Source organism: Micromys minutus (assembly GCF_963924665.1).
Source record: "Micromys minutus genome assembly, chromosome: 4".
Classification (NCBI taxonomy): Eukaryota; Metazoa; Chordata; class Mammalia; order Rodentia; family Muridae; genus Micromys; species Micromys minutus.
The window spans coordinates 65239044-65514690 of record NC_137973.1 but is presented as its reverse complement, the minus strand read 5'-3'; the positions used below and the strand labels follow the sequence as shown (position 1 = coordinate 65514690).

General features: G+C 39.3%; 5 protein-coding genes and 1 pseudogene across 6 annotated transcripts; 4 read left to right on the top strand and 2 right to left on the bottom strand.

Moving 5' to 3' along the window:
- Positions 1 to 23110: 23110 nt before the first annotated feature.
- Positions 23111 to 23425, top strand: LOC308419457 (cytochrome c-like; the record flags this gene model as incomplete). Its single annotated transcript, XM_080915186.1, has 1 exon — positions 23111 to 23425. The coding sequence occupies one exon, from the start codon at positions 23111 to 23113 to the stop codon at positions 23423 to 23425; it is 315 nt and encodes a 104-aa protein (XP_080771312.1).
- A 6833-nt stretch (positions 23426 to 30258) lies between these two features.
- Positions 30259 to 32991, top strand: LOC308420124 (amidophosphoribosyltransferase-like; annotated as a pseudogene). Its single transcript has 2 exons — positions 30259 to 30309; positions 31648 to 32991. The product of its transcript is annotated as an amidophosphoribosyltransferase-like (transcript).
- A 33763-nt stretch (positions 32992 to 66754) lies between these two features.
- Positions 66755 to 172759, top strand: ARHGEF38 (Rho guanine nucleotide exchange factor 38; the record flags this gene model as incomplete). Its single annotated transcript, XM_080916465.1, has 14 exons — positions 66755 to 66950; positions 100856 to 101037; positions 117565 to 117688; positions 132061 to 132208; positions 138632 to 138649; positions 147108 to 147307; positions 149162 to 149292; positions 153502 to 153606; positions 154962 to 155078; positions 158446 to 158757; positions 162346 to 162489; positions 163547 to 163745; positions 163861 to 164102; positions 172574 to 172759. 14 exons carry the CDS (start codon positions 66755 to 66757, stop codon positions 172757 to 172759), a joined length of 2304 nt encoding a protein of 767 aa, XP_080772591.1.
- Positions 144057 to 144354, bottom strand: LOC308420441 (mitochondrial import receptor subunit TOM7 homolog). Its single transcript, XM_080916466.1, has one exon. The coding sequence runs from the start codon at positions 144303 to 144305 to the stop codon at positions 144138 to 144140; it is 168 nt and encodes a 55-aa protein (XP_080772592.1). The 5' UTR covers positions 144306 to 144354; the 3' UTR covers positions 144057 to 144137.
- A 5204-nt stretch (positions 172760 to 177963) lies between the features above and the next one.
- INTS12 (integrator complex subunit 12) lies at positions 177964 to 194343 on the bottom strand. The gene is made up of 7 exons (XM_080916575.1): positions 194240 to 194343; positions 188716 to 188880; positions 187299 to 187451; positions 185059 to 185243; positions 183432 to 183591; positions 181650 to 181796; positions 177964 to 179995 (listed from the first exon to the last, which is right to left on the bottom strand). The coding sequence occupies exons 2-7, from the start codon at positions 188869 to 188871 to the stop codon at positions 179411 to 179413; spliced, it is 1386 nt and encodes a 461-aa protein (XP_080772701.1). The 5' UTR covers positions 188872 to 188880; positions 194240 to 194343; the 3' UTR covers positions 177964 to 179410.
- Positions 194344 to 194439: 96 nt separating this feature from the next.
- On the top strand, positions 194440 to 273567 carry GSTCD (glutathione S-transferase C-terminal domain containing). Its single transcript, XM_080916329.1, has 12 exons — positions 194440 to 194632; positions 200187 to 200627; positions 201382 to 201849; positions 211804 to 212055; positions 216163 to 216256; positions 254926 to 255041; positions 255192 to 255236; positions 256829 to 256957; positions 261204 to 261337; positions 267319 to 267349; positions 269905 to 269974; positions 273008 to 273567. Exons 2-12 carry the CDS (start codon positions 200208 to 200210, stop codon positions 273142 to 273144), a joined length of 1896 nt encoding a protein of 631 aa, XP_080772455.1. The 5' UTR covers positions 194440 to 194632; positions 200187 to 200207; the 3' UTR covers positions 273145 to 273567.
- The last annotated feature ends 2080 nt before the right edge of the window (positions 273568 to 275647 follow it).

The window sequence follows — 275647 nt, the reverse complement described above, 5'->3', positions numbered from 1 at the left end:
ATTTTTGAAGATACATAGATACTTATTATATAGCAACTCATTTTAGCTCCAACTTTGCATTATTTAAATATAAGTAGGCTGTTTCTGAATGAGGCAGTAATTCATTAGTAATCATTCTGTGTGTTTCATAAGTCTTGTAAGTCTTTTCAGGTCCCAGAAAACTCTCAAAAGGATGGTTCAGCTTACTATTAGGCTGTAGCTCTGAACACCTTGAGAGAACAATATATATATTAATGTTGGTCCAAATGAAAAGAATGCCACAGGTTTGGGTCGTCTAACCACCAGAGAGACAAAAGAGTACATGATACAACAATCCTACATTTAAATGCAGTCAATAGTCATAGGAACCACTAATACAGTACAACAGTCATAGGAACCACTAATACAGTACAACAGTCATAGGAACCACTAATACAGTACAACAGTCGTAGGAACCACTCATACTACAGTAGACGTGGTTGTCCTTTGTAAATGCTACATTTTTGTGGAAGCTAATGAAAACAAAGATGAGACCCTTTCCAACTCTAAGTTGTCTGTCCAGCCTCCTACTAGAGGAAGGGGACATGGGACTTTCTCTCGTATACCCAGAAGGGCTGTGCTGAGAAGGGCGCAGGGCACAGTCGACAGTAATAAAAGGCGAGATGAACAAAGAGAGGAGAAGCAGCCCCACTGATGCTTTGGCTTCTTCCTAAAAATCGGTTATGAAAAGTCCAACGATTTCCCTTTTTTCATATTCTATGAATATTTTGCCTTCTGCTAAGAAAAGACTATGATCCAACTCTCAAGGGAACAAATGATCCACGGAGCAGAGAGACCAAGCAAATAGAAGCAGGTTAAGAGCCGAGAACTTGCTTTAATTCTCCCAGTCTGGGGGCAGGAAGGGAATTGTTAGCATGCTGACATTCTTGCCAGGAACATCTCATCTGGGTCATAGCAAGCCTTTGTCCTGAGGCTCACACACGTCTTAAACACTGAACAGAGCAGACACCTTAGGTTTACACAAGTCCCCGGGACTTGCAGAGCAGACTTGGTATTTAGCACTCAGCCTTTCTGGCACATCACGAAATTGGACATAAACATTTATTCACCATATGAAAATCACATATGAGCTAAATGCATACTATTAAATGGCACGAGAAAAACAAAGTTTTGCTTGATGAAATATTATGCTCTTAAGCTAACTTAAACATGAAAAAAAATTTAGCCCAGTGACACGTTATAAATTTCTTATTATAAATATAGAAACTGTCCTGATACTTTAATCCAATTCAAGGGCTGAGCCAGTAAATTGGTAATAATGGCCCCTGAACAAAATCTAATGAGACAACCCATCTTCTCTGCCCACTTTGTAGAGTTTTCTCTTTAGGCCTTGAGCAATGGGAATTCATTTTGTTTTTAAGTGATTTAACTACAGGACTCCCCCCCCCCATTTCTTATACATATTCTAATTACATGGAAGAATGGATTTCAAATTGAATCCAGAAGAACTGGGTTCTAAAGGCAGTTCTTTCAAGTACATTTTATGTAATGTGAACAGGCTTAATTTATATCAGACCTGGGGCTGACCCCAAAAGAACCTCAGCCCTACCCATGAAATAGTTCAGGTGGCTTAAATTTTTTCAATTTCTTTAAATGAAGAGAAGGTTTAAAATCCAAGTAACTAGGAGGTTTCCTTTATTTAAAAAGAAAAAAGAAACCATAATTTCTCTTAAATGATAAAGTTCCTCTCCTCCTGTAATCAACTTTTCACTCATTTGGCTAACATTTTTTTTTTTAAATTACTATTGGTCAGGAGGAGGACAACAGATGTATAACACAATGGAAAACTAGAAAAAAAATTTTTTTTTGTCCACTGGTGAGATTAAGGCATTGGGCAAATAGTCACTTCAGCCTGAATTAAGTGTCTTGGTAGAAAGTTCAGGAGCTGTTACACAACAGGGGACAGATCCAGTTTGGATTAAGGATTAAAAGAGGCTTCTGTATGCACAAGCCTCTTCTGTATCTGCCAATGGAAAGGTGGCTGCGGGACAGAGAAGACTCAGAGGTCAGGAGGGAGAGGCAAGATTTCTCTGAGAAATATTTCCCGATATAACATTTGTGACAGTACTTACGGACTGCCTCCGCTTGGATTTCTACGAAGGGGCTGAGGCAGGATCAGTTCCAAGGCAGAAGGAATCCTTGTGAAGAACTCCAGAGGAGGGCGGAAGGAAGAATGAAGTTCAGAGCATGGGCCCGGGTGGGGGTTGGGAGGTGGGAGTGTGGGGTGTGGAGCGAGGGATGAAGGGTGGTCTGAGTGGTGGAGGGTGGCCGGTGGGTAGAGGGTGAGGGGTGGTGGAGGGTGGAGATGGGGTCGGGGAGTGTACAACTAACTACACAGATTCCAAAGCAGCTTCGATTAACTGACGTGAAAATTAGTGAACATCGCTTGTTCTCATCAGGTGAGGCTGCAAATACATTAGCAGGTGTTTCTGGACGTACTGATGGTCAAAGGTGTTGTAGTAAATTTAGCTTGCCCGCTCCAGCTAATTTCAATATGCCTAGACTAGCTGGAAGGCTGAGCAGTTCCAATCCTCTACCCGGCTAGCACTCATTGTCCCCGCAGTACTTCTGGCTCAGCACCTAAAGCTATGTTTTATCTTTGCTGCCCTATTAGCTTCTGGGCAGCCTCTCTCATAGGGCCGTTTTCCCTTTCTGCCTATATTTTGGATGACTTTTCTTTTAGAGCTCTAAATCTGATCTGTCTCCCTCCGAATCATGGTGTTTCTCCTCCTCTCTTTCTCCCAGTTCCTAACCCATGTAAATCTAAAGGTCTAAAAACAAAGACATTCACCGAGGCTGAGAAAACAAATCTTTCCTTGTAGTGGGGCTGAGTGGCGCTTCTCCACGCCCACTGCTATATCCAGTTTTATAGAGACCTTTACAAATAGGCTAGAAATAAACCAAAAATACCACAGAAGACAGAAGCAGGGAATTCATGCTTTTTTTAAAAAAAGTCACAAATTATCAACAAATACTATGCTCACATATGCTCAAACATCGTTGGCAATAATGAACAAGAGGAAAATGGGAGAAAAGTCTTTAGTGGTTTGGTTTCATCTATAGTGTAATCACCAGGGCAGAAGCATTTCTGCTCATTGTGGGATCCCGGATGATGGTCTCTCCAGATATGACACACTTCTTTGGTGAAGGTGCATCCCCAAAGATGGATCATTAGAGTGCTATAACCCGAGGGAATTTCCACACGGAAGGGTCACATATCATATTTATTGACAAACTCATGGGATTATCTCTATAAATCAATCTGAAAGCAAACGAAAAACTTCTACATGTGTTGATTATAAATGCATTTCAATTGTTATAAACATTATAAATATACTTTTTATACATATCTATGATAATTTTAATTTATGAATTATCTACAGTTTATAAGTCAGACAATAGCACAAACATTATACATGCATACTATAACAAAATTGACAGTTTCAAGGTCAATGTTAAGTAAAATATGTAATTCTTGAAAAAATAAATAAATAAATGCATCTCAAATTCTAGCCTTCTATTTTGAGATATAGCCATTCCCACAGCACTTACAATGATTTTACCTGTCTAAAAGGGAACTTAACTGATCTTACATATAGTTAACAGATACAAAGAAAAATCTAAAAAATACCCATGTAGCTTAATTCGGTCACATGGCATTGCTAGATGTGTGTGCATAAGTTGAGCACCTTTTGAACCTCCAGCACATGATGCTTTCAGTATAGGTATTTCTTGAGCCATCCATCAGCTAACCATTTACAAAGATTCACCCAACCCTCACATGGACAATTTTTGTTCTGTCAGCCCATGACACTAATTAAGAAGAACCTCCACCATGACCCAGCAGTACCTGCCTGGATAAAAGAAGTCAGATACAAAGAGAAAGTAAAGGAAGAAGGGAGTATTAAAATATAATTTTAAAATATCCACAGTATGTGACTGTACTGGCTGGTTTTGTGTCAACTTGACACAAGCTGAAGTTATCACAGAGAAAGGAGCCTCAGTTGAGAAAATAGCTTCATGAGATCCAGCTGTAAGACATTTTCTTAACTAGTGATCAAGCGGGAAGGGCCCAGCCCATTGTGAGTGGAGCCATCGCTGGGCTGGTAGACCTGGGTTCTATAAGAAAGCAGGCTGAGCAAGCCAGGGGAAGCAAGCCAGTAAGTAACATCCCTCCATGGCCTCTGCATCAGCTCCTGCTTCCTGACCTGCTTGAGTTCCAGTCCTGACTTCCTTTGGTGATGAACAGCGATATGGAAGTATAAGCTGAATAAACCCTTTCCTCCCTATGTTGCTTCATGGACATGATGTTTTGTTGAGGAATAGAAACCCTGACTAGGACAGTGACCTTTCAGGTTTGATGGAAAACAAGGTTGGGACTGCTGAGGGTCTTTCATGATGTTAGAACAGTATGACACTAGCTATAACAGTAGTGCAAAGAACATGAATAAAAGCTCTGACCAAATTCTGTCATGCATGCTTTTGTAAAATACAGCTACTCTATTATAACATAACACTTGTGAAATATTATAATACGTTTTATTAATTATATTAATTTTACATAACTAGTCATTGCTAAGACTTTTTCAGGCTAAACTTAATGTCATAGTGCAGTTGACTTGGTCAGCAGATTAAAAAAAAACATAATGCCTTATGTTTTAACACAAAAGCAGGCTGGAACTAAGTTAGCTTCCTGTGGTGAGCACATTCTTCTTCTTCTTCTTCTTCTTCTTCTTCTTCTTCTTCTTCTTCTTCTTCTTCTTCTTCTTCTTTTTCTTCTTTTTCTTCTTCTTCTTCTTCTTCTCCTTCTTCTTCTTCTTCTTCTTCTTCTCCTTCTTCTTCTTCCTCTTCCTCTTCTTCTTTTTGCTTCTGTAACTAAAATATTGTTTTTGTAAGTAAAAGAAAACTTCTTAAGAAGTACTTAAAATTACACCTTAGTCTTTCTAAAACTTCAAAGCAATTAATGATGGTAAAAAACAAAACAAAACAAAACAAAAAAAAAAAACAACTAACAACACAGAAACGAAATCTCACAAAGATGTAGAGGGGTGAGTGAGCTGAACTGTTTTCATTGTAAATTTTAGAAATCAATCATTGGCACATGGGTATAATTATTCCACCTTTCTAATCACCATGGTCAACTCATTCCTATAAAATTTCAGCTTTAGATTTAGCCTTAGCTGAAGCTTGACTCTCTGTCCTCTACCACACCCTGGATAAGAAATGATAACTCGGCCTTTTAAACAAACATTACCTGAGCCTGTGTGCCTTTGTTGAACATAGTGGAAAAGCTATTTGAGTTGGCATCACTTTGCACAGGTCACTTTTAGGTAGTCTTTTAAAAAAATGTCTTCCAGGTAAGGTTATCAGTAGAAACTGACTCTTCTATTTTAGTTGGAGGAGCCACACCAACTGCCCTACCATGAAAGTGGTTAACTGACCAACCTGTTTTAATTGAACAATGGTGTATGACACAGGAAAAACTACAGGCACTAGAACAACTAATCCAAGGGCATCTGGAAGCTCAACACATAGAGGTGTCCATCAGCCCTTGGAATTCTCCAGTATTTCTCATCAAAAAGGAATATGGCAAATGGAGGATGTTAAAAGATCTGAGAGCAATTAATACAATTATTCAACCACTGGGTTCCTTGCAGCCTGGAATCTTCCTCATTGCCTAAGACTTATCATAGTCATTGGTTTAAAAGATTGCTTTTTCACAATTTCTTTACAAGAAAAAGTTGAGAAATATCTGTTTTCATGGTACCCACATCTAACCATTGCATGCCCACCAAGAGGTGCCAGTAGAAAGTCCTGCAACAAGGAATGGTGAATAGTCCTACATTATAAGGACTACGTTATAGGCCAATAATTTGTGCAACAGCTATTGGAAATGATTCATAAACACACTGTTTTCCACTGTCTGCTGGGTTCACTTCCCAGTGGATTGTTTTTGTTTTCAATTTGACACTCGGTAGAGTTATCAGGGAAGAGGAAACTCACTGAAAAGATATTTTCATCAGATTACCTATAGAGCCTTTTTAATATATTCTCTGTATTTACATTTCAAATGTTATCCCCTTACCCCCTTTCCCTTGCTCCCTCTCTCAAACACCCTCTCCACCTCAGCTCCTTGGCATTCCCCTACACTGGGAAAATGTGCCTGCACTGGACCAAAGGCCTTTTCCTGATTAATGATTGATGTGGTAGGACTCAGTCCACAGTGGATGGTGCCGACCCAGGAAAGGTGGTTCTGGGTCATGTAAGAATGTAAGCTGAGCAAGCAAGCCACGGAGCAAGCCACTAAGTAGCATTCTTTCATTGCTTTTGCTTCAACTCCTGGCTGCAGGTTCCTGGCTTGAGTTTCAGCCTTGACTTTCCTTAGTGACTGAATGTGACCTCAGAGTAGTAAGCAGAAATAAGCCCTTTCCTCCCCAAGTAGCTTTGGATCATAGTGTTTTATTACATAAATAGAAAGCAAACTACGATGGCTACTCCTATAACATTTGTACCACTATTATACCCAAAGGCAAAAATATCTTGTTGTATCAGCCATTGTTGTAGTTAACTGCTGGGTAAGGCTGTTGATTCTTCTTCCCCTGATCTAGCGGTTTGCGTAGCACCTTCTATTGCTTTCGTCACAAGCAACCAAATGGCAAAACAAAGAAAAAAGAAACCAGGATATTAGTTGAAAACACAATCTGATATAATTGAGGAAAATATTAAAAACTGAACTATAAAGATATTGCTGATCCTTAAAAAGATTTGAAACCCACCCAAGTCATTATGTAACTCTAGGAGTCTTTTCCTCACATCCTTTCTTCAGATCTATCTATACATTTACCCCAGGCTTCTCAAGTGTGAATCTGCATGTGTGTGTGTGTGTGTGTGTGTGTGTGTGTGTGTGTTTAGACCAGAGGTTGATACTGAACGTCTCTTTGATAGCTTTATTTTCCTTGAGACAGGCTTTCTCATTGAACCTGAAGCTCACTGATTTCACTAGACTAACTGGCCGCTGAGCCCTAAGAGTTTATCTGTCTCTGCTCTTCTCCTTCCCCAGGGCTAGTATTACAGATCAGCCACAGCCCCTGGATTCTCCACGAGGACTAGGCGTATAAACTTGGACCTTATGCTTGCGTGACAATCATTTTGGAAAATGCTGAGCCACTTTTCAAGGTTCTTTTCTCCAGATCAGCTGTAAAAAACTGACTTCTCGAGAGGCTGAGCAACTGGCGACTTCAGGACACAGAGCGGAGCCTGGCCCATCTGCCACCCGGAACGGCGGCGCATAGAGGCCGAGCAACTGGTGGGTGGGAGACCTGGGCTGCAGGGGAGCAGAGAGATCTCTGCAGAGTGCACACGGAAAGTGCACACCCTAACTTGCCCAGCCCTGCCTTGCCCGATCCAGCGATTGGAAACAGAAAATTAGAACTTCTGTTTCCACCCAGAGGCAACTTCAGGACACAGAGCGGAGCCTGGCCCATCTGCCACCCGGAACGGCGACTCATAGAGGCTGAGCAACTGCGATTGGGAACAGAAAATTAGAACTTCTGTTTCCACCCAGAGGCGACGTCAGGACGCAGAGCGGAGCCTGGCCCATCTGCCACCCGGAATGGCGACTCATAGAGGCTGAGCAACTGGTGAGTGGGAGACCTAGGCTGCAGGTGAGCAGAGAGATCTCTGCGGAGTGCACACGGAAAGTGCACACACTACCTTGCCCAGCCCTGCCTTGCCTGAACTAGCAACCAGAAACAGAACGTTGGAACTTCTGCTCACACCCGACTACTCTGAGGCATAAAACAGGGCTTGGCCCATCTGACACCTGGACCAGTGGAGAACCAGGGCCACAGACCAGAGACAAGGGAAAGGCAAGAACATATCACTGACAACAAAATGGCAAGAGGAAAGAGAAAGAGTATATCCCAAGGAAACCAAGACAATCTAGCAACACCAGAACCCAACTCTCCCATAACAGCAAACATCGGAAATCAAAACACTCCAGAAAAAGAAGACACAGACCTGAAATCATACCTCAAGACGCTGATAGAGATACTTAAACAAGAAAGGGAGGAAAAGCAAAAAGATTCGGAAGCTTTTAAAGAAAAAACAAGAAAAACACTCAAAGAACTCAAAGAACGAGAGGAAAACAGAACCAAAGAAATAAAGGAATGGAAGAGGGAAATTAAAACAGAAATTGACACAATAAAGAAACGCTAAAAGAGATAACCCTTGATTCAGAACACCAAAAAAAGAAATCAGGAGTCACAGAAGCAAGCATTTCCAATAGATTACAAGAGATCGAAGAGAGAATCTTGGGGGCAGAAGACAACATTGCAAACATAGACAAAACAGCCAGAGAAGATGCAAAAAACAAAAAGCTCCTAACCCAAAATGTCCAGGAAATCAAAGACACAATGAGAAGACCGAACCTAAGGATAATAGGAATAGAAGAGGGAGAAGAGTATCAACTAAGAGGCACAGTAAATATCTTCAACAAAATCATAGAAGAAAACTTCCCTACCCTCAAGAATGAGATGACTACGGGCATAAAAGAAGCCTTCAGAACTCCAAATAGGTTGGACCAGAAAAGAAATACCTCCCGACACATAATAGTAAAAACATCAAGTGCCCAAAGTAAAGAAAGAATACTAAAAGCAGTGAGGGAAAAAGGTCAGGTAACATATAAAGGCAGACCAATCAGACTCACACCCGATTTCTCAACAGAGACTATGAAAGCTAGAAGAGCCTGGACAGACATCATGAACTCCTTAAGAGAGCACAAGTGCCAGCCCAAGCTGCTATACCCAGCAAAACTATCAATCACCATCGATGGAGAGACAAAGATATTTCAAGACAAATCAAAATTCACACAATATCTGACCACAAACCCAGCACTACAACGAATTGTAGGTGGAAAACCCAATACAATGAGGGAAAATACAGCCTAGTAAAAACAAGAAAACTCCTAAACAAGAAAACTAAAAGAAGAAAAAAACACAGACACAACTCAACCCACAAAAGCAATAATGGCAGGAAACAGAAACAACTATTCCTTGATATCTATTAACATAAATGGTCTCAACTCCCCAATAAAGAGACATAGACTATCAGACTGGATACATAAACAAAATCCAGCTTTTTGCTGCATACAAGAAACTCATCTCAGAGACAGAGACAGATACTATCTCAGAGTAAAAGGGTGAGAAAAAAACTTCCAAGCAAACAGCTCCAAGAAGCAAGCTGGAGTGGCTATTCTAATATCGAATAAAGTAAATTTCCAACCAAAAGTTATCAAAAAAGATAAGGAAAAACACTTTTTACTCATTACCGGGGAAATCTGTCAGGAGCAACTCTCAATCCTTAACATATATGTTCCAAATAAAAAATCACCCACATTCATAAAAAAACCCTACTAAAGCTCAAAAAAATACATTTCACCCCACACAATAATAGTGGGAGACTTTAATACCCCACTCTCACCAATGGACAGATCAAGGAAACAGAAACTGAACAAGGACACTGCAAAACTAGCAGAGACTTTGAACCAACTAGAATTAATAGATATATACAGAACATACTATCCTAAAGTAAAAGAATACACCTTCTTCTCACCACCCCATGGCACCTTCTCAAAAATTGACCACATAATTGGACACAGAACGAGCCTCCATCGATATAAGAAGATTGAAATACTCCCATGCATCCACTCAGATCACCATGGTCTAAGGCTGGTCTTTAACAACAACAAAGACAACATACACATGGAAACTAAACAACGCTCTGTTAAAGGATAGCAGGGTCAAAGAAGAAATAAAGAAAGAAATTAAGGATTTTCTAGAATTCAACGAAAACGAAAACACAACATACCCAAACCTATGGGATGCAATGAAAGCAGTATTGAGAGGAAAACTCATAGCCATAAGTGCTTCCAAAAAGAAACTGGAGAGAGCTCACATCAGCAACCTGACAGCACACCTAAAATCCCTAGAACAAAAGGAAGCAGATATACCCAAAAAGAGTAGACGGCAAGAAATAATCAAAATTAGGGCAGTAATAGACCAAATAGAAACAAAAAGAACCATTGAAAAAATCAACAAAACAAAGAGTTGGTTCTTTGAGAAAATCAACAAGATTGATAAACCCCTAGCCAGACTAACTAGAGGGCAAAGAGAGAGTATCCAAATTAACAAAATCAGAAAGGAAAGTGGAGACATAACAACTGAAACTGAGGAAATTCAAGAAATCATCAGATCCTACTACAAAAACTTATACCCCACAAAATTGGAAAATCTGGAGGAAATGGATGAATTCCTAGACAGATACAAGGTCCCAAAGTTAAACCAGGACCAAGAAAACCATCTAAATAATCCCATAACAACTAAAGAAATAGAAGAAGTCATCAAAAGCCTCCCAACCAAAAAAAGCCCAGGTCCAGACGGGTTCAGTGTAGAATTTTATCAGACATTTATTGGGAATATAACACCAATACTCGCCAAACTATTCCAAAAGATAGAATCAGATGGAATATTACCCACCTCATTTTTTGAGGCTACAATAACCCTCGTACCTAAACCACACAAAGACCCTACAAGGAAAGAGAACTTCAGACCAATCTCACTTATGAACATTGATGCAAAAATACTCAACAAAATCCTTGCAAACTGAATCCAAGAACACATCAAAACGATCATTCATCATGACCAAGTAGGCTTCATCCCTGGGATGCAGGGATGGTTTAACATAAGGAAATCCATCAACGTAATCCACCATATAAACAAACTCAAAGACCAAAATCACATGGTCATCTCACTAGACGCTGAGAAAGCATTCGACAAAATCCTACACCCCTTCATGTTAAAAGTCCTGGAAAGAACAGGAATCCAAGGCCCATACCTAAACATAATAAAAGCAATATACAGCAAACCAACAGCCAACATCAAACTTAATGGCGAGAAACTTGAAGCAATCCCACTAAAATCAGGGACTCGACAAGGCTGCCCACTCTTCCCCTACCTATTCAACATAGTACTGGAAGTCCTGGCTGGAGCAATTACACAGCAAAAAGAGATCAACGGGATACAAATCAGAAAGAAAGAGATAAAAACATCACTCTTTGCCGATGACATGATAGTGTACTTGAGTGACCCCAAAAATTCCACCAGAGAACTCCTACAGCTGATAAACAAGTTCTGCAAAGTGGCTGGATACAAAATTAACTCAAACAAATCAGTAGCCTTCCTATACTCAAAGGACAAACATGTGGAGAAATAAATTAGGGAAAAGGTACCCTGCACAATCATCACAAGAACTATGAAATACCTTGGTGTGACTCTAACTAAGCAAGTGAAGGACCTGTATGACAAGAACTTCAAACCTCTAAAGAAAGAAATTGAGGAGGATCTCAGAAAATGGAAAGATCTCCCATGCTCATGGATTGGAAAGATCAACATCTTAAAAATGGCCATCCTACCAAAAGCAATCTACAGATTCAATGCAATCCCCATCAAAATTCCAAACCAGTTCTTCATGGAATTGGAAAGATCAATGTGCAATTTCATATGGAATAACAAAAGACCTAGAATAGCGAAATCCATCCTCAACAACAAAAAGACATCTGCGAGAATCACTATCCCTGACCTCAAGCTATATTACAAGGCAATTGTGCTGAAAACTGCATGGTACTGGTACAGAAATAGGCATGTGGATCAATGGAATAGAATAGAAGATCCAGAAATGAGCCCTCATGTATATGGTCACCTGATTTTTTACAAAGGACCAGTAAACATTCAATGGAACAAGGACAGCCTATTCAACAAATGGTGCTGGTCCAACTGGCACTCAGCATGCAAAAGAATGAAAATAGATCCTTTCTTATCTCCTTGTACAAAGCTCAAGTGTAAGTGGATCAAAGATCTCCACATTAAACCAGATACACTGAAACTATTAGATGAGAAAGTAGGGAAAACCTTAGAACACATAGGCACAGGAGAAAATTTCCTGAACAAAACACCAATGGCTCAAGCTCTAAGGTCAAAGATTAACAAATGGGACTTAATGAGATTGCAAAGTTTCTGTAAGGCTAAGGACATTGTCAAGAAAACAAAACGGCAACCAACAGAATGGGAAAAGATCTTTACCAACACCACATCAGATAGAGGCCTAATATCCAAGGTGTACAAGGAACTCAAAAAGCTAGACACCAGAGAATCAAATAACCTTATTAAAAATGGGGTACAGAGCTAAACAAAACGTTCTCAGTTGAGGAACACCGAATGGCCGAGAAACATCTGAGGAAGTGCTCAACATCCTTAGCCATCAGGGAAATGCAAATCAAAACAACCCTGAGATTCCACCTCACACCAGTCAGATTGGCCAAGATCCAAACTCAGATGACAGCAGATGCTGGCGAGGCTGCGGAGAAAGAGGAACACTTCTCCACTGTTGGTGGGGTTGCAAGCTAATACAACCACTCTGGAAATCTGTCTGGCGATACCTCAGAAAATTGGATATAGTACTACCTGAAGACCCAGCTATTCCACTTCTGGGCATATACCCCAGAGACACTTTAATACACAACAAAGATATATGCACCACAATGTTCATAGCGGCTCTATTTATAATAGCCAGAAGCTGGAAGGAGCCCAGATGTTCTTCAGAAGATGAATGGATACAAAAATTGTGGTACATATACACAATGGAATACTACTCTGCCACCAGAAACAATGACTTAACCAAATTCTTAAGAAAATGGCTGCATCTAGAGAATATCATCCTGAGTGAGATAACCCAGTCACAAAAGAACAGACATAATATGCAGTCACTGATAGTGGGATGCTAACCCCAGAGGCTTGCACTCCCCCAGAAACAACTCACAGACTGTATGAAGTCCAAGAAATAAAGAAAACAAAACAAAACAAAAAAAAATTTACAAAACAAGAAAACTTTAACTATTTCCATGTTACATTTTGTTTTACATGTACTTTAGCTCATTGTAACTATTAAGTTTTCAAGGCATACAATCAAACCTTGAAAAAAATCAAGTACTGACTGAAAAAATATATTCATATAGTTTTATGTAAAAATTATGTTAAAATCTGAAAAAAAGTACTGACAAAAAATGTATAATTTTAAGCAAAAAATGTTTAAAATCTGTACATTTATCTTTGTTTTGTAAAATAAAGTTGCTTTATATAAAAAAAAAAACTGACTTCTCACAAAGTGTCCGTTTTATTCTTCTTGAGCACATTCCCTGCCGAGGAAGAATCTTCTCGTCCCCTCCCACCCCACCCCCCTCCTGATGTTGACATCTCATACTTGCTCTCATCATGTTTTTTCCAGCTGTAAACTCGGTTTTCAGTGATGGACAGTAATTGGCTATATTTGTGCTGGGAAACTTCCCTTGAACCAATCATGTCCAAGGAGTGTACTCTGAAAAGAAGTAGCACGTGGTGGATGTGGTGGTGGTGGTGGTATGGTAGATCTTATTGAAAACGAACACCACACCTCAAAAGGTAAGCATATAGTGGCATAGTAGGTGGCCAGAATACGTGTATACTATAGAGCACAGTGGCTAATTTGTGATAAATGTGTAATGTGCACTAACATTTATTAAAATGATTACTGAGCACATTATCTAATCATCACATAACCATATGACTAATTCATAAACCTATGACAGCAGAGCTGTCTAATGGCATAATCTACTGATATTCATTTTGAACCCAAGTATTATGCAACACACTAACAGTCATTTCTTGGCAACGCATAATTAGGACAAGCCAGTAAACCTTGAGACTGTTGGTTTTCTGAGAAATTCTGATCAAAATCTCCTTTGCAGCCTTAAGTTCTTTTATCCTGCAATGAATAAAAATCAGTGAACAGTGTCTGTTGCACTTGTAAATAATACCAATATCTCCATGTCCCCATCTCAGAAGGTAAGTTATGTTTCTGAAATAAATAAGCCAACCATGTAAGATACGTCTCACATAAACGTAAAACAAGAAATTTCCCTTTAGTCAAAAATTGTGGGGGAGGGGGAGAGAGATGGCGGAGTGGGTAATGTCACTTGCTACCAGATATGATGTTCCGAGTTTGATTCCTAAAACCCATTATGGAGAAAGGGAAGAATGAATTCTGGCAGGTTGATCTCTCACTTCCTCGTGAACAGTGGTGCATGCGAAACATGGAGAAAATTTTAAGTTATAAACGCCTATACGCCAACCATCACAGCAGAGAATAATTAAAAAGCCTTCAAGCTACCAGGCTGTACTTGTGCCCCCAGTCATCCTTAGGACAGTGTTATAATTCACAAGCAGCTTTTACATCACACCATCTTCTGACAAGACATTTGTCACCCTGGCTGCCCTTCGAAGACAAGCAAAGACAACCTAATCCTCTGGTCTGGATCCACCTGAGAACCAATTTCCAGCCCTCCCATTCTTCCTGTGACCTTCACTGGGCTTGCTTCTGAATGTGGGTTGCCATAGATACAGCCCTGTTTATTTAGATCATCTAACAGGTTCCTTTATATGGTTAAGACTGTGTATCATCAATTTCTGTATTTAAGGTAATTCCTGTCCTAAAGAAATCTGATTTTTCTCCTTGGGCATCTCAAAACAGCAATGGCTGAAATAAAAGACTGTGTGAATGTTCCACCCGTCACAGAAGGAAAAACCGGAGAAAGTCTTGAAGGTATCCCAAGTCCTTGGTTTCAGTTATTAGAACCCCAGGAGCAGGGTCAGACTTGCTGACGCACAACTTTAATCTCAGCACTCGGGAGACAGAGGCAGGTGTGTCTCTATGAGTACCAGGAGAGCCAAGGCCACATAGGGAAACCCTGTCTCAAATAAACAAAACAAAGTTTTTTAAAAATCTTCAGGATCAGCCCTAACCCTGCCTTTCCACCAGGAAATCTTGCCTTTGTGCTGGGGTTTCTGTTCAGCCTCTCAACAAACCCACCTTACTCCTTAACTTTACTTGTGTTTCTGTCACTTGCAGTGAAGACTTATTTTCCAGGAAATAACATTACTTCCTTTGGTTCAAAGCATTCTCAAGGCTCAGAAGAGTGGGCCCCAGCTTTCGTTATCTGTGGCACTGAGGACCAGGAGTCACCCCACACACGATTGCACAAGAATGGGTCCTAAGGAGCCTGACTGCATTCACCCTTCTTTCCAGAATAATCTGCTGAGCTTTGAAAGTGCTGTTGTTGTTGTTGATGATGATGATGATGATGATGTTGTTGTTGCTTATTTAGTTCCCTAACAGCACTGGACACATCCTTCATTTCCTTTCCTTCACTCTTTTCTTCTTCGATGACTTTGGCATTGAACAGCAGCTCTTAATATGGTCAGAATTCTCCCACATGTTAACAACTGAAAATTAATCACTAATTTTATCCTCGGAGACCTAAACAAAAACAATAACAATATATATATCAGATTTGATGACAATATGTAGAACATTTTCTTCACAAAGTGCATAACATTACAGAGTTTATTACAGCTCTGAAAAGTCTCTGGCTCTGTCAGATTTAGGCACTGAGTTCTATTAAGAAAGTATATTGAGTAATATGGAAAATGTTCCCAGCCCATGGGAAATGACTCAAAGGCTGATTTGTGTTCAACTATCTCATGAATCCTCTCCAGGATCTACTGTCAAGATTCAATTAAATTAAGTGTTCCTTAAATCAGTCTATCAAAAAGGAAAGGAATGCATTGTAAAAATATCAATTCTTCCTTTCCATATACTTTTTATTCCTTGCCCAAATTTAGAAGATTACTGCCATCTTTCTGTTTTTACATTGGATGCCTATCAAGACAATTGGCATTAACAACTCAGTTATAAGAACACCTTACCATCTGATTCTGAGCATTAGCGTGTGCCAGACTTGTTTTCTGGCTTTGCTTTTGAAGACAAAATAAGATCTCTGTAGCAAGCCATTTTGTAGAGGGAAATCCCTTCGAAACCCACAATACTGACTGTCCCCTTCCTCTACTCGGCTCAATTACAGCTAATAGCCTTAATCAGTACTTTTAAATCCCTGTCTAAAGTTACAATTGATAACTCCACTTCCTAATGATTACAAAAGCCATACAGAGTTACCGGAATATAAACTCAGTGCTAAAAGTTCAGGATATTAACCAGACACTGTAGTTTCACAGATTAAAACAAAACAACTCTGAGAGACAGAGAAATTAATGCCACCTACCGAGACCTCCATAACTCATGTAAGTTGTCTTTTACTTAGCCATTTTTCACGACTTTCTCTCTTCTCAGCAGAGAAGGTAGAAGAGTATTTTGTAGCAGATCACTACCTTGGTAAAGTAGTAGTTGTAGATTCTCCTTGGAGATCCACGACTTGGTAGTCCTAGGCTTTCAGTATGAGGCATGATTCCCTCTTATAGAACAAATCTTAAATGTAAGTAGAGAGCAGTTTGTTACTGTCAAGGTGTGTGTACTATTGAATATGAATACTTAGGGTTACCATGCTGTTCTGGTCATTGTTGGGGTCTGTAGACATCATAGCTGGGTACACCTATTGGCTGCTTCCTTCCCCTGGAGCCTTACTTGGCACCTTCTGGTACCAAGGAAGCTGATTAGTCCTCAGGGAAGAGGCATTCAAGTTAGTCCCAGCTCAGGGGTCTCTAGGGCATGTGTCTGAAATTGCATCCACTTCTGGGGACAACTAAGGACAACAGCCATGGTTTGCAAGTTTCTTAGGGAATCCTGACCAACACCTCAAAAGAGGGCTTCTTTTGCTTGGTGTTTGGGTTTTCCTTAGGTGGACATTGGCTCTTGGAAGGAACATTGTCAGCTTACAGAAAGAATTTTTATTTATACTCTATATGTATGTTTACACTTAGATGTATAGTTTTTTAAAAGATGGACACTTAACTGTCTGAATCCTTAAAATATTTTCAGACATCCTTAGGATTATTTTACCCTGTACAATTTTCCAAAAATATTTTCTGTTCTTCAGATATGCATAGCTTATAAGTTGAAAAAAATCATTGACGTACATGAAAGACATAATATAAAACTGTGACCATAAGGAGCTAAATTGTATTGTATTCATGTATATTTAAAATGTGAAGTTACAAATGAGAAGCTGGCCCCAGATTTATCATCATATACCAAGAACACTGATAAATGGAATAATAGATATAAGAAACAGGCATTTTTCTTTTTTATTGGTTATTTTATTTATTTACATTTCAAATGTCCTCTTTCCCCATTTCCCCTTCACAAACCCTCATCCCCTGTCCTCTCCCCCTGCTTCCATGAGGATACTTACCCACCCACTCACCCACTCTGGCCTTACTACCCTAGCATCCCCTATGCTGGGGCATTAAGCCTCCATAGGACCAAGGGCCTCCCCTCCCACTGATGGCAAATATGCAGCTACATATGCAGCTGAAGCCTCGATCCGTCCTTGGGAGCTCTGGGTGGGGGCAGGGGTCTGGTTGGTTGATGTTGTTCATCCTATGAGGTCACAAACATCTTCAGCTCCTTCAGTCCTTCACCTAAGTCCTCCATTGGTGTCCCTGTCCTCAAGTAACAACAAGAACAAAACCACTTGCTCCCAAAGGAAGGAAAGCAAAAGAGTCAAGTTCTTTTTCTTTCTCTCTTTTTTTTTTTTTCTTTTTCTCTTTCTTGGGTTGTTTCAAGGTAGGGTTTCTCTGTGGAGCCCTGGCTCTTCTGGAACTCACTCTGTAGACCAGGCTAGTCTCGAACTCACAGAGACCAGCCTGCCTCTACCTCCAAAGTGCTGGGATTAAAGGTGTTCACTGGACCAGCACCCCACCTCATCCACCCCAAGCACTCTTTGAAGCACATGCTGACTTTCTACATAACATTCGCCCCAAAGATGTGCTCACGGGGGGGGGGGGGGGAGGGGCGGGGGGGACGGAAGCCACCAGCAGCTGAAGAATTTTGATTGGATCTGGTGCTCACAGCTATAACAGCACTTGGGAAATAGACCCATAAGGGTTAGGAGTTGAAGGTTATCCTTGGCAACAGGGAATTTGAGGCCTGACCTACATGAGACACTGTCTCAAAACAAGAAAAAGAAAAAGCAAACTGCAGTATTTACACATATTTTTAGGAGCAGAATAGAACAAGAATGTCAGCTTTCTCGTTTTTATTCTAATTTTCTTAAGTGGTATGCTAAACGGGAAATGGAACTAGAAGATTATAGAAATGGAAAGTAAAATATATTAAATATTATTACAGACAAATCGACTGTAAACAGAAAGTCTTAAAGAATCATAAATAAATAACTCTCACTTTAATAATGTGCCTAAATCAAAACTGTTATGCTAAATCAATCTCATTTCTAAAACATTGAAAATATGTGTATTTCAATTACAATACTATCCAAAATGCCAGTTTTAGAGATGACAATGACAAGAGAGGCAGTGTCTGTTAACTGAATACACATTTTATAGATACACATTAAAAACATTTTATCGATTCTTTGTGTGTTTTATGTCATGTATCCCATTCCCATTTATCTCCTCATCCCCTCATATCTGCCATTTGACTTTGCAATATATCCCCAAATAAAATTAAAAACAAATGGAGCACAAAAAATACCCCATTGTGCCACCTGTAGTGTGTCACAGTGTGTCACAGTGTACCCCACAGTACACATCTTCACTTGCAGATGTTTGTTGCAGTGAGTCACTGGTCTGGTTTGAGGTCTCTGGCTTCTGTGCCACCATCAATATTGGATCCTCACTGGGTCTCCTCCTGGTTATCCTGTTGTCGCCCTGTGCCATGGAGATGCTGCAGCTTTGGATCAGGAGGACTGGTCCAATCATGTTCTCCAACACTTCACAGATGATGTAGACTTTGAGCTGCTCGCCTCCCAGCTCTCGTGCATCACAGCCCCAGGGTGTGCTTCCCAGCACTGCCTCATCAGGAGGCACAGAAACACGGTTCTGAAAAGATGTGAAGTAAGAAAACACGCTGTGTTCATGGATTAGAAGATTCAACACTTTGACAACATTACCTCTCCTAAAAAAATCAAATTCCTAATACTTTCTGGTAAGCACTGGACAAGATTACTTAAAAATGTATATAGGTACATAGATTATATAGATATTATGATACCTATAATAGTTCTGGGATGAAAATAGAACAAAGTTAGAGAAATATTTCACTTACTTCTGAGTCAGTTTATTGAGAGAGGAAAGAAGTAAAACTAGGTAGGTCTATAGACCAACAGAATGAAGTGAAGAGTTCAGAAATGACTCAACTATCCATGTCTAATTGGTTTTCAGCAAAGGAACAAAGTGATTCAGTGAGAGGAAGTATAGACTTTTCTCTCTTAAATAGTACCCAGAGCCTACAGACATGGATATAAAAAAATAAAACAAAATTGGAGACACGCATGTCAAAAAGTAAAAACCAAGCATCAACCTAAGTTTGTGAGACATGGTTGAAGAACGGCAAAGCATAAACCATGAAAGGAAACAATTAACTACTGAGTGCTTATTGAATAGAATTATACCAGTGTCAGTGCGTTCTCATGAAACTGAATAAGCAAGCGGAGACTAGAGACTATATGCACATTACATGGATTTGTACTGAACTGAAATAAAGATTTTTGTAAGTTATCAAAAAGGAGTGACTACCACCTCGAGAAATACTACTGAAGTATACTATCACTAAAACTTTAGGAAAACATCAAACTGAGAATAGTAGACCAATGTAACAGTAGGACAAACACTAAGGGCATAAAACAAACCCCTAATGTTCTTATTTAAGAATTAGTGTGATCAGATTAATTAAGAATCATCAGCTATTAAAGATGTTTAATAACAGTAATTATGAAGTTTATATATATATATGTCTATGTATCTATGTGCCTATGTATTTATGCATCTATCTATCTATCTGTCTATCCATCCATCTATCATCTATTACTTTATTTAGAGAGAGAGTCTAATACATAATGAAGGTAAACTCTTGAGCTCACAGACTTTAAATTCCTCCTGCCTCTGACACCCAATTACTGGGATTAAAATCGTGAACCCTCATGTCTACCCTGCTGGAATTACTTTTATCTTTTTAAATACATTTAGCTTTCAAGTTTGTTCCTGATGCATGAGCTTAGGAAGTTCAGCGCATGAATATAACAAGGTTAGGAAAAAGAAGCCACAGATACCTTTGATTGTTTTAATTATAGAGATACAAAGAAACAGTTCATATTAAAAGACATTCTATAAACTGCAAGCACAGAAACCCAACCTACAGCTCAAGGCTGAACACCTTAGTTTCTAGCACAGAGCAATAATAAGTTAATACACTCTTCTCACAAGGACTTTGCAAGGTCAGCTGTGGTAAATAAATGAATGACAATGTTTGAGAAATATAAAGGATGATGTGAATTATAAAAGTATAAGTTTGAACAGCAGCACAAAACATGATGGATAATAAAAAAAAAAGCCAAGCTAAACTGTTCATTATAGATGGTTAATATATAACTAAAGCAAAACGTAGATGAATTATATGGAATCAGTTGTAAGTTAGTTCTAGTGAAATATTTAGGGATGGTTGTTTTTCCATGGGAAAACTAGATCTCTGATACCTACTCCAACACCTGTAAGGTAAATAGAATGTGGATTTACTTAACTGGACAAAAACTGGGCTCCTTTAACATTTTTCTACACAGCTGTAAGTTTGTTTCTTATTTTAGAAACCAGGAATGACAAGAAATTAAAGTATATTTAATGTCGAAGGCTATTTTTCTCACACAGGGATAAGCAGAGTATTCAGTCTTTGAGAAGTATGTAATGTTCTGAGATAGTTTTATAGCTCAAGAGATAAAAACTGTCATAAAAAAGACAGTATTCTTGCATTTTGAACAAATCAAGTGAAAGGGCTTGGTAAATGCATATTCACCAAAATATAAAATGCAAACTTTTAATTTTTCTTCAATGTTTGGCTCTCCAAGAATGCTTACTTGAACACAGCTCAGACCTTGAACACAGAAAGTCATTAATGTTTATCACTAGTGCTGAACTTTGCCTCCTTGGTAACTGAGGAGCTTTGCTGACAGGGATGGGTGTGACAACCACAATTCAACAGTTAGGCACACCAGGATTTATGTATTTACTTAGGTCAATAAAAAAATTCAGTTTCATCATTTCCTATGGCTCCAGAATTAACCAACATTCCCAAATTGCTGGGATTTGAGGTTTTTTGTGCATTTGAACCATTTTGTCTTGACTTATTTAAGAGAATTGATCTTAGTGCTAGTTACTTTTTTTCTGGAGTTCTTCAGCAAGTCCCTTTTAAAAATATATATATATATGAAAGGGATTAACAAAATGGCCAGGATCAGCAATAGGCAGAGGAATTGCTAGGTAACACATGTAGATTTGCTGGCCGGAGTGTCTATTTACATGGAGATGGAAGTTCCAGGGACAAGCTAGGAGGACCATCTATCAGAAAGAAGAATTCTGGGGACAATTGTGGTGGTGGCTGGAGGTGTGGACACTAAGAGGCTATGAGTGTTGGAGGACCACCTGCTTTAAGGTTCTCAATGGGACTCTGGTTGATGTGTTTATAAAAAGATAAAGAGAGGGGGAATATGTTCTGTGGCGGTGTGGTGAGTTATGGGGGAAGGGCAATGCCTCAGGCAGACCCACGTTGAGGCATCCCTTTCCCCCGAGGGACCAGCCACACAAAGATGGTATAGTATAGAGTTTATTCAGGGCATGGGGAGGGGAGCTAAGAGGGTAGTAGAGGCAGAGAAAGAGAGAAGAGAAATAGAAAAGTGGAGTAGGAATAGGAATGGAGGCTTGTCATGAGCACAAGGAGAGAGAAGGGGAAGAAAATGGAGAGAGAGAGGAAGGGAAGAGCCAGGGAGGAGCAAGATAGCAAGAGAACAAGAGAGTGAGGAGGGGGCAAACAGCCCCTTTTATAGTGTCCCCATATAAACTTTGGGGTGGATCTTAGACAGAATGCTAACACTAATGAAGCATTTTTGGTTTGGACTTGTAAAAAGCATGCCCATGAGGGATTTTCTTGGTTAGGCAATTGGGGTGTTACCCACTGTGGGTGGCACCATTCCCTGGGCCATGATCCTGAAGTATATAGAAAGGAAAGACATAGCTAAGCACAAATAGTCATTACTCTCTGCTTCCTAACTGGATAAAATGTGATCAGCCACCCTTCGCTCCTGCCTTGACTCCTCTACCACAACTGACTGTGTACTTTAACTGTGAGCCAAACTAACCCTTTCTTAATTAAGTTGCTTTTGCCAGGGTATTTTACCTCAGCAACAGAAAAGTAACTAAGATACTTTATGACCAAGAATACAAAGAGAACAAAAAAGGGCCCACCACAATCCCCTTCAAGGATAGACCCCAGTGGTGTAGGTCCTTCACCAAGCCTCACTCCCTAAATGTTCTTGCTTCCTTCTAATAGGACCACACTTAAGACAGTGGCTCTAAAAGCACTGGGGCACTTGAATTGGAACACACAGTAGATAAAGGCCATAGCATGCAAGAAACAAAAGATATGTTTCTTCCTACAGCTTATGGTATCATCACTGGAAACTGTTAACTTGACATATTCTGAAAGAAAGCTCTTGGGTCCGTTTCATGACTCCACAGATCACCCAGCTTTGTATTTCTCACATACTCTTCCTCCCGGTCCACGAGTTATGTCAGAACAGCACATGGACTAGTCTGTTGACATGCATGGTAGCCTAGTTCTGTACCTGGGAGACTTCCAGACTTACTATGTGCTGATTCTCCTCACAACACATGTGTCTGGTCTAATTGTTGAACTATACACTATATTGTCACTTTCGCTTTTCCGTGAAAAGTCGCAAATCTTAGTTTGCAGAGTACTTTTGTTCTCGTTTCTATAACTGGGGCAATCATTTTTAGGCATCTTATAGAACAAAAATCTATCTAAAAGTGACATATAATCTCCACCAGTACAGGAAAAGCACTGGTTTTATTTTTATTTTTAAGCACTGTGATCACAGAGAGTTGTATTTAAGAGAGCGGAGTCTGAAGGACTGTGGTGTTGACCAGCCTGGAGCAAATTTAAAATGGGTGGTGTTGAAAAGTGCAAGATTTTTGTTCAGATATGTACTGAGTGCCACACTGTGGAAAAGGGAGGCAAGCATGAGACTGGACCAAATCTCCATGGTCTGTTTGAGTGGAAGACAGGTCAGGCTGTTGGATTCTCTTACACAGATGCCAACAAGAACAAAGGCATCACCTGGGGAGAGGATACCCTGAGGGAGTATTTGGAGAATCCCAAAAAGTACATCCCTGGAACAAAAATGATCTTTGCTGGGATTAAGAAGAAGGGGCAAAAGGCAGACCTAATAGCTTATCTTAAAAAGGCTGCTAATGAGTAGTTCCACTCCCTTATTTATTACAAAACAAATGTCTCATGGTTTTTAATGTGTACCATAATTGAATTCGTACACCAAATTCAGACCAAAAATGGCTAACAATGTTTTTGTTGGACAGTCCTGATTTAAGTAAAACTGACTTGTCACACACACACACACACACACACACACACACACACACACACACAAAATCTGACTTCATTCCCATCTTATTTAATGTATCATAATCTATTTTGTTTCTTTCCTCTTTACCCATTTGTTTTCTCATCTAGAATTCAAGTTCCCTGAAGGCATGTTCTCTAACATTTATCACTAGGCTTCCAGCCTTGTTAAATTTTTTAAAAGGACAAGGAGAATTTTAAGGAAGAATTCAATTCTTCCTTAGCTAGTTAGGTAACTGATGTTGATTACCTGCTAAATCAACTATTAAAGAGAACTTTTAGTTGTATACAGAAATATGAACACTGTTAGCGTTCACAGAGAGCCGCAAACACGGATTGGCTCTCTCCTCTCGTTTGGGGTCCATCCGTAACCATTACACCTACAAGGTAGCGCGTGCTGTGTTAAGCAGAGAGGTGACAGAGTACCCACATGTCACTTTCTCCAGCCACCCAGCTTCCCTAACACGTTAGTATTCTTCCTGTTGCTATGATAAAACACCATGACCAAACACTTGAGCAGGAAAGGGATTTATTATGCATGGAGGTCCATGTTACTGTTCATATTCAGGAAGATCAAAGCCCAACCTTCAGACATGAACCTGATACTGAGGTCATGGAGGAGTGCTGCTGACTGGCTTGCTACCCATGGCTTGCTTACCCTACTTTCTTATACAACCCAGGCCCCTCTGCCCGAGGGTGGTGCCACCCACAGTGAGCTGGGCAGCCCACATCAATCATTAGTCAAGAAAATTCCCCCACAGACTTTCCCTACAGCCCAATCTTATGGGGGCATTTCTCAATCAAAGTTCCCTCTTTCCAGACAACTCTAGCTCATGTCAAATCGAGTAAAAAGACAGAAACCACCACCAACAACAACAAATGATGCCGAATCACAACAATTCTTCAATAGGCTGTATTTGTAGGCTGTCCCTTCAGATAGAAGTTTCTACTGTTGTTTCGGAATACTCCATACATTGTCTGCTAAATACTCTGCCTGGCTAATTACGCAACATGAACATTTAAGCAGTTTGGAGTTACTTTGTTACTTGTAAGTATAACTTACAGTAAGCTACATAATAATCAGTGACAAGAATTATTCACTCATAATAATAATTGTATAGCACCCTCTCAGAGTGGGGCACACCAGACCTTAAGTCATTAATAACTCAAGAGCTAAGAAGATAGCCTTGTGGCAATTATTGGTAGTTAAAAATCATTATGTTTAATCTTTACACATCAAGAAAACTTTGACTATTTCCATGTTACGTTTTGTTTTACATATACTTTATAATCTTTGTAAATAGTGAGATTTCAATGCATACTATCAAACCTTTAAAAAAATCAAGTACTGACAAAAATATATTCATATATATTTATGCTAAAATGCTTTTAGCAATCTGTACGTGTATCTCTGTTTTTTTTATATAAAGTTGTAAGGAAAAAAAGAATTATTCACTCATGTAATTACCTATGTTTAAATATGCAACGTTATATATTTTTCATAATGAAAAATCACATGCTCATTGCAAGATTTGAATGATGTTGAACGCTGGAAGCGTTCACAATCACACCTGTAAGAGAGATGATCAAACTTCACTTGATTTACACTTTTAGAGTTTTTAGTGCATACTAGCATCCTAGAAAATACACTTTACACGAGCACATCATGGTACGTTCTTTATCCATTATCACATGGGAGCTATTCCTGGTCTATATGGACAGAGGTAAGTCAGTGTTTAAACAAACATGTAGTAGACTCCATACACAGGTGCTCTGAGTGTGTTTAACTAGCTCTCCACCAATAGACCATGGAGTAGTTTACAAATTTGTTTTTACTAGAAAAACAAATTTGTAATAAAACCTTCTTTATATTTTTTCCTATCTTTTGGAGCTATTGTTTTCAGCAATAAATGAAATTATTGAAATTATTGAAATAAATTATAAATGAAATTTATCTTAGGATGGTCTATTTTATTTTATCTGTACTACACTCATCGGTTGTCTTGTTTCCAAGCCAAATGTCTTACTTGAATATTACCTGTAAGTTTCTCTCTGCAACAACATTTGTCCCTTTTAATTGCCTTTGAAGTCTTGAAATAGCTCTTATAACTACTGTACAATAAACATTTCAACCACAAGTATTAGATTAGTACAAGATAATTTTTCCTATAAGCATCTTCTATACATTTTCATTTACTCTATTTTATTTTTTTTCTTTTTTTAAACGACTTCATTTTAGAAAACAAAGATAAGTGTACAGATTTTAAACATTTTTTGCTTAAAATTATACATTTTTGTCAGTACTGTTTTTTCAGATATTAAAATAATTTTTACATAAAACTATGTGAATATATTTTTTAGTCAGTACTTGATTTTTTCAAGGGCTTGACAGTATGCATTGAAAACCTAATAGTTACCATGAGCGTAAAGTACATGCAAAACAAAACGCAACATGGAAATAGTCAAAGTCTTCTTGTTTTTTAAATATATATATTTTTTTGTTTTCTTTATTTCTTGGACTTCATACAGTCTGTGAGTTGTTTCTGGGGGAGTGCAAGCCTCTGGGGTTAGCATCCCAATATCAGTGACTGCATATTATGTCTGTTCTTTTGTGACTGGGTTATCTCACTCAGGATGATATTCTCTAGATGCAGCCATTTTCTTAAGAATTTGGTTAAGTCATTGTTTCTGGTGGCTGAGTAGTATTCCATTGTGTAAATGTACCACAATTTTTGTATCCATTCATCTTCTGAAGGACATCTGGGTTCTTTCCAGCTTCTGGTTATTATAAATAGAGCTGCTATGAACATTGTGGTGCATATATCTTTGTTGTGTATTAAAGTGTCTCTGGGGTATATGCCCAGAAGTGGAATAGCTGGGTCTTCAGGTAGTACTATATCCAATTTTCTGAGGTATCGCCAGACTGATTTCCAGAGTGGTTGTATTAGTTTGCAACCCCACCAACAGTGGACAAGTGTTCCTCTTTCTCCGCAACCTCGCCAGCATCTGTTGTCATCTGAGTTTTGGATCTTGGCCAATCTGACTGGTGTGAGGTGGAATCTCAGGGTTGTTTTGATTTGCATTTCCCTGATGGCTAAGGATGTGGAGCACTTCCTCAGATGTTTCTCGGCCATTCGGTGTTCCTCAAATGAGAACATTTTGTTTAGTTCTGTACCCCATTTTTTAATAGGGTTGCTTGATTCTCTGGTGTCTAGCTTTTTGAGTTTCTTGTATACCTTGGATATTAGGCCTCTATCAGATGTGGTGTTGGTAAAGATCTTTTTCCCATTCTGTTGGTTGCCGTTTTGTTTTCTTGACAATGTCCTTAGTCTTACAGAAACTTTGCAATCTCATTAAGTCCCATTTGTTAATCTTTGACCTTAGAGCTTGAGCCATTGGTGTTTTGTTCAGGAAATTTTCTCCTGTGCCTATGTGTTCTAAGGTTTTCCCTACTTTCTCATCTAATAGTTTCAGTGTATCTGGTTTAATGTGGAGATCTTTGATCCACTTACACTTGAGCTTTGTACAAGGAGATAAGAAAGGATCTATTTTCATTCTTTTGCATGCTGAGTGCCAGTTGGACCAGCACCATTTGTTGAATAGGCTGTCCTTTTTCCATTGAATGTTTACTGCTCCTTTGTCAAAAATCAGGTGACCATATACATGAGGGCTCATTTCTGGATCTTCTATTCTATTCCATTGATCCACATGCCTATTTCTGTACCAGTACCATGCAGTTTTCAGCACAATTGCCTTGTAATATAGCTTGAGGTCAGGAATAGTGATTCCCGCAGATGTTTTTTTGTTGTTGAGGATGGATTTCGCTATTCTAGGTCTTTTGTTATTCCATATGAAATTGCACATTGATTTTTCCAATTCCTTAAAGAACTGGTTTGGAATTTTGATGGGGATTGCATTGAATCTGTAGATTGCTTTTGGTAGGATGGCCATTTTTAAGATGTTGATCTTTCCAATCCATGCGCATGGGAGATCTTTCCATTTTCTGAGATCGTTCTCAATTTCTTTCTTTAGAGGTTTGAAGTTCTTGTCATACAGGTCCTTCACTTGCTTAGTTAGAGTCACACCAAGGTATTTCATAGTTTTTGTGACGATTGTGAAGGGTACCTTTTCCCTAATTTATTTCTCCACATGTTTGTCCTTTGAGTATAGGAAGGCTACTGATTTGTTTGCATTTACTCTATTTTAATTCCAGATACTTGTGCTTTTCTTGATAGTTCAAGATTTTTATATCAGGTCTAAGTAAAACTTTTTCAACTATAAAACAAATTACTATACTATATTTTCCCCAGTATATTTTATTCTTTTACCTTACATTGGTTGTATGCTTATTTTTAATTAAATATTTAACAAATCATTTGTAATTTTGGATGTCTGACTAGAGAAATACTTAAAAACTACTAAACCTAACCCAAGAAAATACTTCTAGAAGAAAGAAAAACAGTATGAATTTCAAACCTGAATTAGTAGGACTTTTCTAGTATTTATGAAAAGAAAGCTACTTTGTTCTTACAATGAACTTGTTTCGATTCTGCTGAATGCTCTGTGAGTTTTTCAGTGGAGACAAGGGCCAGTCAAGTTTTCCTATACTACTACTTCTGGCAATTTAAGGAGTGAGACCGCCTTGTAGAATGGATATTTTCAGGGTTTGAAGAAAGGGGTGTTATTAATTTTTCAAGATAACATTTGTTTGCCTTTACTGGTGTTAACAGCAAAAGCACTTGAGAATTTGTTAACTGTCTCAACACAAGGGGGCGCCAACAACAGATGGAAATTGAATTGACCCTCAGGGATTGCAGAATTGAGGGAGAGGATTTCGCTTTGCTTTCTCTTTCTCTTTCTCCTCTCCTCTCCTCTCCTCCTCTCTTCCCATCGCTTTCCCTCCTTTCCCCTCCCTTCTCCTCTTTTTTTCTTTTTCTCCTTTCATTCCTTTCTTTCTTCATTTTTCTTTTCTTTCTTTCTTTTTTTTTTTTTTTCCTTTGGAGAGGGGAAACTTGAATGAAACCTATTCTGATCTATTTACAGTTGTAACAGTTATGTGGATGAGAAAATCTTTGTAGTTGTTTTAGCTAGCATCTTTTCCTGACACTTCAACACCTGAGCCTCTGCAATGGTCTTAGATAACTGTGGGTACCACATGTTTCTCTGAATTGTTTCCTTTCTCTTGCATTTGAATCATTTCACTTGTCTGTTTTCCTTTGACCTCAGAAGCAACTGTATCTACCTCGTGTGCTAGTCTGTCTCCACCCAGTACAATGCCATCTGGAAACTAGACCCCTGAGCTATTTGCTGAATGTGTGAGGAAAAATTATGTCTCCCATCAAAGATCCTTACATTATCAGTTAACTTTCATTTGTTTTCCACCATTCTTTGAAAAAAACCAATTCTCTTTTCATAATAAAAATATAGAAAAATCACATAAACCCACACAGTGAAGAGATGCTTACAGAACATAGCCAGTTAAAACCCCTAATTATAATAGCTTTGTTTTTATCTGATCGTGAATACCATTTACCAAGTAGGCAGGCCAGGGTTTTAAAAGTAGTACTATTTTGAGTGGCTTTCAAACTGCAGGCAAAACAGATTATAGTATATTTTATATTTAGTAACTTACTTTATACCCTTAAGATAATCATGACATGTACTAATTTTAACTTGTTAAATAGTGGAAATTTCTCCTCTTTTCACTGTTACAAACAATACTTTTGTGTGCGTGCCCGATTGCTCCCCTACAATAACAGGCTAGATCAGTTTTCTCTTGTATCAGATGCATGAAACTTCATAAAGAAGTTAGTCTGGGTCAGGTTTTCATTTGGAAACCAAGTATCAAGTGGGTCCATGTGTTTTGTCTCTGGAGAGGACCTTGTTGGTTCCTCATAGGAGTGGATGTGAAATGGAGACACCACATCCAGGGATCCAGAGAAGGATACAAGGAACTTTCTCTGTAAATCTGGGAGCCTCATCTCAATCCCTTCCAAACATAGCAACCCCAGGTCTCCCCTTAGCCCCTGTTCGGCTCTGTTCTTTAAAGGTTTTATTACCTTTTAATACAGGCTGAGGTATTGACACAGGAACACATTAGGAGAACAGACTCAGGCCGTAGTGTAGGACTGAACAAAAGATTGACATCCATTTAGGATACTGACAACCTCCCTTCTTTTGAAAATAGGTGCAGTTTTAATATCTGTGCAGAATGAAATTTTTCTGAAGTTGTACCAACTTTCAATCCTGCCAGCAGCCCAAGGACCAGTCATTCATCTCACCCAGTCAGTGCTCAGCATTCAAGTTTCACACTGTGCTAGTCTGCTAAATGTAAACAGGCTTCATTCGTTTTTAAAAAAGCATTCTGCGTCTGCTCTGATACTGCTGCTTTTGATGTTATTGAGCTTTCTGCCTTTTCTGCTTATATTCATTGCTCTTGTTTATTGTAATTGAAAACTTTTTAAAATTATAACTATTATATTTTTGCTTATGTGCATGCATGTGCACGTGCGTGAGTGTGTGTGCACACATGTCTGGAAGTCAGAGAACAACTTGAGAGAGTTGTTTCTCCTTTTGTGCGGATGTGCCTGGAGTTGTTTCTCTCTTTTGTTGACAAGGGATCAATTGTACTGTGTAGTTTAGTCAATTTGGCATAAACTGGAGTCACCTGGGAAGATGGAAACTCAGCTGAGGAACTGCCTCTACCAGACTGACCTTTTGGCACACGTATGGGGTATTTTTTTAATTGTTAGTTGATGTAGGAGGACCAACTGTGGGCAGTGCTGTCCCTGGTCAGGTGGGTTAGGCTGTGAGGAAATGTAGCTGACCATGAGCTTGGGAACGAGCCAGTCAACAGCATTTCTCTGTGCTTTCTACCTCAAGTCCTCCTCCAGGTTCCTGCTTGAGTTCTGCTTTGGCTTTCCCCAGTGATGGACTACATAAACTACAGTAAACCCTTCCCTCTTCAACTTGGTTCCAGTCAGTGTTTTATCACAGCAGGAAGAAGAGCAGAGCACTTGGTAAACCTGATTAGGATGGCACTTGCTGTGTAGACCAGGCTGGCCTCAAACTTAAGCAGTCCTCTGGCTTCTATCTTGAACTCCATGATCAGAGCTAAGCCTGGACCACATTTTCTTTATCCAGCCACTGCTGATGGATATTTAAGCTGGTTCCACTTCTTGTTATTGTTTTTATTGCTGCTGTTATTTTGTTTGTGTGTTTGCTATGATGACTATTACAGCAATAAACAAGATTTGAGTCTCTGTGGTATAACTCCGAGGGTGGTTGGGGTGCATATCCAGGAGTAGTAAGGATAGATTGTATTAGTACTACTCAGTTTTTGAAGACCTTCCACATGGATGTTTATAGTGGTGTTGGGGCGCACGTTGCCTTCAGTAGTGTCTGATGGTTTCTGTCCCCTCACACCCTTGTCAGCATTTACTGTCATTTTTTTCTAGTTGCCGTCCTGACTGAATGAGTTAAAAATTCAAAGCAGTCTTAGTCTGCGTTTCTCAGATCGCTGAGGATGCTGAACACTTTCCCAAATGTTTACTGGCCATGTGTGAGTCCTCTCTGTGGAACTCCTGATTCAGTTCTTTTGCTCTTCAGAGCTGCGATGATTTGGGGTGGTATTTACATTTTTAGTTATTATATTTTAGGTATTAACCCCCATCTACTGTGTATTCAGCAGTTTTCAATTTGAACCTATCTTCTGCTTAAACACACTTACATTGGGGTGTCCTCAGCAGACTCCAAGAGTCCCTATAATTTGCCCTTTTAATCCTGTTTTTTTTTTCACTTAACATGATGTTCAGTGTCCTGCTGAGACATAATTTCATTCTTCTTTATAGCTAAGTAAAACACCCAGTGTTGTGCATACATGCTAAATGTAAAGTGACTATTAAGGCATCGCATGAAACTTTCTCCAAAATTGGCCACAGACTTGGACACAAAACAAGTCTCACCTAATACAGGAAAAGTATGCATGCTATGTGACCACTGTGAATTAAAGCTGGATTTCAACAATAAAAATAGCAGAAAGTCGGCGGCGCCCTGTAACTGGAGGAGTTGGGGATCCATGAAGAATGTGGTGTGTTCAGGTGCATCACTTCTGGAGATTGGCCCAGGCAGCTAGATGTGCCACATGTGATCACTCTGGGACTTGTGGGGCTTCAGCACTGAGGTCAGGGGAGCGCAGGTATTGTGACCAGTGATGAGAATTCAGTCTCTACCTTCAGGATGCCTAAGGAAATGGGTCTTGTAAACCGTGTTTTTACCGAAGACAATTTGAAGAAATTGTATGTCTCAAATCTTGGAATCGGACATACGAGGTACGCCACCACAGGGAAGTGTGAGCTGGAAAGATTGCCAGCCATACATTGTTGAGACTCTTTGAGGGAAAATAGCTGTGATCTATAACGGTGAATTGGTAAACGCAGCTCGATTGAGGAGGAAGCTTCTGTGGCAAGGCATTGGGCTTTCCATGTCTTCTGAGAGTGAGACAATTACCCAGTTATTCGCATACACCCCTCCTCAGGAACAAGATGATACCCCTGACTGGGTAGCAAGAATCAAGAACATAGTGAAGGAAGCGCCCACAGCATACTCTCTGGTTATAATGCACAGGGATGTCATTTATGCTGTGAAAGACCCATATGGAAATCGTCCTCTGTGCATCGGTTGGCTCAGGTCAGTTTCTGACGTAAATGACAAAGAGATATTGGTGTGAGATATTGCCACAAAATCAAGCCTGGAGAAATTGTAGAAATATACAGACATGGTATCAGAATTCTTGATATAATTTCAAGGTCTAATGGAGATCCAGCAGCTTTCTGTATCTTCCTTCGAATATGTTTATTTTGCAAGACTAGATAGTATGTTTGAGGACCAAATGGTTTATACCGTAAGGTACCAGTGAGGCCATCATCTGGCAATTGAAGCACCAGTGGATGCAGACTTGGTGAGCCCAGTACCAGAATCTGTTACACCTGCAGCTCCGGGATATGCAACAAAGTGTGGGCTGCTATATGTGGAAGCATCGTGTAAGAACCAGTGTGTAGGAAGACCCTTCATTCAGCCAAACATGAGATTAAAACAACTCGGGGTTGCAAAGAAATTTGGCGTGTAGTCTGACAACTTTAAAGGCAAAAGAATTGTTCTCATGGATTGTGAGAGGCAATACTACGTCACCCATCATAAAACCCCTCAAAGAATCTGGCGCAAAAGAGGTGCACATTCGAGTCGCTTCACCACTAATAAAACACCCATGCTTCATGGGAATAAACATTCCCACAAAAAAAAAAAAAAAAACTTATAGCCAATAAACCAGAATTTGAATGTCTTGCAGAATACCTTGGAACAAATAGGGTTGTCTATCTGTCAGGGGAAAAACTTGTTTCATCTGTGTAACAAAAAGTCAAATTCAAGAGCAGAAAGTGAGAAAACGTGCTATTTCAATTCAAGAAAATGGTCTGGAATATTACAAGGAGACGGGACACTGTATGACTTGCCTCACTGTGGATCAGGAATGGTAGCTGCCTGGACAAATGTGTTGCTTCCAAACTGAAAGGTCATCAAGAAGTGGTTTGCATAGTTACTTGGTTGGTACAAAGTGGATGCCACATGTTTGTGTCTGTAGATCTTAAGCTTTGACATCTTCTGAGTGACTGAATTGCTATAGTTGAACCAAAAGGATTATATGTAATGCAACATGTGGGGATCCTATTTGTACAAGGACTGATTTTTTTTTTTCACCGAAGAGAAGGTTAGTGGCATTTCCCAGACCCGTGATTGAATGGCTGAAAGGAGGCTAGATTAGGGGTGACACAGGACAGGGGGTTTTATAAAATTTCATGAAAATGTTGAATTCCTTGTGCCCCATAGGTTTCTAGTTTATACAGTCAAGCCTGTAGTTGTTACCTTGATCTTAGATTCTTTCACCCCATACACACATGTGTGGCTCTGGGGACCAGTGTACAACTCCTAAAAAATGAAAACCTATATGGGAAGCTGAGGCAGGAGAATCCCGAGTTCAAGGCCATCCTGGGCTTTTCTGGCTCAGGATAAAAAGCCTCTTTCTGTGCCTCGAACTGCCCATCTGTTTCCTAAGTCATCCAGATGCTTAATCCATAGAAGGAATGTGGGAGCCTGTGGTAGAATGCTTAGAACCGCCGTTTCCCCTGCATTTTTACCTTGCATGGTCATTAACTTTCCAGAGTTCATTAGCTTTTGCTAAATTAGTTGTCAGTTTCATTTTGATAGAGGGAAACATACAAATTTGTGGACCTTTTCCATCCCTCTTTGGGAGATACCAGAATGACTGAAAAATATATCTGGGGTCTTTTCCCCCCTACATTTGACAAGAAAATAATATTTAGCCTAGCAAATAACTTACTAGGTACATTGGAAAGAGAAAGTTTTGATTTCAAATAAGCATTTATCTTTAATTTGATTAAACTTGGCTGTTTGAATTTATAGTAGTCATGTACAGTAATGTATACATACATATATATATATATATATATATATATATATATATATATATATATATATATGATTTACACAGAGCAAGTAGAAATATAATAGGGTTGATTTTGTTAAAGGCTAAGGGGACAGCCATTGGTTGGGGAACTCGATTGCCTGAACCCAAGCATTAATTCAGAATCATGTTTTACTACTTTCTTTTATTAGTTCTAGTGACATTTTATATTCAATTTTTTTATGATGCAGATTTAGTGGATTGAAGTGATTTACTAATGCCTGTTGTAAGATTTTTCACATGACAAAAAATAATTTCTATATTGTTGCTGACACTTGCTACTTTCCAAACCCACTTAGAAATATAATATTTATTAATAACTGAAACTATTATTCTACATTTGGTATATAGTATTGTGTTACATAATGGCAGGTCAAGATAAATTGTTAGTACTTTAAGGTCATGTGCTCCAGTGCCTGAGGTTATCCTATGGCATGGACAGGCAGATTGGCATTTCACAGCCTGGGGCCATTTCAGTGGGTGCAGCCTCTTATGGTAAATACATTTCCTACAGCAGCATAGAGGGGTAAGGCCTTTAGGTCAATTTTTAAAGGGCCATATTTAAATTTGATGTTTTACAAAGAAACTCAGGGAAGGTACTACAACCAAAATCTCTAATTCGATTTTGTGTTTTCCATAGTTTTTGTTCCATTTTTTGGGGGGGGGGATACTTTTATAAAGAGAAATAATAACCATGGTCATTTGTACAACTTTCTTAATTATTTATTCATTGTTACCTTTTATTTTAAGAGTGTCTGAATATGGATTAAATTAACATTTTTTTTTACCAGTTTCAAGCCTTGTTTTATCTGGTTTAAATGTATATAACTAGAGTCCTATATGCTGAAAAGATTCAAACTGTGTTTGAAAACAATTAATGTACTAAACTAATGTAAGCTTGCTTTTTTTGCATGTGTTTGTTTGGTTTTGTTTTTTTTTGCAACAAATATATGTAATAAATGTGAAGAAATAGCAGAAAGTTTATGAACTTAATGAAAATAAGCAGCTACTCACTAGTGAATGAAAATTGGGTCAAGACAAAGGTTAGGAAAGAAATTAAGAACTTTTCAGATTTAATGAAAATGAAAAGACTCAGACCCAAATTTTGGGACACAATGAAGGTAGTTCTAAGAGGCAAGTTCAGAGCAGTACACTAAGAAATACTTAGGGAGATCTCCTAATAATAGCTTAATGGCAAACTTGAAAGGTATTGCAGAAAAAGATGAGATGACATGCTTTTGGGGAGTAGATGTCAACAAACAAACTTGTGGTGGAAATAAGAAAAGTACAGACAAACAAACAAACAAAAACGAAAAATAAAAATAAAAAATTCAACCCCTCAAAACAAACAAATAGACAAAAATTAATGAGAAAAAAAAGTGGTTCTTTAAGAAAATCAACAAAATTGCCAAACCCTTAACCAAGTTAAAAAGGGGGAGAGAAGATCCAAATTAACAAAATTAGAGAAGAAAAGTAGGATATAACTACCACCAAGGAAACCCAGACAGCCATAAGCATGTTTTCTGAGAACTTGTAATTCACCAACTTAGAATATCCAAAAGAAATTGGTCATTTTCTTGACATACACCACTTATTCAAGTCAAATAAAGATCAAATAAGCAATTTCAAAAGAAATATAATCCCTAAAGATAAATAACCATTCACTATGATCTCTCAGCCAAAAGAGCCCAGAGCTTTCTGTTATTTTTGTTGTTCGTGAAGACCATTCTTAATCCATGGTGATCTGATAGAATGCATGGGATTATTTCTATCTTCTTGTATCTGTTGAGGCTTGTTTTGTGACCGACTACATGGTCAGTTTTGAAGAAGGTACTATGAGGTGCTGAGAAGAGGTAGATTCTTTTGTTTTAGGATGAAATATTCTATAGATATGTTAGTTTCACTGTGTCTCTGTTTACTTTCTGTTTCTATGATCTGTTTATTGATCAGAATACAGTGTTGAAGACTCTCACTATTACTGTGTGAGGTACAATGTGTTCTTTGAACTTTAGTAAGGCTTCTTGCATTTGGAGCCATAGATATTCAGATTGAGATTTCACCTTGGTGGCTTTTTTCTTTGACAAGTACAAAGTATCCTTTCTTAAATTGAAAATTTATTTTATTGGATATTAGAATGGCTATTCCAGCTTCTTTCTTGGGACCATTTGCTTGGAACATTGTTTTCCAGCCTTTTATTCTGAGGTAGTGTTTGTCTTTGTCACTTAGGTGTGTTTCCTGTATGCAGCAAAATGTTGGGTCCTCTTTACATATCCAGTCTGTTAGTCTGTTTCTTTTTATTGGGAAACTGAGTTCATTGATGGTGAGAGATATTAGGGACCAATAATTGTTGTTTCCTGTTATTTTTGTTGTTAGAGGTGGAATTATGTTCATGTGGATATCTTCTTTTGGGTTTGTTGCAAGAAGCTTACTATTTTGCTTTTTCTGGGATGTAGTTTCTCTCCTCGTGTTGTAGTTTTCCATCTATTATCCTTGTAGGGCTGGATTTGTTCAAAGATATTGTGTAAATTTGGTTTTTTCATGGAATATCTTGTTTTTTCCATCTATGTTATTGAGTTTTGCTGGATATAGTACCCTGGGCTGGCATTTGTGTTCTCTTAGGGTCTGTATGACATCTGTCTAGGATCTTATAGCTTTCATAGTCTGCCTTTGTATGTTACTTGAAACTTTAACTGCTTTTAATATTTTTCTTCATTATGTGCATTTGGTGTTTTGACTATTATGTGTCATGAGTAATTTCTTTTCTGGCCCAATCTATTCAGAATTCTCTAGGCTTCTTGTATAGTTATGGTCATATCTTTCTTTAGGTTAGGAAAATTTTCTTCTATAATCTTGTTAAAGATTTTTATGGCCTTTTAAGTTGGGAATCTTCACTCTTTTCTGTACCTATTATTCTCAAGTTTGGTCTTCTCATTGTGTCTTAGATTTTCTGGATGTTTTGGGTTAAAAGCTTTTTGCATTTTGCATTTTCTTTGACCGTTGTGTCAATGTTTTCTATGGTATCTTCTGCCCCAGTGATTCTCTCTTCCATCTCTTGTATTCTGCTGGTGATTCTTGCGACTATAACTCTTGATCTCTTTCCTAAAATTTTTTACCTCTAGGATGGCCTCCCTTTGTGATTTCTTTATTGCTTCTATTTCCATTTTTAGATCCTGGATGGTTTTGTTCAATTTCTTCATTCATTTGCTCATGTTTTTCTGTAATTATCTAAAGGATTTTTGTGGTTTGTTTTGTTTGTTTGTTTTCTCTTTAAGGGCTTCTACCTGTTTACCTGTGTTATACTGTATTTCTTTAAGGGAGTTATTTGTGACCTTCTTAAAGAGAGTTATTTATTGTAGTGGCTGGTTTTGTGTCAACTTGACACAAGCTGTAGTTATTACAGAGAAAGGAACCTCAGTTGGAGAAATGCCTCCATGAGATCGAGCTGTATGTGGCCTAGCCCATTGTGGGTGATGCCATCCCTGGACTGGTAGACATGGGCTCTATAAGAAAGCAGGCTGAGCAAGCCAAGGGAAGCAAGCCAGTAAGTAACATCATTCCATGACCTCTGCATCAGCTCCTGCTTCCTGACCTGCTTGGGTTCCAGTCCTGACTTCCTCTGGTGATAAACAGCAATGTGGAAGCATAAGCTGAATAACCCCTTTCCTCACCAACTTGCTTCCTTGTCATGGTGTTTTGTGAAGGAATAGAAACCCTAACTAAGACACCTGTGTTGTACTGTATTTCTTTAATGGAGTTACTTATGACTTTCTTAAATGGAGTTATTTATGACCTTTTTAAAGTCTTCTTGCATCATCATGAGTTGTGATTTTAAATCAGGATCTTGCTTTTCCTGTGTGTTAGGGTATCCAGGAATTCCTGTGGTTGGGGAACTGAGTTCTGATGATGCCAAGTTTCCTTAGTTTCTTTTGCTTAGGTTCTTGGACTTGCCTCTTGCATATGCTTATTTCTGGTGTTAGGTGGTCTTGCTGATTCTGAACATGGCTTGACACTCCTATAAGCCTATATGTCAGCAGTACTGGGGGAGAAGCTCTCTTCCAGCAGTTTCTGGGTATAGACATCTGTGACACAGGGTCAGCACAGGGTACAGACAGACACTGCAAGGATCGTGTTCCAAACTGCTTCTAAATTCCTTTGTCCTGAAGGCCCTCAGAGCAGAAGTGGTGGTCTTCCCTGTGCTCTCAGATGTGTCAGAACTTCTGTGGGACCAGCTCTCTCCCAGCGGGGTCTGGGTATAGAGAGCTGTAGCACAATGTCAGCTCAGGGTGCAGGAGAAAACTGGGTTTTGTTGGTTTTTAGAGAGAAAAAGAACATAAAGTTGGGTGGGTAGTGTGAGAAGAGCTAGTGGCGGAGAACTATAATACATTTTAATTAAAATTTTTAAATTAAAAATAGTTGTTTTTCTCCCAAGAAAATATAATTCTGTTTATCTTTTGTGTCACAGCATAAAAGTCAGTGTCACGGATACTCTGTGCTTAAATCTATTATGAAAGGTTTGTAATTTTATTACATTTTATTTATCTGTTTTTGTGTGTGGGACATATGGCATTGTGCAAGGGTAGAGGTCCAAGAAAAACCTGCTGGAGTTAGTTCTCTCTACATGTGGGTGCCAAAGATTGAGTTCAGGCATGGCAGCCTTCACCTTTATCCACTGAGCTGACTTGCCTGGCCTTCATATGCTGTTTTATTAGTAAGTTTGACACATAAAAAGAACACAGATAGAGACCAGTCACCTTATCTCACCCAGGAGATATTCATCTCCTCTATTATTCATAACCAAAGGAAAGTTGCTATTATAAATTGTATTTTCAGTTCCTGGCCCTCTCACAGGTTGGCCACAAAAAATGCCTGAGCATTTTTGCTCAGATACCTAGAGTATATTTGAGGTTTGGGCCAAAGCACTCCTGACGTCATAATGTTATAGTAGGTTTATTAATCATTGACTGTGTTTGGCCACTTATATAACTTTCATATCTATGCAAAATTTGTAAGAAATACATAGAAAAGCTGGAGAAATGCTTGCTGTGGAGCATAAAGACCCAAGGCTGATGACCCAGAACATTGTAAGAAAAATAGGCACACTGGCACACTCACAGATATTCATTCACTAATACACAGGCATACTCATTGACACACTAGCACACTAACTCACACACTGGCACACACAGAATCTCATATAATCACTAGAACAGAAGAATCAGTGAGCTGCAGAGTCTGTGAGAGGCTACAGCTCAAAAAATAAGGTGGAGATCAATTGAGAAAGACACCTCACATCAGCTTCTGGCCTTCACACACACATGCTTACACATGTGCACATGGGCCTGCACACAGACGTGCCCACACAGGAACCAGCAGCAAAAAAATGCACAGAAGACTAAAATCAAAGTTTGTGGCATCAGTGTAAAAAGGACCAATATGTCATTCAAGCCTGAGATGTTACATTTTCAATGGTATGTGTTTATGAACACAGGTTATGGCATACTGAGATTGGTCCATCTTATTAAAAGCATAAATCTTTTTTAAAAGATTTTTTTTAAGAAGACAATGTAAAAAGAAGAAAATGGAGGGCTGAAGAGATGGCTCAGCAGCTAAATGTGCTTCCTGTTGTGTCAGATGAAAGAACTTGAATTCTTAGCACCCACTCTGGGACATACTTACTGCAACTCCAGCTCCAGGAGAGCCAGTGTCCTCTGGCACCCAATGGTACCTGCACATATCACACACACACACACACACACACACACACACACACACACACCATAAATTTAAAATCATTCATTTAATAGGTATTGTATATTGTGTATTGCAGGAAGAGGGAAGTCAAGTAAGGTTATTGGCTTCCTCATGATACGTATACGTAAGAAACCAGAGGTTGAATGTTTAATTAGAAATAAGGGCAACACAGCATGAAGACTAACAAAAAGCTGAAAGTAGGAAGATTACGAGTGAGAAAATGAGATAAGCAATAGGCCTAAAGTAAGAAAGATAGCAAGGTGAAAAATGATTCAACGTCCCTGAGAAGTGGCTTTGTAATATTTATCAAGTAATTAAAATATTAATATCCCTTGACCTAGTTATTTTACATCTCAGAAGATAACCTAAGGGGGAAATACTGAAATCTGAGAAATAACCATGCCTCACTCACTGTGTATGTAGTTTAGGAGGAAAAAAAATTGGAAATGGCTGCCTTAATGTATAGTTTTGAAGATGATAAAACACTGGCTTACAGGATAAAGGCAGCTATTTAAAAAATTATTTTTTGGTAAGATATGCGAAGGCTTAAGAATGTTGTTATGCTGGAGGGCTAGTCATCCATATATCCACGGAGAAAAATGTGTGTGATGTGGGGTCGGTGGGTGTTTATAACAATATGCTATGGTGGAGAAATACAAAGCTAAAACTAAGTTTGCTCTGGGCAGACATTACTCAGATTTTACTCCAGAAAGTGTGTTCTGAGGGTAAGCGGAGGTTGACGACAAAGGTGCCGCTGTCACTAGGGATATGTCCCTTAACTAGTGGTTATCAGGTATGCACATTGGAGCCTTAGGGGGAAAGGGTGTTTTGCTTAGTTTTGTACTAAATCTGCATATGAGTTTTGTTTAATGAGGCAGACTCCAATAGGATTTACAGAGGACAAAATGATTTAAAGAGAATTCTACTGCAGAACCAGTACAAGTTTGGACTGAAGATGATAAAAAAAAAATAGCACAAAATTTGTATAGAAAAAAATAGAACATCGCATCATATAAAAGTGTGTCCCACACAGGTACAGGCAGAGAATTCTCTGAACGGTTACCTGTTTCTGAGCAGTGATCTTAAGGTGATATCTCCCTGCCCCTCCAACTTTCTTACACTTATCTGTAGGGCAAGATTTTTTTCCTGTAAACCTGGAGATTATTGTTTTAAATGCAATAAACCAGACACAGAAAGACACATCTTTATGATATCACAGATGCCCTCTCTTCAGATTGATAGAAATTAAAGGCAGAAGAGTTGTTACCAGAGGTCAGGACAAACAGAGGGGAATCTAGGTATGGTTCGCACACCTTTAATTCTAGCACACGGGAGGCAGAGACATGTGCATCTCTGGGAATTCAAGGCCAGCTTGGTTTACAGAGTGAGTTCCAGGACAGCCAGGACTGTGTAGAGAGACCCTGCCTCAGAAAGCAAAAACAAACCGAAACCTGGCAAACAAACAGAGGACGAAGAAGGAAGGAGGAGCGGAGTTACTGCCAGGGGCTCTGCTTTCCACAGTTGCACTTGCTGTGCTGAGCGGATGAATGTGGGAGCCATTTTGAAAGCATTTTGCAGGTCTGTTTGTAAGCTCTCGTACACATGTACCCTGTAGTTGAGCGTACTTGTCCTCATAGCTGCCACTCTTCCTTTCCTTGCCCCTCCCCACTCCTGTTACCCTCCTCAATGGTAGCCACACCCAGCCTGACTTAAATGTTATGCAATATATACCCAATATATACCACACCCACTCACGTGCGCACCTTTTCTATGCAGATGAATAAATTAGCGTTTATTTTTAAGTGTTAATGTTTCCACAAATGTTAATTACATTGATGATCTTTTTAAAAAATCAGAAAAAAAAAAAAACCTACACCGTTATGCGTCAGACACACACTTTCCCTTCTAGCTACTGTCTTGCTCTCCTGAATGAAACCTTCTGGAATGTACAGTCTGACGTAAACATTCGTGATATGCCTCAATGGTCTCTCTATGCATATTGCTAATAGTAAACCCAAATCAGTGCAGACATTTATAAAGTACATGAGTAGGCTAATCTGGTTTTAAGAGACAGGTAATTTGATTTTTAAAAACCACTCTGAAATACAGAAATAAAACACTTCCCAATGTTATTATGCATAGGTGCATTCTAAAAAGTATATATGATTTCATGGAAGCTCAGAGCAGAAAGCTGTCTATCAGAAGCTGACAGCACAAACAGAAAGGAACAGGGGGAAAGACTGAATAGTGGGTGTCAGCTACAGTTAGAGAGAAGCCAGAAGCTCCGGTGTGCTGTTGCCCAGTAGGGAAAGGACAGCCTGAAGCTATGTACTACACTGATCAACGAGCTGAAAGATTCTGAACATTTTCCCTGTGAAGAAATGAGTGTTTGAGGGAGACAGAAAGATTAAACCTAATTTGAACATCTCTCATCCAAATACACACACACACACACACACACACACACACACACACATATTGTATGTGATATATATCATATGGTACTGTCTTAGGGTTTTGCTGCTGTGAAAGGAAAACGTGAGCAGGGCAGCTCTTATAAAGGAAAACATTTCACTGGGGCCGGCTTACAGTTTCCGGGGGTTAGTCCGTTATCGCCATGGCAGGAAGCATGGCAGCATCCAGGCAGACATGTTGCTGCAGAAGGAGCTAAGAGTTCTCCATCTTGACCTGCAGACAGCAGAAGAGGATGGGTACCACACTGGCATAGCTCAAACACAGGAGACCTCAAAGCCTGTCCACATAGTGTCAATCTTCCTCCAATAAGGCCACACCTACTCCGACAATGCCATGCCTTCTAATAGTGCCACTCCCTACAGGCCAAGCATTCAAGCAGGTGAGGCTGTGGAAGTCATGCCTATTCAAACCACCATAGGGGCTTATTAATGACTTTTATGATTCTTTGTGTCACCTGGCAATACATTTAATTGAAAATTGCACCATTGTCAATTAAATAAGTGAAACAGGAATGCTTTTACTCTCACACAAATTCTAAGTATTTTCTACCCTCAACATTGAGTAAATATTTTTTTTTTAAACTAACACGTACTGCAAATGTAAGATGTTCCCTTTTGGGTGAACTTTAAGAGATTTCTGTGATGGATAACTTAGATGAATCATTATGGGTTTAAGGATTACTTTCGAACTGTAGCTTAGCAGATAGGCACAGTAAAGCACCAATCAATAAAGCAAACTTTCACCTGTCAATCACTCTGCTTCAATACGGGTTCTTAAACTTTTTTCTTGGGCTACAGAGATGGCTCGGTGGTTAAGAGCACTGACTTCTCTTCCTGGAGGTCCTGAGTTCAAATTCCAGTGACCATATGGTGATTCACAACCATTTGTAATAAGATCTGATGCCCTCTTCTGGTGGGTTTGAAGACAGCTACAGTGTATTTATATATATATTAAATATATTTTTAAAAGGACCGTTTTCTTTGTTAGCATCAGTACCTATTCTGAGCTTTTGTGTTAAGTTTGGGTCTTTAACAATTGTTCTTTTCTTTTTTTGTCAGAAATATGTAGTCAGTGAGGAAGTGACTTATTTGTCCTTGAAAAGCCACACTAAGTATACTGTATTTACTCCATGCTTAAGGCAGATGGCTTTACACAGGGAGGAAGATACTATAATTATGATGAGCTAATTAAGCCAATCTGGGAAAGAAATAGTGTTCAGTCATTAATGATAGCCCATGTATGTGGCATCGCAATCTGAAATTATACTTAAGCTTAAATTCTGACTCGAGAGTTAATGTTGTTTGGCAACTTTTTAAAAAAACCCATAGCTAAAGATTTAAAAATACTTTAAAATCTCTTTTTTTTGTCTCTGTCTTCATCTCTGTCTATCTGTCTGTCTGTCTATCTCAGTCTTAGATTTTTTTTCTCTCTGGAGGCTTAGATTTTTTTCAAAACCTACTTTTAAGAAGCACTTAGTACCCTCCCCTCTCCCCCAGCCCACTGTCCAAATGCAGGGGAGAAAAGATGGTGAATGAGACAAGGGGATGTGGACCTGTTTAGAATTAGTTCTTTTGGGGTGATTTCAATCTCTGTTTATCTGGATACCAGCAGTCCTGTGCAGTAGTGTCAGGATACCAAACATGAATCAGCAGCAGTGGCATGATGCAGCAGAAACAACCAGGCCTCCACCAAATCTGCATGAGTCATCAGTAGCAACCAGAACCAGTGGAGATGCCAGGAAAATTTCTCTGCTGTGCCTCTCTCGGTGAAGTGGAAGTAGAGTGAAGACCAGGACAGTACATTGCAACGACATATTGCACTGCTATCTGTGCAAGCATACCATCACTGCCTGTTGAGTCCTGTTTACATCCCCCAAAGCAAAACACATGATACATACAGAAACTTCCACTTCATCTTTCTCTCTTTCTCTGTCTTCAGTGTGTGTGTGTGTGTGTGTGTGTGTGTGTGTGTGTGTGTGTGTGTTTGTGTGTGTGTGTGTGTGTGTGTGTGTACAAAGTATTTGGGGAAATAAGCCACTAAACTGAGAATTCCTGGGTTTTATAAGAACTTTCAAATTTCAGATAATAAAAAAGTTGAAATGAAATAAACATAAGTAAACTTCAAATCACACACACACACACAAGAAAAACCTCTTTGAAAGGACACAAAGCACAGGGAAGTATCCTAATTTGGTTTCTGTTGTGGTGCCACGATCAAGCACAAGTTGGAAAAGAAAGGGCATATTTCAACTTAAAGGTTACATCAAGTGCATCACTGAAGAAATCTAAGGCAGGAACTCAAAGCAGGAACAGGGAGGAAGAAACTGAAGCAGAGTCCACACAAGAGAAACACGGCTAACGGACTTGCTTAGTTATTCTTGTTACACAGCCCAGGGCTGCCTGCTCAGAGAGGCACCACCTACAATGTGCTGAGCTCTCCAACATAGACTAGAAACTAAGAGAAGACTCCACGGACATGCTCACAGGCCAGTCCAATGTAGACAATTCTTTGATTGAAGGACCCTCTGCCCAAGTGTATTATCATGCTATGTTGATTGAAAGACCAGCATATTTGAAAGGGTCGAAATTTAAATAGTCACTGAAAAGCTCAAAGGGTGTACTTAATAGCAAATTAGACTTGAACAGGTAGCCACAGTGGGAGAGAGTAGCCAAAGTGTCAATCAGAAATTGAGATGAGATGCTGTCCTTAGAAAAGACAAAATGGAGGATAAAGCACATCCTAAGAAATAACAATGGAGACTTTTGCACCATGGATGAAAAATATTCCTCTTCAAACCCAAGAAGTACAAACTATAAACAGGATAAATCAAGTCTATTTCCACCCAGGCACTTCAGCCTGGACTCCATGTGGGAAAGGGATACCATGCAATTCCACGGGACGTGTCAGCAGAGGTCAAGTTCTTAATCAGACTTTTGATCCCCTCTTTTGGGGGAAGGTTAATTTGAAATTTGAGACAGAGTTTCCATGTAGACCCAAGTTTCCTGGAACTAACTATGTATATATGACTGTCCTGGAGCTCACAGAAATGCCTCTGCCTCTGCCTCTCTGTCTCTGCTTCTGCCTCTCTGCCTCTGCCTCTCTGTCTCTGCCTCTCTGTCTCTGCCTCTCTGCCTCTCTGTCTCTCTGCCTCTGCCTCTCTGCCTCTCTGCCTCTGCCTCTCTGTCTCTGCCTCTCTGTCTCTCTGCCTCTGCCTCTCTGTCTCTCTGCCTCTGCCTCTCTGCCTCTCTGTCTCTGCCTCTCTGTCTCTGCCTCTCTGTCCTGTCTCTGCCTCGCTGCATCTCTGTCTCTGCCTCTGCCTTGAGTGTTGGGATTAAAAGCATGCATCACCATATCCTCTTAGTAGACAAATGTAAAATATTATTATTAAGGTCATTGACAGAAAATTTAACAGAGCAAATGGCACGTTTTGAAAACCTTCAGATTCTCATGGAAGTAAGCCAGAGGGGTCCAGAATGAGAAAACTTAGCATGGACATGTCAAATCACCTTGGGCCTGCTCCTGAACAAGTCCCAGTGCTTTAAATAATAAAGCAAATGTGGCCGTCTCCCTTCTTCAGCTCCGGCACACTTTCTGGGAATTAATGCTTGTCAGTGGAAGAAGCACCCAGTCTGCAGGAGTGGCTCTTGGTCGTCTGCCTCCTGGTGCATGAAGGACAGTTAGAGACAAGAGAGGACATTAGAGTAGTAAATTGCATATTTTCAATGCACGCTGTTCAGGAACAACACTGGAACCCTCATTCAAGGCTTAATTTATGGAAAATGATGAAAAACCAAGCCTTGTTATGGTCTGGATCCAATTTGCTTTTGACAGATTATACATTCTTCTTTGAAAAGCAAGGTGAACAATGCCAGTAAGGTCACAATGCTTAGCACATGTTGCCGAGGTCAGCATAAATCCTGATTATTCCGCCATTGTCATCTGCTGAAGTCGCCCCGCCAACTCCCGATGAGGTCAGAATTCTGGGAAGTAATTGTTTTTTCCATTCCTGGGAGGCAGCACAGCTGTTCACAGAGAACAGCAGACACTGGAAAAGTTGTTTCGTTCTGCTTTATGAGACAGGATTTCTCTGTGTAGACCAGGCTGGCCTGGAACTCAGAGATCCACCTGCGTCTGCCTCCCAAGTGCTCAGATTAAAGCCGTGTGCCACCAACCAGGCTGGATGAACATTTTAACTGATTGGTGCCGTCTCTTTTCACCTTGATATATTCTTAGAATGAATTATTGAAATGACATAAAGCCTCTCCCTCTCTCTGTGCTTCTCCCTCTCTCTCCCCCTTTCTACCCCTTCTGCCCTCCTCTCTCTTTTGGCTTCTCAAGACAGAGTTTCTCTGGGTAGCCCTGGCTGGCCTCAGATTCAGAGATCTGCCTGCCTCTGCCTCCCAGGTACAGGATTATGAAGTGCCCACACCACCTGGTAAACCTTCTTTTGAGGGTGAGAGCCAAAGGAGTTTCAGGACAAGGGATGATTCAAGTTATGTAGGCACATGTTGGCTAATTCACCTTGCCAGAAGTTGCATTCCATCAAGCTTCATATGCCAAGAGTTTTGCCGTTGTGTAGACAGAGTTCCCGGATGAAAGAGATTAAGAAAGAGTTCATGCTGGAGCCAGAACACATATGAATAACTATGGCCAGAAACATATACATTCAGGTCACCTCAACTCCACGTTCTCCAATGTGGAAGTAATTCTGCCAACACTGAAGTTTATCCCTCAGCTTTCTTTCAGGAATTCGAGTTCACAGTTCTAGACTGCACTGCGGCTCCTCTGTTTCTCATTGCTTTTCACAGGTTCACACAAAGCCACATGGCTCCCAATGCTCATATAATGACTGTTTCTCTCAGTTTGCCTTTCAGGGGTGTGTTCCTGTAAAGATAACTAACGACCTCATTCAGATCCATCTTCCTCTCTTAGTAAACTGCCTCAAGCTGCTATCCTAACATGTGCTCAAGGCTTGACTGAGTGGGGCCCAGGGGACAGTCTGCTCATGGCATGTGTCTGTAGAAACTCCACTTTGAGGTTGGACATAGGCTCAGTTCCAGGCCTCTGAGCTGTTTCTCTTCTCTTGCCTTCTATAGACTCACCTAACCATTTTTATTATCTCATGTTTAAAAATCTCACTGTATTTTCTGTTTTCTTATTTTGCTTATTTATGCATTGTTGCTATTACTATTATTATTATTATTATTATTATTTATTGGTTTTGTTCAAGATAGGGTTTCTCGGTGTAACCCTGGCTGTACAGCTCACTCTGTGAACCAGACTTGCTCCAAACCCAGAAATTTGCCTGAGTCTGCCTTCCCAGTGCAAGGATTTTAGGTATATACCACCACTGTATGGTGAATACAAATCCATATTCATATTGCCACAAGGAAAAGAGGAAGAATATGGCTGCACAAATATTGCCTCCTAAGGGAACCAGTTCAAGAATCTGAACACATAATGTCACAGCTGGAAGCCATTAGTTAAATGAGAAACTCTTCTCCAGACCCACAGTGTGTGGTGGCAAGGAGAAGAATTTAGGCCAGAGGGATGCAGTTTCCATCCTTGGTTGGCAGCTGACCCCTGAAACACCCTCATAGTCATTTATGATTTCTGAACCTCAGTTACTAAAATCTAAAGGTCATAGCTGAAAATCTAGTCCACAGGCAGTTTGCTGACATCAAGCGCCTTCTTCTTCAGTCAGACACTGAGGCATCACAGAAAGGCAGGCTGCAGATTTCCACTCGTAAGGAAAATGCTCTCTGATGGAAAGGGTACAGCTTTTAAAGTCTGGCTTCCATTCAATGGGAAAAGGACAGCCTCTTCAACAAATGGTGTTGGTCCAACTGGCACTCAGCATGCAGAAGAATAAAAGTAGACCCTTTCTTATCTCCTTGTACAAAGCTCAAGTGCAAGTGGATCAAAGATCTCCACATTAAACCATGTACACTGAAATTATTAGAAGAGAAAGTAGGGAAAACCTTAGAACACATAGGCACAGGAGAAAATTTCCTGAACAGAACACCAATGGCTCGTGCTCTAAGGTCAAATATTGACAAATGGGACTTAATGAGATTGCAAAGTTTCTATAAGGCTAAGGACACTGCCAAGAAAACAAAACGGCAGCCAACGGAGAGGGAAAAGATCTTTACCAACTCCACATCAGATAGAAGCTTAATATCCAAGGTATACAAAGAACTCAAGAAGCTAGACACCAGAGAATCAAATAACCCTATTAAAAAATGGGGTACAGAGCTAAACAAAAAGTTATCAATTGAGGAATATCGAATGGCAGAGAAGCATCTAAGGAAGTGCTCGACATCATTAGCCATCAGGGAAATGCAAATCAAAACAACCCTGAGATTCCATCTCACACCAGTCAGAATGGCTAAGATCAAAAATTCAGATGACAGCAGATGCTGATGAGGATGCAGAGAAAGAGGAACATTTCTCCACTGTTGGTGGGGTTGTAAACTGGTACAACCACTCTGGAAATCAGTCTAGCGATTCCTCAGAAAATTGAACATAGTACTACCTGAAGACCCAGTTATTCCACTTCTGGTCATATACCCCAGAGAAGCTCCAATGTACAACAAAGACACATGCACCACAATGTTCATAAAAGCCCTATTTATAATAGTCAGAAGCTGGAAAAAACCTAGATGTCCTTCAGTAGATGAATGGATACAAAAATTGTGGTATAGTTAAACAATGAAGTACTACTCAGCTATCAGAAACAATGACTTTATGAAATTCTTAAGAAAATGGATGCATCTAGAAAATATCATCCTGAGTGAGATAACCCAGTTACAAAAGAACAGACATAATATGCAGTCACTGATAATTGGATACTAACCCCAGAAAGCTCTGAACACCCCAGAAACAACTCACAGACTATATGAAGTTCAAAAAAAAAAAAAAAAAGCCAAAAAAAAGAAAAGAAAAGAAAATGAAAAACCATTATGCTTAATCTTTACACACCAAGAAAACTTTGACTATTTCCAGGTTACATCTTGTTTTACATGTACTTTATGCTCATTGTAACTAGTAAGGTTTTAATGCATACTATCAAACCTTTAAAAAAAATCAAGTACTGACAACAATGTATTCGCATACTTTTATGCAAAAATGCTTAAAATTTGTACATTTATCTTTGTTTTTTAAAATAAAGTTGTTCAATTAAAAAAAAAAAAAGCCTGGCTTCTCTGCACTCATAGCTCACAATGCCTGTAACCAGATGACCTAGAGTGAAGCCCCCCTTTCAACCTAGGCTCTGTATCTGCACAAGAACAATGATATTTGCCCCTAGGATTGTTCATACTATCCACAAAGTATGTCAAATGGTGTCAGCTGGACAGAGTGACTCCTATCTCTAATCCTAGCTGCCAGGCTGAGAGAATTTCTGCAAGTTGCAGGTTAGTTTACAGAATAAAATCTGTCTCAGAAACAAAGAAACAAAGATCCCTAAAACAAATAAACAAACAAAAAAAAACTTAAAACAATAAGAATATACAAATGTACACATGCCATAGCACACGGTCAGTGTTCAATAAATCGTGGTCAGTCTTTATGCTTAAAGTTGTGTTTGACTTGACTTAAAGAAGAGATAGTAACATCTCAGGGAGACTTGAAGAGTTTAGTGCTATAAAGAACTTAGGAAGCTGGTATCAATGGGAGAAGAGGCCTTTGGTCCAGTGAAGGTGCGTTTTTTTCCAGTGTAGGGGAATGGCAAGGCACTGAGGTGGAGAGGGAGGTTGGGACAGGGAGCACCTTCATGGAAGCAAGTGGAGGGGGAGGAGGGTTAGGAGCGGAGGGGAAGGGGATAACATTTAAAATGTAAATACAGAGAGTATCCAATAAAATTAATTACTAACAGAAAATAATAATAAATGATAATGTAAAAAAAAAAAAGAACTTAAAAAGGCTGGGGAGACAACAGTAACTCGGCAGATAAGAGCTCCTACTGCACAAGCCTGAGAGCCCAAGTTCGGATCCCAAGCATCCACATGATAATCTGGGCATGGCCATACGCACACCTGTTACCCCAGTGCGGGGGGAGTGGAGACGGAAGGATTCTTGAGGCTTGATGACCACTGACTCAGATACAGTGTGAGTAACAGACCCTGCCTCAAGGGACCCCTGGCATCCCTTATACATGCTGGGGACCCTTCAAGTCTCAAGGGGGTAGGGAACGATGCCCATGAGGTGATGGATGAGACGTAGGTCAGTACCACTTCAGCAGGCACTGGGTCAAAACTTCCACTTTTAAACACAGTAAGACTTTGGGGAAAAGACTTCCACGTGACAGCTATTGCAACAAAGTTCTAAGCATGGCTTCATAGGAACCCCCTTGCAAAGCAGCAGCAGTGTGAGTGATTTCTGTTGGCTGATAAACAGTGGTCAGGCCAATGGCCCAAGAAGGAAGAATTTGCAATAAGCATAAGAATAGATTCTCTTTTATTGATGGAGGATGCAAAGTACATGGGGCTTCTTTCCTAAGGACGAGATCTACTCACTGAGAGACTAAACTCAGAACAGGGGCTTTAACAGTGCTCAGGATATTGGGGAATTCAAATGAAGGCTGGCTCCTTCTCAAAAAGGTCCCCAGGTTGTGAGATAACCTTTGCTCCAGCTTCATGGGTAACCAGGCCCCAGTTAGTTTTTTTCCTTTGAAGAAAAGAAGCCCACATGTTTAACAAGTCTGGTGCCATCGATGCTCTCTTTAAGTTGTGCCCCTCTCTCTCTCTCAGTTCCCCTCTCCCTCCCTCTTTCTCTCTCTCTCACACACACACTACACAGTGATGCATGAATGCACACACACACACAGGAATATACCCCATTTGAACACCATATGCACACACCACATACACTTTCACTCACAATATACACACACGAAAGCTTAGTAATGGCTCACTAATTTAAAACATCAAATATATAGATGTTTGAATTAAAGAGCACATTTCCATATCTTCTCTGTCATTTCCTTGTGCACACTTGATCTATGATATTTTGGTATTTTCGGTAGGGGGAGCAGTGTTGAGTCAGGTCTCACTATATAGTCTTAGTTGATCTGGAACTGGCTTTGTAGACCAAGCTCATGTCAAATTCATAGAGTTCTGCCTGCCTTTGCCTCCCGAGTGTTGGAATTATAGGTCTGTACCATCAGACCCATTATTTTATGACAGTTTATGATAATCTATGTATATAAACTTATAGGTACATGAATATAATTAATTTTATAAAAAGAGGGTCACAAAGAATACACCATTAGAGATATTCAATAGGAAATAAGTAGGAATAGGTTTTGGTATACCAAGATATAAATAACACTTCTGCTGGGGAAAAAAAAATGACTGCCACCAAGTCAGAAAATGTCTCAAAGCCACTAGGGTTTTTGTTTTGTTTTGGTTTGCATAGAATCCTTGGGTTTTAGTTTTACTGAGCACTAGTCATATTACTTTAAAAGGAATAACTGCACCTTCACTATTAAAAACTGTTATTCAAACTCACAGTTGGGGGAAGTAAAATTACATATGTATTATCTAATTTGCATGAAGGTTGATGAATGTGTGGATCACAAATGAATAAGAATGTACGTCCTCTGGATGCTGCTGGATCCCTTTCTTGGGCAGCCATTTTCAGCAGCATAACAAGGTTTGCAGGCACAGAGGATGGTTGAAAGAGGGAAGACGATTCTTCAGTGGTGCTCCTCTAAGTGCAAACTGACCTAGTTACGGTTACCATGGAGACGGTAATTTTGAATTTAATAGTATTCTCTAAAGGAGTAGCAATACAGCTGCACGAAACACTGAGATCAATCTGAAACTCAGCTTTGAAAGGTGAAGAAACTGAGTCAGAGGGTCTTTGTGTTTTCATCCTTCACCGACAGGGATGTTAGGAGAGTCATAGGGAAATCTCAGAACTAATGAAGTCTAGGTCGATGTGTCTTTCAAACTCACTGGAGCTGTTAAAAAAAAAAAAAAAAGCTTCTTAGAGCAAGTGACTTACACGAGTCCTTGCTGCACTTATTAAAAACACCCCCTTTCTTCCTGCCACCCCTAACTATAGCTTTTCACCTCCAATCTAAAGAAGCACATGAATCTGCTAGGAGAGTCATTCTATCGAGTTTCCACAATGGACAGTTTTCTGCACCAGAGATGAAAAAGAAAATGCCTGCAAAGTGGAAAAAATGGTTGCTTGCTTTATCTTGAGTGCTTAGGCCATTTGATGACCATATTTTATGGGTATGCAGCATTTAATCTTGCATATAAGGGTGCTGCTGTAATTTGCACAGTTAATATTACACCATAATATTAAGATTTTCTTCTATAATAAATATTTCTGAATTATTCATACATGCAATAAAAAAAGTTGGCAATTCACAGCAATGGTAAAAGTACCTATGTTTCAATCTCATACCTAGAAGCCCGATACTATCAACTAGCTGCAGAGTTTGGGGATGAAGGCTGGAGAAATTGGGATGAGGGCAAATAACAACAAAAATCTCTTAAATGCTCCCTGGAAATGAGACAAGTTCATCACCTGTTTTATTTGCTTTGGCCCAAGTTGATGTTCCGCTGAACAACTCTTATTACTGAATGAATTCTGCAAGGTCATCTGTAATATGAAATAGAATCCAATGATCTATCCGAGACCCTAGCAATTACTAAGTAGTTTTGAAAGATTCCAGCGGCATATTTTCCTGCTTATGTGACTGCTTTGGTTCAAAGGCCATCTTCTGCACTTGCAGAGATATTTCCGTATTCTAGATAAATATCCCTACCTTCTGAACACAACCTTGAAACCTTGGAATGGATGACACATTACAGTTAAGACAAAGGCCCAACTCTGCTCATATGTCATTTGCTAAAATTACTTCAGTCAAGAGGATAAAACCGTGAGAAGGTTTCCCTCCTTCCTGTTCTCAGCTCCATCCATTTTTGCTGACAGGGTTATTAAACTGCCGCCTGCTCACAGCACCAACAGCACCAGTGAGCGTACTGGAGGATATAAAAACATAACTACAAGACAGCAAGGCCTCAGTGAACAATTGATGGCTGAAGTCGTGTCAGAGCTGGCTTCATGACCTCCTCACAGATGCATTAATGACCTCATCTTTGAAAAACCCATGTTCTTCAATTTTTGCTTTTTCAGATCTGTACCATCCCTTCCAAGGAAAGAAACTACTGGTATAAAGAGGACACCAGTGAAGCCCCACTTTAGCTGCAAGACCAGAGCCCCAATCATAATCATTGACCTCATGTTGTTAGGCCAAAGGGGAACAAGGGCAAATTAGAGAACTGGAACCCCAGTGTGAGGCAGACTGTAAAGTGTCGCATCCACTGTGAAGGAAGTCGCTGCTGAGTGATTTCAGAGGAAGGAGGAAGTGAGTTTTCAGAGGACTAGAGGGAACCATCACAGAGCAAAACACCTTGAAGGTGGTTTGGAAAGTCTTCACTGGAATGGGGAAAAGCGATTCCATGTTTAAGAAAGGGCTTGAACAAAATCAGTCCCCAACGTGAAGAGAAACTGAGACACATGCAGATGTGTGCATCAGACTGTTTCTCAAAGATAGTCTCAGAAATCTTTCTCCTTGACTAGCTAGGGTTTGCATTTGAGATTTTTATATAAGTAACACCAAGTGACTTCCAAGGGCAAGGCACTTCCTTTGGGAGCCCCGAGCCTCTGAGTAAGCATCTGGTGTCCCAGAAACTTCTGTGCCAGAAAGAAGTCCAAAAAAGGTTCCACTGCCAGGTCAAAAGAGAGCACTGTTTTCAACCCATCCCCTTAAGCCTTTCCCATGACCAGATGAACTCATTCTTTTATGAAAGTCTCATTGTTACAGGTTTTCTCTTTGTTTTTGTTTGGGTTTTTTGTTTGTTTGTTTGAGACACTGTGGTATAGTACTCAAATGCTGCCAAGGATGGTTTTGAATTCCTAATTCTTCTAACTTCATCTCCCTAGTGTTAGGGTTGAAGGTCTGAGAAGTCACACCAGCTTCATCTTTTTAAAATATCATCTGCTTTTAGCCTCCACAGCTGCCACTTTATTCAATTCCATTTGAAAATCTTACAGATGCTCAAAATTATGCAAAATTATGAAAACTGGGTGATTTCCATTGCATCTTGTCATTGGAGGACTAAGTACTCTCTAATTTGGAGAGAATGTGCTTTGTAGCCATTTCAACATGCCATTTTATTACTTTGCTCCCTCAAATGCTTCTGCCTTCTTATTGTTTTAGACCCACCTCGAGATGTAGAAATACTGAGGAGTTAATTTTGCTCTTTTTATTCTGGATACATGTTCTCTCTAACTGATTGCCTCATTCCACATTTTAACGAATAAGTACATTTTAATAACTCACAATTTCTTTTTTTTGTTTTCTTCTTTTATTGAATATTCTTTATATTTACATTTTAGGTATTATCCTTTTCCCCTAATCCTATACCCCTCCCCTTCCCATTGCCTCCATAAAAGTGCTCCCTCTCCCAACCACTTTCTCCCATGTCAACACTTTGGCATTCCCCTATGCTGGGAAAACGTGCTTTTCTGGACCAAAGGCCTCTCCTCCATTGATGTCAGAATCCCATTGATGCTGTTCTCTGCTGCATATGCACCTGGGGCCATGGGACTCTCCATGCACATTAATTGATTGATTTTTTAGTCCCTGGGAGCTGCAGTGGGTTTGGTTAGTTGATCATTTTGTTCTTCACATGGGGTTGCATACTCTTTCATCTCCTTCAGTCCTTTCTCTAGCTCCTTCATTGAGTTCCCGGGGTTCAGTTTGATGGTTAGCTACAAGCCTCCTCCTCTATATCAGTATAGCTCTGTAGAGCCTCTGAGGAGGCATCTAAATCAGGTTCCTGCCAGTAAGCACTACTTGGCATTAGCAATAGTGCTTAGGTTTAATGGCTGAATATGGGGTGGATTCCCATGTAAGACAGTCTCTGACTGATCTTTTCTCCAATACCTGCTCCTCTATTTGTCCCTTTATTTCCTTCTATGAGCATTTTGTTCTCCCTTCTAAGAAGGACTGAAGCATGCAGCTTCTGGCCTTCCTTCTCTTTGAGCTTCATAAGGTCTTTGTGAATTGTTTCTGGGGTATTCCAAGCCTTTTGTACTAGTATCCACTTATAAGTGAGTACATACCGTGAGTGCTCTTTTGTGACTGGGTTACCTCACTCAGGATGATAGTTTCTAGTTCCATCCATTTACCTAGGAATTTCATGAAGTCATTGTTTATAATAGCTAAGAAGTACTCCATTGTGTAAATGAACCAAAATTTCTAAATCCATTCTTCTGTTGAAGGACATCTATCTTCTTTCCAGCTTCGGGCTATAATAAATAAGGCTGCTATGAACATGGTGGAACATGTGTTCTAGTTATATGTTGGAATTCTTTTGGTTATATGCTCAGGAGTGGTATACCTGGCTCCTTGGGTAGTACTATGACAAATTTTCTGAGGACTCACCAGACTAATTTCCAAGTGGTTGTAACAGTTTACAACAACCCCACCAACAGTGGAGGAGTGTTCCTCTTTCTCCACATCCTCACCAGCATTTGCTGTCACCTGAGTGTTTTGATCTTAGCCATTCTGACTGGTGTGAGGTGGAATCTCAGAATTGTTTTGATTTGCATTTCCCTGATGAATAGGAATGTTGAGCACTTCCTTAGATGCTTCTCAGCCATTCAGTATTCCTCAGTTGAGAATTCTTTGTTTAGCTCTGTACCCCATTTTGTACCCCATTTTTAATAGGATTATCTAATTCTCTAGAGTCTAACTTCTTGAGTTCTTTGTATATATTGGATACTAGACCTCTATCAGATGTAGGATTGGTAAAGATCTTTTCCCAATCTGTTGGTTGCCGTTTTGTTCTTTTGACAGTGTCCTAGGCCTTAAGAAGCTTTGCAATTTCATGAGGTCCCATTTGTCAATTTTTGTTCTTAGAGCAAACGCCATTGGTGTTCTGTTCGGAAAAATTTTGCCTGTGCCTATGTGTTCTAAGTTTTTCCCCACTTTCTGTTCTATTAGTTTCAGTGTACCTGGTTTTATGTGGAGATCTTTGAACCACGTGGACTTGAGCTTTGTACTAGGAGATAAGAATGGATCGATTTGCATTCTTTTGCATGCTGGCTGTCAGTTGAACCAGCACCATTTATTGAAGAGGCCGTCCCTTTTCCATTGAATGTTTTCAGCTCCTTTGTCAAAGATCAAGTGACCATAGGTGTGTGGGTTCATTTCTGGGTCTTTGATTTTATTCCATTGGTCTGCCTGCCTTGTCTCTGTACCAGGCAGTTTTTATCACAATTGATTTGTAATACAGCTTGAGGTCAGGAATGGTGATTTCCCAGGAAGTTTTTTTTTATTATTGAGTGTAGTTTTTGCTAACCTTTTTTTAATTATTTCAAATAAATTTTCAAATTGCTCTCTCTAAGTCTATGAAGAATTGAGTTGGAATTTTGATGGGAATTGCATTGAACCTATAGGTTGTTTTAGGCAAGATGACCATTTTCACTATGTTGATCCTTCTAATCTATGAGCATGGGAGATCTTTTTACTTTCTGAGGTCTTCTTCAATTTCCTTCTTCAGAGACTTGAAGTTCTTGTCATACAGATCCTTCACTTGCTTGGTTAGGGTCACTCCAAGGTATTTTATATTCTTTGTGACTAGTGTGAAGGATGTAGCTTCTCTAATTTCTTTCTCAGCCTGTTTATCCTTTGAGTAGAGGAAGGCTACTGATTTGTTTGAGTTAATTTTATATTCAGCCACATTGCTGAAGTTGTTTATCAGCTGTAAAAGTTCTCTGGTGAAATTTTTGGCATCACTTAAGTATACTATCATGTCATCGGCAAATACTGATATTTTGACTCCTTCCTTTCCAATTTGTATCCCATTGAGCTCTTTTTGCTGTCTGATTGCTCTGCCTAGTACTTCAAGTACTATATTAAACAGGTAGGAAGAGAGAGGGCAGTCTTGCCTAGTCCCTGATTTTAGTGGGATTACTTCAAGTTTCCCACCATTTAGTTTGATGTTGGTTACTGGTTTGCTGTACATAGCTTTTACTATGTTAAATATGGCCCTTGAATTCCTGATCTTTCCAAGACTTTTAATATGTAGGGGTGTTAATTTTTGTCAAATGTTTCCTAGTATCTAAAGAGATGATCATGTGTTTGCTTTCTTTGAGTTTGTTTATATGGTGGATGACATTGATGGATTTCCATAAATTAAATCACCTTTGCATCCCTGGGGTTAAACCTACTTGATCATGGTGAATGATCATTTTGATGTGTTCTTGATTCAGTTTACAATAATTTTATTGAGTATTTTTGCGTCAGTGTTCATGAGAGAAATCAGTCTGAAGTTCTCTATCTTTGTAGGGTCTCTGTGTGGTTTAAGAATGAGCATAACTGTGGCTTTGAAGAATGAGTTGGATAGTATTTTCTCTGTTTCTATTTCCTTGAATAGTTTGAAGAGTATTGGTATTAGGTCTTCTATGAAGGTCTGATAGAATTCAGCACTAAACCCATCTGGTCCTGGGCTTGTTTTGGTTTGGAGGATTTTGATAACTGCTTCTATTTCTTTAGGGGTTATGGGATTGTTTAGATGGTTTTCTGATCCTGATTTTACTTTGGTACCTGATATCTATCTAGAAAATTGTCCATTTCCTCTAGATTTTCCACTTTTGTTGAGTGTAGGTTTTTGTAGTAGGGTCTGATGATTTCTTGAATTCCGTCAGTTTCTGTTATGTCTCCCCTATTATGTCTGATTTTGTTAATTTGGATACTCTCTCTGCACCCTCTAGTTAGTCTGCCTAAGGGTTTATAGATCTTGTTTTTCTCAAAGAACCAGCTCTTGGTTTTGTTGATTCTTTGTATATTTCTTTTTGTTTCTATTTGGTTGATTATTTCCTGTCGTCTACTCCTCATGGGTATATCTGCTTCTTTTTGTTCTAGAACGTTCAAGTGTGCTGTCAAGCTGTTAGTGTATGCTTTCTCCAGTTTCTTTTTGGAGGCGCTCAGAGCTATGAGTTTTCCTCTTATTACTGCTTTTATTATATTCCGTAAGTTTGGGTATGTTGTGCCTTTATTGTTGTTAAATTTTAAAAAGTCTTTGATTTCTTTCTTTATTTCTTCCTTGACCAAGCAATCATTGAGTAGAGCATTGTCTAGCTTCCATGTATATGTAGACTTTTTGTTGCTTTTGTTGTTATTGAACAGCAGCCTTAGTCCATGGTGATCTTTTTATGGTCATTTTTGGAGAAGGTGCTGTGAGGTGCTGAGAAGAAGGTATATCCTTTTGTTTTAGGATAAAATATTATATAGATGTCTGTTAAATCAATTTGGTTCATAACTTCTGTTAGTTTCACTGTATCTCTGTTTACTTTCTGTTTCTATGATCTGTCCATTGATGAGAATGCAGTGTTGAAGTCTCCCACTTTTATTGTGTGAGGTGTAATGTGTTCTTTGAGCTTTAGTAACATTTTTGTTTGTTTGTTTGCTTTGTTGTTTTTAATGAATGTTGGTGCCTTTGTATTTGGAGCATAGATGTTCAGAATTGAGAGTTCATTTTGATAGAATTTTTTCCTTTGATGAATCAAAAGTTTCCTTCCTTATCTTTCTTGATGTCTTTTGGTTAAAATTCTATTTTATTCGATATTAGGATGGCTGCTCCAGCTTGTTTCTTGGGACCATTTAATTGCAAAGTTTTTCCCAACCTTTTACTCTGAAGAAGTACCTGTCTTTGTTGCTGAGATGAGTTTTCTCTATGCAGCAAAATGCTGGATCCTGTTTTTGTATCCAGTCTGATAATCTATGTCTTTTTATTGGGGAATTGAGTCCATTGATGTTAAGAGATATCAAAGAATAGTGATTGTTTTTTCCTGCTATTTTTGTTGTTTGAGGTAGAGTTGTGTTTGTGAGCTTTTCTTCTTTTGGGTTTGTTGCAAGAAGATTGATTTCTTGCTTTTTCTAGAGTGAAGTTTCTCTCTTTATGGTGGAGTTTTCCATCTTTTATCCTTTGTAGGGCTGGATTTGTGGACAGATATTTTTTAAATTTGCTTTTGTCCTAGAATATCTTGGTTTTCCATCTATGATAATTGAGAGTTTTGCTGGATATAGTAACCTGGGCTGGCATTATTGTTCTTTTAGGGTTTGTATGATGTCAGTCCAGTATGGTGTAGCTTTCATAGTCTCTGTTGGAAAGTCTGGTGTAATTCTGATATGCCTGCCTTTATATGTCACTTGTCCTTTTCCCCTTACTGCTTTTAGTATTTTTTTCTTTGTTCTCAACATTTGTTATTTTGACTACTATCTGTCAGGAAGAATTTCTTTTCTTGTCCAATCTATTTGGGGTTCTGTAGACTTCTTGTATGTTTGTGGTCATCTCTTTCATTAGGTTAGGGAAGTTTTCTTTTATAATTTTGTTGAAGATATTTACTGGGCCTTTTAGTTGGAAATCTTCACTCTCTTCTACACATATTATCCTTAAACTTGGTCTTCTCATTGTGTCCTGGATTTTTTGGATGTTTTGGGTTAGAAGCTTTTTGATTTTTGCATTTTCTCTGACTCTTGTGTTGATGTTTTCAATGGCATCTTCTGCCTCTGTCATTCTCTCTTCCATCTCTTGTATTCTGTTGGTGATGCTTGAGTCTATGACTCCTGATGTCTTTCCTGGGTTTTCTATCTCCAGGGTTGTCTCCTTTTGTAATTTTTTCGTTGTTTCTAGTTCTGTTTTCAATTCCTTCCCCTGTTTGGTTTTGCTTTCCTGTAGCTCTTTAAGTGATTTTTGTATTTTTTGTGTTTTCTTTCTAAGGGCTTCAACTTGTTTATGTGTCTTCTCCTAGCTTTTCTTTCTTTTTTTTTTCTTTTTCTTTTTTCTTTTTTGGTGAGTTGGGATATCCACTATTTGCTGGGGTGGGAGAACTGGGTTCTAACGTTGCCTAGTTGTCTTGTTTTCTGTTTCTTAGATTCTTGTGCTTGCCTCTTGCCATCTTGTTATTGGTGAGGTTAGGTGATATTGCTGTCTCTAAATGGAGTTTGTCCCTCCTGTGGGTCTCCTGAAGGAGATTGCTCCTGGGTGTTCGGTTATCTGGGTAGGCTGTGAGTTCAGATGAGAGTGCCCAGTTCTGATGCAACTGGGCTGGCTCTGGCCTTGGGCTGGAAGTGTCTGTTCCCAAGCAGCACTGCTACCTGCATCCTGAGAGTTCAGGGCGACCTCTCCTGGGATAGTCAGTGGAGAGGGAATGTGAACTCAACCCTGGGCTCAGGAGTTAACACCCTCCAGTGGTCCTTCCCAGCACCCAGCAATCGGACTCACAATTTCTAAAATCTAAATACTGATCCCGAACTTCTTAACCTGTGACTGTCAGACATCCCTCAGTCATCTCTTCCTGTATCCTAGCCTGTGACTACTCTAAACAGAATTCTTGAAATGACACCAAACTTCCTTTATTCCTCTCTCTTGTTTGTTCCATAAATCACTAATATCCACCATCATTCAGTCTTCACATGCAAATTCATTCCTCCCTCTGTTTCTTTATTTGTCTCAAAGCAGCTGAAAATTCTGGAATTTCAGCTTTCATGGTGCATTTGAACACTGCAGCCTTCCTTTATCCCTATTCCACTGCTCCAGAACAAGCACTTATTGCATTGCTTTCTGTAATAAATTTATTTTCCCCTTTTCTTTTTTTGCCCATTAACTCATAACAGCATTCAAGAGATGCTATTTCCATTTTGCAGCCAGAATGTATTCTGCTAATTGTACCCTGATTTAGATCCCTGAACATAATGCATGACCTAAAAAGATTTAAATTATCATTGGACCAATACTCTTTATTCATAGATGTGGTTTAGGTTATGCTACAGTGCTGAGAATTTTTTAAAAGGCACTGCAGGGTGTGGTAGTGTATACCTGTAATTTCAGCATGTGGGAAAACTGAGGCAGGAGAATCACAAGTTCAAGCTCTGTCTGGGCTAAATCATGAGCTACTGGCCATTCTGAGGCAAATAGTGGAAGTCTGTCTCGAAGCAACAACACAAGCCCTACCTTTTATTATTAATCATTTTATTCACTTACATTTCAAATTATACCGCCCTTTTTGTTACCCCTCCACAAACCCCCACATCCCATTCTGCTTATCCCCCTCTTCTATGCCTCTATGTAGGTGTTCCTCCACTTACTTACCTACTCTGCATCACCCCTCTAGCATTTTCCTACACTGGGGCATCAAGCCTCCATCTCATCCCACTGAAGTCAGACAAGGCTATCCTCTGCTACATATGTATCTGGAGTTCTGGCTCCTTCCATGTGTACTCTTTGGTTGGTGGTTTAGTTCCTGGGAGCTCTGGGTGGTCCAGTTGGTTGATCTTGTTTTTCCTATAGAGTTGCAATCTCCTTCAGTTCCTTTAGTCCTTTCCATAGCTCTTCCATTGGGGTCCCTAGGCTCAGTCAGATGGTTGGCTGTGGGTATTTGCATCTGTATTGGTCAGATGCTAGCTGAGCCTCTCAGGGGTAAGCTATACCAGGCTTCTGTCAGCAAGTATTTCTTGGCATCAGCAATAGTCTGGGGATTTATTGTCTGCAGATGTGATGAATCCCTAGGAGGGGTGGTCTCTGGATGAATCCCTAACTTTTAACAGCTTAAGGCAATGAAAATGATTTTATGCTCAAATATATTACAATGCATTCCCCTTAAGTGATATGTTATCAGATTAACAGAAAAGGAGAAACCACTGTCCCCTAGATGACAGAAAGAAAGCCATAGCAGACTAGAATGCTTTCACCACTTACCCAGGTGGGGCACACATCACTTTAAGTTAGTTTCTTTGACCAAAGGGATTTACTTTTGCTAGGATAGATTCAAGGGGATCGGGGCAGTGCAATACTCCACGTGCCTCAATGAAGACCGGAAGCTGCTTGGTGAATAGCACTAGTGACTAAGCCATTCTTCTATTTTTCAAATTAAAAAATTGGGACCCAGAGCAACCATGAGGACAGGGAATTCTGAAGCCAGCCATGGTAGTGACAGAGTCTTGGGTCTAGTGCCCAATGTTGCTGTAATAGTGAGCCAGAATCCATTCATATTAAATAATATCACAATTTTCTCACCATTTTGCCCAAATTATATTATCTGTAACTCCTTGTATTGAAACACTTTTATGTGTAGACAGATTAGAGTTCTTGTTCTTGTCTGGTTGATGATCCAATAAGACACATAACTCAGTTTCTTAGACCTGGCCATTTTCATTTGTAGAAAGAATAAATTGTGTTTTAGGCTAGGGATTCTAAATATACTGGCTTGGTAAATGTCCATGAGATAAGCGGAAGAAATGTGATTTACTTGTATATTGTCTGCTAAATACACTTGAAATGTGCTCACAGGAACCCCAACAATGGCTTGGAGAAAATAAGTCTTTAATTTACCCAAAAAGCAAAAGTGTGAGGCAAGTGTCTGCCAGAACTACTTCAATATAACAGCGTAAGAATCCATCCATCTCCTTGGCTCTTAGACACAGGGTAGCTGCGACTGTTCCACACATTACTATACAACTGATTCTGCCAGGAGAAGGTTGCAGCCAGTTTTGTATGCTCCTTTTGTTGGATGAAGGAAAGGCTTTCTCAGAATCAATACCTTGCCCTTTATTCTGGATAAAGGGAACAGAATGCCATTTTTACTTTAGAAGGAAAAAGAAGAAGATTCCATTGATTGGCCAAGTCTGGTTTTTTACCTTGCATAAAATGGTGGTTCTTTTCCTATGAATAGCAACCAGGAATGGGTGTGTGAATAAAAACTGGGTAAACCACTAGCAACGTCTACCCCAGTCATTGATGGAATAATCTATGGCTAGTCAGTTTTTGCCACTGTGACAAAATTCTGAGAATAGGTGACTTACTGGAAGAAGAGTTTTTTTCTTGGTCCACAGAGGTTTCAGTCTATGCTGGCTTCCTCCAGTACTTCTGGGTCTATGTGAGGCAAAGGATCCTGGGGAAAGGCCGTGACTGAGAGGAAATCAGGAGTCAGAGAGACAGAGAAGAGTCAGGGGGAAAAGATGATCTTATTAAACCATCCCTCAGTGGCTGCGTCTCTCACCAGTCCCTGCTTCCTATCTCTCACAGCTTTGTGGTAATGACATTGTATTGTGCAACCATCATGGGGTTGATCCGGGAGATAGGTCAGAACCCCAGATTCCTTCATTAGGGAGCTAATTTTCCCAAAACCACAATATCTGGTCTGTAGACTATTTAAAACAAACTATGGTAGGGATTTTGATTATTTTACTTTTACATAGAAAATCCTTCAAGGGCCAGTGAGAAGGTTCAGTTGGTAAAGGTGTCTGCCACCAAACCAGATGACCTGACTTCTTCCTCTGAGCTCATAAGGAGGAACAAGAGAATTGAATCCCGCAAATTTGTCTTTCAACCTCCCCTTGTGAGCCCCCCCACAAAATCCATGAAATATAACTTCAAATTTTAAAAATAAACTATTATGAATAAATGAAACTCATTTGTCACAGAATCCATAGCAGCTATGATACTTAAACTATAGATAGAGATACATATCTCCATTATTAAGAGAAAAAATCTATAAGAACCAGAATCTGAATGTAAATTTGTTTGTTTCAGAAATACAAATTTGTTCCAGAAAGACTGACAAGTAAAGGAACTGTTCGAACAAAGCACATTTTCACATTTGTTTATGTGTACAAATGTTTCCACTTGGAACATTTAGTTTAATGCAAAAAAAAAAAAAAATCGTATTCAGACAAAATGATGACTGAGGAGAACAGAAAAGTCAGCTGTGTGTCCTGTAAACACTGCCGGTGACCTCAGGCCCTGACTGTGTCATGGGTCTTATCTACTGCGGTAATTCTTTGTGGCTTCAAAGGCTCTGCCTTTCCCTAACTCAGGCACCGCAGGTTTTCTGAGGTGCAGGGCCATAAGCAAATGCCAGAACATTCCCAAGACAGAGGGCTACATTTACAGTAGCATTTGCACATCCTTTAGATGTTTGAACTGGGTGACAGTGTCACACACCAGCAATCCCAGGTGTAATTCAGGATAAGTAGGAACATCACAAATGCAATGTTACTTTAGCCTACATGGTGAGTTTCAGGTCTGCTTATAAAGCAAACAAACAAACAAAAAAGGCAAAGGCCTTATATCAAAAACCAAAGCAATGCCGGCTATGGTGGGGTATGCATTTAATTCAAACAATCAAGAGGGAGAGAGGCAGGCAGATCTCCATGAGCTGAAGGCCAGCATCTCCCACAGAGTGGCAGGCTTGCCAAAGCTTTATAGAGAGACTAAACAAACAAGTCCAGCAGTCATGTGTACACTTGCTGCTCAAGCATATGGACCAGAGTGTGGATTCCCAAAACTCAGGCGAATGTCAGGAAGGCATGGCTGCCTAGCAAGACTAACCACATAGGCCTGCTCTAGGTTCCACTGAGAGGCTTGCCTCAAGGACTAGGGTAGTTGGATTCAGAACGATTCCTGACAACAAACAGTCTTGTTCTCCACACACACACACACACACACACACACACACACACACACACACACGAGTGCCCAGGCAAATGCAAACTTGTATGCACACACATATGCATATTGTACACAAAAGCAAATAAAAGACATTAAAGCAAACCAAAAAAAATCTATCACGTGTAAAAACACATAAACTGTATTATCTATTTTTATTCGTTCTCTGGGTGTATTTTCTTCTTTTTCTTTCTGTCTTGCTTGGTCTCTAAACCTCCTATTTCCAAAAGTCTTATAATTTTAATTACATAATTTTTCAGTTATAACATCATACTGAAGAGTATCACTCTGGTAGTCACTATGTGAATATATACATATTACATATGTATACATGTTATAAAAAAGTGGGACATTTTAATAAATAATAAACTTCATTTTATAGCTTGAAAAGTTGCTTTAAAGGCATTTATTCAATATACTCAGGAAAGCTTGTTTTAAAAAAAAAAGAAAAAAAAAACAACTCTCAATTATCTCAAATAAAAGCCATTCAGCGTTCCAAGCTACATATAGCTAACTCTATAGTGAGTGAGGATTCATCATTTATCTCTTAAGGTAATTATGCAAATTACATTCAGCCTACATATCCTGTGTTGGGAAAAATGGTTTTCGTCTTTCTCCTCCTCATTTATAATCTTGTCAAGGTGGAGTTGAGCAAGATTCATAATGGGCAGCTGGAAGCTGGTGGCCCCTTTACGATAAAAGGGAATTTATTTTTCTAGGGTATCTTTTACTTAACAAGGGTGTGCGCAAAACACTCAGCACATTCCCAGAGCTTCTCAGATCTCTCCCTCGAGAGCCCAATAAGTAAAAGGAAAAACAGCTTCAAACAATGAAAGGCCTTTCTCCTTCGCCTTCCTCCCTCCCAGCCTTGCTTCTGCCCCCAATGCACCTTCTTCACAATTCCCGTTTTCAACCCTGTCTCCTCCCCTCGTGTTCCTTTTCTCCACACTCCATTTGTGAAGCCACACGAGGAAGTTTTAAAAGAAATTAACACTGAGTCGTCTGTTATTTTCCTCAGAACCAATACATGAGAGGAGAAGGCTGGGACCAGGGGAAAAAAAATAGAGCCCAGGCAAAGGCAGCCTGTGGAGATTAAGAGAAGTTTCTGTGCTCTGGGGACATTCATTCTCCTCTAGTTCTTGACTCTCCTGCGGTTGGGGTGGGTGTTGGGGAGGAATCACTCTCAACCGTCAATCTTTACTGCTCAGGAACTCTGACCAGGGTTTAGCCAGTCGGACTGTAGCAGATTATCGCACAGGGCAATACTTAAAATTAGATGCATTGTTTGAAGGGCACGGACTCCAAATAAAAATAACCCTGTGTGCATTGTCGCGCGAATGTAAATTGTCATAGCTACACACTGACTTCAGAGCCACAGGTGGAAGAGCGAAGGAAAGCCGCCCAGGCTCCCAGCGGTGGTCACAACACAGTTCACAGAGTGCACCAGCACACGCCCCATGGGCACACATTCAACCCACAGGCTTCAGGTTGAGCCAATGTGCCCTTCCCTTCCCTCAGCCCCGTCTCACCTTGCGTACTTTCCCTTTCCCCACCCCCCAGCCCTTGCCCCACACAATGAGATTTTTTGTTTGCTTCAGTAGCATGTGACATTAGAGTCCCTGCTTTGCCTAACTCAATGCTGCAGGTCTCTCAGGTAACAGGTGGCAACTTCCCCTGTTGGATTGTAGGTATAAAAGAAAATGACCTCATAGGGGTGGAGCTTGGGGACTCCAGGTAGCAGTCACAGTCAGGTAACCCTGCCTTGAAGCCGAGTAGCTAGAAGGGGCAGATAGATGCTGAGGTGCACCCTGAGACACTTAAGCAACCTGCCCTTGCCTGCAAACCTCAGAACTTGGTCTCTTTGCCTTAGATGGAGCCCAGAGAAGCCGCGGGGAAGGAAACCATGGGAAGCAAGAGGAAAAACTTGGCCTTCTTAAGATCCAGGCTGTATATGCTGGAGAGGAGGAAGACAGATACTGTGGTGGACAGCAGTGTTTCTGAGGACCACTCTGGCTCCTTGAGGAGGAGCCAGTCTGACAGGACCGAATACAACCAGAAACTACAAGGTAAATCCAAGAGGAAGAGGCTACCCCAGGTGGCTTCTCTGTCCAGCTCTGGTTTGGGCTCGTTCCCATTTGCAGGGACATTTAATGCATAAGAGAAAATCAAACACAACCTTCCCTTCTTAGAAAACAAGAAAAAGGAGGGAAAAGGGACTCGTGAGATCCAGAGGAGATTTTTATATGACCAGTGGTTAAAGAGCCACCTCTGAATTTTTCTTAATACCCTCCAGTTTTCTCCAGTGAGAGTAATATTTTTTTCTCTCTCTACCTTCCTTGTTCCTTTTCCTTCCCTGATTCAAGTTCAAAAGGGGGGGAAGGGCTGGTACACTCGTGATTTAAAATGTACAAAAGGCGGTTTATCCCGGTAGGTGGCTCCGGGCTACAATCCCATGAGATCCAGCTAGGAAACTGAACCGTGGCTGAGGTTACACAGGGATGTGAAACTGTACTCATGTCTGTAGAAAGTGAGTAATATTAGTCAGGGGTGCTCTGAAGGAATTCCTGAGACTCACTTAAGTGACAGTGCCCTTGGAGTGGACTAAATGGCATCCAGACAGGTCACAGCTGTTGCACACACACTCAGATTCACTGACGATTGAGGAACGAACCACTTTGTTTTGTGACACGGGAGGATAATCTGGCACAGTTACTGGAACACATCTTTCATCTCTGGCCCTGGATTTCCATCTCCTTCCCACTACCCTTTCCCCAAAGGTCGTTTGCTCCAATAAATCTTGATTTTAGTGTGATAGTGGGCGGGGTTTATCTCCACTGCTGCACCTGCCATGTCAACCTCCCAGATCCTGTCTTTCCTGTTTAGTATACAAAGCTAATGAGCTCCCCTCATCCCATTGTGACTTGTCACTGTAGACTTTGAAATGGCAATGGCCTTAAAAGACCAAGGGGGCATACATGTTGGCAGAATACTTTCCTCAGAAACAAGCTTAGGCTTGGCTATGCAAATTATTCAACTTAAATGCATTTAAATGGAATGTTTTGAAACTCTAACTAGGGTGGAATACTTTTTAAATATCCTTCATGGTTTGACACTAAATTGCAGTTTCGGTCTTTCTCCTTTAAGTTATTTTTAGTGAGGAAGAAATGGTATTTGATCTTTGAATTTAACTTCCTTCAAGGCCACGTTGGAAAGAATGAAAACTAGTCATCCGCAGCACTTGGTATCCAATTTTGACTTTTCAATTTACTACGAACAAGACCTTGGAGAGAATTGCTTAAGATATATGCACCCCAATTTCCGTACTTTTGAATGTAAGACTATGATATTTACCATATAGTGATGGATTGAATTAGATAATGACCCAAACCTCTAGTGCCTTAGTGGACAGATATTATATGCTCAATAAATAATAATAGCAGTCATTTTCAAGTTTAAGAATAATGGTTGCCCTACTAAGATATAGGCCAGGCTGACTATTCATTCAAACGTATACACCTTATTTTTTTTTCTGCCTCCTTTTGTTTCTTGATAAGGATACAACACACAGGTATCCAGGAGCCCATCACATTATTTCCAGCAATGTTTTTTATTTCTATCAGTCTCACTAATACAGTGTCTTGCTGCTTCAGATTTTTCACCAGCAAAATAAATTCTAAATAATTTTGGAACTTACAAACACAGTAGTCATTTGTTAGCTTCTTTACAGAAGCTCCTAGGCTGCCTGAATTTGGTCTGTGAGCTTTCCCTGTTTTGCCAGACTTTGTCTCTAAAAATAGAAGGTCTCAGAGTTCACCCATGTTCCTAGAAGTACTTGGGAAAAAAAACAAAACACTAGGAATGTACTTAGATGTCACATTGACATTGGAGCTGTAACTTAGCTGGGCTCCTGAGGGGAAAAACATGTTTAGGCGTAACCCAGAAAAACCTAAATCTGAGTTCTAATGGCCAAGGGGAGCTTTTAGGATGAGTTTACAACAGGTGCTTAGGCACAATGGACGGTCTTTTTGCCACAAGGGTCAAGGCAGTCAGCTCTTGGGGTTTGCTACCTGCTTGGTTCAATGCGTACAGTGGGCTATGGTCAGATGACTTCTGCATCTCTGTCTTATTGAAATATCAAAGGTTTTGCGTCCATTTTAGTGGGAATTGGTAGCCTCCAGGAAGCATTACAAAAAGGTGACCTAGATTGGTTAGAGCCCCAGAAAGATGATCCAAAGCCAGCTAAAGGTCAAAATGCTTTCGAAGGCTGGAATTTCTAGAACTCCTACAGTTCTAGGCTCAGTCAGTGGGTCAGTTTTAGTACTGTGTTGTTATCTGAGTAACTCGCTGTTCTGTCTAGTCTGTACAGAGGCCAGCTCTTTGGTTCTGAAAAGCAGATCTTTCTTCAGTGTCCGTGAGCTTGTCTTTCAATCCATACTAGACGGTCTACCTGTTGTTTTTAAATTTTTTCTTACTATGCTAAAATAAAATTTTAGCAGAGTGAACTTTAAATTGCAATAATAATTTTTTAAAAAGTGGTGCTTTGTATATGAGCTACAGGATCAGTGCAGTAGAAATGACCTTTGAATGACCTTGCCGTCAATATGTTGTGTCTTAGGGGTTAACGTTGAACAAAATCAGCCCATGTGCCAGAAGTCTCAAGTTTAATATCATTAAAGAACATGCTATGGTCTACTTGGGAAAGAGAAGTAAAGCAAACTAAATGATGCAGACATGTGGCTTGATAGAAGTAGGGTATGGATCAAGGATTCCCAGCAGTCACCGGTGGAGGGGTTACTATGTAGTTAAGACGTGATAAGCTGGAGGCAGGAAGAGAGCACAGATGGAAAACGGTATTTCTGCCTCGGCACTGCGCTTCATCTGCAATATTTTTCTTCCTTATTGCTTATGATTGACTCTCATTCCCCCTCCAATCTCTCACCCCACCCATTCATGAAAGAGACTTCCGTTGTTAACTGTTCCATTTCTTCTGCATACAGAGCCAGGGCCAGCACACTGTAAACAAGTACTCGGTAATCAATAGAACACATGATCTGGCCCATGCAGGGAAAGGATGTGAGCAGACACCGATGCCTGAAAACAAAACTTACATGTGGGTTTCCTTCATCTGGGAGAGCCCACATGTGCAGCAATGAGCGTAATTGTTTATTAAAATAAAACAGCAGTGAGACGAATGTACAGAATTGTACACATGACTACATTTTAGTGGTGTTCTATCTCCTTCCTTACTCTGCCTCCTAGAGTACAGTGATCTCAGATCACCCCGTTCATTACAACCGTGTCCCAGCACCTTTCAAGTTAGCTCATGATTGCCATTCTACTGAGTGCCTTAGGGAAGAAGCACACGGGGAGAGTGTGAAGGCTGAATGGTGAAAACTTTGGATTTCATGTGTAACCTTATTTGAGTTAAGCATGACTTGATTTTTATGTATGCACGTATGTATGAATGCATGTATATTTGCATATGTAGCTATCCACCAGTAGAATACACAGATATGTATGTGTGTGTACTTGAGATAGTCCTGCACTGTTTAAGCTCTTTATGAAAACATTAGTGACTAAGATTTAGCAGTCTTGTCTGAAACCATAATGACCTATGTTACAGATGCTGTTTCCACACCTTGGACCACATGTTTTTACACACATCCCCAGATTTACACAGTAATACTGAATCCCCAAAATTGTGGTATTTGGAAATGAGGCCTTTGGGAAGTAATTAGATCCTAAACAAGAAACCTCATGAATGGAATTGGTGGCTTTGAAAGACACTCAAGGGCTTGTTTCTCTCTCTGCTGACACTGGTAGGGATGCCTGTAAACCAGGAAGTAGGCCCTCAACAGAAACTTTGTCTGCTGGGACCTTAACCTTGGACTTCCCAGCCAGTAATGTGGTGAGGAACAAAAGCTTTAGGATACACAGTCATTTTATATATCTTACAGAAGCTAGAACTGACTGGCGGTGGGTGGGTCACCTCTTTTGCAGTTTGTTTACACCTTCTAGTTAATTATTTAGTTGGTAGATATTTTCACTAAAGAAGAATTCACTAAGAACAGGAGCAAGTAGATAAAACGTCATTGATAACAGAGGTCAAAACTACTCTTAACAGGACGATTGCATCTTATCCCCCTTCTGCATTTATTTCATCTTATTCCTTTTGCAGATGAGAAAGAACTGGTAGGCTTTCTCATAAGCCCTAAGTGTTGGTACTCCTGTTAAAAACAAATTGCTCCAAGGCACACACTTCAAACACAGTAACAGATTGCAAAATAAGAGGACATAGGACTCAACCAAGAAGTTGGACTTGGACTAATTAAGAGCCCATTTAATGTGCGGTGCCTTTAAAGAATGTGGAGTCCATGTCAGTGAGTGGGAGCAGTCCACACTGGATGACTGAGTGATTGTTTTGTTCCTAGTGAAGGATATGATAAAGGCTCAACTTGCTGTGTTTCTAAGCTGGGGCCTTTGTCGTTCTGTTCGTGTCTGATCCTTTCTCCTGCCTCCAAACACCTTTGGCTGAAGAGAAAACTACAGAACCAGTAACATGACACCTGCAAAAAATAGGTGTGAAATTGTTTGAAGGACAAACCTTTAAAACAAAAAGCCTAACTGCTTCAGTAGTTTCTGTCTCAGTCATGCATAAAAGCCAAACCAAAGCACATTACAATTCTCCTTCTTTTGTTTCCTAAAGAGCAAAGGTGTCTTTCAGTCTTTAGAAAAGCTATTTGTTTTACAGAGTGAACCAAAGAATTGGTAACTTCTACATAACCACAGTGAGGTGGGCAAAGTCACTCCTGTGCTGACCTGGGGTGGCTTCCTTTCTTTTTAAAAAAGTTTCCTAAAGGTAGAAGGCATTATGTTGGGTTGTGTGTGTGTGTGTGTGTGTGTGTGTGTGTTTTCCTTATGCAAAAAAGGTAGAATTTTATCAGTGCATAAAATGTGGAATTAAGTGAAGAGGTTGAGTGACCAAAAGGGGAGAGAAAGGGGGCAGGGGAGAAGGAAGGGAGGAAGGAGGCAAAAGTACATATCAACCAGTAAGAGAGGAACTCGATCAACGTTCATCTTTGTCTCTGCTAATATAGGAGATTAAGAAGGCCCAGTATAAGAGTCTTTTTTCCTAGCTGCCACCACCATATCAACATTAGTACTTTTGTAGGCACTGGTGTCCTGGGAAGAGTAGATGGACCCTTGGCTAAAACCAGGCAAAAGCTAGCCTCTAGTGAAGCTCTGGACTATCTCTGGCTGCCCTCTCCTAACCTGTAGATGGAAAGTCCTTAAAGTCAAGCTTACTGGCTGTTGAGCCACCTTATTCTCCCATTTGTATTTGGAATTTCAGAATTTTCAGTTATATGGGCTTCAATGTTGGCTCTAGCCAGTTCCTATCCTGTTCTCCTAAGGGTGGACTTCATCTGACCATACTTTTAGGCCTGAGGGATAACTGGTTATAGAAATTTTCTTGTATTTAACAAACTGGAGTGTTTATACCATGAAAAGGGCTCCCTTTGTAGAAGGGAGACCTAGTAGGGGGAAATAGCTTTACAAGCCTTAAGGCTAGGTAGGAGTGAGTGTGCCCCAGCACTGAGCCAAATTTTGGTGTGACCTTCTTAGGAATTTGAGAAATTCAAAGTTTGAACTTGGCCTTCAGATAGTTATGAAGGTAGCTTTGTCAAAAGTACACTTCATTTAACAGCTCCGTTTCATTCAGCTTACTCTGTTTATAACCTTTAGATCTGTAGACATGCCATACCGGAAGCATCTGGACCCTTGAACCAGGTAGCTAGTGGAAGACAGGCATGCATTTGGGGCTGTGATCTACCTTCTGGATGTGATCTTCCTTCTGTGCTGGGTCTTCAAGACTAAGAAGGAAGAGCAGAAGAGGGAAGGGATAAACAGGAGACCCATCACCTACCTGAACTTGTGCCCGCAAGGGACTTCCTTCCACACACCACTGCCTAACCCTAAATCTTTGCAGTTCTGGCTTTGTAGTGGGAACACATAGATGGTAAAGCTTTGGTTGGAACATAGGCGATTTCAGCATCTTAGAACAGAATATAGTCGGTAATTAGCTCACCAAATACTTCCTGATAATGAGTTAAAGCAATTTGGCATTTCCTTTCATTGTGCAGTAACATCCTTCTACTATAGAGACAAAGCTCGACTGGTTGGTTTTACTTTGAAACACTCATTCTTTCTTTCACATTGTGTCCTTGCCAGTGTTGCTGCTTCTAATATAATTTTTGTTGTTGCTGTTTCTTCAGGGACTAAAACCAAAAGGTTAGGCCAGGCATGATCTCTGTCTTGTGCTTCATCGAGCACTGCAAAGCTTCTTTTTCCATTTTACATCTGTTATCCTTTATTTTCATCTCAATAAAACACAACATGTATCTGGAGAGCTGAAAGACCTACTCTATAGCAAAGGTGGAGAATAAAACACAATCACAAATAAGTAGGGTGCAGGCAGCTGGGTGTGGGGGCACACCTTTGATCCTAGCAAACTTCTATGAGTTCAAGCCCAGCCTGGTCTATATGGCTGTTCTCAGACAGCCAGGGTGACATAAAGAGATGTTGTCTCACAAAAGAGAGCAAAATAAAGCAAACAAATAAACAATCACTATGGATCTCAAGAAGCCAGCAGTTCTACAAACTCGTCGAGTTGAAAACTAATGCAGCAGGAAAACTGACCACTGTGATTAAAGGTTCTTGTCCAAGGCTGCCCAGACCAGTTCCTAAGTGCATTAGAGCAGAACAATTCTTGGATACCTACACTGAGGCCACCATAAGGAACTGGGCTCTCTCGCCTCCCTTGTGCCTTGAGGAAGCTAAAAGACCACCCGCCTAGCTGCTGGTCTAAAGGTCTGGATGTGAAATTGTTTTTCCCTGCATGTTTCTTGATGTTAAGTCTCTAATGTCAGTACAAGAAACAAACAAAACCACAAGTGACTGTGCAGGAATTTTGCTTCTGAAGTGGTTGATTGAAGATGTCCTTTGCCTCTCAGCGCTGACCTGGTTTTCCTCCGGGGCAAAGAGTGAGCCCCTTGAAGAATTAGAACCCGGAATTCTCTGGCACAAATACAAGCAACTTGAGCATGCTTCCTGGCTGAAAAGCAGCCCTATGCTCAAGCTAAAAGTTCCTTCCCACTCACTGAGGTCTCTGTCCACCCTTCACAATCCTTCCCCAGAAACCCTGCCTATAGTGAAACAGAAAGAGAGGACTTTTCTTCTACCTTCTTTGAGTCTATGAAATGGTGAATGGGACATGAAATGACAAAGGACAGATTAGCTAGGACAAAGCTACACATTTTGTTTGAAATCTGTTTTATGTAGCACAAAGCACTTGATAGGAAAAAAAAATCCCAAAGAAACAGCTGGACCTGGAGTTGTGTAATGTTGAAAAGCAGGACGAGGGTCTGGGCCTCTGGCAAAATTGAGGAAGAAAGTAGGACATAGTATACAGGGAAAACGAAGGGAGGCTCTGGGCCATTTCAAGAAGAGTTGAGGGGCAGATTCATCTGGGTGTCGACTGTGCATCTACAGTGATGGGAGGTCTAGTTTTCCTGATCCATGCAGGCCCTTTCCTGGAGGAAATTTATTCTTTGCTATTAGAGTGAACAAGAAAAGGTAGAGAGCACTTCCTGTATCTGCCCTTCCCAGGCACCTTCAGCCCAGAATAATCAATGCAGCAAATCGCCTGTGTGTGTGTGTGTGTGTGTGTGTGTGTGTGTGTGTGTGTGTGTGTGTGTGTGTTTGTGTGTATGAGGGGGGGCCTCTTCTTCTTTAGTGGTCCTTACTTCTGAATGTCTAAAATTATATTATCATATTTTCTACCCCTGTTTCCCGTTTGTATATAATTCTTTTTGGGAGCAGAGACTTATACCTACTTCAGCAGTTAAGGGATGCCTGACATTTGGCACACACCCAGCTCCATTGTTGCCCATTTAATTATTTTAAAATATTCAATGGCTAACTGCAAGTGTATCAATTTTCATGGTTGGCATACCTCTATAATTCCATTTTTCTAATATCTAATAGTAGTCAGCTTTTGACAACTACTTTTTTTTGTTTTTCTGTAGCAAGGAAAAGATAATAGAAATCAACTAATTGAAGGAGAAAATAAAATCCTAACCTCCACCCCTTAGCAGCCCTGTGACATCAAACGTACACATCAAGCAATACCGAAGCTGTGGTGAGACAAAGTTGAATTTTACCTCTAATGTGGCTTGTGATGGGCACAGAACAAAACAGTGAAATATGAAGCTATTTGGAAATGGGCGGGGCATTCCAGAGTGATGAAGTGTGTTCTATGACTTGAAACAAGGCAGTAGCCCAATACTGACTTCCTCGTTTGAGAATTAATAAATGGCAGGTACCCAGACACCAGCTGAACCTTGGTGTCTGTCACTTGGCTTCATCAGGTTATGTTGTAGTCTTTACGGCTCTGCAAAGAAGTTCATGTCATCTGTTCACAAATGACGAAACCAAGGTTCATAGGAGTGAAAGTGCCTTACATGTGGTTGTATAGCCAGTAAAAGGTGGGATCGGTTCTTCCAGAATCCTGTGTGTGCACATGTATGTGTGTGTGTGTGTGTGTGTGTGTGTGTGTGTGCGTGCGTGTGTGAACAAGCTGCATTCTTCATTGTTCTTTCCTTAGCCTTTAGTAGTCATATCTGTTTTCTTTCTTTCTTTCTTTTTTTTACTTAATGGATTGACCCATCTTGACAATGTTTTGAAAAATATTCAAAAGCCCTCAGATCCTGTTTTACAAGGATGTTTACTGCCATCTTTAGGCAATCCCTGTGCAAGTAGATTGGAGGAGTGTATCATTTTATGCTTTCCAAAAAATGTTTTATGTGTATGTAAATTAGGAAGATGTTTGAATGAAGTCAGCACTTTCTAGAATAACTAGAATAACCTCGTCTAAAAATATAATATCAAGCTCTTACCCTCTTCCCTCTCTGCCCTGTCTCTCCCCCTCCCCCTCTCTCCTTCTCTTCCTCTCTTTTTCTCTTCCTCTCTCCCTCTCCCTTCCCCTCCTCTCTCTGTCTCTGTCTCTCTCTCTTTGCCTTTCTCTTTTTCTACTCCCTCAACTCCCCTCCCCATGTCCTAAATAAACTTTATTCCATATATATATGGATATATATGCCGGCACCAGCAGACCACATGGCACTAGTGGGGTGTTCTCACTGAGGCAGATTCTCTGGCCTGAGCTCTCACACCTCTCCACCTAACTCACTAAATTCCTGTGGCTTGGTGTGTCCACCACCATATCTTTCTCTTGAACTCATCTGAGTCACCGCACGAAGAAAAACACCATGCAATCTTGGTTTAGAATTAGCAGGTAACAACAATAACTATTCTGATTGGTAAGCTACTCTAAGTTATAATTCCAGCCTACTCCTCAGTCAGTGATTGGTCCCCTGCAGGGCAGGTGGGTGGTAAAGAGTACCCTGGTTTTCAGTTGAAATAAGTCAAGTCCCAGGAACATAAAGTGACACAGTGACTTCTAGTTTCCTGAAAAAAACAGGCCCCTTCACACAACCCACACCACAGTTCACCCCCTCCCCGGCCACACCAAGTCCCTTCTCTGCAGGTAGACATGACCACAGGTGACATAAGCTCCAGGCAGAAGCAGGACCGCCCCCAAATATGTAGACAAGGTCTTCCCAAGCCCTCAGGCCAAGCCAATAAGAAGTACTGGTTGTCAGACTCTGGACCATTCAAAACTGTATATATACATATACATATATATATGGCGGGTTTTGCTTAAGAGTAAAGGTGTGCAAGAATCATTCCATCATCTGAGAGCTTTTGTTATAAGAGCTGTTAACACTGCCACTTGGAAAGAGATTTCCTCTCCTGAAGCCTCTTGCACCCTGTGCTGAAGCCTCACGCTGGCTTGGTTCAGCCTGGCCCGGCACCTCGTGGCAGCAGTGGAAACAGGTACAAGCTGGACCCAGCAGCAGAAGTGGCAGAAGCTACTCCCATCTCTGACCTGAGATCTGTGTGGGACTTCTGGTGCCCAGCCTGGCCTGAAGTCCCACCGTCCCCTGAAACCTTTATTCATTAGGGGAAGGTTCTTGCTCTGTGTGTGTGTGTGTGTGTGTGTGTGTGTGTGTGTGTGTCTGTGTCTGTGTATGTCTCTCTGTGTGTATGTATGTATGTATGTATGTATGAATGTATGTATATAATAAAATAACTGAGCTAGTCTTAGCTGCTGATCAGCACTAACTATATAGTACACAAGTGGGCAAGGACTTGTGTGCAAAACTGAGCCAGAATGTTAGTCCACACTGCTCTTTTCACAAGATTCTTTTTGTTTTTCTGTTTTCTATGGCAGTTGATAATTAGTTCCAGAGGGGCAAAAACATTTCTGGGGTTTTCAAGACCATCCATGGTGTGAAAGATAAACAAAGTGAACCTTTTTAGCCTTGTACTCTGAAAATATTTATTTTTGTGTATGTTTTATAGCTGCACAGTACATTAATAGTATGCATTCGCTGGAGTTGTATGCTTAGAACAGAGTTGAATGAAATTATTGTATAGAGGGCAGCACAAGTACATATTGAAGATATTAAGTAAAAAAGAGGCACATATTGAGTGTTTTGTCAAAGTACCCCAAGCTGGCAAATTTATAGACAGAAAGGAGAAGGCTAGTTTTAAGGAGCTCAGGGCAGCTATTGAACAATAGGCAGAAGATGTTAGTTTGGGCACGAAAGTTTTGAAGACAGATGTGAGGATGGTTATAAACTCATGTGAAGACACTCAGCAACACTGTGCTGTACACTTGACAATAGCCATATGGAATCTTTCACATCACACATGAAATAAAATAGAATAAATTATTTGGAGTCCCATGGGTCACACAACACTGAGATAGATAAGGCCTCCCCTGATCTGACTCTGTTTACTCATTTGCATATCTGACTGTCAGGATGTGTAGCTTTCACTGGCAGGCCTCAGCATGCTCCCCATCCTGAGTGGGTTACATACCCCCTTTCAAGGCTGTCCTTCCTGAGCTTCACACTCAGATCACGTTCACGTATCAAGTGGTTGGTACATTTCTAACCAACACCTCATGTCGGCTCCTCTGTTTTACTTCGCCAAACGAAGTCAGGGACGTTTCATCTTCAGGGCCTTGCATGGGTTGGCATGCACTCAGTAACTGAGCTGAGTTTTGAGTTAAGGAGTAAATGGTGGAGGAACGGTGGTGTGGCAGCTGCGTAGGGAAAATCGTGCTAGACACAGGAGCCCTACCCCTGCTGTGGTTGGTCCAGGTTAGCCCGCCCGTCATCACTGGCTCCGTAGCTTCAGAGTCACAGTCACTGATGTGGATTATAAGGCAGATTAATGGGTTGCTTATCAGTTTCCTTCATGTAGCATATATCTCTTCTTTTTGTGTTGGGTCATGTGTAAAATTCTGCCATCATTAGCCGGTGTTGGGGGGGGATCACATCTATGATACATTGAAGGACAGGAATAGGTTAGCCCTCAATGTAAAACCCCATTTACAACCAGATATGGATAAAGGAATTACTAATGTTGTATAAAGTGATCAAAGATTCTAAATAGAATAAATGTCTCCTTTTCTTTTCTCATTGTATTAAACCAATATATCCATTCAAATATAAGAATGACATATTTGAGAACACCCTCCAAGAGTTTGAATTACTTTCTGATAACACACATTTGAGGTCATCATTTTACAATGGTGTTACTCTTTTGAAAACATTAAAAACTTAGTCTGTGGATTTAGCTTGCCTATCGAATGCAAGCAAGGTACTGGGTTCAGTCTCCAGCTCTTTGAAGAAAAAGATTGAAAAAATTTAAAAAATTTTAAAATTAATATTTCTAAAATTATAAGTTAATATTACTCTTTAGTCTTTTAATTTTTAAATTTCTTCATAGATGTGCTAATTAAGGATGTAAACTTACCTTTCTTTTAATAAAGGAATGTTTAGGGGAAAAATCAGTATTATATGAGAAAAGTGAAGTTTTACCATAGTGCAGTAACAAGAAATTAGTTTTACACATTTTATTTTATTTTTTTATAATATATGTATTTCTTTTTGAAGATTTATTAATTTTATTCATATGAGTACACTGTAGCTGTCTTCAGACACACCAGAAGAAGGCATCAGATCCCATTACAGATGGTTGAGAGCCACCATGTGGTTGCTGGGATTTGAACTCAGGACCTCTAGAAGAGCAATCGGTGCTTTTAACCGCTGAGCCATCTCTCCAGCCTCACATTTTATTTTTTATGATCTGGAAATTGAACTGAAAGCCTATTCTAGGCAATGTTTTTAATTGAGCATACTCATAATACATATTTCAGCACAAGAATAGACCAGAAGCTCATAGTGGTGAGAAAACTAAATTACCTGTGTGCTCGGAGATAAGGAGCTGACAATGTGTTAAAAAAAAGCATCAGTGAAGGTACATCAACACCAGAAACAAGAAAAGACTTCAGTGTACCATTTGGGGTGCTGAGCAAAAGAAAGGTGGAAAGAAAGAACAGAAATAAGAAATGGGGCTGGACCCATTTCTGGGGCATGTTTCCTAGAGTAGGTCACAACTCTATTGCAGACAACACCACCTACCAACAGAGTGGGACAGATGAATGTAAAAGATTTCTGGCAAGGTATGAAAAAGGAGGAGAGACATTGACATATCAGAATCCTAATCCTTTTTTTTTTTTTTTTTACTCCAACAACTTTATTTTTTCCCCTTAGCCATTCTTATACCACATAAGACAGAGTTTTCTGTGTAAAATAATGACGACCTCATATCCTCAAGTTGCATATTCTCTAAATTCTGTCACGACAAAAACATATTCTTCAAAAACACATTAAAATCATTACCCTTAAGGAAATTACAAGAGGATTATTGATTCTGTATTCTTCTTTTGAAACTCATACTCCACAAGTTCAGTGTAATCACAAAGCAATAATTCTTGTGTCATTGATTACCAAAGTTTAAGCAAATCACTATACTAACAAGTTTTTCCCTATGTTTAGCTGATGCAATTTGTATTTACCAAGAAATAGATCATCATCTATATTACATCTTATTTTTGAATCTTGTTCAGCTAAACTGGCTAACCATCTATTTGCTACTCTTATTTTTTTTTTTTAAATTGAACAACTTTATTTTAAAAAAAGATAAATGTACAGATTTTAAGCATTTTTGCATAAAAGTATACGAATACATTTTTGTCAGTACTTGATTTTTTAAAGGTTTGATAGTGTGCATTAAAATATTACTAGTTACAATGAGCATAAAGTACATGTAAAACAACACGTAACCTGGAAATAGTCAAAGTTTTCTTGGTGTGTAAAGATTAAGCATAATGGTTTTTCATTTTCTTTTTTGGGGGGGAGGGGCTTTGTTTTTTCTTGAATTTCATATAGTCTGTGAGTTATTTCTGGGGTGTTCAGAGCTTTCTGGGGTTAGTATCCCATTATCAGTGACTACATATTATGTCTGTTCTTTTGTGACTGGGTTATCTCATTCAGGATGATATCCTCTAGATGCATCCATTTTCTTAAGAATTTCATAAAGTCATTGTTTCTGATAGCTGAGTAGTACTCCATTGTGTGAATATACCACATTTTTGTATCCATTCATCTACTGAAGGACATCTGGGTTCTTTACAGCTTCTGGCTATTATAAATAGGGCTGCTATGAACATTGTGGTGCATGTGTCTTTGTTGTATGTTGGAGCTTCTCTAGGGTATATGCCCAGAAGTGGAATAACTGGGTCTTCAGGTAGTACTATGTCCAATTTTCTGAGAAATCGCCAGACTGATTTCCAGAGTTGTTGTACCAGTTTACAACCCCACCAACAGTGAAGAAGTGTTGCTAGGCAATGTTTTGCTCTGAGCTGTATCTACCGTCCATATTTACTTTTGAATATTCAAAATATAACTTACACATCACTATATAAACTTTCATTAATAAGTTTTTGAATGAGAAAAAAATAATCACAAAAGTTCAAATCCTACACAGCTTTTACTGTATGTTCTAATATGTTTAAATTTTAAAAAATGTTTTAAAATAACCGAACCATAGTTTGACTTTTCTGTATTTTTATATTATATTCAAACTTTTATGACATGTAAGGACTTCATGTAAGGTCATGTTAGAGAATATAAGCTATGTGTGTGTGTGTGTGTGTGTGTGTGTGTGTGTGTGTGTGTGTATTATATGTATATAGACTAATATGCTATCACTGTTTGCCCATTGTGCTGAGAATCCCTAGTCCCCAATATGTGATTAAATGGATCTAAAAAAATTCACTTTGATTAGTTGAGTGAAGAGCAAATTCTATCTTTTATTCATCTGAAATCTATTAATATGATAATTAAATGCATAATGAAAGACTTGGGATCTAGCTCAGGGATAAAATGTTTGTCTCACATATGTGTGGCCATGGGTTCCATCCTGGTATAACACAAAGCAGGGCAGGGAGTGACACTTCTAGTCTAAAGCTTTGACAATAAAAAACGAGAGAGAAGGGCTCTGAGACCCAGCCATTGCAACGATAAACACACAGCAGCTGTGGTTGCCTGTGCTGGGCCTGTCATCAAGTAAACATGGACTGGGAAGGAACTCCAGAGCCCTCCCCAGCCCTAACTCAGCTACCAGTGGGACCTTGGGAAGGGTCAGTCTTTGTCTCCAGTTGTGTACTCAAGAGCCCATCAGCAGCTCCAAACCAACGGTCAGACAGACAGACAGGCAGACAGACAGACAGACAAATGGTCCTGGTGAAACTCAGTGCTTCACAAACCGAAAGGGCACAAATGCAAAACTAGGACTTGTGTGGACATGAGAGAGCAGAAGTCGGAGGGAGACAGGAGAGGAACTGGATGGGAATAGCCAGGGTGAAAACAGAAGAGGAATGAGATGAGAATAGCCAGAGTATGTGTGTACATCTATAAAACTTTCAAACACAAACTTAACAAAGAAGAAGTCAACAATGATCCTCAGCTGATTTTTTTCATGATTTATGCAAATCCCTTTTAGATTGATTTCATGTGTTAATGGCAACAAGGGAGAAAGAAGGAAAGAGGGAGGGGAGGAAGGAGAAAGAAAGAAAAGAATAGAAGAAAGAAAAGAAAGAAAGAAGGAAAAAAGAACAAAGAATAAAAGAAAGGAAGAAACAAAGAAAGAAAAAGACAGACAGGCAGACAGACAGATGGACAGATGGAAGGAAGAAGGAAAAGAAAAAAGAAAAAAAGACAGAAAGAAAGAAAGAAAGAAAGAAAGAAAGAAAGAAAGAAAGAAAGAAAGAAAGAAGGAAGGAAGGAAGGAAAGAAGGAAAGAAGGAAAGAAGGAAAGAGAAAGAAGTAAAATTGTTATCAGTCCCTATGGCCATTACTGAAACCTTGAATGCTTCTCTGGAAGTTTCTACTCAAATTGTCTTCTAAGTGGCCCTTCTGAGAGTGACCCCTGTCCACAGAGGCTGTGACCAGCATCTGTTTACTCTCCTTCACAGCTCCACCATCTCCCATGCCACATTCCTCCCCAGCGATGGTCTTACTGTGTCTCTTTCATAACTAGAAGATGCTTCAGAAGACCAAGGTTTGTCCTTTGTGTCACACTGCTGTACTGCTACAATTAGAACAAAGTTCTCAGTAGTGCCCCCGCTAACCTTTAGAGCAGGCTGCTCATAGTTGCAGGGCAAGGTCTCTTGCACACAGGATATTAACAACATCCTCATCTTCTACATAAGTAGCTGCTAGGCATTCTTCACGCCCCTTGGTTATGACAAACAAAATGGACATTATAACTGTCCCCAAATGTTTCCTGAGAGGAGGTATAAAATTGTCAAGTTAAGAGACACTAGCACAATGGGCACTCCATAAATTCTTGTTGATTAGATGAATGTATGGATTAACAAAAATCAGTGTCTCATTTAGCCAAAACTCCATATTCTTAACAATAGGAAGTTTATAATGGGAAAACTGAATAGAGGCAAGATTTATCAACCTGAGCTCTCGTTCTGTTCAGGAGAGAGAGCTTCCTTTTTCATGCATCTTTTCCCATTAAGGATTTTAAATAAAGTCATTTCCAGAAAGTGCCTGCCCACTTAGCTCCTAGTTGTCCTGGCTGTGCTGTGCTGATCACCATTACAGCCTCTAACTTCAAGCCAATGCTACTTGAGTATTTTTCAAGCCAGGTAAATGTTGCTGATTTCCTTTAGAAACCCACATTGCTACCTTCTGTAGCAATTAGCAGTCAGAGGAAATAAATCAGAAGACTCATGAGTGGAGACAGAGTATTTCCCTGCCCCAGTACTTGAGCTTTCAAATTTGGAGCAGCAGAGGCTCGGCTCCTCCGTATTTTCACTGAGCACCTCACTGGCTTCCCTCCAAACCCTGCCTGACATGCAATTATTTTCAACCTATTTCATAGAAGGCTCACTCTATTCATCTTTTTGTGGACCAAATTTCCATTAGCTGATAAAATATTGTACCATGTGAAATCTATATCCACAGGGTTCCACGCAATCCTAAGTCAAGTGGGTTTTGTTTGTTGTGGTTTTGTTTCTGTGGGTTTTTTGGGGGGCGGGGGACAAGCATGGGAAAAGTTATAAAATATGACCCAAGGTAAAAACATTTCTAATCATCTCTGGGTAGGTGGCAAGGATCTAGGAGGAATAAAACTCCAGATTCAATAGTGAGTGGATAGCTGATCTACATGGAAAAGGAAAATTGGACTGAGGTTGATGGGATGGAGAAGATAATGTCCAACCTGTTTCCGGCTTTGTTTTGTATACGACTTACTCTTTCTCTTTATTTCTATAAAAAAGTATTTATTTTGTTTTATGGGTAGATGTGAGTGTACCATACATGTGCACCACATGTGTGCCTGGTATCCATGGTAACCAGAAGAGAGCATCGGAGTCTCTGCAATGAGAGCTGATGGTGTTTTTCAGCTACAGGATGCACATGCTAGGAACCAAACCCTGATCCTCTGTCGGAGCAGCAAATGCTCTTAACCACTGGGCCATCTTTCCAGCCTGGCCTTACATTTTCTGGAAATTAGGTGGTTTTTCCCTCTAAATAAAGTATAGAAGTAGGGACAACCTTATCTCCCCCCTTGTTATTTTTCTATTTGGGGGTTTTGTGGTCCTGCTACCTAGTCAACCAACCCGGAAATCTAAGCTTTGGCTTCACCCTTTCTTTACCCTGATTTATTGACAGTCCATGTTAAGTTTGGTTTTAGGGGGGTTTTGTTTCGTCTTGTTTTGTTTTAGTTCCTCTTGATTTTCCTAGTTCTCATTATCGCCCTGGCAATTAGACCAAGAAAACTGTCTTCCCTCTCCCCTTTGGCAACCGAGCAGCTGCTGTGCTTTCTTGCCTTAAGGCTTGACCATAACCTCCCTTCCCAAATAGGGTTCTACTCAGTCAAAGCGTCCTTGCTAAAAGAACCTTAATCACATCACTGCTTTCTCCAATGATCTCCTATCATTATGGTTTGGATATGAAGTGTCTATTAAAGAGGCACAGTGTTGAAGACCTGGTCTCCATCTGGTAGAACCGGTCACTGAGTGGTTGCTGGATCCTGGAGGCTCCGACTTCACTGTGGAATAAATCCACTGGTTAATTCATAATCTGATGCCATTATTAATAGGAGGTAAGGTGATTCTGATTACTGGTAGGTGACTCACGAAGTGTGTGCCTCTGAAGAGTATCCTGGCTTTTTCTAGTCCCTCTCTCTGCTTCCTGGCTGCCCTGGGGTGAGCATCCCTGCTCTTCTCTAAGTCTTCTGCTGTTGCGCTCAGCCTCCCTACAAACCAGAAGCCAGGGAATCAACTAATTATGAACTAAGACAGAACTTTAGCTACAATAAGTTCATTCTGCCACTCACTGTTCATTGTTCTTAAACGTTCTAGAGATTCCTTAAGGACACCTTCAGGATCTGTGCCATGACAATTTCTGTAAACTTAGTGCCTTCTTATGCCCGATACCCTTATACTTCCCTCACACGGAGCTCTTTTCTAGTTTTGCATTCTAGCTCTCTTGATACCACTCCTTTAGCTAATGGCAGGTCACTTCTCCCCTACTGCCACTAGAGCCTGGCCTCTAGGCTGCACCAGGCTTTTTGCCCAGGTCACAGTGTATAGTAATTAGATCCTCTATACTGTTTTTCCCCCAATATTGGCTGGTATTTTTAAATTTCAAAGGGATTGGTTTCTAGGATCATTCTAGAGTCATTTTGTTCCTAATCCGTTTTATTTGTCTCATCCAAATTCTAATGTAACAGTAGCGACTTGGCAACTTGACTTTATCAAATTGTTTCCAAGCATTAAATCAGTTTTTATAGAAACACACATGTTCTATCACTCTCATATTTTGCCAATTTATGTGTATTTAGTTAACTAATGTAATTACAATAAAAACGCAGCCAATGCAGACAGGTTTGCTGCTGCACACAACCAATTTGTGGGAAATGTATAAATTAATTCTTAAGGGAAGAGCCTAGACATCCCTGTATGTTTTAGGGAGGAAATGGAAAATGCTGACTTATCCTGTAACTTTAATAACCCACCATTACCTCTAGATCACCCATTTCCTGACAGTAAGGCTGTTGCATTATTCATTACTTCATATATAATAGAATCTACTCAAATCCAATAGATAATTTTAAATTGATATTGAGAGAGACACAAAATTTCTTTAACTCCCCTAACTAGGAAACATAAAATTATTTACTTCAAATTCTGACACTTAGATTTTATTTAACTCTGAATATATCTGTGGTTATGGTAAAATTATAAATGAGCTGGGGGCTAGGTACTATGGATATATTACCCTTCTGTTCTGCAATAGAGTGACTGTATACATCGCTTGATAAATAATTGTTGTGAGGTATACATGAACCTACCATCTCTGGTACCAGGGGTCCACAGGTGACAGCAAGAGCAGGTGTTGAGCAAAACCTTAAGGTCAGAATATAAAGTTACTAGTTATAACTCTTCTTTACTAAGGGATAAAAGCCTGTGATTAGTCATTGGCAATCATTAGCAATAAGTATCCTGAAGTCTAAGAGTAACCATAGATGAGACCCAGCAAGGACAGCTTTGCCCCTCATCGTCCTTGTTACACCTTCTTGAGAAGCAGGACATTCAGTGGATTCTCGAAACCTCTTAGCACCATGGTTGTGCCTTGAGATAAATGGGAGATAATTGGGGTTTTAGAAGTCAGTCGCTGTAATGCTACAGCTAATGATAAGTCAAGGCAGATTCCCACCTCATCTGAATTCCGCCAGATGGAAATGTGCACATGCTGCCTGCTGTTGAGCTGGCTTTGTCGTGGTTCTTGCTGGGTCTGCTTTTTTCAGCTGTTAGCTCAAAGACCCTATGGATGAATAATCAGTACCTCCTTTTCCTGGAACATTTCCCAGGTGGAGGTAGGAGAAGGACCATCTAGGCCTTTCAGAACCAACGGCAAGTAATTCTTGACAATACAAAGAACAATTGGCTCTTTTTGGAGGGCTATCTATGTGTCAGAAATGGACAATGGAATTTTCATACTTTTTCTCACCTCCCACAAGACCCAGGCAATGATTAGTGGCTAAAAGGAAGAATTTGAACCCAAGTGAAAAGGCTCTGGTTGGAATTTTGGCCCCACTACTTAAAGCGGCAAGAACTTGGGTAAACTGACCTCTGTGTTTCCATCCCTTCCTGCTAAAAGGGGAGGAGTAAACATGTTCACCCTGTAAGGCAGAGCTTGTACTTGAGGTCTCATGTCTGCTTCTCTGGCTTGGAGAGCCAGGCCGTTCGGGCAGCCCAGCTGGGCTGGGGGGAGGGAAGCTTACTGTGTGTCAGGATCTCTGTCTTCTGTGAGTCAAAAGTGAAGACACACACACCCAGGAATCGCTTTGGAGAACTGGTTTAGGTTGTTGGTGTGTGTGTGTATGGAGGGGGACAAAGACTATTTAAACCTTTGGAGGGGTGAGTAGGGACTATGGGGTTAGTGTACATCATGGGCAAGGCCGGGTTACCGGGGATGCCTCATTTGCATAAGGAGAAATTTCCAGTACTGGGCATCACCTTATAAGGGGAAAGGTTGTTTAACCTGGCTACCAATGCTGTGGTGAGCCACCTCTGGTGAGGAAAGAGTCTAGGGCACAGGGCTACGTGTGTCAGAGCATGCAGGCCACTGGACAGGAAGCCTCAGTTCTGCTCCTGCCAAAATCAGGATCCAATTGCTGTTGCTTGGATATGACTGTACCCTAGTCCCACAGCTCCCTGGTCTCATAAGTACTTAAATATGATGCCTCATTAATATTGCTGTTGTCAGCTTTTATTTCTCTTCTGGATATGACACAATTTAGTAATACCACACGGCTTGGTCAGTGTGATATACCAGTGAGTGGCTGCCAGCTTTGAGCTGTACATATGTCTTGTCCAGCAAGATCCCATCACAGATGTGCAATGTATCATGATGGTAGCATTGCCAGTCAAGGGTTGGGTGAGAGAGCTCCAGCTGCACAGCCCAGCACATCTGGTTAGAACCCCAGTTCTGTGTAATCTGTGAATCATTGGAGAAATTTTACTTACATTTATATGCTATTCCTCCATCACTAGAATTAACATACTATCCCATTTTTAGGTTGTAAGGAAGATTAGAGATAATGAATATTTACAACATTGGTCCTTAACATATACTTGGAAATGGCTGTGTGTATTCCAGGCTTGCAACAGTATATTGTAAGTTGAGTGGGAACAACAGTGTGTAATGATTTAATAGAACACGAGTAACTTAGATTGTTTTCATAAATAAACCATGGTGTGTACATGCAATGGAATATTACCAAACCTTTAAAAAGTAAGGCTTTTGAGTAAGGCACTTGGTACACACTACAGCTCAGATGAGCCTTCAGGACACGACACTGCAATAAGCCAGGCTCCAAGGGACAAAAGCCAGTTCATTCTATTAAAATGAAGTACCCAGGGAAGTTGGATGTGGATAGACAAAAGGCAGCAGAGGACGGAGAGAATGGGGAGACTGAGAGTTCCACCTAAAGATGGTGGACACATACAGCAGTAATGATTGCACCATAGTGGGGTGTACTCAGTGTTGCCGAACTGCACACTTCCAAACAGTCAACGCAGGAGCCCTCTTCTTATTCATATTTCACTCCAGTGAAAGAGATAGAGGAGAGAAGTGTAACCTAAGGGGAAGGGGAGCAACTGTGTTAGTTACTGTCACTCTTGGGTCCAACGCAGACTCCCTTAGCAACCGGTTGATGTTTTGTGTTGAATTCCACCCAGAAACTACACACATCTTTACATTTGGTACGAATTAGATGGTGTACATGACCCTTTCACCCACAATGCACGTCTTTGAGCTGGCAGGTGAGTATTAATCACTATGGCTATCATTCTGACAGTAACCATCCCAACTAATGCTGCTGGGGACAGCAAGAGAATGTTTTTATTATGCACATTACCTTGAAATAACATTTTTTGGCCAGGAAATTTTACACAGCGCACACACAGTGTATGATAGAAAGAAGCCAAGCTCAAGGCTGTCAGTCAAGTGCACTGCACACCAAGTGCATCAGAAGAGCCGAGATGCAGGAATGTAATTAACGCTGAAGGTCGTTCTTCACCGGGGTGACATCTGGAACAAAGCCGCTGTCGGGTATTTGGCCTTACTGTATTTACTTCACATTCCGGCTTCTCTAAGCCTCCCTCTCTATACGGTGTTTCGAAATCCTGTACGATATTCTTTTAAAAGATGCAGTCTAGTATGTTTAAATTGCTCTACTCCAAACTCAACTCAGGATCGTTTTGAATTTTGAAACACAGCATCTGACATCAAAACTTCTTCCCTCCTCTCCTCTTTCAATTACTGTAATGTTAAATTTGGGGGAAATTTTTAATATATCCAGAAAGTCTCGAATGTCTTTGTACTCTTTCTATTTTATGATCTCAATTAAAAATAATCCTGGCAAGGTCTATAAAAATGAACAACGTAACCATTTTAAATGTGTGGTTCAATAATGTTCAAGATATCAATAATGTGTATGTCATCACATACCCACACCCACACCTAGACACACACACACACACACACACATACACACACACATACACATACACACACATACACACATACCTACACACACACACCTACACACACACACATACCTACACACACCCACACACACACACACACCCACACACACACACACCCACACACACACTCACACCTACATATACACAAACGTACACACACACCTACACCCACACATACCTACACACACACATACCTACACACACACATACCTACACACACATACACACACACATATACACACATACATACACACACACATACACACACACCTACACACACACACCTACACACACACATACCTACACACACACATACCTACACACACACACACCTACACACACACATACACACATACCTACACACACACCTATACACACACACACACCTACACACACACATACACACATACCTACACACACACACCTATATACACACACATACCTACATACACACACATACCTACACACACAAATAACTACACACACACACATACCTACACACACACACACACATACACACATACCTACACACACACACACCTACACACACACACACCTACACACACACACCTACACACACACACACACACACACACACACACACACACTTTCAGAACAATTTTCAGCCTTGAATGTGTAACTCTCTCCGGCAGGGTAGAATGATAAGACAACTCCACGGTTGAGAATACTTGCTGCTCCTCCAGAGTACATAACTTTGGTTTCCAGTACTCATATCCAGTGCCATAAAACTGTGTGTAGCTTCAGCTCCAAGACACCCAGTGCCCTCTTCTGCCTTCCACAGGCAGGCACGCTGACACACACATACACAAAAAAAATAAATTAAATAAATAAATAAATTGAAAGAGTGCAAAGAGAATGCTTCACTGATCCTGTGATTACTCTCTGTTCTCTGTGAGTTTTGCTCACTTGGTTTTGTGGGGCAGGGTCTCACCGTTCAGCTGACGGTGCTCCCAAAGTCCTGCCTCTGCATCCTGAGTGGTAGGATTACAACTGTGCACCTCTGGCTGTCTCCAGGATTTTTGACTGCTCTGGGAACCTCAGTGAAATGACGTCATCAGTACTCAACCCTTGTACCTGGTTTGCGTCTCTTTGTGTGGTGTTGTAAGGGATGCCAATGCTTCATGCCATTTGAAGGCTTAGTGATGCTCTGTTTCATGTATTTCCCACACTCTGCTTATTCCGTCATCCATGGCTGAGCACTAATGTGACCAATGCTGTTCTAAACCTGTAGAAGACCCCCAGCTTGATTCTGAGTCATCACCTTTTTCGGTAGCTGATCTGACAAAATTTTGTCCTTATACATTTCACACTCCAAAACTAATTATTTTTTTCAAAATTAACTCATTTCAACTCATGCAGAAAATAGCATATGAACTTGTAATTCAAAGTGACAATAATGCTAACTTTTTGGCATCTTGCTTGATATTTTAAAAAAATTATTAGTTTTTTGAGAATTACATAACATTTTAGTATTATGATAACATTTGAGTATTTGTAACATAGTTACTCCTCTCCCTTACTTCCTCCTAGATCCATCTCCTCTTCCATACACACCAAACTGTGCTCCAATTCTTTTTAAACCTATCGAGTACAATTTGTGTTGGCTGTCCAGTCTTTGGTGTAGGGCTGTCCACTGGATGAGTCTACCAATCAAAGGCCATGTCATTAAAGAAAGCCAACTCCCCCTCTCCATGAAGCCATCATGAAATCTTCAGATAGGAATTTACATCAAGCCTGCCTTCCCACTTCAGGCTAGGATTTTGTCTGGCCTGAGGTTGCACGTGTGTGTTGTCATAACCACTGTCAATTCTTATGTGTAACTGCCCTGTTATACCTAGAAAATGATAGAAATTATCCACTACCCCTGACTCTTACACTCCTTCCTTCCTCCTCTTCCTAAGAATCCCTCAATTCTGGGAAGAGAAGGTGTGATTTACGTGTCCCACTTAGGGCTGAGCACACCACAGTTGCTGACTTTTGACCAGTTGTTCCCTGTGTCAATCACCACCGACTGGAAGAAGAAGTTCCTCTGGAAGGGGTTGAGAGATGCATGAATGTATGGGTAAAATAATGTTATTGCAGCAAGACATAGTGTGCATGTCTTTAATCCTAACAGTTGGGGGGCAGAAGCAGGCAGATCTCTGTGAGTTCTAGGACTTCTTGCTCTACTGACAGCCCTCTGAGGTTCCATAGAAAGACCCTGTCTTAAAAAGCAAAATAGTAGTCGTCGTCGTCATGGTGATTCAGTTTAATCCCATGTCCATTTAGCAGAATAATAACAGTAGGTTCTTTTTTAGAGCCTATAACCTGTGTGTGTGTGTGTGTGTGTGTGTGTGTGTGTGAGTGTGTGTCTGTGTGTGTGTGTGTGTGTGTGTGTGTGTGTGTGAGTGTGTGTCTGTCTGTCTGTGTGTGTGTGTGTGTGTGTGTGTCTGTCTGTCTGTGTGTGTGTGTGTGTGTGTGTGTGTGAGTGTGTGTGTGTGTGTCTGTCTGTCTGTCTGTGTGTGTGTGTGTGTGTGTGTGTGAGAGAGAGAGAGAGAGAGAGAGAGAGAGAGAGAGAGAGAGAGAGAGAGAGAGAGAGAGACCTGTCTGGCCACAGGTTCTTGGCCATGATAACAGTGTCAGTTTATGAGTGTTATCTTGTGGAACTGGCTTTAAAACCAATCAGAAACTGGTAGGTTACCCCTACCATTCATGCCATTGCTGCACTAGTGAGCATGTCTTCACAGGATACATTATTATAACCCCCATGGTTCTCAGATGGACTAGACTGATGATTGGCCACAAAGACAGGGAAAGTAGTAAGGGACCATGGCAGTGCCTTTTAAGGGAGGGAAGATGGAATGCAGAGACATAAAAGAAAAAGGGGGAAAGAATGGAGGAAGATGAGGTGAATGGGGTGGCTCTGTGAAGTCAAGATAGATGAGGGAAGAAATGTCAAGAGAGGTAGAGAAATTTCTAAGGCTTTTGAATGCATCTGTCTCCATCCACTGCTGGATGAAACCTCGCAGGAGACAGTGATGCTAGGTTCCAGTCTGGAAAAGTGCATAACCACACGTTTGGAGAATTTTGTAAAGGAGACTCCAACGTCCCATTGTGCTAGAACTGGCAGCAGTCCTTCCTTCCTTAGGGAAGACCGGGGCTTGCCCGCTGGCATATAGAAACATGTGCTTTTAGAAACCACTCCATGCTAAAGAAATAATCTCCATGGGCTGTGTCAGAAGTTGGAACCTCCATACGAACAGAGAATGAATGTTGGGGTGAATGGGGTTCTGCATCCTTCCTATGTTTACCTGTGTTATGGGGGTTTCTGTCACGCTTGTTGATTAAGATTTTAATAGACAGTGGAATAATCCTGCATTTTAGAACCCTAAATTAAAAAGATGTTACATGCTGTGCCATTACTATGGGTGGTAATATGATATGAAAGGGGGAACGTCTCTGTGTGAGGGAAAATAGAACAGTGGGCAGGCCATGCACACAGCCATTGGAAACCCTTAAGAGTCTATATTGTTGTGAGACTGGGCTGACCTTGAATTCTCTATGTAGCTGAGGATGACACTTGGTCTTCATGCTTTTGCCTCCCATGTGCTGGGATTACAAGTATATGCCACCATACTCAATTTGTATATTTATGCAGTGCTAGGGATCAAACAGGAATTGTACATGTTAAACAAACATTCTAATGACAGCAGCCGCAGCAGCAGAAGCAACAACAAAACATGAAGTAGACTTTAGATGTCACATATATAATATATACAATATGAATTATATATTATTATACAGCTGTTTTATAAACAATATATGAATATGTAATATATAGTATATGTGAATACATAATATAATTATATATAATTATAATACACTGTATATTGTATATTATAAAATACATATAATATAATGCATAGCATATTATATAATACATATGCCATATAATACATATGCTATATATTATGTAACATACATATATGTTTGATATACATTATATTATATATTATTATATAACAATATATTATATAACATATGTATTATATAACATATAATTGATATATCTTATATTATATATGTTTGTATAATATATATATATATATATTTAGGCATACAACATTATTTAAGGAATATAACTTGGTGTGGGATGTGAGACAGGGCAGAGGAAAACTGACTATGTGTATGTAGGGAGTCTTTACTCTAGGGATATATGAAATATAGCACAGAAAACGATGTCACTAGCAGAGAGCCTACAAACTAGTCTAGATAGAGCCCCACTGCTTATCATTACCTTGAAAAATAAAGAAGTATAGAAATATAATCTAAGAACCTAATACAGACTTTTACCTATCTTCATGAGCCCCTCCTTCTTCATCCTTCATGTGGTTTGATGATCATGTCTTTTGTACGTAGTTACAGTTCATATGTCCAACACCACTGTCATCTGCAAATACTGTCTCACTCCACTCCTTCTGGCTCTTTTATAAAAAAGAGTTATTTATTTATTTCATGTATATAAGTACACTACTGCTCTCTTCAGAAACACCAGAAGAGGGGATCAAATCCAATCCCAGATGGTTGTGAACCACCATGTGGTTGCTGGGAATTGAAGTCAGGACCTCCGAAAGAATAGTTGGTGCTCTTAACCGCTGAGTCATCTCTCCAGCCCTACACTCAACCCCTGGCTCTTACAATCTTTCTGTCCCCAGAACCTTGAGGGCAGGCAGTATGGTTTAAATGTCCAGTTGAGTCTAAGTGCTCTATACTCTCTTATTCTTTGCACAATGACCAGTGTGGTTGGCTGTATAAGTCCTCATTTGCTGCAGAAGAAACTTTTCTGAAGACAGCTGAATGATACACTACTCTAGTTGTGTGGTAAAAGGGAGGCCTCTTTGCTTCATTACCTATAAATGAATTTAGGTCTTTTAATTCTCAGTATGTGATGCTTTAAATAATTTCTACATGTTTTGGAACGTACAAGCAATATATTTATTTTTTTAAAACGACAGTTTCTTGCCCACGGTTATTTATATTTTATTTATTATTAGTGTTTGATATGTGTGTGATGTGTAATGTGTAGTTGTGTGTCTGTAGTTCATGATGCATGTGTAGGTATGTGCACAAAGATGTGTATTTGGAGGTCAGAGGACAACTTTGTGGAGTAGGTTATCACTTTACACTTCTCTGTAGTTTCTGAGGATGAAACTTAAGTCATTAAATTTACAAGGCAATGGTTTAAACACTGAGCCATGTCTGGGAACTATATTTTGTTTTTCTTTTCTATCATAATCAGCTGCAATTTTTAATATGAGCCATTAATTTTTCTTAATCTCTATCTTAATGTCTGCAGTCTCTGTTCTTTATTGATTCTTTGAAGTTCGAAGACTCAGAGTGTGGTACATTTTCAAAAAGCTTCTGTGTGAAAAGAACCTGTATCTCTGGTTACCAGTTGTGAGTGGGTTCTTTCCTGCCAGGGCCATTGGTTCCTGCACTGTGTTATAAATGCTATAAATCATGACCAGGGTGGTTTCTCAAACCCTGCACTTAGTTTCTTAGTGTTTTGCTTCACGTGTTTTATGTCATGCCACTCAGTTCCCGTGGAGCCTCGCTTTTTCTGCCTTCCTGAGGAACAGAAACACTTTAATGCTGGACAGTGCCCATTCTCACGTTTACCCTGATGTCTATTTTTTCCAGTGCAAAAAAATAGCCGCATCGCCTCTCTGCTAAGTGCTGTTTGCTTAGCATTAACAGAACAAACGCACATCTAGTCTTTCCACATGCCTGGGTTCTCTTCTGTGAACAGCATATGGGTGTCTAAACACTGGCTAGCAGCTGGCTGTTGATGTCTTATGAGTGGAGTCACTACCTTGCACCTGTTCCTGTTTGCCTGGCTTTTCTGTTTGTTTGTTTGTTTGTTTTACTTTGTTTTTGTTTTTTCCATCCCTTTGGATTGATGTTTTCCTCTTTCATTCCATTTTGTCAGTATGGGTTTTGAAATGTTACCTATTTATTTGGATAGTTGGCTTAATGTTTTAATGCAAATGCTTAACTTCAAACATTGACAATGTATTAATGTCTTCACCGTATATTACGATGACGTGCGCATGTTTAAAGTACTTCTAAGCCACTAAAGTCTCTTCTGTGTCACCCTTTCCTGCAGTTCCATCATCTCCCTTCCTTCCTGGCCATAGACTCTCCATATAATAAGTGAAGCTCGGCCACTGGAGTCCCAGCTTTCTGCTAATTGGTTTCTCCAATGAAAATCACTTTTTACTTGTGTTTTCAGTCTTCAAATTCTTACTCAACATTAGACCCGCCCTTCATTTCTTGCTTAAAATCTCTTTTCCATTCTCGTGCTCTTACTAGCAGCCTCATTGGGTCTTCTACCCCGGACCACTAACACCTTGAGGATCTTAAGTGACATTCTGCAACTCTGCATGCTCCTCCTCCACCAGAAATGGAGTGTCCTGAGAAATGAGATTTGTCATTTGATTTTTTAAATAGCTGTATCCCAGTTCCCAGGACAGTTTTAGAGCCTAATTATTCAACAAATTCATATCCAAAATAGAAGATCAGTCAGAAGAGCAAGGAAACGTGTTCTATATTCACCCAGAAAAAAGACTGGGAGAGGACAGTGGTATTAATATGCTTGAAGCACTTTTGGTGGTTTCATTTCTACTCTTCCTCCTAAGTATGAGCTCTCTTTCTGGTCTTTATCTAAAATGCCCTAGATGTGCATATTTGAATCTAGTTAGACCTTTGGCTCGAATGCACATATGTGTCACACACATACACAAGTGCACACACATGAATAAGAGCACAGATAGTTCAAACTGGCAACAGGAGAGATGGCAGCACTGTGCACATACTTGAGGTTCCCACTGTATAAAGGGGGCCACAAGATGGCTCAGCAGGTAAAGAGCTTTCTGCACAATTGCAATGATCTGAGTTTCATCCCTGAAGCTCATGTAAAGAAGAACCAATTCACATAGCTGTCTTCTTATCGCCACAAGTCTCTCTCTCTCTCTCTCTCTCTCTCTCTCTCTCTCTCTCTCTCTCTCTCTCTCTGTGTGTGTGTGTGTGTGTGTGTTCTCCCTCTTTTCTTCTCTCCCTCTCTTTCATGTACACTAATAATAATAAATATAATTTAATTAAAACTTGTTCAAAAAATAAAGTTCACCGTAAAAGTGCAAAAGGTAGTTGCAGAAAATATGTATGAGCCTACTAATGTTGAAAAGAAAATAAATGAGCTATAGTAATCATATGCCTGTCTAGGCATAAAAATATTTTGGGAGAGATTGTACACTAATTTATAAAACAGCTATTAAAACAGTGAAAACCATATTACAATTAAAAAAGAACACAGGTGTTCATGATAACCATTTACCTGGCATGTGCTGCATGTATGTTAGACTCTGCAAATGTATAATGCACATCAATTCATTTAATTCTCAAAGTGCTTTATGAGGTTTGCTAGCATTGTCCTTAACTTATAGATGAGGAATTTTACATATAAAATGCTAGACTTTGCTGATGAGAACAGCTCTAACAAATGATAGAGCAAGTTTGACCCCACATTTTTCTGGCTCTGAACTCCATGTACTTATCTTTGATAATAGCAATTATTACAAATATATATTCCTTTACAGTTTGAAGAAAATCATGTCTTAAATCTACCCCCAAATAGCAGCAGCAGCAGCAGCAACAGTCATGTTAGCAGCAAACACATAGCGTAGCCAGTGAAGGAAGCCTTCGGTCTCTCCTCCCCCTCCCCCTCTCCCATACCACTGGACATCTTTTCAAATCCATAAAAGACCAGGGTCTTCCTCATGCCTGTACCCTACCCCCAGCAAGTTTCCCATGATTCTAAAGCTCATCTCTTTGTCCTCACAGACTTCTGTTTTTATTTCCTCTTTCTTCTCCATCTGATCTGTTCATGTTAGAAACACTCATTTCTCTTGTCTGGCTGCCGATTATGAAACAATGGGACAGCTATTTGACTTAGGTGGCAAAACGTTGAATTGGATGTGTCTAGATACAGGGTGGATCATATCCCAGGGAGCCTATCACGAATTGGAGATGTGTAAAAGGAGAATTCTAGTAATGAGGATAACGGGCAGAACATCACAGCTTAACTTGGGCTGTTTCACATGCATTCCCAAACTCATACTTGGGAAACATAGCTAAGGAAGTGTACTGTACACTAAAGTGTGGTGATTTCCTGCCATGCGCTGAATAGAGGAAGTGAAATACAGAACAGAATGCTTATGCTTTCAACAGTAGTAACAGCAGTGATTTAAAGGAGAACCTGGTATGAACACGAACCTTAAAGGACAAAGAATCCTTCCTTATCTTAAGGCATGTCGGCATGAGACGCTCACTGCTTGTTTTCTCTCCAGCATGGTGGCGGCTGCCATTCATCCTTTGCTGTGAATACTGGCAAAATCTAACAATTACATATGATAAGAGTAGTTTAAATTCATCACTCGTGCCCCAAGAAAAATGTTTGTAGGTGTTTGGCCGCACGTTACTCCTTTAACACCCAGGGGTGTGTTTTTGGTGATAAGAACTTAAAGGTTCTTTTACTCTCAGCTGTATGTTGGATTTGTAGCTGCTGGCTGACCATGATGGTAGCTGCTGGCTGTGCTGGGCTACAAACATTCTCCATGTAAAAACGTGGCATAAATCAAATACACAGTTTTAAAGGCGAGAAGGAGCTTATAAAAGAAAACTTGGTGTCCACGGTAGGTAATCTATGGAGAGTTTGTTAGTTTAAGAACGGAAGCAAACATCAAGATGTTTGAAGAGCTAACCATAAAATGATGCAAGCTGGATCTTTGTTCCTGCAATAAACTTGAGTCAGAAGAGCAAACAAAGACATCTAGAAGGTTACTCAACTCTAGAATCTGTGAAATGGTTTTTGCTCCTGAAAAACACTTTTGAAATTAAATATCTTGACCAACATCCTATGTCACCTCAAAGGGCCCCCAGGGTCCACATTTATGACCAAGTTGCTAAGTAACACTAGGAAAAAAAAAAAACCAAAGTCATTTTTAATTGACAAAAAAATAAAAATAAAAATAAAAATCTGTCATGGTAAGTTTTAAAGTGCCTCAACTGGAACACGTGGGGAAGAAATTTGATATGGAATCCCAAGACTGGGACATAGAACTGGAAGAAACCTGGGGACATGTTTTAGGAGTTTTTCATTGTCCAAGATAGGTAAAGGTCCTTATTAGGTTCTTACATTATGTTTGTATACTTCTTTATTTTTCAAGGTAATGTTAAGCAGTGGGGCTCTATCTGGACTAGTTTGTAGGCTCTCTGCTAGTGACATCGTTTTCTGTGCTATATTTCATATATCCCTAGAGTAAAGACTCCCTACATACACATAGTCAGTTTTCCTCTGCCCTGTCTTACATCCCACACCAAGTCATATTCCTTAAATAACGTTGTATGCCTAAATATATATATAATACATAAACATATACAATATAAGATATATCAATTATATGTTATATAATATATATGTTATATAATATATTGTTATATGATAATATATAATATAATGTATATCATATATATGTATGTTACATAATATATAGCATATGTATTATATGGCATATGTATTATATAATATGCTATGCATTATATTATATGTATTTTATAATATACAATATAAAGTGTATTATAATTATATATAATTATATTATGTATTCACATATACTATATATTACATATTCATATATTGTTTATAAAACAGCTGTATAATAATATATAATTCATATTGTATATATTATATATGTGACATCTAAAGTCTACTTTATGTTTTGTTGTTGCTTCTGCTGCTGCGGCTGCTGTCATTAGAATGTTTGTTTAACATGTACAATTCCTGGGTTTGATCCCTAGCACTGCATAAATATACAAATTGAGTATGGTGGCATATACTTGTAATCCCAGCACATGGGAGGCAAAAGCATGAAGACCAAGTGTCATCCTCAGCTACATAGAGAATTCAAGGTCAGCCCAGTCTCACAACAATATAGACTCTTAAGGGTTTCCAATGGCTGTGTGCATGGCCTGCCCACTGTTCTATTTTCCCTCACACAGAGATGTTCCCCCTTTCATATCATATTACCACCCATAGTAATGGCACAGCATGTAACATCTTTTTAATTTAGGGTTCTAAAATGCAGGATTATTCCACTGTCTATTAAAATCCTAATCAACAAGCATGACAGAAACCCCCATAACACAGGTAAACATAGGAAGGATGCAGAACCCCATTCACCCCAACATTCACTCTCTGTCCGTATGGAGGTTCCAACTTCTGACACAGCCCATGGAGATTATTTCTTTAGCATGGAGTGGTTTCTAAAAGCACATGTTTCTATATGCCAGGGGGCAAGCCCCGGTCTTCCCTAAGGAAGGAAGGAGTGCTGCCAGTTCTAGCACAATGGGATGTTGGATTTCCTTTACAAAATTCTCCAAACGTGTGGTTATGCACTTTTCCAGATTCCTGGAGTTATGCAAGAAAAGAAGGATTGTTGCCTTTTAAAATGTCTACTTACATTCTTGGGCAAGCCTCTTAATAACAGATCATTGACCATCTCTTGAACTGTCCTCCAGGAGTTCATTAGCTTTGTTTCCAAAGCAGGCCAGGTGAAGGGCTCTTTATTTCCACTTATGTATGTGCAGTTCTTTATTTTTTGCACAGGATTTCCAGGATCCTTTTTAAAGGTTGTCTCACTAACATTGAAGATTAGTTACAAAAATATTAGCCTTAAATGAAATAAAGTTATGTCTTCAATTGCAGAGATTTACATGAAAGTTAAGCTTCAATATTGAATCACACACACACACACACACACACACACACACACACACACAGTCTTAATGTCTATGACTACTATAATATACTATAATTTTGAGACCTGATCTGAAAGTATGGTGGATAGTTAGTTCGAAGCTTCTAGAGTTTTATGTTGTTGTGAGAAGTTTTCTCTTGTGATGGTTTTGGTGGTTTTCATTAATGTGCTGTTCAAACACTTGGCGCCATTGAGACATACCAGTAAGTCTCAACCTCCTGATGAAAGTTAAATCTCAATATAAAATTAACCTGGATGTTAGTATAAATTTTCTTTTTTAGTAGGGTTTGACCTAGACAAAAGTCCATGTTTATAAATGAATAATTCTTCCCCCTTACAGAATTTTTCTGGGAATTATTTTGTAGGATGCCCAGCTTAGAGTGGGAGTACATGGTTATTTCGCTGATTAATTTTTATCCTGTGAATTTTTCCAAGAAAACCCATCAGGTTGGTTCAATAATTAAGCAATAACAGGATTTATGTGAAAGATAATCCGTTAGAAATCACAGTTGAAATATTAATTCCCCCACTGTCTCACTCCTCATGGGTTCTGATTATGAATGAAAAGAAGGGAGAAAAAAAACCTGCTTGCCATCCATTTTCACTCCACTGACCATGACCTACTGGACGATTGTTTTTAGTAATAAGGACCACCAGGAATGGGACGTATTTCCCTTCCTAGTTAAAATTTTGGTTTTAGAAGTTCTGAGTTGTGTTTTTATGTGTCCCATCTCCAAATGATGTTTCGGGAGCCACGGCCTTTGCCACTGCACGACATTGCTGAAGCAGTTTTCTCGTCTTCGCCTTGGTCGTGATTTTAAAGGATCCCTATCTAGTGCGGACCAAATTAATATATGACTTCCCAGACCCACCGCCATGATCTTAGTGCTGGCTAACAGCAACCCTCCCTTTTATGTTCTGAAGGAAAAAGAATCCTCAGCCTAGCATCTCATCAGCTTAGCATCTCACCGGAACTTGTGTTGTTTAACAGAAAAGATGACTCCACAGCCTGAGTGCTCCTCAGCGGAAACTCCAACCCCTGAGGAACGAGTAGGGCGGATGATGGCAAAGCGAGAGAAGATCATCAGGGAGCTCATACAGACGGAGAGGGATTACGTCATGGATCTGGAGCTGTGCATTAGAGAAGTGGTCCAGCCCCTGAGAAGCAAACAGGTGAATGCAAGTTTGTGATTGCTCTTCTTTTTCTAGTATCTTCTCTCAAAGTCTAAACAGATAGAACAGCACTGTGAACTCCAAGCACCAAATGTCAGCAGGGTGACCTGTGCTTCTTTCTCAGGATTTCTAGTCCTAAATTCATAAACGTCAACGGGTTGTAATTCTGGTACTGAGGAGCAGAAGTTCTGTCTCCCTGTTTACAAAAGGAAACAATATTCTCAAACATGATGAGAAGAAAATCCACAGTTTTGCTTATTTTGTTTTGTTTTTTCCTCTATCACAAAATATCTGTGTTTTTCCTTTTGGTATTTAATCCCAAAGATTTGAGAAATAGGCTTTCAGCAGTCTCAGGAACAAGTTATTTAATTCAGCAATAATCAAGAATTTGAAAGAAAAAAATGGATGTAAACTCTACCTCCATGCCTCCAGAGCTCACTTAAATGTATAACTGCTTGGCTAGTAAAATTCAACATAAAATTCGAGAAACATTTCTCTTTTAGTAGGGTTGGATGTAAACAGGAGTCCATGTTTATAAGTGAATAATTCTTCCTCTTTACAGGATTTTTTTCCAGGAATCATTTTGTAGGATGTTCAGCTTAGAGCAGGAGTACACAGTTATTTCAGTGATTAATTCATCAGTTATGAAATGAATGACTGTTGGCCCCATTCTCAGCTCTGTGCCCTTGTGAAGTTTACTCTTTAATTCAGGTGACAAGGTCACACAATAATAAATAAACAATTAAGATGAGTGGTCTCAAGAATAAAATGTATGGATAGGGAAAGGAGTCTATAAAATACAAATAAAACAATAGTTGGGTTCATCTTATGGGAGAAAGGCTTGTGTATGATCTAGAAACAAATAGTAGTAGAAGGAGATTATAAGAGGTCATAAAATTACTAGGATGAGAAAACAAAGTTAGAGAACTAAACAGTGATGTGTAAGTAAATAAAAAGTAAGTACTTCATCCTCCTAGTTACTTGAAAATTGGAGGTGATAGTGCTTAGAGAGATGCTAGAGAGAGCTAGACACTTTACTTACATACATTTTAAAACTCGTAAGGAATTATTGTGATGTGAGCAGTTCATCATCTTTCTGTTCTTACATGAAAGTAGTTACTGAGGAGTGCTGTCTACTGTACTGGGAAAGAGCTAAGCCAAAAGAGCTGTGTCCAGCTATCTGTGAAGAACAGGTAAAACCTATAAGGAAATGAGCTTTTGATTTGTGTTTAGTGTCTGCCCTAAGAAGCAGGGGTTGGAATTAATGATCCAGGAGTCACAGGATGTATGTAAATTTAAGGATTTCCAGAATAAATTATTCATAATGCTCAAAGCCTTGATGACATAACTTTAGCAAATAAAAGACTGGGTTCAGGTTCTCTGGACAAGAGAAGGAAAAAGAATGGTGACACAGGAGAAAGGAAAAGGGAAAGGGAGAAGGCAAAAGAATGAGAAGGAGGGGGGAGAGTGAGGAGGAAAGATGAGCATCCTTGGACAAGGAGAAAGTACTTGAACTGACAGCTTGCATCACTACTGACTCTGAAACATCACTGAATCAGGATAGCTCCATCCCACCTTTCTCATGCTGAGGCTGGACCTTGGCACCCACCTCATGAAAATTCAGTGTACAGAACTATAGTTTTGCTAACCGTTGCCATTAAGAGAAACCAAGAAATACCATAGTGATACTGCTATGTTACTTTTTACAATTGTATGTAAATCTACAATTATTTCTAAAAGAAAAAATTAATTAAAATATAATTTTTGTATTTTTTTCTATCTCTCTTCCTCTCCTTCATCCAAAACCATCCTTGTACATATGTGCATAATGTTACATGAAAAATCAGTTTTTCTCTTTTATGGTGTTTATTCATCATGTTTTCTGATTATTTTTTATCATGATTTTTTTAAGTGATGTTGAAATGAACTTTTAGGTGTAAAGGTACACATTAGATTATGTAGAATAAACATTATAGTGTATAATCTCTCATTGTATCTTTTCTGATATATCTCTGGGGGTATAATCAGACCCTGTCTGCATCATGAAAAGGTTGACTCGCTTCCTCCTCTCTCTTCCTTCTAGTCCATCTTCTCTCTTGTAAAGTCCAACTACTCCTGAGGCCAAATTTCTCCACCACAAGACCTCATAGACTTTAGTAAACACAGAGATCAAGGGCAGGATGGTAACACAAAAACAAATTATGCCCAGGGAGCAAGAGAACAGAACACATGTAAATCTGAAGTACTACATTCAGTAGAAATCTGAGAAAAATAAAAGTTAAGAGCAGCTGTCTGTGACTAAGTCCATGGGGGCAATGGGTCAAAAGAAACATGCTTCAGCTTTGGATCCTGCATTACACTAGAACTTTCGAGCTACTATGCTCACTTTAAATATTATATTCTTGTTGAAAATTCCTTTAAATATTGATACAGACATTCTTTAATTTTATTTTTAGAAATACCAAGTTTCATCATTAGTAATATGCGATCATAGTGATGAGTCCTGTGACTTATAGGGCAGCGTTAGAACTTCAGTTTTTTGTCCATCTAGTTTTTGGTTTTGTTTGCTTTGTTTTGCTTTTAAGCCAAGATTTAACTACCCATTCTATGTGAAATCTAATACTTATCACATAATCTAGACAATTACCATCAATAATAAAGCCAGACTCTTGAAATCCCATGGTGCAATCTAAACAATAAGCAAACAAAGACACCAGAGGAAACCCGGGTGTGGTAGCTTACACCTGTCACTTTAGTGCTTAGGACACAGAGACAGGAGACTATGAACTTTAAGGATGATATCTGTGGCCATCATAAGCAGACCTGGGATACTCATGGTGCTGTCAGAAACACATACACACATGCGTGTGCACACATACACACACACACAGAGAGAGAGAGAGAGAGAGAGAGACTCCACATGTATACACATAAGTTTAAAATAAATACACAAAAAAAGTTTTAAAAGAAAGCCACAGCTGTAAGATATTAAATTTAAAAATGAAAAATTATACAAAGAGAATTTATTAGTACTCATATCTAGCCTGCCTCTCTCAAGTACTGAGACTAAGCCACAGGCTTCCCTTCCCTCCTTTCCCTGTCTCTCCAGGAGGGACATTTCAGTCTTGCCATCCTGAAAGACACAGAGCTTGCTGTCGCATTGCATTGAGCCTCTGTGGAAGATGAAAGTGATCCAGGATGTTTTAGTGCGCGAACCGTCTTTTCCTAGAGGGAGCTCCTTTATCTTTGCTTCTTCAGGAAGCTTCCTCTCAGAAATGAAAGGATCTTTTTTGGATCCCAGCATTGCAGGGCTTTGACAGAAACCATTTTTCTACAGTTTTGTTTATAAACATCCTCTAAGCTCCATTCAGGGTGAAAAATCTATAGTCTACTCAGATCCTGCTGGGCCAATGTTAGAGATAAAGAAACAAATTTCCCAACCCAGTGCAGATATTGGCATGCTCAGAACTCCAAGTCAGAGATGTGATATACAGATTTGCTTTAATGCCCAGGAACATCCCTTTCAGCCTGGGAAGATGGTCCTGTACTCATTGCTTCACGTCTTAGAATGCAGCCATTTCGATTGCTTTCATTTGTGAAGATAAGCATGAAATTCTACCGGCTATGATTATGTTAATAAGGACATAAACCTCCCAAATGAAAAACCTGTGAACTTACAGCAGGCTTACTTGGATGTAGATCAGTGTAAGACATGTGTGTCAGTTCAAGAGCCACAACTCTCAAATTCCAAATAATTACACTGGACTAGGAACAAGGAAACTTTACACATTCAGTTAAGCGTAAGAACAATAAGGAATATACCTCAATGGCAGAGCATTTGTCCGACATGAATATGGCCCCAAGTTCAGTCTCTAGTACAAAAAAAAAAAAAAAAAAAAAAAAGAAAAAAAAAAGAAACAAACAAAAATAGCAGGGGTTCAAATGGAAATACACACTAGAAAATACATTTTTAATGATGACTTTTAAGTCAGCACTTTGGGCACAGCCAAGGTTAATGACATCACGAATCAATGAATTCGTTCATTTTAAGTCATCAACAGATATCAAATTATATAAAATTCCGTTCCTAGGATGGAAAATATCCTTGAGGAGCAGTATTAGAGGTGATAGGTTTCTTTCATTTATGAGAAGCTATAAAGCAAGACAATGAGCATTAGGCACATTGGAGTTCAGAGAAGGGACAGATCCCTTTCAGCCTGACTCACTGGGCAGCATTTCGTGGAGAAGTGTAACTCTTTAGTTGAATATACAAACTACATGGTTAAGGCTTGTCAATATTCTATCAGGTCTAAAGCCTGCCACTGAACCCTGAATGGATATCCTGTGAGTAGGTGCCATGATCCTGCCCTAAGAGTCTACAAGAGGTCAAGAAAATGCCTCCTGAGCACATAGACCCACAAACGGCAATTGCCAACATATTTCATGATGACATTACAAATGATCATGACAGAAGGCAGTTTGTGATTCATTATGCTAATTAGTTATGCTGCAAACAATTGTTTCAGACATTAGCAGTGGAAATGCTTACTTCCCTGACCTATTTTCTTCACTCAACAGAAACCACAGCATGCTGCCCCTTATCTGTTCCTTTACTGATTGACCTTGTCTCTGAACGCTAGTGTAGTTCAGGGCTCAGATTTGATTTTCTTAGCCGATAGTTCTCCAGGTATATCTGACCTGGTTCTGTGGCTATAAGTCCCAGCTGTCTGCTGATGGTTGGTAAACCTCAGTCCTAATGCTGACCTGAAGTCCTGTTCTGTTTATCTGACCTCTTGCTTAAATCACTGCTTGGTGACTACAAGGCATATCAAATCCAACATGCACAGAACTCATTTCCTGGTTCCCTTTGGACACTATTCCCTTCTAGAGTTACATACATCCTCTGAAGTGTATGTGTTGGATGCTTAGTCCTCAGTGCAACAGTGCTGGAAAAAAAAAAAAAAAAAAAACCTAATTCATTGCCAGAGGCGCTACTCTCCTGGGTGAGATTAATGCTGTTATAAAGGGGGGCTATTTTTTAAAATAGTTTAAATATCTCTCACGCATTTTTTTCTTTTCTTTCACTTTCTTGCATGGGATGACACAGAATTGATATCCTTACCAGCTTATAATACATATATCTCTGTTCTTTATAAATTGCCCAGTTTCCAGTATTCACTTATAGCAATATATGCAGACCTTGAAGCCTATTTCATACCAGTAAGTTTCAGCACCTTTCATCTAGTTGCTTAGGCAACCCTCCCCCCAAACACATACACCAGAATATCACTACAAGCACTTTACTTTTCTGTTATTAGTCAAGAGATTCTGAAGTGGGTTTCTTCACTCCTCAAGCTTGACCTATCTCTGATCTGGTTTTCCTTCATTTTCTTGGATTTATCCTTTCTCTTCCATTGAGATTTCCTACAGAGCTCCCTCTTTCTGGTGCTCTGTCAGTCTTTCCAGTCTCAGTCTGTCCAATTCTGAACTCTCTCCCAGAACTCTGTTCTGAACTCTTTCCTTTGTCTATGCTCTGGTGGTCTGTGGGAATCTTGACTGCTGAGCTACATAGCTAGCTGAAAGAATTGCTGTCCAGATGCAACGGTGACTTGGCTGCGAGGATGACTTAGTCAAATACTGGGAATCCAGTTTCTCAGTGAGACATTTCTCACATACAAATCAGCGGTTTTGAGAAACCCAATGAAATAATAGCTAGTTTACCCAGGAAGGCTTTGTAATCTAGAAGGCAACTGTGCAAGTAAATGCCACAGTAATTAGAGAGTCACCCAAGCACAGCACTTGCCAGGGCTTCATGCCAACATCCTGTTTTCCCACGTTCTGTAAGCATTCTCCTCCCTCCGATTCTTCATCCTACACAAGAGGTAGTTCTTTCTGCTCAGAATATGTCCCCCAGGGGATCGCCTGATCAAGTCTGTATTTTTTACACTGTACTTATTTCAGCTGCAACCATTGGAGTTTCTGAGTAAATAACAGAGTGTGCTAGTGTGCCCATATATCTAGGCCTCATTATAAAAGTCAGGGCATGGGACTTCTTTAGGGAAGGGTGCAGGACCAAAGATCTGTGAAACCAAGTCAGATGACACCCAGTTGAATTGTAATAGTAATGGCCAGAAAAATGTCCAAATTTGACTCTACGTTTTTTACCAAATGGCTCCAAAGCACCAGACCATTCCTAGCATCAGATTTCAGAAGCATTTGGTTGAAAATAATTACTGTATTTTTCAAAAGCAATGTTATTCCCTTCTGTTGTGGTAAATATTAACAGGATGGCTTAACCTTTTATCGGCCCCTGTGGTCTTACTCTGCGGAAGCCGCTGCAGTCTGGAGCTGAGCACACAGACTCTGCTGCTTCTGTCCTGGGAGGATGCAACCCCAGCTTGTTCCTTTACTCCGCTGCCTGGCACAAACATGACTCCAAATCCAGGTAGCTTTCAAGCAGGTTTATATATTAAATTCTCAATTCACAAACTCTCTACAGAATAAGCTTACATCCAGTTGACAAAGATACAATCTGACCATCTATATGAGATATTTAAATGATCTATAGAAACCCTTAAAATATTCAATATTTTTACTTATTATTCAAACCTATCACCAATAGCAACCACCTGATATAGGTCCTCCTTCTCCAGCTCCATCTTGATTCCTCTTTGAATCCCCTTCCTCCTCCTCTTCCATTTTCCTAGCTTTTCCCCTGCATACCTCTTCACTGTTCAATCATTTATCACCTAACATCAGCCCATACGATTTCTTTGTGTTCTACAAATACTGTAGACTTGTTATTGCATGAATCTGGGGCTACGACATGACCTGGTTTTGATAATAAAATTATAAGCCTATACTAAAACTTCAGATCAGAGTTGTAATGACTGAACATTAAGAAAACCAATGTCAACTACTTGGTTTAAAAAAAGATTATTAGTTAGTTAGTTTGTTTGTTTGTGTCTGTGTATGAAAGTGCATATACATAGTGTGTGAGTTTGTGTACCCATATAGTCATGCAGAGTCCAGAGGAGAGTGTAGTGTCCTTCTCTGATGTTCTCTGCCTGTTTCTTTGAGTCAAGATTTTTTCCTGAATCTGGGATCATTGTGTGTGTGTGTGTGTGTGTGTGTGTGTGTGTGTGTGTGTGTGTGTGTGTGATGTTTAGCTAGACTAGAAGCCAAAAAGCCTATAAGGTCCTTCTGACTCTGCCCTCATTAGAACTGGTATTGCAGGTCTTCTGCAGACAGTAAGAGCATCATCATGTGTGTGCCAGGATCTGAACTCCAGTTCTGATGACTGTATAGCAAGTGCTCTAACTGCTGAACCATCTCTCCAGCTCCCCCAGAACTCAGTATAATCCCTGCAGATATTCATAACCCAAACTGAGTCATTATACTTCTGAAGTGTATCATAAAGTAATAACTATGGAGATGACCAAGGCCAGATGCCCAAGATCCACTTCTAGTAGTTAATGTAGTAACTTGACAAAGAACCCCACGTGTTCCCACACAATTCTCCCATTTACTAGTTTGAGGGAGGGACTGATGGTAGGAAACAATGCTTGTGTAAAGTTTGGAGATTTCTAATTGTACTATAAATTTAAATGCACACATGTAGCCAACCCACCCACACAGAGTTCTGAAGAATGTACCTAAAAATATCATTGTTTACTCTTTGGTGAATGGTGGGTGATCTTACTTTCCTTCCTTTATCTATGCATTCTTAATTATCTGCAAGGCCTATGAACAGCTGCGATGTGAATAACATATTGTTTCAAGAGTCGGTTTCTAGGCTTTTTCCCAGTCTTTGGTTTTAGTGTAACTGGTTGGAGTTTGTATGACACCTGAGAGTGCTTAGCTGCTCTATCTTATGATTCTTATGCTCTTGTTTGATTTTAAACTGAGTCACCCATTTCAAGTGTTTGTTATTAAACAGAAAAGTACAAATAGACACTTGCCAAGTGTAAACTAAGGAGGAGGCTTGGTTCTGTCTGTAATTTTCCCACATAATACAAACAGCCAAGCTAAGCGTCCTTGTTGCCTTTGTAGCTAGATCTAAGTAGGACATTATGAAATAGTCACTTAACATGATTGCTTGAAAAATCAAATCAGATTTTTTTCCTTAGCTACTTTTGATATTTGACTGTTTGCTACTCAGAGACCACTGAAATGATAAAAGAATATGAATGGGCTTCCACAAAAGTAAATTTTTATTGAATATTTTATGTATTTACATTTCAAATATTATCCCTTCACCCCTCTCCATTCCCCTTCCCTTTCCCCTGCTTCTATGAAGATGCTTCCACTCCCACCCACCCATTCCCACCTCATCACCCTGGCCTTCCCTTACACTGGGGAAATGAGCTGTCACAGGACCAAATCTCATCCTATTGATACCAGACAATGCCATTCTCTGCTATATAGGTAGCTGGAGCCATGAGTCCCTCCATGTGTACTCATTGGTTGGTGTTTTAGTCCCTGGGAGTTCGGGTTCCTGGGTGGTTAATATTGTTGTTCTTTCTATAGGGTTGCAAACCTGTTCAATTCCTTCATTCCTTTCTGTAGCTCCTCCATTGGAGTCCCCGTGCTCAGTCCGATAGTTAGCTACAAGCATCCTCATCTATGTCAGTAAAGCTCTGGCAGAACCTCTCAGGAGACATCCATATCTGTAGAAATTCAACTTAATTTAAATGACCAAATTTTAATCAAATAATTGTGTTCACACACCACACTATATTAGACTGAGTGGGGCATTAGAAAAACTCAGAAAGGCAAATATATTGAGATAAGTTAGTTTTGAAAGCAAGAAAAAAATCTAATAATTATACCCTCTAAAATTCATAATATATGCAATGAACTTCAACATAAATATATGTAGTGCCTTATATGTAAGTATTATATATATGTACAAGAACTTCAATATAATACAATCAAGAAAGCAATACAATCGAAGTCACAGATAAGCAAAGGAAATAACTAAGGGGACTTAAGACAAACCTACAAAACAAAGAACATCACCGTGACAAAGCAATCTGACAGAAGACTGAGATGCAAAGGATGTGACATAACTGACTTTCCAAAGAACTGTTTCAATGTCACAGCTCTATATTATACATCTATGTTAGTAAAATGCCATCAACAGTGGCTTAAGTAAGAGAACATGGCTTCTCAGAGTCCACAAGTTTGTTAGTGCAGAACTGAGGTATCAGTAGATTCCATCTCTGGTGATGGAACCTTTCCTAGACATCTGCCTTGTATCTGTAACTCTACGTGACTAAATAAAGTAGAAAAAATAAAGAGCCTCTCTCAGGTTTCTTTTTATAAACTTATTAATACTATCCACAAAAGCAACATTCCAATGACTGATCAATCTCACAAGGGCCTGGTACAGTTACTTTTTATTGCTATGATAAAACACCATGACTATGGAGTTGAGTGGATACAGAGGTACAGGAAACTCTGGGAAGAGTTAGAACAGGGGAAAAATATGGTTAATATATATTGTATAAAATTCTCAACATAAAAATGAAACAAAAAGTAAAACAAAGCATGCACTTATGCCATAGTTCATCGTGTTGAAATTTCAAAAACTAACTAAAACATCATGACCAAAAAAATGATTTATGAAGAAAGATTTTATTTATCTTTTGGTTCAAGAAGAAGAGTTCATAATATCAGGGGGGATATGCCAGAGTAGGAAGCTAAGATATTACATCTTCAACCCACAAACAGACAGCAGAGATAACTAGAGATGAGGTGAGGCTCTAAGCACCCACAGCCTGCTCTCCCTAGTAATGAACTTCCTCCAGCAGCTGCTTTGTAAGGGTCCCATGGCCTCGCCCAACAGAACCACTAGTAGGAGACCAGGTATCCCAATCCCTGGGCCTATAAGGGACATTTCTCATTTATCCAACCACAGGCCTCATCTCCTATTCCATTTACTTTGGATGTAAGATTTGAACATATAAATTGAGAAGGAGGAATGGTAAATGTTCAGATAGTAGCACACACACCTCATGATAACCTGATTGCCTGGTCAGCTAGGTAACATCCCCACCACAGCAAAGAGGTGGATGACCAGAGAATTCCAGCAGAACCAGATAGAGCTAAGGATCTAGGGTTCTCGTCACTCCCCTCCAATACAAAAGACAGGACAGAGAGATGGCAAACATTTAAATGGGTAGCATGTCATATGAGAACAAAACATTTTTGAGTAAATGCAAAAGCTTGAACCATGATGTAAGAGCAGAAAAATGAAGGAAAAAATTGCCATGTTCCTGTGTGGTACAAAGTAATTATTAGTTGCTATAATCTTTGAATTAATACAATTTTATTCATCTATTTTTATCTACTGAGTACTTTATATCTGGACATATAGATTATACACAGAGAGGTACAAAGCCAATGTTTAAAATTTTTTTCCTTTTTAATTGAAAAACAAGGCATTACATATATCTATGGTTGGAAACATGCTATCTTTATATTGTACATCATAATATATATGATAAACAGTGGTCTCTTAAACTTGTTCCTTCTATGTAAAACTTTATGACCTTGACAAACAACTCTCAAAGGCTAACCAGTCCCAGCCACTGCGATAATGTTACTCTCTATTCTGTAACCTTGGCATTGTTATACTTTCTAACTAAACCACCTGGCATTGTGCTACAACACACTTATTTCAGCTGTTGTAATACCCAACTTCATCCACATTGTCACAAATGACTGATCTCATATTTTATAGAATAAGTAGTATATACCACCAGACAAATACATACTATCATTTCTTTATCTATTTGTCCATCAGATAGACCTGCCGACTGGACACGTAGTTCTTGATTATTGTGAATGATACAGGGAACATGGCATTGTATCTGTTTGGCATTTTGATTTCAGTTCTTTTGGATATAATTTAGAAGTAAGGTTCTAGCTCATATAATCCACGCACAGTTTTCTGTAGTGGATAAATTAATTTGCTTTCCTACCAATAGTGGATGGGGCTTCCTTCTTTCCACATCCTCATCAATACTTGTATCTTTAGCCCCCTTATCCTATGACTGTCCTAACAGATGAGAATTGATATGTCTCTGGGGTTTTATTCTTCATTCTTTGTAATGATTTGGTAAGTTGAGCATTTTTTAAAATTATTTTATTGGATACTGTCTGTATTTACATTTCAAATGTTATCCTCCTCACTCCCATGCTCCCATCCCCCCTCCACTTCTTTCCATAAAGGTGCACCAACTCCCAACCACCCTCTCCTACCTCAGTGCCTTGGCATTCCCCTACACTGGGAAAATGCACCTTCACTGGAACAAAGGCCTCTTCTCCCTTTGATGCTAGACAATGTTATCCTCTGCTCCATATGCACTTGGAAGCATAGGCCTCTCCGTGTGTGCTCAGGGGTTGGTGTTTTAGTCCATGGGGGTTGTGGAGGGTTTGGTTGATTGATAATGTTGTTCTTCCTATGGGGTTGCAGACCCTTCCAACTCCTTTAGTCCTTTCTCTAGCACCTTCATTGGAGTCCCCATGATCAGTCCGATGGTTAGCTACAAGTTTCCTCAGTTATATCTGTATGACTCTGGAAGAGCCTCTGAGGAGACATCTATATCTGGTTTCTGCCAGTAAGCACTTCTTGGCATCAGCAATAGTGCTTGGGTTTGGTAGCTGCATATGGGGTGGATCCCCAGGTGAAGTGTCTCTGTAGATCTGTTCTTCAATCCCTGTTCCTCTATTTGACCTTGTACTTCCTCCTGTGAGTGTTTTGTTCTCCCTTCTAAGAAAAAACTGAGGCATCTGCCTTTTGGATATTATTTTTTCCTTTGGAGAAGTGTCTACTCTTTTGTTCATTTTTAACTAAGGCTCTACCTTTGAGCCTTTAATCTATTTCAAGTTGATTTTTGCAGAGTGATTAGTCAGTTTCTTAGCACAGTAATGAGGAGATTCTCTATCCTCCACTGCTTGTTGAAATCAATTGTACATAAATATAAGGTCTGTTTCTGGGCTTCCTGTTTTGTTTCTTGGGCTATGTGTCTAGATTTATGCCGGCACTACACTGGTTGGCTTACTAATATGTCATGCTATATTTAAAAAATCACTGAAAACTCTAAAATATTAAAACAAATCTGAAGATGGCAGAGTTAAATAGAAAGACAGAAGGTATTCCTTGGATAGAAAAATATTGCCCTTAAAGTGTCTATGCAGCACAAAGCAATATTTACCAAAACTCCAGAGATATTTTTCTCCAAAGTCAAAAAACAATGCTAAAATTTTTATGAAGCTATAAAATACCACAAGTATCCAAAATACCCTTAAATAAGCAAACAAAAAAATAGCAAACAGAGTTATCACACTATCTGGTTTGAAACCTAGTAATGATTTGGATGTGATGGGAACATTCTATCCCACCATGAACACGCCTGCAAAAAACAACACATTGAATTGGCCCTGTAAACAGTGACCTTTAATTTCTATGTTTTGAGTTACTATTTATTGATTTTTCTTAAAATAGTGTTTGCCTAAACTTTTTTCAAAAGTAAATTTTAATCCATTTAAAGTGGAATTTGATTTTAAGCTGTTAGAGCATTGCCCATTTTGAGTAAATGATTAATAAATGTATGTGGATGTTTCCATGAATTTATAACAGTAATCGCAAAACCATCTATCAGTTTTAAAAGCCGATTTGGACCAGATGTTTGTTTGTTCCTTGGCACAGCCGTGCCTGGATGTGAATTCATTTTACGATTCACAGAATCCCCAAGGGCCCGTGGTGATAGGATTGAAACCAGGCCAATTGATGTTTTAATCCTTTCTGTCCTTCAGGAAGAAATGGAATTAAAAACTGAGTTTCTGTTGTTCAGAATTTGTTGCACTGAGCTAAGATTATAGATAGAACATAGCATTAGATTCTTGCTAATGGATTTATAATCTAAATTAGATATACAGGATAAGTGACCTTGGCAGGTAAAGGTAGAAGTGACAACTTGGGGAAAGTCAGCAGAACCTGGAGGAGTTCAGAGATGGCCACATACTTGTGAGTGGCATTTGCTGACATTGATGAGGGTGGAGAACGGCAAAGTCATGGTGCTGGGTCTGCCTTAACCTCCACGTATGACTTTATGCTTGACTCTGTTGTCTTCAAGATGGGTCACACTTTACAGAGAAGATGGAGGGGTGGATGAAAGAAAAAAATTAAAACGCTTCAAGTTGACAAAGTCAAGATTGCACAGCACAATAAAATAACATGGGCAGTGTGTGAATCACATATAAACACTACCTGATAAAGCAGGTAAATGAGGAAGCTAAAGTGTGACAACTCCAAATAAATAGCAACCAGTACATTTACAGTAAGTCACAATTTATTTCACACATAGTAGTAAACCTTTAAGATAACTAGTACAGTAGGTCAATATAATTTTGACCAGTTGATAGTAATTATTGAATAATGTCATATATGTTAACTAACAACCGAGCCAAAAGCTGTCATGTTCTTCCACACGTTTTATATTATAATAAATGTACTTCTTACTATAGAAAGCAGTAACCCCAAACATTCCCAGAGTCTATGCAAAAGAACCACACGAATCTGTTCCTCTTGAATGATTAATGAAGGTATATTCTGGGAGACCCTGGGTTGAAGACCCTAAAAGCCAGTATTGATTACATTTGTGATGTAGTAATTAGTGAGGAAATGCAGATTATTTCTGAAGTATTTTTTCTCAGTGCTAGGAACCAAATTCAGGGCTTCACACACACTGAAGTAAGCACTTTTCCACTGAACTACAACCTCAGTTGTAAAAAAAATACATAAAAGTAGTTGGAGAAGCCGGCATTCTGGTACTTGTCCCCCACATTCTAAAGGTACAAGCAAACAGATCTCTGTGAGTTCAAGGGCAGCCTGGTCTACATAGGAGCCCCAGGATAGCCATGGCTATATTTAGAGAGACCCTGTCTCAAAACAAAACAAAGCAAAAGAAAGGAAGTTGGAGAAAGGCTCTGTAGTTTTAGATAGAAATAAGTGATTGCATGAATTTGATGACAATGATTCGGAGGTTGACCTTCTGGATTTCTTTTTAAGAAAATTATTAGTTGCTCCCAAATTGACTGATAGAAAGCCTTGGCCTAAATCTGGTGAGTTGAACAGCCATTAGTACAGAATTGGCTAAATAAGAGGGGGACAGGGGTCTCCTTCTAGCACGTGGCCTTTATTCAGGGCCTGAGGCACCATTAGAGGTGTTTTCTGGACAGTGCTGGTAACACAGACCGAAGAAATTCCCAGACCTGGTTGAAAGAAAAAAGTATAGCTGTGTGGCATAAGAAATACCCAGCACGGCCACGGCGTCTCGCAAAGTACAGTGCGAAGCCATTCTTCCAACTTCAGTGAGAGAATGTGTGACCAAAATAACACACAGACAATATGGAAATGAGACCGACGGAGATCCATAAGGAAAAGCACCGAGACCAACACAGGCTTTCTTCGCCCCGCTCTAATAGACTTCGATGACAAAATCTCCACTCTTCACCCGAAGAGTCCCATCAGCCCTCTCTCCGTCTCTTTCTCTTTCCCTCTGTCTTTTCTTCCTACATTTGTCTCTTCCCCAATCTTGTGTGTGTGTGTGTGTGTGTGTGTGTGTGTGTGTTGTGTGTGCACGTGCATGCACACGCACATTATTCATATAGTACAGGTGTGAATGAAAGTCAGAGGCAGGATGAGGGAAGTAGGTGTCTTCCTTGATTGCTTTTTACCCTTGTCTTTTTTTTTTTTCTTTAGACAAACTCTATATTAAAGCTGCTTTTAAGCAAGTCATGACCCCCTTTGGGAGTCAAATGACCAAAAGGGGTCACCTAAGACCATCAGAAAATACAGATATTTATAATTGGTAACAGTAGCAAAATAACAGTTATAATAATTTTATGGTTGGAGGCCAGCACAACATGAGGAACTGTTTTAAAGGGTTGCAGCGTTAGGAAGGCTGAAAACCACTGCTATAGCACAATCTAAACCTCATGGATGCTATCAGGTTACACTGGCTGGTCAGTGAGCTGGAGATCCTCCTGTTCCACGTTGGTGCTGGAATTGGAAGCATTCATCACCAGAGCTTGCTGTTTAAGGGGACTGATGCAGACGCCAGACTTCATGCTTTCAGATCAAGCATCTTACCCACTGAGCCATCTTCTGGGCCCCCAGTCTAACTCTTGCCTATGTCCATTGTTACTGACTCGCACCATTCAGGGCTTGGTGTCTCTCTCATCTGATCCTGATGACCTCTTTCAACACCTCTGCTCATTGCTGTTGGTGCTCCTCCCAGGCAAGTTAGCTGATCACCTGTCTACCCATCCATGATGTATATCGCACTAAACAGTGGACAAATGGCACTGATGTTCTTTGTCGTATACTAACCTCAGCTGATCCTTCTCCGATGTAGCTGTATCCTGAATATTCACAATTCAATTATAAAAGCTAGAATATTTTAAAGACCAAATCAGAGTGCATTTCTCAGCACACTCTGATTACTGAACATAATCGCCCCACCCCCTCTACAAATCATTCCCTAAGATAGGATTTCTCTTCTGTCAAATTTCTGAGGACATAGAAAGTAATCAGGAAATATTTAATGAAAGATGAATATGTAAATTTTTATGAGGAACATAAAGTATAAAATCACACTGACTTGAGAATAGGCATGAAATTATAAACATAACAAACTCATAATTAGTATATTTATATCAAAAAAGAGCAAAAAGATGCCCAGCAAATTTATTTGTTATTGCTTTTAGAACATCTGTTGTTTAAAACAGCTTTGAAATAGTTATTTTTGAAAGATATGGCCTGATTTCTACTGTGAAAGCAGTAAAATATTCTATTGTTATTTTTTTCTGTAATGTGTAAGTTATGGCACATGTTTTCAGGTACCCACAGAAGAAGTCAGTTCCCCTGAAGCTGGAGTTACAGGATGGCTCAGTGGGTAAAGCGCTTGATCTGAAAGCATGAAGGCTGGTATCTGCATCAGTCCCCTTAAACAGCAAATTTGTGATGAATGCTTCCAATTCCAGCACCAATGTGGAACAGGAGAATCTCCAGCTCACTGACCAGCCAGTGTAACCTGATAGCATCCATGACTTTCAGATTGTATTATGTGGGTGTTTGAGGTTTTCCAGATGAACAGCAAGTGCTCTCAACCACTGAGCCATCACTCCAGCCTAACAGGAAAGTACTCTAAATTGAGTGCTACGTGCTTACCTAGAGGGCAGTCGGCAAAAACACCACTGGATCTAAATCTTCCCATTTTGGTTTGAAGTACAGCTATACACAGAAGTCAGACGTTTCTGTTTTTGTTTAAGACAGAGCTATGACACACCACCACAACTGCTATGATTAAAATCTATACATTTAAGCTATACATTTAGAAGCCCTGGATGATCATGTTCATCGAGGAGGGTAAGGCAGGTCAAACTCCCACTGTTTAGCAGGAGGAAGCCCCTTCTCTTCCCATGTGCTCTCACTCCGTGTTTCTGCTTCTTCAGATCCATAGGCTGGACGTGGAGGACTTGTTTAGCAACATTGAATCTGTGCATCAGATTTCAGCCAAGTTACTGTCCCTGTTGGAAGAGGCCACAACAGATGTGGAACCGGCCATGCAAGTCATTGGTATGTTTACTCTCTTTTTGAGTTCTATAATGCAACAGGAAATAGCATTTCAATAACCCCCTGGTACTTTGGTTTTATGTCTCTGACTCACAAAGCTTCCCAGGAGATGCGTAGATGCTGAATCCATCTCAGGGCTCCCTGTAATCACACAGACTCTACATTCATCTCCAAATGGGTTAATAGTCATGTGCTAGGGTCCCTCAGTAGCACTGAGCAGACAGAACTTGCTTTTTAATTTTCACTCTCTCTGCTTTCCAGATGGTCTTTCGTTTTATTTTATAGCTAGTATTTCCTTGGTCCTTAAAGAATTAAGTGTTTTAATAGCTATCCCGAGTTTAGTCACAATGGATTTTTTTAACCTAAACGTATGAATTGACTGACTTTTAAATTGTAAATATTTTACATGAGAAGTATATGATCTCCAAAAAATTTAGACATCTGTTTTCAGTGTTTTCCACTTTACTCTTAATAACCATGTGTGTAAACATATATTTTTTGTTATGACAAGGTTTTTTAAAATGACCACAGAGAATATCTTATGAAAAGTATTCAACCTAAATTCTGTTCTCTCCATGTCTGCAGCATTGAAAATAAATTCTTGAAGGAAGTTTGTGTATCTGTACATAATGCTGTGGAGCCAAAGAATACTTTTTAGGTTATCATTTTGCAATTTTACATATATTCCATGTTATAAAAATACTAGAGTAATTGGGGATCTACAGGGCAAGGATGAAAGGATTGTTTCTATATTTCTCTAAGCCCACTGTCTCTCCTGCAAGTGACTATTGCTGTTAATCTCTATGGAATGTCTCTTTGAAGCATGTGAATGCTTGTGAGTGTGTGTGTGTGCACACACACAAACCCCACAAACACACACACACACACACACACACACCTAAACATACACAAACACACCCATAAACACACACAAACATACACACAAACACCAACACACCCATAAACACACACACACACAAACACACATACACTTTCTGTCTTTATTCAATCCTCTTTTTTTTAAATGGACATTAGAGCTATAGAAAGGGACAAAACTGTTCACATTTAGCATACCTGCAGGTCCAAAGTTTAGACAGCAAGCTCATCTCATAGAAAGGTGAATGAAAAGATTCAGTCAGGCTTAAATTCCATCTTTCCTCTGGACTCAACATTCGTAATAAACTGTGACAGTGTTTCCTTTCTTTGTAAGACCATGGAGGTTTTCACTTTAGTGGGGATCACTATTCATTGCTCCGCCATCCCATGAGTAGCAATAAACAGCATGATGAGAGAACTTTGATCCAGTGAAGGCTCCTTTTCCCAGTGTTGTCAAGGCACTGAGGTGGGAGAGGGAGCATCTTCATGGTGGCAATGGGAGGGGAGGTGGGATGGGATTGGCGGAAAGGGGATAACATTTGAAATATAAATACAGAGAATATCCAATTAAAAATTAAAATAAAGGGAAGATGTTGTTGGCACTGCTGGGCAGAGTGTGATGGAAAGACCATCTCTGACCTCCCAAAGCTCACAGTGAAATCACTCCTTAAAGCAAAGGTATGTCTGAGACGACACCAGAGTGCCTTTGCGATGCTGCAAACCATTCATGAGAACATTTTGGATAAAGGTCGAGGAAGGACTACAAGATATTGTGTAGGTATAAAGGCATCAGTAATATTTTTACAGGCATGTCACAGGTTGGACAAGAGATGCTTGAATTTTTTCATCCGTTTAGCATTAAAAGAACAGCAGGAATGTTTAGGACATGGAAAGGGATTAAGCCAGTCTGGAAGGTCATGTAAAGGAGGAGTGCAGGATACATCTGGGGCCGTGGAATAAGGACAGATAATCCTGGACACAAACTAGAAAACCACAGTAGTTCAGCCCTAATGCAGTCTCTTTCACGGTAAGCTGTGAGGCCTGGCCCTTCACTGAGCTAAGCAGTGTAGCACTCAGGGAACTGAAACAGCCTGTTTCCTTTCCTAGCCCTTGGGAGCACCACGTGCAGGGCACTGGCTGATTTGATGAGGACACCTGGCCCTGAGCACTGGCTGTAAGCAGCCCCTCATTGTTCTGGTGGCCCTGGAGGGCGTATTTGATGCTGCGAACCCTTCCATCATCACTGGGTGCAGCACCTAGCTGTGCCATGGCTTGTGCTGAGTGGCATGCACCATGGCCTATGAGAAGCATGAGGCTGTCAGGATGCCAGTCGGTAGAGTTGGTGGGATCTGTAGATTAGAAGTACATAAAACACACGAGGGCAAAAGAAGCAGGCAGCTTTGCTTGGCAGCTTCTGCATGTTCCCGTAGCTACAGTCAGACCATTTGTTGTATATTGTATATCCACCACTCTTATTATTTGGTTATACATATTCTATGGTGCAATAAGCCCTCCAGAAATAAAGGTTTAATGTATTGGTACAGCGTAAGGATTAATTTTCTGCTTCTCAAAGAAGCTGATGATGAGGATATGAAAGTCAGTATATTTACTCCACATATCATAGGGACCTTAAGATTAACTTTGCCATCGCTGACCACAAACCAACCACAAAACAGAAATCTGCTGAAGAAGCAACAGCATTACTATCAGAAAACATTAGTCATTGTTTTCAAAGGATTGTGCAAAGCTGGTGATTGGACACAGACACATACAGCTGCCTCGAGTGTATTTATGAACCACTCCAAACAGGAAGATTGCTCATGTATGCCAGAAAACAGTTGCCCTCCATTAATTTCACTTAACCTTATTTCCAGTCTTCTGTGCATCCTCAAAACAAGAAACAGTGGCTATAAATGACACCAATAATTGAGGTTTTATGGTTAAATGATGGGTATATCTGTTGACAAAGCAGATTAAATACCAGCTTGTTCTAATAACGGTTCAATTTTTAAATCCAAATTGCAGAATCAGGAACCAATTTGGGGGAAATTCATTATTCAAATATTGATTATCTGATCTCATTGTAAATGGTACTGTCACCAAAACTTAAAAGTTCAATATTGTAGGGTCTGAAAGGGTGGTTCAATGGTCATGAACACACATTGCTCTTGCAGAGAACGTAAATTCTACTCCTGTTCAGTGGCTCACAACCACCTTCACAACCTCAGGGATCCCAACACACTCTTCTGGCCTCTGTGGGCACCTACATTCATGTGCACACACGCATACACACACACACACACATAATTAAAAATAAAATAAATCATCAAAATATGATATTGTGAATGCAAGTGATAATATGAATATACAAAGGTAAAGCAACAGATCACAAGAAAACAATGTTTTCGCTAAAATTTCTTTACTAATATAGTAACGAAATTGACTATAGTATAGAGACACTGAAGCTGGTATTTTATTCCGATAAGAACTAGTCAAAATTGATGCAGACATCTCCATACATAAAAACAGTCTGTACGTGACAGGTGATATTTGAAGAAGAATTGCTGTTAAACTATCAGATCATCACGTGCCTGGCAGTCAACAAGTTCTTTGTTCTCACTCATCAGGATTTAGGAATGCAAAGGCGCACAGTGGCCAGCTTCAGAAGAGTCTCAGGGATGGTGTCACAGTGTGTCCAGAAGCAAGACAGCAGTAGAGCTACTTAGCAAACAGGAATTAACTCCAGATCTTTTTGATGTTTGTAGGTCTCAATTATGGAAAACAGATTATAAACAAGAAGACATTGAAATTTATCCTTACTGAAACATCTTATGAAATTAAAAATTAAACAATAAGTCCACGTTATATAAAACTTTTTAAAAATTCTTTAATTGAACTATTATGCATTGGGCTTGTGGAAAGAAGCTTTTGATGGAGCGATTCTAAGTTACTTTATTTTATTTCATTTTTTGAAATTGTATTGCACTCTCTATATAGCCCAGGCTGGCCGAGAAATCATTGCAATCCTCTGCCTCATCTCCCTGTTGCTGGGGTGGCAGTCAGGAACCACCATGCTTGGCTTGATGCTCTTCTTTAACATGATAAACTTATATTTTTTTAGTAGATTTTACAATGTCATATTTGAAAAATATTAAAGATTATAAACAGAAATAATTTGGGAAGTTTTTTTTTTTTACTTGTAAAAAGAAATAAATAATCCAAACAAAGGGAACAGGGCAGAAAATTTGAAAGTGTTACAGCTCAAAATAAATAAATGCACCTTTTAATGCTGAGATGTGTGATTAGACTTTTAATATCTTCCCCTTATGCTCAGTATCCTCCTCCTCTGACCTATGTGCTCACACTTCTGTGTACACTTGTAAAGGTGCATGCACACACACACATGCACACCATGCACACACTAAATAAATGAGTGAATGAGTGAACGCATAAACTTGCATTGAATTATAACTGATAAAACCAAATAAATAGCAGCGAACAGCAGTATCTCTATCAATACAAATAAATGGGAATAAGAACAACTTTCCAGTAGATGTCAATTCATGAAGACAGAGTAGAGGAAGATGGAAAAATCCACTAGTAGGCAATCATCATTATAGTAACTGTTTTATATAAGTACAAGAAATGTATTATATACTGGGTACAAGCTAGAGCGTACCGATTTCCGCTTTTCAAAATTCCTCCCCAAGTAATTTCAGACATAGGAAAGGGAAGATGGTAGCCTTACAATAAGACACCTACTTCGACTAATTGGTCAAGGTCAAGAACAGCTGGGAATATCAGCTTCACATCACAAACCATATGCAGTATGACCAGTATAGAGCATCATATATATCTGTGGCATTTTTCCTCCAAAGTGCATAGACACATCCAACCAGAAGAAAGAATTCAGTATATATATATATATATATATATATATATATATATATATATATATATATATATGTGTGTGTGTGTGTGTGTGTGTGTGTGTGTGTGTGTGTGTGTGTGTGTGTATACACACATATGGACACTTATGTAGAAACAGATTGGCTTTCCTTTTACTGACAGTTACAGTGTAATTATTTGGTATATTAACATAGGAGAGCAGTGTGGCATACAGAACATTTGAAAACTGCATCACCTCTGTATTTTCCTTTATTAGTACGAAATCAGTTCAAGTTTTAAAATTAAAAACAACGTATAGTTCACAGAGAACACTCAACTAAAGGTGCTTAGGCTTTTATGGTCACTAGTCAAAAATTATTATTACACCTGGAAAGATTACAAGATCTGTTTCAGAAAATGAAAACATCAAAGGCTATAACTCAACACGGGTCGGCTGGAGCTATGTTTTTATAATGTCACCGTTGGTCCTGAGCTGGCCTTGTGACACTAAAAGAGGAAGGAGAAGTGCTGTTTCTCAGCTGCATGATGAGTGGGGTTCTATGGTGATTGAGAGAGGCCCAAGCCACTCAACCATTCCAAGAAACACAGAAATAGCCTTAGATAGGCAAGTGCAGCCCTCCTCGGCCAACTAGCGAGGCACTGCTGACCCAGCTGACCACAGTCTTGGAGTCTGGAGCACCGCAGGGAGACAAGCCATCTTCGGGAAAACCCGCCCAGCTGGCATCCCCAGGCTGGTAAGCAAACAGTTGCTTTTAGTCTTTTAGATTTGGGGGTAATGTTTTCCCCTGACAAGAGTTACCTCCTACAAAAATCACAGAGGGAAAAAATATTTCATTTCAATTCAAGGGCTAAGGAAAGTTGGTTTGGAATCTGGACTCGGCTGCTTTAGAGCGGCAGCAGACACACAGGAAAGACAGTCTCGGTGTCCAGACCATGGTGGTGTTCTCCTCTCATCTCTGCACTGGTAGATATGTCTCTGTGAATTTGAGGCCAACCTGAGCTACAGAGTGATTTCCAGAATGCTCCGGGCTACACAAAGAGAAAGTCTGTCTCAAAGAAAGAAACAAAACAAAACACCAGTCTTGATGAGAAAAGGGTTAAAGGCCCCATGCTAGGACAGTATGGGGGAATGCTTGTAAAGTTTCTGAGTATTCCAGTGTGCCACAGACGCAGTGCCAGGAGGCCTCTGCAACCCCCCGCCCTCCGTCATACATCACTGAAGAGTTCAAGGGCTCTTCCAATCCCTAAATCTTTGACCAGCTAGATTTCGAAAGATAAACGGATGGGGTGAGCTGTTTGTAAGTTCATCTTATCACAAAGTGGAAAGCAGAGGTGTCCCGTCTCCGTGTTTTCGGGTCGCACGGATAAGAGGTTGTGAGTCACAGCCATAGTTCAAGAGCCACTAGACACCTCGATGAACGGGAAGGAGAAATTTACTCAACAAACCTTGGTGCTTGGATGACGTTCGAGTTTATTAATAGATGCATACATATGCTTGCAGATCCGAGAGCTCTGAAGGAGTGTTCTAGATCCCAGTGCCAAAACAGAAAGTGAATTCTAAAATCTAGACTTAAATCTAGGTAGGAAAGGTGTTTTCAAATCTCTAGAGAGAAGTAGATGAGACTTGGTTCTTGTTTATATTTAAATTAAGTATATTCTATGACAATTTTTGAAAATAGCAAGAAAGCACAGGGAAAATTAAAAGTGGTGCAGAATTTAAGGGCATCATAACATGTCTTTTAATATCAGAGTGAATTGGATTCATCTTTCCTGTTGCTAGATCTCATGCAAGTTATGAAACATCATTGAAGTTCAGCTTCATATTGGGAAATTGAAGGCAGCGGTATTTACCTCATATGAGTTTTATGAGGATTCAATAAAAACCAAGTGCAAAGAAGATGTAGGGCTTATTAAGACTGAATACATGGTGAAACTTAATTGCTATTATCATTCATTATTCTAGACAAGCTAACTGTGCACATCCGCTTATAAAGTTTGGTTTCTTTTATATAACAAGTGAGTATAAGAAAATTATTTCCAGAAGTTTTAGAAACAAACAAGATTTGAGTTGTGTGGTTTCTCTGTTCCTCCTGGTATCCAGGAGTCTTTATAATTCATATACACAATGATGAATTTTACTTTAAGAAGGAGGTTTGACCCATCCTGTGTTATTTCTGTGTTTGGCAGAGTCAGTGGTAATTTCAGAAGCTGGTTTCTCAGTGGCTGCTCTCAAAGAACCATGGCTTCCAGTTTCCCCACTTCCCAGTAGTCTCGACCCACACTGACCGACTCATACAGTGCAGTGGAGATGACTCTAGGAAGGAACTGGACTAAGCCCCAAGGATGTAGAGTAATGTCCGCTTTTGTAATGATGCCAATCAAAAGGTCTTTTCTTCTTAATGGAAAAATGATGTGGGGAAACCACATGTGGGGCGGGAGACCCAGTCAGCCATCCCAGTGTTTCAGCAAATCCATGTGATCACTTGTCTCTCAAGGGACCAGACTTACCAATAAACCATTTGGACCATCACTGTCCAGTGATGTCCTCCCACAACTGCATCCCCAGAGAGCACGAAGTCTAAGAATCATTCAGCTGAGCCCAGTGAGCACACAAAACCATGACTGACCGCCAAACCTCTGGCTCGTTACACAGCACTAGAGAATGTGTCTAGTGATTGTGCTGTCTTATATATTCGTGCATGCTGTGATGCTTCAAAGTATTCTAAAGAAGACTGTGCTTCACACCCACCTCACGCATACAGCGACTAGAAAAAGGCAACAGAAAACTGTGATCCCTCATGCACTCTTTCCTGAGGCGTGGACATCTGAGCATCCCTGAGCACATCCGTTCTCCAGGAAGCTAAAAGCCGATGAGCCCTGGGCAGGGCAAGAGCGAAAGGCACAGCCTTTGGAGGTGACAGACAGGAACTTTATTGTGGCTGTGTCGCTACTGCTCATGCTGCGGGAAGACCGCTTGGATGGATGATGATCTCATTTGCCTGTTCTGAGTAGAAAACTAAACAATACACTGAGCTAAAATGACCTCACTTTTTTTCCAAAACAAGAATCCCCCATTGTTGTAACCCAAGATCTGCGTAGTTCTTTACAGCTTTTTTTTTCTACAAACCCTGCAGCTTGTAGCCCCTCAAAACTATTCAAAATCCGGGCATCACTTCCAGTAAGGTAGAAAAACGACTTCCTTGTGAGCATTTTTCACCACGGGGGAGAGCTTTACCCATGGCTTTATTTCACAAAACACATGTAGACATGCTTCTAAAGGTGTACTTGGCCACTCATAGTTACCAGAAATCTGAGAACTACCAGACCTGAGTTTTCAACTGGGTTTATCGCCGATCCAAAGTCTATAGATTTGGAAGAAGAGCTCAGAACAGGTTCACAGCCAGCAATGGGCAGTGCATCCATTTGTCTGTATCTGAAGTAGAAACGCCCCCTCCCCACAGTTGAAGGACACAGGATCTAAGGCACACTCCCTACTCCCTCTGCACGTAAGCTCCGTTAGAAGAGTTTTTGTCCACTGTGTCCCCGATAGCTGTGTTCAACTAACACCGGATTCATGAAATACAGAGATGAGGTGCTACTTAGGCAGCCTATCATTTTGGCCAGTGTAACTGTGAGAGGCAGGTAAGTATCATAGATGTTTACAAACGTCCGCTTTGAGGCAATCAAGGATTGAACTGAGAATGAGGGTGTCCTCTGTGCTCTGAGCTGTGAGTAGAAAAACGGTACTGACTTATGCCAGCTGTGAGGGTTCTCCTCCTGGCATTGAAGTCTGCAGCAAGCAGACAGATTTCATGTCAAGATCCTGAGTTACCACCAAAATCAATAGCCAGGTGATTGAACGTCAGAGCAGGACTAATACTGAACAAGCATCCCATTGTTGAGACAGAAAAGGGTAAGAGTTAGATTTGCCCGTGTTATATACAAACTCTAGATACAAGCAGAAAGGAACCTTCCATTCCATTTTCTAACTGTCTGCATGCCCCATGAATGTACCCAGCTGCTAGGCTGTCTCCCATGGTTGGGAATTCTGGAAAAATGCCACCTCAATTGCAGAAATGCTCTCTTTCGAGAACCCAACCTGACCTCACATTTCAGTTTTGCACATCTTTGGACGTGGTGATGTCACAGGTAGGACACACCTCCCATCTCCTTTCTTCTTTTCCTCCTCATGTTCCAGTTTCCACCACTGGTCCCAATTCCACTCCTCTCTCTGACTCCTACCTGCAAATGAGGTTCCTTCTCCACCATGGCCTCGGAATCATAGGCCAAATGGATACACCCCTCCCATATACACACACACACAACATCTCTTATGTGGTTGCATTTGAAAAGCTTTTATTAAAATACTTTTGAAATCAAAAGAAACGTCTCCTGAGCTCCAGGAAATAACCTGAGGTCATAGTTCCAGGCAAGAAAACAAACAAGCAAACCACTGAAGTGTTACTTTAAGAATTCATGTAAATTTTCCCAGCCTCCTCTCCTGAAAACAGTGTTTTCCTTCAAACACTGCAATAAAACTGGTAGTCAAGGGATACATCTATTTCAATCTATTCCATCCCATGGAAGCATGTGTTGCTTGCCACACGCTGAGCAGGACCCCGGGACACCCTCAGGAGTCTCCAGGTGAAGTTCTGCTAAAGGGAAATACTGTTTACTCTTCCAAGTCCCTCTCATGGTTCCTCTCCACCGTCCAGTCCTCTTGGGATACACAGGAACATTTGAATGGGTTGACACTTGCTGGCTAACCTGCCTTGTTGGTAGTCCAAGCAGCTGGGCTCCCACCCAAAGGAGGATCACCCGGCTATAGGAAGCACACCTTGGATCTTCTGCTGGGAATGCCACCTCTAAGCCATGTCACCCAGGAAAGTGATATTGTCATACCTAGACCTCCAATCTCCTTTTCCAACAGTGGCTGCATCTGTCCTTGCTCTGGGAGCCATCCTGGTCCGTTCTCTGCATTCCAAATATTCAAGCTTGACAAAGAAGTTTGATTTCTGACTACAGAAAATGCTTGAGATATAACTCAGACCTTTGTTGCTGTTTTCTTTTCTCCCTAAAAATAATCTAATGGAAATTCAGTGATTAAATTAATAAAAAAAACACTTGTTGCATATATAGAAAGATACTTTTACCAAAAATGCGTTGAGAAATATACTTCATTACAGCTATCGCAATTCAACTTTAAAAATGCAGTCCAAGCCTGTCAGGGAGCTTGTCCCTGTAGAAATTTGTCTCTGCCTCACACAGAAGCCAATTAACTGCCTATAGCTCGGCTGCTAGAGATAGGCCAGACCTTTAATTTTTAACAGAAGTTTCTTAATTATTTTTTTTTCACACAATGAAGCTTTATTCATCCTTGGTGACTAGAGAAAAGCAGGTTCACGGACGCCTCCCTTGAGAATGCTGTCATCGAGAGCTTCTGCCAGTTTTCTCTCAATGCGTTCCAGCTCATCCGGCCTCTCCTTTTCCTCCGCTGCTGTTCTCTCCTCTGCCCGGGGACTGGAGCGCTCTGCGCGCCTATGCCAAGCGGAGGATCAGAGCGGAGTACCAGCAGAACTTGATGGGCCGAGACACCAGAACCCGGGGTACCAGAAACTCAACTGGGGTGGAAGACCCAGAAGTTCCTTTAAAACATCATCTCAGCTGGATCTTAGAGCTGAACTTGAAAACTTTTTTTTTTTTTTGATTATATACAATTCACTCCCTAGCAACGGTGTCACATTTCACACATTTTTAAAGCAAAATGTTTTCAATCAGTATTTCTCCTAAAATATTTCCTTCAAAGCAGAAAAAGAAATATAGTGTGTCGGTTAGGTTGAGCTCATCTGGGAGAGAAGATCAAACAAAAACAAAACACTCGAAAAGACATGCTTATTTCTCTGTGCTAAAAAAGCCGTGGGGCCGATCTGCTCAAGCTGGCGGTACCTTTGTATCTCTCTCAGGTTTTGCACCACAGAAATAAATGCATCTTCTTATACCAAAAGTACTCGGAACAACCTAACTTTCTATTGCTTCACAGGGGGGAAAAAAAGCAACTAGGTGGGGGAATGACAACACAGAACCCAAAATTTCAATGTCTTCTGACTTAGGTCAGTCAAGGATTTTCCGTGTACTTTACCCCTCCCACAAACTCTTGCTAATACATCACTTACATGTCCCTGGGCTGAGTATGTTCCCCCTCTGCGCTGCGCAGCTCTAGCGTTACAAGTTCGTGTGGCTCGGCGAACTTAGCCTCCTCTCTCACCCGCGCTGGCTTACATAAGCTATTCCGATGAAATGTTGGTGCATTGTGTCTGAAGTACAAACTGTACCGTTCCGTGCAAAACAGCCATCCAGCAAAATCGTTGTTAAATAAAGACGGACTAAAAAGAAAAACATTCTTTCCTTTCTAAGCCACCTTTTTTTTTAAATACAAAACTTAGGATAAGTTGCTTCCTTGAACATCTTGCTCTCCCCCTGAGTTTGAATACTGACGGAGGAAATCTAGAGCCCTGTGGATTCCACACAACAGTCTGACCCGTCTCATCTGGAGGCGTGGGCTTGCAAGAGAAGACAAATCAACAAGAGCATTCCATTAGAAGAACCCGGATGCACTTACATCAGTGAGGGGTGGCTGCCTATCAGGAACAATTACACCCAGGACACAGACTGTGTTTGGAAAGTTGCTTTTAAAGGCAGCTTTAAACTAGAGAAATTTAAAATAGAGTTGATTTTAGGTTGGGTCTTTCTAGGTTGGTGTGTTTTTCTCCTTTGCAGGATAGTTGCTTTGGGGGAAATGTCACTGAAAAAAAAAAAAAAAAAAAAAAAAAGTCTTCGGTTGTAGCATCTTTAAAAAGAAGATGGTAGTTCTGTTTCATAGGATTCTGGTGCCATTGTATCAGGCGGTCAGAGTGAAATTACCTTTCCTGGTCTTGGTTCACTCCTTTCTCCACCCTTAATCATCCCCCCAGCACACATATATTAGACTGAGCAGTTGTCCTTCGCCACTGAAGAAACGCAGCCAAGACTTAACGTTGCCGTGGAAACAGAATCACTTTTGGCTGCAAGACACCTTGCTTCCTCAGCACTGTTAGGAGGCAGAGTGGGCTGAGAGGGAAATCAAATATTCTGCCCACTGGTGTTATGGGTGGCCTCTGGGTGATTAAATGACTTTCAATTAGAGTACTTAAATATATTTTAACTTCAATAATTATTATTAGAGCCCCAACAGAATTTTACTCGGAGACTTAAAAAGGAAAAAAAAAAAAGCTTTCACTATTAAGGGGAGAGCTAGCAATTCTGGGAACATACCGGGGAATTTGCAAGTGATGGTTTACTTGCATGTAAAGCAAGTATTCTCTTTTTTTTTTTTTTTTAACTTTCAGATTTCGCCATATGTATTTGGCATGCTATCTCTCCCCCTTCCCCAGCTTCTCTCCTCTCCTCCTTCTTCTTTTATCTCTACTCTGACCTCCTGTGTTATGAATATATTTATATACATATATACACGTGTGTGTGTGTGTGTGTGTGTAACTGCATCTTGTGTGGAGATGTGTAGAAATGCCGGGAGCCTCTATCCAAGCATGCACTGATCTTATTTCCAGGGCTTCGATCTGTCCCAAACTTTCCATTCCTACTTGGTTAACTTCTCGGAATCTTTCTTCTTTCTCTAAGGAACCATAAATGTACTTGCTCTCCTCTCTTATTTTCCGATGTTAACTGTTTCTTTCTGTGCGTGCTGCTATCTTAAAGGGCAGATCTTCAAAACTTGTGTTAGGAGAAGGATCAGCCCAGTTAAATCCCAGAAATAGCAAGAGCCCTTCATCCCTTCAGCTGTAAAAATTGTACAATTCACTGGGTTAATTCCAGGTCACCCAAATCCCGCTGTCTCTCTGTCTCTCTGTCTCTCTGTCTCTCTGTCTCTCTCTCTCTCTCTCTCTCTCTCTCTCTCTTTCTCTCTCTCTCTCTCCCTGCCCCCCCCCCCCCCCATAATGAGGAGGAAGCAGGAGTCTCTTACTGTCTGGATGCAAGCTATAAATGTACAAATGAATGGGATACTTTAGAAACAATATGAAGGGACATAGATGTAAAAATAAATGAATGGAACAACAAGACTATTCCCGAAATCACCATTCCAGCCCTGGCTTCTGATTCTGTCTGCAACATCTTCCCCCTCAGCCAGCACTGAGCAGACCTCTGGTGCATGAGAACTGTAAGTCAAGGACACCATCTGCCCCAGAAGCCCGGCTTTGTCACCCTCCTAGCAGGACTTGAGAAGAACCATTTATTCCAATTCAGATTTATTCATACTGAATTCATATAGATGGATAGCTTCTTATCTCTCTGTGCATGTAGAGAAAGAAGCAGTTCCATGTGTAAGACATGTTTCACACGCTCAAAACAATCCTATCTCTATAGAAAGACTGACTTTCTCCTATATTTATAGACAGCAGGTCTCCGTCACGGCTCTACAACCCAGCTATCGAAGTCAATTCAGCTTCCAAATGATAACCAATCTCAAGCTTAAAATGCTTGTTAGCAATAGATCCTGCCTCATGCATGTTTCCTGTGCATTGCCCTCAGCATCTAAGGCTTGAATGAGTGATTAAATCAAACTGGCATTTGGTATCTACTAGGCCCACTATATGTCTAATTATATCACCCTATCAAAGAGGATTCAGTAAATGTCTGCACACAGTTGGTCTAAGCTGTTTCCTGAGGGCACTCTCCTGACACTGCTTCTCAATATTATCCAATTGAGCTTTACAAGGAATAATTGACCATCCTTTCTTCTGTCAAATGTTCTAGAATGTTCTATATGTCTAAATGCATTGTAAAATTGAGTTTTATGTCACATGTATGCAAGGGCCTACCAAGGCCAGAAGAAGGAGCTGGATCTCCTGACTTGGAGTTAGAGGAAGTTGTGAGCCATGTGCGGTGTGGGTGTTGAGAACCAAATTTGGGTCCTCTGAAAGAGCAGCAGGTACTCAACTGTCAAAAGCATTTCTCCATCCACACCGCTATCCTTCTTTTCTCTAAATTCTGCTTACCTTCCAGAGAATCTAAGAAAACATTAGTAGACTAAATAGCAATAAGACCACATACCTTATATCTCCTATTGTTTCAATAAGACAACAAATTTTTCTCCATTTTTGAACGTTTATTGTGTATGTGCTGTGCTCTGAGTTTCGCACACACTACATGTCTTAATTGTAATTATATCTCAACAAAATTGAATCTCTTATAGCTGCTAGTTTATACCTGAGGAAACAGCACAGCTTGATTTAAACATGGGCAGACCACACATCTAGTCTTCTCTTAACTGTGATCCTGTGCGCCAACCCATTAGCTCTTTGTCATTTGCTTTATAAAAGGCAGACAAGAAGAGTGGGAAGGAGAGACGGGGGAGGAAGGGTGGAGGAAGAGAAGGAAATGGGAACTATCCACTTGATGTCTAGGATCCTTTCCAAAATAATCTGGGGATCAGGGAGGACAGACCTAAGCTTTTGCCATAGTCAACACCGAGTAATAACACAAGAAATGTCACTTTGGTCTGATGAGCTCATTCTGTCTTTGTTTATATTGCTCAGGAGAGGCATTCTTGCAGATTAAAGGACCACTGGAGGATATTTATAAAATCTATTGCTATCACCACGATGAAGCGCAAAGTGTTCTAGAGTCCTATGAAAAGGAAGAGGAGCTGAAGCAGCACCTGAGCCACTGTATCCAGTCTTTAAAGTAAGGCTTTTTCAGACGGCGATTCCCATCCACTCTGGTTGTTTACCTGGGGTGAAAGGTCACATAGAGCCAGTGTTTTCCAGGGCTTGCTCAGACGGCTGAGTTAGGAAAAGTTGATGAGCCACAAGCCAAGATCAACTTTTATTCCTCCTTGACAGGATGACTAAAAATAGCATGGGAGACAAAGATTCAAGGCCTTGTAGAGATGGGGTTGGGGACACTATATTGTCAAACAATAATTATAAAATAAACCTGCTCTTCGTGCAGTCTCAAAGGGCCGGTGGGTAGCAGGTTGGTGACATTAGTGGAATTCCTGAGTAGTCTTCCTTGCTGCCCCAGTTCCACCTTGGGGAGAGTTCAAGGATGGTTAAGACCCCGTTCGACTTAGCTTCAAGATGATTAGACATTCTGCCGCCCTCACGCACAGTATTCAAGGAGGCAGCAGAGGCTCTGCGGGACAATGTCCATGAGATGCATTCTTTTTTCCTGAACTAAATACCTATTTGCTATAAATTCTGATCCTATCGATTTGAATGAGAGTCTTAAAACTCTTGTTAATCCCCAGTCAACTCAGAATTGCCCACATTATCTTTTGTAAATAGGGGACGAAGAGCCTGCGCCTGGTCTGATGTTTCAGATGAGACCAGCATCACATTGCACGTGTTGCTTCCTAGTGCACGGCATTTGAAGCCAAACTGACTCTCCTTTTCCTCGTCTTGTCGCGTTTTCCTATGGACTGTCCCTCTTAATGACCCCATACAGTCAGACGGGCTGTGTTTTATGTACTGTGCTGCATCAGGTCAGAGACTGACCAGTTTCAGGAAGCTGAGGTGTTCCAGTCAAGATGCAGCAATCTGAAACTCAGTACCTTTGTGTGTCCTGTTGTGCAGGAGGAAGGGGAGTCCTGCTTTGATAGGAGACATCTGTAGCAGCACTAAGGTACCTTAGACTAATGGAAGACCTTCCAGGCCTTGGAAAGGAAAATGTGGTCCTAATGGCTTAAAACAAAACAAGACATAAACAAAAACCCTTTGATACAATTTCAACTTTATTGTCCTCTACTGGCCAAAATTTGCAGGTCGTTTACATTTTTCCATACCTAAAGAAAAAAATAGAAAGAACATTTATTGAAGGTTTGTGCTGTGGTGTGTATGCATCCACAAGCCAAAAATAAAAATAAAAATAAATAAAACTTTAGACTCTCCAAGGAGATCAGCATGCACAGATAACTCATGCATGGCTGCAATGTGCAGCTCTGGCTAATTTTGACCATTTCAGGTCAAGGTTAATGTTACCATATTGGCTTGAAGAAAAAAATGAAATGAGCTCATAGATGAGGAAAAAGTCCTCTCTGCAGACATATTTATATCCTCACATAAAAATAATGGTGTCCTGCATACAAAAAGCCTCACCTTAAACAAGAGGAAAGATCTGATCCAATAGATGTCACTTTCCTTCGGGTTCTGGACACACGGGGGGGGGGGGGGGAAGACATCACCTAACGTGTGAAGAAGTGGCTCCTTTGATTGCCTTCAGTCTAACTCCAGGCACAAGGGACCTGGAGAGGAACTGAGCCCATAATCCTACAGACTGCCTCTCAGAAGCTGTTCTGGTGAAGGTAAACATATGTGCCTTCAGTGAACGTTTGATTCTTAAGAGAACAGGGTGCTACAGAATTCTCTATGTAGCACAGTTCAATACAGTTTTCTTTAGAAGCAGTTAAAGAGAGAGTTCATTTTAGAATCTCACTCAGATTTACCTTCAGACCTAATAACTTGTTTTTGTCTTTGTTTCTGTGCTTCAAAATTACTGTCTCATGATGTGTCCAACTTGGTGTACCATCAGAGCCATTTTGACGTTTAGAAATAATTTGGCCCGCCAAGAGCTGTTAAGGAACAGAATGCCCAAAATCCAAATGAAACAGTATTGGCAGCTCTATTTCTTAAGGGAAAAAAAATCAAAATAAAATAGTTTAAGTTAGAGCATTTTTCCCCAATGCAGCCTTTCCATAAAAATAATGTTAATGGCGAATTGTGTGGGTCTGCCCGGAGGCTGAGTACGGAAGCCTTATTGCCATTGCTCTAATACTGACCTCAGCTGAGATAAAGCTTTAAATTCTGAGAAACAGGTTTTCAAACAGGTTTATAGGCCAAAGAGAGTCCCGAACACCCTCAGGGTTTGGTTTCCTTTGCCAAGTAATCAGTCAAAGCTACCATCACCCTGCCTTTTCCTACTGGCTAAATAAAGGAGCCGCTGCCATTTCTAATGAATATTAGCCGCGACCTTCATTTGCAACAGCATAAGGGATACTGAAATGAGCCGGTTTGAAGCAAAATATCCATGTGAGAGGCAGCTTCATGCCTCAGAAACTAAAATGGATTTTTTAAAAAGCGACTTAGGTTACATTTTAGCTAAAATTAAAGTATGTTTATTGAGGGCCTCATAAATATTTATTATGCATACTAGATAACGTTGAAAATACTTTTTAATATATAAGCATGATTCTTGCCCTCCAGGAACATAAACTCTGGTCAGAGATAAACACCAGCTGGAAAGCTTACCAGGAATGCATAGTTGATTTATTTACTATCTCGGCAGGTTCAGTTGGGGACTAACGTCCACCGGGTTGGCAGAGACGCTGTCTAGGTCTGTGTGAGATGGAAGCTTAGGAACTTTGATTATTCTCTGAAGCCCATTATCATTCACAAGAGGAAATTATATTTGTATCCGGAAAATTGGTCTTGAAGCATTAGGGCAGTATATCTTGGCATTTCCCAATGCCAGATACACCAGGAATGTATATTAACAGTGAGTAACCTTTTTTATAAAGTAGGGAAAGGTGGTTCCATGATTAAGAATGCTGGGTGCTCTGAGAGAGGACCTGGGTATGCTTCCCCGAGCCCACATGGTGGCTCACAACCATCTGTCCTGCAATTCCAGGGAATCCAATGACCTCTTCTGACCTTTTTGGGTACCTGTCTTTCATGTTCCCATGTTACACAAACACACACCAGGCAAAATAATCATATATGTAAATTAAATCTTTTTTTAAAAAACATTAAAATTATCCAGAAATTCAGTGTTCATTTGTTCATACAACCTAGAAACTGGACATCTGTGAGTTCTTATTCAGCAAGGAGTGTTTATCTGGGAAGCAGGAATGACCCCTAGGACTACCAGCGATGGTGTATGAATATTTCTCTAGGGGTCTAGCAGTTGTTTCCTGAGGACCTCATTGCTTTGCCTCTTTGGAGTTCCTATGATTTCTGATCTATGTGAAAACAAGACAGTTATTTAGCAATCATAGGTCTAATTGGAACAGCCTGTCTGCTACCTCTTTTTTCAGCTTTTCTAGTTAGAAATGTTACTAAGGTCACTATCATTCGTCAGTGGCCCCAACGGGTCTATTTCGTTTGTAAGGAAATAAGACCAAAGGAACTTTTCTAAGTGGCTGGAGTCCGTATTTCTAGCCCCATGTCTCAGTATTACAAATTAATCTGTAGTTATCTTTTTTGCTAACCAAGGTCCCATCCTCAGGAGGAAGGCATTTACCTTTTAGCTCTCTTAAGTGTTCTGCCCACGCTGCTCCTACGGCCTTCCCATCCGGGAATCAGCAAAAAGCCCAGGCAGCACACAGGCTAAGGAGGGTAACCGTATTCATCCTCCGCCTTCACGGGCTAAGGAGGGTAACCGTATTTATCTTCCGCCTTCACGGGCTAAGGAGGGTAACCGTATTCATCCTCCGCCTTCACGGGCTAAGGAGGGTAACCGTATTCATCCACCTCCTTCTCTTTTTACTCTAAATGAAGTGTCCCAGGTGAAAATCAAAACCACTTTCGGAAATTCTTCCAGCTCCTTGCACCAAGCAGGAGAGGAAGGCAATTATTTTATCCCATAAGCAGCTTCTTCCTCGGTTTGTCTATGGCTGGAATCACCTTCTGAAAAGCTTCAACATCTATGAAAAAAAAAAAAAAGGTTTCTTCTTTGGCGGTGGGAGAATCAGGTGACGTTAAATGCCGCACTCATCCGTTACAAGACATAGCTTCCTCTACTATACAGAGCACGGCTTCCTTTATTAGAAAAATACCAGGCTTTTCTATACAGAGTGGGATGTTACACTACGAGCATGCTTAGTTTTATTATAACTTTAGATTGTTTTGTTGAAGTGAGTGAAATAGAAAAAAAAAAAAAAAAAAAAAAGGTCCATGTTTCCTTCAGGACTTAAAAGCAAAATGTTTTTTTTTTTTATTTCAGCATATTTATATTATGTTATATATTTATATTATATATTGTATTTTGTATTTTATATTATGTGATCTACAAAAAAAAAGAAGCAAGATTCAAATCCTACAACAAATGCAATTTTCCATTAGTGGAAGATATAAATTATTGGAAGACCATGGATATAAGAAACTGGGTGTAACACAGTCAATTTATTTCACTCCAGAATTCTTTAAACGTCAATCAGTAATTACCTAAAATTATAACAGCTGTTCATTTGAAAGACAGTATAACTTTGTCTTTGATTTTCGTTTGAAGGCTTTAGACTCAGCAGAACCCAGTTATTCCAAGATGTCTAGGAATCTATTTACAAACACAGGTCTGGGTACTGAGGAAGCAGCGCCACACTCACATGTAAACATTCTCCACATGTATGAACAATGGGGCTTTTTGTTTATTATATTCAGAATAGATATTTATCATTAATTTTTTATCTTGACCACTGAATATAGAAAGGCTAGTGATGATAACACATGCCTTTAATTCAGCACTCAGGAGCCAGAGGCAGGAGGATCTCTGTGAGTTCAAGGGCAACCTGCTCTACAGGGTAAGTTAAAGAACAGCCAGGACTGTAGTGTCACAACCAACCAAACAAAAAGACCATCTACTACTGAAGAATCAAGTCACGCAATTTTTTATATTAAAAATATTCACTGAATTCCAAAAGATTAAAAGGCACAGGGAGACCATGGGCTTCATATGATAAATGGATGCCATCGTGTTATTTTTTAACAGCTACCTCCACGTTTGGGAGAAATCTTCCATCTCTTTTATTTTTTAAGGTATGGCTGACTAATTTCCAAGTAGCTTTCACACATACTTTGAACCCCTAACACAAGCTTGTTACTTTTTAGATCTGTGCCATAGAAATGAAGGAGTCATGTATGAATCTTTGCACAAGTTGGAGAGATAGACAGTAAACTAAAGAAGTGCGGTATGTAATACGGAGCATTAACAACCATTATGGGGGAGGGGGAGAGAATAGGGAAGCCAGGATGGTGTGAAGCATGGTGAACTTTGCAAAGGTTCGTCCTCAGAGGAGGCTTCTCAGCAAATGGGCATCTGAGCAAAGGCCCGGAAGGGATAAAGGAGTAAGGTATATAGAGATCTAAATGGAGAGCAGTCTGCACAGAAGAAATGGCAGGCTTAAAATCCTGGAGGCTGGTACATGCCTGCCTGACTGTACTCGGAGCAGGAAGTCTGTGGTTGCCATAGCACCTGTGTGCTAGGAAACGGTTAGACAGTCAGTGAGGGGGGACACAGACCTGATGCTTTTCCATGGAAGGGCTTGCTTCACACAGGTCAGCCTCCAAAGCTAGCAGGACCTGCATGAAGGCAATCTCTGAGAACACTCACCGCATCAATACCATGCATAAGCCAACCATAGGGTGCACACGTGTGATCCCAACACAGGGATGGCTAAACCTGCGAGATATCCAGTTTATGGTCAACTTTATCTATAGGGGAAGTTCAAAGTCAGCTGAGGACATATGATGGCATCCTTGTAAAAAGAATGCTTTTCCGAAATCTACATGGAGTACAGAGGTACAGATTAATAACATCATTGTACAGGTCAGTAGATTATGATTGTGTCTGAATTCACAGAGATCCTTCTGCCTCTGGCTCCTTAGTGTTGAATTAAAGGCATGTGCTGTCATGTCCAGGTTTTTAATATTCAGTGATTAAGATACAAATGTAATGATAAATACCTATGCCGAATTGTATTAAATAAGCTTAAAAAAGTCCCACTACTTCATACATGTGGAAAACATTTACATATGTATGAAGCAACTGCTTCTTCAGTCCCAGACCTGTATTTGTAAATAGATTCCGTCATGATTGTATATGACATATTTTTCAAAATATAAACACAAACTAATTTAAATACAATTTTAAATCATTAACATTTATTAGCTGAATCACTAGTTTGGATTTTATATATGGCATCAAGCAAGAATGGTAGCTATATTAAAGTATCATTTTAGAACACATTACTAAACAAAGACACTTGATTCAATAGGGAATTCATGAAACTCACTCATTACTTGGTGCAATACAGTAAAATTTGAAGCATGTGCAATGTTACATACTATTCCATACATGTGAATTTTTATTGACTTACTTTCTCCTCTTCTTTTACAGGAATATATATATGCAAGAGTAAGTACTCCTTCTTGAAGTTTTTTTTTCAATTTTTAGTTTTATTAGGTCTTTGAGAATTTTGTAAAGTATACATTGATCTTAGTCGTCCCGAGCCCCGGATCCTCCGAGCTCCACCCCACCTTTCCATCCAACATGGTATCTTCTTCCTCCACCCCTCAAGTCCATTTGTGCTACACATACATTCATGGCTGTGTGTGTGGCTTTTCACTGGAGCATGGTTGACTGACCATAGGCAGCATTTTTAAAGAATGCTGATTCTTCCAATACTTATTAATTGTAACATCTCCTTGGTTAGGGGTGGCGCTCCCTATCTACTTCCCTCTTCATTCTGGTATTTAGTCTGGCTTGAACCTGCATAAACCCGGTGCATGCTGTCACCATTGCTGTGAGCTCATATCTACAGCGTCCCTCCTGTCTGTACCTCTTACATTCTTCATGCTTCCTTTTATGCAAGGATTCTTGAGTCGTGGGAGGAAGAGTGTGATGTAAATGTTCCATTTAGTGTTGGAATGTTCTGCAGTCTTTCTCTCTGTACCTTGACCAGTTGTGCATCTCTGTGTTAATCTCTGTGGTAATTTGAGTGAGATGTACCCCTCCTCGATGGACATTTGAATGCTTGGTCTCCAGCTGGTGGTTCTTTTTAGGGAGTTTTAGAATGTGCGACTTGCTGGAGGATATATATCACTGAAGCATAGGCTTTGAGAGTTAAGACTTGAGCATCTTCTAGTTTCATCTCTCTGCTCACACCTGTGGTTATTCAAGATGTATACTCTCTGTTTGCTGTTCCATTTGTCATGCCTGCCACCTGCTGTCACGCTTCCCAGCCATCATGGACTCTAGTCCCCATGAGCCCAAACAATTCCCTTCTTCTACACATGGCCTTAGTGTGGTAGTTTGCACAAGAATTTCCCTCATAACGTATATATTTGAATGTTGGTCACAGGACATAGCACTAGTAGGAGGGATGGGCTTGTTGGAGCATATGTGGGATTTTTAGAGAAAGTCTGTCACTGGTGGTGGGCTTCAAGGTTCCAAAAGCCCAAGCCAGGCTCAGTGGCTTTCTCTGTTCCTGTTGCCTATAGATCCAAATCTAAAAGTCCTAACTCCTACTCCAGCACCATGTCTGCCCATGTGCTGCCATGCTTCCTGCTAAACCTCTGAAACTGTAAGCAATCCCCAATTAAATTTTTTCCTTATAAGAGTTGCCATGGTCACGGTGTCTCTTCACAACACTAGCACTTGGATTAAAATAGAAGTTGGTACCAGAAGTGGGGTGTTGCTGAGACAGACCTAACTATGCTTCTAGTTAGAGGAATGAGGACTTTAAGACTTTGGATTATGAAAGAAGGTGAATGTTTTAAGTGGAGCTTAATGGGGCATACCAGTAGCAGCAAGAAAGACCACAGTGTTGAGAGCAGTGTTGAAAATGAGGACCTGGCTCAGTGGGTTTCAGAGAGAAAGAATATTCATAAGTAGCCTGGAGACAATTCTTGTGATATTTTGGCAAAGAATATGATTGCCTTTAACCATTGTCCCCTCCCCCCCCATCAACTTGGCTAAATTGAAAGAGATTTGGATCAATGGCATTGGCAGAGGAGATTTTAAGAGAGCATAATATTGACTGTGTCACTTGATTATCAGTGGCCCTTCTTATGCATAAAAACAATGAAAGGGAGCAAATTGAGAAAGAAAAAACACAATTGTACCATTTTTAAAAATTGGATATATTTTATTTACATTTTAAATGTTACCCTCTTTCCTGGTTTCCCCTCCATAAACCCCGCCCCATCCCCTTTCTACCTGCTTTTGTGAGGGTGTTCACCCACAATTGTACAGTTTGAGGAGAAAAATAGCACCAAGAAATATATTAGAGTTAAATCCAAAGCTCAAAGAAATAAAAAGTTTAAAGAAATGCCTGATCCTAAGTGGAATACAGGGAGTAGTGACTTCACACCCAGATAAACTCCCATTTTGTAAAAGGGAATTAAAGAAAAGCTTAAGGAGTAAAGGAAATGACCAACATCACAAAGCCAGTGCAGATGCACCTGAACAAGGGGCCTGGCTTCAGCCCCAGCAAGCAGCAGAATTTGGCAGCTTCCATCATGTGGCTCTGGCTTTAGAGTCCAGCATGCAAGAAGGAGGTTACAGAATCTTCCTCCATAACTAAGAAAAGCTGCTGAGGCCAGGCATATATACCAGAGGCCCACGGAGGCCATGATATGAAGCTATCAAGGTGAAACCAGAACTGATTGTCTTGGAGACCAAGATAATGGAGCTGCCAGAATCATGGGCTACCTGCCTAGGAAACCCACAGACTGGGTATGGAGCCCCAGAGAGACTTGTGATGCAGTCATCAAAGCTGAAGGAATTGGAGATCTAAGGGATGCTCTGACGTCTGACATGGCAATGCAGAGCTTGGAGTTTTCTCTGCTGGTTTTTTGGTCCTACATTGGTCCAGCATTTTCTCATTGTGTTCCCTTTTCACCCTTTTGTAATGGTGATATATTTCCTGTGCCACTGTGTGTTGAGAGCACGTGATCCGCTCTTTGATTTGGATTTGATAGGGGGTTACCGGTAAGGGATTACCTTGAGTCTAAGAAGAGACTTTGAACTTTGGGCTTTTAAGCAGTTGAAACTGCTATAGACTTACGGAAACTTTTGAAGTTAGACTACATACATTTTTTGTAGCGTGATGTGGCTATTTGGCCTATGGGGTTGCAGGGACTAAAATGTGACTGTTTGAATAAGAATGTCCCCCATAGGCTCACCAGGGAGTAGCACTATTCAGAGTGGCCTTGTTGGAGTGTGTCGCTGCAAGTGGGCTTTGAGGTTTCGAAAGCCCAATTCAGGCTGTATGGTTTTCTCTCTTCTTGCTGCCTGTGAATCTGGATGCTAAACCCTCAGCATCTTCAGCACCATGTTTGCCTGTGCCTACCAGCCTTTAGCTGCTCCTCTCCAGAGCATTTCACATATGTTAGGTAACTGTTGTGACAGTTTTCATATCTTTAAAATTATAGTTGAGATTTTCAGCTTTTTAGGTTATATGAAATGTCTCCTATGGAATACAAGCTTCTCTCTTCTCTCCCTTTCTTCTCGTCTTTTCATTCCCTTTATGTAATTATATAGTTAATTTTAGTGTTAATCAGTATTTGAATTATTAGACTTTGCAGTAAGCTGCTACTAATTTTTGTCTGAGAGTCAGGAGGTAGCAATCAGAATATTTTTTCTGGTGTCCTTTCCTCTTCGTGTTCATTTTTTAGTTTTCTTTGTACTGGTCACACCAAACTTGCTTTCTCTTAAGCCAAGTCATGTGTCAAGACAGAGAGAGGCCAGTCAGCTGAACAATTCCAATCCCCGGGAACCTTTCTCAGCTCTTCAGTTGCTGACGAGGCTAACCACCCACACGGCTTCGCTCCAGCCATACCAGAGGTCCCTCTGCCCTCTCCAGTACCGGCTTTCCTCCATTTTGACAATTATCATTGAGTAATTTCCCCCGTTCTTCGAGACTGCGCTGGCGAAACTGTGTGAGAAAAGGGATTTAAGAATTTTTACTACCTTAATATCTTAATCGTAGCCTCACACTTGATTAATATTTTGGCTGGCTCCAGAACTCTAGATTAAATGCAACTCACTGTCAGAATATGAAGGCACCTCTCATGATTTTCTAGTTTGCACTGTTGCGTGAGAAGTTGCAGCTGACTCGGGTTCCTAAGCGTCTGTTCCTCTGATCAGATTGGTTTAAGAGTCTCCTCTGTCCCCAGTGGCTGAGGTTTCATGGGAGGCCGAGTGTGGCTGTTCCACCTCCCATTCTGAGCAGTGGGTGGTGACACCTGCTGGCTTTTTAAAAAATTTCCTGCTGATGTAACCTTGAGATTTTCCACCTGTGTCCCAGTTCCTGAATCAGCAACTCGGCAGCTTATCATTTGTTTACAGTGCTCAGGCCATAAACTAAGCCGTTTCCACGAGCTTGAAATGTGTATCAACCCATTTAAGCTGCTCTATGTCTGCCACAAGGCTGGTTACCTCTCCTCGGTTTCATAAACCTGACTTCCTCAGTCTGGGCAGGAAACTTCTCAGGCTTGACTCTCCCATAGTTCCTCTCTTTCTGTTGGATGCCCCACCTTCTAATCCTGCCTCAGCTTATTGGCCATCAGATTGTGATTGACAGGGGATGCTTCACAGTACACAAGAGATTTCTCCTCCAGGTGTGTTCTGATGTTTGATTCTAGGAATTTTATCAATAGTTCCTGACTTAGCTACTATCACTGTTTTTAGTCTTTTAATTTCCAAGAGTTCTGAATTCTTTAGAGGACCTCCCCTAGCTTTTTTTTTTTTTTTTTTTCTTTTTTACTACTCCCCTCCTCAAGATTAGTTTTTGAAATGGTGTTTCCAAAGAGTACGCATGGGATGGACTTAGGCCCTCTGCACAGCTGTAAAAAGTGTGCAGCTGGGTCTTCATGTGGGAGCAGCAGCTGTCTCTGACACTGTTGCCTGCCTTTGGATCCCTTTTCCCTATCTGAGCTGCCTTGTCTAGACACAATAGAAGAAGATGTGCCTAGTCTTCCTGCAACTTGATGTGCCAAGACTGGTTGATATTCGTGAGCTGTCTTTCCTTTCTGAGAAGAAGGAAAAAGGGGGTAGGTACAGGGAAGGACAAATGTGAGGGAGCGACTGGAAGAATAGGAAGACTGGGATCAAGAGGTAAAGTAAATAAATAACTTCATAAAAATGTTGAAAATCAAATTATAGAGCAAAGTCAAATAAAAGAACAATATACATCCCTTCATTCAGTCACACACACACACACAAACACACACACACACACACACACACATACACACACACACACACAAAGGTATTTTCAGCTGATTTTTTTTTTTTTAGATCCCCAGTCACCTCTGCTCCCAAGTCCTTTAGAGACCCAGAAGCTGCTAATGATAAATTTTCTGGAATGCTTAAGTATGGCTTTCTCTATCCCCAGCTACATGAGCTACATTATCTTCCTTTATCCTTCTAAAACTTAATAGTTTTGTATTTATTTTGAGTTCCAGTTTTTTTTCATTGCAAATGTTATGTTCTATAGCTCTCTACAATTTTCTTTATTGTTGACTTAAAAGTTCCACAAGGAGATTAATTTTTGAAAGATTTCTTTATTGTTTTTATAAAGTAAATATTAAATTTAGTATATCTGTGGACATGAAATAGAAGAAATTAAAAAACATATAGCCAGTCACAAAGTTATATTTTTCCTTCTATTATTATCCCTCTATTTAAAGCATACCGGCATTTTTCATTTAGAATATGTTTTCTATTTTACACTCTAGTTTTTTTTTAACGTCAAAAATATTTATTCCAATAGTCTATCATAAGTCAGTACAGACTTCACTCTGCCGTAGATGAGTTGAAATGACACCTCCTTTCTTATCCAGCCGGAGCACACACCTTCCATGTTGGATTGTGTCCAAATCCAGATGACCAGTGTCCTTTATCCCCAAAGTAGGCTTAAAACTGATGGTTCAGGCATTCCAGGATCTGCACCCCTTGTAAATCCCAGGTAAATCACGAGAGGAATAAAGCCCCAGCGAATGGCAAACTGGCCACCCTTGAAGAGCTGCTGCAGCCTCTGTTTGGCTTCTTTGCTCAGCTTCACCATGGTGACAAAGGACCAGCGGACTGAGGAGCCCCTACAAACAGGACTGCGTCTGGATCTACACTCTAGTTTTTACCTTGTCTAAATATTATCTTTTTCTATATTTTATTGGAGCCATTTTGCAGCAGAACTGGATACTGTTAAAAACAAAGCTGTGTTGGTGTAATGGGATAAAGCCCATTATATGTGATGAGCTTAGTGTAGCTGTGTCTGTAACTAAACACTTGGCAAGCAATTCATCATACAAGAGGAAGCTGAAACAATGTCATGCCTTAATGGCTGCCTTCGCTTTGGCAAATACTATGAGTACTGTTGTACATTCGGTTTCTTACTATAGGACAGGCAGGTGACAACTGGCTGTCATGAGTATATCATACACAGGACTCACCTGCCTTCACCATGATCAAGACTTAATCTCACTAGGAGGGATTAATTAGAAATGGCAGTGAACTCTGTGACACCAAGCGCCTGGAGCGTTGTTATCTAACAACACATCCTGTATCTTTCCTTCCACATCGTTGTCTGTCCCATGCAGATACCAGAACGTTATCGATCATCATTGAGTGACTGAAAAGAAAAAAAAAAAAAAAGTCTGAAGCAGAAGAGCCCGGGAATTCACTTTCTGTCAGTCACTTCTCAGATTTCCATCTACGATGCTTTCAAGAAACAAAAGATATTTCTAATTATCATTGGAAACATGAAACAAAGGCACTAGAAATTTGATGCGGGAGACTGGTGGGAAAAGGAGGAAGGATAGCACTTGAATTCAGTTACAGACTCAGAATGTGTGACAGATCTAGATAGAGGAGGAGGAGTCAGCTCACAAAACAACTTTACCAGTTCATATAATAATAGACATTATATATATATATATATGATTATGTAAATAAATAAATGATTAACATTTTTAAGTATTTGATTGTACTTATTTTGGATGCTGCTTTTCCAATGCTTAAATAAATTATACTTGGAAGTAATTAAAGGACAAGCTCACAAGAAATTTTGACTCTAGTCACCTAGATGTTGTTTCTGAATTGTACCTTCTTTCATTGAATTCTCTCCAGAGAAGGACAAACTATTGTGAAGAGACAGTGAGACAGTCTCTGCTTAGATATACTAAATAGCCTTGCCTGCTGACACTGTAGCGATTAAAATGCTTTTAGTTGGGTTTTCAGTGTAATTGATCATCTTTCATCCACTTCATTCAGTTCTTCTGGAAACCAATGGCGTTTCTCTCCTCAGGTCTCCTTTTCTGTCTCTCCCCACTTCTCCTTTTCTGTCACCCCTCCCCACGTCGTTATTTTCCTGCTTATTAAAAGACTTCAAGTACAAGAGAAAGTTTGTTAAAGCAATCCTACTTTCATGCAAACGTTTTTTGTTTATTTTGGTTTTCCTTTAAAAACCTTTACTTCTCTGTTTGTTGTAATATTTGTATTTTTTTCCAGTATACAAATAAGCTCCTCCCTTTGTTATTGATTTACCTATTTTGAAATTTAGGGGGGAAATATTTCAAAAGAAAATTAATGCTCATGGCAGAAATCCTGAGAACTCAGTAGTTCCTTGGTCTAAATATGGGCATTAATAAAATGTAATCACAGTGAAAATACAGCGGGGACAGGGAAATTGGTCATAAACTGGAAAATTGGGAAGTGAAATGATTGCAGACAGTGGTAAGAAAGATGATAAACATAAAATAGGGAGATAGAATAGAGAGCTGTGTGTGTGTGTGTGTGTGTGTGTGTGTGTGTGCTCGCGTGCACATATCCATGGCAATTAAGGTCCCTTAGTTTTTCATTTGTCAAATGAAGAATTGAACTAAGTGATTTTTTAGATGCCTTCAGATCATCTTCTATATGATTAAGCATCTTATATTCACTTTATTTTTCAAACTATATGACTGTTGTCTATCCGTACTAGTATCTTTTTTTTAAGTACAGGTATGAAAAATCCGCCTGTTGGGATCTTTAAAAAGTCATCATCATTCGTCTGTTCCTAAACTTGATTTTTAGAAGTCGCTGCCAGATGAAAGGTCAGAGGCAGACAGGTTTTAGACAGTGGTTTGACTGAGCTGGTGGCTTCTTTCTCCTTCACAGCCCCGGCCAGTGGGGAGGCTCCCATCCTCTCTCCGAAGCACCTGCAGGAGTGCCGGGTGTGAACGCTGGCTGTTGCACAGTGACTCCATGACGCAGTGACACAGTGGCCTAAAGAGCTTTTGGTAAAACCTTACCAGTAGGAAAGTGATGGAGGCATCACGTGACAGCATCACGTGCCGGTTAGGGATTAGGGAACCGACCGTAGTGATCATCTGAGGGCTAGTCCATTTGTTTCAAATTTTTTCTGAAGTCTGTGGGTCGACCCCCCGACCAAAAAGCTTTTCAGCTTTGCGGAAAAGAGAGGACGGTTTTCAGTTTTGACAATGTTTATTTCAGGTCACCTGTTTGGATTTTTTTCAATAAGAGTTTTTTTGTTTGTTTTTTGTTTTGTTTTGTTTTTTTCTCACCGGTAATAGCAAAAATAGAATGAGAAAATTTTTATTTTTCTTGGTTGTTGTAGAAAAATAGAGCCCGGTGTACACACTGGCCTAAGTAAAGCATACATGAATGCTTTGGGGTAGGTATTCTTTTCTAAGTTTTTGTTTGGTTAGTAGGGTCTTCCAGCCTTGCTTCTTTTTGTCATTTTTTAAGCTCTTGTTTTCATTTGGAAATTATATATACATATGAAAGGAGAAAATTAGTCAAAAATATCAGGAAGTAAAAAAAAAGAGGTAGTAAATGAATGTATGGATATCAATTATGTCTGTTATAGAGGCAAGCCAAACCTGCTGGACATGGGCTCTTTGATGATCAAACCCATTCAGCGAGTGATGAAATACCCCCTGCTGCTGTGCGAACTCCGGAACTCGACCCCGCCCTCCCACCCAGACTACAAAGCCCTGGAGGAAGCCTTCGCGGCTGTGAAGGACGTTAACGTTAACATCAATGAGCTGAAAAGAAGGAAAGACCTAGGTAGGTGAAACCAGGAGAAGCTAACTAACTATCCCCCCCATAGGAGTGTTCCAGGTGTGTGTGTGGGGGGGGTGTAGGTGTGTGTGTGCGAGGGCATGCACAAGTACTTAATCTCACCCAATCACTGTATTCTCCGTGGTATACTGTGGGCATACAGTCCTGCCAATAAATATCTGCAGAGAAAGGAGTCAATATGACTCATTTGATCCTGACACAGATGAATGAAGGGGGGGGGGGTGAAAGGGCAGGTTCAATTGTTTCTACAATTAACAACTGATTCCTATTTTAAGATATTATACTTAATGCCCAATATTAAGTGAAGTTTCAATAAACAAATTCTAACTCCATGAACCCCATGTGTCCCAGGGATAGTAGGCTTGCAACCTCTCCATGGGCTTAGGTTGTGTTGCCAGTATAAGCCAGCCTGGGCTATATGGTGAACCTGAAGCCAGCCTGGGCTATGAGTGAGGCTAAAGCCAACTCAATATTTAAATCATGACAGGGGTTTAGAAATAAATGGTGTGAGGGCTTCGTTTCTTTGATTGGCTTTATCTTCAAGTATGTAAAGAGCAATGTGTTTTGTTTTAACAAGTTGAACATAAAGGGCCGGGATAAAGGAGTAAATAATAAAGTAAAAGATACCGTGAGCAAAATGAAAGGATCGCATACATAGGATGCCTGACTACAAGGCATTGTTATCATTTCAGAAAGAAGAATAGTCTAATAAAAAGTCAATCAAAAACAGAGCACCTCACAGAAAGCTTTGGCAATAAGTTGGGGAATGAAAATTAGAAACCACAGTGGCATGCTGAATCTCCTGAACCAGTGAGTGCTCCACCACTGGCCAGTGCTAGTCAATAGCTTGTCTATACTCGGTCTTAGACAAACGGCAGGAAAATGTTCAAAAATGACAACCGCATAGGAAGAAAAGCAGTATCAACCAACCAAAACTGTATTATGCACTATGATACCATGAGGAGATCAAAAAAAAAAAAATCAGTGACATAAAATATTGGTAGCAACTGGTTTAATCACAAAAGGTTCTGGAAAGGTGTTTTGTTTTATTTTCTGAAACATAGTTTAACGTCGCCCAGGCTGCCTCCCATCTCAATATATAGCCCAGGCTAGCACTGAAAGTCTGATCCTCCTGCCTCCAGTTTCCAAGTGCAGGATTACAGGTGTGAGGCACTAAGCTTCACTCAGTCTTGAGTTTTAAATATGACCATTCTTACAACACTTGAAGACAGTAACTAGAATTTCTTGTCTCACTCTACATGCACTATTGGGCTAATCCTCATCCACAGTGCCTGTGATTGCCCTTAGCCACACTGGATACATCAACATTTGGAACAAGGTGAGAGGTAGCGATTTTTTTAAAGACAAGTAAAACTCAGAGTGATACTCACCTGACCTCAAGTCACAGAGCTCATGAAGCCTAGGAGTTGAGTCTGGTATGTGGTGGGTACAGTTGTCTTTTCACAATTTTGGACCTGATTCCCTACACAGAGACACCCCCCCCATGATAATATGTACCACTAGAGAGTGGGGTGCTTTCTTATTTCTAATACAAGGACTTTTCTTTTCTCTCATTTCTGGTATTGGGGGTAAGACCCAGTGTCTGATAGCCTTGGATAGCCTTGAGTAGCCATGTCCTTGAAGAGCTGAGTTCCTGAAGATCGTGGGTGGGGTTCTTTGGACAGGCTAGGCAGAGGGGGTAATACCCTAATAGTAGCTTCTGTGGAAGAGAGCTAAAATCCCCATATATTCTGTTCTCAGCATAAATATTGGTCTTGGAAACTCCAGTGGAGCATGCACCCTGTGTACACACAGTCACATCTCGCTCTTCCCTTTCAGTTCTAAAATATAAGAATGAGGAGGAGGAATCCCTCAAAGACAAACTATTTAAACTAAACATCCATTCAATTAGCAAGAAGTCAAAAAGAGTCACAAATCATCTGAAGATCCTGACCAGAGGAGAGTCACAGGTAAGTTTTTTTCTTGGACCACCTTCATTTCGTCAGGGAACATTCCTGCGGGGGGGGGGGGGTGTGGGAGGCTTGGCTTTGCTCTTCCCTCAAATATATCTAGAACACAAAACTGAGCTAGTGCCCCCAAGATCTTTCTTTTGGGGGTAACTGGGGGTATAGAGATTTCAATGCCATCTCAAGCTTCCACTAGGAAGGCAGTTGGAGGAGAGACGAGACCAAGGGATGGTGCCCACCAGGAGAGACCTGGCACGCAGCAGCACACAGTCTCTCTCTCTGACATGTTCCAACTGCTTCTTCCACCTCATTTTTATTTACGCTTTTAAGTTTTTCTCTTCCCCTGGGGTTCCCTTCGCTTAATCTAAAAATAAAGAAGCATTTAGAGTCACAGTTCAGTGATGGTTTTGGAGCTCTAATGCCCTTCTATTCCCCCAGAACTCCCCAGACTTGCAGTATATTACTGGGTGCTGTCCTTAGTCAGCCCATGAACATAGCTTACATGGTAATTTCAGTCTCTTATGAATAACAGAGAGATTCCCCCCCCCCCAAAGCCTTCTCAAAGTTTATCTGCTTAAAGAGAACCACATGAGATATTTTCAAAAGACAGGTCCTAGAGTTCCACCTAGCTCCTTAGAACCCTGAATTTTTACAGACATCCAAGGGGGTTTGGGGTTAAGAATCTGAAGTCTGATCAGGAGAATGTCTACTGAAAATGAAAGACAGAAAGTTCCTGACCTGGCGATGCTATGTTGTCCTCCTTTTTCTTCTCATTTGTCCTGTGGCTGTATTGACGTTACCGCTTGTGGGACACATAGACAGTAGCATCATTGTTTTTATTTCCTTATAACTCTCTAAGGATTCACCAGGTTCATCCCTCAAAGAGGCTCTATGTGGAGATAATGGGGAAAGTTTGGGACATCCGTGGTAACTGATCATGAGATGGGTAATTGGGACATCTCATCTAAAGACAACAGTAATAAAATCAAATTGAAAATGAGCTTTAGGAGACAGTAGCCACCCACAGGCATCTATAAATGTGGTGCAGAAATTCTCTTCCAGGCTTTGCAATTTTGCTTCTTGCCCAAGACAGTTCTGTCGAACAGAGCAGACAGCTTCTAATCCGGGGCAGACTTTTGTGGGGGGCATTATATTCTTTCCCATATTTATCATCAGCTTTTTTTTTTTTAAACTGTGAACTAAAAGTGAATTGTAGCTAAAATAGCCTGGAGGGATATTAATTAGATTTTTTCCTCTTAATCTTTATAGAGGATGGCTTGTCAGCACTGAAGCATTTCACTGTTAATCAGAAAATCAGCTGCATAGGCTGGACTGGAGAAGAGATAAATCTCAAATCAATCAATTCTGTACTTGTCAGCAGCTCAGGTGAAATATTAGTGGAGTTAGGGTGTAGAGCTATTACCCAGGAGGAAGATTCTATTCAATCCATCACGTATGTATTGACTTCTCATATACCAGGCACTGTGTGAGAGACTGGGAATACAGAGATGAACAGGTATAGATTTAGAATTCAGGCTGCTTACTTTTAATCCCAATAATATCTATAAATACGGGTTTCTCTAACTTGCTACTTTAGGGCAAAGACTATGCATCTGTCACAAAGAGATTCTCAAGCACCGCACAGCATAACAGCAAATGGAACACAATATAGCAAATAGAGCGTAGGGTACCAGTCAGGTAACCACTTATTCCATCTCTAATAATATCCGAGATGTGAGAAGATGGGATCTGCTTCATAAAAATCTTCCGGGAACCTAGCTTGTCAAATGTTGTGCAGTGTTTTCCATAAACATATTGTCCTTAACTGTTTGATGGAAACTAGGTCCTTACTGTGTCAAGTCCCAGAGACAGTGTCACACAGCTAAGACTTAGAAATGAAAGACACTTCCTTGAAATCCAGTTATGGGGCAGAGCTATCTGCAATGGAATCTGGGAAATGTGGTCCCTGGCAGAGCAGCCATCTTGCTAACTTAATCTAGTGTTGCCATCTCTACTATTGGAAGGACAACAGGGAAATAGTAACATCCCCCAGAGCATCTGTTACTTTATCTCTAAAACGAGATTAATTATTATTCTTGCCCTATAGAGTTGTTTAAGAATTAAAATGATAAAGTGAATGAAAGGGTCTTGTACTGTTTCTGAATATAATTAACGGGTAATACATATTAGCTATTGTTATTTTTAAAACAAACTTCTTAATCTTTAATACTTAGAATGTATCAGTGGAAAAATTGCTTACATAATTAACTAAAGTAATATGAAGGAGAAAAGTCACATAAGGAGGAGAAATTAATGTTGTTCAATGTGAAAAACAGTGATGATAGTAGGATTGATAGATGGGGGTAACTCATAAGTCTACTCTTCCCAAATAAACAGAATTCTAAGACAGAAAAGGAGAAACAACATATTCCAGCAAAATGGCATGAGAAAGATTTCGTTATGGGGACATAGGCTTGGGCCACATTTCTCACAAAGCAATCCTAAGCAGATACTTCAAAATTACCTGGTTCCTAGTTAATTATCCTGGTTCCACAGATAAATAAAACATCAGGAAGAGGGATCCTTAAAAACATCATTGAGAAAAACAACTGGTCCAGTAGATCAGTATATGCACACAGAGCTAAAGAAGAGACCTAAGGGCAAGGATATTGGGCTATGTGTGTTTTGAAAAGAATTATACCTATTTTACTAATGCTTTCCTACACATGTAAAACCAAGAGATTCAAAAAAAAAAATGAAACACACACACGGTTCTGAAGTTAACTATGTAAAATTTAGAAGCACATAAAAAGAGAACAATTATTACCAACTAAGATAATGAACTGCAGACACTCTGTTCCATGTAACATTCATATTCCTGTTCAGACAGGTTCACCACTGTGGTGCTGGTTCTGGTAGACATTTTCATTGCAATAAATAAAGTTCACCATCAGTAGTGATGTCTATATCTCTAAAAATTACTAGGTGTGTGTAAAAACATGTTATCTGAATGCTTGAGATATTACATGTAAGATGTCACATGAACACAGACAACAACCATCTTAGCTCTGCCAATGGGCTATTGTAGGAAAACTAAGATTATATGTCATCTTTCATGTTTGAGGTGACATTACCACCTTTCTTTAATGATAGGCTTAAGAATATTTCTAAATCATCCTTGTGAGATAGACTATGAGTTCTGTGAGCAAAACAGTAGTCAGTACAATTTGAGTAAACAGTATATATTAGAGACTACAGGGGTGGGGGCTCTGGAGAGATAGCTTGCAGGTTAAGAGCATTTGATGCTCTTCAAGAAGATCCAAATTCTGTTCCCATCACCCACATGGGTCCACTCACAAGCTCTTGTAACTCTACCTTCAGGGATTCCAACTTCAGAGAGGATCTGATACTTCTGTGCTCTATGGGCTTGTGCACACATGGGTACACACTCCCCCCACAAATGATAAAAGATGAAATCTTTTTAAAAAAAATAGAGAGATGTCTTGTTGTATAGGCATGCAGTCATGAGTCTGAATTCCTGCAGGGCCCATATAAAAGCCACATATGCTGACCTGCTCCTATGATGTCAGCACCTTGAGAGGCAAAAATAGTGAGATCACTGGAGTTGCTCCTTGACATCTCCAGGTTCAGTGAGAGATTTTGTCTCCCAGGGGGAACGCTAGAACTAGATGATAGACTAGAACATCTGATGCCCTCTCTGAAGACAGAGGTATGTGACCCGCCGCTAGCACATTTATACACACATGCACACACACATGCACACACATACACACACACACACACACACACACACACACACACACACACACACACACACCACTCACACAGAAGATGCCAAGTTAAGTTTTACAGTCCCATGGATACTTTGACATCAGTGAGAAGGTACTAAGTATCCAGCAAATTAAGTTCATCATATGACTTGAACTTTAACTGGGCTTTAGTTCCTGCAATGTGCAGCCCCCAAATGTTCTGTTCTAAAAGTCAGCATACCACAGAGTATCTTCACATAGCAAAGGAGGTTTTGGGGTTTGTTGTTGTTGTTGTTGTTGTTGTTGTTGTTTTGTTTGTTTTAAGTAATGTGCCAGGCCAATGTTATCATACCTTTTAAAAATTTTTAAATTTATTTTGTACCACTTAAAGATACTAGATGCCTTTGAGCTATGAAACGAAGTGATTTCTCATGTCTTTTAGGTGAAAGACAACACCTTTAACAGAGAAGAAAAGCTTTTTAGATCACTCGAAAAGACTGTGAGACTTTGCGTGAAGAACATTTCCTCCTGCCTTCAGCACATAGAGGTGGGTGAGACACAAATGCTTCTGCAGGAGTGCTCTGGTCCCCATGGCTGTTGTGAGGAGATGTGAATCTTCATATGCAAGGCAATGTTACCTGTCTCACACATGGGGGCCTACAACTTTCTGATAAGGCAAGCCAGAGGAAGGCTTGGTCTTTGCCCAGCTTCCTGCCCTGGTCTGTTCCACATAGTTGGATTTTTACTCAGATGTATGTCGCATGGTTCCCCACCCTGTGTGCCTCATAATAAAGATGTACCCATGAGCTCATCTGTGAGGCATGTGAGACATGAGCTCATCATGTGAAGCAGAAACTGTGATTACCCAATTTTACCAACATAATTCTTTGTAGTACCTAAAAAAAAAGATAAAATGCAGAACAAAGGAAAATAAATTGAACTATAAAACAAGATAAGCCACAATAGGCAAATGTTCTCCTACAAATAGAGTAGGCCACAAAAGACTCCCCACAAATTTCTAGCCTCTTCAGAGGTTGTCCTGACCTACTCAAGAATCTCTACTTTGGAAAACCCGAAGTGGAGGACTGCACAATTACACTCGTTGGAAAGGCTGGCCAAGGGTCTCTTGTAATGGCTCTTACAGAGAACACAGTGTCCTCGAAAGCAACTTGACAGCAGCTATGACTCGAAGGATGGAGTTACCTAGAAGTTTTTCTCTTGGATTTTTTTTTTTTTTTTTGGAGGTAGTGCCTGCACAGTCAGATGAAATATCCTACTAACAGACATCATTATGAGCAGCACACTGCTTTGGAGACAAGGTTCTATATTCCAGAGGAATGTGCTCCATCCATCCCTACTGTCTGACATTGGGCCTGTTTTCACATCAGGTTAGCAAATCTGCCTGTGTTAAGCAAGTCCCAAACACAGTTGTCCCAATAGGGCAGTGGGAGCCCCACCCTTTGGGTATTGCTCAGGGAATGAGTGACTTTTGGGAACATTTATTGGTATTTTCCACAGATTGAATCCACAAAAATGTGAGCACCTCCCCCTCCCACCCCAGAAGATAACATCAAATTCACCAAGAAAAGCTGCTGCTTTTTAAAAAGGAGAGTGCTTCTTAAAATAAGGAGTCTGCACAAATTGAAAATTAAGAAGGGACTGGGGTGGAGTTTAAGATGGGCTCCTACTCAAAGAGAAGCAGAATCTGTCTGAAATTATGTGGAGGCGGGAGGAAGAAAATAGATTGCTGTGAGTGATCTGACTAAAGGAATTCATGGTATTTTTGTAGTTCCTTCCTATCTCAAAGAGAGATACAATGCTGCACTGACGAACTTTGAATTAGGGAGACATTATTTGTGCTGACTTCGCTGAGAACTGACCCTTTGCAACTTTCTGTTTCAGGAAACCAAGCCCTTCACTCTGCAGAGTGTGGCGGAGCTCCGTGAGATTTCATACAAGGACGGAGAGAAAGGCTGCACAGAACCTCAGAGTCAGGCTTCAAACCCCTGTGAAGACTTTGTAAGTTACACACACACACACACACACACACACACACACACACACACACACACACACACACTTTCTGGAATTAGGTATAAGTTGTGCACTAAATTCTAATGTCAAAGTTAGGCTTTTGAAGCAGAAGTTTTAAAATGATTATGCTTAGAGTGGGCTAGTAAGGGTTGGACTGTGATGGAAATTTAACAGAGTCTCACACTGTTTCTGGACTAGTCGGTACCTGATGAGAAACAGTATTCCATTTAAGCCTGTGTATGAAATATTAAGAATACATACATTTGTAAAGCTGTGGCTTTCTTATGTGAGTCATGGACATGCCCTGAGACTTCCTGAGGGAGAATGGATGTTCTGTGTCTGTGATCTTTAACGCAATGCGCACCAGAGAGCAAAGTAAGGCTCTTTTAAGAACTCAAGAATCCACACATTCGAGGTAAGCACTCTGACAGTGTGCTATATCCCAGCCCAAATTATTTGTCTTTTAAGAGTTTTATATAATATATATTAGGAAGCATAAAGACATTATTTTTAAAGATGTATTTATTTATTATATATAAGTACACTGTAACTGTCTTCAGACACACTAGAAAGGGGCATCAGATCCCATTACAGATGGTTGTGAGCTACCATGTGGTTCCTGGGATTTGAACTAAGGACCTCTGGAAGAGTAGACAGTGCTCTTACCACTGAGCCATCTCTCGAACCCATATAAAGACATTCTTAACTAATAAAATGTTTGGATGGTAAGGTTTTCTGGGCTAAAACTAATTTTAGTTGTGTATCTGGTATTATTTCATAGCAAAATTGAATTTATTGAGCAAAAGATACAATAGACCACCTCTCTGTGTTGGCTCTGTTAGCATTTGGGCCAGACTGTCTACACCAAGTGACCCTGTGTTGGATGATTTTAGCATTCATAGCCAAGGAGACACAAGATCTCAGAAACACCCCATCTCAAATAATCTTCAACCAGTAACCCCCCAAATAGTTCCAACCTTAAGAAGTGGCCAAGCTCATATCCTATTGCAAAACTACTCTGAATACTACTCTGAATACATGGCTACTCTGGGCATTATGAAGTGGAAAGCTAGAATTACATTCTTATGATAAACAACATCCCACCTTGTTATGGAGACCAGGCTGGCCTTGAACTCATAGAGCACAGCTTTTCTTTGCCTCCTAAGTACTGGGACTAAAGATGAGTGCCCAAATCCTCACAGATATACCCAGAAGCTAGTCTCCTGGGTAACTTAAACCTTGTCAGGTTGACAATTAAAATTTACCATTACCACGCATACACACACACACACACACACACACACACACACACACACACAATGTTTTAAAATTTAATGCAGTATTTTCAAGAGCCTGGGAGATGCCTTTGTGGATAGCTGCTGCAAAGACTGATCCTTGGGTTTGATCTCTAGGATCCACATAGTGCAAAGAAAGAACCAATTTCTACAAGTTGTCTTCTGACCTCCACATGCACTACGTGACAAAAATGCCATCTAACGGGAACACGAGATAAATAAAAATTAAAATATGGGAAGATTAAGTATCACATTATCTAAAATAAAGTGATAGAGACGTCAGTCATTCATGAATGGACATATGGATGGGTAGGTAGATAACACAGATTAATAGACAAACATTTTACATCCATGGGTTTAATGAGAAGCCGTGACTAGGTCCTGGTGGCTTGTTTTATTTTCAGGGTTTAATTATAGGAAGAATATTTTAAGAAAGCCATTAATGATGTGCTCTTTACACCAATTTTAATTTATTAAGCTGATAAATATTTATTAAAACTAGCTGAGCACATGCTACACAGCTTCTCCCTTAGCAAGCCTGCTTCATTGTTTGACAGAAAGAAGGAAGAAATTGTCCTGTCTACCTCGATAAAGTAATATTATATCTTCCAAGTTAAAAGAGTCACCAGAAAGCGTGATATAAAAGTAGCGTTTTACTGAGTGACATACTGAATGCTTTAAAATTGACATATTAACTCAAAAACTTACCCCAAGACAGAGACATTATTAGTATCCAGTCATGAATGGTACTTTTCTACAAATACTGTGTAGGACAAAATTTTAAAATACGATATGCGTATCTGTCCCATCTATTCTCCCTCTGGCAAATAAAGTTTATATCTATGGGGCAGTGGGGATATGCTATAATTATAGCATAATCTTAAAATTAATAACCTGTGGCTCCCAGGCAAGTCATAAACTTGGTGAGTTATCCAAAGTATGGTAAAAGCATTCTTTGCTTTTACCAGGGGCTCTTTAAATGGTAGGCTGTCATCTATTGATTATCTCATAATCTAAAATCAGATTTAATTTGTGTTGGCTATTGCTGGTGCCACTAACAGTTGGGGTTTCCTCTCTTTTAAATTCCCCATGAGTTCAGACAAGCTTAGCAGAAACCATTTACATTAGTTAATAGAGGCTGTTGCTTGGATTTCCTGGAACATCACTGAGGTCACAGAAGATAAAACTACTTCCAGATTATTATGTAATATGTGTGACGAAGTGTAAGGCACGCGATCATCAGACACAGGATAAAAGTGCATTTCACAAGACAGGGTAAAGACACAAGAAGAAAAGAAATTAAATCTAAGATTCTTAGTACTGGCATGGGGTTGGGCACTACTGAAAAGTTTTGTTTTGTTGATTTTCTTTGTGTTTTGGGGGATTTTTGTTTGCTTGTTTGTTTGTTAATGTTTCAGACCTGCAATAACAGCACCTTCAGACACCAAGTCAGCAGCCCTCAACCTTTTGATGTCTATAAACATATTTAGCTTTGGACATTTCTGCCACAGGAAGAAGATTTATGTTTAAGGAATCCGTGTTTGGATGGGGAACACAATTCCACCCAAAACACAACTCTTGAGATTAAAGAAAAAATAGGTTTGAAACCAACGTGGAAGAGTAAGATGGGTTCTCTCCTTAGACTGTGTCAATTTCACCAACAGCAAGAGGTGAAGGTGCTAAGTTGGTCAGTCATTGTCACACACTGACATTTCCCCTGGCCCTGATGTGATATAAGACTTCAGCTTGGCTTTGGGGTTCAAAAGGAGGGAAGGTCATGAAGAGGCACCCACAGCACAGACTCCGTAGCTGCAGACAGTGGAGTTATGTGGGTGAGCAGGCTTCTCTTCTCGCTCACCTTCAGGCTTTATATTGCTGCTTTAAACCTGAATAAATAAGCTTAGGCAGACCTCCTAAGAGTGAGAGCTTCTTCTCAAATAACTGGGTGTTGTTCCTTCTGAGCTTTGGAGGAGAGAGGGTAGGCCTGCTGCAAGCAGCATTGCTCACAGAGCAAGCCATCCTTCTCTTGCTAATAGGGCTATATTTTTCTTTGACAGGCAGCTCGCTCTCGGAGACTCATCCTGAGCCCCCTGTCAGCCTTGCTGTCCTTATTCCCGGGGCCCCAGAAGCTCATCCAGAAACGCTATGACAAACTGTTGGACTATAATAGCTCCCTGCCTCGGTCAGCAACCACTGAATCAGACTTAGCCAAGAGAGAGTATGAGGCCCTCAATGCTCAACTTGTGGAAGAGCTGCAGGCGTTCAACCTGGCTGCCAGGAAGATCCTGCTGAACTGCTTGTGTAGTTTCAGCACCCTCCTGAGGGACGTGATGCTGGTGGCTCTGCAGGCTTATTCCACAATCAAGACGGTGAGCATTCTGCTACCCCTTGGCCATCTCCACGTTAGTGATCATTCAGAGTGTGCGTGTGTGTGGCCCTTGTGTGCTGTTGTTTAAATATGAAGTTGATCAGATGAGCTTATGCATCTTGAATCACATAGTTTTCAAGATGCCAACTGTTTTTTTTTTAATATTTATAAGGAAAACCTCCACCATGTAGTTTACAGTAGAAGAGAAAACAAGAGTCTTCATTTTTGAGAAACTACTAAAAATAGTAAAGTAAAATCAGTCTGGTGAAGATTATCTCCAATAAAATGATTGTATGCTACAGTGTGTGCCTCCATAGTTGTGTTCTGACGTGACTGTGGTCACATGCAGTAGTTGTAGGAAGTAAGATAGAGACGCTGTGCATCCTTCACAGTTCCCTGATAATACCTCGCATGACTATGAGGCTCTGAAAAAATAATCAAATTCTGATTATCAAAAGACTCTGGCATGGAAGAGACCCATCAGCGTATCACCGTGGGCAAATTGCTTTATCCCTACCTGCCTACTTGTTTCTTGTGACTATGATGAGAGAAGAGTATATCTTTTGTGATAACTGTATAGCAGGTTATCCTTTGAATCATATTGAAGTGAACAGTTCCAAAGTGTTAGGTATAACTTACATTGTGGGACGGCAGATTGCCAGAAATCTTTTGCCTTACAAAATGGAAAGTGTACCAACGTAAGAAATGCCCGTCAGCCTTTCCCGGTCCCTTCCACACCACTCTCCCTTCTGTTTCTATTTATGTAAGAGAAACCACCATTTGTGACTGGCATATATTACTTAGTATAGAACTATCAGTTTCCCACGGAGCATGTGACAAGGTTTCCCTCCAAGTGTGAACAGTGTTCCCGTGAGTGTGTAGAATACAGTACCTATTTGCTCATCTCTCCTGATGCCTATTCTGGAAATTTCCATCTCTTGGTTACTGACAATGATGTTCAGATGGTGGAAAGATCTCTCCAAGATCCTGATTTCAGTCTTTGGGCATATACTTGGAAGAGGGATGGCTGGATCTTATGATAATTATAATTTTAATATTTAAAAAAATCAAAGTTCTATTGTACTTTTTACTTTTAATTAGCATTGTGTAGGCACATGATTTAAAGGTTTGAGTATGTTTGGCCAAAGAAAACAATTGCCCTTCAATCTTAGAACTGCATCTCTCCCTCATCAGGGACTGCTTCCCAGTTATCTTAGGTGATTCCCTTGGCATTTAACTTGATATACTAGGTAGCACTCTTGTGTTGTCATTGAACTCTTTCTTCAACTCTAGGCACAACACATTCTGGATAAATATGAAATTTCACTTTCTGTCCTTATGCCTCTGCAACATATGTATTCAAACAATGTCCTGTTGATTATGGTTAATCCATAATTTGGAGGCATACACAAAGCATAAACTATTTGAGTTGTTTGTGAGTCATGATACCATAGACATAGCAGCGGGTTGAGGCTGAGCATTTGAAACAAATAAACAAAATGCCTCTGTACTAAAGTCCACCTAAGGGTGGACACTTTGTCTTCCACATGGCAGAAGAAGGGAGCGTGTGCCAGGCAGGTTGGAGGAATCAGGGGAGGATGGTAACAAGAATGTGTCAGAGGGGACCTATGGAGCGGGGACATGATAGAGAGGTACTTTCAGTCTATCCTGCAGGGGAAAACCATCATAATAAATGCCCTCATCTCATTTCTCTCTCCCGATCCCCTATGGTAGCCTAAGGGCAAGTACTGTCACCATGCTTCCTTCTGATCAAATGTGTGAAGTACCAAGGGAGGTGGGAAGGAAGGGACAACGTATGTGAGTGAGCACAGGCAGGCAGCTCGAAACACCCAACACAGTATTCTTACTTCTTCTTTCATGTAAAGGCCTGCCTTGCCTGTTGACTAAACCATTGCTTATGGATTTCAGAGGGGCCCGGGGAGATGATCAGTGGTTTAGTGGATAGAATGCAAGCATTAGGACTTGAGTTCATACTCCTGGTACCCACCTGAAAGCCAGGCATGACAGCACACACTTGTAACCTCAGTGATGGAGTGAGAGACAAGGATCCTGGGAGATTGCTCAGATGACTAATGTGGCCACTTTGTAAGCTCAGTGAGATGCCTTTCATAAAGTCAGATAAAGAAGGATCGTGGAAGACCTGTGCCCTCTGGTCTCTGAGTGCACATAGAGACATGTGCATGTTCTTCTTATGTGAACAGACATGTCTACACACATATTCTCTCTCTTTCTCCCTCTCCTTCTAACCAACCCCCCCACAGTCCTATCCTGTCTTCCGGCAGAAGAAATTCTTCCCAGAGCTTCCTGATCTGCTTCACTGTGAGGTTGTTCTCTTTTATTTGATGAATAACTGTAATCCTGAGATTATACTCTACTCTTATTCTAAAAAATTTCTTTACTTGTCTAGTGTGGACTCTCATTTCCCTATGCCATATCCCATGCTAAGCATCATCATCATCATTATTATATTGCTTTATACCTATATTAGGTGGTAAAGTAGTTTTTAATAGCTACTAAGAAAGGCAGATTGGAAGAGAGATATCTGGGCACTCTGTTGTTTGTTTGCGTATAACTGTGAAGTCCAAATAGTGATGCCCGTATATACATAGGTATGGGGTCCTCCACTATGGTACTAGAAACCAGCCAGTGGCCACACTCCTAAAGAAAATGACTCTCTCTCTCTCTCTCTCTCTCTCTCTCTCTCTCTCTCTCTCTCTCTCTCTCTCTCTCTCCCTCTCCTTTCTGTCTCTGCCCTTCTCTGCTGTGTTAATAGCTTCCAAGGTGGGGAGGGACACCAGAAGCCTCTCCCCAATGCCTGCTGGCATTTTTAACTGGCATGATCTTGTATATACATACACATATATATACATACATACATACATATATACATACACACATATATATATACATACATACATATATACATACATACATACATATATACACACACATATACAACTTGGATTGTAAGAACACAGGTCCCAAACAGCCTCTTTGTTGTGTTTAAGCCTTTACCTGGCCTGCTCAAATCCCGCTGCCTCGACTCCCATCATCCCCATCTCTATTTCATTTTACTTAGATTTTGCATTCCCTCCTTTTATGTGCCTGCAACAACTGCTCAGTTTTAGCTTCTAGGTTCCATACACAGTTCATGTTAAACATACAAGACAGACACTGGCTCACTCTTAACCATGCCTCTTGAAGCTGCATTCCCTGTACTCTCCTGCTGTCCCCGTACCCTGTGCTGTCCCCCCCCCCCCATCCCCTCGTCCCTGTCCCACCTAGACTGCTGCTAACACCACAGCTTCCAGAACTTTACTCGTTTGTCTTTTCTGCTTCTTTCTTACTTTGTTCTCCCATGTAGTGTTGAAGCTTTGAAAAGTACCCTTCCATTTTGTGGGACTTCAGTAGTATCAGATTACCCATCTTCACAGCTGCTATCAAGTTGCCCTGATTCTTCATTGCGGTTCTGTCTTATTCCTACCATCAGTGTTGTCAGCACGACCCTGGCAGGGTCAATGCCCAGTGTGATTGGTTATCTGAAAACGCCACACCATTTCTCCCACAGGTGCCACTGCCAGTCTTGGGCATCTCAGAGATTCAGAATCAAGTTCTAGAAGAGGTCCACAACTTGAATTTTGTAAAGGACAACAGTGCCACCTTTATCGAGAGGAAACTTAGCTTTGAAAAGAAGAAGCCTGCACAGGTTCTGGTGAGTTGAGCACTGTGTGTGGCGGTGAGAACACCACACTTTGCCTTGTCCAACTTGTAGCACATGGATCACCACACTGTCCCCACCATCCATGTGACATGTAGTTTATTTTTCACTGTCTCTACCTTTTATATCATAAACTCCATAGGAAAGTGATGTCTGCTTCTGTTTAATTCATGACAGTTGCCTAACAGGCCAAAAACATGCTTGACACACAGCAGATACTCTCACATTGTTGACTAGGGTTTTAAATCATACGTGTAGCCCTCATTTCCAGCCCACTCATTTCCAGCCTCCAGAGATACAGTGTTTGTTTGTTTGTTTCTCAAAGTCACTCAGTGACAGAGTTTGGAAGATATGCAAGAAATTAAATATAAATAGTTAAGATATCATTGATTCAACAGTCAGGAGTTGTTATAACCTCTGTCATCTTTGAACCTGTTCTTGAAACTTCAATATAATTTATTTATTTATGTATACACACACATACACACACACACACACACACAGAGAGAGAGAGAGAGAGAGAGAGAGAGAGAGAGAGAGAGAGAGAGAGAGAGAGAGAGAGGGAGGGAGGGAGAGAGAGGACGGATGGAGGAATGCATTTAGAAGCCAGAGGGTAATTTATGGGAATGGTTCTCTCCTTCCTGTTCGTAGGTTCTGGAGATTGAACTCAAGCGATCGGGCGGGCTTTGGGATAACTACCTTAATCCTCTGAGCCACCTTGCAGGCCCCCGAGCCTCTGCCTTCTTATGTCTGATTGACTTTTCTTTCTTTTCTACAACACTGCCCCCATGTGCTTACTCGAGATTCTTAAACTGAAAATCTCAGCTGAATATACTACCAGCCAGACCCAAAGCATCCACTTTGTCATATATCCAGATCGGTATATAACTTTTATAGTGAAATGATTCTCCTATATTTTTGGTTGTGAGCCTGGCCTTTAACAGCTGAGCCATCTCTCCAGCCCGTGAAATAATTCTCTAGAGAATCCTTATAGACTCAACGAGGATTTCACTGTACGTCCATCTGAATCGGGGCTTCTTACTTTTCCCAGCCGGAAGTGCCACACCAAACTGATGTCCACCGCTCCAAACTTCTGTCCTCATATGGAGCAGAGGAACTCTACCGAGCTAAGCGCAAGTGTAATGCCACGCAAGAACATGACATCAACCTTCTAGAAGGGGAGTTGGTAGCCGTTCTGGAACAGAAGGATCCCCTGGGGAGTACAAGCAGGTGGTTTGTTGACACTGGATGTAAGTTTCTTCCCCACAGACTAACCACTCTTCGGGTTGACAATTTCCCAGGAGTCTCTGCGCGTTTGGGGATGGTCCCCGCATAACCTTGGTGCTTTCTTTCTCTTTTTACCAGTTGTAAAAGGCTACGTGTATTCCTCCTTCCTAAAGCCCTACAACCCAGGGAAAGAGCAGAAGGTGGATGCAGAGAACAGATTCTGTGATGATGATTTCGAGAACATCAGTCTCTTTGTGTCTTGCCGGCCAGCTGGCGACAATGTCAGCATAAGCGACAGCAGCTCATCTCTTAGTGGCTCTTGTGGGAAGTTTGAAACAAATGGTGATGACACTGATCATTTTCAAGAGGTAGACGAACAGGTAAGACTTTAAACCTCGATGTAAAGATGCCTGGCCTCTCAAACGAACTGATCCCTAACTGCTCCCATTGAGCAGAAATACGAACAGGGAAACTGCCCGTTATGACATTGAAAAGATCTAGCACACAGCATCTGCGGACTGTTGAGCAAAGAATTTAATTCTCTAAACCCATTTCCTTCAAAACAGAAAAGAAAATCCCTATACCGCAGAACTGCTGTTTTGACTAGAAATGGTGTACATGCTGAACTCTTGACACAGAATAGGCATCCAAATCATAGAGGTCACTACTGGTAAATTTCCAGGGTAGTCAGAAATTTCTTTTTTAATGCTACGCCACCCGAGAAAGGCAGTTGAGTAGTGATCATTAATATAAAGTCAGAACTTACCTCTGAATCGACTAGAACAGTGTTTCTCAACCTGTGGGTCACGACCCTTTGTGGGGGAGGGGGTCAAATGACCCTTTTCCAGGGTTTGCCTAAGCCAATCAAAAACCTCAAATATTTACCCTACAGTTCATAACAGTAGTGAAATTACAGTCCTGAAGTAGCAACCACATGAGGAACTGTAATAACGGGTCGCATCATCAGGAAGATTGAGAACCACTGCTTTGGAAACAGTGTCGTCCTTAAACTGGGGAGGACTTGGACACTTGCTAATGCTATCTGCGAGCCACGAAAGCTTGCCCACTTGCCTTTCTTAGTTGGGCCACTCACATAGCCCCTTCATAAATCGGTAAACTAATTATAATGTAAGGTTCACTTTACTACCTCATAAAGTTTCAGTATTTCCAACTATTAATCTCTAAGGAGTGACCAGCTAATTTTCCACTTTTTAAACACAGTAATTTTCATTAGCCTAAATTTCTTTTCCATTGGGGTAATACATTTAATTTTCAGAAGGTGGAAATGGAATGATATACATAAACAAAATGTAAGTTCTTTATTCCTTTCCCTTTTGTGCTACTCTTCAAAGACATCATGTCTTTCAAGTATATTTTATGCATATATAAGTATATATATATACACAAAAACCATACTATATGTTTTACCTTTCTAGCACTTAAACACCATTCTACTTATATAGCTAATTTATTCCTTAAAACTATTTTCCGAAGTATCTTAATTTTTTTAAAATTTTTGCTGAGGCAGAATCTCATGATACAGCCCTGACTGGTCTTTCATCTCAGTCTCCTAAGTGGTAAAACCATGAACATATACGGTCACATTCATTTATAGAATAAATCATCTATATAATAATTCCTTACCCAGTTAAAGATATTGAAAATATTTTTATTAAAAGTGTGAAACAATATTTATTTCAGGAGTATTTATTATCTCCTTTTCTATGCTTTTATAAATTCATTTGTAAGGAAAATCAATAAATATATTGAAGGGGTCACAGGGTATATAGAAAATCTTTACAGAGCATGGAACACTGACCTTTATAATTTATGCCATGCATAAATTAGCATTATTTAAGTCTTATTTATATGCTGTAGAATTTACTTATTTTAAATGTAAAATCCAGTGACTTTTAGTATGGCTACAGTGTATTTAGTTTAAAATGTGGAAATCAATTTTAGAACATTTCTTTCATGCCCAAAGATCCTTTAGATTCATTTTCTTTGCAGTCCCTGTTTTTCCCCACATCCAGCTTCTGAAAAATCACTAGTTTGTTTTTCATTTCTTTATCACATCTTTTCTGTTTATTTTACATGGGTGAAATTGTATATGGTGTTTTGTAGCTGACTTTTTTCCTCTCAGCATGTGTTTAATATTCATCTTTTCTGTAAATATAATTATTTTGCATCTTTTTTTACTGCCTAATAATATTCCATGGCATAGATATAGCATTTTAACAATTTGCTAGTTAATACATTTTGGCCATGCCTATTTTGATGCTATTATAAATAATGTCTCTACAGACATTAGTGTATGTGTCTATGTGGATTTCACTTCTCTTAAACAGACGTCCAGAATGAATTTGTACCCTGGCATAGTTAATACATGTTTTACTTTTAGAGGAAATGTCAAATCCTTTTTCAAGTGAATTAGACGCTACATGTTTTCTTTGTTAGGCGGGAAGAAGGGAAGAAATTTTCTCTTTCTTAAAATAGAAAATACCTCTTAAAATTCTATTTGTTCTCTGTTTCCTCTGAGTATGGAAAGCAGTTAACACAGTTAACATAGAAAACTGACCTTATGTAATACTAGCATTATTACTAATAAGTTGGATTGAGAAGCACATCTTGGATCAGTGGTCACATGAGATCTCTGATAACTCTCCTTAGATTAAAATGACTTTATTCACATTGAGGGTTTTCTCATTGCAAGCAATGCCTCAGTTCATTATAGCAAAGAGAACTGACCCCTGTGGAGACTCCAGCAGGAGGAGATAGAAAATCAGAGGCAGAAGGGAGCTAGTCCCTTCCTGCTTTACACTGACAAGAAAGGCATATGGGCTGGGGGTTGTCAGTCTCCTAATGCAGCTGCTCCTCATCCTTGGAAATAAGGAGAAAGGCTTATAGTTTTATGTTTGCCACAGGCTGATATTTCCACTCTATTATCTCTCAGGGAGCATGTAAATACTTATAGTTATGGTCCACAGTTTAAAGAGAATGATATAGTGTAGAGGTCTAGGTAAATGACTGAAAATGGTTGAAAATTGTTATCTTTGTCAATTCTCATATCTGAATGTGTTCCCAGTAGAAGTTTTTTGCATAACCATTTAAACTTTAAAAAAATATATATCAGCTGCAGTCTGAACTGCTTTGTTGGGCATTGCCTGGTGCCACTGTTTCTTGCTCTGCTCTTTCCTACAGTGGTGATGCTTTCTGTCATCCTCCAGACTTGCAGAAGCGCATCCTAAAGGGAGTTGTGAACTGTTCTCTAGTCTTGCTGAGAATTCAAGTGAACGCCAAAGAGGGCAGGTAGATGGGCAGACTTGGCTTCTACCTAATATTCAGGGGGATCTCTGGGGCTTTGAGAGTCAGTGAGGAATAGAACACTGGAGACTGATTAATTCTGCACCTGCTCTGTGACTTCCATATTTGATCTGAGTCTTTAACCTGGACCTAAAGGACCAAGGGGAGCTATGAATGGCTCTGGAGGTGTCTTATAGCTTTCCTATTGCTGTGATAACATACCATGACCTCAGCAACTTAAGAAAGAAAGAGTTTATTTGCAGCTGACATCTTCAAAATGGTAGAGCCCATGACCACCCTAAGTGGGAATGGCATGGACTTTTGTGACAAACCTCTTCCAACAAGGCCACACCTCCTACTCCTTCCCAAACAATTCCACTAACAGGAGACCTATTATTTAAACATAAGCCTAGGAGAGCCATTTTCTTTCTTCCTTTCTCTTTCTTTCTTTCTTTCTTTCTTTCTTTCTTTCTTTCTTTCTTTCCTTCATTCGTTCTTTCTCTCTTCCTTCCTTCGCATTTAATATTTTTTATTTTTAATTTTATCTATGTATCTATCTATCTATGTATCTATCTATCTATCTATCTATCTATCTATCTATCTATCTATCTATCTATTTAGTTTTATACTAAAGATTTTATTTTCCTCCCAGTTCACCCTCCAACTGTTCCACATTCCATACCTTCTCCCTGCCTCCATGTCTCCATGAGGATGTCTCCACCCCACCAACCCCGCCAGATCTCTAAACTCCCTGGGGCCCCCAGTCTCTTGAGGGTTAGGCGCATCTCCTCTGACTGAACCCAGACCTGAGAGTCCTCTGCTGTATATGTGTTGGGGGCTCCATATCAGCTGGTGTATGATCCAGTGTCTGAGAGATCTCAGGGGTCCAGGTTAATTGAGACTGCTGGTCCTCCTACAGGGTCACCCTCCTCCTCAGCTTCCTCCAGCTTTTCCTTAATTCAACCATAGAGGTCAGCATCTTCTGTTGGTTGGTTGGTTGGTTGCAAATATCTGCATCTGACTCTTTCAGCTACTTGTTGGGTCTTTCGGAGGGCAGTCATGATGGGTTAGAGGGTCCCATTTTCATCTACACTACTCCAGAGAGTTTCTTTGGAGTTATTTTGGAGTTACTTTGAAAATGTGTTTCTTTGCATTGAGGTCTTTTCTGTAAGGTACAACTGAAAGCACATTTTCAGACACATTTGTTGTTTTTTTTCAAGCTTGTGTAAATCTGGTCTATGCCTTTATAACTTTATAATCACTCATGAAAATGATACCACATGTTGAATATGCTGTGCATTTGCACTTTAGCCATCAATCTAATTGCTGATCCTAAGGTATTTAAATAATCTATCAAAAGGAAGATTAAGGGAATATTTGATATGGAAAGATGTTTTACAATGCTCTGAAGGGCAAAAGAGATTGCAAAAATATACAGTTTCACTTTTATTACTATCTCAGAACAAAGACAGAGTGAGGGAGGGCAAGATGAAGAAGAAAAAAAAAAGAATAAAAGGCACTTAACAGCACTTACTTGGCTTTGTTTACTTTTGGAACTTTTTTCTAGAAACTACTTGTTTACACTGAAGATACCCTTTCCTCCCAGCAAGCTGGTATTCTCCCTTTGTTCTTATCAGAGATAACCACATCCAAAATGCCTCAGGCAGCCCCCAGTGGTGTGATTTGGTTTCTTAACCAGCTTTTTATGATAATAGCTTCAAACTCACCCAAATCCTGCATAGATATGACTAATCTAATGTCAACAATGTGAGACTCCCTTAGGGAATCCACACCCAGGTTCTCAGGTGTGTTTTAGTGTCTGAGAAACACTCCTTTCTTAACCCTCATGTTTAAACCTCTTAAAATAGTTTTATTAAATCCCCAGATTACTTCATAAAAAACTACTTATTAGTGAAAATAATATAACCATTGAATAAAGAAAATAAAAGCTTGCCTCTATAAGATGAGAAAGAATAATGGGTATTTTTTTTTTTATGCAATGTAATCACTTTGGCTTTGGAACTAATACAGTAAATGCTGATTTTAAAGATTTTTAGTTTTGGGAAGGAAAATTAAAATACACTATGAGTTTTATTGTTCATAGTTGGAGAATTGGGATAAAATTGATAAAATGAGATTGTACAATGCAATGAAGTTATGGAATAAAAATTAAATGCAGGAATATACAGAGTAAGAGACTGAGGGTGGTAATGGTGCCACAGGGAACAGTATGATGCCTATGGGTAATAATCTGTGGGTGACTCATAATCTAGGTGATGTTAAATAACACATGGAGAGCTGAGCTGTATGGCCGGGTCACCATACATACAATAAAATGCAGGTTTACAACAGGCAAAGGAGCAAACAGTGAAGCATTTCAAAAACAACAAAAGAAAAAAGGAATGCATTATTATGATCCATATTAATAACATTTTAATTGGTGTTTCTGGGGGAAAAGCATACTCACATTTAAAGTTAGGAAAGCATAGACTGAGATTTGAAAATGAAACATTTCTCAGCTCCTCAGTTCATGACCATTGGAAAACCTTTAATTTTCTGACAACACAGGAAATAAAAAGAATTAGAAGACCAGAGAAACTACTCTTCTTTCAAAGCCGACTTAATTCCATTTTCAGTATTTATGGTCTGCCCTTAGTTAGCATACTGTGTGAGAACTGGAGAGTACCAATCTGAAATAAGTTCGGACTATAAAAATCCAAAATTGTTATATAATTTTGAATTTCAAATTTATGACCGCATGAGAATTTATATTTTTTTCAAATATATATATTTTAATCCATGCCTGGTGACACACTTTTAATTCCAACACTCTAGACCCAGAGGCGAGTAGATCTCTATAAATTCAAGGTGATCTTGGTCTACGTAGTGACTTCAGGGCAGCTAAAGGTTGCATAGTGAGACTCTGTCTCAAAAAAACATCAATAAAACACACACAATAATACAAATAAATATATCTAATCGAAATTTATTTTCCCTTTGAGGAAATTTGTGCCAAAGTGACAGACTGCACGGGTGTTGAGGAATGGGACAGTAGCTAAGCCATCCTTCTGAAAAATCCATGTTTGCACTGAGAAAGCATATTTATTATTGGTTCAAATTACAAAGATGGCTACAGATGCTGATTCCAGCTCTTATAGACTCTTTGGGGACTATGATTTAGCACATCACACTCTTTATTTTGCAAACCAAATTAACCATACACTAACCTTGTGGATCTAATCAGCACTGTCACTTCAAAAACTGCAAAAGGGTAGTGATGTTTGAGAGAGTCCTTTCTCCAGGCATACACTGTGTATCCCCTAGAACAAGAGTTTGATTCCTAAAACCCTAAACTGATCAAGCACAGGGCTGGGAGTTAGAAGATGTGGGTCTTAGCCGCACTGGGTAGCATTGTGGTTAAGAATGTTTCTAACTCTTAGCCGAGAGGGTTATTGAGGTTATAGTCCATGTGACATAAGATATCACAGGCTCTGTAAAAAAAGTATTTAGTACAGTTGAAATTTAATAAATAATTGATAGCTCCCCCATTCCGCTCGCTACTTTCAAGCAAAGTAATCCATTTCCAAGGAGCTATCTTTATGCATGCACCACAATCCCCTATATGATATGCAAACCCTTTAGGTCATGTAAATATCCGAACATAACAAGTAGCACAACATACCTGACCCCTTGAGGGGTGTGAGGCCCTTTATCCATTCAAGTTTCCATTAACAAAAGAGCATATACTAAGTGGCTTACCAACAAATCCTCACAGTTGTTAGAGACCAGAAGTTTGAGATCAAATCACCAGGACTGTTGTCTGATGAGGCCAACCTTCTAGTTCGTCGGTAGCACCTTTTGGGTAGGTTTTCACTCAGAAGTGATGAGGGTCTTGTTCTGATTTTTATGAAAATAGGTCCCATTCACGAAGGCACTGTCTTTTAGACCTAATTTTACCTCATTGTTATAATTTTAGAATTAAAGGGGAAACGTTCAGATCTCAGCCCTATGATTCCTTTTCTTGAATAAGGAATTATATAACAGGCTCCTTTGTTAAGGTACCAACAGATGAAATTAGAGTTTGTTGAGGTAATGCTTTAAAATTTACATAACAAGTCTCACTGTCCTGTCCAGTCTCTATTCCTGCTTAGTGATGTCAACTCATGCCTCATGAAACCTTGATCTACTTGACCTCAATTTCCCCCTTTTTTTTCTATTTCTTTTCATATATCCACCTACATGGATGTGACATATTAACTCCTTTATCAACCCCTCCCTTATGAAAGACTACCTTCAAAATGTACCGTCCTGTTTATGTGTAGCTTGTTGTTGGCGGTAGTTCTGTGGGTTCATTGTTCCGTCTCATCAGTGTTTGTTATTTCTTCAGCTGAGTTTTAAGCTTTCCAATAATGTATTTTGCAAAGTTTGATGAAATGACTATATAAATGTTGTTGGTTAGTTGCTTAATTTCGTATCATAAGAAAACATTTTTTTAAAATTAGCAGTCTTATGATTTTACTGGAAGATGAATTAAATAGCAATTTGAGGTCTTCCAACCTACCTAATAACTATCAAGTTTTTTCTGAGGTCACAGAAAATTTTAATTGAAATGTATTTTATTAGTTTCTTCAAGGTCAGTTGATTCTGTAAAGTTATACGTTTTATTAAATGTGCTTATAAGGGTTTAGAAAATTAAAGAACTTAGAAGGAACAGTGAAAATTACTTATAGTCCTACCAAACAAAGAAATGATTTAGTAATTCTTGGCATCTATTATTCATCTAAATTTACTCCTGTGTGTCTGTGCACGTGTGAGTGCAGCTATTTTGCATCTGTGTGTCTGTGCACGTGTGAGTGAAGTTATTTTGCATCTGTGTGTCTGTGCACGTGTGAGTGCAGTTATCTAGAGTCAGGAGAGGGCACTGGACTCCCTGGAACTTGAATTCTGGCAGCTGGCTGTGAAACTCAGGAGTGCCACTGAGATCTCAGTTGGGTCCTTTTATGTTCTCTGAACCACTGAGCCACCTCCCATTCTGTAATTTTACATTTCAAAAAATATTTAACATGAATATTTTCTATATTATTATTCTCATAAACTGCCACTTAAATGTGTACAACTTCATTTAATAAGTCCGTCTTTAATTTACTTTTTCTAACCCTTCTGCACATTCCCATATCTCTCCCACGTTTGGCTATGCATACAGAAATACTGTGTGTCGTACAGGCATGAGTTGTCTGTCAGTGTTTCTGTGTCTGTGGAAAAGATTCTTAAGAGACTGATTCAAAGGACGAACAATCAAAAGCATTTTACAGAAACTGCCAAGTTGTCTTCAAGCACAGACAATCTACGCCCCTTCCGATAGAAAACAAATGTCCGTTTCCCTTGCCGTGTCCTATCACACCCATCAGAAAGAGCTGGACCATGTGACTGTGAGTGTATGAGTGTGAACACACAAGAACACCTTAGCAGTGCTTCTTACAGGTGAAGGCATGCTACATTTCCCCACAGGTTTGGGTTCTGCTCCTCATAATGTCTGTTTCCGGTCCAGATTTTCTATGCAGTCCATGCGTTCCAAGCGAGAAGTGAGCACGAGCTGAGCCTCCGGGAGTACCAGCGCGTCCACATACTTCGATTCTGCGATCTGAGTGGAAATAAAGAGTGGTGGTTAGCCGAAGCACAGGGTCAGAAAGGGTACGTGCCAGCGAACTACCTCGGGAAGATGACGTATGCTTAGGAAGAGCAACGTTTGCTCACTGACTACCTCATAAAACCGACAACGAAACTTCAAACCAGAAAGCAAGAAACCTCCACACCGTACAAACAGTGTATCACGTTTTGAGGACAATCTTGTTTCCTAATAGGACAATTTCGTTGATGTATAAAGAATAATTGTTCACAGAAATACTTCCACCCAAACCAGCAGTGTAAAACCGTCTAGGCTCTGACTGTATTTTAAAAGGCAGAGATCTTTTGAGAAGATATATTTTCACTTATCATCATCAAAGAGTGGATCTAAGATCGAGGGGTTTCACTTTATTATAAGTTTTCCCTGTACTTTGCCTTACATATTTTTTACATTTCTTATCTGTACATACATGTTTGCATACACACATAATGTATTCTGCAGTTCATACAGGATGAGTGCAATACAGATTATAAACATGCATGTATAAGCCATAGAAGAAACTAATCACACAGAAGAATAACAGGCAATTAGTCTTTAATATAGGGCTCCATTTAAAAAAACATTTTCAATTAAAGGGAAAGCATATGATATTAAAAATATCAAAAACATACTAAATGTGTGCCCATGATGCACATTGCTTTAAATTATTTTTAAACCATGACTTAATGCAACATGCAGAGTACACACAGCTAGCAAGTGGTAGAGGGCACGCAAACCCAGGCCGCTTGGTTCTGAGGTCTGTTTCTACTGACTGCAACCGTATACCCTGGAGTGCAAAGGAGCTATGTGATCCAAGGACCTGGAGGAAATCACACTTCTCTCGGCTTTTCAAAATTAAGGGCTTACACAGACTTCCACATGAGCCTGGGGGAGAAGAATGAAGTATCACTTTTTACTATGTGTATTTTTGATTGCTGTGATTAAGCATATGGAAGTGCAGTTGTTTTAAAGCTGTCACGCATGACTCCTGCTGAGGCTTTAATGAAGACGTGTTCTTGGGATCTCTCTGATCTAGAGGTACATGAGCACCAGCATTCTGCTTCAGAGCCAAGATGTAAATGCTTCGTGTGGCCAGTTTGTCCTCAGAAAGGTGCTGAGGGTTGTATCAGCTATTATGCCATGGTAGGGCATTGTGCTTTAAATCTGGCTACTCCTCTGAGAACTACCCTCCAAACATTTCAGGCATTTTCAGTCAAGACATTATTGGATTTACATAGAGAAACTGGGACAGACGTGGGGATGAAACGAACCAGGGTGAGTGCTCAGAAGGAAGGAGAACTAAAGCAGTTGGAGGTAGCAACTCAGCAGAGGATATTTTATGAAGACCAATGCATCTGGCATGCGTTTACTTGGTCAGCATTATCAAAACAGCTTCTGTTTGTCAGGAACTCTGATAACTTTGAGGGTTTTAGCACAGTGCAAATCAATGCAGTACCAGTCATGCAAAGCTTAGAGTCAAAGGAGGACAACAGTGATATCACAGAAGAAAACCCACGATGACCACTACCGATAAACAGTGGGTTTAGGATCATGGAACAGTGAGACTTCTAATTTCATTTGATTTTTAGTGGTTACTCTTATATTTACAGTAGATTTTAATTGCCCATAAAATCCTAGTGACGTTTTAAGATTTGTTACTTTGTAACACCACAACACACACACACACACACACACACACACACACACACAAAGAGTTACATTTATTACTGAGCAATATCAATAACAAAATAAAAAGTTCTATTTCTTCCAGGGTAGCTGACTGAATACCATACCTGCTCCCCAATGCAGAAGTGGGATTCTTATATGAAAGAAACAGTTTATACTACTACTAAGTGCATTAAAGTAGCTTTATAAAGTTCTCATGACATTGATTTTGTTGCAGGGCAACAAAAGACTTTCTAAAACATATTAGAGACTTTAAAAAAGTTAAGTGCTCTTTGAATTCAATTTTAAAGCATTCTTATGCTTGCCTAAGGTTAATCAAAAAGAAACCCAAAGTTGCTACTTAAGGACACTATGAACATGTCCAAAGAGGCATAATTTATTCATGGCTGTGTGCATCTGCATACCTGAACACCAAACTTCAATGTTTCATACAAAAATGAAGGATTATATAAATAGCAGAGTTGTGCTTTTCTGGCTGAATTAGTGATTAGATGCAGGAGAAGTTTTATCTACTGATGTAACCCTGGCAGTGATGCTTCCTTTCTGACCTTTGAAAAATCCGTGCCAGGAAAATCAGTCCTTCAGTTAGCTCCCAAGAATGAACTGTTATGAAGCCAGGGACTGCAACTTTTCTATCATGAAGAGCCCATTACTTAAATGAGCTCTGAAAAATTATGTAATACCTTTATTTTCTACTTATTTTACTTAAAATCAAGTAACTTGTAATTTTGAAATTAAACCTTTATTCTATCATTTTATAGACCTCAGAAAAATAAATTTCCAAGATAGTTTATAGAATATATATTTCTTTAATCTGTTCAAAAGATTAAATTGTTGGTTGCATCAGTATAATTATAAGTGCGCATGCTCATGTGTTTTGTTGTATTGCTTTATAAATTAATATTCTACAGAATAGGATCCTCTGAAGTGGGCATTTTTTTTTTTACCAAGATGAAGAGGAAGCTTTTGTAGCTATTTTTATTTTTTAAAATAAATAAAAATATATGCATCTTGTTTACATTTCATTTCAAAATGTACACATTAATAACTACTAGTATATAACATAGAGTATAAAATATTCATCTAGTAATATAAAATTAACATTGGTGCATAATCATGAGAAAGTCACAAAGCCACTTTCTGAACTTACCTTCTACTTCAGAGGAATATCTTGACTTTGAAGGATGGGTAGAGAAGAGATAAATGCACATTTAGTCACAGCAATGACGTAATGGGTGACAGATGTTAAATGCTGGTTCATTCCAAATCACTCCAAAATACAATTCAGATTTTGAGAAACTGCTCTTAAAATGCCTGATGCTATTTGGGATGAACATAGTTTGGGTAGTTTACAAAAATGGTTGTTTCAACTACTGAGACATCGAATTGTCACTTCTTGGATCTTTATCTACCACATTGACTTCCCAATGCTGTATGAATAAAAGGAGTGAATTACAAGACATAAGAACCCCTCAGCCTTTGTTTGTAGTAACTATAGCACCCTAATATATGTACTTCATTGCTAACTACTGAATACCAAATGATTTTTTACATTATAACATGGTCAATGAGGTTGATTACAGTTCAATGACTAGACAGACACTGGACTTGGAGTTCTGTAGGAATAGATCCTGTGTAAAGAATGAAAATCTTAAAAGTCCCAATTTTGTAGTTCCTTCCTTCTCTATATACACACAGATGTAAAATCAATCCAATCCAAGCTACAGCACTTCAGGTCTACTGGACCTCAAGTTGAGGTCTTCAGGGAGCTACTGTTTCCACAGTTGTATATTCTAGTTAAATTCGGGTAAAATTTGCATATTTTAGAAAACAGCTCAACACTTTAGAAAAGATTGGAATTAAGATGCTCTTGGTTGGAAATCCTGGGAATACATTTTTTACTAAATTAAATTCATTTTATTTTGCCTAAAAATCCACTGAAGCACCTGAATGTATCCTTTGCATTTCTAATTTCTTGTGATTTTTGTACTACTAAAATTTCATTTTTTCCCCCTTGGTGGCCTGTTCGGATGAATTCCTGGGAGCTGCAATCTGTTGCCCCTGCCCGGAAATGGAATAGTCTTATAGAGTGTGTGAGTACCCCAGGAAGATGACTTGAAATGCAGATGCTACTAAATGTATGACTTTCACACTACTAAAGAAAAAAAAACCCACAAAAGTGTTATAAACCAGGGGCCATTTGTATTAAGTCTTTCATTTTCTCTTATCTGAACTGTGCTCTAAAAACTAGGAAACTAACACGAAAGGGTTGAAGACCAGGCCATTGTATCTTAGGGCCAGCATTCTTTCAGTGTTATTTCATCTTTCTTTTTTCAAGTCAATAAATTCCATGGCTAATCCCATAAATTACAATATGAAAAAAAAAGATACTGACCAAAATAGTTTGAATTGTCAATTCTAAATCTTTACAAGAACACTTGTTGTGGTTATAAATGTGCAATGTTTCCCCTTGGCTCCTGTTTTATCATTTTGTTGCCATCTGGTGGTGCTTTTTGGAAAGTTATGGGAGCCAGAGGAGGTGGAGACTTATTAGAGGAGCCAGTCACTGGGGGCGGGCTTTAACGTTTTATAGTCTGGCTGTGTCCTGTCTCCTGTCAGCTGAGACAAGCTGATCAGCTGGCCTCAGGATTCTGGTGCCATGCTTTCATCATGATGGATTCTATCTCTTGAAAGCTGTAAACTGAAATAAATCCTTTCTCCCTTAAGTTGCTTTTGTCAGAGTATTTTATCACCACAGAAAACTAAGATACCTACTCACTTGTCCACTCATTTACTGAGCCAAAGGAGAGCTGTAGATTTCAATGCTATTGAAGAAAAAAGCTCTCTACCTCTCAGGTAGCTTAAGTATTACAAATCCTTGTTATACATAGCCAAACAAAACAAACTATTACTACTTTTATATATTGGGTATTTTCTTTACTTACGTTTCAAATATTATCTCCTTTCCAGGTTTCCCCTCTGGAATTCCCCGATCTCATTCCCCCTCCACCTGCTCCCCCACTCACCCATTACCTCCTCCCTCCCCACCCTGCTTCTTGTAGCACAGTTGATGAGGAAAAAAATAAAGACTTGAGAGTCATTTAATTTCTAATATCACACACACACCTATACAAAGAATCATATTCACTGAAAGATAAATTACTTCCTAAATTCATTAAAATTTCAACTAGTGCCACAAATATCAAGACAATTGCTTCTCTCAGATCCAGCACTTTCTGTGATGGGATTTTGGGATTATTTATTTATTTATTTATACTTCAAAGCTAATGTGTAAACTGTACCAAGCATTATTTTTCTGATGTCTTCAAGGAAGTGAATTACAGTAACTGTAACAGCTGTTGATATAAGCTTGTGTCAGCTCATTTTGTTAAGTCAAAATTGCACTTGAACTACAAACAGACTCTTTTGAACTCTTTATCAAGAGAATTTGGAGTTTATACCAAACCAGTGTTTATCAACAGAAAGGTGTTTCACAAAACAAAAACATCTACAGGCAGATTTTAAGTATATAAATAGATATTTATTCCATCTCTAAATTTTGGGTTTATTTCAGTATTTGTTTCTAATTTATTATGAACAATTTAATGCCACTATTTAACAGTTTAAAATATTTCCATAGAAAAAGACCACACTTAATTTAAAAGTTAATTAATTTTATCTTTTACAATGATTATCATTTTAGAATAATGATGTTAGAAAACCTAGGGGAAAAGAAACATTGAGATGAGACTTAAAACAACTTGACTCGATGAATACAGGAAAGCACAAGATTCAGTTTTGAGAAAAAATGAGATATTGATTGATTGTAAAAAAGAAAAGATGCTGTTTTGCTATAGTACATTTATTAGTCAGATACAGAAAACATTATGTTCTTTCTCTGTTGTGATATATATGTAAACTAATGGCTAATTCTTTAGCTTACAAGACAATGACTTCGACCACCTTATAAAGATTTGCATCATGGCAAGAGTTGAGATTTTACAGTAAGACGGTAACCCAAGGGTCAATTTGGGGATAGTCTTTTAAAACCCCACTCTTGCCATAATTAGTCAGTGGACACGTGAGAACTAATTAATCCTTCCCAAGGGCATGCCGACCCCCTAACAGGCTTCACCTGTTAACCTCCAACTCCACTAGGGATCATGCTTCAAACACATGAAACCTTAGAAGATAAACCATATCCTAACAATATTCAAAACATATGAACACTTTCTGACAGAAATCTCAAGAACTAATAATTAGGTAGGAGCTTCTTTTATACAAAGATAACTAAACCAACTTAAAATGTTATAACATTCTTTAAGTATTAAAAACAGCTGCCCTTTCACAGGAAGAAACTGTGTGTACTCATAAATTCTCATCTGCAAAACCTCTTGAAAATGAATATACTCTTCTCAAAATGTGCAACCAGGATGAGTCAAGTCAGCATTTATTAAATGTACATACATGCACATATCCACACACTGGTCAGGTATGGAAAGTGAGGAATCTGAGAAAATAGAGTAAACAGACATGAGCATTCATAATCCACTGGAAGAAATAAGGGGTGATTGAGAGCTAAACACATAATAGAGAGATACAGGGAATCACTTATCAAAATTAATTTTGATAAAAGAGGAAGTAATTGGAGAGACATCAGCCGACACGATACTGACTGACACTGGATATTTCAGATTTATAAAACACTGGGACATTTTCTATTGAGTTGTCCCTGTCACCTATAAGGTACCAGTGAGCCATTTCTTTCCATCTGCACGTGCCATCAATTTTCTGAAGCTCTCATCTTGAGTCAGTCATTATAAACACTATTTTCACACACCATGGAAATTAAAAATGCTATATAGACTGAAACAAATCCAAGTTTGGCTAAATAATATTAGCATTTTAATGTAATAAACAATAGAGATTAGATCAAGATTTTTATTAAGTTTCAGTATGTTACATCTTTTGTCCCAGCAAAGATTTTTTATATGATATTTCTTTTAATAAGATATAAAAACCTATCTGACCATATTACTTCTTGAGTTTCTTTTGGGCAGCTTTCTTCTTGACCATTTGTAATCGCTTCATTGCGTTGAGCTGTGACTCTTGTGAGGTTGGACCTTTAAGAGATGCTGAGGTGCTGCTGCTGGTCTCTGATGTGGTTTTGCTCGTGGCACTTCCACTGGGCCCCGTTGTGCCACTATTTCCATTCCCACTCAACTGGCTGCTGCCTCCAGGAACTAAACTACTAGGGCTAGGAAGACCCACTTTGCTGACATTGTCACAACTAACTGAGCGACTCAGGCCAGTCTTGCCTAAGGTTAGAGGTGGAAGCGGTTTCAACGGGACAGAGGGGCTGGTGCTGTTACCAGAGCCTATTTTGGAACCTATTCCACCTTTAGATGATGTTGCTAGAGCAGTCAAGCCCACCGGCTTCTGGCTAGCGGATGAGGCAGCAGGTTTTCCACTACTGTTTTGTGCTGTGGAATTCAATTTTGCTGTTGATGGACCAGCTGAAGAAGTTTTGGCTGCAAAAGCTGCCCATCCAGTTAGGCCACTAGTTACTGACGAGGACACATTGTTACTAGAAGAATTTCCTGACATAACCGTGGATGGCTAAAAAAAAGAAATAATAATAATAAGTCAACACTTGTATATCTTTGAATATAAATGCTTACTTGTATATAAAGAAGCAATGATGTGGATAATGTGGGCACTACAACAAAATTAGGTTCTAAGGAAGCTGAATTGGAAAACACATGGGAGTTCTGTAGTCAGGGAGACTGCTATACAACCTGCTCTTCCTGAATGGCACATAGTTTTAATGAATCCAAAGAAAATTTATGAAATTCCTTTAGGAAATGCCTTTAGATTCAGTCACAAACCACAGAAGAGAATCAGATTTACTTCTCCAAGTCACTTTTCTTACTTCCCAAAACTTTACCTCACTCATCACACATCTCGGTTCAGTCTACTTTAGTAAATAAAACTGTTTTCACACAGAAGAAAATAACTAAGACAAAGATTCAATCAATAGTGGACGTGTTAAAGGAAATGTTTCCATACAAGTTCTAAAGTCACTTAAAATAAGTTGCCACAAAAATTTCAACATCTATTCTACTACAAAATATACTCAGATGTGTAAACTTCGGATAGATTAAAAAGAGCTCATGAATGCAGTTTTGAGGTGTGTGTTTCACTGAAACTATAGTAACAGACCCCAACTTTCACATAGATGACTTTACATCTGCCTCTTGGGCTGTACTGGCACTTTGGGAAGGTCTGACATACTCCTGGCTCATGGTCAGCTATAACATTTCAGCTTCTATGATCAACTTCCTACACAGACAGACAAGAGGCCCTACACAACGATGCTGTTTTCAGCAAACGGGTGACTTCTGTTCACTCACATTCTGTCTACCTTCATATTGAGAGAATCTTACAAAAGCATTCAGATATAGGACTGTATTTAAAATGAAAAATACATAATATATAAAAATAGTGATATAGTATCTAGAATATCTACTTGTAGTTGAGAATGGAGCTCTTATGAAATAGTTGGCAAAACTTCATTAGCTCTTACAAAGTTGCCTTCAATATAGTCTGTATATGAGCACTTTTAAGCACCAGAAAAGAAACTGAAGAGTGCTTTGGGTCCCTTATTAATAAGAGAAGTTGAAATTTTTGTTCACATGTTCTGAAAAGCCACACATTTTTATAATATCATCATATAATTATTTCATTATATCCTGATTAGGAAACCATCTTACAAAACAAAAATTCCTACTGGAACATGAAAGGAAAAGAACACAGTGTGGCAAACTTAATTTTCAGTTTGAAAAATCCATTTTTCTCCTTTCCTTTTTATAAAACATGAAACCATCTGCTGTGGTGACCCTTCATCAAACTCCAGCAAAGCAAACGTATTTAAAGTAACTAAAAGACAGTGCAGTGGAGGATAGACAGGAAAGCAAGTGGATGTGCTGAGCACTCGACTCTAGTGACTGCTGTGGCCTATGCTGCTTCCTTGAGACAGAACACAACCAGGATGCAGACATGACACAGCACAGACTTGGGAACCGAGTAATACCTCATACTTCAGTGTAGAAAGTAAATCCTGATATAAACACTCCCTTCCTAACTAATTAACAATTAGCTGTCTTCACTCCCAACATCACCCAAATAAAGTTTCTCATCAAAGTTTACCTAGAGCCTACCCTTCACTCAGTCACACTGATGCTTAATGTGGATGCAAACGAACACACTGTACCTTAACTTCGGTTCTCTTGAATGCTAGGAAGGTTGTCTCTTGTTTAAATTTGGTCTCTGGCTTCTTAACTAATGGATCCTTGACAGTTGGAGCCACAGAAACAACAGTAGGTGCTGGTTTCTGTGGTGGCTTCTGAGTTTTCTGAGCCTAGGAAAAACAATGAAAAATTATATATAAAATTTTTTATTGAATAACAAAATTAAAAATGTATTAAATAACTATAAACATTATTAAATAATAACGATAGTTCTCAAGAATATTGTGGTGGTACTGAAAAATCAAAAATATTATAAACACAGTTTTACAGATTTTATTAGTGTCTGAAGTGTAATGATACCATCAATCATATAAATTAGAGTTGGTTAGATACAGTTTTAATAAGATAACCCTCTAGTTTTCAATAAGGGAAAATCCCAAACTCTAGTACAGCTCCCCTTTGTTATCCATGTAGGATGGGTTTCAGAACCTCTGATAAATACCAAAATCTGTGGATGATCAGTCAAGTTCCTTAGATATAATTATATTATGTGGGCCGACTGACACCTGTCTCTAAGTACTCAGGAGGCTAATGCAAGAAGACCAGTTTAGGGACAGCCTGGGCTATAAAAGACTTCACCAATGTTCCTGTTAGTAACAGCAATAAAAGCCCATTCCGTCACCAACTGGACATTCATACGACTACTTTGGTCATTTCTAGAATGAATAGTCATGTGAGTTCAAGCATGTGTGTACTAGATACGTGCGTGTGTGCATATGTGTATGTGTGTGTGTGCTCCATCTACTGAGAAAGTTTGTTGTATAACTTCTCATCTGAAATAATTTTGGTTGTAGTTTTGAAGAGCTAATTTCAGTAAGAAACTAAAAAATTAATACAAAGGGGTTTTTTGTTATAAAAGAAAAAGAATATATACTAATAAACTTTTACTATTTCTAACAGAATAAAACATTCTATTTCTGCTTTATCCCATTAAACATAAAATGGACCTCCTGACTTTTATTTTGAAAAATTTGAATCTTAAAAAATAAACATATGGTCAAACATACAGAAATTCATTTGATTAACAGACATAAAGATGCTTCTATTGAGACTTCTTAAGTTCAGACTCAGACACAGGAAGTGACATTCAAGGAAGAGGTAACAAACCACTAAAGTAGATAGCTACTCCTTGGTTTCTTTAAATTAATAAAATAAAAATAATTTGTTTACCTTTTAAATTAATAAAATTATAAAGTCTTCAGTATAAGTAGTTAGTGTGAGCACACTGAGGGAAGGACATTGTGAGAATGAGATAAAAGTCACACAGGCCAATGAGAGGGGAAGGCTGGTGAATATGGGCAAGGTAGGAAGACAGATGGACACACAGGTGGGAAGACAGATGGACACACAGGTGGGAAGACAGATGGACACACAGGTGGGAAGACAGATGGACACACAGGTGGGAAGACAGATGGGCACACAGGTGGGAAGACAGATTGACACAGGCCTCTGCACAACTGTGAGTTTCCTGGTTTTTACTCCCTCAGGAATAGATATTTTTCTGTTATCTTAACAGACTCTACAAAGCCTGGGACATCCTATGTCACCACTTGTGCTTCATGGTGTTATCAAGGTCTTTGGGCACAGCAACACAAATCTATACAACAGTATATATGCAAGCACTTAAATGTTAACTTATTTTTCGGTGTGATTTTCAGTATGCTAAATGTCCTAATTTTCATTTTGAAATCATGTACTGACAAAGGAGCATCAGATGGTAGTTAAATGTAAAGCGTGATTCTTACCATTCTCTTCATTTGTCTGGTGCATCGGGCACAGTACCACACCAAGCGGGGGTCATTGACTTCTTTGTCTGTCACTTGGGGCTTATGGCAGTCTTGGTGGTAGAGGTTGTGGCACTCTTGACATTCTACCAATTGGTTTCCAGATGCCACTGTCATTTGTCTAAGAAAAACAATGCATTAAACACTACCATTTCTTCATACAATTTAAAGCCATTTCCACATTCTTCTGGTAAAGTTTGTTATATTAAAGAGAAAGAGCTCAGAAAAATAAATCCTCAATAAGAAAAATAGCAAACCCTAGTATAAAGCCCACATAGGACTTTCATTTCTGATAGGTTATACTTAGTCAATAATTACAACACTTCAATTAAGCTGAGTTCTATTTTTAGTCACTTATTATTGCAATTCTTTTCTATTTCTCAGAAGGCAGCAGGCTCTGACTATAATAACACCAGCATTTTTCTAGAATCTCTATTACATTCCCTTGATAGGTAGCTACATGTGTTTTTCCTCATCACTGATAAGTTAGGTAGGCTGAGTGTGGACACTCACACTTGTCACTCCAGCAGACATGTGGCTGAGAGAACATCATTTGAGTTTAAGCATAGCCTGGGCTAGATATTGTATTGTAAGCCAGCCTGAGTTACAGTAAGAACCTGTCTCATAAACTTAGTTTAAAAACACATAACAAAACAAACAAAGAAGCAAATGTTATCTAAAGAACCTACTCTAATCATTTACAAGATGTTTGGTATAAATCTGATCAATGTATATAAATGTGAACAGAATGAAATAGTGGGTGCATAAAAAAGGTATATATTTCACAGCACAAGAAAGTGACCACTACAGGCTTAGCGTATTATACTATGTGCCTTGACAAAAGGAAACAGTGAGTCCCTAAATCTCTTCCAGTGAGTACTTTTATAATATTCATTATAAGATGCTCATTTCTATAGCAGATTGGGGTAAACATGCAATGTATGTGGAAACAAACAGTTTTATGCAGAAGACATCAACTCAATTTCTATAAAGCCCCCAAAGCACATATTTCCTTAGTTCCAATACACTAGAAGAGTAGAAGTTAACATTTTATTAGAATAGCCATAGAAATTATTTATGAACAAAACAAACAAAAAACACAAAACCCAAAGGATCTTCTACTAAGCAGAATTACATGCTTCTGTAATTATACATTCTAGTTTTAAAATGTCACACATAACAGCCTACATTCATTTTCACTATTCTTAGGGAATGATGTAGTGGTGTTTTTAAGAAAAAAAGGAAGAAAGATGGAACTGACATGTGTTAGATTCTTCCTCATTTAAAAAAGTGTATCATCACTTGCTTTAGAACTCAAGAATACAGAGTGGTACTACAACAAAACACACTAAAGGAGCTGTGGTCTGATGATAACCTAGCTAAGTTTTCAGAGTACTCATGTATTAGATGTGCAGTTAACAGGATGCAGTCCTACTTATTTGTTCTTCACTCCAAATAACAAATACAAAACAAAGTTACCAACACATTATTTGAATTTAGGGGTTTGGGTGGGGCAGGAATAAACAGAGTAGAAGAGTGTTTGCTCCTTCTAAAGAACCAAAACAATCTGTCGTAGGGGATAACCTACCTACAAACAACACAGGCCAGTCCCATCTCCATGGCAAAGTCTTCAGCACTAGTCTCATCAAAGCTGGAGAGGTCAGCCATAGTTAAATCCTTGCTGGTTTGGACAGTGATGGGAGAGGATCGTGTCTCTGGTTTCTCTAATCTAGGTTTCTTTGGAACATCAATTCCTTCAGTGACATCTTTCATCTATGAAGAGAATGATCATAAAATTAACATCACATAAACTCTAAATCACTGAGAGAAATGAGGGGCAATATATGGCAAAGTTCATTTTATAGACATTTTCACACGGACAAGGAGAGCTGTACACTTCAAAGAACAGAAGAAGAATCTTAACTATAATTTGAGCATGGGAGTAGTAGGAGGGGGAAAAGGAAGGGAGAAAAATCACACAAATGCAATACTCATACTCTTAAAAAAATTAAGAACGGTAATTGGCAATTAGTATGCTAAACCAGCCAGATATAAATAAGTCAAAATAGTATAATTAATATCTGTATTCCCCTTTGTATTGTACATATTAAAGAATTCTGAACATTCAATGTGTATACTATCTTTTTTCTCTCATTTAAGATGTTTGGATTAATATGGTTATTTAAAACAACAGCAGCAGTCCCAAAACTTTAGGGGTAGGGACACTGCTGATGGAATAAGATGCCTGCTGTGCAAGCATGAAGGGTTTGGATCCTTCAAACCCACGTATGAGCACGTATGGAGGCAGCACCTGGCCAGCTAACTACATTAGCTTGAATGAGTGATATCAGGGGTCAGCAAGAGACCCTGCCTCAGGAAACAGAGTAGATAGTAAGTGTGTGGGATATTTACTGTTGACTTTGAACATCTACACACATGTAAACATGCATTCACTACCGATTCACATCAACACACATACACAGGAACATATACTATATATAAAAATATAAGCAAAACCACCTTGATTGTGACCAGTACTATTCAAACTGCACTGAAAAGGTAAATGAGCGGTGCTCCCCATCTACACTTACTGCATTACCATATTTCCTTCAAAGCTAATTCTGGCAATTTTAAGATATAAAAGCTAAAGGTAAATCTGTTGGATTCACAAAAATTAAACCCTGAAACTACAGAGAATTAAAAATTTTAAACTTTATTAATAAAGGTATAAATTTATTATAACAATTTGGGATAGCAATTGGTTGTCTAGGAATGATAAAAATATAATTATCTTCACATCCACTTATAGGTATATAACTTATTAAAATTACTAACATGGTCAGAGAAATATATTTATAGCTCACTGAAGCTGTACTACAATAAAGAAAAAAACAGAAATCTAAATATTTCCTAGTAAAGTAACTGGTAAATTTATTTATTCAGAGAATCAATGTTAATGGTCACAAACAAATGATATAAAACAAAAAGCAAACAAAAAACACACAAAACACACTAAGACCTATATATCGACATAAAATTGAAAAAACAAACAAACAGTTTGGTCACAGAGACTCTTTTGGATGAATGTGCTTGCTACCAAACTGATGACCTGTGTTTGAACCCCAGCACCCTTGTTGGAAAGAAGACCTGACTCCTTCGAGTTGTTCTTTGGCTTCCCCATACACCTGTGGTGTATGTGCTCACACTCCCACAAAATATTAATGGAACAAAAACTTAACAAAACACTGTTGAGTGAAGAAAATAAATGACATATAAAAACACTATAATAACAGCTGTGTAAATACAAAAGCACAAAGATAGTGCAATGTACTAGACTAAGAATAATCTATCATTAGGAACAGTATGAAAATGTATGGGATAATAGGCCTACCTGAGGGCAAGGCCCTACTGAACATCTTCCTAGTGTATTTTGTATTAGTTACTGAACTTTAACTGCTATTTACAAAAGTTAACCAAAAAGTATAAATCCCCTATTACCTGTAACCTTCTCATGTAACAAGTTCAAGTTTAGTGAGACTCAGTTTCTTTGTTTTACTTGTCAACAGCTACTGGAGTCAGAGTTATAGATTAAAATCTTTATCGCCTTCCCCTGCGGTGCAAACACTTGATGATAACTATCTCAAATCATAGTTAACATTTCTATATTTTATTCATTCTTTTAAAAGTTCAACATCTCCAACTATGAAAATATTTACAGAATGTTCATGATGTAACTATACCTACTGCTACATAAAGCTGACACAAGACATTCTTTCTGCCTATGAAAATTGTTTATCATCTCATAACTAAACTAAAAGCACAGCTTACTTTATCAGCAGGTCTCTTCTCGGCCTCCTTCTTTATCTTCTCAGCTGGAAGGACTTTGCCATTACTGCCGCCAGCAGGGAGGCTAGATGATGTTTTGGGCTCTTGCTTAATAGAAAGTGATTTTGTACTTGAAAGTTTGGGTGGTTCCACATCCTGAAGGGTGAAATAAAAAAGTATGAGGCCTTCGTTTTATTCAAAATAGAAGGGCTGAGTCTATTGCTTAGTGGTGGGGCACTTGCCTAGCATGCAGAAAGTCCTAGGTTCAATCCCCAGTACTGAAAAAAGAAACAGGCACAAAAAGTAATAATCTAAACAATTTTCAGTTAAAAACCAAGACACCATATTATAGTCATTGTAACACTGTTTCCTACCATGGCCTCTCCAAGGAAAACTGAGAGACAAGCAGCAACTATCTGATGTTTTCACAGTGTGTGTGTATGTCAACCAGACACCCTCTGCAACCACAGATCCATTGTCACCTGGACTTCTTGTGCTGTTCTGTAATCACCCTCTTGCAGGTTTCTATTCTAGAACCTAGGCACTGAAGCTGGGCTGTGGACATAACTTATGCTTCAGATTCCGATTAGACTCCAGCTAACCACACAGCCATCTTCCGTCTTAGTTAGGCAGCTGTGTCTGCACACCTGGCTGATTTGGAGTTTTACATCTAGAATAGTACAAGACTTCTTGCTGAGAGCCCACATGTGCTTGGTAGACACTACTCCTCTGACTTATTTTATTGTAATTCCTACAATAAATACAAGACAGTTCTTAGTCTCATTTTACCAAGTTTGGGTGAAATAAACTCAGTTTTCTTACTGTAAAGTGAGAAAAATACACAATACTAATTTCTAGGGACTATTATTACAACAAAAATTTATTATAGTCACAAACCACTTAGAAAAGGCCTAGTTAAGACAATGTAACATTTCAAGGTATGTAACTTGGTATCATATAACTACAAGAGGTAAACTGGACTTTCAAAAGGTGTTCCTGACTCTAAACCACACATTTGTCACATAATGCTGCCATTTACCATCCACAATGGAGCTACATGGTTTTGTCATCTACAACCTTTACCCATAGATTATTCTGTCCATATTTAATTCATTTTGTCAAAAAAAGAAAACACACACACACACACACACACAAATATAACAACAAACCTATGTCATTTATGTTTTTATCTTTAAAACATGACAGAATAATTAGAAATAAGTTTAGATACCTTTAACAGCTTAAAAATAGTTACAAAAACCTGGAAATTAAATTGCAAATAAGTGTTTTTTTTTTTTGTTTTGTTTTTTTTTTTAATAGACCAGTAGAGTGATTACTATGGCAGAGAGTGTTTCAAGACAATACAAATGTTATTAGGAACAGCTCCAGCTCTTTCCAAGCTCCGGATTCAGGCAGATACCTTTTGAATTGGACGGTAACTTGAATCAATGCCCCGAGCCAAAGACTCGTCAAGCAATGCTTTTAGCTTTTCAGCAGAATCTTTACTCTTTGAGTGTAAGAAACCTAGTGCTTTCAGAAAAATGGGATCAAGTTCCAAGTTCACAGTAGCAGCCATTGCAAACACCTGAAGAAAAGAAAAAAGAAAAAGGATGGGGAGTAATTCAGACAAAGAATAATTATATACCCCAATATTTATTCATTCTGATTTCTTGTTTGTAGTATTTTAAAATATCTGAAAGGTTATTAGAGGCAAAGTAAGGACTGGCATTATCTGACTTCCTTCTCCACTCTCGAACAGTGGATTTTATCAGCTTTCTATGTATCTATGTGCACCCCACTTTTGAGACAGGGTCTCCCTATATGCTAAGGCTGGACAATTTGATCTTCCTGCCCCCACCTCGGCACTGGTGAGTTTGGAGGTGTGTGCCACTCCACCTGGCAAGGGCCAAGTTTTAATGCTGACAAGATCTTGAATCACAGAGCACCTTCTTAGTCATCTATAACAACATATCTGTAACTTATGACATACATAACTTGTTTGCTTTTAAGTTTTTACATATCAAAAGGTTTCTTTTTAAATCTTACTTTTACCACATAAATAGAGATTTAGTGTTCATAGGGGTTGGGGGTGGGACAGGCAGGCAAGGACAGGACAGCACAACGGGTCCTCAGAGCAGTCACTGTGCAGCTTTTACAACTGTTTCTTGTTTTGCTTCTGTGCACTTTCCCTTCTCCCCAGTCTTCTCTATTCTTAATATCCCAGAAAAACATTAGTGGTAGGCTTACTACATCACATTTAGAAGGAGGGATCTCTTGCATTAAGCTATTTCTTAACAGCAAGGTCTCTGAACAATGATCCTTACCTACTGCATGGATCCCTCAGGTCTGACAACAGTTGCTATCCTAAGAAGCTTAAACAACAGGCCAGATAGCAGAGCCACACATCAAAGGTCTGCAAAATTCTCAACAGTCAAGTTTTGTTTCCAGTTAATACCAATGTTATCATGTGGTTCTATTTTTGGCTGTCCTTTTTCCAAATACCTTCTAGGCAAGGAATTATTAAAACAAAAATATACCCTTGGTGTTCAATCCTTTGATCAATATACTAAGGTTTTAAATCCTTTTCTATCCTTAAGTTTAAAGGCATAGTGATGAAACAAAGCTACAGGTCTACAGTTAAAAATCTCTCACCAATTCCACAGTAAGCTCCCATTTTCAAGGGCTTACAATACCATCAAAACTTGCTGTACATTGGATCTTGGCATATGAAAGCAAAGGCTGAAAATAGATTTCATTTATTCCTTCTATTTTTCTCTCCATAGCTTCCCAAGATCAAGAGGACACAGACAGACACCCCCTCCCTCCAGGCTCTTTATAAGTTCCTATGAAGATATTTGATAAATAAAAATTATTGCTTATTCTATGTTCTACTAAAATACCATCTGTCTGAATTACCTAGATAATGGAGTTTGAAGGCTAGTACTAGAATGAAAAAGTAAGGATACCTCATAGTTACATTAGTAAGGATTTAAGGACATGAAATAGGCTCTGTTGCTACTTAAAGTTACATTACATGTATTATCTCCAAAGAATGACAGGTTCAGGAGAATTATTTTAAAATGTACTGATGAGGAAAAATTATTTGATACAATTTCCATGGTTAGAGAGGTAAAAATGTTTCAAATTCTATAAGACAACAGCAGTCTAACCTTTCTATGACCTAAATTTATACAGCCATAGGCATACTAGTTTATCTAACCCAGGGCAGTCTATTTTACATATTACTGAGCAAACAGCCAATACTACCTACACAAATATTTACAGTGTAACAGAAGCACTATTTTATATTTTCTTTTTTGAAAAATGGAAGCAAATTATTGTTTGGAATTTCTGTCAACACAAATGAAATGCCTATAAATTAGGTAGTTTATAGTATAAGTCTACAAAACTTGTCAACAGCAATATTCTAATGGAAACCTCAGAGTTAGTTCTTTTTATTATGACTTGACATGTTTGCTCCCCTGTCATAAATTACTGATATCTTTCAAACCCAATTCTGCACATGGTGAAATGTGGTGTGTGTGGAAGAAAGGTTTGGGGACTACTATTCTAATCTAGCAACTTCCAATCTCCCCTTCCTCCATATATGTCATGACTTCTGTAAAGTATAAATGCTCATCCTGCAAATCCATTCAGTGTTTTTACTGAGCTCAGCCCCACACACTCCCCAAACTCATTTTATCAGCAGCCCCCACTCATTGCTAACACTTTGTCTTTACTATTCTCAGTAATGACATCACGTTTTATAGCTTCCTACAAGGCAGTGTTCCTATGACTTGTTCCATCAGAGGCTGTAGCGAATGGTATCCAGATGCTCTGGAGCCTCTTCTGAATGGCCCGTCTTAGAAATTCCATGACTCCATTTATCAACCTCTGACCTCATCCTCACTGCTCTATTTACAGAACGTTAGGGCCAGGCTCTGCTTTCTCCCTCCCCGAGATTACCTTTAATTCAGCACATATTATCATCTTCTAAAGCTTTTGACAAATCATTTTATCTAGCTCTTCAACAGAAAGACCTTCATCTTCAGTCAGTGAAATACAAAATCTGCTACACCACTCTTACTGACTAAAACCAACCTCCTCCTTTGCAAAGTATATCTTTTTTCCCCTTTTCCATGGTCTCAAGAACATATTTGGGGTGTTAGGCCAATATTTTTTCTTGGTTAATTTCTCCACTTTCCTTCTTGCTCCAACTTCTTTCTCAAACCAAACAGAAGCAATAGGTGGCATAAAAATGTGCATGTAAATAAATACAGAACAGGAAGATAGATGAAAGAATATTAAGTGAGTTTATTTTAAAAACCTAAGTGTTGTTTAAAACAAAGAAGTATAAGAAAATTACTATTTATTACTTTAAAACAATCTAGTGAGGTGGCAGCGATAGTGCTGGTGGTAAATGGTTAGGACACACTGGTAGGTGAATGGTTAGGACACACTAGGAAGTATCTGTAGCAAATGAAAGTCACACTGCAACTGCCAGCACTAGCAATCACCTCCCCACCTCGCTCACCTTTGTTTATGGCAGTTCTCTAAGCATCCTCATCCCAATGCTCTACCTACTTTGCAAACATGCTTGCATTTGGCATCTTCTCCTGTCTACACCCAAACGAATGCAGCTGAAAGAAATACCAAATTCTCTTCCAAGTTCTTAGCCCTATTGGCAGGCTCCATATTTAGCACCCTTATCCTGTTTGTGTAGTTAATTCACTCCCCAACTTTGTAGAAATAACAACCATACTTTTCTTTAAAACTGCCATGCATGTATTTTTTCCTCGTTTCCCACTCTATTAAAAAAGCAACAAGAAACTGCCCTTGAAATGTCAGTTGGACATGGCTCCTATCTGTTCCTGTGCCCTCTAGAACCTTAACCATTGGCTTCTGTCGTATTCTTCAAGCCTCCCCCTGCCCTGGCATCATTTATTCCTTTGTTATTCTGCTTTTCTTGTAGCAATACTTTTTAAAATTATCACCCACGTTTCATACTTTTTCTACTCCTAATTAATGCTGTAATTCATATATTAGGACATTCTTCCCATAATTCTATGAAAATACTATACCACGATAACTTAGTCAAACAAATACCTAAAATATACTGATTTCCCTTTTACTCATTTCTCAGTTCTTTGTAGATTCCCTACACAGACTAAAAGTAAGATATTCAGAGCTACATTCGGGTGTTTTGACTTCGCCATACACCAAATCTCTTTGGGATCAACAGCACAACTACGCAGGCATCTCCTGCAGACGTCATAGACGTGCAAACTTGTGGTTTCCACTTCCTATTTTACAGAAGAGAAACCCTGGGGTCTAGTCCACCATTCTACCAAACCACCTAGGAAATCCAGATTTAACTGCTGCTCTGGAAATTTGACTTCTTGCCAGTGATCAAAACCGTCTCTTTTAAGCCCATGCTTCACTTTGGCCCACCCCTTTCCACAAGAGCTAACTGCTAGTTTAATCTGGCATCCTACTGAACATCACCTCAGTGGAGCCACTTAAACCTGTATTTCTCCTAGCCAGTTTTAAGTCCTGCTTCCCTTTTATAAGTCTCCTTCTATCACTGTTGTAGGAGTCGCATGCCCTATTTTAAGACCAAGTAAATACATGAAAGATACTTTGTATGATTACATTTAAGTTGCTTTCTGACCATTCTTTCCCTGGCTCATCCCTGCTGTTGTTACTACCGTTTCAATGATCTGTCCTGGGCTCCCTGCTTTAGTTTCACTACTAAGTTTGTTCTTCACCAATCATGGGTTTGTTGTCAAACTACCATCTCCAGGCAGATGACCCCATATGGTTTTCTCTCACTTATTATTTCTCTGTTACTCTGAAAACAATGATTAGACTGTTATTTGGTTAAGTCACCAAAGTCCAATATTCTTGTCTTTTATTCTACATAGTTCTAATCACTTCAGCAAAAGGCATTAAGGAAATTCAGCTGTCTTTTCCTCCCAACTCAAAAAAGCAAGACAGCCGTCTATTTTATGGGTAGGAATCTGTACAGTGTTCTGACCTGCGACATCCACTTTCTATTCTTTCATCTGTCTTTAATTCATTAATCTCAATAGAGTATAGCTTTTATGAGAGCAGGAGTTTGTGTGGGGTGAGGCGAGTAGAATTTTACAGGTGTTTTTAAGTATGTATTGAATTAACTGGATTTTGGCCAAAATGACCCTTTTCAATGCTGCTGTGAGGTCTCCAAACAAAATTGAGCACCCCTAGCTAAGTAGATGCTTTTACTCAGATCTTTCACCTTGCCTCCCAGTTTCAAACACACTTCCAAGTTGATCACTTGCTAGTGCATGAGATAAAGGACTAGTCACGAGGGTGCAATCCTAGAATTACTATCTCATTACAACACCGAGACACCATCCCATTCCAGACTCTGCAAGATTTTGTACTCCCTTCCAATTAACTTTTTCTTTTCTTCTTTCCATTAAGTGCCTGGTCTTCGGGGAAGTCTAGAAACTCAAGATATAAAAACCCCAATTCCAAAACAAAGCCAAGGGCTAGAGAAGCTAAAAGGAGTCAGGAGACACTTTAGAAATGCGAATCCTTAGATAGAATCAAAACACAAGGGCGGCCTCGAATAGGTAAGTCCTTTTTAAGGAGGCCAGAAAAGAGCTGTAAAACTGGAGCTGTAGAGAGACCTCCGGAACCCTTTGTCTAAGGTCTGTGACAATTCCACGGTCCCAGTCCCCGGGGCCGCGGTCCTCAGTCCACCGCACCGTTCTCACGACAGCCTTTACAGAACAGAAGGAGCGGTCAGGCGGAGCCACGCAACCACCCGCAAATTATGAGGTCTGCCCTCCAGTAGGGAGGAGACCGACACCCCCAAGGAGCTCCACTCAAGCCGTCCCTCGCGGGGGTCTCGAGCCTCCCCGAGGCGCCAGGAAGCGGAGACCCTCGTCACAACTCACCGCTCCGCCCCACCACTCTGTCGGTTCCCAGTAGCTCTCTCCGAATCCGTCCCCGCCCTAACCAGCGGAAGAAGAGAGACACAAAGGTTCCCGCAACAGGTCGGAAGGGGAAGGTTTCCCAGTGAGACAGCAGGAAGTGATGTAATCCACTTCTTCCGGTCCGCCGGATTATGAATGACGCTGGGTTGGGGGGACTTGCAGACACATTGCCTTTTCTTTATTTCCACCCCTTTCCCCAGCTCAGAGCCTCGCTGGAGGCGAGTGATCCTCCTCAGGCCGCGGCTTCCAGAAGTAGCCTCGGAATCCCGGCTCGAGCTGGGCGGGAAGGCGCGGTGGCCCGAGTCGCCCGCATGCTCCCGCGCCCTCCCTGCCTGGCCGCGCCCCTGCGACCAGGTAAAGAGGACGCTTGGGCTGCTCGGCCCTGCCACCTCCTGAGAACCGCGCTCGCCCTCAGGGGTTGGCAGGGCTGGGCTTGGGGGCGAAAGTGGGACCGGTGATGGCTCGCAGCCCTTGAAAGTCTTTCCAACCCCACATTCGGCTTCGCGCCGTTCCTCTGAGTGACGCGTGGGCCACCGGGCTGCGAGCTTTTCTTCAAGTCTTCTTCCTGCGTGGGTAGAGCAACAGGGCAGCTTTGCCTAGTAGGGGTTTGTGTGGTTATTTGCAGTTAAGTGCAGGGAAAAGACCTTGGAGCACGGTTTAACTTTCCCCAAAGACCTAGTTTTCCGTTGCAGCCCTTCCTGATTGGACACTGTACATGAATACTGTTTTACAGTTAGGATTTGCCGCATTTAGGGACGTTCGCTTATCCCCATCAAAGCAGCGTTTCAAATCTTCCATTATAACCTAAAACAGCAAGCTTGCATGAGAAATGCTTTGGCTTCAAAAAGGGATACTCAAACACAAACCTCTCCAACTTTGTTTGATTTGGGAATTACACGACCCCATCCCCCGCCATATCCTTTCTTTGTGACATTAAATTTCTTAATGTCAGAAAAAAATAGATGAATGTATCTTCTACCACGTTACTGCTAAAGGTAGCGGTGTTTGTCGAGCTTCCCTCGTGCTGTTCTACAGAAAGGGTATTAGGGGAGAGAATTTAAAAAAGCAAGAAGTAGAAATGATTTTAAACGTGTAAATGTGGTCTTGAAATGCCATGAAAATAAACTGTTACAATACAACAACTTACTTGCTGTCATATTTAATAGATCAAACTTTAAGCTGTGTGAGTGCTAACTGCACTGAGGAGCTTACACTACGATTGAAATTGTGTCTCAGTCGCATCATTTTAAAGAGGTCTAACTTCAAAAATAAGATTGTGGTTTAAATATAACAAAAATAAGCTCTTATGTTACTAGTAAAAAACACCATTAAACTAGTAAGGGGCCATGGAGTGATGGGTTCTCAAGGAAGGGGAGATCGGATGCAGTGGGGTTGAAGAGGAAAGGGAGAAAGTGGAAAGAATATTTCCCCTTTAAACAAAACTAAAATCTTTGTGGTCGTGGACTTAGAGGTTTGTTTTAAACTTGCTACACTTTTTAACTTTTGTTTCAACAGCGCATGGTTTGAAATAAGCACAAACAATAATCCATTTGGCCTAATTAATAGTAGTAATTTAGCAGCCATTAAAACATCTCAGACTTACCCAGGTTGTCAATCAGTATTATAGACTGTTTACCTGGTATGTGTTGTTTTTATCCTTAAATGCAAAGTAACTTACTGGTTTCTTCTATGAACATTTATCAGGATGCAAGTGTTTAAGCTTTGTAATCATAAAATAAGTTTTGCTTTCTGAGATAACTATCTTTTTCAGGCTTTCTGATTTTCCGCATATTTACATTTTATGCTGTTCTTCCTTATTAACCACAAGATCAGATTTAGCTGCAGGCATTATGACTTCATAGCAACAAACAATTCTTTCAATCTCAAGAAAGAGTACATATTCTTCTATAAGTCAGATCTCAGTGAGCATTTCACTTCCAAACATTTCTTATTTCATAAAAATGTCTTGCCCTGTTAAGCAAATAGCTAATTTAAATCGTGGTGTGATTGCCTCTGAATTATAATCCCACACCACATAGTATGAACTCTAAAAGCTCTATTTCTTTCTTTGACTTTTAATCAAAGGTAATTGACTTATTTATCTGTGAAGAAGCACTTTTAAAAATTTGTTAATGTTGTTTTGTTAGATGTCTAAAGTACTAGCTAAGTTGTACATTCAAAATATTGAAGTTTGTCTGGTGGAGAGGATTGAGCAGGTTTAAATTTAGATGTTAGCATTTGAAGGAACTAAGTAAATGTTCATACTTGTTAACTATGTCAAACTTTTTATTTTATGAATTACAGTCTGCTGATAAGGATTTTGGCTTAAGAATTCCCCACAGCATTTTATGACTCCTTGGTTTTTAAACCTCAGTATCAAATTTCCCAGTGTTTTTGGAAAAGCACTTTTAAGTTCAACATAATCCACACATTTCTTGGGAAGAAGTTTTTAAATAAAAAGCATAAGTTGGATTTTTCCCATTAAAAGTTTAGGCATACTAATAGCGTCACTAGGTAAAGAATTTGTGGTTTTTGAAGACTAGTAGGGAGTGAGGTCTAACTCAGCGACAGAGTGCTTAGCCAGTGTGAGTGAGGCCTGGGGTTTGAGATGTAACACCACCCAAAACAAAATAAATAAGGTAGCAATTTACCTCAGGGCTCCTGGTGTCCCGTTGCCCCTTACCATGGCAGAGTATGGAAGGCACTGCAATTACCATCCTCATTCCGTATGGGAGAGAACTAAGATGAAGAAAAGCTGGGCATTTTCCCATTTATTTTTCACTTTACATCCTGATTGTGCTCCACTTCTCCCAGTCTCACTCTTACAAATTCCTTCCCTCACTAACCCCTCCACTTTTCCTCAAGAATGGGGGGGTGAGGTGGAGGGGGAGCCTCTCTAGGATACCACCCTTCCTGGTACATCATCTTTCACTGAAGTTTTATAGCTCCTAAAAAATCAGAGCCAGTGTTTAAGCCCAGTTATTGTGTTTAAGACGCTGGGCTTTTCCCCATCGATTTATAATTCTTGAGTAAATAAATATTCTGCCTGCTAGACATGTATGTAGACTCTCTAGTAGTTAAGGTTCCTAATTTGTCTGAATATCAGTAATTATGTCTTTGGTTCCTTGTTTACATGTTTGGTTGTCCTCCCACCCATCCTGAGTCAACTCACGAAGGTGAACTTGTTGGCATCCTTACTGAAAATATTTTAAAAACATAATTTCTGATTATTTTGACTTTGATAAAATTGTTCCTACTACAATAAAATGTGCTTTAATTTAGACTATACTCCAATAGTATTAATGTTCTAAATTATGGAGTTTTGAGACATATTGTCATTAACACAGGCTGGCCGCAAACTGACTCTGCATTTTAGGATGACTTTGAACTCCTGGTTCTTCTGCCTCCACTCTATAAGGGCAAAGAGTGTTATTTATTCTGGAAATTTCTCTGAGAATTTTCAGAATACATTCCTTTAGAGTCAGTTAATACTTCGGTTTTTTTGAAGCAGGTTCTCTCTACAGTCTTGGCTCTCATGGAACCTTCTATGCACACCAGGCTGTCGTCTTTGAAATCACAGAAATCCTCTTGCCTTGAATGCTTTGATTAAAGGAGTGAGCCACCATGCTTGGCTAATATTTGCTAAATGTAAAATAAAATAAAACAAAATGCTTAGTAATATTTTGCTGCATAACATATTTGTTCTGTCATATAAATTGTAATTTATTGTATAATATCAAGTTGTTAAATATTTTAACTTGAACTTTGAACACCAAGCATTCAAGTTGCTTTTTAATATTCTAGGTGATAAAAAGTATGTTTATTTTTAATATTCTTCCTTCCCTTCCTCCCTCTCCCCCCTCTATCTATCTATCTCTGCACCCCTCTCTCCTTTTCATCCTGGCTCTCTCTGTCACAGAGATCTACCTGCCTCTGCTTCCTAAGTGGGATTGAAGGCATATGCCACCAAGTCCAGCAGCATAAAAAAAAAAAAAAAAAAAAAAAGATTTTAGATAAGAGAATTGTTTGTCAAAGCCGGGATATATTCATTAGAATTAAAGTGCAGACAACCCAAATGTCTAAGTATTATACCTATGATTTAATATAACCATTTAAAATAAACACATCCTTAAGATTTAAGTAACAAAACTGAAGAGTTGCAGTTTCCTTTTTGCCTACTTACTCCTCTTACCAATTCCCAGTCATGCTCACATGGAAGAGACAGACGTGTGCTCTATTGACTGTGTTCAGTCCTGAAGCTTTGCTTGTGTCTGTTGCTTTGTCATGTCCTTCAGTGACTTCAGCATGGCATCTTTCAGGAAGAACAAATGACAGGTCTGTGTGTGATGAAATATAAGGGGCAATGCAGGACGCACCCCAGAATCCTTGGAGACCCTGGAATTGACTCTGGAGTGTCTGCCTTAACGTTCAGATGTAACAAGGAGTTATCAAAATTAAAAAGGGGGGGTGGGGAAGGGATTTCTTTTTACCTATGATACTTGTAAATTTGGAACCAACACTATTCTACTCCTAAAAACACAGGGCAAACCAAAACACTCACTAAATTTGTACAGTTTTATTAAATGTTTAGTATTAATTACATGAAGTGAGTAATGAGGAGACAATGCCCAGAAAAAATAATGCTTTTTAAATTCCAGTTATCAACCAACATTTTTTTATTTCCACGGAGAGTCACGTGTACTTCTCATTTCTCTTAGCTCATTAATTTTTCAGATTTCACCATGGGCAGCTATTTCTTTTATTTTGTTGGCATTTAACATTTGTGAGTACTCACAATGAGTAAAGTTTATAGCTTATGTGTAAAATTAATTTTCTCATTGTTCTTTTGTATCTTCTTTCTACACACACACACACACACACACACACACACACACAGACCAACATTTTTTTTTCTCCACTACACTCTATTCTGTCCTTCTGAATGCTTTTAAAGAGTGCCATCTAGTGTCTGTTTCTGAATTGTGGTTTAGAATGTGGGTAACTGGACCAGGGACTCAAGAGTATAAGGCCCTAATTGACAAAAATGCCTTAAGGACATTGTTTGACCTCAAGATATCCTGTCCATGCATGCATTCCTCAAATACTTTTTACATACTAGTATGCAGTAGGCTCTATTTTAAGCATAAGTTAACAAAATTCCTTTACAGAGCATTCTGGTAGTTGCTGAAGAATAAACAGTGTATGTATTATGATGGTACTAAGTGTTGGGGAGGCAATTAAAATATAGAAGGCAAAGAAAAGGGAGTGTATAGATTGGGGTTTGGAATATAAGAAGTAGACAGTATTATTAATACCTGGAGGCAGTGCTCTGTGTTCTGGAAACAAGTATAAAGATCTTAAAGTTGGAATGCAGCTAGAACTCTATCTAATCTTAATTCACTTTAGGGGATGCAGTAAGCAATGAGAAAAATTAAGAGACATTCAGGAGACAAAAGGATTAAACCAAGGTCTGCGTAGGGCACCATAGAAGGCCGGACGTTTATTTCAGTAAGATGGAAAGATACTACAGATCTTGCGCTAAGTGGCAAAACCTTATTTTTAACAGTTGCAGGGAAGGAGGGACAGAAGCGATGGTGACTCAGAAGCAGTGGAAATGGAGTGAAATAGGGTCTGTGTGTATACTACAGAGAGATCCAGACGTGGTGGCCCAGGAAGGGGGTGTGAAACAGTACTCACTTTCTATTACACAGTACCAAGGCTGCTCACCTTAACACCATCCCTAAGAGTATGTAACCATGTAGAGTGGGAAAGTTTTCTTTTAAAATCCATATTCAGCCTTGAAGTAAAAATTCTTACATATAAATTCTTACTGTTTTTTTTTTAAACATATTTTAGCTTATAAATTGTTACTTTTGAAGGCCTATAACCATATTGATTTTGTTTGTAGGTGACCCAGTGACAACATAAAATGAAAGGCTTTAAGAAGAGTCCTGCGGAAGAATCTCTGTACCTGGAGTACTCTCACCAAACAGAAGGGTGCATCTTTCCTCTCCATACGTCTGTAACTTTGTTCTTGTTATCGTACTGTGAATGCAAGGTCTTTAACGTTTGCTTCGTCCTTACCGACGAAACTGCAGACACTTCATTCCTGAAAGAGGCACTGCCCCAGGACTTGGAGATACAGGTTGTTTCCAAGCAGGCCCTCCCTCCAATAGTCCAGAGCTGTTGTCTGCCTGCGGTGGTCGATCAGCCTGACACTTTCTGCAGAGCAGGACTTGCTGTTGTCCTAAGACACATAATCCAAAAGTCCTATGAAGCTGAGCCCTCAAGAAAAGAAATTCTGGAACTTCTGGGTTTTAAAAAGACTTGTTTGAAGGCCTGTGCTGAAGTAAGTATAAAGCATCTTCTGCTATTTAAAGCTACAAGTAATAACATTTACTCCAACATGATTTTACCTTACCGTTGGTCACTATTGGATAGTTGAGTCTTTGCATGGCATCATTACAGGGCAATACTAAAAAGAATTTAAAATGTGCTTTATGAAGCTTAGATGCATTATTTTGAAATGATAGCATTTTTCCTCCTTCACCATATTGAGGACCTTTAAAAGAAATGTTCATAAATAGATAAGAACTCAAGTAGTAGGGCCTTGTAAGCCCTGAGGAGTTTTAAAGGCCTTGGGGGTGTCTTGGTGGCATGGTGCTAAAATAGTAGCTGAAAGCTCAAATCTTGAGACATAATCATGGGGCAGAAAACTTACAGTGAATAGCTTCAGTCCTTTGCAATCTCAAAACCACCACAGTGCCACACCTCCTTTAACAAGGCCAAGCCTCCTAAACCTTCCAAACAGTTACAGCATTTGGGGATCAAGTATTCAAATACATGAGCCAGTAGGGTTCATTCTCACTTAAACCACCATGTGGACAGGGGTGATGACTTACTCAGTAAGGATGCAGGGACACAGAAGCTGCATTTTTCTGACACTGTAATATTTTTTTCTGATCTAGCATAGAATCCGAGCACCCAAGTATGCTTTAGCCCATCCCTTAAATTATTTGAGCCAGTCTTATTTCCCAGTAGTAGCTAATTTTCTTGAAGACGTGTTGAGAGGGAGAATTGCTCTCATCTTGCTTGTTTTGTAGGTTAGTCAGTGGACCAGGCTATGTGAACTCACCATCCCTTTGGCTGTTGAGAATTTTCTCCAAGAGTCCTCTGGCCATCCCCCAACTATCCCTGAAGAAATACTGGAGCTTGAGAGAAAGCTCAGCGAGCCTGTCAGAGTACACAACGATGACAAACTTCGAAGACAGAAGCTGAAGCAACAGAAGGCCGCTGGCAGTGAGCCTCCCTCGGGTAAGGGAAAAGCGAAGAGCAAGGCGAGTACACAGAAGACATCCAAAGACTTGGCTGGTTTGTCCAAGAGTCTAGAACTGAAGGTGGCATTCTCAAAGCTCACAGTGCAAGAAGATGCAGCTGCTACCACCAGGGAGCCGTCTCACATCAGGAAAGCCAAAGCTTCCGACCTCCCGCCTCTGGAGCACCTGTTTGCGGAAGGACTATACTTCACTCTGGCTGACATAGTGCTTCTGCCCTGCATTCACCACTTTCTGGTAAGGATTTGTCTGTAGTCTTTACGTGACTAGGAGTTTCAGTTTTTTTAAGTTGCTTGGGTTTGTGTTTGGTTCTCAGCAAATCTCTTGTCTGTATAGTGGGGGCTATTCTTAAGCTCTTGATTGTCTTTCCTCCAAAGGTGCATGTGTGAAAGGCTTGGTCCCCAGCCTGTAACTTACTTGGAGATGGTAGAACTTTTAGGTGTGACCCATTGGAAGGAAACTATGGCAATGGCTGTGAGCCATTTAGCTGGATGCAGCCATTTGTGGCACTTTTTGTTCCTTTTGCTTTATTTGCTTGAGGTCTCCTCCCTGCAAATTCCTGCTGCAGGGTTCTGTGCCACTACAGGTTCACAGTAACAGGCTCCAGTGACCATGGACTGAAATCTCTGGAACTGTGTGGCAAATAGACCTTTGTCTTATAAGTTTATCATCTCAGTACTTTCTCATAGTGATGAAAATCTCATTAACATATGTGATCAGTGTAAGGAATGAATAAAATTATAGTTAATTTTGAGTTACTAAATGTTAGTAATTGATATTATTGTTAATTTTAAGTTGCTATTATAATTATCTTTATAAAACAAATTTCAGTGAGAAAAAAATGACTAAAAATTAAGAACACTTGTCAGCTTTATTTTATAATAAAATAGTCAGTTAAGATACTAACCATTATACTGGGTATTATCAAATCAGAATTTTTTTCCTCTTATTTGAATACTTCTCTGTAAGATTGCATGCTTTTTAATGATGTGGGAAAATTCACATGTGAAGTTTTTTGTCCTAGTAAAGTTTATTTGCCTATCTATCTATCTATCTATCTATCTACCGATTTATCTATCCACCATCTATCTGATATACTATCACTGATGAACATAAGAGGCTAGCTTTTGCAGCCTTCCAGTTGGTTCTTAGTAGCTGCATTTTTCCTAATTTTAAGCGTGTTCCTTTTTTCCCTAATAGAGACCCAGGTACCAGATTTTAGTCTGTTTATATATCATCATGTGTATATATCATTAAACTTCTAATAAAAATCTGTACATTGGCATTGGTAGAATATGGAGAAATTGTTACTTTCTCAAGGACTTTTGTTGTCTCTCTTGTCCAAAGTGAAATAACACAACAATGACAAGCAAATTATTTCAGAATCAACCAACATAGAAGGAGACAGAATTGGGAATTGTTTTGACTTTAATTGGTATTCTAAATGTCCTTTGGTTGTCTTTCCCAGTCAAATGATTTTTTTTTTTTTGTTTCATTTATCTTTGACTCTTCCATTTTATGACTATAAAGGTCTGTAGTGGGCATACATTATGAGAGACATGATATCCATGATTCCTAATTTCTCTAGAGTCTATAGAGGCGCTCTCACTATTGTAGATGTTACTGAAGGTGTGTTTGTCAGAGCTTTGTAAGTACTTGGAATACAGTGTTGATCAAGGCAGTTAAGATCCTAGACTTCACTGGAGTTAATTTTCTAGTTAGGGAAACGAAGAAATGAACAAGTAAACAAACAAATAATATTTATATAAAATAATGGTAAGTGCTACAGAGAAAATAAGAGTATTTGATTTTTAATTCAAGAAAGCAAAAGACAAATTGGATTCACCTGCATGAAGGTGACTTTAGATCTTCCAGGTGGCCCTATTCATCTCAGGTGATTTGCATTTCATTTTAGATAAATTTAAATCTTATTTAACTGATTGGGATTAATCAAAGCCAAAGTATTTATAATTGACTGGATTTTTTCCATCTCTAATCAGGTAGGATATCAACTTGACTATTACTGAGTAACTCTGATGTTGCAAAGGCACACTAGGTTTAAAATAGAGCAATACTGGCCAGTGAGATGGCCTAGCAGATAAATTCATGTGCCTTGTGCAAGCCAGTCAGATTGAGTTCCATCCATGGCATCCACAGTCAAAGGAAAGAAAAGTTAAAAAGAAAACCCCAAAACCCTTAAGAAACAAGGTGGAAATGTGTAATTGTGTGTTACATGGTTTTGAGACAGGCTCATCTATCCTGGGCTAGTCTCACACTTCTGTGTAGTTGAGGGTGATTTTGAAATTCTGATCTTGTGCCCTACCTTTCAAATACCGGGATTTCCAGTATGTATCACTACAGCACAGTACGCAGTGAAGGACTCTAACCTAGCTAGGGCTTTATGTGCTAGGCAAGCACTGTATCCACAGCCCATTGTTTTAATGACATTTAACATATTTTCCTTTATTCCTTTGTATTTTTCCTAATATGTGCCTTTTTTTCAGGACTTCATCTTCCTTTGTCATATTTTTCTCCCATGAGTCATTTGAGTGATGCATTCTTAGAGCATTTATGTTGCCAGACCTTTGTGCTGTAGTGAGTGCAGGCCGTCAGAATTAGGATCAAGTTCCTGATCAGTAATGAAGACATTAATTTGCATTAGGAGTGTCAAGCTAAGCCAGGGTCAGGGTAATTAGCCCCAGACTTAAGGTCAGGACGTGAAAGATGAGATCGATTTTGCTAAGGCAAGGTTTGGATGACTAGAGTTCAGAAGGATTAGGGCAGTAGGTTTTGGTAAACAGAAGCTGTAAAGGGTTTAAGACAGTGTTGTGCAGTGGTGTTGCCACGAACAAATCTGCTCCACTCTTTTTGGTGGGTCCTAAACTACACAGTTGATTTCCAGAACTCTGGGACTTTCTTATGGAAGAGGCCAGCAGCCTCACATTATCCTCTCATTAAATGCTGGACACCCCTTCATGTTAAAAGTATTGAAGAGATCAGAAATTCAAGGCCCATACCTAAGCATAGTAAAAGCAATATATAGCAAACCAACAGCCAATATCAAATTAAATGGAGAGATACTTGAAGCAATTCCACTAAAATCAGGGACAAGACAAGGCTGCCCACTCACCCTGTATTTATTCAATATAGTACTTGAAATTCTAGCCCGAGCAATAAGACAACAAAAGGAGGTCAAGGGAATACAAATTGGCAAAGAAGAAGTCAAGGTATCACTCTTTGCAGATGATATGATAGTGTATTTAAGTGACGTCAAAAATTCTACCAGAGAACTCCTACAGCTGATAAACAACTTCAGCAAAGTGGCTGGATATAAAATTAACTCGAACAAGTCAGTCGCCTTCCTCTACTAAAGGGATAAACAGACTGAGAAAGAAAGGAAGAACCACGTCTTAATGTGGTCCTTTCTGTGTGTTGTGCTTTCAAGCTCTATTCCATTATTCTCTGCCCTTATCTTACTGCTTCTTGCCATCTAATGCATTTTAGTTTGGCTTCTTCTTTTTCTAACACCTTGCATTGGATGATTAGAGTAGCTAAGGTCTCTCTCATTTTTGTAGGTGTAAGCTTTCCTTGTAGGGAAATCTCAAGAAATTCTGTCAAAATGTGATATATTTTCTTTGATTCTAGGAAATGTTTAATATCTTCCAGATTTCCTCAACAATCCTATTTATTCAAATGTGTATTGTTCAGTCTCCATCTCTTTGTGTTGTTTCTAGGATTTCTTTTGTGGTTGCTTTTCAGTTTTATTTCACTGTGGTCTGATACTTTTTTTTTCATGTCTATATCAATAGTTTATTTCCTTCTCCATTAATGTGATATCCTTTTTTTTATTATCTTTTTTATTGGATATTTTCTGTATTTACATTTCAAATGTTATCCCCTTTTCCCCCTTTCCCTCCCCTTGCTTCCATGAAGGTGCTCCCTTTCCCAGCCACCCATTCCCACCTCAGTGCCTTGGCATTCCCCTACACTGGGAAATTGAGCCTTCACTGTACCAAAGGCCTCTTCTCCCATTGATGCAGGACAAGGCCATCCTCTGTTACATATGCAACTGGATCCATGGGTCTCTCAATGTGTACTCATTGGTTGGTGTTTGAGTCCCTGGGAGCTCTTGGGAGTTTGGTTGGTTGATATTTTTGTTCTTCCCATGGGGTTGCAAACTCTTTCAGCTCCTTCAGTCCTTTTTCTAGCTCCTCCATTGGGGTCCTTGTGTGCAGTCTGATAGTTAGCTGCAAGTATCCTCCTCTGTATCAGTATGACTCTGAGGAAGCATCCATATCAGGCTCCTGTCAGTAAGCTCTTCTTGGCATCAGCAATAGTGCTTGGGTTTAGTGGCTGCATATGAGGTGCCTCCCCAGGTGAGGCAGTCTCTGGATGATCTTTTTTCATCAGTCCTTGCTCCATTATTTGTCCCTGTATTTCCTCCTGTGAGTATTTTGTTCTCCCTTCTAAGAAGGACTAAGGTGTCCACATTCTGTCCTTCCTTCTTTTTGGGCTTCATAAGGTCTGATACTTTTGTTTTCCTTTGTTGTATTTATGGACTCTTGCTTTGTGACCTATAATATGGTCAATTTAAGAGTAAGTTCCATGTACCTCTGGGAAGAATGTGTGTTCCTTAGTTGTTAGATGGAATATTTTATAGGTATTTGTTGAAACCAGCTTATCTATGGTATAGTAGCTTTAATGTGTCTTTGCTGGTTTTGAGTTTGGAGTAGCTAAATAAAGGTGGGATGTTAAAGTCTCCCTCTGTCATAGCACCAGCGCCTTAGTGTCCATTTGTACTCTTCATCATAAAACTGAAGATCTTCCTGACAGACTGTTTATTCCCTTTGTTAGTCTGTATTTGTCCTTCCTATCTCTTCTGTGGGCTTTACTTTGAAATTTAGTTTATCAGACGGGAACTTCCTCAAGCCAGCTTGCTCGAAGCTCATTTGCTTGGTCGGTTGAGTGTCATCCTTTGACTCAGTATTTGGACATTTTTGCCCTCTCAGTGTGTTTCTTGGGAAAAGAAAGAGAAGAAGAAAACATGTGCTATTTTTAAACCTAGTCACTCTGCATCATTTTAATAGGTGAATCCATTTGCAAGTCATCACTGATAGAGAAGTATTCCTGTTCCTTTGTTGGTTGTTCCCATTGGTTGGCTTATTGCTACCTGTATTCTTCTCTACTGCTCAAACTCAGTTTATTGTGTTCGACACAACTGGTTTCTCATTCTTTGAGCTTCTGTTGCTGCATTGTCTTGTATGAACTTGTCTTCCTTTTTTTGTGTAAGTTTAAGGCGTGGTTGACATGATTTGCTTTAATTTGTACTTTTCTTGAACTGCTTTCATTTCTCCATCCATTCCAAAAGATAATAATGCTATTTATGGAGATCTTGGTTGACAGTTACTTTCAGGGCTGTAGAGTTGCTCATGATTGTGATGTTTCTGCCTCTTTCTGTGAGTTGGCATTTTCCCCTTATAGGTTAGTATTATTTCTTTGCTTTGCATTTTCGGAAGTCTTGACTGGATCTGTTACATAGAAATTCTTTTCTGGTCATTACTATTAAGGAATTCTAAATGCCTTTTGATTTGATGTCTGTCTCTGTGTTTAAGAAATCTGTTACCATTTTATTGAATAAATTGTCTATGCATTTATATTTTATCTCAGAGCCTTTTACCATCTTTATGCTAGGGTTTTGTCTCTTTGTATATCCTGAAAGCTTTGGTCACTTTCATATACCAGAATTTATCATTGTCCTGATTTGTCCTCTGTCCCTGAAATTTGTTTTCTTACTTGGTCTTGCTTCTTGTTATTGGTGGTGGTGGTGGTGTGTGTGTGTCCTGTTTTCCTGGGAGTACATGACTAGACATGTCCATCTGCGTGTATGAGAGTGTAGAGGCTAGATGTTGGCATTGAGTGTCTTCCTCAGTCACTGTACTTTTTTTGAAACAGTCTCAAAGCCTGACATTCAGTGAAATTAGGCTTGTCAGGCAGGAAGATCCACTGTCTCTGTCCTCCCAATGCTGAGATTCCGAGCACACACTGCTGTGCCTAGTATTATACATGATATTGAGGAACTGAACTTGGGTCTTCCTGCTTGTGTAGCAAGTTCTTTACCCACTAAACCATCATCTCTCTGCTTCCTGATGAAATTCTCTATGGTTTTTGTTTTGTTGTGGGGAAGGATGTGTTTTATGAATTGATCCTTTCATTTTGAGAATTTGTTTGGTTCTTGTTTAGAGTCTCAGTTTTCTTGCTAATTTTTTTTCTCTGTTGCTTTTACATTTCTTCTCCAAGTTACTACCCATGTCATGTACTTAGGTTACTTTCTTGTCTGGGTCCTGCACGGATGTTCTTGCCTTGTTCATCTGCTTATTTGTGTTCTCTGCATGGTCACTGACCCTTTCAAAGGTGAGACTGATGTCGCTTGGCATTCCAGTGTTCTACTTCCTTTGCTTCTTATTACTTGCGAGTTATGAGTTTATGAAAAAGTGAAAGTATTTTCCTGTGTTTTAAGTTCAGTTCTCTTAGCATCTACTCTATTTCTAGGCAGTTAAGGATTTTATAAAGAACTATATATTTTTTGCTTCTACAGTGACTTATAGATAGGATTTTAAAAAACATTTTAATCTAATTCAAAATGAATAATACATTTTATAAGGTACTGAGGACCAGCACACATTTTCCTTGTCTCATGAATTATTTATTTTTGGAAATTTCCATTTGATTCAGATTATGATTGACTAGGAAACCTTGGAAAACAAAATCATAATATGGTAGAATATGGGTGCAGAGAGACTGCTTTAGTTACCTTTTCCAATTCCTAGTATTTATCATTTTATTTTTATTTTTGCTTCAGTAAAATACCCTCCTTAACTCATCAAGCATGTCCTTGTTAGCATGTATTTACATTTTCTAATAATATATAAATCATAATGCTATACTATGGGGATGATAACATTTACTAAAGAAAAGGAAGTTTAGATAGTTATTAACTCTATTCCATATTTCTCTAGAGGGCTGAAAATTTTTCCTTCACTATGAAAAAAACCATGACTGTGGACACTTTATAGGCATAATATTGTGATAAATTTAAATTATTACACAGTTTGCTTAAAGCTCAACTTACTGTCTTTATCCATTAAATAGATATATTTACAAGTATCTATTAATATATTTGGTTTTCATATAGCACTATCTATTTAGCTTTCCTTTTTTATGATAACACTTATACTTACCACCAAATTCTTATTTTTCCAGGCTCTATTCTATGTTCCTTACATATATTAATTACATCAAGTAACCATGCAAACAGCTTTTTAAATTAATTACTATTATTTTCCATTTTTCCTTTTTTTTTTTTTTTACATTTTTTATTGGATATTCACTGCATTTACATTTCAGTTGTTACACTCTCCCCCCAATCCCTTCCCCCCCATTGCCTCCATGAAGGTGCTCCTTCTCCCAACCACCCCTCCCACCCCTCACCTTGGCATTCCTCTACACTGGGAAAACAAGCCTTACCATCCTCCCATTGCAGAAAATGCTGTCCTCTGCTGCAGATACACCTAGGTGCATGCAAACTCCGTGGTTGGTGTTTTAGTCCCTAAAGCTGTGATGGGTTTGCTTAGTTGATCATTTTGTTCTTCCTATGGGGTTGCAGACCCTTTCAGCTCCTTCAGTTCTTTCTCTAGCTCCTTCACTGAGGTCCTCATGTTCAGTTCGATGGTTAGCTGCAAGCATCCTGCTCTGTATTATTATTGCTCTGGCAGAGCCTCTGAGGAAGCATCCGTATTAGGTTCCTGCCAGTAAGCACTACATCAGCAATAGTAGTGGCTACATATGGGATGGATCCCCAGGTGAGGCAGTCTCTATATGATCTTTACTCCAATCCCTGCTCCTCTATTTGTCCCTTTATTTCCTTCCATGAGCATTTTGATCTCCCTTCTAAGAAGAACTGAGGCATCCACCTTCTGGCCTTCCTCCTCTTTGAGCTTCATAAATTCTGTGAATTGTTTCTTGGGTATTCCGAGCTTTTTGGGTTTGGGCTAGTAACACTTATAAGTGAGTACATACCATGAGTGTTCTTTTGTGACTGGGTTACCTCATTTAGGATGGTAGCTTCAAGTTCCATTCATTTGCCTAGGAATTTCATGAAGTCATTGTTTTTAATAGCTGAGTAGTACTCCATTGTGTATGTGGACCACATTTTCTGTATCCATTCCTCTGTTGAAGGACATCTGGGTTCTTCCCAGCTTCTGTCTATTATAAATAGGGCTGCTATGAACATGGTGCGGCATGGTCACTTGATCTCTGACAAAGGAGCTGTAAACATTCAGTGTAAAAAGGACAGCCTCTTCAACAAATGATGTTGGTTCAGCTGGCAGTCAGCATGCAGAAGAATGCAAATCCATCCTTTCTTATTTGCTTGTACAAAGCTCAAGTCCAAGCTTATACAAGTGGATCAGACCTCCATGTAAAACCAGGTACATGGATGGGCTATTGTGCTCATTTCCCCTGTTGTATGCTGGGATTACACCTGTCTTGAATTTGTGCTGATCGTAGGTATTTTCTCACAGTCTCTGTGATTCATAATTTCATCAACACTGTCATTTCTAAAACTGCTGTCTCCTTGGAGTCAACTACAACTTCTGGCTGTTAGCACATTTCCACCTCCTGTCTGCATAGATCCCTGAACCTTGAGGGGAGGGGTTTGCTAAAGACATCCTCTTTAGGGCTGAGTGTACCAAAGTCTCACATTCTCTGTCATTGTCCTGTAGTGAGTTTCTGTGTTAATTACCATCTACTACAAAAGGAAACGTCTCTAGTGATGACTCATTGTTGCATTAATATATGGGTATAGCAATATGTCCATAGTAGTTTTATTGCTGTGTTCCTTTAACAGAACAATACCATGACCTATCTAGTCTGAGGTTCGTGGTGACATGAGTAATGTCAGGTATAGGTTCCATCTCATGGAGTGAGCCTTACATCCAGTTTTTAAAACTTGTTGGTTATTCACACAACACTATTGTATATTTTGTAAGCAGGTTACTATAGGTCACAGGGTTTGTAGCTGGGTGATATTGATGACTTTTCCTCTCTGGTAGCATTCGGAATATGTTCCAGCACCAAGAATGCTCATCAGTAGAGGTGAAGCATCTAGTTAGGCACCAGCTCGGTTTTTCTGTTTGATGACATAAGCAATGTCTTCAGCAATATTACATTAGTGATTATTAAAACCTTAGAAGGCATCACCATAGAAGATACGCAAGTGACAAATAAATATGAGGTGTTCACTGCCATTAGTCATAAGGAAAGGAAAATGAACATTATTATGAGGAACTACTGAACGCCCGGAATGTTATGGCAGTGACAAATCTTGGCAAGATGAGGACGCTCTGGGGACCAGCACAGCTCAGTGGGAGAAACCATTTGCCATGGAGGAAAAAAGGAGTAGTCACACCAGCCTGGTGACCTGCATTTATCTCCAGATTCCACAGTGCAAAGGAAGAGCTCGTGAGGGTTGTCCTCTGACCTCTACACATCTGCTGTGGGTAAAAAGCAAATGCCTGTACTCAAACATGTATATCATATAAATATCATATACAAACAGTAACAATAAATAGAAATTAAAAATATATGTAGAGCAATTGGAATCTTCACAATGAGAATGTATGTTGGTATAGCCACCATAGAGAATAATTGAATAGTTTTAACCTACCAGCTCTGTTCCTGATAGGCAATACCTAGAAACATGCCAGTGTCCCTCAACTACTGAATTACCAGTTAAGTACAGTAGAGTGGTCCTTCACAATGACTATTGATAAAGAAAGCACAATACTAATGAGCTTAACTATGTGAGTGAATGTTGGCGACATAATGCTAAATGGAAAAGCACAATACTTTTTTATTATTCTATTAACTTGTGTTAGAAACAACATTATAAACTTGGGAGAACAGGTCACTGGCTACCTGTAACTAGCTGTGAACACAAATATGTACTGCAAACTGTCACGGCGTTACGGTGTCCTAGATCTGGATTGTGGTGGTACTTGCACAGTTATTTGAATTTCCAAATGTTCATTTGAATTGTACCTTTGAGATTTGTGATATGTGATACTTCACTAACATTGTCATAAAAATCAATATATATGTATATTTCTAAAATATCTTTTTTCTTTTAAACAGGTAATGATCTGCAAAAAATTTTCAGAGAAGCTGGAACAGTTTCCACTACTCACCTCTTGGTATCAGAGGATTCAGGAAGTGCCAAAAGTCAAAACAGCAGCTTCTAAGTGTGGGATCTACTTTCTGCATTTACCAGAATTGCTGAACTCTGCAAGTGAACAGCCTGTGAATTCTAGTGAAGTAGCTGCTGTAGACGAACAAAATGATCCGTTATTTATAGGGGGACCAAGACCAACAATGACCAAGTTAATGGTATTTACCTTGTTTTATTATATTTTTCTCTTAAAAAATATCCCTTTGAGCATACTTTCTCAACTAATAACCATTTTCTGGCATCATTAATTATGTAATTTATTTATAGCTATTCAGATCTTTATTTGCCAAATAAGGTTTCTGCCAGTATTGTTTTCAAGTCAAGTTTAAAAAAAAAAAAAAAAGAATTGAGATATTTATGGTGTGAACCAAATGGAACATCCAGTCTGGTCATTTTAACCTAACTTTTCTGTGTTGCAGAACTTTGATTTCAGTCTTTATTTTTGGTTATTTATTTAGTTGATGTTTCTTGGTCTGGTTTATTTTGAAGAACATAGTGCTCTCCATTCTATCCATTTTCATACAAGTGTCATAATTTCATTTTTTAACTTAAATGTTTTTGAGATTTTATACATGAGTGTTCCATTTACACCATTACTGCCTTCCCTGCCTCTTCTTCAGTTTTGTGTGTGTGTGTGTGTGTGTGTGTGTGTGTGTGTGTGTGTGTGTGTGTGTTTTACTAGGCTTTTCTCTAGTGATAGGGCCTTGTGCTATTTTCCTTGCCTGTGGTTGGCTTGTCAGTTGATTGCCATCATGCAGGTCTTGTTTAGGTAATCAGGTTGTTCTGACTTCATGGGTAGTTTCCTTGCCATATGTAGAAAACATTATCTTGAAGAAAATACACTAGCCCTTGCATCCTACAGTCCTTCAGCTCCTCCTTCAGTGCTCCTCATTCTTAGGCATTCCGTTGTAGTTGTATCAACCAGGATTGGACACGCCACTGACACTTTTTCTTTGTATTTTGACCAGTTGTGAACGTCTGCAACTGTCAAAAAGAAAGAAGTTTTTTTTTTTTTTTTTTTTTTGATTAGGGGTGAGGCTACCCTTATGTGTGGGTTTAAGGTTAAGTAAGTATTTAGAATTTTCATGAGCAATAAATGTTCTCCTGTAGCATTCATGACCTCACCGGACACAGGTAGTTTCCCATGTGTACAATAGTAGGCATGAGTTCTCTACCATTGAACAGGCCCTAAGTGAAATTAGGTAGGTGTTGGCTAACCACAAGATAAATACTCCACTATTGCACATCTGTGGATAGCTTTCAAGTTGGTCATTTTTGTGGTCTTTACCTTTACAGCTGAGTAGAACTATTGATTACTTTTCTCTCTCAGCAGTTTACTTGGTACCTACACAGATACTACTAAAGCTGGTTCTCAGGGAAGAGGCTTGCAGGTTAGTTCTAGCTCAGCTGCTTCAACTCTTGTGTCTGAACTTTGATGTCTTCGACAATCTAGTCTCACCTTTAAGTTCTGGGAGTCAAAGGGCAATGGCAGGAGCCTGTGGCGAGATTGCAGTTTTTAAATTTAAGATGATGGTTTAAAGTTAAATAGAAGTATAAATACCCCCATTTACTTTCCAAAGTGTGTATACTTGAGGAAGGTGCATTTTGTAGTATCTCAATATGGTGTAATTATTTAAAGAGCCTAAAGTGGGAATGAGACTGGGAATGAGTAGAAACAGAGTCAGAGTAAGGGCAATAGAAAGGAGATAAGAGGTTTCAGACGGATGTGCTGTTTACTGTCCTAGAAACAGTGAGTACTTGATCTCTAGAGCTGTAGTCACATCTGTATTCCTAGTAAAATGATTGTTTTTTCTTTTGGAACCCATTCGTTTTCATAATAGAAAGCAACCTCATAAGTAACTGTTAAAGATGAATTATCAGCAGTTTTTACTGTATTTTACTTGCCTTGTTATATTTTGCTTTTTCTTGAGAATGATGGAAGCTCTCAATGTTTCCTACTCTGCCCTTACTTGTGGGCTCAAGTGATCCTCCTGCCTCAGACTTTGTAGTGCTGAGACTTATAGAGGTACACACCACCCTGGCTATAAATTTTTCTTCAAGTAGGTTTCCAGCAGATGGTAATATCCAAACAATGGTTATTTATGTTGTGGGATGTGGACTCACATTTTGTGATGAGAGGAATATATAAATCCATGTTTGTAATGCCACTGTCTATACATCAAATAAATGTATGCTTTTGGTGGGTTGGTAGTTGGTTAGTTGGTTGGTTTGAGATGGATATATATCTTAGGCTGGCCTACAACTACTGATTCTCTGCTTTCATTGCCCAAGGGCTGGGTTGAAGCAGCATTTCACTACGCCTGGCTTTAGATACACAGATTCTAACATTGGAAAGTACCTGACAGACAAATTTAATGAAATAAAAACCAGACCAGTCCTTTAAGCTTTTAGAATCCATTAGAGATAGTGCCATCAGATAAACTGATAGGATGGTGTTCTGACATGTGAGTTATGTTGGCAGATTTTAGGTACAGTAAATGCAGCTTGCAGTTTAAATAGGTGGTTTTCATGTATAAAGATAGACATTAGTGGACAATGGAAGCTCAGAAGTGTTATGTCTATGAATGTATTTTGATAAAGTTTTGTTTTCAAGAGACTTTTTTCTATTACATTGCTTGTTTTATGTATATAGGATTTTGCCTGCATGTCTATGTGAGCATCACATGATTGCCTGGTGCCAGAGGAGATCAGAGGACATTGAATTCCCTGGAACTAGTGTTAACAATGGTTGTGAGCAACCATGTGTGTGCTGAGAACCAAACCCAGATCCTCTGCAAGAGTAACAAACACTCGTAACTCCTGAGCCATCTCTCCAACGCCTGCCTTGTATATTTATTGGCTTATTACTTTCAAATGTTCTCAGCATTATTTTTTATTACCACAATTGAAAAATAATAGCAAAATAATACTGATTTTAAAATAAGATTTTATATTTATATAACATTTTGTGTTTTTTAATGTAACTAAATCTTTTGGTGCAAGTGTGATTATTTTTTTTAATTGAACAACTTTATTTTAAAAAACAAAGATAAATGTACAGATTTTAAAAAGCATTTTGCATAAACATATATGAATACATTTTTGTCAGTATTTGATTTTTTTTAAAGGTTTGATAATATGCATTAAAATCTTACTAGTTACAATGGGCATAAAATACATGTAAAACGAGATGTAACTTGGAAATAGTTTTCTTGGTGTGTAAAGATTAAGCATAATGATTTTTCATCTTTTTGGGAGGGGGGCTTTGTTTTTCTTGAACTTCATATAGTCTGTGAGTTGTTTCTGGGGTATTCAGAGCTTCCTGGGGTTAGTATCCAATTATCAGTGACTGCATATTATGTCTGTTCTTTTGGGACTGGGTTTTCTCACTCAGGATGATATTCTCTACATGCATCCATTTTCTTAAGAATTTCATAAAGTCATTGTTTCTGATAGCTGAGTAGAACTCCATTGTGTAAATGTACCACAATTTTTGTATCCAATCATCTACTGAAGGACATCTGGGTTCTTTTCAGCTTCTGGCTATTATAAATAGGGCTGCTATGAACATTGTGGTGCATGTGTCTTTGTTGTATGTTGGAGCGTCTCTGGGGTAAATGCCCAGAAGTGGAACAACTGGGTCTTCAGGTAGGACTATGTCCAATTTTCTGAGGAACCTCCAGACTGATTTCTAGAGTTGTTGTACCAGTTTACAACCCCACCAACAGTGGAGAAGGGTTCCTCTTTCTCCACATCCTCGACAGCATCTGCTGTTATCTGCGATTTGGATCTTAGCCGTTCTGACTGGTGTTAGGTGGAATCTCAGGGTTGTTTTGATTTGCATTTCCCTGATGACTAAGGATGTCGAGCACTTCCTTAGATGCTTCTTTCCATTCGATATTCCTCAATTGAGGACTTTTTGTTTAGCTTTGTACCCCATTTTTTAAATAGGGTTGTTTGATTCTCTGTTGTCTAACTTCTTGAGTTCTTTGTATACCTTGGATATTCGGCCTCTATCTGATGTGGGGTTGGTAAAGATCTTTTCCCAATCTGTTGGCTGCCATTTTGCTTCCTTGACAGTGTCCTTAGCCTTACAGAAACTTTGCAATCTCATTAAGTTCCATTTGTCGATATTTGACCTTAGAGCATGAGCCATTGGTGTTCTGTTCAGGAAATTTGTTTTTGACAGTGTAGAAAATAGAAATGTGGCCTTTGAAAACAGGGCTTTATTAATTCACTAACTTGGAACCTGCTTCCTTTTCTAGGAAAATGGCATTGAAGCCATGTTTTCTCCGCACCCTTGTCCTACTTGGACCCTTGACTGGGGCAGCCTTCCTGCTGCCGTCAGCCCGAAGGAAGGTGAGTTCTGCTTTGCTTGTTAGTGTAAGGTTTGTGTTCAGTCTGGATACTCCCTTCAGAGCCATCTTCCCGTACTTGCAATGTCTGTATTTAATATTTTAGTACATAGCTAATATCCATTAAAAATTTGTTTTAATTTTAAAATTTCATAACACTCAGATTTGTCACTTCCCATATTTTCCTATAATAACTTCATGAAATTTCTCCCCTTAGTGACATATTTTAAAATAAATAATAAGTTTTATTTTTTAAATATACTAATAATCTCATAAATAACTAAAATTCCATTTATCAAGTGTAATAAAAATTTAAAAATTTATTTATCATCTAGTAATTTATGACTCTTTTCTCAACCATCCAAAGTCTTATTATAAAAAATAGCTCTTTACTGCTTGGTGTTTATTTGAACAACTATATTTTATTACCTTAAATTATATTTGCTTTGAAATAAACCTTTTCATGGTCATATTATGGTTTCCTGATTTTATGAATTTTATGAAGGATACTTTTTTCTAGTAGTTGATTTTAATGGAGTTCTAATTCTGCCATTCATTTTTTTCTGGTGAGGGCATTCCTAATTACTTTCCTGTGGATTTTGTAAAGTTACAGTGTAAATTCCCTTTGGGGAAACCTTAATCTGTGATCACTGACAGTTTGGGGTTGAGGGTAATCTCACAGGAAGAATTCCTGTTTCTTCATTAAAGCATCTCCAAATGTGGAACTTAAGACCTTTGTCTTAGCTTTTCTGCTTGCAGTTCTGTCTTGCTGTTCTTTGTAGCTGAGAACACCTTGTTCTTTTGTTGTTTGGACTTTTGTACTTGTCCCCACGGGATCGAAGCTTTGTAGGGTTTGCTTTTCTGTAGTTATGGTTGCCCCAGCTCTGCAGAGACAGCCAGGGGTGAGCCTCTCTTCTCCATCCTGCTCTTTAGTGCAGACCCCTCATAGGCAGACATAGCCTCAGGGCAGACTTGGTGCCAATTCAAGGTTATTATACCAATTTCAGCCCTTTATCCTTTTTTAAGGCCTTAGGGATCTTCCTTTCAGAAACTCTGTTAAACATGTAAATGGAACTTGATTTTAAATACCATTTAAAGTGCTCTTTTTAGGTGGAAATGTTTTAGCATAGATCAAAGATTTATTTCTTCAATTATTTTCTTGTTCATTAGTTTTATTTTTGCTGCAAAAGATTAGTTTTAAAAACTATTTTATTAGTTCTTTGAGAGTTCCATTCAGGGAGTTTTGATCATATTTAACCCTATCCTGATTTTTCCCCGAATCCCTACCCCTGCTCATTCAACATTGTATTTTTCTCTTTTTTAAACCATCAAAAACAATTTGTGCCTTCCAATATTCTTGGTTATGCGGCCTTCTCCCAGAGTGTTGTCGCCTTACCAGGGCCACACACCTAGAGAAAACAGCCTCTTCTCTCTCAGCAGCCAACAGTCACCAGTCGCTCCTTGGCTGGGGTGGGACTTCATGCCTAGCTACTCTCTCCATACTGGGATTCGGTCTTTCTTGGGCTTGCACAAGTCTTGTGCTTCCTGTCACAACTGCTGGAGTTCATATGTGTAGCTACCCCACTACGTATGTGCAAGGAGACACAGTTTCCTCGCAGTCATGTACAGCCCCTGGCTCTTGCGCTCTTTCCACCCCGTCAGCAATGTGTGAGTGATGAGAGGAAGGGTTGAGGTTCGTGTTCATGGGACTGAGCACCCGCACTCTCTTACTCTCTGCATCTTGGCCAGCTGTGGGTCACTATGTAGTCATCCAGCCAGAAGAGACAGGTGTGGTTTTACAGGACGGTTACACTGGGGTGGAGGAGGGGAAGCAGAGGTGCAGAGAATAAGAATGCTGACTGCTCAGCCCATGGAGCACAGGTGCACCTAAGGTCAGAAGAGGACAGCAGAACCCTCGCACAGTTGTGAGCTGCCATATGTGTGCTGGGACCTGAACCTGGGTCATCTGTAAGAATAGCAAGCTCTTACATGTATGTATATATTCCACATACCTGCAGGCAAAACACATAAATCTTTTTTTATGTAATTTAATGTTGATTTCAATGTGATTTTTTTATGATGAACAAGAAAGTCAAGAGTGTGGCTTAATAGTGATAATGTTTGTGTATCAAGTTGATAGGGAATTAGGAGGTGAGATGAAAACTGTAGAAAGTAATGGGGTTCTGAACCTCAGATAGGCCCAGCTTCAATGTCTCCTACTTCTTAAGCAAGCAATAAATGTTGGCATATTCTCAATCTATTTCATTATCAGTCTCATGTTGACTGTTAAAGGTGAGAAAAGTCACATACTAGCATTTTATTATGATATTTATCCAGTTCTATTGAAGTTGCTTTTCCTTTAAAGATGAAAATTATGCCTAAATATTTGAGTTAATATTCACCAGTGTGTACATGTTCCATAAACTGTATTGAACATGTAGCATGTCACATTTTAAGCTACATACACATGTACACAAACACACACACACACACACTACAAAAGACATGAGTAATATATAACATAATATGCAGGATAATGTCCCTATATGAAATGTACATGAACATATATGATGTAATTTGTACATATATATAATAAATATACACGGCAGTTAAATATACAATATAAAATTATTCATACAATGCAATCATGATTGTTATTATTAATAATAAATTTGGAAGACTCTAGAATCTCCTGGTAGATGGGCCTTTGGACATTCCTGTGGGGATTATCTTCCTTACACTAATTGATATGTGAAGGCCTACTGGGCAGAAACATTCTCTAGGCAGAGAGGCCTAGACTGGAGAAAGGGAGTTGAGCATTAACATTCACCCTCCACATCCTGATTGTGAATGTGATGTAATCCATTTCTTTAAGACCCCGTAGATATGACTTTCCTACCACTATGGATTGTACCCTTTAAAATTCAGCCAGAATAAGTCCTTCCTTTCTTAAGTTGCTTTTGTCAGAATATTTCACTACAGCAACAGTGGAAAAGACCAAGGCAGTAACATACAGACTTTATTATGTAATGCATTGGTTTGGCACATAACCTATACCATGTGTCTGATAGCAGAAAGCTATAAGTACATGTGAAAGCCTACAGAATGCTTTTACAACTTGATTTTTATTCAATTTTATGCTTGAAAATTGTGTTCTTGGAGCTGAAGAGGTAGCTAAACAGATAGGAAGCTTATACAGATCTTTCTGAGGGCATAGCTTCACTTTTCAAACCCATGTGGTGACTCCGATTCCCTCTTATGGCCTCTTCAGATGCATGCATACATGTGATGCACATAAATTCACAAAGGAAGCACACAGGCATATCTATAAACTAGACAAATAAACATCTTTTACAAAAAGATTTCAAGAGGCAAGTTAAAACAGTGGCCTAGAGTGATTCATAAATAACACAGAATTGTATTTCTGTCTCCCACTCTTTTTAACATTGTTGCATTTGTATTTCAATCTATTCTAGCAGCAAAAATAATCAAATTTCTCCTAATTAATTAAGAATTTGTTGAGGATTAATTTTTATTTATTTAGTTTGTCTTTTATTATTATTATTTTCTTTTTTAATGCTTCAGATTTTATTACCCTCCAGGTTTACTCTCCAACTGTTCTACATCCCATACAGCCTTTTTTCCCTCCCCCCGACCCTCACTCCATCTCCACAAGGATGTCTCCACTCCATCCCCACCCCACCAGACCTCTAAACTTCCTGGGGCCTCAAGTCTCTTGAGGGTTAGGTGCATATTCTCTGACTGAATCCAGACCCGGCAGTCCAGTGCTATATATGTGTTGGGGTCCTCATCAAAGCTGATATATGCTGCCTGGTTTGGTGGTCCAGTGTCTGAGAGATCTCAGGGGTCCAAGTTAATTGAGACTGCTGGTTCTTTTATAGGTCGCCCTCCTCCTCAGCTTTCATATAGTTTATAGTCTATATGAATTTAGAATATGTCATCAGAATTCTCTTGAAGATAATTGTAATCTTTACAAGATAAATTCTGTTTTTTTTTTTTAAAGGAATGTTTTAAGTTATTTAATCTTGTCTACTGCTAGCAAGAGACTTGATGAAAATCTCAGTAGTCAACCAACCACCTTAAACTACAGCAGTGTTCAAGCAATTACATACTCTATTAGGATAGAGTTATACTATGTGACTTCCTACTCTTTAGGATAAGCTAGAATAAGAATTATTCGAGCCTGAGAACTTAAGCTCAAAGTCATCTACTATTCTTTTCTTACGAATGTTTATCTTCTGAGTTCAAACATGGGAATAGATATAGTCTTTTTCTTAAAACCCAGAATAAAGGTTTTCTATACCACCTGTTTGTTCCATAAACTTCTTGTCCCAGTAGTTTTTAGATGGATCAGTCCTCTCTTACAAATAGCTACTAACTCCAGGAAATTCTATCAGTCATTAGAGAGATGAGACCCAAAAGTATTACTTGAAAGATGATAAAGGTGACAAACCGTTTCATCCCATCCCTTCCCTCCTGCTTCTTGTCTTCTGTCTCCTGCCTTCCTGTTGAATATGCTAGGAAAACATTCTTACCGTGAGCCACATCCAGCTCTTCCTAGCAAGATTTCTGAAATCAATGTTTATATATGTTAATTAAAGGAGAATAAAGTTTCTTTAAAAGTTTATTATGATGATAACCACTTAAGTAAATACTCAGTTTCCCCCTACTTGTTTTCTGTAGAGTAGTTGGACCATACAGAAGGAATTGACATATGATATAAACTAGTTAAAATAGGCTCAGTATACGGCCATTGCTCTTATCCCAGCTGCTGTGCTCTGTGCCTCCAAATACCAACTGGACCGTGGGTAGTGCCTTCTGGAGGTGATAGAGCTGAAGTGAGGATGGGGGTCTAGGAGGAGCCTTTCCCAGTGTAGATGAGGCTCTACTATATGGAAATACATTCATATACCATTCCAAATATGTTCACATATTCTCAATACTTCAACTATTCTTGTCAAAAAGTCTGGAGTTCCAAAAGTTTCCAACACAGGTCAGTTATGACCTTCCTCAGAGATTGCCAATCATAAAATCTTGTTCTAGGGCCTTTAGGTGGAGTGCACTGGTGCCTTCTAATGGTAATCCTTGCTTCTCACTGTAGGACATCCATATGCATTATTTAGAAAGTTGTTAAAACAGATTGCTTCTTCAGTGTTCAGGCCATGGGGACGGTGCTTACATTGGCTCTCTGAGATATATGTAGCTGCTGCTACTTCTGTTGCTTGGGGACCTCTTTGTGGGAATTGATAGCCTGGCAGAAGTTGTCACAATACAAGGCTGCTTCAGTCTATGCCACCAGATAACATGGACAACATCACAACTTTGTAAAAAACTCTCTTGCGGTATAATGCTTTTACCACTTTTATCATGGGATAAGCCAGATGTAACACCTATGCACACCTCTTAGCACTTGCCAACTATGGAAATTTATTGGAGAGCAGTTCCACTAGAAAATATAAACGGGGACAGAAGTCTCCTAATAACATAAGGAAAACAACTGTTTCTTTCAACAACCCTTTTTCTGAGATACTAGTGCATTTTTTCTACTTTACCACACTAAATATGACTCCAAATTAGCATATATATTATATGTTAATTATATATATATATATTTTAAGAAGATTGTCAGTGTCAGAAGGTAAAGAAAATTCTCCTTGACATTTTTGTTTATAAGTTAATACCTTTAAATTATAATGCTGTTATGTCTCAAACTTTTTGGTATTTAAAAAACTAAAACACACTAAAAAAAAAAAAAGAGAGAGAGAGAAAGATCAAAATTGTTTTCTTTTTTGATTTTACTGGGAAAAACTTCCCTAACATAAGTGGATTTCTATTTTTTATTTTAAGTTATACTTAACTGAAATTTAAAAAGAAAATGTGGGCAGATTTAACTCAGAACTCTCCAAATTTGCTACTGTTTTCTCTGTTGTTCAAAATAAATTTCTCAACAAACAATTAACTTTATTTGTCTTATTATGTGAAGGGAAGTGCCTCAAAATAGTAATAAGAACAAAACTTAGGAAATCATTTGGAAGATCAGATTGCAATGAACAGGGGTTTATTTATCTAGCTGTATTCTAGACTCAGAGAGCATTGCTAATAGACACATAAAGTGTTGTAGTCACCCTGGAAAATGCTTTGGTGATTGCTATTTTTAAATTAATTAATTTACTTTATTTTTGAAATTTTGTATAATGTATTTTGACCATAGTCTTTTCACTCAACAACTCATCCCAGGTCCTTTCTACCTCCATATGCATACAACTTTATGGTTTTTTTTCTCTCTCAAAAAGAAAAAATGGGAAAAAACCCAAATCAAACAAAATCAATAAGAAAAAATGCCAAACCTAACTGTAGCAAAAAATAAAGCACATAAAATAGAGTCTATTTGGCTACTCCTCTTGTTCAGAGGACCTCCCCTGGAGTCTGGTTGATATATCCAGTGTCACTCCTTTAGAGAAACTGACTTTCTTTCTCTAAGCGCGTATCATTTGTATATAGCTTCTAGGTAAAGAATGGGTCATTGTGCCCACTTAACTTCTCTATGCTGGAATTTTGTCTCCCTGAATTGTGCAAGTCTGTAGTCTGTCACAGTCTCTGATAGTTCATGTTTCTCAGCCCTGTTGTAGCTACAAGATGCTGTTTCTTTGGAGTCATTTTAGCTGTTGCTGTCCTTCTGCCTTCTGTACTGTCCACATCCCTAAGCTTTGAGGGAAGGGGTTTGATAAAGACACCTGTATGTCCGAGTGCTCCAAAGTCTCATACTCTGAACACTTCCAGTTGTGGGTTTCTCCCTCAGACCCAGGTTTGTCAGGTTATTTCTGGCCATATTAATAGTGCCAGGTATAGGTTTTCCATGACGTGGGCCCTAAGCAAAAAGCTGTTGGCTATTCTCTTAATAGATGTTGCCACTGTTGCACCAGTGTCTCTCTCTCTCAGTCACTGTTATAAGTCATAGGCTTTGTAGCTAAGTAAATTTATTTTCTCTCTTCCAGTCGCATGAGGGGTGACTTCCAGCACTGTACTTCTAGGAATCCTAGTCAACGTGGTTGATGCTTCTGGGATGTGCACCAGCTCAATTTCTCTATGCTTTATGACATAACTAAGTGTTGTGTTGAGCAATGGGACCTTACTGTCTGATTGTTGAGGGTAACTTATAGCTCAGCAGTAGCCTATGATGTTTGGGGGAAGGGGACATGGAACTTGTTTAGTCAGTGACTCAACAAGCTGTGGTCTGGAACAGGTTTTTCCTGGTGCCTAAGTTGTCTTGTTGGAGCACCTGCCTCTTCCATTCATGGTGACTCCATACATTTCTTTCATATATGTATATATTTTAGGAAGCTTCTATAGTAGTAGGTTTTCTATATGTCTTTCCAAAAGGCCTTTAGTATAGAATAGCGAGCATTTTACGTAGTAGGATGTAAAGAGCTTTAGGTATATGTCCAAGAATGTTAAACTGGATTGTGAGGTGGACTGATTTCCACAGTGGGTTTACCGGTGTGCACTCAGCTGGCAGTGAGTGAGTGCTCCCTTTTCTCATCATCCTTGCCAAGGTCTTCTGTCACATTTTCTGTGAATGTTCGCCCTACTGACTAGGGTAAGACGAAATCTTGAAGTAGTTTTAATTTGAATTTCCATAACAGCTTAGGGTACTAAACATTTTTAACTGTTTTTGGCCATTTGTGTTTCATCTTTTGTGAACTCTCCATTTAATTATCTATTGCATTTTTAATTGTGTTACTTATATACTTGGTGTTCAAGTTTTTAAAGTTTTTTTTTTTTTTTTAGACGTTTTTTGTCCCACTGAGTTCAAGTGTGTTCCCATTTTCTCTTTGGTGTCTGGTCTTATGTTGAAGTCCTTAATCCACTTGGAGTTGAGTTTTGTACAAGGCTTTTGGTATGGAAAAGTTTTGTACAAGGCTTCCCTGTTATCTCTTATGTTTGCGCATGTTGTGCTTTTATTTTCATTCAGTTCTAAAAATAATTTCTGTCTGGACTCAATTTTCAGTAGTGAGTTATTCACCACCCTACATAGCCTAAAATCTTTAAACCGCATAGTGTATGGCTCATTTTATTTTATTTAACTTTATATTATTTTGTTTTTTGAGACAAGATCTCACTGTGTAGCCTTGGCTAGCTTAGAACTTCTGTGAGCTGAGGCTGATTTGGAATTCACAGAGATCCATCGTCTTCTGCCTCTTGAGTGCTGTGATTCCAGGTCTGGGCCACCACACCTTGCTATGGCTCAGTTTTTATATCTTTTGTATTTTTCTTTTTACTTTTTCTGTTTGTAAATTATGAGACTAGATTTTTTTTCTCTTCCTTTTTAAAGCAATATTAAATGTGGTGTGGGATCAAAGAGTGCTGTGGGTGGATGAGTTATGGCTGTTCCCAGGGTTACACATTCTTCTATCTTCTAGGGATAGACTTCAGGAACCCTTTTTATAATCTTGGTGAGTAGAGACTATTGTGGCTTATTTCTCAGAAAAGTTTTCAACAGTTAGTATTTATATTTAATGAGATTAGATGTTTAAAAAGTAGTATTTTCTATGAGGAAGTGTCTGCATGACATACAAGGTTATCCAGTTTGTTTCATGAAGACAAGTGTACGGTGAGGTGAGCTGTTGTGTTCCACCGAGTAGTACTGACAGTGAAGGTGATTTGGGTCCCATTTGTTACTGCACTAGGCCATATGTCACGAGTTAATTGATAGCTTCAGATTACAAATTCAAAGATGAATACTGTTAGTAAGATTTTACAGAGATTGTATTGCATAAAAATTTAAAGTAGGCTTTATGTGAGTGAGGAAATTCTTGTTTCTGAAACCAAGCACTGTTCAAGGCTCTGATCCTTCCCCAGTTAGTGTTCGACTGCAGCTGTCATCCAGGGACCTTCCTGGGACGTCAGAGCATCTTCCCTTCTTACTGTGTGAGCGTAACATGTGCCTTTTCTTAGGGCCAAAGATATATGTACACTTCAAGAAATACCTTGTGCTAAGAGGGTTTTTTATTTTAACTGTTTTACTAGTTTCCTATCATCACAGATAATAGTTAATGGGCTTTGATGTTTTATAATGGGGCAGCTTTTGCTGGAAATTCATAAATATTGAAATGAGTAAAATGTTGGTTTTAGTGGTGTTGAAGTTACCATGTTGGCATAATGAGAAATGGGGAAAACCTGCTCCAAACCAAAGATACTTGTAGAAAGTGTTCGTTGGCAGCTGCCAGCATCACTCCACTGAAGATCAAAGAGCTGGCTGCAGAAAAGATTGGCAAATGTATATGTCAACTCTACATACTTTTTCAGAAAGCTCTGAAAGACAACTTCTGTTCCCATTTAACAAGGCTAATTCTATTTTAAGTATTATCTCACATAATTTAACTCTTAAATTTCTTTACATAATTTTTTAAACATTTCATAGTAAATAACATAGTTTTAAATTTAAAACCTTAGTATCATTGAATGTTCAAGAATTATTTTGTATACCTAAGGGTCATAATTATATTTTGAGATGAGCCCATTAATAATGAGTGTTGTTACTTTCCTGCTTATAAAAAATAATGAGCATTAGGTCTTCCAGCTAAATTGGCATGCTCTGTGCTATTCCACACCACTATTATAAAGTCAGCTTTATTGCACAATGAACTGTTCTCTTCTGTGCTTTAAACTACTTCCTCCCAGTACCCACCCTCATTCATTATTTTTATTTAATTAGGCCAGCTCCCACTGCAGAGGAACCCAAAGAAAGGAAATTTGGCTAAGAGCTGTGCAAACACAATATCTCACAAGCAGTGAAGCAGTCGTTGTCTAAGAAAAACAGCCTTAAGCACAGGATAGAAAATGTGGTTACAATTAGAAAGCTTTATAAATGGCATATATACACAGTACTAATAGTGAACCCTATAGTGCATGTAGATATGAATTTTATAAATTTATTTATAGAGAAATTGTTTCTATGTAGAAATCTATATTCATATTTCTAATTTGACCACATTCTTTATATATAAATACAAAATTTTGTACGTTTTCTAGGCACAAAAAGACGTGTTACATATGATCATACAGGCTGCATTTCAGACTTAATTCCTAGGGCATTTCTTTAGCTCAAAGAGAAGGTATTTTCTGTTAATGTAGTCTGGCATATTAAGATAAAACGGGGATATTTTCATAGCAGTATGCACATTTAACAAATGACATTAAAAGCATTTATTGATTAGTGGTTCCATGGGGCTATGTTCATATTCTCCCCTCCCCCAACACACACACCGCTCCTTATGAACTAATAATATATGACCTCTTAGCAATTCAGAAAGAGCTTAGAGGAGCTCTGAGAGAGGGCAGAGACCACAACTCTTCAGGGAACAAAGAATCCTGTCTAGGAGTTCATGCAGGAAACCTTCGAAGAGAGGTCGAGTTGGAGTGGCAAGCTGAGGACAGCTGGCAGGGAAACTGTAAATTCAGAGCCACGAGAGATGTTAGCCATCACTGGCAACAAGAAAGTGGGAGCTGATGGAGAGGTTAAGTAGCTAAAACTTGCTGTGTTACACACAAAACGAAGTGTGTCTGTCAGTCAACTGAATGAAGACTCAAGGTCCCCACACACTGTGCTTTCTGATCCAGTCACCATACACATGCAGATCTCTGCCTGTGTCGCTACACTGAACTGGATTGCTGCTGCCCAAATAAAACTAAGTTTAGTAACTTAAGGAAAGGCAGTCCAGTAGCATTAGAATGTTTTGAAAAATAGTTTATCTTCCATAAGCTACTTAAATTCATACAAAACTTTCTCTGAAAGTTACTTTTAGTAATCATGTTTGTAATAATCACGACTAATTAAGACTATTTATAAAATGTTAAATGTGTGGGGAAGAAGGTTCAGGCAGAAAGATTGTAATGTTCCTCCAGTTACTGAAGTGTTGCTTTAAAGGCTTGAAATTTGAAATAATTTGATCAAAAGCATGTAAAATGAATCTATTAATAATTTCTCATTTGCAAGACAAATTTAGATCTTTGTTGCTGGGATATAGTTACTTCAAATAATTTGCTCTGTTTTCCAGTACTAGTTTTTTTTATATATATATATATTCTGCAAATATTAGCAGATCATATGATACCAAGTAAATTCCCATTTGTTAACTGTACCTGTTATAACTGTGGTAAGGACTGGGGATTATAGCATATCTCTTGACACAGCTCATGTTCTGGGAATACTTAATCACAGTTAAAGATCATGACATACAATGTAAGTTTGCGCATTTTTTCAAATAAACAAATAGTATCAGTTCATAAGCTTTATATTATTATTATGGTTATACACAGAAAACCATAGCACTAGCAGGTAGTTTCGGGAAGTTGTAATTGAAAGCCTTATATAAGTAACCAGCATATGGTTTGATCACTATACTCCAGCTGCTAGGGATCAGGCCTGACATCCCAGAACCTGGAGGGCAGGGATGCATGCTGCTATTGAAAGGTCCTGGATGAGGTTCAGGGGTGACACTGGGATAGGTGATGTGTGGGCCTGAGCAGCAGCCAGAGGCCAACTTCACATTCTTACACTTACTATATCCCAGCCAAGTTTGTTGTTTTTGTTTCATTTTGTTTTGTTTGGTTTTGAGATAGTCTCTCTGCATTTCTGGCTGTCCTGGAATTCACGAGGTAGGCTAGGCTGGCCTTTGAACTACCAGAGATCTAATGAGTTCTTTTCAATGTTCCTGTTCAGAAAAGTCATGAAAACACCAGTATGCTTTCATTTTACTACAGAAGTCAAAGAAATTTCATTTAATTGTTGAAGGAAAATAGCATGTGTATTTAAAAAGACGCTGACAGTCCAGGGAGCCACATTGAAAAGAATGAAACTCATGGGACAGATTGGAGGCAGCATGACCCAGTTGTTCCTCCTCCTGGATGGTTGGTCACTAGTAATTGTGTTTATTTTCAATTAAAAGGGTGTTTTGAGTGGAGTCGTGTCCTTTCTCCCCAAAGCAGACTTAGCTATGGGGGTCCTCAGACCGAGTTTCATGTTTGTAAGTCTACTGCCTATTGGTGCCTGCCATGAGCCAGATTCGGTGACTAACAGAAATAATGGGCTGCGTGTGGAGAACAGGCAGCACAAGCATTAGCTGGAGACGGGAAACATGTTGATTCTTCTGTCCACTCTGGGTATGCCTAGGAGAAAGCAGTAAAGGTCCGAGAGAGTTATCTGTGAGATGTGATACTAAAAAGGTGCTCAGAGTGCTAAAAACTCACTGTCCATGTGGACTGGACAAAAGTCATCATAATGAAACTTTCTTTTTTAAGGAACCACAAAGACAGTACATGAATTACTCAAAACCAATCATTAAACAATCCCTTGATAAATGCCAAAATATTGAGATAGCAGAAAGAGGCCATTGTTGCTTATCCTCTGAAATGATCTTCTCTTTGGATCTGAGAAGCAGTGTCTAAACAGGGTATGTGTGTGCTCTACATGCATTTTTTTTTATTCTTTTGGGTTTGTTGAAAAAAGATTTCTTGCTTTTTCCAAGGTGTAGTTCCCCTCCTTGTGTTGAAGTTTTCTATCTACTAGATGTAGGGCTAGATTTGTATAATGATAATGCGTAAATTTGTATTTGTCATGGAATATCTTGCTTTCTCCGTTTGCTGGGTATAGTAGCCAGGGCTGGCATTGTGTTCTCTTAGGGTCTGTGTGGCATCTGCCCAGGATCTTCTTCTGTTTTCTAGAGTCTCTGTTGAGAAGACTGGTGTAATTCTGCTAAGTCTGCCTTTGTATGTTACTTGACCCTTTCTCCTTACTGGTTTTAATATTCTTTGTTTTGTGCATTTGATGTTTTGACTTTCATGTGATGGGAGGAATTTCTTTTCTGGTCCAGTCTTTTTGGAGTTCTGTGGGCTTCTGGTATATTCATGTGCATTTCTTTTTTTAGGTTAGGGAAGTTTTCTTCTATAATTTTGTTGAAGATATTTACTGGCCCTTTAAGTTGGGAATCTTCACTCTCTTCTATACCTATTATGCTTATATTTGGTCTTCTCATTGTGTCCTGGATATCTTGGATGTTTTGGGTTAGGAGCTTTTTGAATTTTGCATTTTCTTTGACAGTTGTGTCAATGTTTTCTATGTTGTCTTCGGCCCCTGAGATTCTCTCTTCCATCTCTTGTAGTCTGTTAGTAATGCTTGCATCTATGACTCCTGATCTGTTTCCTGAGTTTTTCTATCTCCAGGGTTGTCTCCTTTTGTAATTTCTTTATTATTTCTATTTCAATTTTTAGATTCTGGATGGTTTTGTTAAATTTTCTTCACCTGTTTGGTTGTGGTTTTTTTTTTTTTTTTTTTTTTTTTATAATTCTTTAAAGGATTTTTTGTGTTTCTTCTACTTGTATACCTGTGTTCTCCTGTATTTCTTTAAGGGAGTTATTTATATCCTACATAAAGTCCTCTATCATTATCATGAGATGTGATGTTAAATCAGAATCTTGCTTTTCTGTTGTGTTGGGGTTTCCAGGACTTGCTGTGGTGGGAGAACCAGGTTCTGTTGATACTAAGTAGCCTTGGTTTTTTGCTTAGGTTTTTGCTTTTGCCTCTCACCATCTGGCTATCTCTGGTGTTAATTGGTCTTGCTGTCTCTGACTGGAGCCTGTCCCCCCCCCCCCCCCCCCCCCCCCCCCCCCCCCCCCCGTGAGCTTGTGAACTTAGGAGTGACTGCTCCTGGGAAACTAGCTCTCTCCTGGCAGGATTTGGGTCTGGAGAGTTGAGTCACAGGATTAACTCCAGGTACAGATGGAGACTGGAAGGATTGCTCTCCATCTGTAAGTAAGGAATTTAGTCAGCTAATAGTAATGCCTTTGCTAATATGTGGAGGCAGAGGTCAGGAGAGAAGGAGGTAGAAGGGGGAAAGGGAGGAAGGAGAAGACAGAGGAAAGAGGGACAGAGATAGACAGGTGAAAATTTCACTATAAAATGCAGTGAACTCAGCCAGCTGATCTGTATGTAGTAAGGCTTCCTGTTTGAAGAGCCCACATGAACAGACAATTCCAGTAAATTTGCATTTCTTTGGTGTCTTTTAGAAATTTTCTTTTTAAGGAAATAAAAAAAAAACTTTTATGATACTCTCTTGAGACTGATCTTACCAGCTTTTCCTAGCTGTGTCCCCTTTAAGAATATAATTTGCTTGTTTCTTTAGGTTTTACACTGTCAGAAAGATATAGTCAGTGGGTGTCATGAGAGGCCAGAAAGAAGGGGACTTGGTCCATGTTTTGGCAAGTTTCCCAGCAGCTCAAGAGGGTCTTGACTTTGGCTATAGATCACTATAAACTCTGGTTTATCATTGGTTATCATTCTGTAGGAGAGGCCTCTGCTCATTTACTAAACTTAACTTATTACTGAGCATAAAGCAGTTTTTACTGGCTTCTTCATTCTATAAACTATTGTTTGACTGTGAAACTTCATCTACAGATTTTCTTTTTCCTTTTGTTCTCACCGAGTCCCTTGAACACCGTTTTGTTCATATTATAAAAGTGTAGCATTTCCGTAAAGTTAGCTGCCCTACTGGCTCGCTTTGTGGTTTGCTTCCTGAAGTATAGCAATGTATGAATATACTAAGAAGACATTGGGTTGGAAGCAGTGAGAGAATCATTTGTGACTGTTGTTGCTTGGTAGGTTTCTTCCTGTGCCTGAAGTTGATGTTACTTATCTGTCTGTCTGTCTGTGTGGCTCATCGCCATATTCAGTCGGTGTGAATCTGAGCAGTCTATCCTAGTGTTGCTCTTTACTTGGGCATTGGCCACTCGAGACCAAGAGACTGGGTAGGCTGAGTCTGTCTACCTCAAGCCCCAAGGAAGATAATTCCCCACAAGTTTTGAGTAAGCAGTATGCTTCTTTGCCTTGTTGTCTGACTGGAAATGTCCGTATCCTCATTCCCTGAGGCAGAGTTCAAGTGTTTTCCCTAAGGAATCAGCTAATAAAGTATTCACATTGGAGCTGTCAGCTTGAGGGTGGACACTTGACTAAGGGGGCATATTAATGACATAGTATAACAATAGATTAGCCCGAAATCTGAGTTGAATGTATTCTTGAAGATAACATTCTCCTTGATGCTTTTTAAGGATATTAGCATTTTAATACCATGGCAGACTATAGTTTATTCAGAGTTAGCTCCTTGTTCTTAGTCAGTTAGCATCTAATTTGAAGGTGATGAAACATAGGAAAAATGTCCTTGGTAGGTAGGTACAAGTGGATATAGCTAATACCTAACCTGCTGATATGCCTACCCTAACACTTCAAAGAAAACAGAAGCAGGTGTTGATATTTTCCCAAATAATGGTTTGGTCATGTGTGGTAGACTGTGTCAATTGCACCATAAAATTGACATTTCAGGACCGGTTCCCATTTACAACAGGCAGTTTCTACTGATAAACTTTTTCTTACACTTCCAGACCTGCGTAAGCTTTGTAAAATGTGTTCATAGTTTTAAGTTGATTCATACTTTGCTTAAGCTTAGATTCCCCTGTGAAACTTTGGTTTTGTGTGTGATGCCTTCTGGGAATGATGTATATTTCTTTCAACTTTATTTAAAGAAGAGAGATACATGTACAGATTTTTAAAAGCATTTTGGCAATTCTTTTAGAGGTTTGATAGCATGCATTGAAATCCCACTAGTTACCATAAGCATAAAGTACATGTATATTTCAAACCTTTAAAAATATGGAAAGCGTGTCTTAGGTTTAGAGAGATTAGTCAGTCCCTTTGTTTTAATTAGGTCAACAATAAACCACTCACTTACCCAAGACAAGCACAGCTATTTTTATTGTATAATTGTATTTCTGTGTATGGATGTTTTGTCTGTGTGGAGAATTATGTATGTCATGAATATCTGATGCCTGCAGAGGCAAGAGAGAGGGGGGGCATGGGATGCGGTAGAACTGGGCTTACAGACAGGTGTGAGCCAGTGTCAGTGATGAATCAACCCCGGTCCTCTGAAAGAGCATCCAATCCTCTTAACTGCTGAGCTGCCTCCAGCTCCAGAAAATAAACGACTGAGTACCTAACATATTACCCATATTTACATAATGAACAAGACAAAAATATCAACTAAGAAAATATTTTGATAAAATATAAAACCTGTCATATGTTAAGTGACTTTCAACAGCCTTAAAATATTTTGTTACTGTTGTAGGTTCAAGTAAATTACATAAAGTGGAGTCTTATGTAACTACTGATTTATATTACTGTACTTCTCCAGTAAACAATACTTATTTTAGACTGTAATAATTCACTTATTTATGAGTGGCTATATCAGGAGTATAGAAGAAGTGGCATATTAGTTTGTTCATCTGCTATAGCAAGGTACCAGACTGGGTAGACTTAATAACATAACTTGTTCTTTTCTCAGTTCTGGAAGTCCAGAATGAGGTGGCCAGTTCATAGCTTGCAGGAGCTGTTCCGCTTTGCCCTATATGTTCTGTACATGCTATCTCATTTAATGAGGACATGGGATTGATATGAAATGGAGTATTATGCAAGAACTATTTTAAATGTTACATGTTTATTTTATGTGTAAACATGTTCTACCTAAATATGTGTTTTTACAATGCTCATGCCTGGTGCCTACTACCAGAGTATTCCCTGGTACTGGAATTCCATTTGGTTGTGAGCTGCCATGTATGTGCTAGGAATTGAATATAGGACCTCTCTCTGTAGGGACGGTTAGTGCTCTTCACCGCTGACCCGTCTCTCTAGCCTTCAGTATCTGTTGACAAATGTGAACAGAGACCTTGAACTTAATGGATTTGAGAGACATGTTATTGCCAAATGTTTTCTGTCTACTGACAATAGGAGGATTTCGACATGTGCTATTTATGTGTAAGTTACATAGGGTTAACATTTAAGCATTCAACGACAATATTTTGTTAGGTCAAAACTATTTTTAAATTAACACTATTTTTACAGAGATAAACACATAATACTCAGTCTGTATACCTGTTTTTCCCCTGTAGAGAGAAATAAGTACAGCCTGACTACAAACCTGCTATGCACGTAGTGATCAACTTGTGTGCTCCATATTGTTCCTTGCTAGCAAATATAACTTAATAGTAATCCACTTTGCTTTCTGTGCACACAGAGGTGTTTCTGCCTTTTCTCAAGAAACCTACATGTTTGAAGAGATGCTTCAAACATGGTGTCCTTACCACATGGGTTACTGTAGTTTATCATCTGTAGCGAGCTGCTGTATATGGTGGAGTGTGAGACTGATGAGGTCTCAGGGAATTTGGTCTGAGCCTTCCAGGTTGAGCAAGAGTGCCTTTGTTCATTGCACAGGACCTTCCCTTAAGGCCTGTGTTTATGATGATCTGGAGCTTCTTTCTTTGCTAACTAACACATGTGCCACTGTAGGGCTAGACACCTACTAGAATAAAGTGTCTAGCAGATGTTATTGTATCTGTTACCTCAGCTGAAAACAAGAAGTCTGAGCCACATAAAACTGGGAAATATCTAAGTGCATCATTTTGAAGGAACACACTTTTCCCTGAGGACAGTAGAAATCAGAGGATATATGCTGGTAATAAGTAAATAAAGCATTTTTGAGCTTTAATCCTGTAATAATTCCTACAAGTGACTCAGATATGAGCGTGCTCTCAGTTACAGATAATTACTTTGTAATATACATTTGATTTATAAAGTTGGTTGATTAATAAAATCAAATACTGATTGCTTTAGCAAGGTCTGAAAGTACCTATGAGTGAAAGTTAGTTTTCAAGTGTACGTGAATTAAAACTATGTTATATACCAGTATAGCTATCTCAGACATGTTTTCTAAATTATTTAATCGTATTTCTCAAAAGAAAATTATAATAAATCAAATTTATTTCAAATAAAGATAATGTGTAATTTTCATTCAGTACTTTGTTTTCCTTGAAATATAAAGAATTAGCATATATTTGCTAGTATTGGCTGTATTTTATTTTGTAATTTTTCAACCAAAAATGAGTTCATGAATCTATTAGCATTCTTAAGAAATATTGTACAGCAGAACAGGTTAAACAAGGAAATGTGAGAATTCTTCTGAATGTAGGTTGTCATTAATAATTCTCTTGGCTTCATAACTGTGATAATACCAACAGCTGTGAATCAAAGGAACCCTTTTCCAGCTGTCCTACCCGCAGCTGTCCTGTGTAGGACAGTTGTTTTCTAAGCATCTCAGCTCTCTAAGGTGTGTGGTGTCTATGTTGTTCTTTAAGATGCATGGCATCTTGGTTCTTCTCTAGGGTAAGTGGCATCTCTTTATGATGAATCGTCCTGGCTTCATAGTTCAGAGGAGCTGTCCTTACTTCCAAATGCTTTAGTCACACCAATCATGTTTTAATAGAAATTCAGACAGTTTGGGTTTTTTTTTTCTATGAAAGGACTGCTATATTTTATGTATATGTTTTATATAAAATGTAATTATTCCAGTTTGGTCTACTCTCAAGTAATTTTTCTTTTTCTTTAATGTCAAAGCTGTACCATTTGCCTCTGTGTCCATACATATATACTTACAGATCTTTTCTTTAAAGTGATTGAAGTCAGTTGCAGACATCTGCCCCTTATATCTAATTCTTAATGCTAGCCCTTCTTGGTTTGCACTCCTTCCTTATTTTGCGTTTTCCTACCTCCAACAATTAAAAACTTAGAATTCTACTACAATTACTATATTCAGTCATTTGAAGATTAGTAGCATATATTTTCTTGTATTGCATATTTTCTTTATTTACATTTCAAATGGTATCCCCTTTCCTGGCTTCCCATCCAGAAACCCCCATCCCCCTTCTTCTATGAGGGTACTCCCCTACCTACCTACTCCCTTCCACCTTCCCATCCTAGCATTCCACTTCACTGGGGCATCAAACCCTCACAGGACCAAGGACCTCTCCCATTGATGTCCCACAAGGACATCCTCCACTACATATGTGGCTGAAGCCATGGGTCACTCCATGTGTGCTCTTTGGTTGGTGGTTTAGTCCCTGGGAGCTCTGAGGGCTCTGGTTAGTTGATATTGTTGTTTGTCCTTGTTGTTTTGAAGACATTATCAAAAATTAGATAAACTCTGAGGGTTTTCTTTTGTGTTGTTGTCTATTCTAGTTTACTAAGATAGTGGTCTACATTTCTAGTTTTGTGACAGCACCACACTAGTGTTTGTTTTGAGATTTTTCTGGGAATGTCTTCATTTCTTCCTCATTTTCAATGAATATTATTAATATAATTTATAACAAACTTTTTAAAATCTAAATTGCACTGTTCACAGCCCTAGGGCAGAAAAAGTCTCAACATTCAAGTGGAGGCAAGACCCATTTGATTGTAAGCAAGAAGAGCAGAGCAATAGTGTTAAAAACAGAATCGGAGCAGGGAAGATGGCTCAGTCAGTAAAGTTCTACCACATAAGCGTGTGGACCAAGTTCAGATCACCAGTACCCATGTAGGAAGCTGGGTAGAGTGGTGTTCACCTGTAATCACAGTGCTGGGGAGTTAGAGACAGCAAGATCCCAGATGTCCTGACCAGTCCTTCTACCCTTTACTATCTTGGACATGAAAGATTCTTCTGTTGTCCTTACTCAGCCTTTTGTCTCATTAATTTTATTATTTCCTGCGTTTTCATGATTAGAACTGTCTTTCCTCATCCTCTATATACATTGTTACTCTACATGTTTTCTGCAGTACTAGTTACAAACTGCTTTAATTTGTGCTTTTCCTGTAATATTCTTATGTATCCATCGATCTTTAAAAGATAGCAGTGCTAGAAATAGCCTTTTATATCCAGTTTTGATTATGTTTAATGAAAAGGGATCCAAACATTTTATATTGCTTACCTCAAATATGCCAATTTCTTAAAGCAGGCAAATGAGATTTTCAGAATGGTGGTTAGCCTTTCTAGCATCCCTATTAACAGCACATACTTTATTTATTACAGAGGGATTTTCTAAGATTTTCTTCTTATTGCAGTGGTGATAGTAGACTTGAGACATTATGTATCCAAAGGCAAGTGTCCAAAAACATGAACCTTATTTCACAATATATACACATTATAACTGAACTTTATTATAAGAATGTGAAATTGGAGTCCATGTTATATCTTTCCTATCAACACACAATACTCAAAAGCTCATTTAATCCGAAGTTTTATTGAACAAGAGCAGAAGCCCAGACTGAACTAGGCTTCTGTTGGTACATATAAGTTTAGTGGCATAAAGGAACTCTAGTTTCTGAGTTCAGAATCCAGGCATAGCTGAGGTAGGCTCTTCCAGTGATGATCAACATGTCCATAGTGTTGTGCTGTGGTCCCTCACAATCCTAGACTACTCCCAAGTCCCTTTACGTGTCTCTTGGAAGGGTCCTGTCCTTAAGGGTTGTTGGAATGGGTCTCAGATCCTCTGTGGATGGTTGCTGAAAACCTTGGTTCTGTGGGCCTCATAGGATAGCTCACAACATGGCAGCTAGCATCTGTCAGTGCTCCCAGGAGCTACCAGCCAAAGAAGGAAGGTCATGTGTTTTAAAAACTAAAGCTGACAAGTGGCATAGCATCATCTTTACCGTGTTCTTTTCAGTGTAAGTTAGTCACTAAAGTTTGGACCACAATCCAGGGGAGGAGATTTTACAAAACTACTATGAATGCAATAGAAAAAGGATCCTTGGGGGCTGTCTTGATGCCAAAGTCATAGTCTTAGTAGCCAAGTAACATGCCCAATTTCCATTCGTGGTTCTGATTTCCTTGAGTAACTAAACTGATAAAATAACTCTTCTTCTTGCATAATCTTACAACCTATGAGATCACTTCTAATATTGCAGTTGGAGAAAGATGTGGAGAAGGCAGGTTGGCCTTGTGTCTTAGTTTGTTTTTCTGTTACTAAAACACCATGACCAGGTCAACAGATAGAAAAGGCTTTGCTTTTCTTTTTCTTACTTTCTTTCTTTCTTTTTTTCTTTTGTTTCGTTGGTTTGGTTTGGTTTGGTTTGGTTTCTGGCTTAAAAGGGGGTTAGAACCCATAATGGCATAGAACGCAGCAGACAGCAGGCAGACGTGATGGTTGAGCTGAATCCTGAGGGCTCAGATTTTGAACTACAGGAGGGAAGCAGTAGGGAAAATGGACCCATAGGATGATATAGTTTGAATGTTTAGTAACCTTTTAGAAAGGATTAGAAGGCATGGCATTATTGGAAGAGATGTGCCCTTGTTGGAGAAAGTATGTTACTGAAGGGTGGACTTTGGAGTTTCAAAGACTGTGCCAGGGCAGGTTGACTGGCTGGTTCTTGCCTGTTCTCTCTCTCCCCCTTCCCCTCCTCCCCCCTCTCTCTTTCTTCTCTCCTTTTCCTCTTTCTATCTCCCCCCCCCAGCCTATTGTTTGGGGTTCAGATCTGAGCTCACAGCTAGTACTGCAGTCCTATGCTCACCTGTCACCACGCTCTCCACCAGGATGCCATGAATTAACTCTATGAAATTGTAAGCAAGTCCACAATTAAATGAATTCTTTTATAACCTGTCATGGTCATGATGCATCTTCACGGCACTAGAACAGTAGCTAAGACTCAAATGTAGTACATTCAGTTATTAAACTATAAATTGTCTCTTTTGTATTTTGTGTGGTATGGAACAGATGTTGATCAAAGCTACTTCCTGCACAAATATTAAATGTTCCTTAATGTTATGGATAATTACAGTTAAAATTATTTAAATTTACCTCACTTTTCTGTAAAAGAAGTTAAAAGCTTTTATGTCCAGGGAACAGGCTAGGAAAATAAACAAGCCATGAGGTACAGGGAAAAATCTACATATTGTCATATTACAGTTCATGCAGTCAATTACAGTTAGTAATTAAAAGATGAAAACTAAGAGGTATGCAGAAATAATAGGATAGAGTCAAACTGACCCACATATTAAGACCTTAAAGCTATAATAGATTAGGTATCTATGACTTGATTTTAGTTCAAAACCATATTATTAAACTTTATTATATTAAAGTTTCTCTGCCCTGAAAATGACTCCAGACTTCATGATCTATATGACCCTTTGGATCTTCTGTAGAATGATGTTCATAAAGTAGCAGATCTTTAGACTTAAGAAGTGAGCACTACAGGGAAGCTCAGACTGCCCCCCTTAAATGGTGCCAGCTGGGATGGAAACTGGCGAGGGCGAGCCAGCCATTGGGGCTTACTGAGCTTGCCTTTCCTGAGCATAAAACCTGCTGGGTTTATAACAACACTTCGGAATGTACTGCAGCAGTAGAAGCAACTCTGTCCTGTTAATATGTGTATTAACAAAGTTGGGAGTTATGAAAATTAGCTGATGGTGAATAATTTAAAAGCATAAGAGTATAACTGGTGAATACTACATTTTGCCATATTCTGTTTTTGCAACTATTACCTTATTCCTAACCCTTCTCTAATTGTCCAGTTCCAGTTAGGTGGAGTTGGAACGTTCCTAACTTAAACAATTTGTAAAGATACATACCTGCATGTGTTTTTCACAGAAAGTCTTTGGAAAGGTTTCTCATATTCTGATAGATTATTTATAAAGCCCTATCTCTGGTCACAGTATTTTTTATCAGTATAATAAAAAAATTATTATTTTGTTGGATGGATACCATAGATTATGATGTTAGAGAAAGGTCTTATACCTTAAGAACATATTTGAGATTTTCTCTAAGGCTAAAACTAAATCCATTCTAATGTTTTTGTATGAATTAAAATAAACTATTATACATAAGATTAACTTTGATTCAATTTTAGCTTTTTATTTCCTAGCTACATGTTCTCCCAGCCTACCATCATTAATTCATGCATAATTAAGGGGGGCTGTCCTTCACAGGGCCCTCAATACTATACACACCACAGAGTTTGTTCCTTAGCCTGTCTACTCTAGCCAAAATCCAGGCTTTTTGTTCACAAGTGGATAGAAGGGATTACTTGGTTTCAAAATATTTTTTATCTGCATAAATCATGTGAGTATGGCATGAAGCCCACCCTGACAGAGCTGTGCTGTGCCCCTTTGAAGCTGAATTGAGAACTCGCTAAGCAGGGTGTGCCCATTAATTATAAGGTTTTAAAACTTGACTCCTGATAATACATAGCTGAGACATTTGTAGTTTTAATAGGATTAGGTCCGTTACAAAAGAATTTGAGAGTATATGTTATATTCTGGTACAAGTATGGTTGTGAATTAATTTGGTATGAAATAAGATGAGCTGCTTTTCCTTCTATGTCAAAAAAATGAAAATATCTTGTCTGATATGGTGGAGATCTTGAGAGATGTGAACACAAGTAGCACCTCATGAAGTGTGTCAATGTCTGTTGATCTGTACAATAATATTTTCTTAACCACTTCCTTGAAACACTAATTGTAAACAAGTCTTCACTGTATGACATCAAAGACAAGACAAAACTGTAGAGAGAGTAAGAAGACCAGTTGCTTCCCGTTCAGTGGGGAAGGGTGAGACAAATAGAGCTTGGGAGATTTACGACGGAAGCCCTCTGCGTGGCACTGTGACTGCATGTCCAGCCCACAGGGTGTGCACCACAGAGTCAGCCTTTCCTTAAGCTGGATTGGGTGACTAGATGGACCCCTCTGGTTTGGGTGCTGATCGTGGGGGAGACAGGGACTAGAAGTTGGTTAATTAAATGGCAGAGTTTTACTTGATTTGCTCCACACGTACACACACACACACACACACACACACACACACACACACACACACACACACACACACACACTACAGGGTGGGGGAATGGATTGGGGAAACAGTTTCCCAGATATTTATAACAACTCTATAAGACATCAACATTGAAAAATATACTTTCCCCATCAAAGCATTCTCACATTGAAATTCACCACAATTGGAGTTGGTTTTTCAGATTACACTACTCTGTTTGCCTTTTCTGTGTCTTATTTCTGCTTTTATGCTGTTTTTTTTTTCATTTGTATTGTGATTGCTCATTTGACTGAATGTTTAAATCATTTACTTTTCTCTTAATTGCTTTCCAATGAGTACATTTCTAGTAAAGGCTCCAGACTTTCTGAGACATGCTTTGTCTATACCTCGTAACTTTAATCTATTGCTCTTACAACTATTCACTTCTTAACAGTATGTAGTTTTGTTTTGACTATTTTATTCATCCAAGAGTTATTTATGGACTGTTTTTTATTCTCAGAGGTGAATTTTTTTTTCCTTTCTAATAACTTTTTTTATTGTTAGTCACTTTACTTTCGATCACTGTCCCCACTCCAGATCTCCCCCTCTCAGTGCATTCTTCTCCTCTGAAAGGGTGGTACCCTCCCCCTCAAGTATCTTCCCACCCTGGCACCTCGAGTCTCTCCAGGGCTAGGCACTTCCCACTGAGGCCAGACAAGACAGCTGAATTAAGCAAACAGATTCCACAGACAGACAACAGCTTTTAGGAGAGCTTCTGTTCCAGTTGTTTGGGACCCACATGAGAACTGAGCTGCACATTTGCTACATATGTGCAGGAAGGCCTAGGTCCAGCTTGTGCGTGCTCTTAGGTTATTGGTCTTTGAGAGCCCCAAGGATCCAGGTTAGTTGACTCTGTTGGTCTTCTTATGAAGTTCCTATCCCCTTTGGGCCTGCAATCCTTCCTCCTGTTTTTCCATAAGAATCCCCAAACTCCATCCACTGTTTGGCTGTGGGTGCCTACAGCTGTCTGAGTCGGCTTCTGGGTGGAGCCTCTCCAAGGACAGCCATGTTGGGCTCCTGTCTACAGGCCTAACAGAGTATCACTAACAGTGTCAGGGATTGGTGCTTGCCCATGGTATGGGTCTCTGGTGGGGCCACTTATTGGTTGGATATTCATTCAGACTCTTCTCCATCCCCTATCCCTGCATTTCTAGTAGGCAGGATAAACTTTGAGTTGAAAGTTTTGTGGGTAGGTGGCTGTCCCTATCACTCCACTAGGAGTCCTGCCTGGCTCCAAGAGGTGGCCGCTCAGGTTCCATATCATCACTACTGTGAGTCTCAGCTAAGGTCATCCGCACAGATTGTTGGGAGCCTCCCTATTCCAGGACTCTAGCCTTTTAATTTTTTTAAATGTGTGTGTGTGTGTGTGTGTGTGTGTGTGTGTGTAGCTATGCAGGTATAATGCAAAGGCTAGAGGTTGATGCTCGGCTGTCCTCTTCAATCGTGTTTACATTTCCATTTTGAAATAAGGTTTTTCACTGAACCTGTCAAAAACCCTAGGATCCTTCTGTGTCCTCCCACTATCATGGGGGTTGCAGGCATATTCCACCTTGCTTAGCTTTTGTATAAGTGTTGGGGATCTGAACTCATGTCCTCATGCTTGAACAGCAAGCCATCACCCCAACCCTATAGCAATTGTAATGAATGTAATCAAAATCTACAGTCCATTGTGATTGATTTCATTATTGTTACAGACATTTGTATTAATTATTTGAGAGTTTCATGTATTTTGGTCACACCGCTGCTGCTGAGGTCACACTTTGTGATAATCCCATAATCCAAATTTTTTAACTCCAGGGAATATAACTATAGACTATGAATCTGAAGACACACAGTATAAATATCAGTTGATTTAAACTTCTCTACAATAATCTTTTTTATTTTCATTTAAGGGTACAGAAAGTTTGTGTATAAGCAAGGAAATTAATCCTCAATAAAAACACCCATATAAGCAGCTAAGTTGTTCAGTCAGGTTCCACGTGGAGATGTTAATCCATGTTCTGTTCTGTGAGTGTACTTCCTTGTGTGTCTGTGAGACAGTACTAGCTTCTCACAAAAAACTGCCTTCTCAATTCTGTGAAGAGGAAAGGTAAGACATGCATTAAAATACCAGATTTGTTCTGTCAGGATGTGTGTCCTCATAACATGTAGTTCTTGTCAGCCTCTTGCTAAGTATATTCTGATTCTGATAAGCACACTTTATCAGTAATCATGAAAAAGTGCTACAGCAGAGAAAGGCTGGAATGTGTTACTGTTTTCACACTCCGGGTAGAAACTCTGTGATCATGCAGTTCATCTTCAACAGAACGTCTCTCTGGCTTTGTTTCTCTGTATCACATGATCTCTTGCCATCCCTTTATACTCTGTTGTATAGGTCCAGTCCTGAGTTTTAACAACTTCTTTGCAGTGTTCACTCTCCATCTCCTTCCCTGCCACTCTTCAGCAGAAGCTGCTTTAAGCACACCTTGGTAGTCATTTACCCATCTTAGTGTATCTGTATTGTTGAACCCAGTTCTGTGGCTCAAACCTAGAGCCATGCTAGGTCATACAATGTTTAGGAAGATAGAGCACATGACGTTCATCACCTGACTTCTCCACTTGCTCACACGTCACAGTGTGAGTCTTGGCCGACATCAGCTTCCAGAACCAAAAGGAGATGTGCTGTATTGAATCTTCAAGGTCAAGGCTGAGCCTCCAGGCCACAAGGAGAAACGACAATGATTTGGACACTCAACATGCATGTTGCTATCACCATCTTTTTTCCTTTTGAAACAGTTCATGATGTGGCCCAAGCCAAGACCGGCTTTAAACATTTGGGCCTCCTGCTTCCGTCTCTTGATTTCGTCATAACAGATGCATGTTGTTACTTCTGTGTCTGGCTCACTAGCTTGGGGGTGGTGCTGGTTATGGTAGTGGTTGGTGATGGTGGTAGTGGTAAAATTAAGCATCTATCTATATCTTTATGGAGTCAAAGAGAACATTTACCATGCTCATCTCATGTTGACTGTTCTGTTCATTGTGTTAGTTGGTTTTTTCCTGCGTTTGGCTAGATTGATCCCATCCCTCTTATTTTTGAGTTGTGGTGTGAAGGTCATAAACTATTCTCAGATGCTCCTTTCCCCTCTCATCCTTACCGTACCTCTGCAGTAACTCCTGCACTCCCAGAAGGCAGCAGTTCCTCGTGCGTGTTCATAGAATTCATCCTCTGTCTAGGATGTTTTTGTCTGCCTGTCTCTTCCTGCTGCCATCTCCACTTTGAGATCCTGGAAATAGTGCCTATGCCATATCACTGTGACTTGGGCTCATCAGACCCTGCTAATCCTAGAAACTGTAAGCAGAGGGAATTAACCACTGAAATGAGTCTCACAAAATCCCTTTTTTATGTCTTATACGGAAACATAAATATTGTATAATTTTACTTGATGCCATTAATTTTTAAGAGACTTTTTATATTTTCTTTTACTAGTTTTATTAAAAATAATTTTTCTCACATAATATATCCTAAGTACATTTCATTGTTTTTTTTTTTTTTTCATTTCTTTCTGTTTGTTTTTTCTATTACTTCATTGTATGGTGGTCGTATGGTGATGAAGATAGTTGGCTAACCTGTCTACGTGTGTGTAGACAGCTAATTATCATACCTAGATGCTGTGGGCTCAAGCGTGTGTATCCCAGTGAATCCTTTTCAAGTTCAGTCTGTGCCATAGAAGGGAAGCACACTACTCTCCCAGAATAATGCGTACCCTTTTCCTACCTAAGAACGTTGTCTTCCATGGGAACTATTGATATCTTTAAATAAAAATTTGATTGCATTTATTCTGTATTTTTCTCCATGTATCCTTATGTTCAGTAGACAACCTTTCACTGTTTCTCTCCACACTCCTCATATCTCACTATTCTTAATTTCTTTTTCTTTGTTCTCAACCTATTATATTTAGGTTTCTTAGTTTATTACCTAGGTTTTCTGTTATAGCATTCCTGTTTTGTTATACTTAAAAGGAAGTATTTTCTATAAATTTGAAAGGTACAATAGTATCTGTTCTATGATTTTATTTATTTCTCACACTACTCTTAGATATTTTTTTAATCTAAATTATAGAGGGAAAGGAATGCCCCGAAGACTAGTAACTTGACAAGGTCACATAGCTGATGAATGCTTTAAACCAGACATGAAATTCCAAACTGCCACTCTTCAGTAATAGTATAACATTTCATATGGTTGTCCGTGTCTCTGCAAGAAGCGGTCCCATTCTATCCTTCCGTTACAGTCTCTTGTTCTTTTAATGTTGCTTTTAAATTTCATTGGCTGTCTTCCAGACCTACAAAAAGAAAACTGAGTTTTGTTTTTTTGTTACAATGAATATGGAAAGTAGCAAAAAGCACTTGTTTTTAGGAATAGCATGAGAATGGACATAGAAAACAGACCAAATAGACCAATTTTCATAAAAATTAGTGAATATGTCTCAGCAGATGCTTTATTATAATGCTGTATTGTCTATAAATAGTATTTATAATTATAGTGAGAGTTATTAAAGAAAGACTAAATTATGAGGCTAGGGAGAGGACTCGGGGTAATATATATGTATAGATATAGATATGTGTATGTATGTATTAAGACTTCAGTGGGAATCTTAATAACCATGTAAGTGCCAGTGATGACCCCAGTGATAAGAGGGTCACAGTCACAGGCAGGTTCCTGGGACTTGCTGGTCTCCTTGAGCTGCAGGTTAGGTTAGAGATTCTTTCCCAAAATAATGAAATGAAGAAGCAACTGAGGATAACATCTCAACATCAGCCTTGGACCTTCACTCGTGGGCACAGGTAGTCTGCACAGAAAAGTGCATACACACACAAAAAAGCTTAAATCATATTCAAGTTTACCTCCAGGATGCCTAAGAAACTTACAACTGAATTTAAATGTTTCAAATTGTAAAAATCACTAGTTGAATTTTTTATAATAGGGGAAAAAGAAATATCCCAAATGGTGGTCACAAAGGGTGGGTAAATAATTCTATAATAAAACAGGTACTGAAATAAAGTTTCACTTACTGTTTCAACATATATAGCACTTGTGAGCCTAATACTGAGTGAGAAATTCAAGCTGCAAACAGTGTCCTCACAATCGCATTAAGACTTAGAAATAAGTCGAGTAGTAACAGGTACTGAAATGTGTAGTTGAATGAAAGAGTGAAGAGGGAGTCAGTATATTGGTCAGCACAAATTTAGATGGTAATTCCTCAAAGGCAGGAATTGAAGGAGAACCCTTTGCTTAGGGACATAGAACTACAAAAGGAGTCATACTGGTCTACCTATAAGCTGGTTATTAGCTCTACCTCAGCTTTCATTTTACCATCATTGTGTAGGACGCACATATGCTTAATGTGCATGTCTTGTATAGAGATGTTTACCACCACTTTGGGTCCTGTTTAGTATGTTTTTTTATTAAATATCTAGAAATATTTAAATTTTTAGAGAATGATATTATTTGTACTAATTAAAAATATTTAAATACTTAGAAAATTTCTCCAAAGTTATTGGACAGATGACTCATCATCATTGTTATTACCAAATAAAATATAAAATAAACACATTTGAAACAATATTTATCTAAGGAAGCTTTTATATTCAATTTTTTATTGTGTACAGTATTATAAATAAAGTCTAATTACCTCAATTACAATATGCTATTTGTAGCATATTATCTGATACTCATCATTTTTAGGACTAGTGAAAGCATAATTACAGTTACAATGGTACATTAAATTCTCGAGACAACCTCACTTACAGGCTCTGGGAAGTCTCTAGAGCTGTGGGGCAGGAACTGTGTTTGTTCCTGGTCCTCATGGATGAGCAGCATCTTCTCAGAGCAGACTTGTTCTGACGGAACATGGCCATCCTTTTTGACTAAATAACCGTACTTATTTTTACTTGCACAGGTAAATAAGATAAACTTTGAATTTCATTTCAGTATAGCTGCAAATAATTTTACCGAATTTTCGTTAAATAAAGTGTTAAAACGTGGAAGACTGAGAAAAAACTAATTTGTACCTTTGTGGAGTTTATATAGAAGATTTTCCTAAAGGGTTAAGTCAAATCTCTAAGAAAATCTATGTGAAGATTTAGGATATTCCATGTCTTTCCTATTGAGTTTGTGTTTTCATTGCATTATAACCTACAAATAATGATTTAACGCTGACTTATAGAGTGTAAAGGAAATTATTAATTTTTATTTTTTTTGTATATTACAAGTGAATGAAAGGACTCATCTTCCCATTGGTTAAAACTGTAAGGCATATAGATATTTATAAAGGTCTTCAAATATTTTTCACAAATAAGATTTTTTCACACAATAATTTCTAATTTTACTTTAAATAATTCTGGGAACATACAGAATATTTGTGAGATGAAGGTATCTTTTGAAAATGTTTTGGGAATAGAATACCATCTTCTGCCTTGTATCAGGGTCACTATATATGCTTTTTTTTTTTTTTTTTTTTTAACTTTTCCTGGAACTAATCTCCTTAAAAGCTAATACTCCAGGCAAACAATGCCCTTTTTCAGTGCTGAATGAAAGTAGGTCAGGAGGGGATTAAGACTGGGACAGAGCTGGGAAGCTTTACTTCTTACACTCCCCTTGTTATTTGAGAATTCATAAATTGCTGGTTAATTCTGACCCCTTCCTTTTGCTTCCTGTCCCTTGCACTGGTGTCTGAACCCTTATTGTTCGTCTGTGGGTGCAAAATTTTCTTAGAAACTTTCCCACTTTGTTTGCTAGAAGTTTTGTACTATATGGCAGCCTTGAGTCCTGTTTGCTTGAAACTCAGTTTCTGCCCATGTTCCTTCTTCCCTGGTTTGGCTCAGGTCTTTTCTCAATGTCTGGTACTGTCTGCTCTGTACCCTTAGGAGCCTCTCATTAGGCTGTAGTATAAGAGAAGTGTTTGAATAAATATACAGATAATCTACATACAAACCAGTACACATGCCGGATAGAGTTGGATAGGGGCATTTTTTTCAGTCTCACTGTGCGTCTTAAAAAGCATCATTACCCTCATCCTGTTCCCGATTCATGGAAGAAGCATACTACTGTGAGGACAGCAGACAGACTTCTGAGCCCTCTTCTGTACAGCGGGGGTTCAGGGCGTTCTTGTATGTGGTTTTATATAGGAAATTGTCAGCACTGAGGACTAACAGTAGACAGTGGACCTAACACTACTCACAGGATTCCAATACACAGGTGAGATCTTTAATATTTCTATTTAGTCACATGAATAATTTATTGTTTCCACATGATTTTTCTTCTCAAGCTTATAAATTATAAAAGGAATTCATGTGGTAATTTTTGTTTACTGTAACTGGTTGACTAAATGAGTTCTAATGTTTCCTCCATCTTTATCAGGAAACAGATTTTTGTTTAAGGAAGAGAGTCCTTAGTAATGATTGTTACACACAGATTGTTCTGTCAGATTAATTATGTAACTTTTACATTATCTCTTTTTAAACTTTTCATACTTTTTCTCCTCCTCGTAATTCATAGGAATAGAAACAATTCAAGTTTCTCCATGCTTCTATCAGAAACCAACACACCTGCCTCGGCCGCACACATAATGGCCCTCTGGTCACGTTCCTATTTGAGCACAAACCTTTCACTCCACACAATTCTCATCCACTCATGCTTTCATAGGTTTTTGCTTTTTATCTCAGTCATGTTCATCAAGTAATAAATACACTAGTGGCCATCAAGTTTAAACATCTTATTATTTCAGCTAAGGTGAATCTACCACCACCTTGTGATGTCTCTCCAGCCTTCAGCTTTGCTGCCTCCAATATACCCCTGTCTCCTAGGCTGGTTATACTCCCTTTAGCTGTGCTGACATGATTCTGGCATTGTGAGGTCTCCACCACAGCCCATGCAAACTCCGTGCAACAGCCTCTCAGTGACTCATGGCAGGAGACTCCAGCTTTGCCACTCTTTGCCTGTCCTCAGTAGGTCTCTGAAGTCATGAAGGAAAAGTCCATGACTCCCTAAACCTTTACACATTACTTAGGATGTGTAAATTAACACATGACTTAGTATGCCAAGTTCGGCTACCGGCGTGGGATGGACCTGTGCCTGTTTGGACTACAGCTACAGCCGCTTTCTGTGAAGTTACTTCCAAAGAGCAGGAAATGCACTCCTCAGGCTCTCACCTTTCAGCAGTTACCTGGGTGGGCTTCCGCCCTGACGGTTCCCGTCTTATTCTGCTGGTGCGAAGGAGAAACTTCTCTAGTAAACAAATGAGCATATTACTTTGTTTTCCAATGAAGTGTTTTTATTTTATGTGTACGAGTGTTTTGCCTGTGTGTGCATGTGCATGCCTGGTTCCTGGGGAGGCCAGAAGAGGTCATCCAGTAACCTGAAGCTTGTGGATGGTGCTAGGAGCTAAACCTGAGTGCTCTGTGGGAGCCGCCCATGCTCTGTACCACTGAGCCAGCTCTCCAACCCACAAGGCGCTACTTTTTAATTTAGTCTATATAAATACTCACGACATGGGAAAAATACAGAAAATTTCCCAAAATCTTGCTTTGCCTCTAATAGAATCCTTGTTCTTCATGGAACCCTCATGAGATGACCCCTTCACTGTCTGTATTACTCTCAGCAGTAATATTAATGTCTTCCAGGCCCCTACTGTTAACCTGCTTTACAGTGTTCAACACCATTTCTAGTTCCCTCCTTCTCCTCTTGCTTGCTTACAGAAATCTTTTTTAAAATATCGAAATGTTCCCAAATACATCTAGCTCAATGTAAAACCCAAAGCTTCCTTGTAGATTATAAAGGTTTGCATGTTCCATGCCCCAGATACTTCTTACTCTTGCGCCAGCCTCCTCTTTACAACCGGTATACCCCTGGATAATTTATATCCCCACGTTCTTCATTCAAGTCCTGTATGTCATCAGACAGGCTCTTTCAGGTCACCATCTATGCAGCAAGTCTCCTCCTTACCTGTCCTTTGTTCTTTACCTTTTCTCCATGAAGTATGTGTTTGCCTTTGTGTATCTAGTAGATTCACTGGATGTGTGAGCTCTATCACCAGAAACCATTATACCAGCCTTTACAACAGTGCTAGCTTAGCAAATGTCTATTGAATTACTGGTTTGAATTCCTCTTAGTCTTCTTGGCCTAATGCTTGTCCCAGACGTAGTATTTACACTGCTGTGATGAAACACCATGACAATAGCAACTTGGGAGGAAAGGACTTATTTGATTCACACTTCCACAGTGCTGTTCCTCATTGAGGGAGGCAGGAACCAAGACAGGTTGGGAACCTGGGCAGTTTATGCAGAGGCCACAGAATGGTACTGCTTACTGGCTTGCTTTTTATGGCAGCTCAGCCTGCTCTTCTGTAGAACCAGGGCCATCAGTCCAGGGATGGCTCTATTCACAATGGGAAGCCTGCCTTTCAGCCCTCACATATCAGTCACTAATTAAGAAAATATGCTCCAGGCTTGTGTGTAGCCCAGTCTATGGACACATTTCCTCAGTCGAGGCTCTCTTCTCAGAACACTTTAGCTTGTGTCAAGTTGACAGAAAACTGTCCAGCACAGTGATGTAAAGAAATGAGCCTTTTCCCCTTTCAAAAAGTCTTTTAACTTTATAATTGATGTTCTTTCTTCGTGAAACGTTGCTTGCAATTTTTCAGTTATACAAGTTAGCAAAGATGGTGCTTTTATGGGTTGTATAAATTGGAAAGTTATTCATAGTTTCACTTCTTAGTATTAATCCAATCTGTCTTTTTTTCACTGCTCAGTTCTGAATCCTTAAAAGGCAATCCCTTAGTCCTGTACACCAACTTACAGTTAGTTGCTGCTTTTTATTATAAGTGAAGATACAGTCTTTTTAAATGTCATTAACTTCCTAATTTTAAAAGTTTCATCATAATATTTATTTTGCTTTCTCACTTAATGCTTATTTTGTATTAACTTTGAAGGGAGAAATTTCAGTTTCACTTTTACTTGAAAGTGAAAACTCATCACAGGATTGTAAGATTAAAATCATGGAAGCTGACAGAAATGTTTGACTAACTGCCATGTTTCTGGTGTTTTATCTTCTGTTTATTTGGGCTCTCTGTTGAAATAAAGAACCAGAAGTGTATATAATACCTTAAATCTTAGAAGTTCCTTACAAGTCACAAAAATATTGTCCTGTGTTTTAGATTAAAGAGATTGCTATGCCTGTTCTGTGTGTTTGTAGATACGTGGGTGTGCATACAAATGCTTTCATACTCTCATGCTGTATCTACAACATTTGATGACAGATTTTAAAGATTGTAAGGTATTTAAGTTGTATTTTGGGCTAATATTTACTTATCAGTGAGTGCATACCATGTGTGCTCTTTTGTGACTGAGTTACCTCACTCAGGATGATCTTTTCTAGTTCCATCCATTCACCCAAGAATTTCGTGAAGTCATTGTTTCTAATAGCTGAGTAGTACTCCATTGTGTAAATATACCACATTTTGTGCATCCATTCTTCTGTTGAAGGACATCTGGGTTCTTTCCAGCTTCTGGCTATTATAAATAAAACTGAGAAGCACCAAAATAAATGTTCAAGGGAAATGCAAATCAAAACAACCCTGAGATTCCACCTCACACCAGTCAGAATGGCTAAGATCAAAAACTCAGGTGATAGTAGATGCTGGCGAGGATGTGGAGAAAGAGGAACACTCCTCCATTTGGTGGGATTGCAAACTAGTACAACCACTCTGGAAATCAGTCTGGCAGGTTTTTCAAAAAAAAAAAATGGACATAGTACTACCTGAGGACTCAGCTGTACCACTCCTGGACACATACCCAAAAGATGCTCCAACATATAACAAGGACACATGCTTAACTTGAGTATCTAAGATGAAAACTGAGCAACTGTTTTTGCAAAGTTACCTTTTTAATTCTAAAAGTTTTGGTCTCGTGAACAACTCGAAATATAGTGTGATTTTAACTTAAAAAGAAAAATAATACCACAGATAGTTGATATTTGCTACAAGAACCCTGAAAAGAAATGAAAGTGTATGTGTTCAGTTAACTCTGGGTATAGTACTTTGTAATCAAACTGTTCTAATCATCTTGGAGTAATAATGGGAGAATTAGGTTTTAAATTCTCTATTCATCACTTCACACTCTTCTGTAAATGGAGAGAAGCTTTGACTTCCAGATAAGATGCCTGTACTTTGTTCAGCTGCCCCCCTTACCCAGTCTACCAAAACACTCTTACATCAGCCCTGTAAAAGACGGCGTAGAGTTGGGCCTGGAAAGGTGAGCGGTGCGTGCTATTTTCAGTCTGCATCCGCAGTACTGTGCCGTCCTGATCTTCTCAATCTGTTTTCATTTCTTTCTTCCTAAATAATCCGATTTTGCTACAAATTGATTGCTCAACCTCCTGTGTCCTTTCTATAAAATCCAAAAGGTTACTAAAGTTCCAAGGTGGAGAAATGGCTTTGTGGAAATGGTGACATTACAAGGTCAATTTATTAAATGTGATTTATGAGACCTCTAATGCCTTATTCCAAAATTGACTTTCACAACATAAACTGAGCCTTTTTACTGTCAAGCTTGCTGTGTGAATTTTTACTTAGAAAGAAAACTGAAATAAAATACATTTTATGTCTGATTCCGAAGAATTAAATGTCTCCCTAATATGTAATTTCTAGAGGAATTACCTACTTTCTGTGGAAAATACACCTCATTTTCTTGAGCTCTAGCACATAAGGAAAAGTGATGATGGCACTGAGCTCTGACAGTCCTTCATCCGTTTAAGAAATAATGCGTCATGTTGGAAAGAAGCTTGAAACATTAGACATTAGAGATCCCTCATTGAGTCCCAGCCTGTGACTGTAAGCAACTGCTCACTGTCTGTAAAGTGCATTGTCCTCACTTGTAAACTACAGGAGGTCTCCTTCACACCAGCAACCTGAGAATTTCCAAGTAATGATGTATTAAATATGCAGGTGCTCCCTAGATTGCAGAATCCTAGCAGCAGAAAGTGTTATAAAACATTTTAGGTGCTTAGGAGATATGTACATGTTTGTTATTGTTCCGTATGTTAAACAACATTGTTAACAAAGTACATTTCATACGCTCTCTTGGAGTGTCTTACAGTAAGTTAACTATACTATAGCAAGCAAGCTATCCTATAGTAAGGTTCATTAAGGTAGAAACCATGCATTATACATGCTTGTATCCCTAGCATTTTCTGGAACAGTTTTGTTTGTACAGGCCATGTTGGTTGCTTGGCCTGTGCGTTGTGTGGTCTTTACAAAAGCATTATTCATTTAGGGAGTATAAAATGGCCTCTTTTGAGATTATGAATTTCCATCACTGTCTTTTGTGGTAATAATTGTCAAGTGCTCTAACCTTCTATTCAGTAAAATTGCACTAGTGAAGTTTATGTGGTGCAGCCATGGTCACATAACACAACTAGGGTTAATGGTCTCATAGACTGACCTTTAGGGTGTACGGGTGGGCATAGAGGTATGAGATAGTTACCAAGTACCTACTGAAGAATATGGTCACTGGGATCTATGTGTTTAGGAGGATTAGTGATGTCAGCCTGCAAATAACTTCTTAGCCCAAGGAATTGACAACTTAAAGTTTTAGGATCTCTGGCATGTTGTTTCTAAATGAAAGTGTGACTCTCACTCTCACAAGAATTTTTCTGAAAAAAATTTTCCTACTTAAAACATTTCCATAATTGACTTTACAGTCTCAACAATCAGAGCATCAATACCTAACTTTTTCATAGATAAAACTTGAAAACTTTACCACACTAAATTGAAACGCAATTAAAGCATTTAATCATTCATTTAAAAACTTATTTTTTTAAGATTTATTTATTTATTATATATGAGTACACTGTATCTGTCTTCAGACACACCAGAAGAGGGCATCAGATCTCGGTTGTGAGCCACCATGTGGTTGCTGGGATTTGCACTCAGGACCTCTGGAAGAGCAGACAGTGCATGGCATACAGTAAACCAATCAGTTAGTGAGTGAGTTTTGTTTGTTGTTGCTGAAGAAGCCAGCCCAACTCTGGTATCTGAGTCTGGAGCATTCTGCCTCCCCCTCTGTGTGCTTTTTCTTCTGCCATTTGCTGCGGTCCCTCACAACAGCTAGTGCCATCACGGTTGGACTCTGAGCCTCTAAAATGATACATGAACCATTTTCCCCGCGTAAGTAAGCCTGCCCTGGGAATTTTGTTGCAATAATGAGAACAAATGCAAAATGTGTTTACTGTTAAATTGTTTTCAGTTGTGCTGTGTGTTTGAAAATTGTCATGGTAAAGCTTAGACACTTTTCATGAAGGGTAATACTACAAGAGTGGTTATTTATTATGTGCATAAATGTTCATAATTACATTATTAGCTGGAAATGATTATTCTTTTAAAATAAAAAGCTACATTAAACTGTCCTCACAAATGAAGTCACTAGATTGTCAAAGTCCTAATGTTTGAGATTCAAGTTAGATAGGGTAAATAATTGAGAATATGTAAAAATCAGCCATCTGATTATGATCATATTGTCAAGATAGAATACAGATTATTGAAACGATTTTGTGTGCACAATCAATGGAACACTATGTACCATTGAACTATATGGTTAGAGACAAATGCACTGACATTAAAGGATGTTTACCTTGTGTGTGTGTGAGGGTAAGGATTTTAGATGTGTATGTATGCATGTAAATGTTACTTTTGAAGTTGAAGATTATAATTTTTTCTAATTTTAATATTTGATTTAATAACACAAGAAAGAAGTAAAATAGGAAAAGGAAGATAAGAGAAAAATTTTTTTTCTGTTAAAGTGGAGCAGGAAAATCTTGATATTTGTACATACTTTTTATCACACTGAAGGAGTGTGTTTTACACATAAAACACACAGCAATACCATTCATCTTCTAAGGATGCTCTGGGAATGCCACAGTAGTCTTTGGAAGAAAACTTAAAATGTTCTAATGCTGCTGGCCCATACTTGGAAATGCCTATGTTTAGTCCCTAATTGCATTAACCTTTGATATCTGTCATGAAGAAAGCAAGCTTTGATGTGGAACTAAGAAAATCCATTTTCCCTCTCAATACAGTAACCATTGATACAGTTCAGACCGTGTGACACCTATGTTCCCTGGTTTCTCAGGGTTCCACCCAAAGAAATCAGAGTTCAAGGACATACAAATAATTCAAATGTTCTTGTAACTCTATAAGAAGATTTAAGCAGTGTAGAGTTGGTAGTCTTTACAGTATATCTCTGAGAGCAATGAAGGACTAAGGCTTCTTCATGTACTCAAATTTATTAAACCCTGTATGATTCTGTGTAATGCTTCAGATATTACTTGTATTCTTTAGAAGAATCTTGTCTTAATTGAAAGAAAATTGGATAGAATTAGTTGCTTTTCTGTTTCAGTGATAAAATTCCAGGACCAAAAATGACTTATAGAACAAAGAGTATAATTCTGCTTTTGGTTCCAGAGGGAATGTCCATTATGGCTCAGAAAGTATACAGCAGGGACAGAAAGCAGATTGGTCACAGCATTATCAGCATACAGGAGGCAAAGAGAGATAATGGGAAGTGGGGTAGAGCTGTGAGCACTAAAGCTTTCGCTTCCTCCTGCTAAATGTACTATAGCATCTCCAAGTGCCCCCACCAGCTGGGGTCAAACATTCAGGTACTTATTAATTAAATTAATACTTAGTTAAAATAATATCATCAAAATAAGAGCTGAGCTCTGAGTTCTGCTTTTCTAGCTCTCTCACAGTAATTACATGACGTGTAGTTCACTCTGTCATGTGTGTGCATGGAAACATATGGACATATGCACATATGGCACTCTTCTCTGTCCTAACAGTATGTCCACTCTAATTATCTCATTGGTCCCTCTCGATGTTAACTGTCTTCTCCATCCCTTATCTTCCCCAGGTAAAATGTCCACGGATCGAGCTTTGAGGAAGCAGCAACAATTAAACAACCTTGTTTATCTGGTGCTCAATCAAGCCAAACCGGGTGACAGGATTGTGGATTTCTGCAGTGGTGGGGTATTGTATGTCTCCTCTTGTCCTTTAGCATTTCCAAGACCTTGAGACCTTGCAACATCATTCAAGGTCGGGATCTATTTGGCAAGAACATTGCCTAACAATGAACAGAAGCTCTGGGGACCAACGCTAACCGTTTTGTCTTACTTTCAGGGCCATGTTGGGATTGTTCTTGCGCATATGCTGCCCTCGTGTCAGGTAAGGTGAATAATGCACAAAATGGAACAGTTACCTCGGCACAGCTCAGGCCAGATCTGACCTGACCTTAACCCTTTGCATTTGTAATTATTTATTCAAGTCATATGCCACATATGTTCCTTGGAACTCCTAAGATCAGAATCTTAATTGGAGGCAAAAGGAAAGTAAGACCACAGTAGAGTTATCAATATTTTTAAAAGTGTATGTGTTTAAGTAAAAGAGATACCTATTGCATTATTGAATAAAAAACATATGATATAACTAACTTAATTTTCAGTACAATCATAAGTAGAAATGTTTCCAAAGATCACATTTTAACATAAACTATTTGGTGAAAAGTGTCATTTTAAATATTCACACACACACACACACATCACATCACATTACATAATTCAACTGGGGTACAGTTGAGCTCTCCAGTCCCTGTGAGGACTGAAAAGAAGATAGACCTCTGCAGATAGTCAGAGGCCTGATGGAAAATGACTGGGGTGGGTTTGTTGCCTTTCCTTAGAGTTGCAGTTCTCAACCTGTAGGTGGCGACTCCACTGGCAAGTCTCCCTCCAAAATTATTTACCTACCATTCATAACAGTAACAAAATTACAGTTACAAAGTAGCAACAAAATAATTTTGTGGTTGGAGGTCACCGCCACATGAGGAGCTGTATTAAAGGGTGGAGACCTTAAGAAGGTTGAGAGCCACTGCCATAGAGAATAAAGACAAAATAAATGAAAGGCCAAGGTGAAGAGGCAAGCCCCTGTTGTACTGTTGTGGAAACAGTGTTATGATTGGCTGAGAGGAAAAGCTCAGGGAGCAGTGTGGAGGAAAACAGTTTCCCTTTCCTAGTGATTCTCCCAGAAACTTAGATAAACTGACCTGGGAAAGGGCTTCATCTACATAAAACTAGACAGTTTATCTGTGTGTCCCGTGTTTTGAATAAAGTAATAAAGTATTTTCCTATAGAGTGTACATAAGGCAAAAACAAAAGTAAAAACAATAGTAATAACAATGTATTGACTCTACCTGAGGTTGCTGTTGGAAGCTCCTGTCAGCCTCTAGCCTGCCCCCACCAATCTCTGCTGCTCGCTGCGCTGATGGAGCCTTGTTTTATCATAAGCACATGGCATAGCACGATTCTCTCGTCCACCCTGTTTCCATCCTCCACCCCTTTTCTTCCTTTCTCATTCTCATTGTTACCAAGCACTGTGCCAAACACTATTAGTTTTCTCAGTTCTTTAAACATTGATGAACCATAACCTTCCTTAAGCTGAGCCATTCCCTTATCTAATGTTGTTCATTTTGAGACCTCCACTAATAATTATTTCTCCATGAAAGTCTGCCTTAGTCATCAAGGATGACGCTTTGCCCTTGTCTGTCTTAGCTGAACACAGCGCTCTCGTTTATCTTTCTCTTCTATTGCTCCATGCTGAACTCTTAAGTTGTTCACTTTTGTACCAGGTGAACTGTCACATAGGATAGGGAATTAGTAAAGATATTCTATGTTTGTAAGATATAAAATACCATAATAATGCTGGGTGCTGATGTCTGAATTGTTTTACTGATTATACAGGATCTTTTTCTACATAAATTCTAGGTCACTTTAATAGAGAACAAGGAGTTATCTTTAATCCGTGCTAAGAAGAGAAGTGACGAACTTGGCTTAAGCAATATTTGGTTCATTCAAGCAAATATGGAATATTTTACAGGAATGTTTAACATTGGGGTAAGTAGTCCATAATTTCAGCTTCTCTAATTAGCTAAACAGTAATTTTATTCCTTAGATCAACTGAGAAAAGCAATTTTGTGTTCTTTCCTAAACAAAGAAATGTATCCGCTACCTATCGGGCGTCGCATAGCAGTCATCAGTGCACTCGCAGCCCTTCCCCACTGTGTGACACATAACCTCTGCCTACCTCTGCACAGGCCCTTCATCTGCCACCCTGGAGGTGATCAGTGCACTGGTAGCACAGTCTTAGCGATTTTTATGAACCAGCGAAGAGTATAAACAAGGTGGAAAAATCTGAGGGGAGAATCACTTGTTAGTAACCTGTATATACTAAAATTGTCTTTAGATACAGTCTCTTGAGCACAGATTTGATAGCTGCATGTTATTTTGCTCCTCCAAGTACTGTGGCTTTAGTTTTGAATCCTTAGACTAAGTTATATTAAGAATAATTCAGAGGCCAGCTCATAGCTGACTTATTCTTCAGGTTTGGGGTTTTTGTAGCATCTGTGCTTCATTACAGTCTAATATCTCGCTAACACTTCTGTCCACTTCAAAGTTTTGTTAAATATGAATACATGCTCAAAATAGTAATGTGAAAAAGCCACCTTTGAATACTTACTCTTATACACTGGAGAGATAAGTAATGCCTTTGGTCTGTGTTACCTATTTATGGACACAGAAAAATGCTGGTTATGCTTGAGTGAACCTTGGGGAGCCAGTACAACCTAGATCCTTCTTTGACTGAACATCATCATAGTTTTTCCTAGTTATAAGCATATTCTTATGTTTGTAGTATATGTAACAATGATAGATCTTTACATGTTTTTCAAAGCACTTGACTGTATTGCTGGGTCACTGCCTCATCCCTACTGTGTGCTCACGTCTTACCAATGCAGCTGTTACCCACTTCTGGAGTTCAGAACTTGCAGTACTTGATTTTTGTTACTAAAATTCACATCTGAAACACTAGCTACTGAAGATGTCAAAGGTTTGTTCTCCCTTTTTCAGCCTAACAGGCACAGCCCGTCTTATGTAGACAGGATAAAGTCTGAGACAGCGGGGATTGCGACCCTGTACTCACCTCTCAAGGAGGACACTTTCACCTCACGGATCCTAGTTCTGTCTGTCTTTTAGGACTAGAGGTGTGAAGTCATTCTGATAGTCTTATAACTTACAAGAATATAGTTCAGCAACATCAATTAAAATGTGTGTGTTCTTTTAGAGTTAATATTTGTCTCTATATTTCATTATTATATATCTATCATAAATTTTTTCCTTCTATAATTACTTTGGCTGCCCCTGTGTACTTCATAATGAGTTTTTTGTTTATTGGTTTTACTTTTTAAAAAAGACTGTTACACTTAATATAGTATTTTATATTCACAAACATATAGGCAATCCATATAGAAATCAACACGTGAAATACATGTCAAAAGATTTTAAACATGAAAAGATTTTTTCATGTGACATGAATGGATACATGCTCCTTTCTTTATGGACTTAAATCCTGATAAGCCAATAGTAGAGACTTCCTTAAATAGAAACTGTACATGATACACTAACCTACTGAATATGTAGATTATTATACCACATCTGTAAGGAACTGCTCATGCGCTCTGTGATCACATGTCCGAGTAAGGTGGAAGCTGTGCTGCTCTCTGACAACACAGGGAGGCTCATTGTGTACACCGTTAGCCTGGGAAGGGTCAAGTTCAGACATGGTGTCAGTCACTGAGTGCATATTACTTTTGCACCATCGTAAGGTAGGTAAATACGTAAATAAACAAATACACAAGTACATAAATATATAAATGGAACCATTGTCAGTCATACATTTGTACTTTTCCCTTAAAATGAATATTTCATTATTATATGAACACCCATTTTATTAATTCTGGTTTTGATTTTAAAGACTCATATATGACATAAGGAAAAATATAATTTTTTCCAAAATATAAAACACCTAAAAAAGGTCTTTAAACTTTTTATTACTTTGATACCTATGACCCCTGATATGAAATTATTAAACATTTAAAGAATGCTTTTAATAAAAAATGATTTGTAAAAATATAACATTGGTGCTACTTATTTATAAATGTATTATATTGTTGAATGCTGTATTTACATTATTTCCATACTACCCTCTACCCCTCAATCCCTTTCAACTTCATGACCTCTTCCTTGTTGATTATTGTGACATATATACGTATGTACCTGCTTATGTGAATGCAGTTGCTGTGTCACTGAGTACCATTGCTTGTATGCATATGTGTTGAGGATGACCACTTGGGATCATATAACCTGTGCAGAGGCTCCTTGGGGAAGACAGAGTCTCCCCCCCTTAGCAGCCATTCATTACCTGTAGCTCTTAGTCTAGGCGTAGGCATTTGTGAGGTTTTCCCCATCTGTGCTGCCATACCAGCTGCTGCTCATATTGTGCGGCTCTTGTTTAGGAGACACATTGTTAAGATTTCATGGGTGCTCCATGCCTGTATTATTAGAAGTCATTACCTCACAGTAGTTGGCCTACTCCTGTGGCTCTCAATATTTCCACTCCATCATCCACAGTGTTCCCTGGGCCTCTGATTGTGTGGTTTATCACTGGGTTTGTAGATTTATCACTCAGCTGTTTTTACTCTGACCAGTAGTAGGTGATAGTCTACATTGTCTTCTTCCTTTAATACTTTCTGTTCTACAAGGCCCTCCTTAAATGCCACCACCTCCTCATGACCTTCCCCTCTTTTTTCTGTCTATACTTCTATATTTTTGCTTGTCTTTTATTTTTTGAGACAACACAAACACACCACACACACACACACACACACACACACACACACACACACCTACATAGCTTGGGCTGGCCTTGAACTCATTATAGAACCAAGGATAACCTTGAGCTTGGACCCACCTGTCCCTCCCAAGTCTTGGAATTTACAGGTATACATCACCATGTTGGGCTCTGCACCCTCTTTAAGGACCCTGACGTTCAACCACGTGTTACTAGATCTTATAACAGGGCTTGTGTAGTGTTCTGCTTCCGTTTATACCATGTGTTGTCAGACACAGTAGTTATAACCAGGGTTTTAGATTTGTTCAAATTTATTTAATTGATTCAGGACTTTGGATTCCACTAGTACTATACCAACATTGTAAAAGATCCGCAGTTTTTATATTTTATCCTTTACAACTAGCATCATATTGATAAATACTAAGATCTTAGATATTTTTTGATGAGTGGAATAGTGAAAGAGTAAACTATTCCATTTCTGGAACTGTAAGCTTTTAATGATCAAAGTAAAAGGCAAACTGCTCAACATGATCACTCACATCCAGGTTTGCTGAGTGGACTAGTGCCATCTCCAACCCCTATCACCTTGCTGGAAATACAGGGTGTTCCCTGGCCCTGTGAGCCAGTGCAGAACTGAAAGATGATATCAAACTTGGCAAGTTTAAGCTTTGGATCTGATTGATATCAGAGTGTGATTAGGTTCTAGGTGTTGGATGCAGTGTCATTAGGGGACCGTCCCTAGCTCACTTGTTTCCCTGCAATTTGTTGGCAGAGCCTGGTCACATGTCCTTACAGTTCTCCAGCTGTGGATGTGGCTCTGCACATCCAGTCTGTTACCCTAGCCCATAAGCATAATTAGATTCTGCCTCGGTTAGGGGTCAGACTGTGTCATGGGTGCTAGTAGTATGTCCAGTTGTCTCTACTTTAGCTGCATTTGTAACCAGTGGCCCTCCCTCCCTTCTGTACATTAAAAACACAGAATGGCAGTCATCTAGTTTATCATTCTGTCCATATTTATATTCCATTATCAATAAGTGGTTACCCAGACTTATGGTGCATGTGGTAAAACAATTAGTTCTTTCCCAATATTTTCCATTTATCAAAAGGAGCTGGTTATCTACCACAAATAACCAGTTAATTTTCTTTTTTTAATTTGGAATTTTTGAAGTATTATTATTGGCTCATACATTTGATACTTTAAATAGTTAATCAATGTTTTTTTTTTTCCATGAATGCTCAAATATATGCATTTTCACTCAGTGAGAGCCTCCTTGGATTGCTGTGAATCCTTTTGACAAATACTCAGTAGTAATTAGGTGCATATTGCCTTCTGCTGTGAGATGTTCTGGCTCATCTTACTCATTTCTAGCTTCATGTATAGGTAGGCCTTGAGTTGCACTCAGGTTTGGTGAAGTATTGAGAAGCCAGGTGCTAAGGTTTGCTTCTGTTTTCCAGGTGGCCTTGCATGCTTGCGGAGTGGCAACAGACATGGTGATTGAGCACTGCATCCAAACACGAGCCTCCTTCATCACATGCCCCTGCTGCTACGGGTTCATTCAGAACACGTCCAAGTTTAATTTCCCAAAAAGGTGAAGTTTAGTGTGTTACATAAGACACTATGGGGGTGAGTTGGTGCAGGAGACTTGTTTAATAAGGTTGTAGTGAAAGATGGGTTATGGTGACACATGTCTTTAATCCTACCAGAAGGCAGAGGCAGACTTCATGAGTTTGAGTTCTGCCTGAGCTACAAATGGAGTTCCCGGACAACCAGGGCCACACAGAGAAACCCTGTCTCAAAACATAAATACATACATACATACATACATACATACATACATACATACATAAATACATAAATAAATAAAACAAGGTTGCAGTGACATTTGAATTCATGGACAGGATTAAGAAAAGTAGCTCTCCTGTCACTCCCTTTTCCTTTAGAAACAGTTAGAAGCAGGTCTGTCTAGGTGCCAGACCAGTAGAAGTGGTCTTCCATCTTCTAAATGAAACCAGAATCACCACTGTAAGAGACAATGGGGTTAATGACTAAGTGCTTAGAATCTGGAGACATCATGACAGGTATAGTATGAGCATATATGTATTGCTTAAAAGGGGGAAAGAGCCCCAGTGAGTGCCTATATGCTGAGGAGGGTTAAGTAGGAGTATCACCTCAAGTTTAAAGCCAGCCTATGCACATAAGACTATCTCTATAACCAAACAACAGAAAGAAGGCATAGTGTAATTCCTCCGTAAATGTGAGTCCTTGTTAGTAATCACATGCATCCATAGGGCCTCCAGGATGGCTCACCCAATGAAAACAAATGACCTGAGCATGATCCCAGGACCCTCTGACCTCCACACATGTGTCATGGCATTCATACCCTCATACATACATGTGCACAAAAGGCAAATAAATACAAATGTTTTGTTTTGCTTTGTTAGCCAGGCATCATAGAACATGCCTTTAATCTCAGCTCTTGGGAGGCAGAGGCAGGTGGATTACTATGAGTTTGGGGCCAGCCTGGGCTACAACAAGAGTCCTAGAATAGCCAGAACTGTTAAACAGGGAGGGGGCATTACTTAAAAATAATAGAAATAGTATTCACAGGTATTGATTAGATTTGGTGACCATCTTCATGATCTTTCTTACCCCACACAGAAGAGAAGAAATGTTAATTCTTATCACTTTTCTTGGAGAACAACCCTGTGTGACATTTCACTCTCATGGTTCACAGTAATTGAGAATCAGAAGTTGAATACATCAATTTGGGAAGTTCTGTCCTATATCAAGACAGCTCCTTAGGACACAAAATAAATTACATAATTATCTTTAGAAACCACAGGACTTTTCATTAGGATTTAACTGAAATCGGTCGTATGAGGAACAGTATGAAACATCTTTTCCTTGTCTTTTATTTTGCTCTTGCAACAGTCCACAAGCTGAGAAAGAAATCATTGACAGATGTTTGTGTATATAATGTACTTATATATGTATATTTTGAGGCCTATGGAACAGTTAAAAATCTGCTAAAATGTGTGTCTTTTCATTGTGTTATGAAATATGTAAGTCTAACGGCAGCGTAAGAATGTTAATGTGACCTATTCAGATTTATATCCTAGTTTTACTGATTTAAAAATCTCAATTTCATGTCACCTTTTTTATAGCCTTGTAGATTTACTGTCATTTTGCTCTGTGTCCTTGGAACTCAGAATAAATTCAGCACATTTATTTGTCTATAAAAACTAGCCTATTCACCAGAGGTAGAAGTGTGAACTATAGTCTTTTGTTTCTAAAATATGTAAAATCACAAATGATTAATTGATACTAATGAAGTTAGTATCATGTATGCAAGCCTGTTTTTACTGACTTAGTGGAGTGGGGACTGCAACACTGTAATGGGCCGTGTGAAATGCATGGCACCTTTTACAGTTACGATAGCTTTCATTTCTGGTTAATTTCTTTCTGATGTTTGACGTTTAAATAAACATTTTGTCTACATCTTACATATACCCAGTAGCAAGGCTTATCTACAACCACATTCTTTGTCAAGCATTAGACCTGCCTCCAGCATTCCCTGTGCCCTAACACCCCTGCTCAGTGCCAAGCAGTTAGGGTCAGCTCTACATTCCAGAGCCCATTAAAGGTCAAATCTGCCTTTGTCTGTTTCACAACTTTGCCTGTTTCTTCCCACAAAGGCAGCATTAAAGGTTCTTGCCTATGCCCCTGACTCCCTCTGCCTTATAAATAGCAGGGCTCTTCCCCACAGCACATTACCAGGCATGCTACCCCTTCCTGGGGAGCTCTGAGGAATAAAGTATCTTCCTATAGTGGTTGCCTCCTGATCCAATGGCCTTGCCACACCTGAACCATACATAGACCACACAGTACAGCAGCAGAGTCTGTGTGTGTTAGAAAAGCCAAAGTGGTTGTGTTCTCTTAACAGAATTAGCTATCTATGAAGTAAATTCTTTCAATTCATAACATTCTGGTACTCTGTTCTTCTTTTTCCACAAACTCACTTCAAGTTGAAGTAGTTCTTCATTTGGGATAACCTTTTATATTCTTTTGATACAATACATATTTTAATTGAACAACTTTATTTTAGAAAACAAAGAAATGTACAGATTTTTTTAAAAATTTTTTGCATAAAAGTATATGAATACATTTTTGTCAGTACTTGATTTTTTTAAAGGTTTGATATATGCATTAAAATCTTACTAGTTACAATGAGCATAAAGTACATGTAAAACAAGATGTAACCTGGAAATAGTCAAAGTTTTCTTGGTGTGTAAAGATTAAGCATAATGGTTTTTCATCTTTTTTTTTCTGGCCTTTGTTTTTCTTGAACTTCACGCAGTCTGTGAGTTGTTTCTGGGGTGTTCAGAGCTTTCTAGGGTTAGTATCCCATTATCAGTGACTGCATATTATGTCTGTTCTTTTGTGACTGGGTTATCTCACTGAGGATGATATTCTCTAGATGCATCATTTTCTTAAGAATTTCATAAAGTCGTTGTTTCTGATAGCTGAGTAGTACTCCATTGTGTAAATGTACCACAATTTTGTATCCATTCATCTTCTGAAGGACATCTGGGTTCTTTCCAGCTTCTGACTATTATAAATAGAGCTGCTATGAACATTGTGGTGCATGCGTCTTTGTTGTATATTGGAGTGTCTCTGGGGTATATGCCCAGAAGTGGAATAGCTGGATCTTCAGGTAGTACTATATCCAATTTTCTGAGGAACCGCCAGACTGATTTCCAGAGTGGTTGTATCAGTTTACAACCCCACCAACAGTGAAGAAGTGTTCTTCTTTCTCCACAACCTCCCCAGCATCTGCTGTCATCTGAGTTTTGAATCTTGGCCAATCTGACTGGTGTGAGGTGGAATCTCAGGGTTGTTTTGATTGGCATTTCCCTGATGGCTAAGGATGTCGAGCACTTCCTTAGATGTTTCTCAGCCATTCAATATTGCTCAATTGAGAACGTTTTGTTTGGTCTGGACCCCATTTTTTAATAGGGTTGTTTGATTCTCTGGTGTCTAACTACTTGAGTTCTTTGTATACCTTGGATATTAGGCCTCTATCAGATGTGGGGTTGGTAAAGATCTTTTCCCACTCTGTTGGCTGCAGTTTTGTTTTCTTGACAGTGTCCTTAGCCTTACAGAAACTTTGCAATCTCATTAAGTCCCATTTGTTAATCTTTGACCTTAGAGAATGAGCCATTGGTGTTTTGTTCAGGAAATTTTCTCCTGTGCCTATGTGTTCTAAGGTTTTTGTACAAGGACCTTGTACAAAGCTCAAGTATAAGTGGATCAAAGATCTCCACATAAAGCCAGATACACTGAAACTATTAGATGAGAAAGTAGGGAAAACCATGGTGATCTGATAGGATGCATGGGAATATTTCAATATTCTTATATCTCTTGAGGCTTGTTCTATGGTCAATTTTGGAGAAGGTGCAATGAGGTGCTGAGAAGAAGGTGTATTCTTTTGTTTTAGTATGAAATGTTCTGTAGATGTCTATTAATTCCAATTGGTTCATAACCTCTGCTAGTTTCACTGTGTTCAGTTGCTGTTTCCATGATCTGTCCATTGGTGAGAGTGGGGTATTGAGGTCTCCCACTATTATGTGGGGTGCAATGTATTTTTTGAGCTTTAGTAGGGTTTTTTTTTTAATCAATATGGGTGCTCTTGTATTTGGATCATATATGTTAAGGATTGAGAGTTCCTCCTGACAAATTTTCCCTGTAATGAGTAAAAAGTGTCCTTCCTTATCTTTTTTGACAACTTTTGGTTGAAAATCTACTTTATTTGATATTAGAATGGCCATTCCAGCTTGTTTCTTGGGACCGTTTGCTTGGAAGTTTTTTTCCCCCAACCTTTTACTCTGAGATAGTGTCTCTTTGTCTCTGAGATGAGTTTCCTGTATGCAGAAAAATGCTGGATTCTGTTCATGTATTCAGTCTGATAGCCTATATCTTTTTATTGGGGAATTGACTCCATTTATGTTAACAGATATTAAGGAATATAAGCTTGCTGTTTCCTGCTATTTTTGCTTTCAGAGGTAGAATAGTGCCTGTGTGTCTTTCTTCTTTTGGTTTTCTTGCTTAGGTATTTTCTTGTTTTTACTAGGATGTAGTTTCCCTCCTTATATTGGGTTTTCCACCTATAATTCGTTGTAGTGCTGGGTTTGTGGTCAGATATTGTGTAAATTTAGTTTTGTCCTGGAATATCTTGGTCTCTCCATCTATGGTGATTGAGAGTTTTGCTGGGTATAGCAGCTTGGGCTGACACTTGTGTTCTCTTAGGGTCTGCATGATGTCTGTCCAGGATCTTCTAGCTTTTTTATAGTCTCTGTTGAGAAGTCGGATGTGATTCTGATTGGTCTGCCTTTATGTTACATGACCCTTTTTCCTTACTGCTTTTAGTATTCTTTCTTTGCTTTCAGCACTTGGCATGTTGACTATTATGTGTCGGGAGAAATTTCTTTTCTGGTCCACTCTATTTGGAGTTCTGTAGGCTTCTTTTATGATCATGGTCATCTCATTCTAAGGATAGGGAAGTTTTCTTCTACGATTTTGTTGAAGTTGATATTCTTCACTCTCTTCTATTCCTATTATCCTTAGATTTGGTCGTCTCATTGTGTCCTGGATCTCCTGGACATTTTGGGTTAGGAGCTTTTTGGCTTTGCATTTTCTCTGACTGTTTTGTCTATGTTTTCAATGTTGTCTTCAGCCCCTGAGTTTCTCTCTTCCATCTCTTGTAGTCTGTTGGAGATGCTTGCATCTGTGACTTCTCATTTCTTTTTTTGGTTTTCTACCTCCAGGGTTGTCTCTTTTAGCTTTTTGTGTGTGTGTGTGTGTGTGTGTGTGTGTGTGTGTGTGTCCATTTTCATTTTCTTCTTAAATTCCTTCATCTCTTTGGTTCTGTTTTCCTCTAGTTCTTTGATTCCTTTAGTGTTTTTTGTGTTTCCTCTTTAAAAGCTTCTATTTCTTTATGCTTTTCCTCTTGTTCTTGTTTAAGGATCTCTGTCATCACCTTGAGGTATGAATTCAGGTCTCAGTCTTCTCTTTCTAGAGTGTTTGGTATTCCTCTGTTCGCTGTTATGGGAGAGCTGGGTTCTGATGTTGCCAGGTTGTCTTGTTTTCCATTGGGTAAGTTCTTTCACTTTCCTCTTGCCATCTTGTTGTCTGTTATTTTACGTGGTCTTGTTGTTAGTGATTGCTTCCTGTCTCTCCCATGTACCTGGCCTGTGTCCCTGGATCTCCGCTGTTCCCAGTGGCAAATGGCCTGAGCGTTTGGTCAGCACGCATGAGCCCTCAGGGTGGAAACCGAGTCCCTAGGGCAGAGTTCCTGCTCCTCTCAACCAATTGGGGGCATTGCACTTTCCACGGGTTTAGCCCAGACCTCTGCACCCAGTCTACGTGCAGCACAGTCTCACCAGGCCTGCGTCCCTGGATCTCTGCTGTTCCCGGTGGCAAATGGCTTGCCATATTTTTATTTATAATTCAGTTTATTGGACAATCTTTAAGTTAAAATGATAACTAATTCTTTTTTTCTTCCTATTCTAGTGAAAAATTCAAGGAAACTTTAACATACAAGGTAACCTTTTTAATAGCTCTGAATGTCCTATGAATATACATGTTTGTGCATTTAGGGTGCTGTTATTTTGTTTGAGACAGGCTTTTACTTTGTATCCTGGAATTCATTATTTGCAAAACCAAGCTGGCTTCCAGCTCATAGCAACTGTCCTGCCTCCGTCTCTTGAGTGCTGTGAACCATGAACCACTAGGACTCTTTCCTCTTCGATTTTTGATCCTTCGTATTTTTCCATCTCAAGTTTTTTGTATATATCTACAGTTATATTGGATGATTCAACAACTTCTAGTATAGCTTTAAGTTCTTTTAAATTCAGATTAACTCTTTAAATGCTGAATTAAATTTGGAAAAGCCCTGAGATTCATTTTCTTTTCTCCCCTGCTTACATATACAAGTTAACAAGTTAGTTTGCATCTGACAGAATTTCCTGACAGGGACAAAAGCCAGCTGTTGCTTATAGAGTAGCAGTAGCCAGAGTCCTGTGCTTTTTACGCTGACACCCTAAGGCCTGCCTCTCAGGACTAGGGCTCTTCACTCTGATGACAGGCTTGGAAAGATCAGAGGGAAATCTATAAAAAGTCAGCTGTCTTTGTCTCTGCTGGCCATACACAAATCTCCATTGTCATTATATTGTTTTTATTGTTCTTAGGTTCTGAGCTGCCCAAAAGTAGTTCCTAGGCTGTTTGCACCAGTTTGTCAGTCCCTGACCTAGAACAAAAGCAATCGGTTCTTGCTTACAGAAACTCAAGAAACAATTGGAAAATTTTCTCCCAGAAGTATTGAGTGATAGGTTTGAACCACTAATCTAAGCAGAGCAGTTTCCATCCTTCTGAACATCACCCATAACAACTGTTCAATAACATGAAGTCATATTTGAGTAAGAAGCAGTATTTGAGCTAAATATAAAGATCTGTTAAAGCTTGATAATTAGTTTGAATTTTATTTTAATTAATTCCACTTTTTACATAAACACTGGAATGTTGCTTCATTTTATGGACCTGGCCAACACTAGTACTTATATTTCCTTTATCTAACAATGAAGTACAGTCTCCTTACACACTCGCTTCTACCACCTTGACAGCTTTCTTTTTGAACATGCCTTTATGCTTCCCAAATGCCCACTTCCAGCCCTGTCTCCCACCTACCTACAGCACTCCCCTTCCTCACTGCCCCATACAAGCAGTCACAGAGACCCATGCTCATGGTGTGATTTTAATCTCTGACCTTCTCAAGCCCGGGATGATGCCATTTCCTAGTCTAGTCTAATTAAATCTTCCCTGTCAAGTGATTGCTTTTGTTGGTTTTAACGAGAGAAGTCTGGCTATTCTATTTTTTAATTTAAAATATTTTAGTACATAAAAGTTGGAACAAAGACACCCTTATTATTTAAAAACAATGTTACAAATATTTCATTTACCTGATTGAAAAATAGAGCCCTCATACTCAGAGGCTGAGGCAAGAGGATTACAAGTTTGAGGCTAACCTACTAGGAAGTCTCCATATTGGGGAGGAGGGACTTTAAATGTAACACCCTGAGTACTAAGAATACAGACGATCAGTATACTAGGCATGTACTGTTGCCTAATGACTGGCTTAAGCTGCTTGTAGAGTAAAGCATACTGCACAAATACTGCCTCTGTCCTTTTGCTTCTTTTTCTTCATTGATGCCCCTTTTCCTAAAGTTGTTACACAACAGTACCAATCTCCTTCCCACCCCCTCAGGTCTTAAATAAAAAAAGATATTCCTGAGGAGTAGCCAGAGGTCTGCTAGGAGTCCTGGAGAATAACTGTTATCTTGGTTAGGATGTTATTTGTGTGAAGAGGCACCATGACCAAGGCAACTCTTACAAAGGCAAACAATTAATTAGGGCTTACAGTTTCAGAGATTTAGTTCCTTTATCATCATGACTGGAAGCATGGCAGCATGCTGACAGACATGGTACAGGAGCCCCAGGCAGGAGACTGTCTCACTAGGTTGGTCTTGAGCATATTTAAGTCCTCATAGCCCGCCTCCACAGTGACATACTTCCTCCAGTGAAGCCACACCTACACCAACAAGGCCACACCTCCTAACAGTGCCACTCCTTATGTGTCTATGTGGTCTAATTACATCCAAACTGCCATCACTGGCTTCTTTATCCTTAGGTAATATGAGAAGCCACATGATGTTTCTTTTTAAAGACCCATGCAAAAGATCCAAATAACTTTTAGAAAGGAAAATTTAAGAAAATTGATCTTTTCACTTAACACATTATAAGTTCACAGAGTAACTACCTGGTCTTGTTTATATCATAAGAACAAACAACTATGTAATATGGCTTGAAAGTTTTCTCTGTATCTGTTCTTAAATACATCTGAAAAACAGTCAACTTGAAGGGAAGAAGTCACTGAGTACAACATTCTTAGAGTGCTCTGTTCAGTTGTTCGATTTTGTATAGTATTTTATATTGAATGAACTCCAGAATAATTGAAGTGTGGTTTTGTTTTTGTTTTCTCTATTTTATAACTCTGAAGCACTAAATTAGAATAAACCCACATGCTGTTGATGCTCCTTTTAGGAACACATGCTCCTCTGCAGATTTGCAGATCAGACAGCTGTCCAGCTTTCACCCCAGAGGAAACTCATAGGTATGTGTGTTCACCGAGCAGCTGCCGAGGAGGATATGCCCAGTATGCCAGGGAGTGGATGCGTAGGGGCTAATTGGGGAAAACACTGGTCCACTAATCATTAAGAAAACTTCTTCCCAGGAACCGTAATGCACATTAACAGCTATAACTATGACAAGTTGTCACATCGGTTAGCATCTGTGTCTTTAAATCCATTTCAGTGTCCTACAATGAATAGACTTCACATTAAATCCTTCTTACTCTTATGAACTTCAGGATTTATCCATAGTCACAAAGAAATTCTAAAAAATGGAAATGGCAACTCTATATGCTAAAGTTGATTCACTAGAAATGTATAGAGAGTGATAGTGTGTCTTTCTTAGATAAAGGTATACATTATTGATCATAGACCCATACATTCATCATTTGTAGTACTCTAGTACCCAGACTATTTCAAATACCAGATCCATCAAAGACTTCACTTTAGGAAAGTGAACTTTTGTTTAGAAGAATAACCGCAATTGTTATCATGCACTTAAACAGTGAAAATGAGTGACACAGACAGTTGTGTATGTTTTACTGATGACAGGACTGAGCCTGTTCATATGACGGGTGCTGGAGCCATGCTGTGGCCACAGGCTGTCTGGGTCCAGACACAGGGCTCTTAATCACTTCCTCCATACAGATTCTCAGCTCCTTCACATCACTAGATATTTGGAGTCTATATCAGAGTATGATAAGTGGGTGGGGATTAAATCTAGTCTTAAATCTTTTTTAAGAAACTCTACATTGGACACTGTGTACTCTCTAGGATTCCAACATAATCTCCTTTTTGCCAGGTGTGCTTGAGTAAATTGGTGTTTCTTTGAGCCCAACTGAAATGGTTGTTTTATACTCAAGAAGATGTTACATAATAAATAATTACCTTTAAATTTTAAAGTAGGCATAGTGACATGCTCACAATAGGAAAGGCACGGAGACCTACAGCTAAGGGTCTTCCTTTCCTGTTCTCACCGTGCCCACAACTGCCATCTCTTGCCTAAAGCCTCTCATTTTAGTTTCTTTTCCTATTCCTCCTTCTGACTTCCCATTTCTAATTTTTTAAAGTCAGTGTAATATACACTTGTCATAATTCTACCAGATGCATATCTTAGTCTGCAGAGGCTCAGTCTTTATAATCAACAGAAATTGATTTAGCCCACTGTTCTAGGGATCAGAGGGTTAAATCTGATGGCAGTCTTCCCGGCAAGTCATACCATTGTAGAAGGTGTCAAATGCCAAAAGAGAAAGGCAGATTTAGAGTGGGTAAGCAAGCAATGGAAAAGAGGTGAGGCCAGGCTTGTCCCTTTGACAGCAGCCCACACTCAGAATAATGAACCCACTCCTACCATGACAGCAAACCTCCACCTCGTGCTAATGCCTAACTGTGGCTCAGCATTGGGGGTTCAGTTTTGGGGGAGCACATTCAAACCGCAGAGATGAACTGAGTTGTGGTTGCTGACTGAATCAATGTGAGTTTTCCGTGTCAGGTGAGAGCAGTGACTGAAGGGAGATTGCTGGTGTTGGAGCAGAAGCCCACCTGGCAAGATTGCTGAAGGGACTGGGCAGGCTAAGGGTGAGACAAAGCCAGAGTTGTCATAGATCTTGCTACTTTCATGCTTGATAAACATTTTTAGAAAATTTACTAACCCCCAACAGGTAGGTTGCCAGTAACTGGATTTCAGTTGTATTGACACTTAGCATGGGAAAATATAAGATTCTTCTACAGGATGAAAAAGGAAACACTAACTGAACTGGGATCCAAGCCAAGAGTCAGTGAGCTGCCTTGTAAACCCAGGGTGGGTCCTGAAGGAATGCAGAGCATCCCGTTCTGACAGGAATGTTTCATTTGAACTGAGGAGTAGATGGGAAGCCTGCACACACGTCTTAAAGGGGAGTGCTTCAGGGCAAAGAGAAGCCAACTGGGTAGCTGTTGGTGAGGAGATGCGTTATTTTTTCTAAGTGGAGTTCTAGATACCTATTTTTGTGTGAGTTTCTAACACAGCTTGATCTTCATGCTGCAAGTCCTTTTAAGGAAGTGCATAACACCAACCTTGTGAATCTGAGTCTCTGATTTATTTTTACTTGCTCATTTCATCCATTCCTGCTTTTGTTTTGTCTGTAAAAGTCCCACATTTTAGACGAGAGGTTTTCTGTCTCGGTGATGTGCCCTGACTGCTGGTGTCACTTCCCTTCAACAGACTCCAGTCAGCTACTGTTTGTAAAGTGATGTTTAAGCATTATTATAATTATCAAAGAAAGGTGGAAGGGATGAGGTATGCACTCAGTAACCTCTTCCAGGAAAATGAAAAACTCAGATACTCAATGCAGTGCAGTTCAGATTATAAAAGCAAGTCATGGTTTTGGTATAGGAAGTCTCTACTCAGTTTTTCTTCATCTGCTTTTGAAATTTTACATCTGTACTTCAAGGGAAAGCAAATAAGCTGCTTGCTTGCCAGTCAGGTCTCCTCCTTTGTTTCTCAAACAATGCAAAGAAAATTAAAAACCAGCATCATGATTAGGTGAGCTCTAAAAATAATCATACTCAGCACGACACATCCGCCTAACATGACTGCACATGCTTACGAGTCTACTCAGATAACTGGCATTTCTTTATTATATTATAAAATTACATGTAGAAATATGTCTTTCAGATAGCTACTTGTCAGTGTATTACTTTAGTTTTTCTCAGAGACAATTTTTTAAAGAATATAACTAATAATGTGACTTTATAGGGATGCAGAACATTAGTCTTAAAATGGGATTTTGGCCAAAGTATAAAGTAGAATGTGTAGTTGCAATTTGAGATACACTTATCGATACATTTTAAAAGTTAGCCAGGATAAATCTGGGAAGTGTGTCTTCACACTGATCAGATCTAAGCTTAAAGTACACGGTACTGAGGGGACATGCCTTTGCCACGGTACTCATGGATACTGGCACTGCAAAGACTCCTGCGCATGCATAACAATTACATTGCTTGTAAGTGCCTCACGCTGTGTTTCCCTGTTTCAGGGAAGCAATGCATGTGCCTGGTGGATCTGGACCGAGCAACTGCAGCAGAAGAACACGGCTACTCTGTGCAAGTGATTTCTATGGAGCCAGAGAGCTGCTCTCCCAAAAATAACATGATTGTGGGTGTCCCTGTGTAGAATGGGGTACACACACCTGAGGCTTTGCCATTGGCTTCATGAGGAAAGCCCAGGGGCATTCATGGAGTTGGTGTGTCACTGGAAGCAGCACTGAGCATCTCAAGCCTGTTGAAAAAGCTACAGGAAGATCTTGGACTAGGAATGCTCCGGCTCTGTGCTCAGAAGGATGACTGGCTTCCTAGAGGGAATCCCCTGAAGGCTTAGCCGCCAAAAGAACCATTCTCAGTGACCAAGTTTCCATCACAGAACCATTTCTTCACACCTCTTCCTCACTGTGTCAGTCAGACGCTCAAGCCATGTCGCCACAGCCTTCCTTCCATAATCTTTTCATATTCTTACTTGATCAAAACTAAACTCAAGGTGGTTGTGGTTTTTATAGTTTTAACAATGTATCTTTTCTATAGATTTTTTTAATCTAGGGTAAATTTGGTGCAGATTTTTTTATCTGAGATTGATTGAATTTGCATATCATGTACTATCCTCCTTTTAGATATATGTCCCATAAATTAACAAATAAGTTTATTGCTGGCTGAAGACTTCACGTGAAAACTTAAAAGTCAATTGCACCAAATTATACATTCTAAAAGTGGAATTTAGATACTAATTTTAACTGAACAGTAAATTTAGGCTTTGATTAATTACAACATACAACTAACAAACGCTAAGGTCTACTGTTCTCAAAACCCTGGCCTTGTTTTCTCTGAAAATACAAGAATAATTACATAAGGTACATGGCATTGCCTACCAAAGGAGATCTTCTAGATCTAGAAAGAAAAACCGGGGGAAAGCTGCATTCTGTGTATGTATCATGCATCATGCCATCAGACAGCCTTACGTTTGGGTGTGAGGTGTGCAGACGCTGAAAGCTCATTTGGACAGAGCTGCCTGCCTACATTTTCCTCCCAGCAGCCAGCTTTTTAAATTACGGATACAGACAACTATCTCCTATGTGCTGCTAACTGTAAGTCCTACAGTGTTAGCATTAAGATTATTTATTTTATCTTGATGTTTTCATATCTAAAGAAAAAAATCTTAAGGATTTTAATTTAGCTGTTTCTATGCTTTATTTTAAATACATGAATGACTTATAAGGCAACATGGATAGGGAGGAAGCGCTGTAGTTGTATGAGATGATCTAAGATGAGAAATGCTCATTAGGTCTATGTATTTATCCACCCATCCTGTGAACTACATCCTGCTCTGCTTCTTTTTAAAATTGAGATATGATTTAATACAATACAATACATATGGGTTTTTTTTATTCTTGTTTTATTTCATTGAAAAAGCTTTTCATACAATATATTGTGATCATGATTCTTCTCCCTTGACTTCTCTCAGATCCTTCCCACCCCATCCAGTCAACTCCACACCCTTTCTTTCTTTTTCTTTGTAGAAAGTAAACAGAATTTTTTTAAAAAAACACACAGAAAAAAATGTAAAAACACAAAAATATCAAAAGCTATAATAAACAATCAAAAAACTAGTAAGACAAAAAAGAAAAGAAAAGCTTAGTAAGAAAAAGAGAGAGTGAATTTCCCTGATGACTAGGAATGATTCTCAGTCATTCAGTATTCCTCGGTTGAGAATTCTTTGTTTACCTCTGTACCCCATTTTTACTGATTCTCTAGAGTCTAACTTGAGTTTTTTTGTATATATTGGATACTAGCCCTCTATCAGATGTAGAATTGGTAAAGATCCTTTCCCAATCTGTTGGCTACCGTTTTTTGTCTTCTTCCTTAGCCTTACAGAAACTGCAGTTTCATGAGGTCTCATTTGTCAGTTCTTGATCTTAGGGCATAAGCTATTGGTGTTCTGTTCAGGAAATTTTCCCCTGTGCCAATGTGTTCTAACCTCTTTCCCACTTTTTCTTCTAATAGTTTCAGTGTACCTGGTTTTATGTGAAGGTCTTTGATCATTTGGACTTTAGCTTTGTACAAGGAGATAAGAAAGAATCAATTTGCATTCTTCTGCATGCTGACTGCCAGTTAAACCAACACCATTTGTTAAAGAGTCTGTCCTTTTTCGATTGAATGCTTATAGCTCCTTTGTTCAAAGATCAAGTGACCATAAGTGTGTGGGTTTATTTCTGGGTCTTCAATTCTGTTTTATTGATCTACCTGCCTATCTCTGTACCAATACCAGGTTTCCCCCCCCCCCCTTTTTTTTTTTTTTTGTTTTATTACAATTGCTTTGTAATATAGCTTGAAGTCAGGGATGGTGATTCCCCCAGAAGTTCTTTTATTGTTGAGAATATATTTTGCTATTCTAGGTTTTTTGTTATTCCAGATAATTGAGTTAGAATTTTTTGATGGGGATTGCATTGAATCTGTAGATTGTTTTTGGCAAGCTTAGCTTGCTTGTAGCTAACCATCAGACGGAACATGGGGACTCCAATGAAGGTGCTAAAAAAAGGACTGAAGGAGCTGAAAGGGGTTGCAACCAACCTCATGGGAAGAACAACATTATTAACCAACCAAACCTTCCAAACTCCCATGGACTAAAA

What these genes read in the sequence shown, in the direction of transcription:
- GSTCD (XM_080916329.1), top strand. Translation starts at nt 200,208, where the DNA reads ATGAAAGGCTTTAAGAAGAGTCCTGCGGAAGAATCTCTGTACCTGGAG. An exon ending in GTTTGAAGGCCTGTGCTGAA is followed by an intron (nt 200,628 to 201,381) that starts GTAAGTATAAAG and finishes CTTGTTTTGTAG; the next exon opens with GTTAGTCAGTGGACCAGGCT. An exon ending in AAGTTTAATTTCCCAAAAAG is followed by an intron (nt 261,338 to 267,318) that starts GTGAAGTTTAGT and finishes TTCCTATTCTAG; the next exon opens with TGAAAAATTCAAGGAAACTT.
- INTS12 (XM_080916575.1), bottom strand. Translation starts at nt 188,871, where the DNA reads ATGGCTGCTACTGTGAACTTGGAACTTGATCCCATTTTTCTGAAAGCA. An exon ending in GTTACCGTCCAATTCAAAAG is followed by an intron (nt 187,452 to 188,715) that starts GTATCTGCCTGA and finishes TTCACCCTTCAG; the next exon opens with GATGTGGAACCACCCAAACT. An exon ending in TCAAGAGAACCGAAGTTAAG is followed by an intron (nt 179,996 to 181,649) that starts GTACAGTGTGTT and finishes TCTTTTTTTTAG; the next exon opens with CCATCCACGGTTATGTCAGG.
- LOC308420441 (XM_080916466.1), bottom strand. Translation starts at nt 144,305, where the DNA reads ATGGTGAAGCTGAGCAAAGAAGCCAAACAGAGGCTGCAGCAGCTCTTC.